General features: G+C 38.2%; 3 protein-coding genes and 2 long non-coding RNA genes across 60 annotated transcripts; 2 read left to right on the top strand and 3 right to left on the bottom strand.

The window, feature by feature from the left end:
* Positions 1-36,945: 36,945 nt before the first annotated feature.
* LOC135414770 (arg8-vasotocin receptor-like) lies at positions 36,946-48,983 on the bottom strand. Its single transcript, XM_064655956.1, has 3 exons — positions 40,445-48,983; positions 39,255-39,391; positions 36,946-37,864 (listed from the first exon to the last, which is right to left on the bottom strand). Exons 1-3 carry the CDS (start codon positions 41,355-41,357, stop codon positions 37,754-37,756), a joined length of 1,161 nt encoding a protein of 386 aa, XP_064512026.1. The 5' UTR covers positions 41,358-48,983; the 3' UTR covers positions 36,946-37,753.
* Positions 48,984-53,673: 4,690 nt separating this feature from the next.
* LOC135414768 (uncharacterized) lies at positions 53,674-55,236 on the bottom strand. Its single transcript, XR_010430821.1, has 2 exons — positions 54,625-55,236; positions 53,674-53,935 (listed from the first exon to the last, which is right to left on the bottom strand). It is a non-coding gene; the product is annotated as an uncharacterized LOC135414768 (long non-coding RNA).
* Positions 55,237-55,355: 119 nt separating this feature from the next.
* Positions 55,356-93,059, top strand: PNPLA8 (patatin like phospholipase domain containing 8). 6 transcript variants are annotated; one of them, XM_064655953.1, is made up of 10 exons: positions 55,356-55,547; positions 56,549-57,761; positions 58,691-58,840; positions 60,050-60,201; positions 60,861-60,955; positions 64,305-64,476; positions 69,217-69,274; positions 71,485-71,679; positions 89,972-90,167; positions 92,204-93,059. In XM_064655953.1, the coding sequence occupies exons 2-10, from the start codon at positions 56,640-56,642 to the stop codon at positions 92,476-92,478; spliced, it is 2,415 nt and encodes an 804-aa protein (XP_064512023.1). In that variant the 5' UTR covers positions 55,356-55,547; positions 56,549-56,639; the 3' UTR covers positions 92,479-93,059. The 6 variants fall into 6 exon arrangements, 5 of the variants coding, with proteins under 5 accessions (XP_064512023.1, XP_064512025.1, XP_064512020.1 ...); XM_064655955.1 differs by having other exon boundaries at positions 55,386-55,490; XR_010430820.1 differs by lacking the exon at positions 92,204-93,059 and adding an exon at positions 86,703-89,166 and having other exon boundaries at positions 55,390-55,561; positions 89,972-90,075.
* A 1,938-nt stretch (positions 93,060-94,997) lies between these two features.
* On the bottom strand, positions 94,998-105,352 carry LOC135414769 (uncharacterized). Of its 2 annotated transcripts, none has more exons than XR_010430822.1 (2): positions 104,286-105,352; positions 94,998-95,555 (listed from the first exon to the last, which is right to left on the bottom strand). It is a non-coding gene; the product is annotated as an uncharacterized LOC135414769 (long non-coding RNA). The 2 variants fall into 2 exon arrangements; XR_010430823.1 differs by lacking the exon at positions 104,286-105,352 and adding an exon at positions 96,174-99,086.
* Positions 105,353-110,467: 5,115 nt separating this feature from the next.
* NRCAM (neuronal cell adhesion molecule) lies at positions 110,468-258,572 on the top strand. 50 transcript variants are annotated; one of them, XM_064655926.1, is made up of 35 exons: positions 110,468-110,604; positions 155,003-155,097; positions 176,998-177,102; positions 193,153-193,341; positions 195,736-195,753; positions 197,669-197,774; positions 200,596-200,792; positions 201,683-201,805; positions 202,184-202,354; positions 202,797-202,853; positions 204,865-204,976; positions 207,295-207,479; positions 208,909-209,040; positions 216,576-216,719; positions 217,676-217,787; positions 218,116-218,282; positions 218,366-218,513; positions 219,068-219,192; positions 220,473-220,502; positions 221,595-221,696; positions 224,739-224,936; positions 225,049-225,119; positions 225,973-226,198; positions 226,488-226,603; positions 226,872-227,076; positions 227,233-227,355; positions 228,391-228,576; positions 229,656-229,691; positions 237,291-237,356; positions 237,877-238,002; positions 239,081-239,233; positions 242,583-242,714; positions 246,372-246,450; positions 255,571-255,628; positions 256,200-256,313. In XM_064655926.1, exons 4-34 carry the CDS (start codon positions 193,251-193,253, stop codon positions 255,602-255,604), a joined length of 3,771 nt encoding a protein of 1,256 aa, XP_064511996.1. In that variant the 5' UTR covers positions 110,468-110,604; positions 155,003-155,097; positions 176,998-177,102; positions 193,153-193,250; the 3' UTR covers positions 255,605-255,628; positions 256,200-256,313. The 50 variants fall into 50 exon arrangements, with proteins under 50 accessions (XP_064511996.1, XP_064511969.1, XP_064511964.1 ...); XM_064655899.1 differs by lacking the exon at positions 255,571-255,628 and adding an exon at positions 248,225-252,163 and having other exon boundaries at positions 228,391-228,567; positions 256,200-256,283; XM_064655894.1 differs by lacking the exon at positions 255,571-255,628 and adding an exon at positions 248,225-252,163 and having other exon boundaries at positions 256,200-256,283.
* The last annotated feature ends 29,786 nt before the right edge of the window (positions 258,573-288,358 follow it).

Genomic DNA, 288,358 nt, shown 5'->3' with positions numbered 1-288,358 from the left:
GTTAAACTGTAGAGATGCTTTTGGAATATATCTATATTTACATATAAACCCAGTATATATTGCATGTATCTGAAGCAGCAGTGTTCCCTGTAAGCAGCAGGTGGTGCTACTGGATCGTTCTGTAGGAGTCAGACCAAAGACGTGCATTTAATTTTTTATTCTGTTGTTATTGAAACCATATGGAAACAGATTAACTATGGGCGGCAGGGGGAGGAGGTGTTTCCTTATATTTCAGCTGCATCTTTAATAAAGAAGGGTAGTACGTGAACAAAACAGGATGACTAATTTGCTTCAATATTACAAAAATAAAGATTCAGACAAGAAACTTATTTATATTCTGAGCATAAAACATGAAATTCGAGAGCCTACTGCTCAAGTGAGTGGCAAAAGGAGATGTATTCGCTGTCCTTACGTGGGACATGGCTCCATTCCTCGCTTGTTGAAGTGGGTCAGTGATTACAGTTTGAATCCTGTAAACAGTTTAGCGTTGTTTATTTGCATATTAATCAGGATAATAGTGTGAGTATTTAATCATACCCTTCATCAGGGGTGTCTGCTTTGCTACTCAAGTACTGAAGCCGTGCTTTTGAAAACAGGAAGGTATGTGCACAACAGCTTATGCATGGCATAATCCCCTCTTAAGTGTCATGGGACAAATCTTGCTGTGAGAATACACAACTTCAGATAATCAGAATAGGAGAATATTGGTAGTGCACATTCAAGCAAGTTTCTGATTGCTTATTTCAGTGTTACTTTCAAAGTATAACAGATAATCAGGTGTTACAGTAAAGGTTAGAAGTACCCATGTGATTTTCTGAAAGAATGGAACAGGGCAGCCACAGTGGCATTGCAAAACCAGATGGTGAAGGAAGATGTGTCAAAGTTAACCACTGGCTTCAGAGGCATAAAAGCCTCAGGGTGGTCAGCCACTCCACCACAGCCTCCTGAAAGAAACTATCTCACCTGACTGGATATCTCCCTCATGAGGTGCACCACAATTAAGCAATATTTGATAGAAAGAGGAAGAAATTAACTGAGGAAATGCCTATTTATCTACAGGGGGTTAGATATTTCAGATTTAGATATATGGTCTGATTCCAATGGGATGAGGTCAACAAGGCCAAGTGCCGGGTCCTGCACTTTGGCCACAACAACCCCCTGCAGCGCTACAGGCTGGGCACAGAGTGGCTGGAGAGCAGCCAGGCAGAAAGGGACCTGGGAGTGTGGATTGACAGGAAGCTGAACATGAGCCAGCAGTGTGCCCAGGTGGCCAAGAAGGCCAATGGCATCCTGGCCTGGATCAGGAACAGTGCGGCCAGCAGGTTCTGGCCAGTGCTGGCCAGCGGCCAGCAGAAGTGATTCTTCCCCTGTACTCAGCACTGGTGAGGCCATATCTTGAGTACTGTGTCCGGTTCTGGGCCCCTCAGCTCAGAAAGGATATTGAGGTGCTGGAGCAGGTCCAGGGAAGAGCAATGAGGCTGGTGAAGGGACTGGAGCACAAGTCCTAAGAGGAGGGGCTGAGGGAGCTGGGGTTGTTCAGCCCGGAGAAGAGAAGGTTCAGGGGAGACCTCATCACTCTCTACAAGTACCTGAAAGGAGGCTGTAGCCAGGTGGGGGTTGATCTCTTCTCCCAGGCAACCAGCAGTAGGACAAGAGGGCACAGTCTTAAGCTGTGCCAGGGGAAGTTTAGGTTGGATATTAGGAAGAAATTTTTTAGAGAGAGAGTAATCAGATATTGGAATAGGCTTCCCAGGGAGGTGGTAGATTCACTGTCCCTGGAGGTTTTTAAGCTGAGACTGGATGTGGCACTTAGTGCCATGGTCTAGTAACCACAGCGGTGTGGGATCAAGGGTTGGACTTGATGATCTCGGAGGTCTTTTCCAACCTGGTTGATTCTATGATTCTATGATATATATGTGTTATAAATACCTGAAGTTCCCTAAAATAAATCTCACCTGTTTCAAAAAGTAAATCACTTTGAGTTCTCAGACAGGGACAAGTTTGAAAGACTAAAGGCTAATATAAAATAATCTGGCACAGCAGTCCTTCCAAATTGTGCCTCAATTTTCTGTACAGGCAGTGTTAAGATAAAGACCTTTCAAAACTCCAGAGGGGATTTTGCTCAGATATTTCATTTACATAGATACAACCTTTTTTTCCCCTGAAGATTTTGAAAGACACCTCTGTCTCTGTAAGAAATATGTACAAGTAGAAAAACTGATTGACCAGGTGTCTGCCTTAGGCAAAGTACATCATGAGCACAAATCTCAGTGTTGCAGAACATCCTCACAAGCCAAAGGAGTTCTGCATTGCTTCATGAATAATAGAAACTGGTTGTAGTCAGACACATTTGACCTCTTACTGGCCCTTGGGACTGAAAACAAACTTGTTGCTGCTACAGCTTCACTCTAGAGTAGTAACAAACACCATGAAGAGGTCTTTTTCAGTCATGTCTGCTTGGGTAAGCACACTATAGATCACAAATAGCAGCAGTCTGTTCGTTCTGAGTCAATAGACTATGAGGCTACATAAGACTAGGCTTTAGGAGTTCTCAATGACAAGAATAGCTACTGTTTGGAGATAATAAAGACATGATGAGCTATAGTTTCACAGCATGCAAAATATATAAAGCCCTTTAGATCTTATACCTAGCAGCAGCTGTTACTAAACTTACATCAAAACTCTTTATTTAGTGTTTCATGTGGTGAGAAATCCTATACCATGTAAAGCTGGCTTTGTCTGGAGGGTAGTTATGGAGTATCCTTTTTTTGGCTGAGATAGAGTTAATTTTCTTCCTAGTAGCTAGTACAGGGCTGTGTTTTTTGGTTTCGTTATGAGAATAATGTTGATAACACAGTGATGTTTTAATTGTTGGAAAGTAGGGCTTACCCTAAGTCAAGAACTTTCCAGTTTCCCATGCTCTGCAAGGGAGGAGGTGCACAAGAAGTTGGGAGGGAGCATAGCCAGGAGAGCTGAGCTGATCTGGCCAAAGGGATATTCCATATCATAGAATGTCACACTCAGTACATAAACTGTGGGGAGCTGACCGGGGGCTCAGGTCACCGCTTGCTGACAGCCTGGGCATCTGTCAGCAGGTGGTGAGCAGCTGGATGGCACATCACTTGCCTTTCTTGGGTTTTATTTCTCTTTCTCCTTCTGTTCTCTCCATTTTGAATACAATAATTGTTATTTAATATTATTATTATATTTTATGTCAATTAACCTGTTCTTATCCCAACCCACATGTTTTACCTTTTTTTTTTTCTAGTTATCTCTCCCATCCCACCAGGGGTCTGGGAAGTGAGCTTTGTGGTACTTAGTTGCTGGCTGGGGTTAAACCACAACATGGAGTGACAACGGTGTATCACTTCAGCGTCTGCTGACAGACTATGAAAACTCTCACAACAGTGAATTAGCCTCTCCAGGCTGGCTCCAGCAGACTGGCAGGATGTTTTCAGGAAACAGTGAATGTTCTGCTGGCACTAGATAAGGGTGAGCACAACAGCAGACTCTCTTTTTAATTCAGAGCCCCAACCAACATTTGTAGAAAGGCTCCTCACTAGCATCCCCTCTCCATGATTCAGTTATCTGTGTAGTCCCTTAAAAGGTGGGGGCACTCACTCCCAATGGGCTCAACTTCCCACCTGGTACAGAAACGCTGCATTTTCCAACTGTGAGGAGAGCAGATATTCAAGGTTTGTCTGGCACATAGGACATAGGACACCTTTGAACTGAATCACAGCTCGGGCCTCCAGCAGGGACTTGACAAAGAAGCAAAACCTGGACAGATGCTGGCTTTTATCCTTTTATTTCCTCCCCCTTATTGTAGTAAAAAGGGACCAGTAAATCAAGCTCCTGAGACTTACTGGGGTAGGAAATGCTGCAAGAAAAAAAAATATACAGAAAATGACCACAAAACTGTTTCATTTATGGACATTAATTAAAAGTAATAACAAATCCCAATTAGATTTTTACTTAAAAATATATTAGAGACTGACACTTATCTGAGAGTTGCTACAAAAACATGAGCTCAGCCACAGTTGCATTTGAGATTTCTATTTTCACAACTTTTAAACACATAAATCACCATAATGAGATCATGGTCATAAATCCAAATGAAATTGTATTTTACATCTTTTACATTAAAACTATCAATTTGCTTCTGCAACTATCCATTCTGTGAGATTTCAATACATTTTATTCTGTATTTTATTCAGTTTCTGAAATTAATTTACTGCTTTATCAATGGGTTTTGATGCGTACTGAGGGATTGCAGACATTCTTTGCTTACCTTTATTTGTTGGTTTTGTTTACCTGTTGCACTGATCTCATTTCAAGACTTCAGGAACACAACTTTCTATTGCAAAATCCCTCACCAGACTACCAGGTGCCTGCTTCTCGTAACAGGCATTGCTTTCAGCCTACATCTTTTTGTCTTACCCCAAGCTCAAACATTAAAATTACAGGGTGTGGATATACACATGGCTTATTGCACTGAAATCTTCAGCCTCCTTTGACTGCACTGTGGGTGGTAACGTGAATTATCTTTCACCAGATAATGTAAATGTGTTAGGTGTTATCTTTTTTAATGAATAAGATATCTCTTTAACTCACTTCATTCAAAATTAACTCTTCATTATATCTGAAAGGATCTTGCTTATAATAATCTGTCACTGTGGGGGTCTTTAGCTCCAGCTCCTGCACTGTTGATAGCAGATAATATACAGAAATGGAAGAAAAAAAAGGCAAAGAATAAAATACTAAAACAGAACTATGGATCTTTTCTAATTGTTTGATCTGTTTCTTTGACAAATACAGATTTTTTAAATTTGACATATTTTCCTTCTCCATCAACAGCTGCGTATATAATAGTGGAAATCACTGATCTAGTCCCCAGCATCAGAGACATAAAAGCTGGAAAGTTTTTTGGAGTCACTGTGAGAACTGCCTATTCTAAACACCTGCAGATTTGTTTAATTTTCTAGTTACTAATTACACACTACAGCAAAAAAAAAGTAATCTGATAGTTAAAGAAATATGATAAGCTTCCCAAATGATGTTTTAGCTAGCCATGAAAGTTGTGCTTTGGGTTTTAAAGAAGTGTGTTTAAGAACAATTGAGCTTTTAATGTAAGTTTAATTGCAGGTGAAGTGATGCATTTATATGAACAAAAAGGCTGAAGTGAGACGAACTGATAGGGAGACAGGCAAATTTACACTCTCACACACATACACACCCACAAAGCACTCAAGGTACTGTACTTGCCTTAAAAACAGGAGGATATTTTAATAATGTTACTAGAACAAGTCCCAGATAGATCAAAATCTTCTTCCTCTAAGCATGAAAAAAACAACACATTTTTGGTTCCCAACTTTTATTGTAAAAATGCGTTTTATTATTTCTACAATAATTTTCTGACAATAGATCATGAAGCAGTAATGAAATGTTATATGACAGAATGATATGTCCTGCCTTTCATTTCAGGACAGTCACTAATGCTACAGTGTTTGAAATTAGTATTTTACATTACCTCAACATTTTTCAGGATCCATAACCTCCTGGGAAATACCCTTTACTGCTTTCTAATGAGCAAATTGATGGATTTTGAAACAGAAACAAGTTATCTTCCTGAAAAGCTATAGCTAGGAATGAACAATTTAAAATGAATGCTGACACCTGCCTAACAGCCCATGTTTCTGCAGCTCTCCAGAGAAAATACAGAAACAGACAATATTTCAGAACTGCAGAGCCATTAAAAGCATTAAGTGACTGTTCATTTTGCTTTTCTTCCCAGAAGGATTATGATTTTCAAGGGATATTAATGAAGGCTATAAAAAAAGGTAGGGTCATGAATTTAAAAAATTTAAATGAATCCTGATATTCCTTTTTCACCACACAGACCATTTCCTGTCCTCTACAGAAAAAGTCCATTTCTGTTATGAAAGAAATTCCCTCAGCCAGATGCAGGCAGGCAGCCCTGTGTTAGATCCCACAAATAGTGTGAAGATGCACCAAAAAACCTACTCAGATGTACACCACTTGACACTGCTCTTCCTAATGCATGGCCCTCTAACGTCCCCTTTACGCAAAATAAAGACTACAAATTTCTGCTGCACTTTCCTCCAGCCCCCTTCCTTAGAGCAAAATGTAGGTAATGCCAAACATACCTTTTTTCATACTGTTGTGCTTTCCTCAAGTATTTATATTTTTTAAGAAGAAGCCAAAGACTAAAGGTTGCATTTTTAAAGGCATTTATGTGTTACACATCACGCTGCCTTTAAAAATCTGACCACTAATCTTTTTTATTCTCTGCAGATCCAAGATGCTTAGCCAGAGGCAGGGAGTGGTGTGCCAAGGCTGATAGTCTGTGTCGGTGGCCTGGAGCTACAACAGCCAGTCCAGCACACCTCCTCCTCACAACCAGCCTCCAGAAAGGGAGGGCAATAGCTGCTAAGAGAAGGTGACACAATTTATACAGCCTCGGGGCTGGGAAGGCACTAAGAATACTAAGAGAGAGATGGTGCCTTAGTCACCTGACATGGTGTAATATCAAAGCACTCAAGCACTATACTCATGAATGTATGTAGATCTGAAATAATAAGAGAACTGGCCTCAATATCTTCAATGTTTCCTCTGAAAAGTGCTGCTTCCTCTTCTCCCTGCAGACATACCAGAACCCACACGAAACAAAATTCATGGTGAAGTCACCATGCACCAGAGCTGGCTCCCCGCAGACTGTGACTCCTGCTTGTTGCAAAGGGCTTTGGAGCAACCCCAATGAAGGACAAATATTTGCTCTCTGTCAAGTTTGCTGTCACATCTCATGTTGAAAAGAAGTCACTATAAAGCAGCTCCTAAAGGAGGAAATGCAAACCTTCCCTTCCAGAGTGAAAATGTTTAAGTCGTTTGAAAAGTGAAACCAGTAACCTACCACAAATACCAGAGGCAAAATGCAGCTCTGTAAGAACAGGAATCCTGACAAAGATGACCCACAGGTTTTGCATCATTTGCAAACTACCTTTTCCCTTATTGCTAACTGCTTACTTTTAGAGCAGCTCCACTAAATCACATGTACAACATGCTTTTTGGAATCACACTTTGTCTTCATTCAAAACTCCTAAGTGATCAGTATTTTCCTTCTACATGTAATCATTAGTAATAAATATTCAGATTATTTAATTCTATGCATATCATGTTTCTGTTCTAAATGTTTAATGAAAAGGGAAACAGTTCTCTTAAAACTGATTAAAAGCATTGTAATTGAAAACATTTATTTTAGATTTGAACCAAAACATAAATCTAATATGAAAAAAGTAAGAGAAGAGGAACTAACTCGTGATCCTGAAGGGACTATAAAACATGCTATAAAAATACTTTTAAAGTGGTTTAAGAGAGAGTGAGAGCCAAACTAACACAAAATGTTAAACTTTGATCCAAATTCCATCTCCCATGACCCATCACAACTGCAACATGACTGCTCACTGGTCTAATTTCCAGTGCTATTATGAAGGGAACATGGCTCAGGGGTGATGGGCCCTGCAAACACACCCAGTAATTAATCTAATAGAAGAATCAACTAACAAGTAAAAGAAAAATGATTTTACCACCCTTATTGTATAGATCTAGAACCACGCAGGGAGGTGGATGGCCTTGGGAAAGTTGGGACAAGACTCTTGAGCTTCCAAACTCTAGATTCAGCTTCATATCCAGGCACAAATCACAAAACCACAAAATTCCAGAATTGTTGGCTCTAGCAGGGCTCTGGAGGTCACTTGCTGTGGTTCCCTCTCACAGCAGCCTTCCCCCTGCCAGCACTGCAGCCTTTATGCAATGGGATTCTCCAAGCTGACCAGCTCCCTGTCAGGAGCAGAGAGAGGAGAAGGGTCCTGGTATTGGCATGGCCCACACTACCAGGCTGAAACATTCTGTTCTACCAACAAACACTCCATGAAACAAAAAGCAGGTGCTCCCAGTTATAGTTTCTGAATATAATATTGTCACAAAGTTGTGGTGGTGTTCACACAAGAGTCTACAGGCCAGACAGTCATTATTTTATGGTGGAAGCCTTTCAAATTAGTTTATTATTATTATTATTTCCATTGGTTTTGCTACTAGTGAGAATTTGTCATCAAGAAAAAAAAAAAGAATGAAAATTATTCCCATCTATGTCCCAGCTCTAACACTTTAAGGCTGCAAAAATGCCATTTTGATTTTTTAAGATGGCATGCAGAGCTTTGCCTCTGCTGCACAGGGAGAGCATCATCATGATGCAAAGCATCAGAATCAATGGAGGGAAAAATGTAAAGAGGTAATGTCCTCTATTCTTTGACACAGCTTCTCACAATTAGTGCAAATACTTTAGCACTAGCAGTTTATTTTTGCTAACACATAGATACTTATTTTATAATTTTTTTTTACAATTCCTTTTTAAATCTTTCCATAGTCCTATTTAGCAAGAACAAGAATGAAAAGTAGGTGAAAGGCTGGAAAACAAGGGGGCAGCAGAGTCTCTTGCAGGCATTGTAGACATCCCAGTGTGATTAAGGGAAATCTAGGAACATCCATTCGAATCAGTGGCAGTGGAACAGCATAATCCTCCCATACTAAGCCTTGCTTTGTTTTCAGGTTGTCCTGCTGATCCTAATGAGAAATATCAATGGGCAAGTAAAAAGAGGCCTGGATATCAGTTTATATTCTTTGGAGTCAACAGGGTCATTCCTACCTCTGATAGCATCCCCTAGATTTCCCAGTTGCCTCTAAACTCTGATTTTATCTGCCAGTTTCTGAAGTCAGTCTCAGAAGTCAATCACTAAAATCCTCACCAATGATTTATAAATATATCTGGATATAGACTTATGTACAGGTTGAAGTTTGTTTCCTTAAAGGTAAAAACACCAAGAAATATGATACTGGAATGCCAACCTGCCACTTCCACTTTTCAGGCTTTATTATGTATTTTGACAGACTCCTGCAATTTGAGGCTGTCTCAGCATATTCTGATTAAAAGTGTGAAAACATGTTCTCAGGCGAAGAAAAAAGGGGTCAGTTCCTTTCCCCAGAGAAATTGAACTAATTAGCACACTATTTGCCCAGAAATGACTGAAAAGTATCAGAGAACTTAAATGATAGAGAAAGATCTTGTCATTGATAAATCCTCTTATTTCTCATATGCCATTCCAGCTATTTCATTGGGTCACACACTCACAACTATTAATAACTTTGAGCACTTGATTCTAAGGGAAACCTCTGCTTTTAGCAGCATAGCTATTACAATATGCAAGCTGTCTTGTTTGAGAGCCTGAGCTACCCTTATGCAGTCTGGTAGGCTGTAGACAGACACTATTTTCCACACAAAGAGCCCTTCTGCTTGAGCAGCTCCCCTCAGACCACCACCAGCAGCACAACATGATATCCAAGTGAGCAGCTGCCAAGCTCATCAACACAACATGGTAATACTCAAGCATAAGGAGCAGAGAGGAGCTTACAATCTCCAGCAGACTAAGGGATCTGTACCAGGTTTATGTGGCTAGGGTTTAGCTTTCGACAATTTGCAGACCCCTGGGAGGTTGTGTTTCAGTGGGCACTAATTATGTGGTCTCTTTTTATTGAATTTTTACTGAGTACAAGTTGTCTTGCAGATATCTTGGTCCCTTCTGTAAGGTTTCATTTATTTTCTAGTGTTTTCCACTATTCTTTGCCATTGCCATTTAAGTTTAAATAAAGTTTATACCATGATGGAGGGTATCTAGGGAATACCCTGTTATTTTCTCCAATCAAAATGCTTTCCAGAATCAAATAAGAATTGCTGACTTGCTAAGTCTTATGACTACAACATTTTTGACTAATACTAATCTTCTTATTTGGTTTCCCCAGCTGTCATCATAGTGAATGGGATTTAATTTTTGTAGCAATTTATTTATCTTTGAAGTCAGTGTTATCCCTTCAAAAAATCTTTTGTGTGTTAAAAATTAGGGGAGCCATTCTTTAGCACATTCAGCTTTTGCAGCTCCTATAGGCAACCTAGATAGTCCTAGCTAACCACTGTACCTAGAATCATGTTAATTCTGCTTTGAGAATCACACATGCTGTTCAGCAGCCCAGCTTAGCCAGAAAGGCTAAAACTAAAACAGTTTTGGACACTGCTGACAGCCAGTAATATTTTTCAGAACTGAGAGGAAGTGAGGATCCCTTTTGACTAGCTGAACTAAGGTCATTCTGATCTCATTCAACAGTTTGAACTAATTTAACTGTCTCATTGTCCCTAAAAAAACCCGCACTACGTTCAGATAGCCCTTTTCAGCAGGATGGGGCCTTACTCTTGTTTTAGGAGGACTAGAACATAAACAACGGTTTATTAAAAATATTTTAGTTCTGATGTCTAAAGGTAGATTTGGCATTGAAAGAGTTACTTTGTTTATCAGTCTGGTTTACAACCAACCAGTTTCATGGCTGCTAATCAGGCTAGAGCAGCTGCCACCTTCAGAAGAACATGTGTGTGCCAGGACGTCTGCTGACTGCTTTGTAATTTCTCAGTGCAGCTCCACAGGCTGCGAAGTCCTTCCTCTTCCATCTGAATCTCGTGGCCAAAGAATAACAATTTTCTGAAATGAGAATTTGTAAATCTAAAGTACTGTCCAGCTAGAAAGAGTGTGTTTTGTAGCGTTTTATACAATTTTGTATTAATTCCAGCACCCATGTTTCCCCTACCCCTGAAAAGCCCCAGCACTTGCTGACAGCAGCACCTGCACAGCAGAAGCCAGAGATATCCAGGCCTCATCATTTGCACAAAGATGAGAGAAGACCACACATAGAGACCTGCTCCAGCCTATATAAAAAGCCATACAGGTTATTTCCACATGGGTCAAGCCTTGCTCTTGAGTTTAACCTGGGCCATTTGATTTTTCTTTCTAAAAATAAAAGCTGCTCAGATATTATGCTGCCCATGGAGATACATTTATTGTATTGGCTGACAAATCTGCAGTGTATGATGAGTTTCTATCTTACAGATGTCACACCATCACATCATCTGTAACAACCAAACACATACTATACAGGAAAAGAGATTAGTGACATTTTTTCATTAAATTTGCTGTAGAGCAGGCATTCCTTTTCGTACCTTACAAATGTTTGAACTAATCAAAATGAGGTAGTGCTTCATGCAACAGGTAGAACTTTTTTAAAATGGGAAGTTTCATGAAACTTGGCCAGAGGACACTGTGAGTGGAAGTTGTCTATTTGGCTCAGAAGGAGACTGACGAGTTGAAAGGACACCATCTGGACACCTTTCTACTGCTTAGACTCACTAAGTAAGCAAAATACATCCAGGAGGGTAGGAAGGAAATGTCATTTACATTTGCCATGTTCTTGCACTTATGACCCCTGTTGGAGACAGAATGCCAGACGTTTGGTCTCAGCTGCTGCAATCAGCTGGTGTTCTGACACTAATTTATGGTAATTACTGGGTAACTTTTTAATTATTATTCAAATGTAAGGCACCTTTAAAAGGATTCTGCATACAGTGAAGTTAATAATTAGTAATAATACATTATTAATTACATCTAAAGATGACTTCAATAGGACCATTCTATGTCAATAGGACCATTGTCATGACAATGCATGACAAACCATCAGAAGAATATTTGCAGGACAAAACTTTTGGGCATTTGCCATGTCTACCATGCTTTTCAATGAGAAAAAGTTATCTTGCTTTATATGTGTGCATGACAGCAATGATTCTGAAGATGCTTTGTTAAGGAGCCATAAAACACAGCATAAACAACCATAAAACACTTTCTTTTCTGCACAACTAAAAATTCAGTCTTGATCTTGCATGCTTTAGAATATGGGGAAAAAGTGTGTGCACAGAGCTAAATCCATTGTATTGTCATAAAATCTTCAAACTGACAAAACTGTTATCTCTTAAAACTTGAATCAAACTACAGGCAGAGGAAAAAAATGGTGAAACTGAACATTAATAAGACCATATCTATCTAGTCTGCTTCAGCACTTTCCATGGAACTTTAGCAAACACAAAACCATTAGGATAAAGGTTTTCCATTTCTCACAGGGTACACTCTTGTCAATTTTCCATTTATATTTTACTTCCAGGGAGAAAATTGAACTGAAGTATCATTTGAAGTTTTCTACAGTGACTTGTAAATTCAAAGTTGTGCTTTTACTTCCTTTTGCTGATACAGTCTATCATGAGACTGGAAGATACTAAATACTGTTAGCTAATCAAAACAATTTCTATGATAACATTCCATTTCCTCAAGAAAAAAGCTAACCCTTTCTTCTCAAATGTGAAATGCTAATACAGACCATAAATTAGTCATTCTCAGGGAAGAATGTAGTCTCTGAAATGTGTTTTAGCAGATACTGACAATAATCTTGAAGTTATCAATTACGTACATAAAGAAATTGAAATGATTCTCATAAGAACGGGACTGCCATCCCAATCCACAAAAAAGCACTATAAAAATTTGCACCATCAACACTAAGCATCATTTGACCATCCATCTCTCACCACAGCCAGCTCTGCTGGGCATGAAGGCAAGTGGCAATGCAACAGATTCCCTCCAGACCCTTCCTTTTTCCTGAATGGCTTCATCATTTCAATACAACCTTCAGCATCTTTCAGCAGCAAACAGCCCTTACTACTGCATGCCTTAGCGTCTCTCCATGCATCCATCAGCTGCAGTGGTCTAGTTAGGTAGCATAGCTTCATGTAATACAGTGCACAGGCAGCAGGCTCTCCAAGTCCCCTGCATTTTAACTCTCAGTATTTCTCATCTGCATTTTGTGTCTCTCTCGTACTTGGTTACACTCTTTTTCTTCATTCTTTACCTTAAATATTGCATTATAAAGGGTCTTACAAAGCTGGAACAAAGAAAAAAAAAGGTAATAATCTTTTTTCTTGATTCATTATTCTCATCATTATCCTGCCTGATCACTCACTAGCAGCTTTTGCCACTTGCAGAAAAAGGTTGGGCTTTTGTTGTATCTTAATATCTCCTCTTTAAATTTTTGGCTGTTGGTTTATACAACACTAAATGACTTTGCAGATACTTTTTTGAATAGTTTACTTTGGCCATTACATATATTCTTTTAATAAAGTGTCTTATGTTCTCATGTTTAGAAAGCTGGATAAGTATTTTTCAGCTTTGACATGAGTCTTCATTTCAAGCTGTGGAAACCCTATCTTAGGTGTAGTTTCAATAAACACTTACTTTGATGCTCTGAAGTGATGACAGGTGCTAAGCAGGTGTCGCCTTTGATCTACCCTCTTGAAAGGGAGACACAGGAGCCACTTCTTTATCTTCAAGTTAAAATAAGAAATTTACTCTTTGTTCAGTAATTAAACAGTAGCAGTTACCACCCAAGTGATTGACAAACTAGATTTATCTGGCAGAATAGAAAGTGAGCAGGTAAGAATGTTCCTACAGGATCAACTGCAAAAAAACCCACCATAGAACACTTCCTTCTGCTGGTCCTCCCACCTGGGTTGTGGGAAATGCACTGTTGGCTGCATTTCTATAGGCAGAGAGGGTTGTGCAGAAGATGTACTTGAATCTTTCAAGAATTTATATTCCAAGGAAAACCTTTCCAACAAGGCCCTGATTATTTTGTGCCAACTGGCAGCACTTTCATCCATCATGCACAGCTGATACCATTTTGCATGAAAGGAGGCCACTAGGATGATGTTTCCAAACATCACCAAAAAAAGTTAATGTTCTCTGTGAGGAAGCAGAAACAACTTTTACATGGCTATATTGATTTTTACAGAATATTAATTTTCCTTTTCAGAACACCCTAACAGAAAACAATACAGAAATTCTATATTAACTATTTTCACATAGAATCATAGAATCACTGAGGTTGGAGAAGACCTCCAGATTCATCGAGTCCAACACCACCAAGTGCCATGTCTTGAATATCTCCAGGGTTGGTGACTCCACCTCCCTGGGTAGCCTGTTTCAATGCTTAACCACCCTTTCAGGAAACAAATTCTTCGTGATGTCCAGGCCTGTAATTCTCTCAATCCTCCCTCTTCCTCTTCTTGTAGGTGAGCTGATGCTCACGTTAGCTAATCTCCAGATGTAGCAATGAACTTGCCATATGCAGTGTGGAAAAAGTCCTGTCAGAGATGGACTGGTGAGGAAAACAGCTCAAACCCTATGGAAACAGAAGGTTTTACTGTAGTTTAAACATGTCTCAACATGTTTGTGTATTTTCTGCAGTGTCACTGTCTCCCTCTTTCGTCCGTCCCTCCCAGGTGGTCTGTGTGTGCTCCTTGCGGGGTCACCGGGCCACGTGCAGGGGTGGGGGGAAGGGCATTAACCTCGCAGGTAATGGGGCAAGCAGCATAAGGCCTGGAGGTCTCCCCCAATATCCCCAATCTGCCGTATCCAGTCATCTGTGACCCCTCCCATTAACCAAGACTGATGATAAGTGATGGAAAGTGGCTCGATGAGCTCTTCTGCCAAGTACCTCAGTACCCTCAGGTGAATCCCATCCTGCCCCATAGACTTGTGAGTGTCTAAGTGGCACAGCAGGTTACTAACTACTTCCTCCGAGATTGCAGGGGGTCTGTTCTGCTTCCCACCCCTGTGTACCAGTTCAGCAGTGTGGTTGCTCTGAGGATAACCGGTCTTTCTGTTAAAGACTGGGGCAAAGGCAGCATTAAGTACCTCAGCCTTTTCCTCATCTTTGGTTGCAATGTTCCCCTCCATATCCAATAAAGGATGGAGATTTTTCTTAGCCCTCATTTTATTGCTAATGTATTTATAAAAATACTTTTTATTATTTTTCACAGCCCTCTTCTCTTCCCTCCACTTGCTGGCCCAGACAACCAGAAGTGGATAATAATCAGAAATCTGAATCAGTCTAGAGAGTCTTCTAGTAATATCTCTTCCCCAAGCAGGCAGCAAACTTCCCGGTGGGATGGATCCAGCTGGCATTCAGGGCCCTCAGTTTCCCTAAGAAGGCAGTCACCTACAAGAATCACCCTTCTTTCTTAACAGTTATAGTTGTAATGCACGGAGTTGACTGACTCGCTCTGGGCAACCCCAAGACAGACTTTTACTATCATTTGTCTGACCCTCAAGTTCAAGAGATTCGTATCTATTCCCACACTGGGATGGCGAGGGAGGCCAAGAGGGCATAGCTATGGTGAAAGTAATTTGGTAGTGACTATCCCAATCCTTGAGACCTAGAGGAAATGTGTATCAAGCAGATTAGGGCCAAAGACAACAGAAGGAAGCAATGTAATACAGTGGGTAAAAATAACTTTATCTCATGCATTTGTTTGCTTTCTTGTTTCCTTGGAGTTTGTAATAGTGCTAAGTAGTGGTTTTAATAGGGAAATTCATGATTGTTAGAAACTTCTAAAATAAAAAAAAACTTCATAAACTGACATTAATTATCTTTAGTAGTGTGCAGAAGCCTGGGAACCAGCTTGTTCTGCCCAGCCCACCTATGCTCTGCTTGAAAGCTGCCAGGGAAAGAAAACCTGATCAGTATTACAAATCACCTAAAGTTCCTCATCCAGGGATCCTAGACACTTAAAGTACACTTTGGTGTCCTTTTTTGATGAAGCTCAAAAATATAAGGGATAAATCAATAGGGAAAAATGCAACAGAAGCTTCACAGCTATCCTCATGTCTGAGATCCTCTTTCTTTTGTGTTCCACTTTGTTGGGTTTTATTCAGCCAAAAAAAGAAGAATAGATCTTTTAGTTTAAGACGTGATATGTTACAGTTCTATCAAATTACTCATTCTACCAAAAGGATAGTGTGGGTTTTATCAGAGTGAGCAGCAAACCTCTGCAAAGGAAATTTCCTTGTTTCCCACTGGAGTCTTATGTTTCTGGGACACAGTTCAGTAGCTGGACATGCAGGTGCAGCTTAGCAATCACCTCGGGAATTCTAATATTTGATTTGCAGGCATCTGTACACAGCCTGATTTTAGCAAGGAAAATACATGTATTAGAACAAGGAAAAAAGGCTTGTTCAAACTGCCTCTCCAGACTGTAAAATTGCAATTTTTTTGGTTCCTACTTAGAGATTTTCAACATCCTTGTAATCAGTTCTAACAGTCCTGCTTTTAAGAGAGATAAAGAATACCCTTTATTAACTCAGTGTATTTGAATGAGGGTTTGTGGTTTTTTATAATAGTTTTCTCCAATGCTTTACCTTGAAAAATAGCAGCAGCTGCCAATAAATGTAGTCAGATGATTAAATGAAATTCTGATCTTTGCACTCACATATTTCTAATCCTCTAGAGGAAAATAAGAACTATATTCAGAGGCCATGTGGGTTCTCTCACCAAACAGAGCTCAACAAGATACTGTTCCTTATTATACCTATTCAGTGGCAGCACGGGGACAGTACTTTGTGTCACACAGGAGTTTAAGTAATAATATCATGTGCCCTGGCTTTCTCTTTGACAATTTGTCATCAAAACAAATTGCTGCAAAGCATTTCATATATAAAAGCATTTGCAGAGATTTGTATCCAGGCAACAGTTGTAAGCTTCTAGATAAATTGCCTATCACTCATTGCTTGTAAATTAGTTCCAGCTAATTTCTCCTAGCAAACGAGGGCTGCATAGACCTGATAAAGGGAAGTTATTAAAGCTCATTTTAGGTAATCTGACAGAACAAGTATTGTTTAACCAGTCTCTGGCCCTACTTTTCCTGTGGGTTATAAACTGAGAAGGACTCTTGTGTGATATTCTTGGCAGTGCTGTAAATTCTGACCATTGCAGAGTTGCTGATGAGGCTGCAAATTTCTTTTCTGTAGATGGAAATGCTGCCTATTATTTGCACTCTTAAGAATTATAATGATAATATAAGCAAAGCATCCCAATAGAAAACAAGTAACAAGGTGAGTACAGTCCCCCATGGCTGCAGGAAGATGCCCCAGTGACCCCAAAACCCACTGATGGCTACTGGTGCATAACAGCAGTGTGCATGCTTTTGTCATAAACTGACCTCTAGCTTCAGGATATGGCTTGTGGTTGATGTCTCCAGGAGACAGAGATAACCCACAGCAGTTTAGAAACCACTGCCTTGTTTGCAGACCAGTTGCTGGACTTTATGGTCACATCTCTAATGGGAAGTAAAATGGAGTGGAAGCTGTTCCTTAGTTCTGAAACAAATGCACTGGCACAGTGCAGGTATACATCTAAACCCTCTGATTTGCCCTAAATAAAGCAGTTATATTAGCAATACATTGAGACCATTATTAATATATTATCATATTATTATATAATTAGTATTAACACATTGATAGATTGTTATGTCTATATAGTAATTATCTACATAATAATTAATAGTATTACTCTATGACTAAAATATTGTATTAAACTACTATACCAATATTGATGCATTATATAAATATATTTTATTTATTACATGTATTCTATATGGTAAAATAATGTACTAATATTATTATTATGCATAAAACTTAATATATTGACATGGCTGTTTAGGGATGGTCTCTGGCTTGTGGTAATCACCCGAAGTCCAGAGACTGTTTGGGAAGCACTAGCTGACTGAAGAACTGGGCCAAAATCTGTGCAAATATTTCAGCAGATGGTGAACTCATACCAGAGCTCAGCCCTGGCCCTGTTAATGTACTAATGCACACAAATCCTGTAATGCCTTCAGCCTTAGACAAATGCCTCATAAAAGACAGATCTTGATTTTAATCCTGTTGGATCAGTATAGCTTTCAGGACACCAGCCATGGACAGAGGAGGAGGAGATATTGCCTGGACTTGTGGATCTGGAAATGGAGGCAGACATGAGGCTTTTACAAGTCACCCTATATTGCACCTCTGGGGCACAAATGGCATGAACTGTGCTGGAGTAAAGCGTAGTTTATATCCTGCACCTCCTGGCTAGGGAAAGCCCTACTGAGGATGCTCACTCTGCGCCTAAGTCTGAAATACAATCACTGCCTCTTTGTGGAAGCAGGTCAGATAAGAGCCTGTCTCAAAGACCTGCATGATTTGTTTCTTTAAAAGAAGGTGCAGGGAGCCCTGTATCAGGCAGTCAACAGCTTGAAATCGGAGTCTTCTTGTCTGGGGCTGCTGAATATGCATTTGATGCTGATAGAATTTCAAAATACCCAAGAAGGAGCAACATAGTGCTTCTGCATGTGTTCAGCCTTTTTTTTTTTGGCTTTCCTGTGCTTAGATACTTTTATCTGTAAGCTCTGTAGGAAGAATTTTTCTTTTTATATTAAAAAATGCTAATTTGTAGAAACTTTTGATAAAAAAAAACTTCCATGACAACAAATCCACTTCAATTCATAAGAAAATCAACTTATGAAGGATGACAAGAATAAGAGTCTTTAAAGCACTGGAAATTTTAATGTCTTTCTTTCCTTTTGAATTAATATACCATAATATTCACAGTGTATTCTAATAGTGCATACTTTCTCTATTTGCAAACATTTACCCATTGAAATTATTCAGGTATAATTAATTTGGATATAATCTATATTTATAAAGCCAGATAAAAATTGTAGCATGGGAACTGTAAAGTTTATAGTAAGCTGTTAAAATACAGAAAAAACTATTCACTGACATGCAGAGACATGTTGTGTCTCACAATAGCTCTGATTGTAATTAAGGCTTTTTAGGATTTAATTAGAAAAATATGATTTTTAAAAGCTTTCTTTTCTTTCAACCCTCCAAAGCATTATGCCTTTTTTGGTTGTCTCCTACTAGTTTTGTACAGGACTTTAATAGAAAAATATCCCGATTTTTACAAAAGCACTTTTAGGTACACCCCAGATCTTGTGAGTTTATTTCTATATCCCAAGCCAGTCTTCTCAGTTATGAAATAGATACTTCATCTAAGTTCTGCAGTTAGAACTATTTCCAGTGGCTCTAGTAGGATTTAGATAAAGTTTTAAGTCTGTATCATTTGTCTCTTCACCCTTCTTTTGTGGCCCAGTGAATACATGTATAACAGAAACAATTCACCTGTCTCCTAACCTGGTGGTTAATATGCACAAGAATGTCATTGAGCCGTTGTTCATGTTCTGTGTTCTAGAAGTTGAAACTTCTGTATTCTAGAAGCTGGCAGAGAGACCTATATTTCAAAAAGCAACTTGCATAATTCACCTTCTTAATCAGTAACGCAGTAATGTCATGTTTCTTGAAGGCCTCAAGAGCAAAAGCAAAATCCCCCTCCTCTTTTCTTCCTTTAGTTTTAACAGGACTAAAGTCCCCTCCCAGCTGCAGACTATTTTAAAACTAGTTTGGATATATTTTCCTAGTTGGAACTGACAGATTAGAAATACCATTTCTAACTCTTAAATGCTACCTCTCCCATTCAGAGAAGCTTGTTTTCCTATTATATTTGTTTATAGCTAATGCATATGTAGGGATGTCCTTACCAGAAACATTGACTCAGTTGATTAGCTTACCAGCTGCTACTGCTCACCATGGTTGTTCAACTTCCACCATTTGGTTATCTATCCTGAAAGCTAGATTTGCCAAAGAAGAGGGAGAATATAAAAATAACTGCTTTGTTAAATAAGCTATAATAATTGTTTAGCTAAATAAGGTCCACTGTGCTTTGGAAGGAATATATTTCCTGCTCCCACATTCTTCTGTTCCAGTTCTTTCCCTTCTGTTCCTCTGCTTAGACATCAGCTGCGTTTTCTTCCTTTGTTATGGACTGTTTCTGTTGATATCATTAGTTTGCCATTCTTATCTGGCAGTGTATCTATAGGGCTTCTACGGTGGCTATTAAGCTTCTTCAGAAAATCCCTTCCCTTAAACCTCTTCACAAAAATAAGACAAGTGGCATATATATGTGGATGCTGGGTTTTACCCCTCAAATTTTCTTTGGAATGCAAAAAAAGGAAGACATTTTCATCTTTATTCAGGCAGCCAAGGCAAAAAAACAAAAGAAGGGTAGGTGGGAGCTTCAACCATGAAACCACTTTCCAGGGAATAGTCTGGGCTATTGATTTCACTTGCCCAAAAATAACATTTTTGCTAGAAAGATGTTATCCCTAAATCTGTCAATATACTTCCAAGGAGCATAATATTTGCTTTTGAAACAGATTAAAGATGACAGGCTTTGAGGAGGAGGTGAGGAAGCTGAGGAGGAGTTTTAGGACAGTTGACCTTGAAATTCACATTTCAGGATTTTCAGGTACCCACTCAATACTTCAACCTATGAAGTGTGATGAAGTGTAACATTCTAACCACCCTTTGGCATTCTTTTTTTTCCTGATTTTAACATGCTCACAGAGAAACATCTCTACAAAAATGTTATTTTCAGCCTCTGCAAAATTCTTGAAAGTCTAGCAATAAATAGCATACTAAAGCCCAGGCTACAATATTCAAAACATTTGCAGGAGAGCAGTATACCGTAATATGGGGGTTTGAAGTCAGCCATAAGTCCTGAATCCAGCTAGCACCTTCCTCATGCTTGAAAAGTGGAGCAGAAGAAAACTATGAAACTGATGTCTGGCTCCTCATTATTTATGAAGAAAATTCTGCAAGACTTCCAGTCTTATCATATCTTTGGGACATGGTTATGGGGTGTTCCAGCAGCTGTGCAACCACATTGAGACTGACTTTGAAGGTCTCAGTCAGGAGGATACAAGGGAGAAGTGAATGCTGGAAGCTGGCTGGGCAGGAGCCCTGTTTACTTATCTTAGCCAGACTTTCCCAGGATCCCTGAAGCATCTATCTCCTTAAAGTTGACAGGGAAAATGCCTCTAGATTGAGTAGTCCTAATCTTCTGTTTGCATTAAGTGACAGACAACCCTTTCACTATGGTTAGACAAAACCTGAAGCCTAGCCAGAAAGGAATTATGGAAGCTCTTGTTTAGTGGAGGAGAGGAGTTTTAGTGCATTTTCTGGATGGAGTTTTTTAACCTTTGAAAGTGTCCTGTAAATGTTATGTCCAACAGCAGGAGAAATTCTCAGACATCTGAACAAATACGAAACCAAATTTAATAAAACTACTCGACTACATTCTCTTCAAATTATTGAAATTCCCAAAGGCAACATCTTAGACTTGAGGAAATGAATGACTGTTAAATGGTAGTATTTCTAAATATTAAGTGAACAGCTATAGAGAATTCATTATCACTAGACTAAACGGTCTCACTCGGAAAGCATCCCAATAAATCAGTTGTCTTGGCTAAGCCGGTTTCAATGAAGTGGAGTAATGGCACCTTCAAGCAAATACAGGGAGAGAGTTAAGTATAACCTCAGTGGGGAGCTGTACCTTTGAAAGACTTTTAGAAGGTATTCAGGTGAGTTAAGGACATTGAATAAAATATACTTCTGTTCAATCTTTGGCTATTAGCAATCACTGAATCCATAATCAGGAGTGTCAGAAATATGATATAACAGGAATAAAATCAAGACAGTTCCCCAAGAGGAAGGCTAGAATGAGTAAAGCCTCTGCATAAGTGAAGATTTATGATACCAAATAATAGAACACAATTAAAGAAGATTTCAAGATACATAAAAAAAGCACAAAACCTAAATTAAAAATGCCCAATAAGCCAGTAAAGCTTTAGTCGTTCTACATTCAATCAGGAACAGGGGGCTAAAAACTATTCCCCTATATCTGAGTAGTTCGACGCATGGCATTGCATACAACAACAGCCTACAGGCCTAGAGTAGGCTGAGCGTGGAGGTAAGGGTTGTAAAATTACCAGCATTCATGTTAAACTCAGTATTTCAGTAAAAACATAAGGCAGGGGATCAAGCAGAACAAGATTCGGGATGTATGTTAAAGAGCAGTTCTTCAGCAGCAGTTGAGGTGTTCTCAACAAACCCCAGATCAAAGCTGAAAGAGCCTATAAGCTGTGCTTGATTCTACTTGCTCTAAAATAGACTTAGAAGACAAGATGAAGGGTTAATTGCTCATTAAGCTGCAGAGTAATTCCTTTTTTTTTCCTCAGTGGAAAATTCCTATATCTTTGTGTGGAATGACCTGCATTTATTTCTCTGTACAAACCTAGTGCCGGTAATAGTGCCAGCAACATTTCTACTCTCTTCTATCCCTGTTCAAATAATATCAGTGCACACACATATTTGCATTAGAAAAGAACATCTGTGAACCTGCTATTTACATTGCTGAGGAGTGCAGGAGAATTTTGAGTAAATTCACTAAAACTTTCAGCAAGAAGAAATGGACTGTACTGTGCACAGGATCATCCTTCAATGCTGTGTGATTTGTCAGCCTCACGATCTGAGCAGAAAACTGAACCTAACAGTCCCCCTTCCTGAACAAATAGTCTCAGCATTAGAGTGTAATTTCAGAACTAAACAGCACTAATGATCCACCGGATAAGGAGCCTTTGGCACATTTGAGAAGGGAACAAATTAAATATTGGTTCTGTTCGGTTCTCTGGTGGAAAACAAAGGAAAAAAAAGAGAACCATCTCCATAAGAAAACTCAGCTTTGGAGAGAAAAATCCCAGAACAAAAGAATTTTAGGTGTTTCTTGAATATTTGCCTGTTGGCCTGTGTGGGCCTTGACATGTCCTTTGCAGTCTACTGTGTGTGTAGGCACCTCATAGCAGAGCTCTATGGTCCAGGTTTCTTTCAATCACAGACATGGCAAGGTCTGCAAAGTCCTTCAATAGATCTTGCTCTTACCTGGAATCCCCCTCCACTTGTTAAAATGAGTGCTCATTTTGTACGTTCATCTCAATAAATCTAATGCAGTTTTACAACCATAAAAAAACAACTAGACAATAAAATTGCAGTAATCCCTGATGACATCAAGTACAAAAATTACATACATATTCCTAAAACCTTTTAGTCATGTATGACTTCTTCCAGCCATCGTTCTGACATTAACTTATGCAAAATATGATTTATTTTCCACAAAGGATGATGTAAAAATTATACAAGCCATCCTCACACCCGTTGCAAAGCTTTGTTCCAAGCCATTGCTACGGTCTTCCATAGGAAAACAAGATTATTCTTATCCTGCTCCTATTTACTGCAAACTGGACACAGCTATCTTAGAATGATCTGAACCCCACTGTATGTCATTTTTTATAAACAACAAAATCACTTACATATGCCAAGATTCTCTGTCTGGGCACCTTCTTCTTCTTCCTTCCTTCCTCCCTCCCCCCCTTCCTTGTTTTTTCCTACTTTGTTTTTTCTTTTCTTCTTTTTTTTTTCTTTCCTTCTTTCTCTCCTCTCCCCTCCCCCTCCCCCTTTATTTGAATGGCAGCAATCAGATTTTCAGAAATAAAAAAATAATATTTGCTTTGTGCTGACCACTTGGGAAAAAGCTGTTACTTAATTAAGGGACCAAATGGATCTTTGTAGGCTTTAGCTTCAGGATCTCCTTTATTGACGTTATTCCACTACATCTGAAGATACTGTTGGAAATCAGGAAGGCTCTCTGGTTGACATGAAAACAGCCCACAGAACACATCGTACAGAAACTTCCACAATTGATGCTGCTGATGCTGATGGAGATGAGCAAGCAGAAGCACTTTCAGTTTATTTTTACTTCTATCATTCAAGTATTCATTCAAGCACATCTGTGTGGCTCTAAATGCACTACAATGGTGGATGATGAGCCTGTTGCTAGGCTACAAACCACATGTCCTTTTATATGTCTAAAAATACATTTAACTTCTGTATTTAATGATGATACTTCCTCTGTATTCTAAAGTACACATGATTATTGTAGAGCACGTTGAGGATTCAAGAAGATGTTATTAAGATTGTTACAGAATCTGGGATGAGGCATGAGTGTTCCTGGTTCCTGATTCATGCATGCTGTTTTTTCTTGGCAATCATAAGAAATAGAGCTGCAAAGGATGTTAGAGTTCCTATTACTTATCCGTCTGTATAAGGCAGGATCAACTAAATAGCTCTTGGGGGACATTTGTCAATCAAGAGTCTGGAAGTTTATAGTGTAAAGATTCTTTTACCTTCCTAGACAACCTAATCCTATGCCTAAATACCTCCACTAGAAGGTATTTCCATAGTATTCAACCAAGATATCTGTGGGGTTCATGTTAAGGGTGCTGAATAGCACTCTGGGGGTTGTGGTCTCCCAAGTACTCTATCACACGTGCAGTGGAGTGCCTTGGTGTGATTGGTTGAATGGTCACGTGTTATAGTTTGAACATTGTATTTAAACCGCTGTTCTTGGTAATAAAGCTAATTCAGCACCGCACTTCGTGCGAGCTGGGTTCGTGCCCATACAAGTGCTACAGATGTCCCTCGTTGCTCTTAAAATTCATTAATGCTTTTAATAAATGCAGTTCATGGATGTTGTCTGACTAGACATATTGAAAAAGCACAGCCAACAACAGCAAAATTAGATACCAGGCCTTTTTCAGACTACAAAAAGACAGTTATTTCCAATAAATAAAGGCAGCTGCTGCTCCTGTTTCAAACTGAGATGCAAGTCTCTTAAACAGTTTAAAAAGGAAAACTTCCATATGATCAGAGTTCTGTATCTGGTTCATTCTCTTCCTGAGGGAAAGAAACACCATAGAAGAGAACTGACATGAGTTTGAGGGATTATTGAAGGAAGTCAACATGGAGGCCATGCTGAAAACTTACTGCAATTTTATTTTCCCACTTGATCAGATTGCTCCACATAAGTACAAGTGACTAAAAGTGAGTGTACACATAACTCCTTACAAAGTCAAGTCCTTGGCTGTTGTGGGCCAGAGAACCAGGTCTTTGTCAACAAAAGTGGATAATGAACAGGACCCTACATTCCTGAATGAGTAAAAGAGCAGATTTTCCCTGTCACAACAAGGAAAACTGCAACAACCTGCTTCAAAAGGATACCTGCACAAAGCCTAGGTTCCTGCTGGCTGGTGATGGATTTCTAACATTGTCACTGTGAATAATATATTTTTAGCAGCTGAACCAGAAGAGGAATATGTTAATTAAATATAAGTACTGCATAACCATTGTCTGCTAAGTTCCTGTGCACATGTATCATTGGATAATATTTAACCCATTTTTAAATGATGCCTTTGACCTTGCTGTGCTCTGTGCTTGCTTTTTCTCTGCTAGAAACTAAAATCTGCAAAGCAAGAGGTGAAGAAAAGGAGCAAGAGGGAGAAAAGGGTGTAGTTCTCAGGCTGGTGGTAGTCACCACCCATGAGAACCCAATCTAACCAAAATAAAGAGGTCTGTAAGCACAAAGTCATGGGACCAAAGACAGAAGAATAACACATGGGGAAAATACTACCTCTGTGACCCTGGAAAAACAATGCCCTATCATTTCAGGGGAGAGATTCTATCAGTGAGGCTGAGATATGAAGGCAAGGGCACTGTTCAACAGCATTGTGATATTGGGTATCTTCAAAGCAGAGCAGGATTAGCAGAGAAAGGCTACTTTTCAGTTTCTTCTGTGAGAAAATCTCACCTAATAGCAAGAACACAACCATGGAATATAAATATACAATACAAATCTAAAGTCAGCAAACAGATCTGAATCAAGTCTTTCTTTCTCTGATGGTTAAAAAAAAAAAGAAATCAAGCAGAAGGTAATAGTAAATGAACTCACTGACTTACATCTGTGGAGTGATGCAGATTTAATTGTGTCTATGAGAAGCAATCATTAATATTTATAAAGAAACTCAGCAGCTGCTGCTAAAGGATGAAGGGAATGTTCAGGAAATTTCAGACTGGCAATAAAACAAGTTAGAGTTATAAGAATGGCAAGTTTGCATATGAAAGCAAAATGTATCAATTTACTGAAGTCTTGTAATATATGTTCCTCCACAGTTCCAGTATTCCTACACTGAGAGTAAGAAGACATTTTTTAAATAAACCATTTCACTGATATCTGACAGGTTTTGGTGACTTGGGAAATCAGTACTGGAAATCTTTAGTTAATTCCTGCAAAATATATCAAAAAGTTCAACTAAAATACAGTCAAAATGAGTCCACAGACAAATCTTTCAAAAGAAAAATTACTTTTGCGGTTAAAAAAATATAAAAAATTGTTCCCTCGTTCCTACAAAACAGACACAAAAAGAGCTGAGTGCTCAGATGAGATTCCCACAAGATATGCAGCAGAGGGACTATTCCCCTCCATACATTGTTCCATGCAGTAAATTTTATATGTAGAAGTTTTACAAACTGAAAGTGCCACTGTTTGAAACACAGTGGAAAAAGAAATGTTCTGGTATAAAAGTTTGTTAAAGCCACAAAGGAAAGCAGCTAACACCAAAGCTGGAGAAGGGGTCACTTCCCCTCAGTGCCAGCAACAGCGTGTGTCTGTGCTTGCATGGTACTACACTTGTGTCTCAGGAAGCCTTTTCATCTTACCCAGACCTGTAGAGGAATCTCTGCTCCAGTGCCTGATGGGACTGATTTGTTACTCTGTAAAGGGCACACTTGAAATATTCAGAAAAAAAAATATCAATCTACCTTTCCAAGATCACCAGCAAATATCATCAAATGCCTTGACACCCAGATGGATAAATTATTGCATTAATGGAACAGTGACAGTTGCAAAGTAACATCTTAGATTTTGGCAGATGCAAAGTCATAAACCCGGGAAAATACTGCTCCATTCCTGACAGGCCTGAGACAACATTACAAGCTTCACATTCTTAAAACTTGCTGTAGTTCCCATTTAAGAACATTTTATAGACATATGACATGTGTCTTAGAATAAGCCACCAATGCACTTTTCCAAATAGGCATATAAGAAGATAATGAGATTTACAAGAAATTTTGTATCTGAAGCTATGAAGTTAAGTTGAACAAGTTGAGCAAGTGCACTCACTGGTATCCTTGGGTCTCTGTTTATTCTCCTTGATTATGGTATTCACACTTTCATTTAGAGAATATTTTTAAGACTCTTACTCCTTCACTCATCTCATTTTTTCTTTTCTTACCCATTTCAGTCCCACTGTTTTCATATTCAGGAAGACAAATAGAAGTGGTTCTAAGAATGAAATATAGTATAACTGATTTGTATTTAAAATAATGCCTGTAATTAATCTCTGTTCCTTGATAAACAAGCTGTTTTTTTAAAGACTTACACTTCAAAGATTGCTTTTTTGCTAAAATGACACATATCTTGGCCTCTTGCTTTAACCACACCACTATGGGTATCTAAGATACACATTGTATATCGCATTACATTGTGACTTGAAGATATAGTGTTATGGGTAGCTGATGCAGGCAGAGAGAGATGCACTCTCATTTAATTGCTAGCACTAATTCTTGGTACAGTGTTGCTCTTTGGGATTCAAGTTCTTGTATCTGGGCTGAGACTGCTGAAGGACAGGACAGCTGGAAGTCTCTGTGTTCAACAGCTGTTGTATGGAGTAAAAAATCAAATAACCTTTGTTAGGAAAACATTCACATTTCTAGATTCCTCACTGAGTGTAAAGGATCCATAATTTCTCTCTTTGGTCACCTGATAATGCGGTATTCAGTCTTAAAAAAAAAGTGGAGAATATTTTCTGGAAGGAATAGTTTATTTGTTTATACAGCACTCAGTATAATCAGATTCAAGACTGTTTTAAAGGTCTTCTTTCATAGTGTGGATGATAAGGGGATAATAAAGAAAATAACTGGTTTATATAATGGTTTCTCCCTGTCTGACAAACACATTAGTGTGGACCAGAAATCTACTTATATGGCCACATACTCCTTGCAGAAGAATAAGATGTGTATCACCCCTTCCTTCAGAAATTCTGTAGAGCATGCCAGGGATCAGGGCAGTCCCTGAGGGCAGTTCCCAAAGGTTCTTCCAGACCCTTGCATTACTTTGAATCCTGAGTTTTCAGCCAGACCTAAGATGAGGTCGTAAAAGGTGGCAGGTTGTTGTCAGCCACTAGATACTCATTGGCTCTGACATTATGATTCAGGCATTGAAACTTTAATTTTGAACAGAACAAACTTTAGAAAAAATCCCAAGTCTTAGGAAGAAAGAGGTGCCAGTTTGTTCAAGCATCAATCAACTTCAAACAGACATAAAAAAGAAAAGTCATATAAACAGCCTAGAATTTGAACTGTTCTTCTGCCAAGGAACAAACTGCAAACTTTAGTAGTTATTATGTAATTTGTAGATGTTCTCAGGGGCACAGGAAAAAAAATGGCACAGATGTTTCTGTAATTATGTAATACAAATTGGCATTGTTCACTGACCCTCAAACCTATATTTTCATCTCTCTGTTCCAATTTGTTGTTCTGTAGCATATGTGCTGCGAAAAGCTTGGTTAGTAACTGCCTGCTGTCTACAATCTGTGCTTCCTTAAATGTATTTGCTTAGTATTGAGACAGGCTGCAAACGTGCCACTCAATTACACAGCAACCCAACAACTGGCAGCACACACAGACAGTGGGCTAACATTGCATAGCATGGGAATGGCTCCTAAACATCATTCTGCACATGACACATTAAGGTATTTGACAATATTGTTTTAAAGCCTGCTCAGGGACAAATAGTCCCATTTTCCCCAGAGACCACAAAGGAAATCATAGATTTTCACATGATGCAGCCTTGTGACAAACCATGCTTTAACCCAGATAAATGAGAAAAACTTCTTGTTCGTGGAGATCTTGTATGATTGGGCAAAATCATGTTTGCAGTTTACCGTATTTTTATTCTTGTAGTAAGTGGTCCAGTTCTAAATAGCCTAAAACATAAAGAAGCTTTTTAAATATTTCTTCTGAATGGCAACTTCTCTTTGCCTTTATGCTAAATGGAGAATTTATTTGTTTCTATGTCTAAAGATATGCATATGCACTTTGTTTCAAACCTTGGTTCAGATAATTTTTTTTTTTATCAAGCCATTTTTCTGATTTATCTTGTTCACTGATGTACATAAAATACATGAAGCACTTTCCTCTGTGAGTGATCTTTCACATTCTGAGTGTACACCATACCTGACAGAGCACAGTCATACTGGGTCTGCGTGGCCACGTTCAGGTAGTAGAAAGCCTAGAGGCATGGCTTCTGTGAGAAGCTTTTAGAAGCTTCCCCATGTCCAATGAAACCAGTGCCAGCGAGCTCCAAGATGGACCTGCCACTGGCCAGGATCATCAGCGAGGGTGGTAGCACCTCCAGGACAACAAAGTTTAAGTAGGAGGAAAAAAACCAGCAACCACATCCAGAGGAAAGGAGTGAGAATACACGAGATAAATAACCCTGCAGACTCCAGGGTCAGTGGAAGAGGGGGAGGAGATGCTCCAGGCACTGGAGCAGAGATTCCTCTACAGGCCTTGGTGCAGACCATGGTCAGGCAGGTCTTGCAGACCATGAAGATCCTTGGTGGAGCAGAGATCAACCTGCATGGGGAGGACCTCATGACAGAGCAGGAGGATGCCCGAAGGAGGCTGTGACACTGTGGGAAGCCTATGCTGGAGCAGGCTCCTGGCAGGACTGTAGTCCCATGGAGAGAGGATCCCACACACAAGCAGGTTTGCTGGCGGGATTTGTGACCCACACAGGAGCAGGCTGTTCCTGAAAGACTGTTACCCAGTGGAAGATATCCATGCTGAAGCAGCGTGTGAAAACTGCAGCCTGTGGGAAGGATTCCTCAACAAATTAGAGGACTGGGAGATCACCCATCATATGAGGTTCAACAAGGGAAAGTACGTATTCTACACCTGGGATGAGGCAACCCCAAATGCACGTACAGACTGGGGAATGAGATGCTGGAAAGCAGTGCCACAGAAAGGGACCTGGGGGTTCTGGTTGATGGCAAGTTGAATATGAGTCAGCAGTGCCCTGGCAGCCAGGAGGGCCAAGCGTGTCCTGGGGGGCATCAGGCAAAGCATCACCAGCTGGTTGAGGGAGGGGATTGTCCCGCTCTGCTCTGCACTGATGTGGCCTCACCTTGAATATTGTGTGCAGTTTTGGGCACCACAATGTAAGAAAGTTATTAAGCTGTTATAGAGCATCCAAATGAGGGCAACGAATATGGTAAAGGGCTTTGAGGGGAAGCCGTATGAGGAGCAGCTGAGGTCACTTGGTCTGTTCAGCCTGGAGGAGACTGAGAGGAGACCTCATTGCAGTCTACAACTTCCACTTGAGAGGAAGAGGAGGGGCAGACACTGATCTCTTCTCTGTGGTGACCAGTGACAGGACCTGAGGGAATGGCCTGAAGCTGTCAGAGGAGGTTTAGGCTGGATATTAGAAAAAGGTTTTTCATCCACAGGGTGGTTGAGCACTGGAACAGGCTCCCCAGGGAAGTGGTCACAGCACCAAGCCAGACAGAGTTCAAGTGTTTGGACAATACTCTCAGGCACATGGTGTTACTCTTGGGGGTGGTCCTGTGAAGGTCTAAGGGTTGGACTCAATGATCCTTGTGGGGCCCTTCCAACTTCTCATATTCTATGATACTGCGATTCTGTGAATCACATTGGAGAAGTTTGTGGAGGACTGTCACCTGCAGGAGGGACCCCACACTGAAGCGGGGGAAGAATGTGAGGATTCCTCCCCCTGAGGAGGAATGAGTAGCAGAGACATGTGATGAACTGACTGCAGTCCCCATTTCCCATCCCCCTGTGCTGCTGGTGGGGAGGAAGGAGAGAATTCAGGAGTGAAGTTGAGGCTGGGAAGAAGAAGGGAAGGGTAGGGGGAAAAGGTGTTTTTTAGGGTTTAGTTTTTTCCTCATTCCCATTCTCTGATTTTGACTGGTAATATGCTGAGTAAATTCTCCAAGTCAAGTCAGTTTTGCCCACGACAGTAATTGGCGAGTGATCTCTCCCTGTCCTTATCTCAACCCTCGAGCCTTTCATTCTATTTTCTCTTCACTCTCCAGATGAGCAGGGGAGTGATAGAGTGACTTGGGTGGGCACCTGGCAACCAGGTGGTGTCATCCCTCTGCAACAGTGAAAATGTTTTCACCACTAATGAAAACTCTTCTAAAACACTTGCATTACCTTTTACTCCAGAGGAGTGAGACACTTTAAAATAACTAGAATTAATAATATTAATGTTAAATTTTAGAGTTCTGGGGCATTCCATGAAGAGCAGAATTTTAAAAAGCAGAGTTTAAACCAATTTTCAGATAGAATTTTCAGAATGATTTCTGTTCCATTTTTCCATTTTTATTATTATAAGGTAAATCATATTTGATAACAATGTGAAATTATACATTGCTAAAATATTAACTATGAAGGTAAAGGATACACTACTATATTATGACACTTTTTAGCTACTTAGCATACTCATCATTTTCATAATGTTCAGTGCTAGAGAAATGTTGAAACTTCTAGAAAAAACAACACTGCTTGCACAATTCCTTTCTCTTACAGACACAGAAATTTCATGAACAATTTGAATGCAGTTCAGTTCTGAGACTTTTGTCTGAATCAACTCTACATTTCCCTCCAGGACAAAAATGCATGCATAAACTTGTAATTGATTTCTTAACCCAAAGGCAGAGAAAGTATTTCAGCTCTGGAACGCAGTATAGAAAAAAACTCAGAGTATTACAATATGCACTTGGCATCAAATCACAAGATTAAATCTTAATGTATAAACACATCTATATGTGACATGGGTTTTTATTAAAAATTATTTACTTACCTTAGAAATTGATTTATAAAACAGTATTCTATAGCTTTCCTATGGGTAGTACTTTTGTGCCTCCAGATATTTTACAGATAGTGCACATAAAATACTTTATTTCTTTTGATCAAAGTCCCAAGTTAACTCTTTGTCTGATATCAATTATTTAATTCTATCTTGCAGCCTTGACAGAGCTTAAAATTCAGTAGGATTAGTCCAGTTCTATACTGATGATGTTCCTCTCATCTTCTTTGATTTATAGAAAAGAATCTTTAATAAAGGAAAACCTGAAGCTACTAAATTAATAGATGTCAGCTATTCAATCAGTCTCATTCCTTCATTTCAGTGACTGAAAATCTAATTTTTATGTCTCCAGGTAATTAATACAAAATTCAGCTCCTTGTGGCATACAGTCCTTGCTTAAATTGCAACTAAGATGAGCTTAACCGTCTCACTCTCATCAGAACAAAACCCCTATCACATGGTAACACCCTTCTCTTGCAGAGTCATTCAGAAGCTTCTACCAGAAGTATCAGACTAAGGTGATATTGTGGGAAAAGGAGTCAAAAGATAAAGATAACTACACATCTAGATGTTTCTAAGCTGCAGAGATGCAACTATGTGTTGTCTCCTCCTTTTATCCCTATGGAATAAGGAAGAGGTGGAGGTGAGGGGAGTGCTGGGCAGTAAAGCACCTCTGCCCTCTGGGCTCCTGAAATAGGCAGTGGCATCCCAGTAAGACTTGTCCACACAGTCACCAGTACCTGCTATGCAATGATGTCAACACTCACTTTTAATGTGTTCATGCCCAGACGGATATTTAGTGCACTATTTCATGACACAAAAAAAAAAGCACAGAAAGTAAAGGATACGCCTGTGCTAGTGCCTTCAATATGGACACCACCTGAGATACTTCTTAATCATTTTGCCTGTTTCTGTGCATATTTCCATGGGCAGATAGCCTTGTTAATAATACACATGTCCAGTTCTGATCATCTGTTGTCACCACTGTTCACAAAATAAACACAATATTCTTTAGCCATACAGAGTGCACCTTCAGTGCATATGCACTCTTAGTGCCATCTTACTCCTATTTGGGGAGCATTTGGGAGGGAAATTTCCTAAAGACTGTGTATATGCTGGGCATGCCTCATCCATGATCCACAGGAGCAGCTGCAGAGCAGTCCTATGGCAAATCCATGTTATGCACATGCATACTGACATTCAAGCAGGAGTGAGGTGAGGGTTGGTCTCTTTTCCCAGGTAGGAAGAAACGGGATCGCACAAAATGGCTTTAAGTTGTAGCAGTGGAGGTTTAGATTAGATATTAAGAAAAAGCTGCTTCACTGAAAGGGTGGTCAGGCATTGGAAGAGGCTGCTCACAGAAGTGGTGGAATCACCATCCCTGGAAGTGTTCAAAAGGCGTGTGGATGTGGCACTTGGGGATACAGTTTAGTGGTGCACATGACGGTGCTGGGTTAATGTTTGGACTTGATGATCTTGCAGGTCTTTTCCAACCTTAACGATTCTATGAGTCTGTGATTCGAGAGCTCGGTGTTTGACTTTCCATGATATCATTCCTTTAACACAGTCTACATGAAAGGATCATACAATCCAGTATTATTTCTCTGCGTAAATGGAAACAAAACAAGCCTAAATGCTACAGTAGTGTTTTTAACCCCATCTTTTACAGCAAATGCATTAAACTCCAAGACTCAGCACTCCCAGGTGCTGAGGAAAAAATAAGTATTTCTTTTCTGAGGTTTTTCTCAATTTTTGAGAAGATAGTTACATCTAAACACACTTCAGAACATGAGATTGCATGATTCATATTCCTAATCAAGAAAGGATTAGGAACATGAATCATATTCCCAACAGACTGTAATTGGTATTAAATGTATCAATAAGCAGTGAGTTCACATCATGACTCTGCTTGCCAGAAGGCTTGTATTCTCCATGATGAAGTACAATTTTTCCCATCACAAAGTCAAAAGCTGGAGCCACTCTGCATTAAAATATTTGAGGCCAGACATCTATTAACACATTTAGAGACATGGGCAAATATTTCCAATACACTGTGATAGCTGGCAGATAATTTATTCCTAGTATCTCTTCAAAGGTGGTGATATTGATAATAACTGAACTCACGAATAAGCTAAGGAGTACCAGAGTACCCTCTTAAAGCAAAAAAAAAAAATTTAACACATACACAAGTAAAATGTACAAACATGAAATACTTTTTTAATGTTTTGTGCCAAAATTCATCTTAAGGCACTTCCATGGAATTCAACACACAACAATATACTTGGAACCAAAGAATATATCTATATCCTTATAGATAAACAAATAGCAACATTGTATATAAAGTTGCATTTGTGATTGAAATCAGGCCTTTTATATTATTTCAGCTTCAGAATTGGTCTACATATGTCACACTGTGCCAAATCTGTGCTTTGTTTTAAAACTTATTGTAGGTTATATGCTGATTTCTTTTAAATAATCATGATGATGACTATGATGGCAATGACAATGATGATGACAAAATATCAACTCTTACTCATGTCCAATATTTGTTACTATATCAATTGTCTTGAAAAGTCATTGCTGAGTTGTAAGATGTCTCTCTAGTTGTATCCAACTTCCCAACCGTAGCCTCCAGAGATCTTCAACATCAAATGTTTTAATCTGGCATTTTTTCAAACTTCTTTTCCAAATGGTATTGAAATGGTTCCTCCACGAAGCCCTACTGATTCCTGTGTTGTTAACTCAGAATTCAGGAGATTTGTTGCTAAAATTTGGGTAATATACAATTTTAACAATTTTTGGTATACTGAAATGGATGCAAGAAACATAAATCTACAATTCTGAAGGTCTTTTAAAGTGTCAGTCATTACAGAAAAAAGCACTTGAGGAATACAATAGCATTTGAATATGTTCGCACTGCATCTCTAGGACAACATCTAGATGGAAAGGCCTTTAGTTAGAGCTTCGTTATCTTCAAAGTTCATTATGGAAATGGATGATAGACTATATTGGTTAAATTATTTGCTATGATCTACTGGTGGAAAGCATATGCTTTGGACTGCTGTGCTGGCAAAAAAAAGAAGCAAAAGGGAGTGGTTGTGGCCACTTAGTTTTGCTCCTAAAGAGTGAAGTGCAAAATAATGAAAATTTTACAGAGGGCTTTAAAAAATGCCCAGAATTTGCCCTCTTAATGAGATGACCTTCAGAAAGTCCTCAAGTGGCAATTGCAGGATCATCATACAAGCCTAAGGAAAAAACACAGCTTCTACCACTCTGTTTCAGAGAGGCAAAGTGAAGACAACCTGGTATACCCCAACAGATTAGGGCAGGTAGAATTTGGGAACTGGATTGTAGATCATGAGGTTCTACCTGGGGCTGTGAGAGCATAGAGGGGCCTGCTGCTGACACACATAGGATTGAAGAAGTAGGATTTGGAATGGCAGTTGGAGTTTTCATTTGGTAGCACAGATCACATCAGATTTTATCTCTGATTTTCTAACAGAGAGATTTCCTTTCAATTCAAATCTATATGGGTCAGCTAAGGATCATCATATATGGATCATCTGTAGAGAATAAATAAACCCTCTACTCCGTGGAGAGTAACATTTGAACTGTTTGCAATCCTGTTTTGCTGCTTTATGAGCAATATGTTTCATAATCATGGAGGTTTCCTTAAGATAGCCAAGGCATTCAGGACCAAACCTCTACCTTATGAAGTCAGAAAATGCCTTGCTTTCTTTTTCTTTTTTTTTTCCCCCTCCAAGGAATCCAACCCAAACTGAATTTGCCTGAAAGAACTGAGTAGCTGGATCGTCTTGCTCTGCCTTTGTCTGCTAATGTTACCCTTAAGCCTAGAATAGCTAAAATTTGCAACCTCTTGAAGATACTTTTGTCCTGGCCACGTGTTGGAGAACTAGACAATATAGCCATGTCTGCATGCCATGTCTGCCTCACAGAATAAACTCTGCTAGTTCCAGCTTCGATCTCCACATCACTCTACCAGTCTTCTCCCAACAATGCAGAGACAGGAGCAGTTTATTTGACTCAGTAACTGGTTCCTGTTGCTAGAACTAAATGACCAAAGTGAAATTGGCAGGACATTAGTTTGGCACCATCTTTGAAATTTGTCAGCATTATTTCATTGAAAGATTAAAAAGTTTATCTCACAACACATCTGGCTTCAGTATTCATCTTTTACAAGAATGTGAACTGGGACTGACTATGCAAATACAGCAGTAGTTCTATAGAACAACAGAATTATCAAAATACACTGTTAAGAATGCAAAACACATGTTGAGATTTTCCTTTTATTCTACTAAGTTGTTTTTTGTGAGTTTTTTCTGTAATAAATCTATACAGAATCAATAGTTTACATTGTCTGTGATTCTTCTTATCTGTACTGCAACACATAAAATAATAATTTTTAAGAAAGTATCTAATTCCTTTTATTGAACTGTGCCTTTCCCAAGTGGCAACAAAACCCTGGAAAATAAAAAAAAATCCCCACCCAGATAACCAGAAACCATATTGCAGTGCCAGCATCAACAACATAGCCATTCACTTCAAGAGTGGGAACTTGTACACTAGGTATTTTTCTACTCAGAAATTATTTGTGTGAGAAAATAGAATCTAGGCTTTGATAAGAAAGACTTTCATCTGATAACTGCATTTTTTCATTTTTATGGGCTTCCACAGGGCCTCCAGGGACTCGTACGTTTCAGTTTCTGATTCTCCCACATTGACTAAACACCCTGGACAGATTACACTGTTGTCTCACAGTCAACTCTCTCTCTTAATGAGATAATCTAATACCTGTTGAAAATCTAAGTGACAGTAAACTGGAAAGACATAGTCCAAACGAGGAATCCAACTATAGAGGAAAAGAAGTGCACAAGATGTTCAAACTACAACTTCCAAAAATACTGATGGCCAAATTTACAAAGAGAAAAATTTTATTATATTTTTAAATGTCTTTTCTTTAAGAAAAATTCTGTAAGGGGTACACTACTAAAAAAAAAAAAAAAAAAAAAAAAAAAAAAAAAGAAAGAAAATAAAAATGTTATCAAAATGAATTTTCCATCATTTGAAAATGAGTTTTGACAGAAAATTGTGGGCCTGAACCAAACTCCCCACTGAGTGTGTCTGTCACTGCTGCCCATGGGGTAAGCAGGGCAGGTCATTTAGGATAATGAATTCCATCTGAAAAATGCAGCCTAATTCATTTTGCTAAGAAAAAAAGCAGGAATACCTGTTTTCAAATACCTCCTGGCAGACTGAAACTAAAAGTGTCCATAGCCTGTAGCTTGTACCATAATACAGTAACATTTATTTTTCTCCTTAACAGCAGAACTGATCTCAGGGGAAAGAAAATGAAAAAAATCAGAAAGAAAGTACTTACAAGACAAAAATGTAATTGGTTTGAACATTGCAAACAATAAACAACCATTACTGAATTTTAGAAGTTTTGACATTTCATTCAACACATGATCAAAATATCTGAAATATGGTCAGTTAATATTGCTCTCAGACTTTTAAAGAACAGATGAAGCTACTGTTATTTAAGCTACCAGCTCTACCAAATTATTTATAAAGCCAGTAACAAATATATGAGCAATGCAGAAATATAAGTAGAAGTTACACTTTTTAACTTTAATTGGAGGCCAGAGCAGGTGATGTCAAATGGCACAGCTTCACTGCAGTGTCTGAGCAGAATTGTGACTTCTGTCAGTTCTGGATCTGGATGACTCTTCGCACATTGCCTCTTTTTCTTGCAAATGAATGCCTTTTGCTGCAAATACAGTTGTACAGTGACAGGTAATTCCTTGCAACATTTCTGTTTACACCACCTTTCAACACTGCATGTTATACTAGGTAACTAATTGCAATCAACAGAAGTAGAAAAACTAAAAATCCCACCATTTACCATCATATTCAGTCACAAGGGAAAACCTAACTGAGAGCTAATTGATTGAAAGTCTTAGAAAGTCTTGAAAGATTGAAAGTGAATGGCTGAATATTACAAATACCCTATCAGTAGTATGGATTATAACTTGGATGCTCTTACCCCAGATAACAACACTGCAACTTGAGTTAGAGAATTGCTCCAACAAGGAATTTGTTGTGGGGTAGAATTAATAACTATTAATTAAAGAGAGGGGGAAAACACAAGAAAAAGTATCAATTGCAATTTTTATAAGAGACTTCATAGACTCTTCCCATTCCTGTCTGGCTCTGGTACTGCCTTCATCCACCTCCTTCTCTTCCTACTTGCCCGAAATCCATTCCTCTTGCCAGCTGGACAGCCGTATTTGGTCTAACAATACAGGGAATAGAAATCATAAAATATGCAGTCATATCAGCACAGATTAACCTGAAGTGTAACTATTCACTGTACAGCAGGACTTCTGATAATCTGATCAGTATTTAATCAGTATTTGAATACGATTTAAAGACAATTAAACCCCCACAATTTTATAGCTTTTCCACTGATATTTGAGACTGCTAGCACGCAGAAAAATGACATGTGAATAGCACTGCTGAAACACAGTATAATGTAGACAGATGATATGCAAGTGTCACCAAAGATCTCTGGGAATGCAGCTCTATTCTCACCAGAAAGAGCCTTGCTAATATTCCTTCCATCCTCCTCTGATTAGATTGCAGACACTGAAAGGCAATAACTAGCTACCCATATATAACACCCACAAACCAGCAACCAAACAGCATTTTGAGATAAAAATATGTAGATCTATTTTTACCATGAAGGGAAATAATTAAATTTGAGCCTGAAGGTGTTCTAAGCACACTCAGCCAATAAATTGCATGCCAGAACAAATAGGTCGGAATACCAAATGAAAGTGTACACTCCTAACACCCATTTTTAGTTAAAGTATGTATATACACGGGTATGGGGTGTAGGGAGGTGTCCAGTTAACTGCTTGCACATCAGGGAATGCATGGAAGATAAAATCCTATGGAGTAAAGCCAAAAACCTGGGCCGCTGCTCTACTGCTGATACCTGCCATCCACAATGGAATTTGAAACTGAAGTAGGTGTTGTGTAACAAGCACAACAAATTCCTTTTTCTTTTTTAATTATATTAAGCGGCTTGGCATTTTATAAATGTATATAAGGAATTGATTTAAACTAGTTACTATTAATAGCTGGCAAAAGATTTTTCTGACTGCGCTGCCCTTTTAAGATTTGTCAGACTGTTCCCCAATCAGACCACAATGATGAACAATTCGTTGTTCAATTTGAAAACATATTCAAGTTTAGTCATGTCAGGTTCCTTTACAATTATGTCTCAATTTGTTGGATCAGTTAGCTGCAAAATGTTACTACTTAGAAATCCAGAATCACAGACCAGAAAGTACTTTTGGACACAAAACCTCTATGATGCCTTTTTTTTTTTTAACAAAAATCCATTCTGATAAGACAGTGGTGATGGAAGCACTGAGTCTGGCTTGCACAACACAGAAACTTCCTGTATATGCTATAGAACTGCAGAGAAATATATATTTGTGCAACAAAAGACAATTTTCCAGCTTCCTTATCCACAAAAAAAGGGATGATCATAAAATATGCATGTGTCTTACAAATAGAGGGAATGTAACAAAACATCAAAAAGCATTCAGTATTTATGAAGAAGTACTGTTTTCCTCAGGGTCTCTGTCTACAAGGTGAATGCTCCCTGTGATCACCGATTCCTCTTGAGCTGAGGTATTCTCCACTTGCTTATTTGTGCAATATGGAATGTGGCCACAGAAATACATGTAAATCCATGGGTTGGTGCAACTATTTAAATTGCCAAGGAGCATGATAATGGTGAATGCTGAACCTAGAATGAAGGAGTTAAAGGAATAAGAGAGTAAATAAACACTTGTACAAATAAGTACCATTTTCACAGTCTGCTGCTTTCTGCTGTACTTATTCATATGTTAAAGTTAATCTAATAGTAGAAAATTCACATTTTAATGCAGTTTGCAATTGCTGAAGATATGAAGCACACTTTATTGCGTGCATTTCAGAATTAAATAGTTCCATGTAGTTATTTTTTATGTAGCTGCATTAAATTTAAAAGCAATTACTAACCTTTTATACAAATACAGATAAATACAGATATAGATATATATAAATGTATGTAGAATGAGACTCCAAGTCACACAGACAGGAATAATTCTTAAAACAAAGATCAGAAGATTTTTTTATCAGAAAAAGCTATTATCTTCTTTTTCTTTTGTTTTTTATCTCTGAGTTTAGAATAGGTGAATTTATAGAGTCTGCCTTTCACAAAGAGGCAATAGCATAAGTTTGACAAGATTAATCTTGTTTACAACCTGGCATTCTTTGATAACTCTCTCAGGCTTGCTGTTTAGCCTTATAAATATCTGATTTACAACTTCCAATGCTACAGTGGATACTACAGAGATTTCATCAATATGATTTCAATATTTAAAAAAATGAGATGTCTTATAACATCCCTCTTCTATCCAGTAAATAAGAAATATTTATCTCATTCCTTTGGATAGTCAATTACTCCTTTTCATCTCAAAAATAAATACTAAATACAACCCAAATACTGTTGCTATACTACCTAAAACCTCTAAAAGTCTGAACCTTTGCTGGAGCACATGATACTTTTCACCCCACTCTTCATTAATCTTTAAACTGTTAATCACACAAAACACACACATGGAGTTTTCATCACATAACACATGAAGTTCCCTGTACCTAATTAAATAAATGAGATAACCAGTCCAGAAATTTCTTTTTAATCCTACTCAAATGATCACAGTAACTTTTACACAAAAGCAAAGTGCAAACATAAAGCAATTGATGGCAATGTGCTAGCCTGCTATGCAGTTAGTGATGAGGATGGAGAGTATCTTACCTTCAGTCATGACACTGGGGAACCACACAGACCACAGCTGTGCAATGAAGAAAGGTGACCAACAGAGCACATATGCAACAACTGTCACCACTGTCATTTTTACTGTCTTGATCATAGCCTTTGAAATACAGTTCACACTGCTCGCTCGGGATGGCAGGACTTGCTTCTGATTTGTTGCTTCACATTCATTCTGTTTTTTCACACATATATTTCTTCTGATTATTTTGCAAATCTTAACCTGGCATGTGATAAGAATGGCTGAGGGAATGAAGAATATAACTACAAAAATCCAAGTCACATATGCCCTTGGGCCCCATGGTTGAATAAATTCACCCCAACATTCAAAGATACCTGGAGATATTTCAGTCTTAGAAAAGATAAATACCTGTGGTAGGCTAAGAATCAGTGCTATAAACCAGCTGGTGAAAATAGGGATGTTCCAGAGAGCTCTCTTCTTTTGGAATGTGACCATAGGGTAGCAAACTGCTTGATATCTGTCCACTGTCATGACCACTATCATATAAGTAGAGGCAAACATGCCCAGCAATTGTAGGTACTTGATAATTCTGCACAAGAAATCTGGGCCTATGAAAACATCTGTAATATCCCATATGAGTTGAGGCAGAACTTGAAAAAAGGCTACCACTAAATCAGCAATGCTGAGGTGAAGCATGAACACATACATCCTAGAGAGCTTCTTTCTTCTTCGCCACAGCACCAGTATGAGAATAAAATTGCCCACAGATGCTGTCAGAAATATGATCCCCAGTACAGCAATCTCTACTTGAGCTAATTGTTCATCTCTTTCTGGTCTTCCAACAGGATCTGACTGATTTGTCGGACTCGGGAATCTGTGAGAAGGACTCTCGGTCTGATATGTGTTATCCTGCATAGGAAATGAAAAATTCTTCATAGTGCACAGAAGCTACTTACAGTAGCTGCCACTTACGACTCAGGTTGACAGCTGTGAAGCACCTGCTGGCAAACAAACCAGGCTGGCGTTCGAGTTTCAGTGCATCTTCAAGCAAAACTCCTCCTGCTTGTGCAAACTAAAGCACTGGGACCTGAATCTTGATGAAATTCTGTCTTGCTGGCGTGCACAAAGGCTTTATATAGGCTCCCAGCAGACAGAGCCTTATGTAATTGCAGAGCCCTCGGGTAGGCTGCAGGGACCGCAGCCAATGGCAGACCGAGCCACACAATTGGGGGAAATATATAAATAAAAGGCAAACTTCAGAGGCTCAACATGATTCAATTACTCACTTCGGTCAAAACCCTAACTTGTAAACAGCTGTGGCCAAAGTCATCCTCAAATGACCTTACTCAGGAGACCTCTTGCAAGAATTTTTCTACGCAAACCAGAGGAGCATTCTTCAGCTGAACTGGGAGGAATGCTTATAAGTAGAAAAAAGTTGGGTCCCTGAGCTCAGGCGCATCGTAACGGCAACTCTCCAGGCTCCTGGGGCACAACCACACCCTAAAGGCAACACAGACAAATAAATGCCTTTTTCCATAGCCCCTTTTTTTTCCTTCTCTTTTTGGAGTCACCTGATTCTAAAATGAAAAGAAAACTATTCGAACTGCCCTAAAAATAATCCTTTTATTTCAAGATGGGGTCAAGACTTAAAGGTTTTTTCTCGGAAAAATGAAAAATAACACATGAAATAAATTACTTTTATTGGGACTCTGAGTCTACTGAGAATTAACAGAAAAATAAGTGGAAATTCAGTGGGAAATCCAACTAAGGAAAAGGTCTCTATGATGAAACAATTTCCAAACGTCTTTATTCTACTATAGTGCTAAAAGCTGGGAGGTCATTTCTCAGTACCTAAACCTTTTTCTTTTTGTGGCGCAACTTATATCATGACCACAGGAAATTCATTGTTCTTCAACCTTCCAGTATGACTTGCATATTGTTAGTCACAGATAAGAATAGCAATTTTGAATTCATTTCATTTTTTTCTCCCTCAGCCTTGCCCTCTTAATCACAAAAGAGAGATTTAATAAAATGAATTCATTTAATATGAAAACAGATATTTGTATGCAATCTTATTTGAAGCTAGGGCACTCATATCTTTCTGGTTACAGTCAGGACACTAGTAATTTGAAGTCTTTCTGAAGAGGAAACCAGTAAGGTTGAATGTAATATCCATGCTCATAAAGAGTATATAATACTGCACCTAAACTGATAGATCACTGTGATCATGACTACATTATAAGACCAGCTCAGGAAGCTCACAGACAGACTACTACCTCTTTGCCACTAAAGGTTTTCATGTATCAACAGACAGGTGAAGGGCAAAATGCATAAACAGGATGGTGAGGTAGACTAGAACAGTTTACAAAAACAATATGATCTCTTTTCTCTCCCTCTTTCCCCCTTACATCTCACCGTGGGATGCATGTTAACAGCTCATGCAAGGGTAAGACTATGAGAACAGATAACAGACAAGCTGAACAATCTCAGGAAACTTTTCCACCAACAGCAGCTATCAGTAGCTGTAATCCGTACTTGGCTAAACACTGCTGCAGCTGCCTGAGTCTACAACGGCTTTTTTCTAAGACTGTTGCAAAGAGTATGAATCACAACCACTTAATCTAATATACCTGATAATTTTTTTCCTAAATTAAAGCCTATTTGTAGTAAACTTGGATTCCTGAGGTTGTTTCCTCTTAGTTTTCCCCCTCAGTTTGGAACCCCTCTCTTTTAGTGGGAAACAGGCATAGCAAGATCATAAAGGAACAAATGGGTTTGTCTTAACCCTCATTCTCCCTTCACCCAGAAACTTGCGGAAGAGCAATTGAACTGGTCACAAGTCATGAACCCCTGGCAAATCTGCTGACAGAAAACACTGTGCTGTGGAGTAGGTGAGCTGATCTCAGGTTCTGCCTTCTGATGGAGACCGAGTTTCAGGCATGTACTCCAAAATCATTTACCTTGACCATCCAGACTCCATGAGATAATGAAAAGCCAGGTGGGATCTTTATTCTTCTAGCAGGATACAGACCAAATATGTACATCTATGCAGAGCTAGGTCTAAGTGGGTTGAAATAGGAATACATGAACAGAAAATTAAGCCCAGGGTCAGGCATGGAAAATAAACATAAATTTACATTTCGTGATCTGAAAGATAATTAAGCAATTACATGCAAGAAGACCAGAATATGCAACACAAGTCAATTCTGAGATACTATTGGAAGACTAACCAGAATGTTATACCAGAAGCATACATTCATACAATTTTTCACAATGCATAATGTATGAGTAGACATATATTTCAGGCAAAGGTGTTTTATCACCTAGAATCATTCAACAAGATCCACGGGAACATGTAACTCTTCCTAGGCCTACGCACATACAGAGCACACAGTGTCTGGGCAGCAGTCCTGGTGTCAGATTCAGCATATGGATACAGGTTAAAGGGCAAGCACACTCAGAAAGAAGTAGCCCTTGCCATGTTTATAAAAAGGGTGGTGGACCTGATTGTACAAATTGTCCTAGTGGTGTAAGACTCTATCTTGTATATAATCAGTTCAGTGTATATTAATGGCTTCATAATTTTGGAATTGTGTCCTTTCAATCTTTTTCATGCATGCTAGCAGATAGTCAGGATAGTGTTATATTGACATTTGATCCACTCTGGGAATATAACTCACTGAGAAAAGAAAATTAAGGTAACAGATAAAAATGTTTAAGTAGTCTTAGCAGTTCTTTCACTCCAGTAGTGTCCTTCTCCCATTGCCCAGCTTTGCTTCATTCCAAACTGCATCTGTCCAAGTTAAATTCTACTCCTAAATTATTTGCTTTCAGTAGTGTGGGAAGGCACATTTTAATTAACTTCTGCTGAACTTCTCAGTGTGGGCTCTCATCTAATGTTTGTCAGTTAGCTAGAAGGAAGAGATTCAGCTCACAGATTAAGTCTCAAAATTAGGCATCTTCTCAGAACTTCAGATTCACACAGCTGCTCAAGACAGTGGCAACACTGAATTCAGACCACTTTATCAAGGGTTTGTCCAGTCAGGTCTTGAAAACCTCCAAGAGCTTAGAATCCCCAAGCCTCCCTGGGTAATTGTTTGCAAATGCTTATTTTCACTGTGAAAGAGCTTTCCTTATGTGCCACTAGACCCTCCCCCGATTCTGAACATGTCCTCTCATTCTTCTGCCATAACCTCAGTAAAAGCCTGGTTCAGACCTCTTGCCAGCATCCTCATAGGTATAGGAGGGCAACATTAGGGCCTCTGAAGCCATCTCTCCTCCAGGATGAACAACCCATATTGGGAGCACTGTGGAAAATACTGTATTCAAGGAGTTAGTGATCTTGAACAACATATGTCTGCTCTGCTGAGCTTTGTACTTAAAGCCTGTGCTGGTGCTGGGGAATGTTATGACTCAGATGGCATCCCAGACTGACAGGAGAAAAAACGTGATTGTTTGCCCCACAAAATAAAAGGCTCCACATCGTGGAAGGAAGGAGGAACCCCTGCACAGACGGTATCTGTGAAACGTGTTGGGGAAGATCCACTAGATGTCTGTCCAGTGCTGCACAACAGCAGAGCTCCCAGCATTGGAAGGGACCTAAGATTTCCCCACTACATATATTTCTGGTTTTTACCCTATCTTACGAGAACACCTATTTTACCTCTTTATTGCTGTGCCAGCCTGGTGAGGAGCACAAGCCCAGCTCACTCAGCCTTCCTCACTAAGTTACATCTTCATAGCCCTATGCTGAGCTCACTCAAGCTCATCAACACCTTTCCTGTGCAGGGGCTTCACAGTCAGAGGCAATATTCCATATGTGGTGAGTAGGGGGGAATAAACACCTCCCTTGATCTATGTATTTCATGTGAGTTGTGTGTCAACTCCCATCACAGTCTTTGTCTTCCAAAAACTGTATGAATTGCACTGCATTGCAAATCTTTTTGCCAAGCCAGGTAAGGAATATATGCTGAAGCCGAAATATGTGTATTTTAGAGTTAAAAGCCCCCCACAAGCTTCTAAAACCCAGAAACTGTTTAATCTCATGACAGCTATTACTTATTAAATACAACTTGTGAAGATAATAGGTTTGCACACTTTTACTTTGGAATGCATAAACAAGTTCTAAAAAGTTCCTATTTAAGTAAAGATCAAGTGAGAAATATTGCTGTCTGCTTTTGATGTAGGAAACCCAGGTCTGCCTCTTTTCTCTGTGAGATTCTGTAGATCTGAAGGACTAGTAGATTATTACTATTGCACTTGTCAAGTCATGAAAACCAACCAATTAAGAAAAGAAAAATTTCACATGATTTGTCACATCTCTACAGAATTTTAGACAAATCAAAAATTATTTCCTTAGTGCTTATGTGATTTTATCTCTTTTCAAACACTAAAACGTAAAAACAGCTTCCAAGGGCCTTAGAGGGTGGAAGGGACTAGAGCATGCAGTAAAAGATTCAGTTATAAGGAAGATGGTAGAAGCATTTACTTCTTAATATGTTTTTATAAAAAACACTTACTTAGTAATATGCTCTAGGGTAGATAAAAAGAGTTAACATAGCATTGCATTGAAATTGCCCTAGTGATAGAGAATACACTTGAGGAGATGTATTAAGTAATGCAAATAAGCACGAGTAGCAGGTAATGTTATGAGAAATCCTTCTGGAAGTAGTGCAATGGCTCGTAAATGGATTCTTTCATAAACGAGATTAGCCAAAGTTACAAATGAATACTGTTCAAGGACTTAGCCTGTAGCACAAGTGCATTTACAGCAAGGTAGTATATTTTTCAGTATTATAATATTGCTTATTTCCAGAACACAATATGTATGTCTTATTGCTTCTGCACTGGTACGATTTCCTACAGTTCTGGATTCTTAAAAAAACCCCATCATTAATTCAATAGTTATATTAAGGTATATTATACAAGGTTCTTTGGACCAGGCTTAATGGCTCACTCCTATATAGTTAGAAAGTTACTAGACTGGCTCTGTGAAACTAAAACAGCCTCAGATGCAAAAACTAAAGGCAATGTGCCAACAAAAACCAGAGAAAAATACGTTGCAGACACTATTATAGACAGCATAAATCCAATCATGCAATGTAGGCAGCTGACATTGTCACCACACAAGAAGAACACAAAATGAAGAATAGTGTCAATAACTTCACTCCTCAGAAAGAGTTAAGCTTTGATTTGGACAAAATCACTTTTGGGCAGGAAGTAGAGCTTTTAATGAAGCCAAAAGACTATTAGAAAATGTCAGGACAATCCAAAATCTCATTAATTTCCAGTCAAGATGAACTACAAACCACCCTTAACTTTTCAAATTAACATTATAATGAACATGTGGCAACATTCTGTCCTGCTAGCCCTGTTTATATCCCCAAAGTGGAATCACACATATTTATGTGTTGTGTACATGTGTATGCCTTTCACTTTCCATGAAACTATGTTCATCTCTCAAAGAGTAAATTAACTATTTAAAGGAAGGGGGTGTTACTTTAGTAAGATTAAAATTTATATAAAAACAAATTCAGCTTTATAGCCTTAAAATGTAAGACTGCAACACATCAAATTACTATATTTACTGTTAGGCAATATTTTGGAACAAGACCTTCCTAAATTAAGTGCATCCTTCAGTAGGAATTAGCCAGAGGCATTAAAGCCAGAGAAAAAAACAACGGGTATGGGTCCCCTGTGACTCATAACTAGTCATGTCTCAGATACTTGCCATAAAACAGGACCACTAACTACGTACATTGCTACGCACCTCTTTTAAATCCCTAAGGAGATTATGTCTGAAACAATATTTTTTAAACTTGTTTCAGTAAAAGATTTATTATTCACTATTGCTGGCGTCATTCTTTAGCTTTGTTTCTGATTTCACAGCTGTTACTGAGGGCAGTGAGTGAAGGTAGCTCTCAGTTCAAAGCCTGGAACCAGATTTCTTCATTTATGTATTTGCATTATGGTGGCAGAATTATCTTCCACAATTTGCAAACCATCTTCTAATTAATGCCTTCTTCCTATTGCTACTGTAAAATTTTGTGCAACTTTACCAGTGTTCACTTGTAGAGTCCTGAGGTTTTACTGTTACTTCTACAACTTCCATCAGACTACTTTAAGATAGAAAAAAATCATTACAAATCAATTATGTAGGCTTCTGCCAAAAATTATCTATTTCATTTGCAGCATTCCAGACAGTCTGGATTCCCTTTCAGGACACTTAATGGTCTGACAGCTCACCTGCCACCAGGATCGTGGGAAACTGGCAGATAAGGAGACTCATCAAGGCTGGTCAGAGTGAAGAAAAATGCAGAAATAATATGTAACTTCAGGAAAAAGGAACTATCATGGACTGGTTTTGAAGAAGAATTACAAAGTACTTTTTCCACAGATAAGAAGCTATAAACAGAGCTTTTCAATAAAGGCAAAAATGCTAAGATGGAACCTAATATAATACTTCAAGATGCAGAGCAAAGGTCAGCCATATGTCAATGTTTTAATTAAAAGATAACATAAATAAAAATTACAGTAAATTTCACCAGCAATACTGAATAAGCAATTGCAAACACTGTGGACAGTGAATTCATTCCAGCAGACTTAAAGTGACTTTATGTTTTGAGCTCCTTCCATTTACACCAAGAACCTTGTGTGACACTTGCACATACTCTCAACCAGATGCTGCAGTAACAAAATTCACATCTATCACTTCTCGAGTGCTGAAAGGTAACAGAATGACTATTATGATAATCATAGGGGGCTGAAGAGGAATTTGTAATATGACCTCTAGCATGAGTCTGAATTTCAAATTCTAAGTAATCAACTGTGTTATTCATAACTAGTATATAATGAAGTGATTGGTACAGGCAGGTAGATTTCTAGAATGCACAAAAGCACTGATCAAGGACAGAGCCACTGACCCTTATGAGCTGTAGAGGCACAGGAAATTAAGGATAGATGCATAAAGGACTTCAGGTACCAATTCCCTGAACAGCATCCAAACCCTGATTTAGGGGTCCAAGCATCTTTATATTGTGTGGGAAGTAGGAAACTTCTTGGATTTAGTGAAGCAGAAAAATGAACAGAGCAGGGCATAGCTAAATTACAGATCCTAATTACAATCTAGAGTCTTAATTCTGCAGAAGAGCCAGGTACCTTTACACATTCAAAATGCAGAGCCTGTAACTCTTAATGACACCTTACAAGCATTCCTTCAATGAACAGACTGAAAATTGTCCAGTCCTTTCAAATGGGGTGAGAAAATGAAGGCCGCTGGATGAGGAGAGGAGGAACAGTAGGAATTGGAAGGAAGAGGAACAGGAATAAGGTCATTGACAATATATAGTGTAAGATTATTTTCAATGGAGTATTTACCCAGGTGATGCAAGAAAAGGGGATCAGTGCTATTTTTAGCCTGAGAAGGTTTAAATATACATTTCTGAACAATAAGTTCACCAATTTATTGGCAAGGCAGAATTGAAAAAGCTTTCTCCTCTTTTTGAAACTAGGTGACTATGCACAAAAGAATGGAAGATTCATGAAACCAAGAAGAAACCCTGGAAAAAAGCGCTCCTGTGAGAAGGGCAATGCCACAGTCTGGTGTTTAATCCTATATATACATTTTATACCAAAAGCTATTGTGCAATGAGAATGATCTGAGGAACTTAGACCAGAAGCTATGGATATCTCTGTAGCTGACTTTCTAACCACAAGGCAGGAAAGTCATATTTACTCTTGCACTTACCCTTCTGTTCCAGTACACTTACTTTTCTCATTTGGAACAACTCCAACAGGAAAATCACCATGAGAATAACTTGGATCTTTTCTCATTTTAGTCCATAAGGCTGCCCAAATGAGGCACTGGAGATACCCAGGCTTGGTGTCTGTGCAGTCACAGCAGCAGCACCGAGTGGGAGAGATAAGGTGGAATTTGGTGGGATTTGTTACAGTTCTAGTATGGTATATGCACATCACTGTTAGCTAGAAGGACTGACATTTTGGCGTGGGATTCAGTGTGGGATGCAGAATCTTGGGGATTCTGACTGTCCCACCACACCTCTTTTGGTGGATATTTTCGGAAGAGGAAGGGGGTAACAACCCAAAATATTCACTGGTTATTAGGTGAACTGATTACATAATATTTAGTACAACAATTTATAATATTCTATGAAAAGAGTTGCCTCCTTAGCAAACATGTTACTTCCATACTATTGTCCAAGATTCAGTGACAATAAGGAGCAAAGGAGCCATAATTACTTTAGGCAATCGACGTAAGGCGAAGACACGAAGCAGTTACAATATAAGTCTTCACTTTGGAAGGCAATCTCACAACTATGTGACCACCTGGCGAGGACAGTTTTCTCTGTAAGCTTCTCTTTTATTTGAGTTGCTTAAGCCTTTCTAAGGCTTCTAGAATTTTTAGTTCTTTCACAAGAGCAAAATATTGAAGGGAAGTAACAGAGATAAAAAAGCAATATGAAAATAATGTAGAAATATTCTACTTGATTATTTTCAGTGTTTGTGCCAAAAACCACAGCCAAATGAAAGGCTGCAGAAAGCATCCATGCTGTTATAAGCATGATATTTGTGTCATGTGTTCAGTGGTCTTAATTCTTATTGAGAACTTTCAATGAACATTCATTCAAGTTGCAATTTAATTTTTCCACATTCTATCCCTGAAACTAAGGAAATGTTTTCCCATTTTTGTCTGCCATCTAGTGTTAAGAGACAGAATCCATATGTTTACAAAGCTGAGTATATTTGGTGGCACTACGTAGCTTCTGTCTATGTCATACTATACTGACGAAAATAGAAAACAGCATTTTCCCTAAGGCTTGATTGAAGAAGTTAGATTTAAGCGATTATCTCAGACAGCATTACTAGCAGAATACTGCCCCACTAATATATGTTAATTTGTCATAGCACTTTGAAATACTTGGGTTTTTTTTTTAATTTGTTCGAGTCTCTTAGGTGACACTGCTGTGTTTCCAGGATACGATCCCTAATCAATATGGCAAATAAAAACCCCACTTATATATATTCAAATGCTATTTATATTATAGCTTTGTATCAAACCTACAGCAAAAGTATGTGGCTAACTCCATTTATAGTCATTTTCACATGATATGGATGATCCCATTTATGACATTTTGAGATATCTTTTATTTTAATAACTATTTTCTCAACATTAACATCTCAACCCGGAAGATGTTCTATTTGGGAAGATGTTTTATCTTCTAAGATGAAGTCACTGAACTCTGCAACTGGAATAGCAACAAAGAGTAAAACTTAATTTTGTAAGGAGTTCCAGAATTAATTAATTTCAGTGTATTTGTGCCACCTTTTAAAGTTAAGGAGAGTGTAATATTTCATATTTCATAGATCAAGACAGAGAACCCTAGAAAGGCAAATTTTGGAACCATTATTTCTGGTAAATATCCAATTTTTATCAAACTGCCCCATAACCCATTATGACTTTCTCTCCAAGCAGCAATCCAAGACAAACATACAAATGTATGTTAAATTATTAAAATAATTAATAGCGATTAAAAATATAGCTTGCATATAAATGAACACAACTCACTTGCAGTATTGACACCACAATATTTCAGCTATAACACGACAAAAGTCAGGTACACCAAAGAAGTCTCTTTTATAAAAGCAGGAAGATTTATCACAATTGATGTGTAACTTGATTTACAAAAGTTTGCATCTTACCTTCAAAAACATGTACTAACTTACAATGAGAAAATATTTTGAAAGCCTTTGATTTTTTAAATTAAGTTACAGAGATAGAACTCACTAAAATCGAACTACTTTCAATGTTGTCCTAAACTGAAAGCAATCATGTTTCAAGGGACCACTCTGAAAGAACCTGAGTGCTGGGTATGCAATCTAATAGAGATCAGCAAAAACCCATCAATAATAACAACAGATTTCTTTCTCGAGACTTCCCATGGAAAGTACTGAAATGGAAGTATTTTTAAAACAGCTAATGTGCATCCTATTAAAAATTAAATGTATCTTAAAATGTCATAAATGGGATCATCCATATTATGTGAAAATGGCTAAAATTGGAGTTAGCCACTCTGAACACCGTAGGTGGATTCACCTCTCTTATCTAAAAAGCAGGTGTTTAATCAAACAGGATGAACTCACCTTTGACTGCCAAGAGAGCTTATAAAATTAGCTTAGTTGTAGTGTCTATCTTTTAAATAAATTTGAGATAATTTTTTCTTAATATCATGACTGCAGTACAGAGAAGGCTAAATTGGCAAAATATTTGGGAAGGCGTGGATGCAGAATTTTTGCCTGGCAATACATAATTTTATCTTTTCTTGTCCAGTGTTTTTCAGTTCTTTCAGAGTTGCATGAGAAGCTGATGAATCATGCACTTCTGAACACGTCAGATCAGACAGGTCTGCTTGTCCTTGAGGAGAGCCATGTGGCAAGAACACATAGGTCTGTGATTGGAACTGAAATGCAAAATCCTTGAATTTTTTCCTTAGCAAAGGTATGAATCAACATACCACTGTACATATCCCACTGGTGAGACGAATGTCTGAGCAGGCACAGGAGAGAATTTTACAACGAGATTATAGGAGAAAGTGTGAGTGTTTAGGAAGTGGGTATGTGCAGCCAGAAGGGATGAGTTGCCTCCTACCTCCAATATCTTATTTGCCAGTCAAAGAGAAGCAGGATGTGTCCTGGCAGCATGAAGCTTATCGCGTCCAAACTTCCTTCTTACTGAAGTTGTAGGTCTCATTTTGCCTAACCCTTTGGTGTCATAAGAATGCAAGTTAACCTGTTTTAAGCCAGCTCAGACTCTAGTTTCAGTTGGGCCACTGTCTCTTAAGTCATCTGATGAGATACAATTTTGGTCCATCACACTGGCAAACACCCAAGAGTCCTGGGGCTTACAGAAGGGCAAACACACCCAGGGAAGCTGCTTAAGCAAACACTGCTACCACAGTCTAAAATGTATCGGTACTGTGTTGCTCTCATAAGAGTAACTGGCCTTTACCTGAAGTAACTCATACAGCAAGGGGCAGCGAAACCTCCCTGCTTAGCTGCATCTGGCAGACACCACTACTGTTTGAGCTATTTGGTTTAAAAATTAGCTTAACCACATATAGTGAAATGTCATGGTAAATTAAAGAATAGCACACAAGCCCTAAAAACAACTCCCAAGATTAAACTACCACTAGATAATACAACCAGATGTGTAGTAATCTACAAACAAGGCAGGCAGACCATACCTGCAGAACAGGCCAGAAAGCAAGCAGCTCTGAAAGCATTTTGGAGGGAACAGATGAGCACCTGGGTGTGAACTGCCACTGTCCTACGCAAAAAGATCCCAGATAATATGGGGCTCATGAGCTATTTGTGGCCACTGAGTACTTCACTGAGGAAGTGACACACCTTGAGTGTAAAAATTTCATTGCATTGGGTTAATGTGATGAGGTTTTGGTAGGGGAGGGGGAGGAACTATTGGGGTAGCTTCTGTAAAAACAACCACCAGAAGCTGCCCCTGTGTTGGAAGGTGTCAATTCCAACAGGCTCCAAGATGAACCCATCACCGGCCAAAGCTGAACCCATCAGCAATAGGGGTAGTGCCTCTCTGATAAAATAGTTAAGAAATGGAAAAAATTTCTGCACAGCAGCAGCTGCGAGAGAGGAGTGACATTATGTGAGAGGAACAATTCTGAAGACATCTGGGGCAGTGAAGAAGGAGGGGGAGGAGGTGCTCCAGGCACCAGAGCAGAGATTCCCCTAAAGCCCCTGGAGGACCTCATGCCAGAGTAGGTGGGTGTTTGAAGGAGGTTGTGACTCTGTAGGAAGCCCATGCTGGAGCAGGCTCCTGGCAGGACCTATGGACACATGGAGAGAGAAGCCCACACTGGAGCAGGTTTTCTGGCAGGACTTGTGACCCCGTGGGGCATCCACACTGGAGCAGTCTGTTCCTGAAGGAAGGAACACCATGCACCCTACGGAAGGGACCCATGCTGAAACAGTTTGTGTAGAGCTGCAGCCCATGAGAAGGATTCACATTGCAGAAGCTCATGGAGGTCTGTCTCCTGTGGGAGGAACTGCACGCTGGAGCAGGAGAAGAGTGTTAGGAGTCCTCCCCATGAGGAGCAAAGAGCAGCAGAGACAACATGTGACAAACTGACTGCAGCCCCCATACCCCACCTCCCTGTACCACTGGGAGTAAAGCTGGGCCTGGGAAGAAAGAGGGTTGGAGAGTAGGTGTTTTAAGACTTGGTTTTATTTCTCATTACCCTACTCTGATTTAATTGGTATTATATTAAACTAATTTCCCCAAGTCAAGCCTGTTTTGCCCATGATGGTAACTAGTGAGTGATCTCTCCTCGTCCTTATCCCAACTCATGAGCCTTTTGTTCTATTTTCTCTCCCCTGTCCAGCTGAGTAAGGAAGTGACAGCGCAGCTTCAGTGGGCATCTGGCATCCAGACAGGGATGTCCTGCAGTGGGAGATATGTAGAGTTTAACCTGTTCAATTTATAAAAAAAATACGCTATATTAATTACAGCATGTAATAAATATAAATTTTCCTGTGGGGAATAAAATACAAGCTAAGAAAACTAATTTTACTTTTTTATTTGTGAGAAAGAACAGAAGCACATAACTGATATCTGAAACTACAAATGGGACGTGACCCTCCTAACACTTGGGGCAAGGATTTTATCACTCCACTCACACACACAGCACATCCATGCTCCCTTGCCATCATCACCTGAAGTTTTTGCAACTTCACTAAAATTGTGTTTCAGACAGGCCGAGCAGACAGGAAGCTCATGGTTTTGCTGCTGCTCTGAAGCCTAGCTGTAAAAGAGCAAGGTGCCCACTAAGCCTATGAAACCATGAAAACCACTCTGTCATCATTGCCCAAGAGTTAAGTAGGAAACGCCACGAAATATTCCCACAGCACCTGCACCAAGTGGCCACAGAGGTTGGGTAGGGGCTCTTCTCCTTCTCCCAGCCCCTCACTCCCAGCGCCTCTGGCAGGGGACAGCACCAAGATCCCAACACCACCAGCAGCATGGGACACAATAAGCTCCACCATGCCCAACCAGAAAGCCAAACAAATCCTGGGCTGCATCAAAAGCAGTGGAGCCAGCAGGTTGAGGAAGGGGATTCTGCCCATTCTGCCCCTTTACTCTGCTCTTGTGAGACCCCACCTGGAGTGCTGCATCCAGCTCTGGGGTCCCCAATGCAAGAAGGACATAGAACTGCTGGAGCAAGTCTAGAGGAGGGCCACAAAATTCATAAGAGGACTGGAACACCCCCCCTGTGAAGACAGGCTGAGAAAGTTGGGGCTGTTCATCCTGCAGAATAGGTTGTGTGGAGACCTCATAGCAGCTTCCAGTACCTGAAGGAGGCCTACAGGGAAGCTGAAGGGGGACACTTCGTCAGAACTGTAGTATTAGGACAAGCAATAGCGGGTACAAATTGAAAGAGGGGAAATCGAGGTTAGATATTAGGAATAAATTCTTTACTGTGAGGGTGGTGAGGTACTAGAACAGGTTGCCCAGGGAGACGGTGGATTCCTCAGCCCTGGCAGTGTTCAAAACCAGGTTGGATGAGTCTCTGAACAAGCTGTTCTAGCGAGAGGGAGGCTTGGACCAGATGATCCTTTTGGTCCGTTCCAAGCCCCTCCCATTCCGTGATTTCGTCACGGTCACCGGGCGGCGCCCCCCCGCGTGCTGCCCCGCACGTCGCCGCCCGCCCCGCCCATCCCCACCGGCGCGCACGCGCAGCAGCCCCGCCCCGCCGCGGCCGTGACCTCGCGTCACCGCCCCGCCCCCCGCGGTGACCCGTAAGGCGGTGGCGCGCGCCCCAGCTGTTTCCGGCACCCGAGGCAGCGCAGGCGCAGTGGTGCGGTCTCGCGCGGCGAGTGTTGTCGTTCCCGGTTCGGCCGCTCGCGCCCGCTCCGCCCGGGCGGTACCGCTCGTGAGGGCGCGGCCCCGGACCGCGCTCGGGCCCTGATCGGGCTCGGCGGCGGCGGCCGGGGCAGAGGGGGGAGGTGGAAGCCGCTGCCCGGCAGGCACCGCCGCCGGGAAGGGCCGTGTCGCGTCGCCACCGGGTCATGCGGGGAACGGAGGTGGGGGGAACACGGTGAGCGCGTGCCGGACATACGGGGCTCGCGCGCGTGACGCGGGGTGGGCCGGGGACAGCGGGGACGGGACGGGACGGGACGGGACGCGGTGCTTGTTTACGCGGCCGCTCTCGGCAGCGATTCTGCGAAATGGCGCAAGGCAAGAACAGCGCCCGCTCCCCCCCGGGACAGGAGGAGCCCCTGTGCCTTTATAACCCGGCCCGCCGGCGGGGCCCGCAGCCCGGACCGTAGCGCGGACCCAGCGGGGTAGGCACAGCTCAGGCAGAGAAGACCGTAAGTAACGACGCCGCAGTCTGCGGCGGTGTCACCTCTGCTGTCACTGTGGCGTCGGCCTGCGCAGAAGTTGGCCTGCATGCCTACCTGGCGGCCCTCCTCGGCACTTGTCACGGGGGCTAGAGAAGCCTGGACTTGCCATTTGGGCAGATAATGGATTTGTGCCTGCAGTGTCAGCGCAGCTCTGGTGTGCTGTGTAAAACGCTGCTCCGCCCGTCGCATCTTTCTTTGCAGAGCAAGGGTTGTATACTGCCCTTGGCTCTTGGGATAGACGTGTCTCATTGAACTTTGCTCAAAGAATTGGCATCCCTCCTCCACTGTGAGAAATTCTGCAAAGGGGTTGTAATATAATGACATTTGAAATGTGATTTCTGCACAAGGTAATTTGGTAAAGAAAGACAATTTTCTCTCTATAGGAAAAAACAGCAATCAATTTTCTGTATGTCACTAAATGCTTTTGAGAAGTGTAACATTGCTTAAGATAGGCTTAAACTGGCCTTTAGGGAGTAGCATGTTGAAATGTTGGGGTGGCGCTACCAAATGTCCTGAGCAGTAAATATTCCCATGAGTTTATTTCATTTTAATGCTTTTATGTCTTTACAGAAAGCGTAAATAAGCTGCATCTTAAACCACTCTGTGATTTTTAGTCTACTTGTTACTGTATATGGGTCTCCATTGTTGATTTTTTGTTGTTTTTTTTTTTTCTTTTTCAGATAACACTACACTACGAGACTTATTTATTGAAATATATTTTCTGGAATGAAGTAGAAAGCAACATAGAAAAAGCATAATTATTTATAAGTAATGACAGTTCAATTATCTTTGGATGCATATTTGGTCTTTTTTATTAACCCAAAAAATCTTTGGTGGAAACAAAGAAACAAATATCTGTGTTTGCATAGACCTAAAGTCTGCTGGAGGATAAATCATGCCACACACCTGAGAGTTTTGCATACAAGCGAGCCTCGGTGTAAATGGGCCAGAAGCAGAACATTTTGGTATAGCAAATATATTTACAGTCATGAGTTTTTATACTGTAGAATTTCTAAACTTCTAACTTCTTCTTCCAAAGGACTTACAAAGGTGAGCATTCGCATGTCACGAATTAAGAATACTATAGAATCTGTTTCAAAGGCTGTGTCTGGCACTCACAGTGAACTGGTGTCACGAATAGCTCGATTAAAGTCACACTCAGGTACTTTGGGAAAAGCAAATAAAAGTAGTGCAGGTGTAAGTAACATCAATGCAAATCTAGGCAATGATAAAAAAGTCACAGATGCCAGGACTCAGGAGGATTGCAACAGAGGCCCATCTGCAAAGAAATCCACTTGTGCAAGTGAAAACTTGGAATCTGTGTTAGTAAGTTCAAGTGGTACTTGTCAAGATACTCCAGAAGTTTCAGCATCTACTAAAAACCACCTTTTTCATATAAGCTACTTTTCTACAAATTTTGGAGAGACTTACAACTTCATAGCTGATCATATCAACTCTTACTTTAGTAATTCTGTTATGGAACAAGAGAAAAAAAGGAATGCTTCATTACAGGACTCTAAAAGTGAAGAGAGGAATAAGCTTGATTCATCAGAAAATACTGTAACGGGTGAAAAAAAGACAGTGGATTCAGCAGCTACTTTAGCTCCTGAAGCAGAGACTCTGGGTGCTGAAAAGACAAATACTGCCCTTCCAGTTTCCACTAAAAAAAGTATTGCAAACTTTCTCTCGTATCCCAGTAACAGCGTACAAGCTTTTGTAGACAGCTATATTGGGGGGCTGGTTCCCAAGTTAAGATCCGAATCAAAAGTTGTTTCACCAGAAAAGAGTAAACAGCCAGAACACGAAGTGTCTGAGAAGCCTGATGAGGACAAATCAAAAGAGGCCAAGACTGCAGAAGAGAGGGAAAAGCATCTGTCTCTTCAGAGAGAAAAGGCAAGTCTTTGTTTAGTGTTAATTATTTATGTGTTATTTCTATGTATATTTTATACAAGTGTATATACACACTGCACTAGTGTAGTGTATGGAACCATACATATACATACATGCTTACGTAAATAAGTATATACCTCTGTCTGTACTTACATATGTACACATACTTTTATTCATATGCATACCTACATGTAAGTACATAATGTGGTGTCCCTGTCCATGGCAGGGAAGTTGGAACTAGAGGGTGTTTAAGGCCCCTTCCAACCCAAACTGTTCTATGATTTATTCTATGTACTTTGATAAATAAATATATATGTAAAACTGTATAAATTTTCATGTATATACGCATACTATATATAAACTTACAAATACATATATGTATTTAAAAATAGGTATATATACATCTGTATACACGTATAAAAATATGTATATACTTTTTATAGAAGTACACATGTATATGTAAGTTTATATATAAAGCATGTATATATATATAAATATACACGTGTGTGTGTGTGTGTGTGTGTGGTATATACATATACTTAGTTCATGTATATGTAGAGAGACTCCATAAATACAGACAGATCTAATTGTGGGGGGGTTTGTAGTTATAGTAGTTTCACAGTTCATGGTTTGTTTATGGTTCCTATACCATGATTTCAGAGTTGCCCTGAAAATACACCTGAATACATGCTGACACATGTTTGTTTGGTGTATTCTTGCTGTGAGCTGACTTTATTTAGTTTACTAGTTAAGAATCAAAAGGTCGTCTGTTTCCAGTTTAAGTAATGCTTACTTGGAAGGTGTAGCAGATCTCTAGTACAACATCCTGTTCATTCCTTCTGAGAAATCTTAAAATAACACGTTGGAATTGGTGTTGACAAATTTGACACATTTCTTAGAGTGGTTTTATATTATCTGTTTATCTTTTTTAGATTATTGCAAGAGTGAGTATTGATAACAGGACTCGAGCTTTAGTTCAAGCCCTACGAAGATCCACTAATCGGAGAGTCTGTATCAGCAGGGTTGAAGAACTGACCTATCATCTTCTAGAATTTCCAGAGAGCAGAGGAGTTGCAATTAAGGTGCAAATAGTCCTTATGCTTGGATAAAAATTAAATATCTGAGAGATGATTGATATAGAATAATATAAAACCTCGTTATTTGCTTCTGTGGACTAGTCTTATTTGTAAAGATTACAACTTGAGTGTCTCTTTTTGTAACTCTTTAGCTGGTTTAAGCAGATTCGTGTGCAAACTATCAGCAGTTTAGCTAAAGGCTCCTAAGATTGCAGTGTTTAATTTAGAAGCACACGACATGGTCATGTGGGGAGGTGGTATAGCTTTTTTTTTCAAGGGGTCGGGGAAGGTCGTACGCTGTGTCCTCTGTGGCAGTTGACCAGACGGGAATGTACTGTACAGTTGATCTGCATATGCACAGTGCTTTCTATGCTTGTTTACATGCTTCCTTCGAAGAGAGAAGTATAGCCATCAAATAAGTGCATGTAATCTAGTCCTACTCATTTTCTTCCCTGCAGTGAGAGGACAGGAGGTGGGTGGTAGACTATTCTAGAAGTACTAGCTCAATCACAACATTTGTCAGCCTTGTGCCTTTTTCCACAAGATATGATAAATGTGTGACATAAATTGTAGAATTTCTGGAAAAGCAGCCTTTGGGAATGGAGTGCGGGCCAGATGAATCATTTGGGCAGGGTACAGGTCAGGAGTCCACATAAATATATGTGAATTATTTTATTATGAAAGAGTATATCCACTCTTCCCATTTGGATTGTAATGCTCTATGTATTTGTGGTAATGTACATTTAAAAAGTACTCCATGTGAGGAAGAATTTTAATATTTGTTATTAGTGTACTTAGAAGGCATTTCTTGTTTTGAAGCAATGTGATACTTTTTAAGCAAAATCTGGGCTTTTACCTGTACTTGATGTGCTACATACTCAAATCTATATTTGGCTAATGTGACATTAAGCCAATTAAACTTAATTCCTGGTGAATGTAGCTTTTCTAGCTATTCGAAAGATTTGTGTTTCACCTTGACTGCTGAATTTTGATAGGTAGTTACTTTTAGCAATGAGATGTGTACAACATAATATTGGTATCCTTCATTTCCATTTTTAGAGAGAGAAAGATGGGTAAATATGGTTTTGAAGAAGTTTTCCTTCAAGTTTAACTAATATTACTTCTATACTTAAATGCCAAGCTAGTAAATTTAAGCATGGATTCTTTTGCTATAAACATATGGTTGGAATGAAATACCTTTGTATTCATCAATAGGAAAAAGTAATCCCATGCCTGCTGCGACTGAGACAGGCTAATGATGAAAGTCTTCAGGCTGCTGTTAGAGAAACTTTAGCTCTGATTGGATATACCGACCCTGTGAAAGGCTGGGGAATTAGAGTCCTCACTATTGATGGAGGAGGAACAAGGTAAAACTTCTGTAACCTTTTTTATACTGTAACTAGAAAGAAAATTTCAGTTTCTCTTTGATAAATGTATGCCCAAAGAGGCAAGTCATGCTTTACATTTGTGTTACACGGGTACTGTTTTTGTATGCATTGGTGCTTGACTGGTGCTCTGTTTGGTGCTTGTTTTGCCATACACAATTATCTTGCTCTATCCCAACTGTTGCACGCCAGAAACACAAGTCTGTGGTCTGTAATGCATCTCTCCCATTATTTCAGACACTTTGAGTTGGGGGCCATACAAACCCCACACAGAAAAATACTGTACCCCAAGGGGCATTATACAGCCCTGTTAAGACCAAACTTAAAGTGCTGTGTGGTGTGGATGCAGCTAAAATCTCTTGAGTCTACATCCACAGAATGATCATCCCCAAGCCTTTACTACAAACCAGTATGGTTGAAGCTGTTGAGTACTATTTTTGGTTTGTCTGAGTATGTAATTTATATTTAGTATTCATCATTCTATTTTAATTTTGTTCTGCTACTCTTTTATTCCCCGAATTATTCAGTATTTTTATTGTTGTAGTTATTGAATTATAATTAGCTGTAAGACCACCTTTAATTAATTATGACTATGTAAGATAAAACTGCCATTGCATGTGAAGGGGATTTTTGTGTTTCAGGGGCTTAGTTGCACTTCAGACTCTTCGGAAACTAGAAGAACTAACTGGAAAGCCAGTTTATCAACTTTTTGACTACATCTGTGGTGTAAGCACAGGTAATTATTAAGCCACAATTTGGAATTTTGCTGTGAATATAGTACCAGAACATCTGAGAATTAAATGTAGGTTTTACAGTTTCTGACGTAGAGGGTAAGCTGGGAAAGCATAGGTGTGATTTCTAAAGTCTGTCTTTTTTCTTCTATATAAGAACTTTGGCTGGTTTATGATAGTTGTGACTTCAAACTGATTTGTCATTGTTTTCAATTAATGTGAAATCTTCACTTTGCACACAGATACAGTTATCTTAGATATTTATGGGACTTCACAGACAACTAAGTAATGCCCCTCAGGGACTCCTATTGGATCAGTAATGCTTCCCATCTTTGTTAATGACCTGCACAGCAGGACAGAGTGTGCCTGTAGCAAGATCTTGGATGATTTAATTTAGAGGAAGTGGTCAGTATAGTGGTGCCCCTGTTCAGATTGGCCTGTACAGGCTTGACAGGTTCAGTAAAACCAAATACAAAGCCCTCCATCTAGAAACCAGCTTTAAAGGAAGAGACCTAGTCTTGATTCATACAAGCTGGACATGAATCATCAGTGTACCCTTGAGCAAAGAAAGCCAACCGCGCTGGCTTGCGTGGACAAGAACATACAATAACAGATGAACGGTCTCTGTTTGGCTATGAGTGTCTAGTTTGGGGTTCCTCTGTAAACCCTAAATTTTGGGGGGTGTTCTTGTACATACCGAGTGAGTCTGGCACAGGGTCTAGCAGATAATCAGGGGACTGGATCTCATGACATATAAGGGAGAGAGTGCAAAAACTGGGTTTATTCAGCCTTGAGAAGAGCAGGCTAAAGCAAAGCCTTTTTGCTGTTTCAGTTAATGAGAAAATATAAAGAAGATGGAGCTAGAGTCATCTTGAAGGTGCACAGTGATAGGAGAAAAGCCAACGGACAAGCTGGAGTATGGGAAGTTATAATTAGGTTACAGAATCTTGTTTTTCTTGCAGAGATGGTCAGACACTGGAAGGAATTGCCTGCACAGGCTGGGGAATCTCCATCCGTGGAGATATTAAAAACTTGGCTTAACAAGTCCCAAGTAACCTATTCTAATTGAACCTGTTTGAACAGAGGCTGGACTAGATGACCTCTACAGGTCCCTCCCAGACTTAATTACTCTTGTGACTCAATATTAAGTTACTCCTCCCTAGAAAGCAGGAAACTAAAGCATAAGTTTCTCTTCAAGCAATAGTCATCTCCTTCAGAAATGGTGCTAGACCATTAGCCATACAATGCTGATTTCTAACATAAGGTATATGCTGTAGTTCAATAGCTCAGCTTCCTTTAGAAAATCATTCAACCTTATTCAAGTTTTTTGCACTATACTTATATTCTATACAGTTTAATTCAGAAATTATATTAAACACAGATGATCATGACGAGAGAAAATGTTTGTGTTTCCAGAGATTTGCTTAATAGACTCAGTAGTAAAGGAGAAGATTTAGGTCTACCAGACAGAATTTGTTTGTAGGCACAATATAGTTCCCTGTTTTACAGTTTAAATAATCTTCCAAAGAAATTCTTTGTTAGTTAATTTAGCAGTAAGTGGTTGTTTCCTTGGAAGATAGTTTCCCTGCAAAATACTTCGCCAATTTCTTCAATCATAACAAAGATATAGATATTTTATCTTGGATAGAGAGGCCTAGTGTTCTTAATTTGATCCCACTACTCTCACTAGAACTAACTTTATTTTTAGTTCTTCCCCAAATTTTTGGTTTTGTAACTGCTAGTAAGTACTTAACATATTCTTTTAAATGTTGTTTGTACTATCAAGCTTTGTCTGCATTAGTCCAGCTCACAATAATAGATGACAAGACGTGGCTGGGAGAGGTTGTGCACATCTGTCAGCATGTACTAGCAGTTCTGTTTGTGTTGACAGTACATATGCCAGTGAATCTGGATGAATTGTGCTTTACAAGAGTGATGTGTTAAATGATAGGAAGGATGCCTCTTGTGCATTGCACTTCTCTTTTCTGCTGCACTTTCTGTATTTCTTAATATCATTTAGCTGTTTTGCCTTTGAGGTTTAGAAATAATCAGTTTGCTCTGAATTCAGCATCACAGAGTGTCTTTGTAGTTAGCTTTCCTGTAGTTGTCTTCACTGGGGGTGAGAGCATTTAAATGCAGCAGTCACAGAGAAAGGTCACTGCAATGATGCTGTAATAGGCCCTGAAACCTTGGAAACTGCTCACCAAAATAGCAAATGCGTGATAATGTAGAAGTGATGCTGGAGAGTTTAGAGGAAAACAAGATAGCAGAGGATTTGCATGCCTTGGGAAAATGGTGTTTCTCTGCTGCTGGGTGTTAGAATACAGGCATTTGGTGACTTGGCAATTAAGTTTCTCTTGATGAAAATTTGTGTCAAATAGGCCCAAGTTCCCTTAAGTGTTTGTGCTACTTTTTAAGAAACTGAGACCATCAATGCACTGATGCTCAGCTGTCAGGGTGGTGGGGTTTGTGAGAGCGAGAGAGGCTTGGAAGTCATATTTCCTTTAAAGCCATCCATAACTTCCTTCATGTAGTTTGTTCTGCACGTGTTGTACTCTTACTCTATTTCAAGCATTTGCACCTTTTAGAAATAATTTTATTCAAACCTATTGCATTTATTTGTAAATTGAAAAAATCACGTGTCCTAACTATTCTTAATGCTTAATTACATGCTCTCACAGTACTGCACAATTAGATTTAAAGCTTATATGTGTCCCTTTCAGTTTATTATGTCTAAGAATTGTGTAATGTGTTAATTGTATTTCTCCACAGTCTTTATTGGTATTCAACAGCCATGCTTTTTGAATGCTGTTGTTTTTTCTCCTGTAAGGGTAGGTCATAATTTTTGCTAGGCATACACTAGATGGCAGCATGTATGAGACTAACTGTAAATGATTGCAACCAAATGTAATCCTAAGTACTCAAAACTCCCTTATTTTTAAAGAATTTTCTGAGAATTTTTCTCTACTGACTTTAGAGTTTTCAAAATAGCAAGTAATGCTCCTAATATCACAACATAGATTTCTCTTACTTATTTCTCTTTCCAAGTAAAGCAGTGGATTTAATTTGTTTTCTGCCCTATACTTGTTTGCAGGGATGAAATCTGCAAAATGAAATAATGTCACTTTTCAACTTCTCATATTTCTGGTTTTGAAAGTAGACTTTCTATCTTATATATGTCCCTTTAAAACGTGGTCTGTGATGTCTGAACAGAAATTTACCGATATAAATGTAAATTGGTCTTCCTATTTCCAGACAGATACTCTGCTAACTTATGACCTACATTAACTGGTAATACATCTTTGTAATCTCACTTCAGGCTACATTTTATATTGCAAAATATTTGTTTTTCAGGAGCTATATTAGCTTTTATGTTGGGGTTGTTCCATATCCCTCTGGATGATTGTGAAGAACTGTACCACAAATTAGGATCAGATGTTTTTAAGCAGAATGTCATTGTTGGAACAGTCAAAATGGGTTGGAGCCACGCCTTTTATGACAGTGATATATGGGAAAAAATGCTCAAGTAAGTAAATAATGATTAGGTGAAAAATAATTAATGTAGTGTCTGAGTGCCTTTGGTTTTATTATTGCTTCACTGGTAATGAAATTTCTTAAAACAACTAGAAAGGAGTAGCATATACTCTAATTCTGCTGCTTTCATATCTACCAAAACACTGAAAGCCTTTAATGTAATGATTTCTGTTTCTGGGGAATAAAGTAAGCTTTAATGCACTGATTTCTGATTATATTCCTGTATGCTTGCCAGCTCTGTTTGATCTGACTCATTACAGATTTGCTACAAAATTTACTAGCCACCTGCTGTGCCTTTTTTCTTATAGGAGATTGGTGAGAAATGAAATTATGTGCTCTAGTAGGGATTTTTAATGTTGGGGGTTTGCCCATTGTCCCTTTCTTTGAAAAGGGAAATGAGCTGTAAGGATCACAATGAAAAAATATCCTCAGTGTCAGAGTTGCCCATTAAATGGTATTTGTTCTTAGAAATGTGTACACATGCATTAATGGCTACACAGAAAAAGTCACTGTAAGGAATTATTGTATTATGTGTTTTATTCATCTGTATTGGTATTGATAGTTCAATTGTTTATAATTTTTAGCAAACTAATATCATAGTCTCTCAACCAACATAAGCTGGCACTACCACTGAAAGAACTGAAACAGTCTTTTCTGAGAGAAAGTGTAAAAAGGTAAAAGGTTCCTTCTGATAAATAATAAGTTCCTTTGGGAATATTTGAGATACTATGAGATTGAAAGAGGGGTTTTTTCTAAACTTTTTGTGGGAATACCTTTGCTGTTTGAGTTTTAAGCATATCGCATCTTTGAAGTGGAGAGAGAAGCTTCGAAGCACCACTTCTCTGTGCTCTTGCATATTTTTAGAAATAAGTATGTTTATCAAATTAATATCATGAGCTTTTCTTTTCAGATATCTGGAGGTCTTTTTTTTAGAAATGAGATTTTTCTCTGCCTTTCCTCTTTCCCCCCTGCTCAACTAAAAGAAGTCTTGTGAAAATCACAATAACCTCATATGAAAGTATTTTACATGCTTTTAATTAAAATGCTATTTTTTTGGTTTTTGCAGCTGTAGCACATTAGGTAAAGAATTCCAGTGCAATAGACAGAAGCCAGGCAATTAATATACTATCTATAGACTGAATTGGAAATTAAATGTGCTGATCAACAAATGACTTCCTGTTGACCTAATTTCTCAATGTTGAAGGGAGATTCTATGCCTACACAACATTTTATTGAAGGGATTCCTGGAGGCTTCCTTGTGGTGTGGGAGCCTGGAACTAAGAAAGGGAATTAAAAGACTGTATAGCACCTCTTTACAGCAGTATGAAGGTCAGGTCTAACTTTCAGTCATAGTGTGAGGAAACTGCTCTCTGTTTTGTTTTAAATTTAAAAGCCTTACTTGTTCTGGGTGGGTTTTTGTTGTTTAAATGCTAGCTTGTCTCCCTTCCTTGAAATAGAGAATATCCATTGACAATATACAGACATGCAATATATGTTTAGCCCTACCATGATGTCAGTGGTTATATTTTTTGACAGAAAGTATTCCCACTGAAAATAATTAAGCTAATGTTACATTAGGCTAATGTTGCATGCATTCATGAGGTATGTTATAAATTCCATTTCAGAAAATGGAACTAATTTTAGTTAACTGACTTTTTATTCAGAGTGCTGTAGGGAATTGATTTTAAGTGTTATGTATTTGTCTGTTTTAACTTTTCTTATATATTTCTTGAGTTGCAATTTGAGGACTGGTTTTAATCAGTTACGTTGTGCAGAAAATTATACTTACCACATATCAGTCTTAGGTAGTGCTATATTGAATTGCATTTGTAAGAAGAACCTGGCTTATAGTTCCAACTTTTCTGTTTTCTTTTGGCTGTTGTTTACATATACTATTTTTTTCTTGCATATGTCTGAAGAGACTACTGGAGAAATTTGGTGAGCAGCTAGGGGTTTTCACAAGCTAGCTAAAATACTGGGATTAAGAAGCACTCAATCACTTTATGGAGTGTAGGATAAAAGCTACATGTACTCTTTTGGTAGGAAAATTGGTAATGCATGTGTTTGAGAATGCAAGTAATAATACTTCAAACTGGTATTTGTTTTGCAAATTGAACACTGTTTTCTAGCAACTGGATGGGCAGCACATCCTGTACCAGCATGTGCTATAAAAGTCTCTCCTGTAGGTTTGGTAAGGATGTAATAGTTTCCTGGTACTGCTGTTGTTGTTAGAAGAGGGTAAAAGGTACAATTTTGCCTTTCGCATTGAATGCTCTTTCTTAAGTGTTTGATTGCACCGTTGCTGTAGCCCATTAGAATGTTTCTTCAAGCACATGGTTGGCAGAATGTTGTTCATAGCGTTACTGGAATAGGTGTTGCAATATTAGTGACTGGAAGCAATGAAACAGGAACGTTTGTGAAAGAGACTTATGTAGGTCATGTCTAGAGGACATAGGCACAGACAGACAGACACAAGCAAAGTAGATAGATGCAAAAATAGGGAAATGAAATTATGTGTAAAGTAATAACCTGTGAGTGGAAAAATGTAAAATGCTTACAGGATTTAAAGTAGCTTTAATATCAAAAGTGATTTGGGTGCTGTCATGGACAGTGTAATGAAACATTTATATTCTTGTGGTCAAACAAGGTGATTGTCAATTGGCATTGAAAATACAGAAAATATTATGTTGCCGTTATATTAATTCGTAGTACAGTTTCACTTAAAATACTATTTACAGTCCTGGTTACCTCATTTTAGAGAATGTTTCTGTTGCAAGATTGTTAATAAGTAGCCAGTGACCTAAAGACAACATACACAAAGGCACTAGGAGTCTTTAACTTGTTTGCTTTTTTTCATGATAAGGTGGTAATTTGAGATAAATAAGGTATCTTGAGAATTACCAGTCTCCTCTTTTCTTTGTGATCAAGGGAATATTCAATAAAAGTAAAATTAGAAGACTTTCTTTTTTTAATGCAGTATGTGAAGAAACTGTGGAATTACTTCTGCTGTGACTTAGTTAAAATAACTGAACAGCGAGGCTTGACAAAAACATTTATATAATACACAATTACTGTATTAATGCTAGCAAGAGAACTAAATTTGGAGGTGATATTAAACTTTTATCTTTAGACCTTAATGTCTAAAGTTGCATAGTACTTTAAGGGATTTCTTGTACCTACTCGGAAGCATCAGTTCCTGACCTCCATAAAAAACAAGATGTGAGGAGATAGTTATTCAGTTTGATGGTTCCTATAATTAAGCAGTGGAAATCACTTATGCATTTTTTTAATCTTTGCATTCAGGGTTTGGGAAAAAATAGCTAATATAGATATTTCAGAAGTAGATGAAAGTGATGCAAATCAGTAGATATCTTTGATATCTCACCTCTGTCAGTCTCATATCTTTTATTCCTACTTCATGGTTTTGTGTGCCTTTGTCTCCTTCTGTAATCAGTTAGGGAGTGCAGATGGCACTTTTTCCCCTCCTGGCTGGTGACTGAGACTGGAATTAATGAGTTTATTGAAAAAAATAAAACAGTGCTACTGATAGAAGAATTGTGTCAGCAAGAGTTTTCAATCATAGGACTGGAAGCTGTTTTTCTTCCTTCTTCCCTCTCAAGGACATGTACACAGCCATCCTTCGAGCACAGATATCCACTAGTGGAGCAGCAAATTGTCCTAGCTACAAGTACAGTCTACTGTCTGCATGGAGGACTGCTGCTATTGTAGCATGTAAAGCTGCTTTTATCTTCTGACCTGACTAGGTTGATAAAGGTGTTGTTTTTACCAGTGGAAGAGCTACCACCTACTATCAAAAGGGGGTGTGAGCTGTAAGTAGATGATCTCATAAAAACAACACGTGGAATATCCCTGCTTTAAAAGTATGGCAATACTGACAACAGTCTTTGCAGAATAAGGCAAATGTACCACCAGTGTTTGGGTGGGCTATGTTCTAGGGGAGGAAGAAAACTTGCTTAAAGGACAGCCTGTTTTTAGAATCATTATGGATGACCACCAACTCTGTAAGAGTTTTAGACCTTTACTGTAAGCAAATCAAAGCTGAAATAGATGCTGAGGTGAGATTATTGGCTAGTGTGGTAATTTACTCCAGTCTCCTCTACTATACAGGAGGGTTACCTTCTAGTTAGCAATTGGAATACTGACCCTAATGCTAATGTGATGATACATTACAATGCTGCCCATTCATGTGATTTATAGAAGTGTATGCATCTGAAAAATTTTTTCCTCAAAAAGGGATATTAAATGCATATTGGATTACTGTTATGGAAGATTACATGTAGGTGTTTTAACTTTCTTTGAATCATGTGGAATGACATCTTTCTCTCCTTAGCTTTTGTTTTTGTAACAGTGCAGAAGAGTAATTTTCGTTACTATGAAACTGCTTAATAAGGATGTTGAGTTTTTGATTCCTGAATGTAGCAAAGTGCTTCATCTAACTAAGTAGTTGAGTAATCCTAATGATTATCGTTAAATATGTGATGAAGTAACTTGAATCAAGACCTCGAACACTCTTCGGATTTATTTCTAACAGCCTAGAAGGTTTGAAATGTTGGTCCATTGAAGTCAGCTGCAGAAATCTGATTAGTAAAGTGAAATTCAAGGACTCCTTCTTTTAAATCCAAAGGTTGCAGAAATAAGAATTATAAAAATATACATCTTTTTAATGCTAAACTGATGGAGCATTTTAAGTTTTGTACACTCTTTTTTGTAGAGAAAAAATGGGCTCGAATCTTATGATTGAAACTGCAAGAAAGTCCAAATGTCCAAAGGTAAGTACTGTTTTCTGAGGTAAATACTAATTGTGTATTTCACAAATACTGTTAAGAGTTCTGAGTAAATTCTGTCCCTAGAAGAATACTGGATAAACAGCATGAGTGTTGGTAGCTCTTCAGGCTTCCATTGCAATAACCTGGGCTTTTACAAGATAAAAATTAATTAGATTCTTAAACTTCTGCATCAATTTCTCATATTTTTAATACTTTGAGTTGGAATATATTTCAGAGATGTTAAAAGCCTTGAAAGCATAGAAATACTAGGTCAGCATTTTGATGTTGTGTAAAGCTTATTTTTTTCATATAAGAATTCTAGTGTCTGGAGATCCTGTCATGTCATCCATGATCTGTTTTACTGTGTTGTAAGAGGACAGGGTTTCTTCTCACTTTATTTGGAGTACCCAGTTTTCTCCAGGCACATTCTTAAGCCTAGAGATCTCTTCTCTTCCTGTATGGTAGAAAAGGCACCAAGTCATTGGAGGGGTGTTAGATACAGCAGCAGCACGAGAGTGAAAGATGAGAAAGCCTGGGTATTTTATTTTTGGTGAAGGATAGGGTGTGAAGAAAGAAGAGAAATATAATAGGACATATTTCAGAACAATCTGTAATTAACAGGTGTTTTGGTGTCATAGCACTATATTCATTGCTTTACTGTTAAATGGAAGATATTCACATTTTTCTAAACATAGAAACATGTGCCTGACTGACTGCGTTCCTAGTCCATGTCTAAAACAAGGACATGAAAAGGCTGGTGTGGTATGTTGCTTTCTGAGAGAGAAGCTATCCTATGTTGACTTGAAAGTTATCTTTGAACTGGGATCTTTGGCTTCCTTCCATGTTCTTCAGTAATAAAATGTGAATATAAATAGAGTTGAAACTAGCTGTTCCCAGTAATTGCTTTGTAGTGCTCTCAGTGGTGGCACTCTTTACAAGGTATAGCAAAATCAAAATAAAACATGCAATTGTGTGCACTGCTGCTGTTAAATCATGGCAAGTTGGATTTTTCCTGAAGGTGCTGAGCACTTGGCAACTGAAACTGCATCATGAAGTGGAAGAATACATGGGTATTGCCAAAAATAAAATCAAACATCCATTTAATAGGTTTTTTATTAAATTTCCTGAAGTTGTTTTTCTTTCTTCTTCTAGTAGTGCTTAGAACTAAACCTTCCTTTTGACAAAAACAGGAAACTTTCCCTCCATCAAATGATTGAGTATGAACCAGGCACGTGTTTTGCTTTTGCATTGTCATGTGGAAGTTACTCTTTTGTTTTCTTTTCTGTAAGGATGAATCTACTGTGAATAAAATTATTTAAATTAAGTAGCTGAAGAATGAAAATGCATAGAGTGATATCACAGCATCAGCTGTGCTCTTGGGTAAATTTCATGAAAACACCCTACTCTGTAAAATAGTAAACAAAACGGAATTGAGCAGCCACTTGGCTGCTAAAGAGTGTTTTTCTGATAGTGCCAGCCAGGCTGGCTGCAACAACACTAAAAGGTCTTGCATATTCTAACACACATAACTGTAGGCACCTTCATCTCATGATTATAGCTGTAAGATGCATTTTTTTTTAGTCATACTTTTTTGGTTTTTTAATGGAAATACCATTTTGGCCTTTCACTTTGATATACTTATTGTGATTTCTGTTACTGACATTTCAGTGTCCTTATAAAAACCTTGAAAGACTTACATTTGATTCTTTTGGTTTTTGGGTGGGTTTTAGATTTCTTTTTGGGGAGGGAGATTCTTCCTGCAATTCTTTAACTCAGGTTTTGTTATTAAGTAATCATTTTTGGGGGGAAAGAAATTGATTGACAGTTCTGATATTCATATTTAATGGCATTGTTACATTGCTGATTACAGACTTCTGAGAATAAAATACTGTTCCTAAAAGCAAAATATTCTGTAATCATATAGTTGACAGCAGCTTTTTATTTAAACATCGTAGATATTCGTAGAAACAGAGTAGCCAGTGGAAACAATTTCAGGTTAAAAATAGCATTTTCTTTAAGGAATTGGGGTTTTTGTTTGGTTTTTACTTTCACTTTTTAAAATTTAGATAGACTTTATAAAAATGCAAATAAACAATGAACCTAGTAAGATTCCAGAGACGCACTTAAGATATAAATTAAATTTCGCATTGTGGGAAGCTGTCATTTTTATATTATCATCATATGTAACTAATTTTGTTCCTCCTCATCACTAGGTAGCTGCAGTAAGCACCATTGTAAACAGAGGAACACCACTGAAAGCATTTGTGTTTAGAAACTACAACCACTTTCCTGGTGTTAAGTCCCATTATATTGGAGGCTGTCAGTATAAGCTGTGGCAGGCCATTAGAGCGTCATCTGCTGCACCAGGTTACTTCCAGGAATATGTTTTGGGCAGCGATCTTCATCAGGTGAGTTGAAATCTCCTTTAGTAAATATTTTCAATTTTACACCCGAGGAAAAAAAGTGGTCTGAACCTCTAAATCAAAACTAAACAAATAAATTGATAGCACAAAGGAAATCTAGGACAGATAGGGGTAAGAAAGGATATTTTCAGCTTCTATAGCCTTTATAGAACTAGAAAGGGTATAGGCTTAAAAATCTTAGTCTTCTCAATACAAACTTAAGCTCTTCTACTGTTTCTTTCTTCTCTGCCTGGAAGGAAACTTTATATGAGTTGTAAATTGCCTCTGTCTTCCTGCTTACAACTGGTATTTCATTGAGCATTATTTCGCTAAACAGGTGGTGTGACTTAAAAATCTAACAATATTGTGAAGTGTGAAAAGAACAGGTTATACACTTCAGTATTCTTTTTATTAGTGCATACTTTCAGTTTACTGAAGGGACTACTTTTTAATTCTTTCCATTGATAGCTTATTCAACTCTACCCTGGTTCTGGGCTAGTAAAAGGAATAAGAGATGTCATGGCAGTAAGATTAAACTGAGGACAACTGCAAAAGAAATTCCCTTGAGGATAAAGCAGTGTCTCCTATTAACAGTGTATTCTGTTTTATTGTATTACAGCTTCTGTTGGTAATTTCTTAAATAGTTTTTTTAACCATAGTGGTTTCATCCTCCAGTGCCCCTTTATTGTCCGCAGTTCTCTGAGTATTAAAAGAATCCTTCTTGCAGTACATACTAATTTAAAACTATTAGTTTTTATTTTTATAAATATCTAATGCAGATCTGCGACAGAAAAAAACTACGAAGAGTGACTGAACTAGAGACCCTTACGAAAGTGAGCATAGGGTTGTTATCACTTAAGTTTAATGAAAGCATCTGTTACATTTCTGTCATTTTAATTCATATGATGGCATCGGCCGTAATTGCTGGAAACCAATAATAGCATATTTTGAGTAATAAGGATGTACCTGGATCACATATAGAATTTCTAATGGTGTCTGTTGAAAGGGCTCTGTAATATCTTTAGCATTGAAATGTGCCTGAGTAATACTGAATTTTGAAGGCTAACAGATAAATGAGTATAAGATGAAACAGAGAAAACTTAAGAGATAATAAACATTGGTACAAAGAAACAGCTAGAATTTCATCTGAAAAAAAAAACAGCATACTTCCATATTTTGAGTCAACATTTATAAGGTGATGGAAGAATTCAGCTGTATAAAAACTCTACAGAAGCTGAAGGGTGGAGGGGAAGGGCTCCCATGGAGGGGCAGGATGGTGCTACTACATCAATCGGATTCTGAGATTTCTTTCATTTTACTGTTTTCCCTTTTTATTTAGGGCATTTTTTCCCCCACACCCTCCTTTACCTGCCTCCCACCCCACAGCCTCCCCAGTATGGTATATATTGTTATCCTTCAAACATTTTAATCAAATAAGTACGTAAGTTTTGGGGCTTTTTTAAAGCTAAAAATGGAGCAACACGTTAAATTCCAAGCCAAAACACAGCTTGAAATCCTGAAACATGTTCATCTTCCATCTGGCCAAGCAAAACTGGGAAGGGAGTTGCTTTAGCCTTTGGAGCTATTCCAGGCTGGTCCTTAACTACTTGAATGGGTCAGTATTAAGCTATGTGAAGCAGTTTTCTTCCTCTTCTCACCTTTCCACCCCCTATTTCCTTGAATTGAGAGTACATCAAAATTGGTCTGTGCTTTTGTGTGAAGAATAGCTGAATAAACAACATCTTAACTTCTACACAGTGCTTACACAATTCTTTGTCTTAATATTGTTTCTGAGTTGCCAGACCTGTGTGATAGGCAGTAAGGCTGGTATTCATTTCATCTGTTCACTTTCAAGTCCAATTTACCAGACTAGAGGATGTGTAATTAGTGTTAATAGAGATCAGATCCAGTATTTTCAGACACAGAGGGCTGGAATGAAGTATAATTTATTTTTTCCTTGCTGCAGAGTCTTTGGACAAAGCCTTTACATCTGATCTTACAAACATAATTTTGCAAATTCACCATTTTTCTCTATTTCATGTATTTTAATTACTAGAAAGGAAGGACTTAGGATGCGATTCACCCTTGTAAGCCATAAAGAACTGAATCTGTTTTCAGTAATAAAACTGTTTATTGTAGTAGAACTAGATGCTGAATTTTCTGACTCGAACTTCCATATCATCTGAAAATATCTCTTCTACACAGGCAGGAATATTTAAACCTTGAATTCTTATAGAATCGACCTTTCCAGTCTTGTGTGCTTTTTTCCTCTCAGATTGCACTTTTTCTACCATATCTGTTTCCATAATTGTCTGGTTTGTGTGGGATGTACTTGGATGCCTAGCTAGCAAATTACTACATGGCAAATGCTACAGGACTGTCTTCCTGCAGGTTTCTATCTCAGATTATAAATCCACCACTGCAAAATCAAGCAACCTTGAATTACCTTGTTTTAACCCTGGGGTAAGAGCCTCTGTGCATGTAGCAGACTGTTACCCTTTTTTCCTGGGTGTTAATAGTACCTCAGTGGAAAATGCAAGGTAATCAAGAGCTTTATCTCTGCTAAAGTATCCAAAGTGAATTGAAAGGAATACATATGCATAAGTACATTTTTAAATAAATAGAATCCTAAATGCAGTAATATTCCTGCTTACAACAATTTTCTTATTAAAATATGTTAGTATTAGCAAATCTTTGTTCTTGATTATAGTTCATATCATAAATGCAGGACTAGTAGATTATTGTTAAGCATCTTTATTCTGAAAGTGCACTGCAATTGTAATTTTAAGTTCCTCGGCCAGATGAGGTATGATCCTAACCTTTGTAGTATATATGGAAATTCCTGCTCTTTTCTGTATTATCACTTTACACTATATACTGTCTAACTGAATGGACTGCTTTTGAACTATATGAATAAATGAAGCATAACTCTGTTAGACATTCTCAACAGTACCATGATTTTTAAAATTGCATCAGCATAGTGTGCAGTAAGTATAAGTAATAATTTATGCCAAAGGCTTCAAAATTGTAGTACAGTGTCAGAAAGATGGTCTTTTGAGGATTTTTTTTTTTCATGGATTGGAGACTTGCATTAATCACCATAATCTGTTTTCTGGACATACACTGTGCTAGTTTCTTATTAATTTATTTATAATTGACCTTGCAGTGTTGATATTTCTAGACAATTCCAAGAACAGAGGTGGCCAAAATGTACATGAAAATTCAGAATAGTACATATATTGAATTTGTTTCCTGGCTTTGAAGTTTGGGACTCCTAAAGAATTATATATAGAGACCAGGTTTTGTATTATCAGTGAGTTGTACATTTAAATCTGAATTGAGAAGCACTCTGGCATTTCATCTGATTTAAGACTCTTCAAATATGCGAAAATATTTATTTTGAAAACGGAAATTTAGTGGATTTGTTTTAGGGTCATCCTGCATATTCTTGTCTTATGGTATCTAGCTTTTGTTGGAATTGGAGTCCTTTCACAAACATATGAAGTAGCTGAAAGAGAGTTATGCTTAAGGTTGACATGGATTCGTGGAGTTTTTATGTATGACTCTAGACGTCTGTGCTGGAGTCATGCCTGAACTGAACTGTAGCTGTTGGCTTTATGACTTGCTTTTCCATAATCTATATAGTTATATGTGTATGTGTATTTGTGTACACACACACATGCCCTTTCTCTGGAAACATTCTAGCCTGACTTCTGTAATATAGTCACTGTAAATGTTCAAGGAGATTGTTAAGTGTGTTAATTTTTTTAGTGAGGTAGTAAATTAGTTTTACAGTTCTTTTGATGTCATTGTTCAGAAAGGTGTTTCTAGGTGCCTGCACGCTTATTTGTGCTGCAGGTGAGCTGATCTTGGTTTGTTAAATTTCCACAAAAAGTCAGCAGTTCCAAACCAAACAGCAATATTTACATTCAGGTCAATCATGCCATGCTATCTGGTTCTGCTCTGTCAAGTAGGAAAAAACAGCGCAGCTGTTGGTAGATGAGGAGAGGAGGATTAATATTCTTTGTGGTTCAAAAGAGGAACACATTAACATTCAAAGGGATTTAATCCCTGTAACATGCTTCTCCAGGAACCGTGCAAGTCAAGAGAGACTAAGTCATGATGTTACAATATAGAAGCCGTATTGCCACATGTCAGCTCTTTTATTTTGAAATGTATTTATGAAGCTCTTAACCTCTCCCCAGTCATGCTACAAACCAGTGATTTTTTTTTTCCTACTTCCACAGTAGGGTGTTATTTCTTATATTATATATTATTTTTCTTTTTTTTGTCCCTTTTTATTTTTCTGTAGTGTGAAAAACATTTGAGGTACTCAATGTCACTTCAGTAAACAGTAAAGTATGCTGAGGAAATTATCAATTAATTAAAAGAGCAATGTAAGATTTAACAAAATCATTATGCACACTTCATTTACTAGGTTTTACAGCAAAAACTAAATTTGTCCCACTGGATTAATTCAAAGGGCAGCAGGGATTTGTGTGTGCGATGGTGGTAAATTCAACAAAGCCACAGATTTTTCTCAAATAAAATATAGCCAATATCATACAAAGGGCTTGATCACCTTTTTCTTGACAGCTTCCCATGATTTCATTGTTGTATTACAGTTCCATTTATTATAGTGCTGATGTTAATTTATAACAGTGTTCAAATAACTGTTTTCTTTGAGCAAGATCACGTAGTAAAGCAGTTAAATTGGCACGTGGTCAGTTAGTGGAGTTTTAATAATGTGGGTGTAGCAGGATGTGAGGTGAGAATACAACCTAGAAATAAAAAAATATATATGGTACATTAGTATGATGTAACTAAAGTTTCAAGTCAGACCTTCATTGAGAAAAGATATTTTGCGATTTCTTCATATTTTTCAAACTTTCCCCTTCCTTTGATTAGGCAGTAAATCTGTAAAGCCACTTCATCTTTTGTAGCTTGTTACAGGAGAGGCCTTCAAAAGTGATTCGCTTAGTGGATCCTACCCTAATTGGTTTTACACGGTAGCTTTTAAAATTAGATTCAAGGGTGCTTCTCAGGCTCTAAGAAGACACAGAATATAGGTCACATTGAAGTTCTTTTCATTCTTAGGATATGCCACGGTGATCAGTATGCACCAGAGCTTATGCAGACTCTGGTTTAGTAGGTGTATCTTGTTCTCACAATGATAGAAACAAATATTTCTTTGTTTGTCTGTCTACTTGTTGCCATACACATTTTCCTACAGCCTTCAAGGCGGTGTCACGTACTATTTAAGCAAGAGGGAATTTACTGGAACGTGTTAGCTACATGGATATCTGCATTTATTTCTCTCCTATGGATTTTATAGGTTTGGTTAGCAGCTCTGAAGGTGGACATGCATGATGTGGTTTACCAGCCTTTGTGGAATTGCTGGTTATTGCACCAGTAGTATTTTGCAGAGCAGACTGCTTGCAAGATTCCCCAGAGGGGCTTGCTAAGTGAGATGCTACTGGAAGATTTGTTTAGTCATGTGAGAGTGTGTTTTGTTTAGGCATTTAACTTGAAAGCATTATAATTTTTTTCTCAATTGATTCAGAGTGCTTATTTAAAAGAAAAAACAAAACCTCACTCAAATGAGCTGTATTACATTTAACTATTTTTTTTGCTTAGACTTCTGAGTCCATATGTCTTCAGTAGCACTATTGACCAGCTAATATTTTCTGTAAAACAAATCTTGTAAAGTCTAAGGAGGCTGGGTAGAGTGAAAAATTATGAACTGAGTCAATTCAGTAATCTCTGTACAAACAATTCAGGTTGTTGCACTCAAGTTCTGATGGTACTGGCCACTATTCCTTAGATCAAAAAGAACAATTTGTCAGTTCTTGATGGCTTATAGTTTTCAGTGTCCCTGGTTGTGTATTTGTCTAATACTGACTTAAATGGGGCCACATTTTGAAATGAAATAGCCTAGTGATATTCACTGCAAATAAGAGCCTAAGAATGTAGTGGGATTGTTTCCTTAAGGAAAGCTGGTTTATGATGCATAGTGGTCTGGTGCTTAATGTGAAAAATCATTTAATGTTTTGTCAGCTACCGTCAAACCTCTAATTTGCCTTCTTTGTTGCAGTTTAGGAACCTGCCCTCATCTTGCCATGGATACATGTGATAGGAATAATTTTCACCATGCATACAAATGTGCATAAAGCCAATTAGTTCAATACTGAGTGCATTTCCATTCATTGAATAGGGCACAATGTCTAAGCCCTATTTCCTGTACTGAGCTTCTCTTCCAATATAAGGATTAATCTGTGGTATTAATTTTCCAAATCTGAAATAATTTGGCAATCTCTTCAAAGATTCTTTGCATTTCAATGTTTCTTTTACTTGTTTCTTTTACAGTGTTGTTTTTAGTAGCAGATAATTCTAGATTTTTGGTTACAGAATTCAATTATTTCAGCTATCACTTCCTTAGGGAAAAAAATAAGGGAAAACAGAACAAACCAGTTTCCCTCAGGTCAAATTGGGTCCTCCGTCGTGGTTGCCAACTGCAATAGAGGTTGCTGTTGATAAAATGTAAAGCTGTCTTTGCTGTTGCTACTCTTGTAGAAGGTTATTTCAATAAGGTATCTCCTCATTTTTCTCATGGCCAGAAAATTTTTCATTTTCATTCTTAAGTCTATTCCTAGCTAATAGACACAAATTTTCCTTGTGCCAGTACTTACTGTTCTCTAGTTTAATTTACTTTTCTTCTTGAAGTATGTACCCTTTTCATGTTTATATACAAAACACTCATATCCTTTTTTATTTTGTTAGTCTGTCTCAATTTTGCAAAACAGATTCTTGTCATCCTAATGGTCCTTCACTGCACCTGCTGCAGTGTGAGTGATCTTTCTTGAAAATGGACTGTCCAGTATGTTTTTGGCATGACCTGAGACACATTCTGCAAAGTCGAATGATATACCAGATTCAAAATCAGCATTTCTAAATTAGAAGCAAAATTCAGAGGAGTTAATTTGGTCAGGCTGGAACACTGTATTCCATATGTTGTCTTCATTGTGTGATGTATTTGCTGTTTCAGAGAAAGGTACACCTTAGAATTACAGTTGCCTTTCAACAACAACAGTTGGTAGTTTAAATCATTCTGTGGTAGCTCTACTCGGAGCTTTCTCATGGTGGTTCTGATTCCAACTGTATTTTGTCATCTAGTTACTTCTTAACTTAGGGGACCCATGAAAGCACAGAACTTTTCCTTCAGTTCTTTTCCCCCTCCCCCTGCCCCCACTGTGTTAGCTTGTTAGCTTGGGAAATAAAACTAAAAGAATTTTGAAATTGTGAAAATCTGACATGGATCTGTGATTTCTTGTTTGCATGTGGAGGGTTTGTATTAATGTGCTTCTTTAGTGCAACAGCTTGTGCTTTCTCCTTATTCTGATACACTCTGCCATAGCAAATGGAGTATTTATGTGCTTCCTAAGTTAAATGTTGTCAGAAAGGACAAATATTCTAGACTTGAGTACCCCAAGCGTCATCTGAATCCAGAAGGATTTTATTCAGACGCGTAGGTTGGGATTTTTTGGTTGGTTGGCTTGGTTTGTGGGTTTTTTAACTGTCCTGTTGAACCTTGCCTGTGCTTCACACACATCGTAAGGAGAACCTGAGTTCGGGCCTGTGTCTGGAGTCAGTGTAGGTTCAACCATGGGCCAGGTTTTTTTCTTATTTTACACACCATGATCCTTGCTTGTCATACTACAAGCAGTTCATCATTTGGGAAACACAGTTATAAAATATGTACTGTTTTGGTGATGTGTGCTGTTGTTCATTGCAGAATTCATTTAATTAGATCTGTTATGCACAGACTTTTAGTGAAATATCTGACAATATATTTTAATGCCAAATAATTCTTTCTTTTATGGTGCCTGCTAATATTTAGCAAACTTCATCAGTACCCTGTAAGAGTACATTTTCTGTGTCTTATAACAACCCATGAATTCAGTGATGTTTTCAGAGCAGCTGGTCATTTTCTGTGAATTAATGACTCACTGGGATGAGTTAATAATTGGAGATAATCACCTAGGAGCCTACCTCAGCTAACCATTCATTCTGAAGAAATGTCAAGAGCAAACATGTCTAATGGAGGGTAAAACAATGTGAAATATATTATTAAATGTTTAGCATATAATAGCAATAGTATTGGCAGTTCTCAGAAGCATTTAACATGACATTTCTGTGTATGACCAGTGTATTATGGTGTTGCTGTTTTGTTAGGAGGAAATAATAGTAAATACTGCATGGGAAAAAAGTTGTACTGAAAAGGAAGCTTTTCAATAAACTGTCAAACTTTATTAGATTTTTTTTCTTTGTCATGATCTCAGTCTAAATTCTCACTTTGTAACTCGTGTAGCAGAAGTACAAATGTAGCTAATGCATCTTTAGATTTTTTTTTAATTGTCGAAGACTGCAGTAATGAAAATTTTAATATTGATGTCATTCAGTAATGTACATACAAATGCATTTATTTTTCATATTCTATACAAATGTTTTCTGAAGAATTTTTTCCTTTGCCAGTTCAAGGGGAATCCCTTTTTCAGTGCATGTTTTAGAACTGTGACAAGTAACTGCTTATGCATTTATTAGTGTTTGAAGAGAAATCATAATTTGGAGATAGCATTTCAAAGTAATGAGCACAAGATATTTATTTCAGGAATTTAAAGCAGTAGGTCTGTCTCCCCTTAAATAAGGGAATTGGTTCTTTCTGTAATTGTTAGAAATTTGGTGTACAAGAGGATTGTATTAATATCTGTCTCCAATTAGGGTCTCTGTTGGGAATCAGCCTAGTGCAGACTGTATTATAAATTGTATGTAGTTGACCCAATAGCCTCCCTATTAGCATGATTATAAATTAAGGATGGATCTTTCCAAATACATTGGGCGAAATGTTTGTAGGAAGAGAGAACTGTGTGTCATTGTATGCGTTATGGAAAATTACCTAAGTTATTAAAAAACATTTTTTCACTCTCGTAGAGCAAAGTGGATCAGACACACTATTAGATGAAGCTAAAACAAATTGTTTTAGGACACTATACATTTTAGATGGAGATTTTTTAGAAATATTAACACCACCATCCATTGCTTGTCAGCAAGATAAAGAGGAAACAGTTCTGTTTCTGTCCTGTTCCATGTTTATAAAACATCATATATTTTGTCAAATGCTTGTTCAGAAAAATAAAGATTTCCTGTCTTACTGGGAGCTCTTATTCAGCAGTTTTATCCTCAGTAGCACTATGACCAGACTGACTGATTATTCCCAAGAGAAGAGCCATAATTAATGTACATTTCAAACATTTTTGTATATATTTAAAAGAACAGCATGATCATATAAGCTTTGTATTGAAGAGAGTGTATTAGTGCTGAATGTGATAGGGGTTAGTTTATTTACTGTTAAATCTTAATGTATAGATTTCTTTTTCCCAAAGCATATATTAAAAACTGTAATTTGTTAGCCCAGTTATGCTTGAATGAGTAAGCCTTAAAGCCTTAGGGTGGATGTAGTGACATTTTCATAATGGGTGCACAGTGCAGTGAGAGGACTAGGCTGGGATGTGAATCTTGAAGTTATTTGTATTGATAGATCTTCTGGGTAGTGAAAGAATTTTTCCATTTCTCATTCCAGTCTTCTACTCTGAGGATATTTGCTGCTACTTATATAAATGTATTGAGCTGATTTTACAGAATGATTTGGCAAGGTGTACCTATTTTGCTTATAAACAAGACTAAATGTTTTTAGAGTAGTTATCTTAATTTTTCTAAGAAACAATCCATTGTTGTAATGCAAATACTCTTCAAACTCCTCATTTGCATTAACAAGCCTTATCCTTAATCTGCGTATTTATTATATTTATGTTGACTTTAACCATGGAATTTAAAAAATACTTTTCAGAAGTCCATTCAAAATCTTAGCCTGTGATAGCTTTGTACTAATTCTGTCTCTACTTTTTTGCAAAGACAATGAAAGTAAACAACAGGCCAAGTCTGTAAGAGTGAACTAAAATGCAAAGCATGTCTGCATAGGCAGTGAGGTGAAGTGGTTACTATGGAGCAAGCAAATGCTGCTTCCAAATATCAGACTTGGCTTTCCTACATTATATATCCTTAACAGTGCTAGATTATTTTGTTCACAAAGTTTAGCATCATTTAAGTGAAACTGCAACACACGAGATGTTATGCAGAATTATTACAAGACACAACTTGAGTCTGACAGAATTAGGAAATGCAGTAAGAGCCTGTGAATGTAGAGTGTGTTCTGAACTTATGGGAAACAACTACCCTGCCTACGGTAAAGTATGGTTCAAACTGATTTTTTTAATTTTAATATCTTAATTTTAAATAACTGTTTTTTCAAAGTATTGACTTAAATATGTCACTGGTGACTTTATACACATTTACCATAATCATTTAAGTGGGACAAGATTTTCAGAAAGTTCTGTGCTACTAGGCTCCTAAGTGCTCTGGAGCACATTCTTTGAGACCTCACAATCTATTTTGCTTCTGATGGTAGAATTTGCACCCATCTGTTTCACAATATTTAACCAGGCCTTTCTTTACCCCTAGAACTAGGCAAGCAGGGTATCTCCGCCAGAGTGTTTTTATTGGAACATATGCTTACAAAAGGTGCATTTTCCCTGCTTTAAGTAATTTAAGATCTGTTGGTCAAATCACAAGGGACCCTTGCCTGACTATTTTGCAATGGTCAAAACACTAATAGAAAATTTTAGCTACAGCTTTTGACTACTTCTTACCAACCAGCAAATCCTAAAAATATGCTCACAGTTTCATAGGGAATTTTTGTAAAAAATCTTTATGAAAAAAATGAATTGATTTCATCTTGGAATTAGCTGATAGGATATTAAACAAAAGATAACAATTGAATGTTTACTACTTGGAAAGCCTTTGGCAAAAGACTGAAAATAATGTCCTAGTCCCTGAGTTCACTGCTTTGTTATCAGTAACAAAATTGGGGGGTTATTATTACTAAGTTCCATTTTAAAATTAATTACTTCCATTATTTTTATTAGACATTTTAAACAATCCTTCTTCCCTACTGTCTGCCTACATGATGTCATTGGGGGAGTTACCCTTTTTCAGTACTACCTTGCATTAGTATTCCTACTATGGCACTTTGTGTTTGGTGTACTGCCAGCAAATTAAGTTGACTCAAGTGTGGGGTGGTTTTGCAAAGTTCAGCATATGAAGAAACATCTGGTACTTACCAGTGCACTGACCGTGGCAGCAGAGAACACAAAAGGGAAGGGGTGACTCGTGTGTTTGGGAACTAGAAAAGACAGCTTGTGATTGGATTGAGAACTGGCTGAAAGAGAAGAGATTGTGAAAGGTAGGGAAGGCCAGGCAATCTAAGAATGGGAGAACAGGCAGAATAAGGGATCTCCCCCGGCTGTTTGCCCAACACTGAGTCCTGTGTCCAAACTTGGGCCAGTGGCACTTTTTTGTGGATCAATAGTTTAGTAATTTGAAGAGTCCCTGTAAGTTATTCTGTTACAGATTCCAAGTGTGAATCATAGACTCATTTAGGCTGCAAAAGACATCTAAGATCATCAAGTCCAACCATTAACCCTGCACTGCCAAGTCCACCACTAAACATTGTCCCAAAGGGCCACATCTGCAGGTCTTTTAAATATTTCCAAGGATGGCGTATCAACCACTTCCCTGGGCAGCCTGTTCCAAGGCCTCACAACTCTTTTGGTGAAGACATTTTTCTTAAATGTTCAACCTAAACCTCTCTGGGCACTACAAATGTTTGCGTTTTCCACAAGACTGAGACTAGACTGACAAAGTTAAATTTCTAATAAAAATGGCTTTTAAAATGTAATTTCATTTTACACCTAAAATAACATGCATCTATGATTCATACAGTATTTCTTTTAAATAGAGTAGAACCTTAGGAATATTGGAGGAGGACAGGGCCTTGGGAGGGTCATTGGTCCAGCTTCCTGTTCGAAACAGGCTAAACCTCAAAGCTGAGTTGGGTTGCTAGAGCCCTTGCCCAGTTTAGTTTTGAAAATATCCAAAGATGGAGATTCCACAGCTTCTCTGGCTCTTATTCTGTACTTTTTGAAGGATTCTGGCTGTTTCTTCTCCCACTTTAGATAGGGGAAGACTGTGATTAGATTCCTCCTTAGCTTTTTCTCTTTTCCAGGGCAAGGAAACCTAGTTCTGGACATCTCATATGTCATATGCTTCAGCCCCCAAACCATCTTAGTGGTTCTTTACTGTATGTGTTCCAGCTTTTCAGTGCCTTGTAACTAGGTGTCCAAAGCTGTACATAGTATCTATCAGCAGTTTGACCTTGTGAGTACTCAATAAAAGGGGGTACTCACTTCACTTGATCTACTGGTTTTGCTTTAGATCAAGCGTATGTTGATAATGTAGTAATTTATCCAATATTCTGTTCATATTCTCTCTCTTTTTCTTTGTGCGCATGGGCAGTACCATACCATAGTGACAGAGCTAGCAAAATAAATGAAAGGAGGGACACAGTGAAGACATTCCCATCTGTCAAAAAGAAACTGATAAACTTATTAGGAACTGAAAAGGTTTAGGGCTGCACATAAAATTAGTGACGCTTTGTAGAATTTGAATTGCACCTGTAGCTTATAGTATAATTTAAAATATCACTTTATAGCAACAAGATTTTTACACCATCATATGTGGTATAAAGATCCTTATTTTGTTTGTATTATTTTGTTTTGAGATTAAACAAGAATTCAGATTGCATCTCTGTACCTGTAGATCAGATATATTGGCCTTGTTTACTTCCAGTTCTTTAATTACGTGGAAATTTAAAGTGGGAAGACAGTTCACAGAAACCAAAATGGAAGAGGAAGCTGTTGTGTTAGTTACCAAGACATTCTGTGCTACTGGCAATCATTCAGTCTTTTGGTTATATTGTGTTTTGGTTAATGTATTTTTTATAAACATATTCTAAAAACTGAGTGCCTATAATAAAAATATTTTAATTAACAAGTTATAAATAATTTAGATTAGTTTATGTAGTATTGTATAGCTATAGAACAACAGAATCAGAAAGAAATTTAAGATACCAGGTTCAGCAGTTCTCCAAAACAAATTGTCAGGCTAAATACATAGAAATTTGGAGCAAGGATCAGTGAAGTTTCTTGTGATTTCAGTATCTTATGTATAAAACCACAAAGCTGATCACTTGGAATTCTGTTCCAGTGTCTCAAGGACAGGCATGGAGGATATGTCAAGATTTCTTAAAGTTACTTTTAAAAAAATTAGATCTGGCTTTCATATTTCTGTATTGCTAGTTTGATATAGTTCTTGGGAAGGACTTTTTTCCAGTTGTATGAAGATAGAGGAATTATTCAGAATCAGAAAGGTTCATTTCTAGTTTTTAATCTTCAGAATGGAAAATTCTTTGTGGTTTTTCTTAGAATTCACATACATGTGAAATCATTGTAACTAATTTTAAAACTTGTGAAAATACTTCTTCACAGGAATTCCAGCTTTTGACATAACTAACTCTATGTTTTCTGGAGCTGCAGAATTAAATAAGTTACTGCACTATTTCTTTCATTGAGTCCTTAATAGCACAGTTTAACTAATAGCTTTATTTACTGCTTTAGTAGTTCATCACTGTAAGCAAAAGAGCAGTAGGATGAACACCACTTTTTTAACAGAGTAATCTGATTTGAAGCACAATATTGATCGAGGTGTGGTCATTATCAACCATTATCTGTTTGGAGGGGAAGAAATAAAATCGGTTGCCCTTTTTACTGAGTCCTACTTCGAACTTTCAAAAAATCACATGTATCTATTATCTATATAAATGCTAGAAGTTATGTGTCTAAATTGAAAATTTTTAGGAATTTACTGTCATTACAAGAAACCTAAATTGGAGAAGGTGCAATAATTTCCATATTTAAACAAAGCTGTTAGTTCTCATCACAAACTGAATGTGGTATGTGTAGGTATGTGTACTTTATGTTCCTTTGATCTTTTATGTGTTAGTGTTACAAAAATATTGTAGTATTCTGGTATTATATACCCCTAACTTCTGATAATACTGATTTTCTCATGGTAAAGCAGTCATGTGTAATTTATTTATATTCACAAGATCAGTGGAAATTATTCTGTAAGCAGGTTTTTAATCTAGGATTTAAAGAAAGAAGGGAAGCACCACTAAGATAACTTATGAAGATTTTAGATTAAGATTCATGGGGAGTAATATAGAGGACAAAAACATCCTTGTATTTAGTTTTCTGTGTAGAAACTAATTTAAACATAAGCAAAGGATAATGGGCACTGAAGCGACCATTCATTTTAGCAGTGTTTTTAGTGTTTTGAGGAAAACGGATGGTATCCAGAAAGAGTTCAAAGAGCTTTTTGTAGGCTGAAATGAAAGCTTAATTAAAAGAAAGCAAACTTAAAAAACTAAGCTCAGTAATCCTGGTTTTACTTATTTATCTAGCACAGCTGTAGTTAAAAGGAGTTTTTCTGTAAAATGTTTACCAGCTCCAAAACCTTTTTTATTCTAAGCTATTCCTGAGTAGAATTGCTTTTCTTTATTATTCTAGTAATGTAATGGTCGGATATGGGATAGAGGGAGTTTGGGGAGCTTTAGAATAAGGGGGTGCTTGCATAATGCTTAATGTAGTCAATATTCTGTTTCTTTTATATTTTACATGTTTGTATAGATTTTGAATGGATATAAAGATATTCATCTCTGCTCTTGATAATGTTTTCAGCTTAAGTCTTGCCTTTATAACTGCTCCCTTTAAGGCATTACCAATATAGAAAGTTCTATTGAATTCAAATTCCAAAATAATTTATTTATTAGCTGGAGGCAAGGTCATTTTACTTTCAAGAAGTGTCGAACATACTTTTTGTGATTCTCTGGATGAAAATCTCGTTGTCTGAATGCTTCTCAGACTTATTGTCAGTCACACTGATTCTTGTTAGTCCTAAAGTGGTTTATCCCAGTTTTTAACATGTTGGTAGTAAAAGACATCTCTCCTCAATTCCAGAGTAGCATTTGTTCCTGGTAGTATTGAGCTGAATTACGATCTTCAGATAACTTAGAGAGACTTCACGTTCCCTGGTCTGGTCCTCAGGAGGCCTTGAATCATTCTGAGACCTTATGAAAGGACAATACAGAAGAGCTCAAGCCACCAAGGAGATTTCTCAAGTGCATTGATGACAGCAACTGTTACAGTTGATGGAGGAACCAACAAGGAAAGGTGCTTTGCTGGACCTGTTGCCTACAAAGAATAAAGAACTGGTCAAGGCTGTGAAAGTTTGAGAAAGCCTTGGCTACAGTGACCATGAGAGGATGGAGTTTGGGATCCTAAGAGAAGGGAGCAGGGAAAAAAGCAGGACTACAGCACTGCATTTCAGGAGAGCAGACTTCATCCTCTTCAGAGCTCTGCTTGGAAGGATCCCATGGACTACGAGCTTAAAGAGAGAAGGGGTCCAGGAGATCTGGCTGATACTCAGTGATCACTTCTCCAAAGTCAGGAAAGGACCACCCCAACCAGTATGAAATCGAGCAAAGGTGGCAGGCAGGGACAAGCAAGGAGGTCCTAACTGAACTCCAGCATAAAAAGGAAGTGTACAAAAGGTGGAACTGGGGCAAGTGACCCAGGAGGGGTATAGATCTCCTGACCAGTCTTGCAGAGATAGGGCTAGAAAAACAAGGACTAGCCTGGAGGGCAATGTGAAGAGCAACAGCAAAGGATTCTACAAGTACATACACAGCAGAAGAAAAACTAGGGAAAATGTGGGCCTGCTACTGAATGGGGCAACACAACTTGTGACAAGTGATGTGGAAAAGTCTAAGATGCTTTAATGCTGCCTTTGTCTCAGTCTTTGCCAGTAAAAATGGCTTTGAGGAATCCCCAGACCCCTGAAGCAAGAGGGAAAGTGGTGCAAGGAGGACTTGCACTTGGTGGAGGAGAACCCTATTAGGGAGCAGTTAAATGAACTGGTCATACATAAATTCATAAGCCTGATGGGTTGCACCCGTGAGTGCTGATGGAACTGGCTCATGCCATTGCGGGATGACTCTTGATTATCTTTAAATGGTCATGGTAATTGGGAGTGCAGATATTATTCATGTCTTCAGGAACAGCAAGAAGAAAGCTCTGGGGAACTACAGGCTAGTTGGCTTCAGCCCAATCCCTTAGGAGGTAATGGGGGAAATCCTCCTGAAAAGGACTTCTAAAGTCATAAGGACAAAAAGGTGATAATGAGTAGTCAGCATGGATTTACAAAGTGGTTTACCTGTGATTTACCAACCTGGTAGCCTTCTGCAATTAGTGGACAAGTGGAAAGCATCGGATGTTGTATACAACAACTTTGGTAAAGCCTTTGACATTTACCTCCCATAAGGTATAGTAGTATGGCCAGTCTTTGCAAACGAAGATTTGGGAAAGGTCATTACCCTTCGAGCCTGCGCAGTGGATTTTTTAGGTGAGACACAGTGTGCGCTGAACTGAGCCCACCCTTTAATCCTGAGGTTCAACTGCCGGGGCCGAGCGAAGCTCGGACGGTGGCAGCGAGGTCCTCAGGACGTAGGTTTGTTTAGAGTGACCTTCTCTTAGATGGATGGCCTTACAGGGCTGACGAGCTCCATCTGCCCGGAGGGGTTCCCTGACTGGGAATCGAACCCCGGGCCGCAGCGGTGAGAGCGCCGCATCCTAACCACTAGACCACCAGGGAACCCTCCTCCCATAAAGTGGGGATTAGATAAATAGACAGTGAGGTGGATGCAAGCTAGCTGAATGACCAGGACCCAGAGATTGGGATCAGTACCACAAAGTCAAGTTGGAAGCAAGTCACTAGAGGTGTTCCTAGGGGTCATTACTGGAGCAAATTCTATTTAACATCTTCATTAGTGAACTGGATGATCAGACAGAGTGCACCTTCAGGAATTCCATGGATGATACAAACATGAGAGGAAGGGCTGATACATGAATGGTTGGACCACCACTCAAATGGACCTCAACAGGCTGGAGAATTCTCATGAAGTTCAAAAAGAGGAATGGCAGAGTCCTGCCTCTGTGGAGGAATAACCCCATGCACAAACCCACACTGAGTTGTAAAGCAGCTTGGCAGAGAAGGACCTTGGGGTGCTGATGGACAAGAAGCTGAACATGAGCAATGCACACTTGTGGTAAAGAAGGCCGACAGCATCCTGGACTGCATTAACAGCAGTGCTGCCAGTTGTCACAAGGGATGGTCCTGCCCCTCTGCACTGCTGAGGCCACAGTTACCCAATATAAGAGAGACATGAGCATATGGGAATGAGTCCAGTGCAGAGCCTCAGAGATCATGAAAGGACTGGAGCATCTCTCATATGAGAAACTGAGGCAGCTGAGATTATGCAGCCTAGAGAAGAGAAGGCTCGGGGGGAATTTATCCATGTGTACAAATAAAGGATGGGAAGGAATGAAGATGAGGGAGCTGTGGTCTTCCCGGTAGTGCCCACTGGTAGGACAAAAGACAATGGCATAAATGAAAATATATGACATTCCATCTGAACACAGGAAAACTTTTTACTGTGAGAGTGGTCAAACACTGGAACAGGTTGCTGACAGAGGTTTTGGAGTCTTCATTTGTGGAGATACTCAAAACCCAAGTGGACATGGCCTTGGGCAGCATGCTGTAGCTGAACCTGCATGGGCAAGGAGTTTGGACCAGATAAGCTCAATAGGTCCCTTTCAACCTAAGTGATTTTCCATGTCTTAAAACCAGGCTATAGCATCCTGCGTAATGACTGTGCTTACAAAGTAGCTTTGGCCAAGCTTAACTCTTGTGATTTTTCTTTTTTAATTTATTTTAGAGTCTGCAGCTAGTGATTTAGATTTTGTTGCAGAATATATCCTTGTGATATCAGTAATAAGCATTTTGAGGCACAGACTTTTTGATTGTTTGAAATTGTCGGTGTGCATATCTGTCTTACAAAAAAGGTCTTCAAAAAATGGAGTCATAGCTTCTTCAGATGCTCTAGTGAACACTGCTGTTTCAGCCTACCTTTTCTATATAATGCTCACAACAGCAGAACCAAGCACAGCCCCAGCAGCTGCTCTGACAGTGTCCATGAGCCCGAGAGGCCAAGCTACGCAGCTGCTGCATAGCACAAAAAGAAAATTACACTGACGTTGGAAATTAATGCTTGTTGAATTTAATTGGTTCTGTATATTAGGGCTATGCTAGTTTAATTTATAGTTGCAGTTTCTTTTATGGACATATGTTATGTGTAGTACCAATATTTGTATTTCTTTTTAATTTACAGGATGGAGGTCTGCTTCTGAATAATCCTTCTGCACTGGCAGTTCATGAGTGCAAGTGTCTTTGGCCAAATGTTCCACTGCAGTGTTTGATATCGCTGGGCACTGGTCGATATGAAAGTGAGGTGAAGACCAATGTCACACACACCAGTTTGAAAGCCAAACTCACAAATGTTATCAACAGTGCAACTGATACGGAAGGTTGGTGTCTTAAGATATATTTGTATTATGACTGTCTTCAGTTTTATGTTTCTTAGAATTATAGTTCCAATGCAGAGAGCAATCTGGAACCTTTTGTCTTTCCCCTTCTCATCTCTACCAGCCCCATGAAACTAATAGAAGCATGTCTCTTTGTAGTTCCTCACGTACAGTGTTTTAGAACCAGTATTGCAGGTTTTCTGGAGATGATGGTATGAATCTTTTTCTTAGCCTATTTTCCTTAATCTTCATCTTCGCTATGTTGTTGCTAAACTCTTTTAGTTTATGTGTTCTCAACTGTTAATATGAGGTTGATTTATCAGAATCACAAAGATAATCTAATAGGATTTATACAAAGTGATACATTTTTACTTGTGCTTCAGGATAAAGGCATACTCAGGAATTCATTTGAAAATCCTATTTTCTTACATTTTATTTATTTTTCATGTAACAAAGAAATGCTTAATAGTTAATATAGAATATTGATTTTTAACAGCTTCAGAAGTAGAATTTTGTTTATGATCTCTTTTTATATGTGCTTTTATACCTGGACTTTTCCAAGGACTAGACTGTATCTGCCAATGGTCATGACTTCCATTGCTGCCAGGAAGAGCCAAGCATCTGTTTTCCAAAATAAACTTGCTTCCTAGATGGGGGTACACTGGAACTCTGTCACTAGCAGTTTACATCTGTTTTGTTTTTACAAACAGGAAATATTGATAAACAGCTGCTTTCCCCCCCTCCCCTTACAAAGGAAACTGATACTGCAAAAAGGGAACAAGAAATGCTCTTACGGTCTAGATCCCTTACTGCATAGTCTTTTGTCAACTGACTGTCATTAGTAAGAAAAGCTAGATTTGGGTTGCCTTTTGGTTTCTGCACAGTCATGGAAAGGCAGTGGGATTTATGAGAAGGAGATATGTGGTGTCCACTTCCTGTCAAGGGAAGAAAAAGTTTCAATGCAGCTGACAAATGAGGCAAGCAATTAGATGGGAAGAGGAGGAGAAAGTACATTGTGGAGACCAAAGGTGAGGAAATGGAAAGAGAGGAGAGTAGATTTGAGCAAATGGGAACTTATATTATGAGGGGAAAAAAGGGAGACTATTAAATAGGACAAGAAAGACTGGATGTGGTGAGACAAGAACAGACATAGCTGAGTAATTTGCAGGAGGAGAGGCCAAGCCAAGAAGATTTCAGGTTTACAGGAATCTTTTGCTGTGATCTTACCCAGGATATTTTTTTCACTTTAAATTTTTTATATGACAGTAGGTGTTTAAAAGAATGGAGGAATACAGTAAGAATGCAAAGAAGATAGAATGAAAGCTGAAGGAAGTCATAAAAATGCAATTTTCAGGGAGCCAACAAAGAGAAGAGAGATCTAAAGGGAGAGAGAAAACAGGTTATAAAAGAGAAGAACATACAAATGCATTATATAGCCAGTTTTTTATTATTATACTAGTTAACTGAAGTGTAATAACCTAAATTGAACATTTTAAATTAAATGAATGTTAAATTCAAACCCCAAATCTGTAGTAATACATAAAAAATTAATTAGTTGCAAACAAAAGAAAGTTTTAATCTCACATTTTTACTTAGCAGTCTTTGAGATTAGAGAAGAACGTGTATCTGTGGTTTTCACAACAGCTGCTTCTCTTAGTACTGAGTGTAACAAATCATGGGTATCCTGAATGGGAATATGTAAGTTACATTCCGCTCTTCATGATGCGCTCTCACTTGTAAAGGAATGGAATGTAATTAAAAATCTAGATAGCAAAGCCTACTTAATTGCCATACCAGTAAAGTTGTCTTGGAATGAGAGATTAAGCTTTTCCAGAGTAAACAGAGTTGCAGAGACATTTACAAAGCTTTTAATGAGAAAGGGGTTTTGATAAGGCTGTGGTGGAAAAATGTTTACTCAGCAAAGCAGCACATATTTACTCTTACTGTGTCATTCCAGAGCAGTTGTTGTTCAGAGCAGTTGTAGGACTATTTGTCTATCATGTGAATATAACTGTTTCCTTCATTTGTTTTCAATACAGAAGTTCATACCATGCTGGATGCACTGTTACCTCCAGATACTTATTTCAGATTTAACCCTCTTATGAATGAGGACATCGCTCTGGATGAAAGTCGTAAGGAGAAACTCAATCAGCTGCAGACAGATGGAATTCGCTACTTAGAACGAAATGAAGAAAAATTGAGAAAAGCTGCAAAAATATTAACACAAGAGAAAACAACTTTGCAGAGGCTTCAGGACTGGATGAGATTAAAGGCTGACATGTATGAAGGCCTTCCTTTTTTTTCCAAATTGTGAATATGTAATGCATGAAAGATAAATATAAATCTTGTTCCAGAAAATCCATTTGGTACTGTAAAGGAAGAATGTTTATTCAGGGTAAATGACATCTCTGGAAAGCTATCAGAATTTCACAGAAAGCAATTTAAGATGGCTGTTTTGTGCACACTTACTTGTTACAAGGTTTAATGGTGTTAATTATTTTTTGAACCTAATGGATCTTACTGTTGCTTTACTTAAGTTTCTTCAAGTTGGTAAAACTGAAAATTATGAAAACAATTGTGCAATGCATTTTTGGATGTTTGTACCATAATTACGGTGGCAGAAAACCTTTATTTATCAACTACCAGGCTTATTCAAAATTAACAAATAAAGAATCCTCATTCACTTTAGTGTAGGTGATACACCTGTTAGGCTCTTATGTAGCCAGTGAATTTAATAGCAATGTAATGTTCTTACAAAAACTTTGCCTATGTTAATTGCACTTTTATTTCGGAAAGATAACTTTTTTTTTATTTTAATGGATTTTGTACATAACTGTATTGAGTAAGATGTTTGGATGACTGTAAATGGCCTATTAAATTATCAAAATTAACTGATATTTTTAGAACTTGCTTCTTATTTTTTTATGGGGATAACTTCCAATTGATTGATTCATTATTTGAAAGTAATCCCAAACCCCAAAATGTCACTTGACCAGCTATTCCAGTCACAGGATAAAGAAAATATAATCATGAAGTAGTTCACATGAATGAGCAGCTTTTTTTACAGAAGCTTCAGTTTTGGCTGCCAAACTTCAGGTGCATCTGGTCAAGAAGAAAATTAGCGGGAAATTGATACATGAAATAATATGCATTTCTAACTTCCATATATGCATTCTCCTGAAATTATCTCAGAGCTGTGAAGTTAACATTTAGATCTTACTACAATCTTACTGCCCATTCCTTTGCAGCACTCTGCGTATGCCATGGGAGGGGGTGTGGTGTGCTGTGACAACACAGTGTGTCAAACAGCATTGTCAGCCACAGGAAGGTACATGGCAGCACTTCAGAATGGTGCAGCAAACCCATGTTCCCTTAACTGTGCGATTATACAGTTAAAAAACTGAAATTGAGGCAGCAGTCACAGCTACAAAACTAACAGTGTATCAGTGCATGAGCAAATTCCTTGACCAGGAAAATGTGAACAAACATGAAAAACATAGATGAATGTGAATTTTGAATCTAGAATAAGCAATAACAAGAAGGTAGTGAGATAAGCATTTGAGGTTGCTTGTGCATTCAGAGAAAACAAGGTTTGTCTGTCCAGGTTTGTATCCTGGAAAGAAAATCAGGAAGCTTGTTGATGTCCCTCCCCATGGCAGGGGGCTTGGAACTAAGATGATATTTACAGTCTCTTCCAATACAAGCCTTTTTATTATTTCTTTGATATGCTTTAGTTGAGTGAGTTGAGAAAGTGATAATGTCAATTGTAAAATTGACATAAATGTCTTTGCTCTGATTTTGAAAGGCAAGAAGGAGTCCAGACTGGGAAATGAAAAGGTGTACGCATAAAATAATCTTCCTTTATGCAAAGTCAGAAAGCGAAAAGCCTCTTAAGTTTTTCTTAGATAACCTTTAGGTCACCTCTTAGTTTCTAATTATCTATGCAGACGGAGATAGTAACTGGAGAAAGTTTCATTACCAGAGAAAAGTAAAACTTTTAAATGTTGAAGTGTGATCACTTTAAGATACTTCCTGTCAGTGTCCATTTCAACAGTGATATGAAGATATCAATTCTATTGCACAAGCTGTGGGCAACAGCAGTTGAATATAATTATAGTTTTGGTCAGTGCTATTAGAGAAAGAGATATTCAGACTAAAACAGATGCAAAGAAGGGCTGCCAAAGGGAAGATTAAGAGGGTGCAGTTTGTTTCTAACAAAACAAGGGCTGGAAGGAGAGCATGTGCTACTGTGTAAAAAAACTTCAAGAAGGAAAAGATAGTAGGCTAAAAGACAGCATTTGCATAAAACCTAAGGTGCTCACACTTAGCCAGAAAGTAAATTTAACCAGAAAGTGAAAGATGTTAAACAGAATGGCTATACAGAGACTTAACAGAGCAAAAGAAACTGTTTTAGTGTGAGTTTTAGAACCTGAGCTTCTGAATGAGGTTCTATAACACACTGTGAGAATGGCTACCAGTCTCTATGGCCAGCTGAATCCTCCCTAACCCACTTGGCAGGTGAGAACTTTTTAATCCTGCATATATATTAGAAGCCATAGGCTTGTGGAAGAGTCTAACAGCTCCTTCTCATTAGGTCTAACAGATAAGGATTATGTCTTGTCTTTGATCCATCACTTATGTTTTATTTATTTTGCTTTCCTTCCCTAGCTGGTAATGGGAGCTGATACAGGTTGAAGTACTATAAGACATATGACAGGTGAAGGAAAAATCTGGTGTGTGCATCCTACTCATTGACACCATTAGTTTTTCATCTGAGATTAAAATATTTTCATGCTGCTGGGTCAACAAATAGTGCTGATTTTCTTTTATTAAAAGACTGTTCTCAAAATGACAAGTATTAAATCCAAACATAATCTGTTGCAGGAGAGGATGTGTTAAGGCTTCCTCTTTCTGCTTAAGGACTGCACTTCCAGGCCAGCTGTGATACAAACCCATAGTCTTTTACACTCAGCTACATAAGGCAGGAAGGGAAATGCGTTGTTTGGGGTTTTTTCCTCACTGCTGCTTGAAAAGTGAGTCAAATTTTCAGACCTTGCAGAACTGTTCCATTTGAGGGACAGTTTGGTGCTAGAAGAAAGGTATATTCTTAGTGTAATCATATTCATTTACAAAGAAAAACAAGCATACCAAATGCCTCTTTCTCAGACTGCAGGAACAAGAGGAGTAGGCTTTCCTTGCTCCAGCCACACAGCACTGAGCTGTGAACTCAAGGGGCTGCTGCCCCCTCCGATTCCCCTGTTCACTGCTCACCCTTCTCATTTCCAGCTTCCTCACTCCCAAACCTACAGTCATGTCTGCTCCTGGTACTTACCCATTAATTCCAGTGTGACATCTGGTCCAACTGATGGCCTTCACTGTTTGCAGATACTCCTATAAACAAGAACTAATTTTTTTAATTGTTCTTTCTTCAAGATTTAACAAGGACAATTTTATTATTTATTTTAATAAAATTGGCAGATTTTGGTAAGGGGGAACAATTAGCAATTTTTCACATATTGTAAAAATTAAACAAGCACCGAAACACTCCAGTACTTACATCCCTGGTAATGCATGCTTAGCAGCAATTCAATTTTACTTTTTATTTATTATTTTGTTTATTTTATCAGTTTCTCATAACAACATCAGTAACAGCTATTTCCCCATATAATCACAATAGCATAAATACACAGTAGTAGTTTGAAATCTTTGCTTTTCAGGAAGAAGCTGTAGTATAAAATTTTCATGTAAAACCACAGAGACAACGTGGGCATAGAACTAAATACCATTAAAGTGCACTGTAAATTCAGCAAAGTTGTGATTTTAGCATTTGAAAGCTTTTTGTTCATTTTCAAGACCTTGTAAACTGGAAAGGGAGCAGCTTTTTGTTCTTACACCATTATTTTCTAATTGAATAATGTAATAATCATCACACTAATACCACAGGGAAACAGTCTTCCAGAATGTCTCAAAATTTGGATAGCAAATCCCCAACAGTAACATCTTAAAAACCTGGTCTGTGTCCAGGGCATAATTTCAGCAAAGCTTCTGTTCCATGCTTCCTCATTGGCTGCTCTGTAGAAATCAGACGTATGGGCCTGTCCTGTCCCTTTGTACATATCATTTGAATGTATTTTCAGGCAGGCAAGTCAGGCAGTCACAGAAAACTTCTAACTATGGAACAACAAGACCTATATATTGCAAAGAAAAAAAGCAGAACTGTTGGAGAGTTTACAAGGTAAGGGACGTTTCTATCATCCTACAAGGAAAGGTAGGTATCTCAGGTACTGCTTAATATGTGGAAACAAAGGACAAAGTCATTTACACTACTAAATCTGATTTCAAAGCATTACTTTACATAATCTATTAGGAGATAAGCATGCCATAACTTCAAAACTTGAGCATTGTGTGCATTCTAGCTGGTTTATTTCTTGCTAAATATTAGACTTTAGGACATCATCAAGCAGGTCTAAACAATCTGGTTCTGAATACAGCAGGAAAGACAATAATATTTCTATAGCAGACAAAGTTTTAATAATTTGCACTAGATGTGTCATAAATCCTTGGGAAGGGCTACAGATGAGTAACTTAGATGAGATTTTCGGGAAGCAAGTGTGTTCTGAACAGCTGTTTATTGTGTGGGTTCAAATATATATAAATAGTTGTGTATATTAGAGATAATAAAGAAAAAAAAAAGCCAAAATACTTCCAGTGTGATGTTGTTCCTTTATATTTTATGCCTGTAGAATGCTTTCACTTCAGGCCATCTCTGAGAAACTGAAAGCTTTTCATCATGCATTATGCAGGGCTCAGCACACTGCAGCCTCTCAGGTAAACATCATCTCTTTTCAAACCAATGCATTTGCAGCAGGTGCCTCATAATTCAACTTAAAACAAATACTGCTAAAAAAGAGGTTAGTTTCCTGAACCAAATATATCCAGCATGTGTTAGATCACAGCTGTGGGGTTGCTGCTCTCTTTTGTCAGTGACTGGTATGAGTTGGTCACTGATATGAGGTGCTGTCCCTGTGGCACTCCCAGAAAGCAGCATCACTGCCACACAGTTCCCAGTGCATGGACACTTGGTTGTTCTACAAACGGTCCCTGCTGGCACCAAACACTTCAGCTGCTGCACACAGGCAGCAGATCCTCTCTTCCTCCACATTAGAGTTGTAGCCACTTCATATTAGTAGTCATTCTATCCCATCAGGCCTTTAAAAAGTCAAAGCACACAGAAAAAGACAGTTCTCCTTCCTTCTGGAGATAATGAGGAAGAAGACTTAGATTATTATTACCAGTCAGGACACAATGCCTTTGCTCTCCTCCCTCACAATAGCTCATTGTAAAGAAGAAGCTCTTGCAGCCAGGCCTCAGAAAACAATACTCCATGGTCACAACAGCTCAAAGTCACTAAAAGCACTAGAAAGGACAATTTTTCAGGTGCCCAAAATATTTTGAAATGTTTGGTTTCCAGTTGGGCTTATAATGGGACATGCCAACCCTGAAGGCATTGTGAAAGACTGTCAAGAGGCCCCTCTGCAGAAGGTCCCCATTGCAAAAGCACTTCAGAGATGTGGAGTTCCCATAACAAGTAAAATTCATCTCACAGTATATACCTTGTTCTAGTAACCTTTGCTATGAAAAGCATCCTTGATAGACCTGGTACCAAGTGCCCAGCTGACAGATAGGGATGTTTGTGAAATAGGCAGACAGCTATTTTTAGCAGAGAGCTGGTGCCAAGCCTTGTCCTTTCTGCCTGGGACAGTTCTTCAAAAGAAGACTCCCATGCCAACCTTCTGTCCCACTGTACAATGAGACAACGAAGTTCCCAAGCCAGATCCAGTGTTGGGCTGAGGGGTGTTAGGCCAGGTTCTTAGATGTGTGTGGAAGGGATTGTGTTTCTTGAGCAAGCCAAAGGATCAGCATGGGCGCTGCTCTGCTAAGCCTACAAGACAGTTGTGTGACTTTGGTTGTAACCATGGGGTGACATGGGGAAGGCAGGTTGCTATTCAAAATTTAGTTTTCTATTGTGTGAGAGGGCACCCTTCTGCTGGTGGTGGAAAAACCTAATTGGCCTTGATACGTGCCTGTGCAGCCATGCACAGGGATCTGCTGTCTGTGACTCTACGAAAGCATGCCTCATGGAGGGGGCACAGAATACGTGCTGGCAGCCTGAAATCACTGCAGAGCATGTGAGGTGATCTGACTGGTCGTGTGAAAGTCCTGTTCCTCGAGGAACATAGGTCCTCTGGACTTGAGCTGAGTCTTTCCCAGAGGCCTAAAGCATTATGGATGCAGCCAGAGGCATGTTAAGGGAAGACAGTGAAGAATTCTGAACTTACACAAAGCAGAGCCAAAACCTGTTCAAAGTAGCAAAGAGAACTTTCTAATTAGGTGCTCAGAAGTATGTACTTTTTTACAATGACAGTTTCTAGACAGCTTTTCTTCCCTAGTTACCTAAAAAGAAATGAGAATAAAGAGCTTCTTCAGAAGGTAAGTCACCCTGTCAGACTATATTTGTAAAAACAAACACACTGCATCTCATAAACCCCTTTCCACAATAGTAAACAGCAGATTAGAAAATGATTGAATACACTTGATTTTCTAATCTGATGCAGACAGGCTCAAATAGATTTATAGATATAACACTGCAGCCTTCCGTTAGCTTGAATTAAACAATAACTGCTACAGCTAGTCTATGTTTTAGTGTTAGCCTCTGGTCTACAGTCACTGCTGTGAAGGTCAACAAATCAGATCACATAAGGCTCAATGTTAGTGTCTTACATCTTTGAACTTTTATATGTGTTAGAGCTGTGTATCATCTCTAAGCATCTGCCTCTACAGTCCCAATAAAACAAGATGGTGGCAAGTAGCCAGCCATGCACTCAGCTGCACCTACTCTTCCACGTCACTGCAAAGAGACCTAGGATTTCATAGTTTTGTTCAGATAAGTCATCTTGCCTTATTCTCATTTTGCTTTAAAGGTCTAGAACAATAGCTGTCATGAATCCGGGTCTAAGTTTACTTCCTTAGGGACAAAAGGTATGATGGCATTTCTGTAGGAGTTCTGACCCGAGTACCATTTCAAGATGTTCCCTTTTTCTTTCCTAGAATAGATCAATTTTCTTCTATGTCATTGTTCCCCATTCTGAAGAACTCCTGTTTTTTTTAGCTCTGCCTGTAGAAGTTGTCTGACTTCTGACACCCTGTACCTCTAATGCTGTGTTGTAAAGTAGTATTTAATAATCACGTGCCTAATTTTGAAACTTAATGCTGTTGTTACAAACAATTGCTAAATGGCTTATAGAACAGCCCTTGTGCTCATCTATTTCTCTGTTTATTTCTGGACAAGAGTGTACTTGCCTAAAATAGCTCTCTTCATGTTAATTCTTGAATTTATGCTATAGAACACAGAATGATAAAAGTATTATAGAAAAAAAAAAGCAATAGTCTTGTCTCTCCTGCTTTAAAAAGTCAGTGTTACAGCATTTCTAAATCTTTGAGCAGAGCACAAATGTTTCTCAGAACAACAGATGATCAGAGAAATAAGAAAATCGTTATTACATAGCTAAAATAGCAGAAAATCATACATAGATGGTGCCAAGAGATTTATTTTGATGGTAGAAGGTTCCTCACTAATCACAAGAACAAAAAGCAACTTCATAACATAAGCAAAAAAAACAAAGTTTGATGTCAAAGGTAATATATATACCATGTTTTTGAAGAGAAATCTAGATGACAGATGAATCTATTGAGCTTGAAGTCACAGATTGAAACAGTAAGCCCCAAATTCATTTGTGTATTGATTACAGATACTCATATATCAAATAAGCAAATTACTATTGAATGTGCTAAATAAAATGGTTATTCAGCATATTTAAATATGTGAGGTAACTCAGAAAAACTGTTTCTGTGATCCATGGTAGTGGAAATAATGAACGCATGCATGCACATATACAGAAAAAAACCTGGATGTATCCACAACCAGTTAGGAGTACTCCCTGGAGTAAGGAGTAGAGGCATTCTCCTGACCCCATTTACAGACCGTATCAGATTAAAAAATCATGGAATCAGTCCCATAGATCCAGAGGTCTCCGCTGCCTCTCCTAAGGTTGTCCCACATTGTCTCCAGCTGTAGGTATCAGAGCCTGCCAGCTACACCTGTGAGGGCTGGTGCCAGTCAACAGACCATTTTGCTTGTCGCCAGTTGGGACTTCCAGCACCAAGGAGCAACAAAACTGCAATGCTTTACCTTTTTAGGTTTGCTTCCTCTCTGCCTTTATTATTAAAGTCATAGAATCATGGAACATTCTGAGTTGGAAGGGACCCAAAAGGATCATCAAGTTCACCTCCTGACACTGCACAGGACAACCCCAAGAATCCCACCATGTGCCTCAGAACATTGTCCAAACTCTTCTTGAACTCAAACAGGCTTGGTGTTGTGACCACTTCCCTGGGGAGCCTGTTCCAGTGCCCAACCACCCTCTGGGTGAGGAGCCCTTTCCTAATATCAAGCCTATTCCTTCATGTTATTCCCTCTGGTCCTATCGCTGATCACCAGAGAGAAGAGATCAGTGACCACCCCTCTGTTTTCCCTTGTGAGGAAGCTGTAGACTGCAATGAGGTCTCCCCTCAGTCTCCTCTCCTCTAAGCTGAATAAACCAAGTGATCTCAGCTGCTTCTTGTAGGGCTTCCCCTCTAGACCATTCTTCATCTCTGTGGCCCTTCTTTCTACACTCTCTAATAGCTTTATATCCTTCTTAAATTGCAGCGTGCAAAACTGCACACAATACTCAAGGTGAGGCCGCACCAGCACAGAGTTGAGTGGGACAATCACCTCCCTCAACTGGCTGACAATGAAACAAAAAAAAAAAATTCAGTTGGTATTAGTCATTTTGAGTAAATCAGGGAAACCTCTTTGCACCACTCTTGGTGACTGAGGAATCATCACCCAGTCTGTGCTCTGTTACTTCAGCCATCTGATTCCAGGGCACATAGCTGGTAACTACACTAATTCTGCAAGTTTTCAAAATACTCAAGGGAACTCCTGAGCTGGGGAAACTGCTGGAATTTTTTAGCAGGCAGCATCACAGCAAGCAGGTAAGCAATTTCTGGCACCAGAGGAGATGAATGATTATCATTTAAATGTGAGCCCTGCCTGAGCACTTTGGAAGGAGCGAAGGTAGTTACAGAATGAAAGACTGACAATCTTAGGAACACAAATTGGAAAAGGGCTCACTTCCAGTGCGAGGAATGTGTGAACACCGGGGATCATACATCATTAACTACAGTTTTTCATGTATTTGAGTGACATACAGCATAGACATGGAAGATACCCAAACATCATGATAATTTCTGTATGTGATACTTGCTCTTCCGGCAAAGTGTAAATAGTGACAGAGTTATTTCCAGTATTCTTAGAAATTGTGTAACTTTCCTCCAGTTTGAAAATGAGATGCTCTTGCCAGAAAAGAATGGAAAAATAATGAATCTCAGGGCTTATGCGCAAAGAGAAGGGGGTTGGGGGAGATCAAGCACAAGAGGACATAGTAAAGCATTCAGGTGCTGTACTGAGGAGTGCTACACAAGTATACCATGGATTGGAAATGATCAAAATACAGAAACACAAGCAAAAGCTGATCTGCTAGAGACAGAATAGTAAAACTAAACAGATCTGCTTGCTGTTTATCTATGAAATTCATTGCACCTCAACTTAATCTCAAAAGCATGTGGAAATTATTTTCAACAGTATGTCACCAGATAGCTTTTGGAAAATATCGGCATCTTTTAATTTTAAAGTTCCTTTCTTTTGTTAAATCTGTGCAATCACACATCTTGTGATGCACAAATGCACTGGGTTTAATTAATTTGTTCCATAACAAACATTTTCAGCAATTTTTTTTCCAAGTAGTTTGAAGTATTTGATTCATCTGGGGCAGATTTCTTGAACCCTACCAAATTTCCAATTCATACCTGGAGGTCCACACAAACTAGAACATTCTCAGGGGATCTTTTCTCCTCTTCCAGGTTTCCCAAAGGGCTGGTGATTAGCTGTTCCCGTGATCATCAATCACATCTTCTAGCACCATTTGGTGCTTGGACTGTGACCCTAGGATTTATTAACTACCTCAGTCCAGTTAAAATTGAGAGTACTAACACACAGAATTGTAGTACATGATAACTAGGTGATGGGCTGTACAAGGATTGCTTTTCCTCATATCCTGGGTGTTTTGCCTGTGTGAATTGTACACTTCCAGGGTAAGAAATTGTTTTATTCTATGGTATTTTGGACTACCATAAATAAACCATGAAACCTTTCAGCGTGAAACCTTTCATTTAAAGTAATTATAGTTTTCTGGACCTTTAAAAATACATTATTATCCTGATATGGTGACCAATAGATGGAAATATGTTTGGTAATGCAGAAAAAAATAAAGTTGATTCTTCACTGTTGTCTGCTTCAGAAAGCTCCAAGGACCATGAAGTGATGTCTCTCTGCTAGGAACCCAGTAGAGCCAGTCAATTTATCTAGAGATTTTCTCACTGCTCAAGAAATCCAAACACAAGCCATTAGGGCAATTGTAATTTAAAACTAATTTCATCCTCAGAAGGTCCAGCAGACTTAGAGAACAAGGTGTATCCTAAGCAAGCAGACTAGAAAAGCCCTTTGGGCATTTTTGTAGTTCAAGACTAAAGGATAACTTCAAAAGGACTTAATTGAAATAATTTTTCACCAAAGTTTTCCTCTCCTTCTGCTAAGTTTCCCAAGCAAAACCTTTCCTTTACTCTAATCCTTTCTACATGTGATCAAAATTTATATTCATACATTGGGAAAAAGGCCTTACTTTTTCAATGACTTTGTTCTTTTTCTCTGTCATCATAAAAGACTTCAGCACATGCTTAGTTTTTGTGAGTGTGTGTGAAAATCAAGTCCATTCACATTATAGATATGTATAATAAATAAATGCATGACTATTGGGTAGATTGGAATAAAGTTTCACTAAAGCAAGAGTTATAGCTCTAATAGCTATTATTAGGCTTTTCCAATCCTGGCATTGTTTCCTAGCTCATTTCCATAATGGAAAACACCCCACTGAAGACAAACTCAACCTATGAGACACTTGGCTGAAGGATGGGACACATTAAATCATAATGTCAAGCTTGATACTAAGCTCCTGTTTTTGAAAATGGAGTTGCTTAGTATTCAGCACTTTAGAAGTCCCTTGGACAAATTGCCTGATGTCTGTAGGCTTTTGATCTGTGTGGAGTAGTTTTTCAAGAACCTTGAACTATGAAGTAGGGTTGTAAGAAGTTTTTAATTGTCTCGGCCAATCTCTTCTAATGGAAAAATGTGAACTCTAATCATGCACACAAAAAGTGTTTGGTGTTTCCAGACAGTTTAATCTGCCATGTGTGAAGGACTGCCTTCCCTTATTTATATGTCAGATAAAACACTGGTCCTGGTGAAATTAATGTCAATTTTCCACTGACTTTGTGGAATCACAGAATATGATGAGTTGGAAGGGACCCATAAGGATCAAGTCCAACTCCTGGCCCTGCACAGGACCATCCCCAAAAGTCACACCAAGTGCCTGAGTGCATTGTCCAATGAACTCTGTCAGGCTTGGTGCTGTGACCATTTCCCTGGAGATCCTGTTCCAGTGCCCAACCCTCCTCTGGGTGAAGAACTTTTTTCTAACATCCAACCTAAACCGCCCCTAATACAACTTCAGGCCATTCCCTCAGGTTCTGTCACTGGTCACCACAGAGAAGAGACCAGTGCCTGCCCCTCCTCTTCCTCTCACAAGGAAGTTGTGACTGCAGTGAAGTCTCCCCTCAGTCTCCTCCAGGCTGAACAAAGTGACCTCAGTCGCTCCTCATATGGCTTCCCCTCAAGGCCTTTCACCATATTCGTTGCCCTCTTTTGGATGCTCTCCAATAGCTGAGTATCTTATATTGCAGTGCCCAAAACTGCATAAAATATTCAATGTGAAGCCACACCAGTGCAGAGCAGAGTGGGACAATCCCCTCCCTCGACCGGCTGGTGATGCCTTTCTTGATGCCCCCCAGGACACAGTTGGCCCTCCTGGCTGCCAGGGCACTGCTGACTCATATTCAACTTACCATTGACCAGGACCCTCAGGTCCCTTTCTGTGACACTGCTTTCCAGCATCTCAATCCCCAGTCTGTATTACATCCAAGTTATCTTGAACCATTTCATCATGTTGAACACATCTGTCAAAAACAGATACAGTTGTTGTAATATACCAGAGATTTTACTAAACATAAATTTTGTATAATTTTTTCTCTCTGAAGTTTCTGAAAACTTCTAACTTTATATCTGGACATGGAAAAAAGTACTGTCATCTGCATATGTTGGTATCTGTGAATGTTTCAAGAAGTTCATCTCTATCTTATATCTGAAAACCTTTGTCAGAGAAATCCGTCTGTTTGATTAAACTTGACAGAAAACCAAGCTGATGGTACTATCTTCCTGTGATTAGAATTGTCCAGGGTGTTTGATGTGCGTTTAACTCCTTTTTAAGCCTTTGCTACTTAGCAGCTAAGAAATGGAGTATTCCAAAATAAAATGGTGCCGTACTCTCTCTTTTTGAAGGCATTTCACTTTCCACAGAATTATTAAATACTCACAGGCACAAGAGAGAATGCTCTAATCATTAGTCAAAATATAACCTAGACAGTCAAGCTATTGGGGAGAAGGAAGGCCAGTTACAAATCTAACAACAACAAAGACACAAAAAAACCAGTGAAGTATGTGCAGACATAGGGTTAAAACTCAAGTTTTCCCATACACAGGCAACTATATCAAGCACAGTTTCCTTTTTTGTGTGAGATGTATTTTATGTGTGTAGTTTTATTTTCACCTCCGCGTGCTCCGAAGTTCCTCCTCTCCTCTCCCATGAGGGCACAATCCCTGCTGGCGGCTGCGGGTGCTCTAACTACTGGGGTATTACTCTGCTCTCCATTGCTGGCAAGATCCTGGCAAGAATACTTTTGAACAGATTAATACCTGCTATAGCAGAAGAACTTCTTCCTGAAAGCCAATGTGGTTTCAGAGCCAACAGGAGCACCACAGACATGGTGTTTGTTCTCAGACAACTGCAAGAGAAGTGTAGGGAACAGAACAAAGGTCTCTATGTAACCTTTGTTGATCTCACCAAGGCTTTTGATACTGTGAGCTGAAAAGGTCTGTGGCAGATTTTGGAACGCTTAGGTTGAACCCCCAAGTTCCTTAAAATGACCATCTCACTTCATGAGGATCAGCGCAGCCAAGTCAGATATGGCAATGCACTTTCTGAGCCCTTTCTAATAACCAGTGGTGGGAAACAAGGCTGCGTTCTTGCAACAACCAAAGGGCCATGCAGACCTTGATGAAGAAGATGGTATCTACATTGGATATCATAGCGACAGAAACCTATTCAACCTAAGGTGACTGAAGGCCCACACTAAGACCTTAAATCATCTTGTCCGGGAGCTGCTTTATGCTGATGATGCCGCCCTTCTCACCCACACAGAAGCAGCTCTGCAGCGTTTAACATCCTGCTTTGCTGAGGCTGCTGAGCTTTTTGGGCTGGAAGTCAGCCTGAAGAAGACAGAAGTTTTCTATCAGCTGGCACCTCAGGAAGTCTTCCATCATCCCCATATCACCATTGGCAAATCAGAGCTCAAATCAGTCCAGCAGTTTAATCTCCTCGGATGGTAAGATTGACAGGGAGATAGACAACAGGTTAGCAAAGGCATATAGTGCTTTTGGAAAACTCCATAAAAGAGTTTGGTGAAATAAACACTTGAAGAAAAGTACAAAGATCAGTGTTTACAGAGCCATAGTGCTGTCTACTCTCTTATATGGTTCTGAATCATGGGTCATTTACCGCCACCGCCTGCGACTCCTAGAACGCTTCCATCAATGCTGTCTCTGTACAATCCGAAACATCCACTGGTCAGATTATGTAACTAATACATCTGTTCTAGAACAAGCAGCAATCACTAGCATTGAGGCCATGTTGCTGAGAACACAGCTGCGCTGGGCAGGACACATCTCAAGGATGAAGGACCTCCCTAAGATCTTGCTTTATGGTGAACTTGCCACTGGCTGCCGCAAGAGAGGAGCCCCGAAGAGAAGATACAAGGACTCCCTGAAACAACATCTCAGCCTTGGCCATATTGATCTTCATTGCTGGTCTACCCTGGCCTCCAGTTGGGAGGTCTGGAGACACACCATCTATAACGCTGCTGCTTCCTTTGAGAACGCACGCAGGATCACCATCAAAAAGGCAACGCAGAAAGAATCGTATTCTGCTGATACCATCCAAGGAGTCTTTCTGCTGTGCCTTTTGCAACTGGACTTGTCTATCTCGCATTGGCCTCTTTAGCCACCCGTGCACCTGTAGCAAATGCAGGTAGAGCGCTTCCCAAATCTTCGTTCGCAAAGCCTAGCCATGATTATTTTCAATGTTTAACTATCCTGTGCAGAGTGGATTGAAAATTCTGCCTTCATCCTCAGATTCTCCTATATGTTTTTGAAAGGTTTGTGCCCTGAGAAGTTAAAGTCCATTGAGCAAAGAAAACAACTGAACCCAGGGCTCCTACTTCCTTTTGCAGCACTCTAATGATCAAGCTAATGGAAGATGGGACAGGTGACAGCACTAACAGCTCCTCCTCTCCATCTGCTTCTCAAAGAACAGGATCGCTTCCTTTCATTTTGCGTTCAAGCATGTAATTCCTGGAGGAAGTTTCAGCCCTGTGAATCCCTGGCAGTTTTTGCCATCAGCTTTGAATATCTAAGTCCTAAATAGGCATGATTAAACTCATGGCATTTCCATGTGTCTCCATCTGCTTAGCTTGCTAGCCTTCTAGGATTCCAGAAGAACTCTGATTTCTTGTAAGGTAAACCTAGGTAATAGCTTATAAATAAGGCATGGCAGTACCTAACTGTAGTCACAAATTGTCTTTCAAGAGAATAGTTCTGAAGCCTTAAGTATTTTTTTTCAATTCTTGACAGCACATCAGAACACTTCTGTGCAGTGTCTATCCTGCACGATACTCTTGCTACCCTAGTTCTGAACATATCTTACACCAAAACACATCCTCTGCCCGGTAGTCTGTGAAAGCTGATTTTGTTACTGTATACCAAGCAGTGCAGCTTTTAACATTAGACATTATCACTTAAGCTTTTGATCTTGTCTTTGGGCTCTTTTCTGCTTAGAGATATTCACATTTTATGCTGCTATCGTAAATAAATACTAGCTTCTAAAAAGTATTAGACCAGCAGTAAGTGCATTTACGTTACTTTCATGGTATCAGGAGATCCTCCAAAGGAAATACGAAATGCCCATAAATAAACTAGATTAAAATAATCTCAGAAGTTTTTCAGTTTTTGATTGAGGGGCCCCATAATCTATCAAATATGATTAGTCTAAGTTCTACTGACTTTGAATATATTTGGTGGGGCTTACCTCACCATTTTACTTTGCGCAAAGTACTTTGTGTGCTACCCTGTGCTCCGTTCACCATTGTAAGACATCAAAACAAGTGGAACAGTAGGATAACTCATGTTAAAATTACATGGGTGGCATTCAGCTGAGTAAATGCAGACTCTAACAATGTAGACACTTACAGCTGAACGAGACACCTGCTGGTCCTGTTAGAGTCAATGGATAGAAACCGGCATTTCTAGGATGCAACTTGGCTTATTCTAATGTAGACATCTAAAATAGGTTAGATGAATCATACACTAAAACTGCCTATTTCTGGTTCCCTTTATGCTCAGTGGAGAGAGTGACTAGCTCACATGCAGACATTCACATAGTAGACATCTAAAGTTAGGTGAGATGTACAACCCAAGATGTCTTTCTATAATCCTCAAAAGTGTCTGCTTTAGGAACAAAATGCCAAAGACTATCAAAAAACCTCAATAGGTAGAAGAAAGCAGTAGATGATACCTAAGTAAACTAAGGCTGGTATTTAAAGATCATGAAGACTAAACCACTATGTTTGGAACTGCCAATCCATGGATATAGTTGCAGCAGGCAAAGTGAGGAGAAAGGTAGAATGATGACTACAGGAAAGATGCAAGGAGGCAGAGAACTTAGAAAGCTAGTATTCCTTCAGCCACACAATTTCTGCTTATTGTAATGGCTGAGGGGTATGTTGTTTATACCAACAACCCCATATGTTTCTTTTTGCTTGATGCCACCAGCCTACTGCCAGTATGGATGGCACTCATCCACAATAGTGGATGCCATCACCAGCAGAAGTAGCTTCTAGTATAAACCTTTGAATGTACTTGTTTACTGTATGATTATATGTATGCCACCATTTAGAAACTTCTGCTTTGTGCTATTGAATGTGTGTATTTGTTTATCTCAGTAATATAAAAATTACAGAGTTTAAATTCTCAGGGGAATCATAAGGGTGTAATCATACCAGCTGCAACACTTCAGCCTCATCATATATCAATATAGAGTTGTCTATCACACCCTCCCTGCAACAGTGAAATCTCTTCATTTACTTGGTTTCTGTGGTCTAACTTGCACCTAGTGGTTTGCCACAGCCCAATGTTTTGTGCTTTTAAATTAATGTTGGCTATCCAAATAATAACCAGATCTTTGATCCTACATTTTAAGAAAGTTAAACCTTCAACTCAAATCTTTCCCCTCAAGTGTCCTGCAGCTCTACAGTCCACCTTCTGAAGGTTTGGCTCACCATGTTCCCCATGGAATCCGTCAAAGAGGCAAACAGATAGCTGTCTGAGGAGTCATCCTTCTCTCTGCATTTTATATCCATATTCTCTCAAGTCAAGAGTAGCTACATGATCTCCTTATGGAACATGGTATCTTGCAAGGCAATATCCTAGTGTTTTAAGCCCCCCTTACACACTGATGCACAATTACTTAGTCTGTAGTGTTTTTATATTTAAATAAATCAGTTGGGAACATGGGAGTTGTATAGCAAAAATGAAAAGGTTAGCAAACAAACAAAAGAACATTCAAGCACTTACTTCCCCTCTTTATAAAGGATTCTCTTCACATTCATTCCAATCTTCTTTGCATATTCAGGTCTCAAACATTAATATCCTGGCCTCAGATTAAGAGGAGCTTGAATATCTCCAGAGTCTGAAGCAGTAATGTCTGAGTTATTGTTTAAACCTTGGATATTTATATGCATGTGCTCTATCATTTATAGAATCTGTTATTCATCTAGAGTGTTGCTTTTCAGAAGGTCAGACATTCAGATTTAACTTGCCAGTCGTAAAGGGGTTTCTGCAGAGTTGCAGGGTAAGGGCTTTTTGTTCATCTTAGGCATCATGTTTTGCACTGTTAAGTTATCACTATAGAGTTCACCTTGAGATCTGTTCCCTCAAATGTGTAATAGTTAACCATTATAAAAGTTGCTACCTTGCAATGCACAGAAGGCTATTCTTAAGTGAGCTGATCCAAAGGCAAGTTCAACAATGGCAGTTAATCGCATTTACTACATGTTAAAGGTATACTTGAATTAATTTTGAGTAATACTGAGCACAGCCCTCAGAGTTCTCAAAATTACATTAAAATACTTTCTGATGTTGTGCTTTAAATTAACTGCAAAATGTGAAAGGGAAGCACTGCAAGAGGTGTGTTCAGCAGAAATGTTTATTTGAAATAAGCCCAGTTCCAGGCTGTTCTCCAAATGGTGTCGCCCAGTGCTTCTCTTTGAGTGATTGCATCCAAGCGCCTGCCTTCCTGAACTTATGAACTGGAAATTTAACGAGTTCAACAGGACAATTGTCGAGTGTAAAATAATATCCTTGTCTCCAGTTTGGGAACTCGCTGAAACCATCTATTTAGAGGGGCACTGCCGGGCTAAAATAATGCGGCTATTTAAAACGCCGCCCTCGCCGGGGGGGCGGCTCTGGGGGTGCCCCGGGGAGCGCTCGGCTGTGCCCAGCCGGGGAAGGGCACAGGCGGAGCCCGGGGGCTGCAGGGCACCGGCGCTGCTGGGGAGGCTCAGGGCCGAGTTGGTCACCGTTCGGGCACCTCTGAGAGGCGGCACGACGATGAACCTTCCCCCATTTTCACCCGGGCGGCGGAGGGAGGGAGGGAGGAATGCCAGCCCAGCATGGAGGTGCCTCAGGTGCGAGGGACACGCGCCCCGCCCCGCCCCGGCCCCCGTGCCGCGCGCGCGCGCCCGCCCCGCCGCGGCTCGCGCAGATGCGCGCGCCTTCCCCGCCCCCGCGCGGGAGCGCGCCTTCCCCGCGGCGCGGCGGGGGCGGGGGCGCCGGGGAGGGGATAGCGCGGGAGTGCGCCCGCCGCGGCTCTTCTCGCCGGGCTGCCGAGCGGCCAGCAGCAGCAGCAGCAGAAGGAGAGGAGGAGGAATAGCAAGAGAAAGAGCGCGGGTACCCTCTTGACCCTCTTCTCCCCGGGCGGAGGGGCCGCACCTTCCCGTGAGTACTGGCCTGGCAGTCCCCGTCGCCGCGCCGCGCATCACGCTGCGGGAGGTGCCGCGCCCGCCGCCGCGCCGGTATCACATCCCCCCGCGCCGCTGCTGTCATCCATCCCCCCGCACCGCAGGTGTCGTTCCCGCGCACCGCCCGTGTCACATCCCCCCGTACCGCCGGTATCAGCCCTTGCACCGCCGCCAGCCCCCGCACCGCCGGTGTCACAGCCCTCCGCAGCGCCCCGACGCCGAGGAGCCGCCCGTCCGCCGCGGGTGCCGCGGCTCCTCCGAGGGGCCGGGCGAGGAGGCACCTGGTGAGCCCGCCCGGTGCCGCGGGGCCGCTGCGGGGCTTTGTTGCTGCGGCGGCCGGTGGCACCTCCCGGGCGGGGGGGTCGGTCCCGGGCGGGGACGCTCCGCGGCTGCGACGCGCCCACATCCCCGGGCGGGCTCGGTCGCCATTTCGTGCGCTGCCCGGCGGGGGCGAGGGCCGGGCGTGTGCGGGGAAGGAGCTGTCGGTGCTGAAGTGCCGCGCTCCGCGTTTCGGCTCTTGCGCCTTTATTTATCAGCCCCCCTCTTTTTTTTCCCCGTTACAAATGCGATATTATTTAGATATAAAATAGCTACAATGTGTATGGATGCCGGGCTTTTCTTGCTTTCTCTTTTTTTGATTCTTGATTACAATAATGCAGAATATCACCGCCAAGTCTGGGCAGAGAGTGCACTTGCCTGTTAGGCTGTAAACTAATAATTGACTAAACTGTCAGCCGCCGTTGAACTCTTTAGCATAGATGTGTTAGTTTTGAAGTCTGAAATGTGTTTAAACCAAGACTTCGGAATCTAAGTGTAAACAGCACCTGATTAATAAATCTGAGCTGTTTAAATATTTGAGATCATAGTGTGCTTCAGCCCAGTCAATAAGGCTGTTCCATATTGACAGGTACTCTGTGAGAGGAATGCTATTGCTTACCTCTTTATGTAGTGTACTAGTTTGAACTACGACATGTAGTTGGATGAAAACAATGGAAAATGTGATATTTAACTCTATAATGGAACCTATAGATCATGACAAGATGTTCTTTTATCCGTAAAGCTCCAGCTTTTTGGTGTTTATTAAAACCAACCTCCTACTGACTCAAGAAGGCAGTATTAACTACCCGGGTTTCTTTTTTCTAATGTTCCCTATCTTTGTGCATTTCTTTCTCTGTGTCTATCATTTTGATTCTTGGGTATATTGGGGGAAAGATAGATGAAATCTGAAGACTTCATTGTATGTAACAGATGCACTTTTAATCATTTCAACATCTTCCATAATTTAACGTAGTAGATGTGATAATTTATAGATAGTAGTTATGTGGGTCTGTGCATAAAACAGATCACTGTACAACATCAGAAGGCATCTAGACTATTTTGAGTTTGAGAGCAGTTTATATGCCAAGAGGGGGATCTTGCTGGTGTTCTTTGGCAAAGGGTATCAGCTGGAAAGAGAAAGATAGTATAGTGTTACATACTTGCTCAAAGGATCTAGAAGTCAGAAAACTGGCTTGCAGGTGCAGCATCTTTCTAATATTTGTCTAACCTGTTTGATGTTATCATTCCTATGAATACCCCTCAGTCATTTGTTTAGTTTTGAATAGAAATTGCAATGCAAGTGACCAGAGTAGCTGAAGAGTTTGATGCCGAAGTCTGTGAAAGTTACTTATTTGAATTTCAAAGTAGCGTGAAATTCTCTTGGGTGTCTAAAATTAGCTACCAGAATATATCAATAGATATATTCTAGGTAGATCAACAGAACTGAGAAAGTGTTATATTCTGAGATACTGAATGTAAAGAAGCAAACCCAAAAAGCTGCTTGCTGTTGACAGAACTCAGGATCCATTGAATGAATTTGCATTTGGGGTTGTGCAAAGGCAGTGTAGCTAAAGGGAATCTGTACAGCTGTGTGACCACATCGGGTGGTGGGTTGGCATATACCAGCTGGTGTTAAGGATGGAGCTAAAACCCTCTTCACAACTCACAGATAAATCCACAACTAATCATACTTGTATTAATATCTTAGTTCTGTCATTACTGTTATTGGCTACAGTAAATATACTCAAAAATAATAATGTTGAAGGTGAATGAGATCTCCAGAACCTGAACCCTAGTTACCGTTCCTTATCTTCTTGCAGAAAGTGTATTATTTATCACATATACCACAGCTTGTTTGATAAAAAGGACTGTAGTAAGAAAATTTGGCTATTTTAAGTAGTCTTTATTTTCAGAAAATGGAATAACAAATCCAATGATACATACTGATACCTCCTGCTAGCTTGTTGCACTTTGGTGTTTCTCTCTGGTGACAGCAGAAGCTTTAGTAACCAAGTCAGAGTTTCTTGGGGTCTCTCTAATTGTCAAATTTTATTGGTTTGAGGATTCTGATTTCAAGTTAAGAAAGGGTAATGCACATCTGCCCATTTGTCCTGCTTTAGGGAAATGACTCTCCATGGTATCTGGACATAAAAGATACTAAATACACTAAGGGTTTGGTATTTTGTTAATAGATTACTGCATAGCTCAAATAGCTCAGTCAGCCTAAAAATTAAATCTGTTTTGCCTGCAGCTGTGGAATTGCTATTAATCTGTAGTTTTGTTAATTTGTCTCAAATCACCTTGAATTGTAATTACTTAACTTCCATTACATTGAAATAATACAGTAAAACTCTGTTGTACGATTTTCACCAGACTTGTTCATTTTGTCCTGTTTTATGAACAGTTGCTAAAATGGGAAGCCATACAGAGGAAAATATATGTCAGTAATGTAAGATGAGGGAATGATGTAGGAGTTGTGTGTTGGGCAATATGCAATGAATTTGGTTTTGCCTTCCTGAGTGGGCTGCTAGTATTCAAAAAATTTAGTTATACTTTCTCCACAGTGAGAATTTGTTGCATTTTAAGCTGGTAAGTAAGTGTATTGCCTATTCAGTTCAGTATTAAAGATACTGTAAATTCTGCAGTTATGAAAACTGTCTAAATATAATATTAAGGGAATTTGTAAAGAGTTAATCTCCAGTAATAAGATTAACATGATGCACCATAAGTTTTGTCCCACAGTTTGTTAACCAGGAAAGGATAGTTGCAAGCTAGCTATATTGCTTTCTTCTGAGCTACTGGAGGCTGGCTGAGCTTTCAGTTATTTACCTCAATAGAAAACTGAAAGGGAAAAAGTGAACAAAGGAGGTCTGTTTTGCCTGTCCCACTTGCTGGGCTGTTGTCTTTGCCCTTTTCAGTGAAGGAGGGGGTAGAGCTGGGTCAAAGTTGAAGAACACTGAAAAGGAATTCAAGTCTTATATTGAAATGTGAATGATAGCTTAGTTTGAGTGCCGAACACATTTGTTTGAATTGATTTTTTTCTGTCTGTGAAAGCTTTAACTGACAGATGGTGATGGACTGGCACATAGACTGCTAGAAGGTACAGCTAGATATGTGCTCAGACCCTGATTAAGATGCTCAGTAAACAAGTACATATCTGATGAGACTTTTAATACTGGAGATACTGATGCTAGACACTGTGTGACACACTAGACATTTGATTGTGTGAATTAAGGGCAGACCCCTGCAGCTGGCATACATTCAGACTTACTTGTCTAGCCTAATTGCATTGCAAATACTGCTCTGGATTGCTCTTTAGCTTCTCCTGTCTAGTAAATGTTGAATAAGTACAGAAATGTTCATCTGGATCCTCTATTAACTGTTGTTAAGAATTTTTTTTTGGTTTGCTGTATGAATTGAGATAAATGTATCTTAGTATTCATTTTGTGAATACAGTGTTTTCCTACACTGTTTTGGTTTTGAAATGGCTCAATTCATAATGTGATTACAGCTTTCCCCTTGTTAACTTTTTAGTATGGAAGCATAACAGCTTGAATTATAAAATGTTTCTGTAAGAGCTCACAGTACCCCCATTCTACTTTAAGCAACTAAACTTTATATAAAAAGCAGCATTTGATGCAGAGCATCTCAGATGCACAAAAATAGCCAAGAGAGGAAAAAAAGGCCAGTTCAACTTATGAGGACGTGATAACTTTAAAAAACAGCCTCATTAGAAAGGAACTAGCTGTCTAAATTGTCAGTTAAATCAGACAGAATCAGTACAGATGTAGTCTCTCTAAATTCTGTAAATACTCATGTAAGACTGCTGAATTTGGATGCATCCCAATGGGAATTGAGTTGTCCTAATAGTTTGTCTGCACCATTAGGTATACATGACCTTTTGATTTCCTCTGGTTTAAAGTATGTAATTGTTACTGTTCAACAGCTTGTCTGAGGAAAACAAACGCCAATCCATAACTTCCTGGTTGCGTGAGTTAGTCTTTGGCCACTAATAAGGTTTTTCTGGACGGCCAACCAAATATTAACATACCATTTTCCTTTCGACTGTTACCTGAGTGAGGAGCTGACAGTGTTTATACACAGTGTTTATACATGAGTACAGATTGTCTTTGTCTTTCTGATCTGTGCCTCTCACTTCTAACTTTCCTGTTTCTGTGTTTTCAGTGCTGTTTATTTGTCCAACATGATTTGGAGGGTTCATGTAAAGGAGTTGCCTTTACAATGTCACAACACTGTAGGGCTCTGTGTGTGTCTGTGCATGTGCAAAGGAGGTGTATGTAATCAATTAGTGCAAAACCCAGCTTTTGTACCAAATTTGGAGTCAGGGAACAGTTCTGCTGGTGGAGAACAATACTATGGAGTTACCCAACCAGCACATAGGTGCTGGCTAAGTGGGGAAGTTTTCCCCACTGAATATTATAGCAAGGGCAGAATAGTAGAAATGAACAACATTCAAAAGAAGAGGGGGGAAAAAAAACCTTGAGAAGGACCACTTTTCAAGAGTATTTAAGAGTTCAGTGTTGTTCATCAGTAGTCTTGTACACCACAAGTTACACTTTGTAACAGGATAGATGATTCTCTTCATGATTTCTCCAGTGTTTAGAAGGACTAAAAAGTGGGGTTTCTGACTCTGCTGCTGTTCATATCTCTAGGGGAATCAAAATGCAGGAGGTGCTTGATGTGCCTTCCTTCTTAAAATTTTCAAGTGATAGCTTGGCTACAGCTCTTCTTTGGGTGGCATAAACAGGTTTAGTAACTTTGTTACTGCCACTTTGAGTAATCTGGAATCTGTGGGCCCCTCCGCAAAGCCACCTCCATGAGTAGACCAGTGTTGTGGTCTCTGGGCAAACTTAATATATAATAGGAAGTTAAATCCCCTTGCATTGCTGGGGGGTTTTTGTGTGTTTTTTTGTTTGTTTGTTTGTTTTTTTAAATGGAAGGCATTTCTTAATTGTCAGTTCTCAGATGAATTAGGTAATTTTGTTGTGTTTGTTACATGGCAACATACAATCAAAATCTGGTTCTCTCTTGGGGTGAAGTGAGATGTTAATAGGCTGCACTAGCCATTTTACTGTTTATTAACCTTTTCTAACTAGAAAAGAGGGACACATGCCTTTTCCTTTCCCATCTTTCAAAACTGTACAGGACTTGAGTAAGTTTACAAGAGGGGAGTTCTGCATTAAGAGAGAGAACAGAAATGGAGTCTTTGCATGCAATGTTGAATAAACTGTGGCCTCTAGGCATTCTTGAGTCTTGGACCTGTAAGTTTTGTGTTCTGTTCCAGCTGCTGTGAAGAGCTGTGCTCTCTCCATGTATGGCAAGCATTTTCACTTAAGAGCAATTTTAATGATTCCAGCTTGATTTGGTTTTATTGTTGATGTTAAATAAGTTCAGGACACAATGACAACCCTTTTTCCACACAGTGAACTGAGTTCTGAGTAACACTAAAAGCCAAAGCCAGCATCATGATGTGTTGTAGAGCCCTGTCTTGTTTTGAGGAAGTTGCTTTCTCTGGAATGTGACGAAATCGTTTCAGTATTGCAGTGATCAAGTCTGTAAGTTATGAAGACAAGAGCCCTTGTGACCAGAGATAAGGTCTTTTCACCAAATATGAAGGATTCCTACTTCCATTTACCAACATACTTCTTTATTTATAGTGAAGTTCAGAGACACCCAAAGAGAGGGAATATCTTGGCAATGAAGGTGGAAGGGGGATGTCAGTGCTTGTCAGGCCACACCTGGAATACTGTGTGCAGATTTGGTCCCCACTAAATAAGACAGATGTGGACAGGCTGGAGAGGGCCAGAGAAGAGCCACAAAGATGATCCAAGCACCGAGAAGCTTAGTGTGAAAAAAGGCTGAGAGAACTGGGTTGTTCAGCCTCGAGAAGAGAAGGATTAGGGGAAACCTTAGCACCATGTTCCAGTATTTAAGGGATGCCTATAAAGAAGATGGAAACTGCCTTTTTACAGGGACTCACATGGAAAGATGAGGGGTAATGAGTACAAGTTCCTCCTCGGGAGATTGATTGGTCATAGGAGGAAAGTTTTTCACAATGAGAACAGTCAGCCAATTACTCAAATGAGTAATCTCCCCTGGGAAGAGGTAGATTCCCCAGCTTTGAACACTTCTAAGATGCATCTGGACAGGCTGCAGGGCCATCTTGTCTAGATCATGCTTCTGCCAAGAAAGGCTGAACCAGATGATCCTTGAGATCCACTTCCAACATGATGTTGGATGATTCTGTGCTATGTTCTTCAGGCTCTTGCAGACCATCCACAGTCTTCTGAGCTCTTCTTTGTGATGCAGGTGTCATTATTATTCCCTAGGCCCAGGTTTGATTAGGTTATAGAGGCAGATGGGAACTATTACCACTGTTGCCACAACTCAGTAATACTGCACTTGTGTTCGGGACAACTTTGGGCTTGTGAAGGGACTCATCATTCATATTGGAGCTGTATGTACCTTATGTATAATTGGCTTGCCTTTTGCCTACTGGAGTGACTATATATGTATAGAAGTTTCTAAGTAGTGCAGCTCTGACACCTTTAAATGTGCAAACAGTGTTTTAAATATCCATGCTTTTCCTCAGAAGCAGTTAATGTATTTATGGACCTTGGAGTCTAGTAGCCAACATTTCAATGTGTTACAAGTTGTAACATCTTTCCTAGACAGTACCAAACATATAATCTCAATATAAATGGAAAGTTCAGGTGTTTTCTGCAGTTTGAGTGCTTTAAAAATTGGTGTCTAAACTTGGTTCTAGATATGGACAAAACAAGAAATATCTTAAATTATGTGTGAGCTATTTCTGCGTGATAAAGTTGAAATGTAACCAATTGCATGACTGTAAAACAAGCCATCCTAAGCTGACTAAAAGCTAAATATCTATTAAACCTTATAGGTGGTAGTTGTATGAAGTGCATTTTTAACTTAAAATGGTAAAAATGTGAATGTGACCACCAGAGGGCAGACACATTGTTTAGTGACTACAAAACAAAATCCTTAGAAAGGTGTCTATGCCTATAAAAATACAGTGAGATAATGACTGAATAAATAACACAGTATAGATGCACAAAATTTCATACATTGACAAAAATATAATAATGTTTAGTGTTGAAGAAGAAAGTAAATACATCTGCTTAGAACTCACTTGTGGTTTTGTATTTTTACAGTGGAAGTCAGAACAGTTCATCAGATCATGTTGTTTGACCTGTAAATAATGAGTTCTTAAACTTAACTCATTTACCTGCTTATTGATTCGAGTAATTTTAATTCAAGCATGTTTTTCAGGACTGTATCTGTCTTCATTTGAAAATGGAAAGTACACTCCGTTCTCAGTAGTTTCTCCCTTGTAGTTGAAAGAATAAAGAATCTGAATTAAATTTCCTGTTTTCCCAGATATCCCTCAGGATTTGCATATTCATATTTTCCTTTTTGTTAATAACATTTATGTCCTTTAAAGTATGTAATTTTGCTCTTCAGAGTACTATGGAAAATATTTAACGTTATGGGCCTAAAATGAAATGCTTCAATAAAGTAGCCTTTTTCAGGAATGCTCCAAGTGTAGGTTTTAGTGAAAGATGATGGCTAGTAATTTTCATTTAGCTTACTTGGTAGGAATGTAGGTGTTTAATTAAAATGTGTTGGCTTTTACTGCTTATGCACTATCTCAAGTTACAGCAGTAGTATCCTGTCTTTAAATTATCTTCCTCCGAAACCTGGACAGTTTTTGCAAGGAAAGAAAAGCCTTTATCCCATTGTTTCGAAGTCACAGTATTCTTTACAGGCATGTCTTAAGAGCTTTGGTTGCTCTCTGGGGATCTCAATTCTACCAGTTATGCTGGAGTGAAGCATCATCAAAATAGCCTTAAATGCTGCCCCAGATTTCCAATCTCCCCACTGTCATTTCCAGCAGGCACAGTTCCCTTAATAGCAGGATTTCTGGAGAGGTCCTTTGTAAGATGGTTTGCAGACCATCCCCAAAACTTTATCTGGAGGAGTTTCTCCAAGTTACTTCTAAAAGTTTTATGTAATTCACAACTTTCTCACTCTCTTGGCACTGGAATACAGGAGCAGGTTTCTCATCACATCCAGGGAAATGTACTAGCATAATTGACAGCATCAGACACTTGAAAGAGTATCAGGGGAATTAGCTATGAAGATACAAATTTTAATAAATCATTTACTTGTCTAATGTGTCCTAGCTATTTTTTCCCCGCCTTCTATATCTAGAAGCCTAGAAACATCTAAAAATGAAGGCACAGTTGCTCTTAATAACTGGTTGATTTTTGCACCTTTTTTTTTTTTTAAAGTTCAGCTGAAGTTATGAGACTTGACAGCTCTCTACAAGGGCTCAATTCTGTCCCTGGGATGCAGGGACAGAAACACTATTGCTGAGAACACATGCAATAGCTGCAACTTCTGTTGGAAGTTAAATGGCTGCTGGGGCTAATGCAAAAGTTCACATTAGTAGGAAGATTGGTCTTTATGTTCATTATGTTATATAGACACTTATGTGTGTTTTCTTTTCTGAGGTAAAGCTGTCCTAAAAGAGTCAAACATTTCTGTGAGTTTCCCCACTCTCTTAGTTTAATTGCGATTATACTGAAAGACACCCACAGTTACTAACCATACTGAGGACAGCAAGTTAAAGTAAATAAATACCATTATTTTTATTATGATAGATGAGAAAGTTCAAATTGCAAACTTATAGGTAGCTTCCTGGTTTGACTACTGATAAAAAGACATATTGATTGGAATGGAAGAGTGAGGAGGGAAGAAGTGCTGAAACCAGAAGAAAATGTGAAGGTAAAAAAGTAAGGGGAGACAGAGCAAAGAGAAGAGCTCTATTTAATTACATACAAATAGCTACTAACAGAATAGAGCTATGATTTCTTGTTTACTAAAACAAAACCTCAAGCTACAGTTTTAGTGAATGATGCTGGTAACTCTGAAGTATTGTCTGAATTAGCAAAGAATCAAGTTCAAAAAAAGTAATTTGTAAGATTCTTCTCATAAAGACTGGGCATCTGTTCCTTGACTTGCTGCTCACAAATGGAAGAATGACCTTTCACTGATGGCGTCTTGAGCTAGGCTCCAGTGATTATTCTGCACAGACCTGAATTGTGCCAGAATGCTAAAATGAAATTGCAAAACAGTACAAGCATGTATGTCTCTGAAGATACAGAATAATGCTGATCCCTGAGGTTGAGTGCCTGGATTATCCTGGATGGTAAAGGATGGAGTGAGACATCTGTTTCTGAAAGCGTGTCTGTAAAAATAGTTAAATATTTGCTTTTATTGGTCCGAGATAAAAATCTGTGGTTCTGGGAAATAATTTATAATTCACTATGATGAGCTAGTGCACTGCTTTAAGTTTTGATATTAGGAATTTTCATTTATTAATGACTTGTTTTATTATAACTATAGTAATTTTGCCCAGTTTTAATATTAATGTAGTTTTATTATTAAAAAAAGGAACTAAATTGATATTGTGTTGGCCTTGAAATATGACTTGAAATTTAAAATATTTTATATGCTTGTCAATATATTACTATTCAACATTAAATATTACCTATCCAAAATAGAGCTATTGATAATTTTTAACACCAAATATCACTGGAAAAAAAAACTCCTCTCTTTTCTCATAGAACTGAAAATGTAACTCAACCTTTGCAATGTAATTCAATTTCCGAACACTAATCCTCAAACAAAGACTTTTGCAGAGCCCCAAAAGAAACACTTGCCAGTCTGTAAGTAGGACCCAGAAGAGCAACATTTTTTAGTCTCTTTGTCTTCTTTATCCCTTCATTGCTGTTTCCACCATCCTGTGATAGGTTTTTAAATACCTGCTATTCAGGCATAGGCAAGTAATTAGTATGTAAATCTTACTTTGAGTGCAATTGTGTGTTAGTAGGCCTAGAATTGTAAAACAAAACTGAAAGTTTCCTTTTAAGAAGGCTTACATGCTTAAATGTAATTAGACAGTCAGACTTTGAAGTGTCTTAGAAGTCATTAAGCAGCAAAGGTTTTGAGTTTTCATATAAAATCATTTTGCAAATTTCTGTGTGCTCTTTGAGGCTGCAGCTATCTATCCATACATTGCCAGTCCTAATGAGACAGTAATGTATGATTAGAGCTTCTAGACACAAGTGATGGGTACTGTGTAATACAGTTTTTTAGTACGTATGTTTTTAAAGAATATTAAAGCTTGGTCCAGTTATAGGTGAATTATGTTACTGTTTTATTATGTTACTGTTCAGTACCACAATTTAAAAACAGCATGTGAAAGGACATGGTTAGCATGAGTATTCCACTTTCAGAAGCACTTCATGTTGCGTACCTAACTCATCCAAAGTTTCTTTGCTATTAATGAAGCTGCATTTGAGGTGATTAATTTTATTGGGGATGTGGAAAGAAAAACTTGGAATTAGATCAAACTAGTTTAGTCCTGAATAGTGCTTCAGTAGTTTCAGTACTGGAAAGCTAACAACTGTACTGTAAAGAAATTATAATATCCTGCAGATGGCGGAGGGAGATGGCACTAATCTAGAGTTTGGAGAATCAGCATGGTCAGATTATCCTCACTGGCTTCAGCATGAATGGATTGTTGTAATGAAGTTATTAATTAGGTTAACAAATACAAAGCTTGATGACAAAAGATGATTAGTTTTGAGACTTTATTTCATTATACTTTGCAGCAGGATGTGTGTGTGGGTGGAGCACCCCTTGCACATCCAGCCAATTGACCTGAGAATTGACAGTGGATTTAGTGTTACACCGGCAAGTTGTAATTGTTAGAAGTATCATCATACAGTAGCTTTACATAAAAAGCTTTCCATTATATGTATTTCTGTTGATTCTTCAAGCTGTGGTTTCTCCTAAGGTTAATTTATTTCTACTTATTTGTCAGGTATTAACTGTACAAGTTATATATATGTGTGTATATATATATATATATGTATATATACATGTATAAATGTAGAAGTGCCCAAATTGACTTCTTGTGAGTAAGCTTAGGTCAGAGAGCAAGAGGGTTGGACTCGATGATCTCGGAGGTCTTTTCCAACCCAATCGATTCTATGATTCTATGATTCTATGATTCTATGTTAAAAACTTTAATCTGGAAATCATTAAGGAAGCAACGTGGATGCAGACAAAGTAGGCTTAATATGTTGACAAATGTTGGAAGATGACCATAATGTTTCATTGAAAAAGACAATGTAATCCCTTGTCTCCAAATAAATTTCCCAATATTGTTGCACCGTCAAACAGCTGTTTGTTTAAAGAGTGGATGGGAAAAGTACTTGACTGCTTTCTGTTGTGTTGAGTAATGCTCATCTGGGCAACCTAATCTCTTGAATAGGGTCTGATGGTCCTTTACCAGATGGTGATGGTAGCCTGGATTAGATGAGGCTCCACAAACTATTTTCTGCTGATTATGCATGATCTGTTTCTTTTGGTTTACAATAAGCTCTATACAAAACATTTCCTGGATGTCTTGCCTATATACAGGCGATTGCTGTGTAAATAGGAACAGTTTCAGCTGCCTTAGGGAGTCTCTGGAAATGTTGGATTCTTGACCTCAGATGCTATTCATGCTTGCAAGCAATTCCTACCAGTTGGTCTATGCACAACAGGAGCTGCCTGGGGAAACTTCAGGGACTGTCCATTATTTCCAACTGGAGAGGTCCTGTTTACCAGCTGCTTTATTGTAAAGGCAGGTGAGAATTCAGTTAATCATCAAGCTGCAGGGGGACTGCAAGGGACTGTTTTTAGAGATTTCAGTTGAACCGTTCCTGGTCCATGCTGGGCGCTTCAGAATGTGCTGAGTGTGCACACACATCCAGCCCTGATACCTGGTAACTATAGTGTGCCTTGAATTTAATTTTATTTTTCTCCACAATTATAAATTCTGTAGATCTTGCCACAATATAGAGTATATTTGTCTAGGCCATAATTTGATAGTAAAATCAGAATAAAGGAACTGATATTATTTGAAAAAGTTTCTGGAAAAGTTTTATGGTATTGCGCTGTTTTCCTGGAAGTATACTATGTCTTAAGTGTAGCTTCTATGTTAGTGTTTATTGCTAAGTTCAGAGCCATTGCCACTAACAGTGTGTGATGTTTCAAACAGTGTACTGTGGCTTCTGAAGTTGAATGTCTTTATTCTGATGACAGCAATGTTGTAAAAATGTTAGTACTTTATCAAGGCAGTATAGCAGTAGAGTTGAGCACTGGGAAATTTCATCAGGACTCTGAGCTTTCAGTTGAAGACTGGGAGAATATTGCCACAAACATATCCTTTTCCCTCAGGCGTCTGCTTTTTGCTACTATCAGAGATGAGACCTTTAGGATGCTTGTTATTATGTTAAGTGTATGCCAGACTTGATAGGACATGCAGCACTTGTATTTGCAAATTTAAAGAGAACATCAGATTTTAAACCAGCTCAGGGCTTGGAACCCTATTGGACCCTCTAGGATACATAGTGTTCTCTCTGTTTTTGTGCATAATAAGAGTGAAAAAATCCTGTCTTCATAATTTAAACTCAGCTGTACCAGAATTTGAACTGTTTGGGATAGGGTAACAAGCCAGCCTGCCCAATAGAACTTTGTTTTTAGCATTTTTTTCATGGTGAAAAATAAGAACTCTCTGAAGACCAGTCCAGTGAAGTACTTGTTTTTCTTTCATTAAAAACATTAAGGAATCATTAGGATATTGTATCTAATTCTGAATTTGTTCTCGTGCTGAACAGAGTGGGAGACAAATGTTTAAACCAGGTGACTTCCAGAAATCTCTTCCAACCTTAACTAATCTTCTATATGTCCTCTGTCCATGTCAGAATAAGTCTGTCTATAATTCTTCTGTGGGCAGACATTTCAGAAGTATTGGAAGAAAGAACACTCTTTTTTTTTTTCCTCAGTGACTGGGGCACAGAAGAAGTGGGAGATCCTGGTTCTGTTTTTTTGCTGGGCTTCACGGGATCTCAGTCACTTCTGTGCTCTGGGTTCCAGCTGCCAGGACCCAGAGCGTGCTTCGTGAAAGTTTCCATCTGCTCTGAGCCCCTGTGCAACAGGGAACAAATGGATGGGAGATCTTGTATGCTAGATTATGCTCTCCAATGAGCCTGCATTCTGTAATAAGCCATCAGCAGCCCTGCTCTATCAGCTGTTCTCATGTGGAGCTGGAAGTTGGATCTCCCATCCTTAGGTATGTGGAGGGACTGGTTGAGGAGAAAGTGGGCAGGATTATCACTGTTCCTGATTCTCAGTTGTTGTGATCTCCGTAATTTCTCACTTTTGCAATTCTTCAAGAGAATTCTTGTAGGTTAATCACATCTACTTAAAGAGCTGTAGGGTGTTAAACTAAGTGTTTATCTAACCAGAATACGTGCTGTGTGCGCAGCTGGGTGAATGAAGTCAACTCTCTACTAAATTCTAAGGCTGAACTGGGACTTGTGCAGTGTATTTGGGCATCCGCCTACATTCTGGGACTTTATTATGCTACAAACTGAATTGCTGTTCAGAATTTAAGTGGGATAAGGTGAGTTAGCATAAGGTTTAATATTAACTTCCTACCATAAAGTTGTAATCTTTGCCACTTATAAGTGGCAAAACTTTGTGTTACCGTCCCATCCTATGGATGTGAATAATTCACCAGACTGGAACATTAGACTCTAGTTTAAATATCTAGGATAAATGGTGATAATTCTCTAATTTAATTTATATTTGTACTAAAAGACTAACTTCAGTTTATACCACTGTGCTGTTTATGTATACCACAAATGCTACAAGGACTACTCATAAAATAAAGAAAAAGCCCAAAACCAGTTCTAATACATGAGTCCTGGTTTGGATATTGCTTTCGTGATTAGAAGGCATTGATTTGATGTCACAAGTATTTTTAACAGGATTACAAAATGCAAATAGCATTATGTAAGACAGATTACCTATGGCTTTAATACAGGATTGTTTTTAAGCCAGAGGCTACATTTTGCTGGGTTATGTATGTTTGTTTAAAACTGGGCACAGTAGGATTAGGCTTGGCAGAATACCATCTTCCAAATCCTTGATATTTTCAGGTTAGATGACTTCAATTTTTTGAATTAAAATATGAATTGAAAATCTGAATTGTGATTATTTTTTAAATAACTTTCAAGGTGGATAGCTGCTTGATTCAGGATTGTTACAAACAATCTGATTTGTGTAGGTAAAATCAGAAAGTGCTGTAGTCCTTCACACCCCTATAACTTTTTGCCTGTGGCAGAGAGCTACTTGGTTCTAAAAACAGCAGAAAAGACCAAGTGCATTTCCTGCACAGCAGAACATATGTGGACAACATGTCACATTGCCAAGCTAATCAGTGAAATGTTAGCTGTGTACTGAACCACAAGGAAAATCTTACAAGCAGTTGAACTTTTCTCAAAGGCCTCATATGTGCAGTACCACAAGTTCTTGACCTTTAGGTGAATGAAATTTCGGGAAGCTTACACAGCTGGCGCAGAACAACTTCACGTGACTCTGCATTGTTGTCATTGCTTTATGCTCTGAATGCCTGAAATATGCCACTCCCTATTAGACAGGCATAAGAAAGTCTCTTACGATGGTAATGTTTCCTTTTGGAAAGCTAAATTGTTTGATATACTCAGCAGCCAAGATTCCCTATTAACAGACTTAACTGGAAGTATGCTTTTTCATCAACCCTAGACTAGTTTTAATTTTTGTATTTCACACATAACTTATGCCTGGTTTCATTCAAATATGTTGACACCTTCTAGTCTGTGCACCAGACCTCTTCCAAATCTTTATTACCCTGGTGTTTTTCCCAAGGAAACATTTGGCAGTGTTTCCTGCATTGCAAGGCATATTTAATATATACAGACCAAGGAAGAAAAAGTAGAAACTTAAGAGGCGGAAAAAAAGATTTAAGCACCTGTGAAGTGTTTGTATTGCACATAAATATGCAAGAAACCCCCCCAAGCTGTACCTTGCATTCTTTCTATTTTAAAGAATAAAGGCTCTTGTACTCTGTGACTTCTGTTCATATCTCTTATTACAACTAAATGATTTTCCCACTGGCTTAGTTTTCATTTATATGAAGCTCTGTTCTGTGAGCACCAAAATACAGCTCCCAAATGCTTCAGGCCATAAGGAGTTTGAATGTTACAGAAATAATCAGAGCCTATCCTTTTAGAAGATAAATTCCTGTAGTATTCTCCATCTGCCATTTTTAGGGAGTATTCAGATGGATGCTGATGTGCTCTGCAGAGGGGAATGATGATTATTTCTGAGACCTGAGAAGTTGTATGCTGACTTTAAGGATTTTAGGATACTGATAATTTCTGGTAAAAATTGGCTGAAAGGCACAGCTCCTTTTGAGTGATTACATACACTTTATGTTCAAAGAGATAAAAAGTTTGATGTTCCTTAAATACCAAGGAAGCAGCTGAGAAAGCCCATGGCTTCTTATAAAGCACAGCTTCCCCTGTACCCCTCAGTTGCAAGTAGACAGGGAGTAGTCTTGAAGACGTTGTACACTCAGCTCTTAAATGACAGTCTGATGGAGGACATACCTGTGATTTGCATGGCTTTTACATCTCTGCTCTTGAATAGATGGAATTAGTGGAGATTCTTGGCTTTTGCAGTACGTACCCTGAAATGTGTATGAGGTGAATGGTTGTGAAACAGCACCATGATGGAACAGAACAGCAGTGGTGATCACTCCTGGAGTGAGAGTGCTGCTGGAGGAGATGGCCCTCTTGTGCCTGTTGAGCTGCAGGTGTTGGCTTTGGTTTTCTTCTCTAGTAACCCTTGTAACCCATTCTGCTGCCTTTTGCTCCATTTGAGCAATCTGCAGAGCACACATGGCACAGGCAGGCTTGGTATGAAGTGTGATGCAAAGGGGAGGTTTGACTTCCTCGAGTCAGAAATTATGTCCTTTTCTTTCAACTGATACAAGGAGGGAGTAAACATACAGCTGTGTAATAGGTATCACTTCAGAGTGACACCTGTTAGCCTCCACCATGTTTTTACCCCCTAAACTCATTTAAATAACGAAGAGAAAGGGTGCATGTGACAGCTCTTCTCACTGGTACATCATCATCATGGCTAGGCTTCGCCATTGAAGATTTGAGGAGGGCTCTACCCACCTTTGTTACAAGCATGCTGGTGGCTAAAAAGCCAATACAAGACAGGCACGTCCGGTTGCAAAAGGCGCAGCAGAAGGACTCCTTAGGTGGTGTATTCTGCAGGGCACGACTCTTTCTGCGTTGTCTTTTCTCCTTGAGAGTGATCCTGCATGCTTTCTCAAAAGCATCAGCAGCATTATAGATGGTGTGTCTCCAGATCTCTCGACTGGAGGCCAGAGTAGGCCAGTTATGGTGATCAGTACAGCCAAGGCTGAGATGTTGTTTCACGGAGTCCTTGTATCTTCTCTTTGGGGCTCCTCTCATGCAGCAGCCAGAGGCAAGTTCACCATAAAGCAAGATCTTAGGGAGGTGGTGGTCCTTCATCCTGGAGACGTGCCCTGCCCAACGCAGCTGTGTTCTCAGAAACATGGCCTCAATACTTGTGACTGCTGCTTGTTCTAGAACAGATGTATTGGTCACATAATCTGATCAGTGGATGTTTAGGACTGTGTGGAGACAGCGTTGATGGAAATGTTCTAGGAGATGCAGGTGGTGGCGGTAGATGACCCATGATTCGGAACCATATAAGAGAGTAGACAGCACTATGGCTCTGTAAACACTGATCTTTGTACTTTTCTTCAAGTGTTTATTTTGCCAAACTCTTTTATGAAGCTTTCTGAAAGCACTATATGCCTTTGCTAACCTGTTGTCTATCTCTCTGTCAATCTTACCATCCGAGGAGATGAGGCTACCTAGGTAATTAAACTGCTGGACTGATTTGAGCTCTGATTTGCCAATGGTGATGTGGGGATGATGGAAGACTTCCTGAGGTGCAGGTTGATAGAGAACTTCTGTCTTCTTTAAGCTGACTTCCAGACCAAAGAGCTCATCAGCGTCTGCAAAGCAGGATGTTAAACGCTGCAGAGCTGCTTCTGTGTGGGTGAGAAGGGCGGCGTCATCAGCATAAAGCAGCTCCCGGACAAGATGGTTTAAGGTCTTAGTGTGGGCCTTCAGTCACCTTAGGTTGAACAGGCTCCCATCAGTACGATATCGAATGTAGATACCGTCCTGATCCTCGAGGTCTGCCGTGGCCCTTTGGAGTACCATGCTGAAAAAGACTGTGAATAGAGTTGGTGTGAGAACGCAGCCTTGTTTCACACCATTAGTTATTAGAAAGGGCTCAGAAAGTGCATTGCCATATCTGACTTGGCTGTGTTGATCTTCATGGAGTGAGATGATAATTTTAAGGAACTTGGGGGGACAACCTAAATGTTCCAAAATCTGCCATAGACCTTTTCTGCTCACAGTATCGAAAGCCTTGGTGAGATCAACAAAGGTTACATAGAGACCTTCATTCTGTTCCCTACACTTCTCTTGCAGTTGCCTGAGAACAAGCACCATGTCTGTGGTGCTCCTGTTGGCTCTGAAACCTCACTGGCTTTCAGGTAGAATTCCTTCTGCTATAGCGGGTATTAGTCTGTTCAAGAGTATTCTTGACAGGATTTTGCCAGCAATGGAGAGCAGAGTAATACCATGGTAATTTGAACAGTCTGATTTAATTCCTTTCTTCTTATATCATGGCTAGGCTTCGCGAACGAAGATTTGGGAAGGCTCTATCCACATTTGCTACAGGCACGCTGGTGGCTTATGAGGCCAATACGTGACAGACATATCCGATTGCATTTCTTCTTATATAAGGTGATAATGACTGCATCTCAAAGGTCTGATGGTAGTTCACCTACAGCGCAGTACAAACTCGTGAAATTTAGCATGGAGTGCAAGGCCCCAGGGCAAGTTTCCAGACTTCAGGTGGAATTCCATCAACCCCAGCTGCCCCACTGGTACAAATTAGCCAGAAATTGGCACTGAGTTGATTACCAGCAGAACTGAGGTAAATACAGCAAATGTCTAGAAAGTTCTCTACTGCCACATCTCCTACTAGTACATTGTCTGAGCTGTTTTTACCTCCAAAAGCAGAAGAATGCTTGTCCACCAGGGGAGATAGAACCATTGGTCTGGCAACTTTAGGAATTTTAAACTCTAATGCTGAGTTTGATCCCTCTGGATGCAGTCTTTCCTTGAAGAGGCTGACACGGCACTCTTACCAAAAGGGCATGGGTTTGTTTTACACTGCTAATGTGAGTATGGTGATGATCTAGCCTTCTGTTTTCCAAAGCTGTATTAAACCAGTGTGGCCCAGCCTATGTTACTGCTTGCTCAGCTTGTGCAAAGAATCCAAACAATTAGCTGTAGATAATATCACCTAATTCCACGGTGAAATAAAAGAGAATGGGTGGTCAAAAACCTCCTGACAAGAGCTGTTTTGCTTGGAATAATGCAAATGAAGCATCCTAACCCAGTGAGCAGGGAGCTTTTTGCCTGTAGCTAAGGTCTTTGTTCCCTTTTCTGACAGACTGCATATCCATTCATCTCTGTGATTAGTAGACCTACTGCTGTGGTCAGTCAGAAAGGGCAAGTGTGTCTAGCTGGTGTTGGTCTCTCTTGATTTAGGAAGTCTCTGCACAAGCATATTTAGCTGTCCGAACTTGTTAATGGTCAGGGACAAGCTACTAGAAATTAATTTGCAAATCACTGCTTATTCCAGTCCCTTTGTAAGAGATATGAGCAAAAACTAGTATCTCTCCTAAATAGAAGTGCTAAATGTATTGTAAGAGAGAGAATATTTAGCAGAAAATATTTTTTTTGTAAATGACCTGAGCATGGATCCCTGCAGGATTCAGGATAGCTTCCCTTCCCTCTGACATGATTACCTAGTTAGAATTTTAAAGCTATGCCTTTATAATAAGCTGAATCTGTAATGAAGGCTCCAACCTTTTACTTTTTCCTCTCCCTTACTTAATACCTAGTCTGCATTTAGCAACCAGTGTTCAGTTGCCGTAACTGCTGTTAGACACTCTCCTGGTTGCTGTGGTTTTAACCTGCTTTGGTGTTCCAAAATAGGGACTGAAGCTGTGAGACACCACTAACTCTAAGCTACTGAAACTTGGAAAAAAACATCTTTAATGCTCAATTCACCTATCGAAACAACCTTGTTATAAAATGGAAATGCATATTCAGACTGATTTACAATTACTGTTTTAATTACTTAGCGTATAAATACATGACTCAAAAGCATGTGGTGTATCACTCCCAGAGATGTAATCCTTCAATGATAGTCACAGTTTTGTATAATTTTTATACAGACGCTTTTTCACCTTCAGTTGCTGATTTAATATATGCTGACAGTTGAAGATGAGGTCATTCTGAGCACATTCTTTTATCAAATGTTACTTACCTTTGCATCATAAAAGCAGAAAAACTAAAATGTATCAAATTTGAGAAATGGTAAGTTGTCTGTGGAGTGATGATGTATTGTTTTGGGTGTGCGAGCAGCTGCCAGGCCACAAAACCAGGCTGTAGAAGGGGAGAAGAGGCAGCTCAGGCTGCAGGGCAGAGCCTCCTGCCATGAGGAGTATGACTCAGTACTCTCAGTGATCATGCTTGACTTTTAAATGCATTCCCACCCTTTTCTTGTATCAAAAAAACTTTAACTTTGGGGCAGCCTGACAAAATTGTCCCTCTGCATAGTCATGTTGAGAAAGCTGAGTGACTCAGACTTCTTTTTAAATAGTTGCATGTGTAGAGGCTTTTCTGGTTTTGCAGTGCGTTGGGTTGTTATGTGAGGAGTTGGACTGGCAGTAATTCCTTGCTATAATGTAGTCTTTTGAGTGTGTATTTTTTCTCTTATGATTCAAGTTTCCAGTAAATTGCAAATAGCCATCTTTGTTCTATATTTCTTCCTTCCTTTTGTTAGTCAGTGTAAGTGTAAGTGTCTCATTGTGCAGGAAAGTAAGAAAGAACAGACAGTTGGAGACAATCAGAAAATGAAACTTCAGAGCTCTCAAGGGATGGTAAGTGACTAGTAGTGGCAAGATACTAAAAGATTTTATTCAAAGAAGCATGGAAGAAGTGGAGAACTAAAAATGTTTTCAGCTATAACAGTCTTCAGACTAGAAAACCATGGAAAAAAGTAACAGGAAAACCACATGGAGAGGATTGTGTTGTCTCAAGGACAAAATTCAAAACGAGAACAAGAAAATACCTTTGCATTTTAACATCATAGAAGACCATAAAATTTGCCCTTAGTGAAGCCACGTTGGCTTTCACCAATTACCTTCTTTTTTTTCATGTGTGTAAACATAGTTTCCAGGAATATCTGCCCCATGATCCTACCAGGCACAGAGATGAGATTGGCCAGTAGTTCCATGGGTCTTCATTTTTTCCCTTTTTAAAAATGTGGGTTTTGTTTCCCCCTTTCCAATCGGTGGGAACTTCATTGTTCTGCCATGTCTACTCAAATATGATGGATAGTGGCTTAGCAGGTTCATCCATCAGTTCCCTAAAGACCTGCAGATTCATCTCATCAGGTCCCACGGACTTGTGCACCTTCAGGTGCTTTAGATGGTCTCAGACCTGATCTTCTCCTACAGTGGGTGGTTCTTTATTCTCCCAGCCCCTACCTTTGCCCTCTGTGACTTGGGTGGTGTGGCTGGAGCAGTTGCTGGTGGAGACTGAGGCAAAAAAGTTGTTGATACCTCAGCTTTTTCCATGTCCCATGTAACCAGGTCTCCCATTTCTTTCTGGAGAGGGCCCACATTTTCCCTGGTCTGCTTTTTATTGCAGACTTACCTATAGAAGCTTTTTTGGTTACCTTTGACATCCCTGGACAGATTTAGTTCTATTAGGGCTTTAACTTTCCTAACCTGATCCCTGGTGGCTTGGACAATCTCGCTGTATTCCTCTCAGGCTACCTATCCCTGCTTCTACCCTCTGTAGGCTTCCTTTTTGTCTTTGAGTTTGTCCAGGAGCTCATTATTCCATGCAGACCTCCTGGTGGTTTCGCCCTCTTTGTTGGGATGCATTACTTCTGAGCTGGGAGGATGCGATCTTTGAATATTAACCAGCTTTCTTGGGCCCCTCTTCCCGCCAGGGCTTTATCCCATGCTACTCTACCAAGCAGGCCACTGAAGAGGCCAAAGTTTGCTCTCCTGAAGTCCAGGGCAGTGAGCTTGCTGTGTGCCCTCCTCCCTGCCCCAAGGATCTTGGTCTCAGGGTAATCTGAAGTGTTTAGTGTTGCTCCTGTGGCATCTTTCTGGTGCCCTGTTACTTTCAGGCTCATGTTTATATACTTCGAAGGGTAATGTAAAGAGTCCACATTGTCTCTAGGGCAATAGCCTCATGTGTGAGAGGTTTTCCCTCAGTCTCTTTCTTATCAAAGAAATGTGCAATGAAAACACAATGCAGAGTTCTCCCATGTTCTTTTCCTGGGCTGGATTAATTAAATGTATAACAGGCTGTTGTCGCACCATCTCTGTGATCACAGACATGCTGGTAAAGAATTGAGCTGACAGATGGAGGCAGCACGATGCACTACTGAAGAGGAGTCTGTCCCAGCTCTTTTTTCCCCAGTTTTCCTGAGGCAGTTCATCTCAGCACAGTAACCTACTTTAGTCTTACTGGGCTGTGCTGCAGATTTCATTAAAATACAATTAAAATGAAATACAACAAAACTTAAGAAGACAAACTTGATTAGGAGATGAACTATTAAATTCATATTACCCCTAGGTGTTACTTGATCATTATAATTTTTATTTGGATTTGAGAGCAATTATCTGTTGTAACTAGATCTTGATTTCTTAAAAAAAAAGGATTTTAAAAAATCTTGTGTTTTAGAAGACTTAATAATCTTAATTCTGTAGTTGATTTATATCTGTTAGAGCCAGAATTTTTTACATTTTTTAAAAAAGTCATACTGCATGTAGTGTTCATCTTCTGAACTGGGATGTCTTGGGTGCAATTAGCAGTAATGTTGAATCTGCAGTTTATCCTGAAGGTCAATCTTACACACTTGCAATGATAGTAAATTTTTGTGTTGATCGACTGAAAAAGGCTTGTGTGTTCATCAGAAGGGGTTGAATTATCTACCTAATGGCTTCTGAAAAACTCATAAATATGTATGGGGACGGGTGTGAAACTCTCTCTAGGAAGCATCTGTGAACAGAGGGGAACTGTGGCTTTCCTGCCTGGAGATGCAGAAGTTCAGGCATGGGGAAATGACACCTTTTTTGGTCCTGACCCTGAAAATAGGCTTGTGACCCTTCCCCTTTACTGCTTTCCTACGCTCCATGGGTTCTCACCTACATCTTGTGTTACATCACAAATTTATGTCAGACAAGATCTATTTTATCAGACAGAGCTCTAATTCACCATCTGGGAGCAGTCATCGGGCCTACTGTGAAAGAAGTAAGGTAGAATAAAAACTCCTGAAGTCCTTGCTTGTTCTATGACTGCACAGGGCCCTGTTCCCTTTGCTTGACCTGCCCAGGTGTGACTTGCCCTGTGGCATTGAGCAGCAAAGCTCGTGTGAGTCTGAGATGGGCAGATACCTGTTTTCATTGGTTTATGTGGTCTGGACTATTAGTTTTCAGTTAAAGTGACCATTTTTAGACCAAGAACTTTTATGTTAGTGATTAGTTAGTACTGACTCACTTCAGTATAGGTGTGAGGAATGTGGAATGTGAGGAACTGTAAACTTTTCAGCCACTAGCACAGAAACCTACCCCTGAATTTATTCCTGCTTCCATCTACCAAAAAAAAGGCAGTTTGGCTGGAATAAAGATACCTGACTGTGATCTATACCTGCCTGTGATCTGCTGGATTCGGGAACTCTGAGAGAACTTGCTCTTAAAATTATGGATGTGCATGTGTTAGAGTTTGTACTGTTACTGACAGTGGGAATTGAATCATGGTTTACTTCACCAGAGAATTTATTTGTTTGGTACTGAAAACATTTGCTTATCAGTATGATAAGTACTCTTATCAATTTTGTTCTGCCTTGGTGTTTCATATGGAAACCTCCTATTTCCCAATTTCAGAGTACGATTGCAGAGTATGAATGTAGTTCAGTGATTCATGAACATGTTGCCATAAGCATTTGTGGCTCATTAAATGAGGCTTAATTTTAGTGATACTCAATTTTGGTATTTTTATACTGTGTTTCAAAATAAACCTAAATGGTTATTTTTAAGCTCTTTTTGTTTGTTTAATTAATCATTAATCTAGGAAAAACATGTAGGTTTTTAATCTACAAAAGTGCTTATCACTGGGAAATAATTTTACTGCTCTTAATATTTTACTGGGAAAACCTGTTCTCATTCACAGTGTAAAACTAAATTATGTCTGTTCTTGTATGGTAAAAACTTTGTACACCTTGGAATTTTTGTTTGTTTGTAAGATCATAGCAAGCTGCTCCTACAGTGCACCGTGTTAGTCTGGACAGGGAAGGGGCTGAAATGTCCACCTGAGGTGGAAGGCTGGATGAGCTGGGTCAGAGAGGCTGCAGCAGCACAAAAGGTTCCCACTTAGGGCTTATCACAGCCCTGCCTGGACTCAAGCCATCTCCTGCTGTCTCCAGGTAGGGTGTTTCTGCTCTTCAATCTTCAGCAAGTGCCAGGAGGAATTTGGCTTAGGTTCAGTATTAGATCTAAGCCAGCCTTATGCATTCATGCATTAAATGTGAAGCTCACAAGCTCTCTTGGAGTTCAGGGAGCTGGGCACATCTAAACTCTCTCCAGTAAGCATCCTGAGATCCCAGCATGAGGTTCAGAGAGCTAGTCTGACTGCTCACAGCCTCCCCAGGCTTGGCAGGATTTACTAGCCGAAGGTCAGCACAGAGAACCTGAGCGTGCCGTTCCTCACAGGGTGTCTGAAAGGCTGGTTATATGCAAATTCTCATACAGACCTGCTTTACATGGCTATACAGGTGCTGAGCCCACCTGTAATGAGCTGAGCTGCCTCTAATACCGTGAGCAGTAGCACAGGCCTCAGAAGAGGTCAACTATCGTCACTGGGAGTGAATGTCTGGTCACTCACTGCCCTGGAGACGAAGGTTTCTAGCACCTGAGCTGCTTCAGATGTAGCTACACTGTGCCATTATGTCTGTGGAAACACAGGGTCAGAGATAACACAGTTCTTTGAGACAGCCTGAGGCTGAACACTGTCTCAGTTCAAACCTTAAGAAGAAAAGTAAGTATGGGTAGCTTGTAATAAATGGGGGTGGAGGTTAAGAAATGAGAGATAAGAAAACAGAAAAAAAGTGTGTCAGAAGTGCATCTTCACTTATGAGAGAGGGAAGTTTCTCAAGCTCCTTCAAGAGGGAGGAGAGGATGGGAGTAGTGAAGTTTTCCAGTTGTGAAACATGGACTGTTCCCTGTATGTTTCCTGTTGATAGCAGTTTCATAGAAATCATTCGGGGGCTAAACTATATGGTCTATCCTTCAAGACAAGTATCTTAGCCCAGCCCGATGTCCTAGGCAGCAATACATGACACCTTCTGGACCTGCTGATTTCCCTGAGGAGGAGTATCTGACCCCTTCTGTACTGGTGACTGTGCGTTAGAGCAGGCAGTGACCCAGCTACAGCAAGAGGAACTGACAGTTCTCTCATATTGGCTTCATGTGGCTGAGATCAGTGCCCTGGGTATGGGAACAGGGTGGGTTATCCTTTGCCAGTGAGGAGTGGGTGTTGAACCAGGATTGCAGTGGTGTTAATATGCATAAGATAGTTGTGGTCTCCACCATGTTTGGAATCCCAAATGACTACCTGCCATCCCATTTTCCAAACCCAACTCAAAATAAAGTAATAACTTCACTGGGCATGTGAAGTAGGAAGACCCTTCACCTCCTGAGAAGAAGTTACCTGAAATCTAGGACAGAAGTTTTTTTCTGATATGCTTTTTGGAATTTGGAGTTTTAAATTTCAGTGAAGTTAGAAGGCTTGGCTAAACATTTGGTTGCCTAGATGAAACAGGGAGAGAGAAAAATCCCAGTTGGTTTTTGCAGTTCCAACCAAAGGCTGAGTTTGTCTAGATTTTCCCATTCTACTTAGCTTTTAAAGCAGGAGTTGTAGTGTAATTTTTGTTTGTTTGGGGCATTTTTGCTTGGTTGTTGTTCATGCTACTAGGTCTAAGAAACCATACACTTCAAGAAGGAAAAGTTTTTTGATGGAGAAAAGTGGTTGAAACATGTAATGGAAAACTTCAAAATATGCATTTGTAGCTGAAGGTTGAACAGTGGAATACTTTTTAAGGTATGAGAAAAAGGTGTGGTGTTTCAAGGTGGGCTTTTTTGCCTTACAGAAATGTAAACCTCTCATTTCATGTTTATTGAAGTATGGAAAGACATGGAAAACAGAACTTGGTTGTCAGGCTCAACAGGGATTCTTATGACTTCCTTTCATGTTTCTCTCCTGCTTAATCTCTCCTAAATCAAGAGAAAAATCTTATTATGCTTCCATGTAATGTCACCATTTTCAGTCATGATTAATGCTTGATAGGCATTCTATTTTCTTAAGTCATTAGTAATGAGTTACTAAAAAAAATGTGGGTTTTTTTTTTTTCCTCTGCTGCATTTCATATGATACTTGTTAGGGAAAGCTAAACAACTTTGCTGCTTTCAGCCTATTTCAGTAAGTTGTCATTATTATTCTGTAGTGAATTATAGGATGTAATGTTGTTATTCATTTAGATTCTTTCTCTTCTCTCTGCAAGACAGCCAAAGATGCATGTGTATCTGAACAACCTTCATTGAAATAATCAGTGAGGTTCAAGATGATTTATAGAAAACAGTGGGCGATCCTTCTTTGTTGGAGGGTCTTTTGTAATCCTAAAGATGGCACGTCAGTGGGGTATGGCAGTGAGTGGGCTTTAAAGAGCAAGGGTGCATAAGAGGTGATTCATGGAATACTGAAATGGGATGATTTCAAGTGAGGGTTTTCTAAGTTTAAATTCAAAATGCAGAGAAACATTTTCTTCAAGTACAAACACTGTAAATATGTGAAATATTTCTTATTGTACACTTCATTCGAACTATTAAACCAGCCTGAATTTGTCTCTGCTTTCTGTCCTCTTGGTGAGTGTATTGCCTTGTTAACTTCCTAGTCCTAACAATAAAGACCTTGGAAAGACTTGCGTATTGCCAGACAGAATGATGCAAGGCATAAATACAGCCTTCGGAACATCCTTTGGTGTCTTTCTTAGTGAAACCTGAGAATAAAGGTTGGTATTTTTAACTGGTAGGATTTCAGTAGACTTGCATCACTGTTGGAGCCTAAGTAAATGTTATTTTTTCTTGCTGTATTCTTCAAAGTGATGTAATGGGGGAAAAAAGTAAAGTTACAGCATTTCACAAGACAAAAAAGAGAAGCCCCCATGGCATCTGAGTGCTGGTTTTGATGCTTTTGAGTGTGAAGGAGAGTGATGACAATGACCTCCAGTTCAGATAATGATTCCCAGTTAATCACTATTTGTGAGAATGACCTCTATTAAGAATTCAGTGCTTTCCTGACATAATTTTCTATTGACTTAATAACTGTTAAATTCGACTTGATCTTTTTATGCCCTACTAGCATGTGTTCCTTGGGAAGGCCTCTTTTTCCTTGTTAACTGTCTGCATCCTCAACTATATTCATCTATTCAATTGTCAGATGTTGCTTGACAAACTTAACACTGTTTCCCCTGATGACTTCTCAAGGAACTTTGAAGCTGTGTTGCCTTCTAGCACTGGACCCATAAACAGTTTTTTGAGAAGAGTGGAAAGAAGAATTCAGTTCAGGTGTAAGGAGAAGCATACCCAGTTTCCTTTTTTACACAAAATACTTGCAGGGTTTTTGCTGAATAAAATATTTTGCTTTTTCACCTTTTACTTAGGATGAATTTACAGTGGGTGGTATCAATATTATTCAGACATCACTATAAAATGATAATTCAGAAAAGTGAAAAATGCAAGAAATGATGGAACAGGCAATAATTTTTTTTATTTGAAGGCCATCTTCATGTTAGACCACGAACACTTGAGAAAGTTTTTTTTCAAATGAGCATCGTGAAATACAAGATTTAATTACACTTATAAAGGTGCACATTCTAAAGGAAAGCAAACTACCACTGTCTGTTCTCCACATTTCTATATTATTTTTCAGTTGGGTTTTTTAGGTGTCAATAAAAAAAAAGTTTTACAGTTTTTAATCATTTAACATTCTTAAAGTCAGTATTTTTATGTCAGCAGATAACTTGTGAAACTGGATAAGATATGGGTAATTCAGTGCATGTATTAGCCTAACAGAAGTTTTTAAAAAGGCCATGACAACCTCCAAAACCCTGACTGATTTCAGTATTAATAAATATTTTAAGAAACTTCCTCAGAGAGCCTGTCTAATGATTGAATTTGCGATCTATATTAATTTATTCTGTTAATTTCCATTAATTTTGATGTGTTTCTTCCTTATTAGTTTTGACCTCTCAACAGTGTGACTTTCGTCACCATAAACCAATCAAAAACAGTTCACTAATTTTTTTAATGAACTAGAAGTTTTCATAATATCTTTTCATGGAGTGGAAAAAGGCAATTATTACCAGCTATTTCAGATATTAATATGATCAAATGCTTACTTTAATATATTATCTGTGCATTTACAAGTTTAGCATCCCTGTGATCTTGGGAGAGCTTAAAAAAATTACTTAACTTCACTCTGTACTTAGTGAAAATGATGTATATAGAGGCCTTTTAAAAGGGTTTACATTAAGAGTATTTTAATCCTGTGTGTAAACAATTTGTTTTAAGAATGCATTATGTGGAATATGTTTCTATATGCAGCAATTCACTCAGTATGAATTACTCAAACTCTGCCATATAGTCTCGGTCTCAGTCTCAGTATAAGATCTGCAGGTCATTGATGAAGACAACTCTCCATGCAAAATGCCTGGAAGACCTTCTTTCCCTAATTACTTGGTTTGAATCCAAGCCTTTGCACCAGGAGCTGGTGACACTGTGGTCCATGAACAGGTACATAAAGGTGTCTCTGCAGAGAAGGCAAGCTGGCAGAATGAGTAGAAAGCAAAACAAACCAAGAAAATGGGACGGTCTGTGCATGACTGGACTTGTGAATTCTCAAACTTTTATGCAGCTAAAGAGAGAACTTGAATCAGGAGTCAGTGTGTCTTATCCTCACACTTAGAGCTTTTTTTTTTAACTTTAGGTCTTTGGCTTCTTAATATGAAAAGCTCTCTGTATGCTCTATAGGAAAGCTGAAGTACGATTTTTAAAGCACCTAGGCTCTTAGTCTTCTCTTTTTGGGGGTTAGTGTTTTAGAATGGAAAACCAGATTGAAATGCTCCTTTTTCTGGAGTGCATTCTTAGCCCTCACATTGGAAATTTCCTATTGAGGTGGTGAGGGGTGGAAATTGGCAACATTTATTTAAAATACAAATCTCCGCCCACCATGCTTAAACTATCAAATATTCAAGTGCCCCTTTTAAAGGCTTATTGAACAATTGAAACAATTGTATACTTTTGTTTCTAATAAGTGATGTATTTAATTTACTGTAAAATGATCTCACACAGCATATGAACAACAGTCTAACTTGTATGATTGTGCTGATCAGTGTGTATGCAGCATTCCTTATCCTTAAAAATACTGGATTGTAGGTATATGGTGGAGGTTTGCTTTTTTTAATGTCAGCCACTTGGGAGTTCTTGATTTGGTGAATCACGTAGGATGGTGCAGTGATTAGATGCCAAGTCACGATCCAGTGCTTTGAGCTAATTTTACTTCCAGTGTGCTGCTTTTGAATTAAAAGCTCTTCTTACTGGCACTGTTATGTTTCAGACAGGAAAGGAGCTCTCTTTTAGCTGCTCCTTAGTGTCTGGGTTTCCCTCAAGGGTCTGTGCCTTGCAGTGCAGGCTGCCGGCATCTAAGTTTGGGCAGTAAGGATTCCAGCTGCCTCCACAGTTGTTTTAGAGGATGACATGTATGTACATAGTAAAGGATAATCTGCTGCTTGATGCTTACGCTTGCTGCAGTCCTACATCCAGAGTAAGCTCCTAAAAATGTGAGAACACTGAGCCAAAAGTCAAGTATTGCTCTGAGAAGAGCAGACAGTGCCGGGCCATCTGAGTCAGCTTTGTGCTGCACCAGTTCTGGATGCAGGTTATCCTCCAGTGGTTTTTAACAGTGGTTGAAAACAACTTTCATACTGTAATATTTAAACACTTTGAAGGAAATTATACCTGAGGAAACGGTTACACAATACTGAGCTAAAATTAGAGCTCTGTTCAAACCTGGAGATTAGTTTTTGTTATGTGTTCTTTCCTATTTTAAGTCATTTTAATTCATATGGACACAGTGATATCAAATTGCATGAAATAAATATAACTTGTAACAGTTGATCATGTCTCACCCTTTATTATTAAGGAAGGGATTGTTAATGTTACCTCTTTTTAAAGCTATCTGACACTACTGTTTGCTGCAAGCTAAATTTGTTTGAAAAACTTCAGCCGAAGTAATTCAATCACTTCTGAAGATTATGACAGAGTAGAAGTTATTAAAAACAAAAAGCCACAGCTTTTACTTAGGAACCTTTTCCTTCCTTTTGAAGATTGGTACTTTGCCATAACTATGAACGTTTGCTTATTACTGGCTGAATTAAAGAATCTTCAGCTTTTCTGTTTTCTGTAACAAAGCATAATCTGTAGCAAATAGTGTACCTGCACTGAGTGTATCCCAGATCATACCTAAAGGCTTTCTTTGTATTTAGAGTAATAAGCTACCAGGAGCTTAGCAGGGAAAGAAAGTTTTCCCTTTGGTTAATAATATTGTTCGTCGGTAATTTAGAGGGATGAATAGCTGGTAATGTGGAGGAGCAAGGAGAATCAGCAAGAGGGTGAATGGATAGGCCCAGAGTCTGTGAGGAGTTGTGGAACTGACAAAGCTGGGACTGGGAACTCCTAGGCAAGAAGGGCATCTGTGCCTGGTAGGCAATTGGGATAAGGTGTCTGCCTTGGCACTGCTGAGTGCTGCATCCTCTAGTAGCCTGAGCACTTCCACACCATGTGGCATTTGGTGCTGTCTTCTCCAACTCCTACAAAGTAATCCCATGCCTTAAATCAATTGATAATTTTGGAAGATTCAATTCAAAGTGTCTGGTATAATGTCAGGATTCTGCTGCAGCTCAGCAGGATGTTATTTTCCATAGGATGGACTTAGTTACATATGTTGTGTGTCTTGGGGAGCATAAGAGCATGTGTGCCAGGAGCTGCCTCAGGCAGTGTTGAAGCACTGTTGGATGAAATTGAGATAATGCTGTCTGTTGCCAACAGCCCCCAAGCGAGGTGACGCTCTAGAAAGCTAGCTGAGGGGACCAAACAGTGTGCATGATCAAGCAGATCAGTGCTTCAGCTCCTGCACATACCTTTTTTCGTGAGTAGTACTCATGTGTTGATATGATGAATTTGGCAGAGATTAGGCCTCTGAAGGTGGGGAATTGGGAGAAATAGATCGGCCTAAAGACTGGAAGCTTGTTGATGTGCATGCATTTGGAGGACAGAAAGGATGAGTGGAGTAGGTAAGAGTAAGAGCTGGGACAACCAGGAGAAACCTTAAGGAACTGGTAAAGTTGAAGCTTGGTTAACAGAGAGCATGAGACAAGGTTAAGGAGTAGCAATGTAAGAAGAGATGGGACACAGATGTACAAAAAATGCCTCTAGGCTGAAATGTGCTTCTGAACAGTATCCATTGCACAGCTTCAGATGTTGACTCCACAGGGTCATCTGCTGTGTATTTCACTGCAAAACCATAAGTCGTCTCTTCCACTGGTGATATTTTGCAAAGAGAAGTTCCCTTTTTGTTTCTGCTTCTCTTTAGATCACTTCTGCAGAGGTAAGGCCAGAGTTTAGATCACTTGTAACACATCTAAAGGTCCGAAATGCTTTTAAGCTATGTCATTATTTATAATGATGAATAGATAGAATTTCTATTCCCAGAAATTTCTCTGAAGTTTTGCTGAAAGGAATCAGAAAAACTCCAAAATAGAGCACTCAATGGAAACATTAGAATAAATTTGCAAGTGTGATAAGAGCTTGAGTCTCAATCACTCTCAGTGATTATAATGCACTCATAAATGTGCATTATAATCATTACATGATAAGGCATGCTGTAGTTGATGTAATAAATCACCTGCTTATATAAGGGGCAGGGCTGAAATTGCTGCTGGAAAATTTGATTTAATTATTGATATGAGTATAGAGATTAGTGTAAAGATAACAGATCATCCTGCCATGTACTGTTTATGAAATATATGTGAAATTGGATGATGGGGGAAGCACACATAGAAGGAACCAACACATAGAAGGCACTCCCAGAGTATTAAATGTCAAAATTTTCAGGAGAACCACTTTGCAGAAACTCTCCCGTTCCCTAGGAATGAACTCTCTATCACTTCTAGCATGTATGACTTGAGTTGTCTATTTTCAGATATTTGCAGATACGTACTAATAGTCTTCTGGATTCTTTTCTCACTTTCTTCTCCCAGAGTTAGTGTTTGCAGGATGGTTGAACCCCCAGCTTCCAGGCTTAGTGACAGAGCTGTCTTTGTGGTGCTGGCGGATGATCTATCAGCTCTTTTCCTGCCAGTCAGTGGGGGTTTGCAGCACACAAAACCCCAGTTCCCACTGCCCATTGGGAGAGCACAGAGCTTGGCAGCTTTAATCATTTGCCATCTCACAAAAAACATGTTGGGTTTTCCAACGTTATAGCCAAGATCAAAATCATCTCTAGTGGAAGTTTAGTTTTGTTAGCATTCCTCACCCCTTCTTTTGGGGCAAAAGCAATCTCTAGGTGTTGTTGGGTTTTATTTTCTTTATTATCCTAAGTTTTGCTTTTTACTAGAGAAGTCAGGTGGTTTTTGTGGTTGCTCATGTTCTCAGCAGGTGGTGAAAATTAATTTGATGTCCTGTAGCTTTGACAGCTGTTACCAATATATGTACTAGGTGCAAAATGAAAATATCTTACTACCCTTCTACACTGACTGTCTACTGCAGACTGTGTTGTTCCCAGTTAGTCAATCTAGCTCTTTTTCCAGTGTTTCAATACCCTAGTGCCTGAACTGGCTTCCTAAATCCAGATACACTTTTCACTTGCCTCTGATATATAAAAAGGGTAAGGACATATTCCACAGTGATTTCAGGGAATGAAGTAGAGTTTAGTTGAAAGGAAGGCTGATTTAGACTGTCGGACTGTCAGACATGTTTAGCAGAAAGCTAAACGTAGTCCTAACACAGGTACATTACAGTGTTTGCTGAAAAAGGGGCATGATTTATACATGGAGATTCTGGCCACTGCTGACACTTGGAAGTAACATCCTGATTTGAATTGGATTGGGAACTAAGGTCAGAAGAATCAGAGGGTGCAGAGTCCTGGTAGCTGCAGAATGAGGGGAAGACAAAAAGCGGAGCCAGATTCATTCTGACAGGTGCATGCAGAACACAGTGAAGTACTAATATCTCTTGCTGTGATTTTGTCATTACCAAAATTTCTTGTCTTTTGAAGCTTGTGTAATTGTCATACTGGAGCGTCATCTGCTGCTGGTCTGTAGCCTTGAGTCATTTCAGCTCTCAATAGGATGTGTAAAATAAGAGCTGCCATTTGACTGTGCCATGTTAAGTGATGGTTCGGAGCTTGTAGAATTCTCTGTAAAATAGTCTTATATTTCAATCTGTATTAAAAAGGTTTTTTTAAGTTTCCATTTTCCAAATAAATTAAGGTTCTTGGACTTCACTTTATTTGTGCACATCTGAATTTTATTAACTTCCGTATTAACACAGAAGGGATGAGGGAATGTACATTTTCGACTGACAGGTGCTGTTACTCTGTTGTTCGATGTCCCCTAAGTTAATCCAAGTTCAGCATCATTTATCAGGTTACAGTGAGGAGGTCAGGCCTTTGCAAGGCTGGCAGAAAAATGTGAGCTGTTTTAACAGAACCACCCTCAGCATGAGGTTTCATTGTGTTTAGTTCTCGTTTCATTTAAACGTAAACCAGAATGACATGCTTGAATTATCAAAAGCCGTTGTTATTTTCTCAAGATTCTTTTTTTCTCAAAATACGTTTTGATTTTGACTTACACATTTATTATTTTTTTTGTAATGTGGATATCCTGGTTGTGCAGATGCTGAGTCGGTAGTGTTGTAGTTGGTGTGAAGGCAAATGTCCTCAGGAACTGGAAGCTGAAAGTTTTGCACTGCATGCTTTAAACTTCATTCTCAATCTCAAAAAACTTCTTTAATTAATTTTTTATTTTGGTAAAATAGACATGTCAAAATAACATTAAACATTAATAATGCCACGGCTTTAACTTACTGTGTGTTTTTGAAACTATCTCGTACTTCAAAGTTAGTTGGTAGCACTTGATGTTGACCTCAATCAATATTTGTCTATAAATCCTTCTAAGAAAATTACAGTGCCTCATTTTTTTTTTACACTGTTTGTTGTTTTTTATTTCCTTTAACCTGTTTGAATGCCAGTTCCCATATTGGATTTGGTTTTATCAATAGTATACACTTAATCTCTTGCTGTTTGTAGTGTTTTGAGAGTGAAAGTATGTTTTAAAGTTGTTTACTACTTGTGGTCCTTCTTCAAATACTGTAATTTTTCTGATAAGGGAGAACTGTGCATGTTTACCACCACTGGCTGTGCTGATGGATTATCCTAGACAGACTACAACATAGTGGCAAGTGCAGAAAAGAAAAATAATCTGATTTGCACTTGGGGAACAGTTCTGTAGCAGCACTGAAATTAAATATACTTTTGATTTTATTTACTAGGTTACTTAGTATGTCTTCAAGTCCCCAGTCTTTGTTTTTACATGATCATCCTTTAAGTATTTATTGGTTTTACATTCATCCTAATAAATTTTACTGTTCTTTAATGGAAAATGAAACAGTAGCTAAAATAATTAATATGTTAACTCCTTCATTTCAGGTTTAAGTATATTTTCAAACAAAAATCCCTAAAGCTTAGCAAAGTGAAAACAGATCTTTGTGTTTGTAGAAAAGAATTGCTGAAAGCTTATTTACAAGTCAAGAGGTGGTCTACTTGAATAATCTCTTATTTAAGATGAAAAAAGATATATTTCCAGTTTTTTGAGGCTAAATCATTACTTTTTAATAAGCTATATTTGCTAAGGTAGTTTCCAAACATGTTTTGCAGAATTTCAGTAAGACTTGGGGTTGTCATAACTTGGCATTTCACCCATCATAGATCCTGAACCAAAATATTCCTGGTTTTATAATGAGGTAACATCTCTAACATCAGGCTTTCAGGAAAGATGAAGTATATATAGATATATATATATATATCTATGGATATAGATATAGATATATCCATAGACCATAATAGTACCACTAGAGTAATTAGGTAAGATTAAAGTTCCAAGTCTGACTTTTCCAGTAAATAGTGAAGTTAGAAAAATACTTGAAGGTTTCTGGGAAGAACTCATTGTAACTGGGGGCTTTGTTATTTTGGAGAGGTGTCCAGTACCGACAGAGAAGTAAATTGGGAGACCATATGATGAGTGAATGTTCAGGCTTCACTGGGGTATTCCCAGATCCATTCTGTGATTTTCTTTGTGTGTCAAAATAGTGACTAATACCAGTATACTGAATAAAATAGCATTAATTTTCATGTCCTTAGAAGCCCCTCGAAGGCAAACCCCCCACTTTCGAAGTTCATATTTGATTACCATATATGTTGTAAACACACCCACCTTTGAGTCTTGAGGCTGCATTTGTTAGGGACATGTGTTATCTGCACTTTTAGAGGGGAACACAGCACATTTCTGTTATGTCAGTCACCTGCTGGAAATGCATTGGTTTCCTGGCTATAGCCATTTGGGAACCAGAGCTGCAACCTCTTGTAGAAGTAAAACCTGTCCTAGGGATGGAGATCTCCACTGGGTTTGTAAAACAGGTAGCTAATTTGCAATTCTGTATATGGCATGCAATTTGGTAAACAAAAAGTACTTTAAATGGCTTATATTTAAATAAAGAAATTATATGTAAATTATATTCCTCCTTCTGCAATTGGAAAGTAAAATAATTTGCTACCTTTGGACTCTTGTCATACATTTCTAATGAAAGGACAAGACTGTGTTATTACCGCCTCCGGAGGTAATCCAACAAACTGTACCTGTAGGTGTCACAGTTACAGCTGTGCCATTTTTCCATCTGCTGCAGCTGTCTCTGCAGCAGTTCTGGCTGATTCAAACCAGATTTGCTGTACAGAAGGCAAATAGTAAATAACTGAACTGGATGGTTGGCGACTCCAGCAGAAATGATTCCCAACACCTTTCTTCTCAAGCTGCTAGGAAAAAAGAGGTGCATCTGCTGCTCATCAGCCTGTTTGAAAACAGGTGTCTGCAAAGGTCAGGTTCTTGTGGAGACTTCTAGGTGCCTTTTTTTTTTTTCTTTTCCAGTAAGAAGTCATTTGACAAATGTGCAAAGTAAGGAAAAAACTATAAAGGGCATGACTGCTTTGGGGTTTTTAGTGATAAAGCCCATTTTTGTATGTGTGTGTGTGTTTAATTCCTTACTATAGAGAACACAAAATCATGCAGTGCATGCAAATCAAAAACTGAGCCTTCTGTGAATTTGGATGTGTGGGAATTTGTATATAATGAATCTGATATTAATTATGTTAGTAAAAATTCTATATTAAAGCATTTTAACAATTACTTTATTTCTACATGAATCATACCCTTTTTGGTCTTTTTGTATATCTTAACCAAGCTACTACTTTCTTTCCCTACTGCTAGTATTTGCACATTATATTTTCTTGCTGAAACTATCTTTTGAGTGTATGATTTTATTGTTCAGTTGACCACTATTGCATCTATTGCCTCTGTAGTTTTACTGTCTTTAAAGGAAATACAAATAGTTCAACTTTTTGTTGTTGCAGATGTAAAGAAGTCATTATGCCTGTGTGGCTATTGCTTATTGCCCCTTCAGTGGGTATTGTAAAAATGAAATATTTACTCTATTCATGCAACACTGGCTCAGAGAAGTTAGTTGCTACACTAAATCATTTAACAACTTACAAAGTATTAATGACATTTAGTCTTTGTGCAGATATGAGTGGCACATCTAGAGACAAGACTTTGAAATCGGCAAGTATAATTACAAAGAAAAATACAAAATGTCCTCTTTCCATAAGTAATGCCAAGTTATTCAAATGCATTTAAAATCAAATATAGTTCAAACTGGACTGCAGGAAGGAATGGTTTCAAGCCTTTGATTTTTTTTTTTTTTCTCACATCCGAGTCAACAGTTGAAATTCCTTCCAGATCAGTAGTCATCAAAATTAATTGACCTATCAGAAGATTGACAAAAAGATTTTTAAAATCGAGACCTTAAAATCTTAATTGTATAGTATGAAAGGGCTCAGCCACAGTGGAAAACTTGCAATGTTTGAAGAACTTAAACCTAAAAACAGTTTCGTGTGTGTTAATAGCGTAGATGTTCAGCCTCAGAAACAGAAGTTTTGAATTGAAAGTTTGTAGAAGATAATGCCCAGAAGTGCATTTATGAACAATGTGCAACTTTTCCCTTTTGAATAGCTGAACAAGGCCCTGTTCCATTCCAAGCAGATCCTCTCTAGGTACTGTGGCCTCAGATGGATATCAGATGTAGATGTTCAAACAACTTGTGCCTTACCAAGCTGAAGTGTCTCAAAGAAGATTTCTGCATCCAAAGAAGACTCAATTTTACTAATTTTTTTCCTTCCCTTGAGCATGGATTGAAAAGTGCATATGCCAGAATCTTGATTCTCTCTTCTTGGGGTTTTTTGTTTGCTTGTTTGGATGGATGGTTTTTTGGGTTTTGTGTTCTTGTTTGTTTGGTTGGGATGTTTACAGAATCAAGATTCTAACCTCACTTTGTAGCTGTCATCTTCTTCCTTCTATCCTTTTCCCGTTCTCCCTCAGGCTTGATTCTGTTCAATTTTTGTATATGTGTGTGTAGTTGATGCAAATTCATTTAGGCTATGCACTAGATGTGTTTAGTTTCAGTAGCTTCTTCCTTGGTTGCCTACAGGCACTGCAGCATCAGCAGATCTGTTTTGTTTCTGAAGCTGCAATTGGTTTTCTAGCTGCTGATAAATCTCCTCATCCTGAGGCTGGGAAGTGTACATTTGTCTACATTTACGCTGCATCTCTGTGCCCCATGTATTTAAACTGCTTTAGGCATCCAGCAGTCAAGGACACTCATTCTGCACAGAGAGGAAGCACAAAGCATTTGTTCCTCTATGAAAAGGGATGGAGAACAGTACTAGAGAAAATCTTAGTATAATTAAAGTTAATGCTGTGAATCTTATTATGGAACATCCTCATCAAAAAGTAACATAAAAAGAGAAAGAAAGCCTATGTACAATACTAAGCTGTATGTGCTGGTAAAATAATAAAGTGAATGAACCTCGAGTTATGAAGAGGATGCTTCTCAGTCAGCTGTTCTGGAGTCACTTCTGGGAAACCTCACTCTCCTTGGCAACTTCTCTGTGTGATTAACAGCTTATGTGCCTTATGTGTGCAAACAAAGTCTCTCCTTGTAAAAGATTCAGAGAAATGGAACCTGTATGAGTCTGCATCACCAAAGTGTTTGAGAAGTGATTTTCTGTAGATGGCAAATAGCCAGCTTTGGCTGGTACAGGGAGCATCAAGAAAATGTAGAAAAGAGACAGAGAAGCCTCTAGCTAAATTTTGATGGGAATATGGCTTGGCCTCAGAAAGGATAAATGATTTGTTACTTTTCCTGATCATTATCGTATGTCTGGAAAGAGTTGAGCATGTTTGAAAAGGAAGGTCAAAAATGCATGAAAAAAGAGATGGATGAATAATTAGCGTCATCAGACAATTACTAGATATTTCTTGGAATCTGTTTTTCATCTTTTCTAAAAAGGAGATTTCAAAGTAAGGAATTGTGTACTGTATGTGCTCGTCAGTTATTTTTAGCTTAAACAGTTCAAGAGGTTAAAAAGTAGTTTTGTTAATATGTGAATTTTGCACTAAGATGTTCTTAATGATTATATTAGTTTAAAGCTTCCTGAGGCTAAAATGGTACTAAGATGAAATAAAAGATGCCACCGGTAATATTATTATTGCAAAACATGCTTACCTCAGTGAACCTTTACAGAGGCAGACATGATTATTTCTGTTGAACCAAAAATAGCTGCTGTGACTGAAAATCTTCTCCTAATAAAAATGTATTGGGAAGTAAGGGAACAAGTTCAAAGGCTTCTTTGTAAGTCTCCACCACAAAGAGTCTGTTTTATTGTGCTAGCTTCTGTCTTTACAGTCAAGTAACAGATTTTGCTATGAGTTTTGAGCTGTCCATTAAATATAACACCTCCATTTTTTGAATGTTTTGAGTAGCCCACTGAGTAGCTACTGGCTGAAAAGTGGGAGTCACAGTGGGAAGCTGAAGGGGAGTGGGCCTCTGGAGCATTTAGTGTTTAATCTACAGCTGTAGTGAAGCAGCGTGCAGAAATAATTCTGATTAGGCTTGGTCAATCAGATGATAAAATGAACCCCTCCATCATTCAGCTCTAAACTTTGGAGAACATATTCTGCTTAAACCCAGTGAAAGACAAAAACTCTGATCAATCAGTTATATTTTAGCTGATTTCCTGGTATAATATGCTGTCAAAGGCAGAGGGGAGCAAATAGTTAAGGTACCGCATTAGTGAAATCCTGTTTTCTTCTGGCATTTTATTTTGGAAGGAATGATTGAAACATTAAATGTTACTAAATACAAATAACAGATTAATACTGTGCCCCATTTGTGGCACGGTAAGTAACTTCTTATTTACAGTTTCATGTCAGCTGTTGTCATTTGAATATACAGCTGTAAATGTGCAGTTAAGGATCAGTAACCTTGAATGGCAGAGGTTTTGCCTAATCAACACTATATTATTTGAAATGTTGCTAAATTTTCACATAAAAAAATTAATTGTAACTTCTGTTTTTCTAAGATTTTTTTTGTCCTTCTCAGCTTAAGTGTTGGCAGCTCTAGACTTGCAGCATATATGTGACTTGGGAGCTCAGTTAGGATACTCTGGTTCTATTTCAGCAAGTTTAAGAGTTCAGGTGGATGTAGTCATTATTGAACCTTGCTGGCAGTCTGCTTTGAAGTAGATTCTTAAGTGCAGCTCATGCTTTTGTGAGGAAAAGCATTGTTCTAATAAGACTTGAAAACAGAGTAGGTTTCAGAGGACCAGATGAGGTTATTGTTATGAACTAATGCTGGTGCTAATAAAGTCTGACGGAATTCTTACTGTTACCTATAAAAAGATGAAAAGCCCTTAAAGGTAGAAATGTTTTAACTGGACTTGAAAATACTAGTAATTAAAAAAAAAAAAAAAAAAAAAGAAAAGAAAAATATGGACTTATGGCAGAACAGAAACAACAGTTTTTAAATAGGGTTTCTTTCTTCAGGAGCTGTGAAAAGTGGCAGTGTTCTGTACTGTTTAAGGTAGTTCCTTGGAAAGCAAAGGTGGCCCAGAGTTAACATGGTGTGTGAAATCCATGTCTATAGTACTGTAGGCAAGCACATTTGACTCTTTAAAATATTTTCTTTTGTATCTCAGTACATTTAAATTTTCTTCTTTACACTGGAATTTCACCACTGAGTACATATTGTAGTTTTTGCAGTGGTCTGCCTCTCAGACACTGTTGATGGAGATCAGAGGATTGTCCCACTGGCAAGTCATCAAGTAGAAAGAATGTAAAGAAAAAATTAAACTATAGCTCTAAGTAAAGAGGCAAGTTACAGGTAGTTGCTTAGAGGGAAATTGTGGATAAGGTAAGATCTGGATACAAATCTTAATGTTGGTTTTTACCAGCTGCATACTTTATGCACTGCGTATAATGAAAAGAAACCATATATATTTTTTTGTTTTGTTTATAGAATCCCATTACTTTTAAACACAGAAACAAATGGAAAAATGCCCTAGTAGCGTGTGCATCATTTTATTAAAAGGTTCATGCAGCTAAGCAGATTTAGCTCTGCTTTTATATAAATACAGGGAAATGTTTAACCCCTATTGTATGGCCACAAAGCCTGTGCTGATCACACAGAAGCTTGGGAGGGCCGAGGACAAAGCGACGGGCTGCTGGAAACGGCTCCTTTTGTACGTGCCTCTGCACACAGGCCAGCAACAGCAGGGCTTAACAGCAGAGTTTTGTCAAGTTTGCAACATGAAGGAGACCATGGTACAAATTCTTACCTCTCACTAACAGAAAGAAAGGAAAAAGTAACCCACCAAAAAAGGAAGAGGACCAAGACAGCTGTATAGCTACATGCACAAGGTAACGGCCAAGTTCCCTTTTCTATTCTGGTACTTCTCAATCACTTACATAGCTGAGATTTATCTATCATAGTGTTAGTTAGTTTGATTTATTTGGAATGAAGTAGCATGAGGAAATGCAGGCTATAACTCTGAACAGAATAAACCTACTCCATGTAACATACTGAAACATACTTATTTAGTTAACAGTCTAGGGATTGAAATCAATGCAGTTATAAGTTGTATACATGAAGGGAGGGCATGACTGCAACATGTTAAAGAGCAGATGAAGTCTATATTCTGTTTTGATTAGTATAATATGTGTAAAAATTTAGGCATTGTTCTTATGGATAATCTAGGCTGGAATTCTTTCCCTGGGAAATGTCTTCATGAGGATGTGTGTATCAGAAATGAAACCCCAAAAAGTTGCTTTTATTGTATATTTCCAGGATATTTTTTCCATTGATACTTTGTCAGAATCATCTGGGGTTGAACACACCCAGAAATAAGAAAGATATGACAGCAAGATGGATCACTGCCCTCATCAGCCAATCGCAGTAGTTTCTCCTTTTCTGAGAGCTCCTCATTACTCCTTGGTTCTGAAAGAATGGACATGAGGGTGAACAATGGAGCTCTGAAGTACTGGATTGCATAAAACTGTGCTTAAAAACACTAAATGAATTCTATATGTCACAAAGCAAATATTTTGTATCAAAGAACTTTCTGCAGTATTGTAAAGTAAACAGAAACTGAATTATATTTTATGTGTATATAGATATATTATTAATTTTAGGAGAAAGCTGCATATTGTCTCACTATGGCTTCTTAAGGCTAAATTAAAAATATCTTGACATTTTAAGGAATATTTTTGAATACATTTTATATAAAACCATTTAGCCAATCAGATTATAAAATAAAAATGGATTTTTTACATTTGAACTTTTTACATAGTTACTTATTGCAACCTATGTATTTCTTATTCTAAATTTAACTTCCCTGAAGTCTCTCAATGCTGTTACTAGAAAAGCAACGATACTATGTAAATTGTAGTTCTTTTGCAAATTTTTAAGTTAATAAATATGCAGTAACATAATGTCAAGTGCAGAAAAATAAAAAGTATGCTTTACATTTCCACAATATGCTAGTGGCTAAGCAGATTACATGACCCCAAATATATCTAATAAATTTTAAAACATATTTCCTCTAATCTGCAGACTTTTTAAAAAAAACATTTTTTTTTACCCTCCTCCTTGATTTTTCCTTTCATATTAGGTTTTTCCCCTTCTTTTAATGAGAGTTAGCATTCTGCAAAAGATTTCCTGCACTGTCAGCAGAGGTGTGGTTTTCTGCTTTTTGTGAGGTCTTACACAAGTCATCCCTGGGTTTCAGATCATGCCTAACTTTTAAACAACACCCTTGAGGCTACAGATGTTCTTTACTGGTAATAACAAGTCAGGGACAAATTCCTGTCATCAAGGTAGACTGGTTGGCAAGGGCTGGTCTGCATCTGCATTTTAATGCTTTAGAAAAAGCAGACTGGCTGTGATCTGAGTGTTGTCTGGGTGCTGTGGTGTTTCTACAGCCCTAATACGTAGCTGGTGTCCTTTAGTTCAGAGTACCCGGAATGGTGAGGTCTGTGTTGCAGCCCATCAACATTATGATGGTGCAGCCTAATACTGTAAATCCGTGGGGTGCTGTGGGGTGTTCCATGGAGGCAGGGGCAGGCTGCAACTGAGGATGCAGTGCCTGGCATGGGAGAATTGCAGGGCTGTCTGGAGTGGAAAATCAAAACTTAAGGCAGTCTTGTCCATGCTGTTGTTTGGAAGGGTTCTTTTGGGCTGGAACGTTCTCTAAAGCATGCTCTGGTTTTGTCTTGCAGACAGTGAGTTGGGAGACTGAACCAGCCAGGAAGCAGCATTAATGGCAGGGTAGATGCAGCTGTTACCTGGATATAGTAGGATCTGTGTGATCATTGTCAGACTGTGCCGTGGCCAATTAGGAGTTGCACGCATGTAGCACTGCTGAATGCAAGTTATGTGTTGACTTTGGCTCATCAAGGTCTTGCTGGTTTGCAGGGAGCTGTTCCAGCTGAATGTAGAGGCCGGGAGTTGCAAGCAATTTGAGTGCCGGAATAAAGATGAAGGCAATGGAGTGAATCTCTAAAGTGAATTTCACTCCAGTGAAATAAATTATATATGCCAAAACTCCTGAGGTTACAAAGATAATGTATTATTTCCAGTACTTTATTATGTAAGAGTAACAAGTTGTTTTGAAAAGAGCATGATAAAAATCAGTTGATGAGAAGCATTGTCTGTTACTGGAAAAAAAAACTACAAGAGAGTTCTAGTTTCTAGTCAACAGTTAAGGTTTTGCCTACTGGCAGACCAAATTAACAGTAAAAGGCTTTTAAAAGTATACAGAAAGAAATTGTATGATTGAATTATCAATTTGATGGGAAATTAAATGGATCTTCCTGTATCACTGCTGTAAGCTGAGATATTGCAGTTTCTCCTGGTTTACCTTGCAAAACAGTGCCAATCTGCAGTTAAAAGTAAACAAGGAACTTTACTTACTATCCTACAGGTAAAATCTATAGACTTTTATGTACAGTACACACAATAACAGGTGCTGCAGTGATGCTAATTTGTTGTTGTTGGCTTCAGTTCAGCACCAGTTCACTGAAATAAGGACTGCATATTATGGCAAGCATTGCTGAGTTTGCAGGTGAGCAAAATGTGCTGTAAAATTAAAAGACTGTAAGGGAAATCCTCAGTTAGAAATTTTTTGAAGTTCACTTGCAAAATTCCTGATCCTACTTGAACCTTGCTCACTTGAAAGTTCAACTCCACATAGGCATTACTGCTATGGAAAGATAAGCAACCTTCTTCTCAGCCAAATGTGTTTAAAATAGGTTAAAGTAACAAAAAGTAAGGGACAAGAGGAATTGGGTGCACAATTCTTGTGAATAAATGAAGGAAAGGAGCAGCTGAATTCAAAACAAACCTCTCCTGCTGTTTCCTCTTTCTTTATCTTGTGCTTTTAAATTAGGAGGTGTTTGTCAGTCCCATCCTTTCACTAGAATATAAGATATTCTCCTAGAAAGTGGGAGATCAGACAGATTACAAGTTGCCTATAAGTCACATCTCTCTCTTTCTGGACAAGTTCTGTGACCAAAGGCTTTTCCTGCAATAGAGGTTTGCTGTCAGCTGCTGTGACCTCTTCCAGTAGGTGTCTTTAGAAGCTTTGGCATCTGTGTCCCAAAGAGCACTGAAGTCTTAGTCCTGAGGAGAAAGAGGTACCCAGTGTGCCTTAAGTTGGGTTACTGGACATTGAAAAGATGTGGTTAGGCTTCTCTATTGGCTTGCTCAAGCTTTGTGGAGCACTGACTGTTTATGGTGCAGTGAACCTGGATAACTGTATGGGTGCTCCGGTTTGATCTAATGTAACTGGCTATTTTGGAGACCCAAATGCAGAACGTGATTTTGAAACCTAGGGAGCTGCTTTTGTTTTTAATGCTTCTTATTTTTTCTTTGGCCTAACATATATATTCTACTATTCCACTTGACTTAACTGTATTTAGTATTGCGGCTTTATCAAGACATATATGAAGTATTTGTTATAATTTAGCAGTGAACATGATTATTGGCCTCTATGAATATTTCAGGTTCTATATTATTTTTTCAGGCAAAGCAGTGACATAAAGACCTGTCATAGAGGGGATAAGAAAGAAGGAAAAGAAAAAGGATAGACCATCTTGCTCAGAAGTTATTTGTACAAAGGTAAGGTAATTTTTCCCTCAAAATTTTATTTTCCCATGCTATCTGGGAAAAAAACCCCCAAACTACTGGCATTAAGTTTCTGTCTGTTACATTTCTATCTTTCAATTTAGTTTCTGTTAATTACTATCCAGAGTAGTCATATAACATGTTCTGCATTTACGTGCACTTCCATGTTTGTTTGAGTTAACAGTCTGTGATTCAGATAATTTTTTTAATTTCAACTCAGCTTTTAACTGAAGGGCACATATCAAATATGTTAACTAGAAAAGCAGCTAAAAGTATTTCATAGCTTCACATAATTGAGAGTAGACTTACTCATGTCTCGTGTTTCTTACTGGAGAGAACAGGTGTCAGGACAAGTCAACTAGTAAAAAAGTGAGTCTGGAAAAATGGATTTGGAAGGAATGTGAAATATTGTACAAAAAAATTGGAAGTTTTTTCTTCTAGCATAGATTACAGATTTAGTGATGGGGACATTATGAAGTCTTTGTTGTCATGGTTTAGGTCCTAAGGTTAAAATGCCCATTTTGGAAGTTCTGAAGTAAGCTTTTGTTTCCCTCCCCACCCCAATCCTCCTACAAACCCCTCCCTGCTCTTGTGTTTGAATTGCATAATTCTTTCAGTGTAAGAACAGAGATAGCTTTACTCGAAGTGAGTAGTAGCTGCTGAATAGTCATCTGTATTTTAGTATCTGGTTGTGTTTTTTTTACTACAAATATGATTTGGGGGTCTTGAATACAGTATTGTGTGTAGTTTACTAGAACAGACCTTTTCTGTCTTTTGTAGTGTGTAGGCGTGGGTGGCTGCACAGTGTTTTATCCCTCATTTTTGTAGTCTAGCAGACAGAGCATCTGAAAGCATCAGTAATATGTTTAAAACAGAGAAGGGAGGAGATGGTCACTGAAGTGTTTTGACTTCTGAATTAAATGCTGGCAGTGTTACTAAAAGTAGTATTTAGTGCATCCTCTCCCTGAAATGCAGATATTTTGTTTGGTTGGGTTTTATCTCTTCTGAAACGGTTCTTGTGTTAGTCACTCAAGAGTTAAATATATCTTTGAAGAAAGAGGACTGTTACTGTAAGCTTTTTAAACTAGATTGCTCTGAAAAAAAGATGACCATTGAAGACTCTGAAAGGGTTTTTGGATGGTAATCAAGTTAAGGAAGCTCTGAAGTTCTTTGGCTTTGCTACTGGCTGCTCTCACTCACCAGGATCCTGGCACCCTATCACTGTGCCTTCATTGCCTCCATAGCTCCAGTTCTCCTGTCAGGGAATGCCACCATACAATACATCCCCTGGGGCTACTTGGATGAGTGACAACCAGCCAGCTCCAAAGTGACAAGTGTTTGAATGCCTAATTGGGTCAGTGCACAGGTGCCTGCTCTTCATGAATGAGATGTTCTAGCTTTTCTTTGTGACGTTCTCTTGGTTCCTCTCATTTTTCCTACAGTGGTGAAACAAAACTGTCAATACTTTGATGTGAGAGAATAGGCTTTATCAAAGGAGAAAGATGATTTCCCATTGCCCTGTTTTGGTTTAACTAGCTTTACTGCTTGAATACTGACTGGATGAGAGGCAAAGAAATCCATTAAAGTGGCGGAAGTTTGCTGATACAAATGGACATTGCAATAGAGAATAAGGTGATTTATTTGACTGGTGAAAGCAAATGTATTGTCTTATTCTCTGTGTTAGGTAGTTCTCATACTGGTTAGATCTATAGGCTTGGCCATCAGGAAATGCATGGGAGAGAAAAAGAGCTTGTTTTGTAGTATCTGCACAATGAGACTTTTCCTAAGTCAGATAAACAACTTGACTTCATATAATGCAATCAGACACAAGCAAACGATGTACAAGGGAATTGTTTTATCTTATTGAAGGCTTGATGTTTGCATAGAAAACAACTGATATTAAGTCCATAGTCCACATTACTCAGATGTAGTTTCCCTCCTTTTGTCTCTTCCACAAAAAAACCATAGGATACCTGGGGTTGGAAAGGATGTCTGGAGATTGTCTAGTCCAACACCCCCGCTGCTCAAAGCAGGATCAACTAAAGCAGCTTGCTGCTTGGACAGCTGTTTCCAGTGCTTGAACAACCATAGAGTAAAAAAGTGCTTTCTTTTGTTCAGATAGAATTTAATCTGTTTTAGTTTGTGCCCATTGCATTTTGCTGTGTTGCTGGGCACCACTGAGAAATGTTGTTTACCCTGTCCCCCTCAGGTATTTCTACACATTGATAAGATCTCCTGGAAGATCTCCTGGAGCCTTTTCCAGGCTAGAGTCCCAGTGCTTTCAGTCTCACCACGTCAAATGCTCCAATCCCTTAATCGTCTTGGCAGTCCTACACTGGACTGCTTTATAGGATGCTTATGTTTTGCTTGTGCTGGGGAGGCCATGAGTGGACATAGCCCTCCAGACGTGTCTCAGCAGTGCTGAGTGGAGGGGAAGGATCATCTCCCTTGACCTACTGGCAACATTTTTTCCTAATGCGGCACAAGATGCTGCTGGCCTTCCTTGCTTCAAGGGTACGCTGCTGGCTCATGATCTATTTGGAGCCCACCAGGACCCCCAGGTGTTTCTTTTGCAAAACCACTTCCCAGCTGATCATCCCTCATTCTGTTCTGGTGCTTGGGGTTATACCTCCCTAGGTGCAGAACTTTGTATTTCCCTTTGTTGAACTTCATAGTATTCCTTTTGGTTTATGCCTTAGGCTTTTCAAGGTCCATCTGAATGCCAGTGCAACCAGCTGGTGCATCAGCCACTCCTTCCATTTGGTGTCATCAGAAAACTTGCTGAGAGTGCACTGTGAAGTGGTCATTAGTAAAGTGGTTAAAAGGTACTGGCCCTAGTGCTGATCCCTGGGGTCCACCAGCAGCATAGTTCTGTACTCTTTTCTCTAGCTGGACTTCATGCTGATTGCAACCCTTTGAGCCCAACAGTTCATCCAGATTTCAGCCCATCTCACTGTCCATTTCTGTTTATCTGTGGGGATCTTATGGGAGACATGTCAAAAGCCTTGCAAAAGTCAAGATAAACAACATCTGCTGCTCTCCTGTCACCCACCGTGCCAGCCATTAGCCGGTCTGTTCTGCCCAGAGTATCTCAGTCCCAGCAGGTGCTGCTGGCAGGGTTGCTCCGAGAAATCAATGTCTCCCCTGTTCAACATTTGTTTAAAACAATATTGTCACTTTTGCTTTGGCTGACTTGAATGTGTATTTCTAAAATAAGGCTTTTTCAGTGGTGTATATTTAAAAGTGTGAAGAGAGTTATTTAAACTTAGTCAATGTTGAAAATATTTTAAGTGGTGGGAAGTCAGCTAGGTAGCTACTGTCAACATTACAGCAACTGTGTTCCTCACTGTCCTTACTAACAAAAAACCCTGCTGACAGAAGTGAAAAATAAAGAGGAAAAAAAGGTTTGACACAGCGTCTCACAGCTGTTTGCTCTAAGATAAACAAACAGAAGAAAGGAAATGAATTGGTAGGAATCAGAGGAATTATTTATAATAACAGGAGTACAATTTTTCAGATTTACATTATTTCTTCTAAAAATTTATTGTGAAAAATGCCCTCATTCTAACAAGACTGGTATATCATCTAGTTAAATTTAGGAAACTTGATAGGAGAAATCATCTGGAAAAGGGAAGCATATTTCAATGATCTGTAGTTTCTTAACATTAGCAAAGAAAGGATGAAAAGAGTTTCTTATGCAAGACTGAAAATATAACTATTTTAAGTGACAGAAATTCCCTCTAGAAGTCCGAGACCTTTTTAACAGATTGGAAAATGAAAGGCTCTATAAAGGGAAATCTGCTAGTTTAATTTGTGAAGAAACATGAATTTATTTATATTAAAAAATGCCTCCCCAAGCTTTTATTTAGTGATAATAAACTGGTTTCATAAATTTGTTTACAGCTAAAAAGAGTTTAAACAGAAGTAGCTGTAACTTATTTAGGGGTCACAGCCACTCTAGTTCTATTGAAACCTATTGAATGTGGTAAGTGTATGGTTTCTAGAATAATTTTAATGTTCATATAAAACATTAGGTTTTGCCCAGCTTTTTTTCTCACTTTATAATCTCTGATTTCCTCATATGTAAATTAAATGGACCACTTTCATCACTTGTTCCTTTTTTAGCTGTCTAACTATGTGTTTTTCAAATATGCTAAAAAAGGACAGTATGTAAAGAAAATACATAATCCTCAGTTGCTCAACTACTGATGTATAGAGTCTTTTTACAAGAACTTTTGCCGATGACTTATGCAGGATAAAAGTCATACTCCTACATTATTGCATATTTGAGTCTGTTTCTGTGGTAATTATGCATGCAACCACAGATGGCAAAAATAAACATTTTATAACTTTTTTTTTAACATAATGCTAAAAGAGGAGGGGTAGTATAGAAATAAAAAGAAACTTTAAACCAGGTTTTCTTCAGTTTTTTTCTGTCTTTGAAAATTTTCTGAGCTTTCAACTTCCTGCAAGAAAAGCAATGGTGAAAGATCTTCAGAATATATTTCGGTGCCATATTTTTGTTCTTTGCTGCTTATGCCTCCACTAATATTCTGACTTGCTGTGAAGTGTAGAAGGCAGCAAGCACAAATATTTAAGATATGGACATATTCCACCTCGTTTCAGGTGCTTGGGTACCTCAGTGTTGTCAACAGCATCGTTGTTTAATCAATGGAAATTGATCCAATTAAAAAGAAACATGATTTTTGATTGGTAATTTTAATTCTTTTGAAATTCAACTCGTCTACTTGTACTTTTTTGTGCAAGCAAAAAAAAGAGTTGGTGCATAAGTGCTAATGAGGAGTAGGGAAAGTGGCAGTAATTAAAAATGAGGGGGAATAAGAGGTCAGTGAGCTGCTGTAGAAACATTTGTTTGTGGAACTTCAGCCTATGAATTTCACTGCTTTTTTCAACTGTTCTTTTTCCAGTTCTCTCGATCAAGTTAGAATAATTCCTTCTGTCAAAACATTATTTCCCCCATTCTCAGTGGTTTTGTCCATTTTGAAATATACTGTTGCTAGTATGAAGTGGGCAGCTTTAGGAGAAATACTTCATTAGTGTTGCTTCTTGATATTGAAACTATGGAAAAAAGTTAGAACTAATAAAGATCTATGACAAACAAATGAACATACCTTGCTGTTACTATCCAGGATTCTTTTATCAGAATTAAGTATTTCTATGCACCGTTAAAATGGTTTTTCAGTTAGCAGTATTTATTTCCAAATGTTTGTACATTTGTAACAAAATGCATGGTTAGCAGATCATGTAATGGCTGAACTTGGAGGGAACCTCTGGAGATCCTCTGGTCACCCTCACAGTAAAAACACTGTTTCCTTGACGTTCAGAAGGAACCTCCTGTTTGCACCAGAGTGAGCTCAGTATGCCCAAATGATCTTGAAACTTTGCTTGCCAGAAATCTGTAACTCACTTTTTGTGTCTTTCAGAGTTTAGCTTTTAGGAGTGCTTGAAGTTCAAGAGTTTTATTTTAAAATATACTGTTGAGTGTACAAGCTTAGAAAGAAAACAGGACTAGTAGTATGCAAGCCTTCCTTAGTTTGTAAATGCTTCACCACTGAAAACTTACTTGAAACTTTCTGGATCAGTAAGAAGAGCAATTAAAACCATTTTAAATGTTGTGAAGTCAGTTACATACTTCTAAAGTGATAAAATCAAACATCTTCGGAGTATGTCACTAGATAGAAAGATAACCAAAAGCAAGTTGCAAGCTTCCCAACGGTTGACAGTACTCCCTGTAGCTGATTCTGCTTTAATTACAGAACAACTACTAGATTACATCTACTTTTCTCTTAGTCAATATATTAATACCAGCTTGGGCGTATCTTTGTTTTATAAAGAAGCATGGAGGGGAAATAAAGGAGAGGTAATAAAACAGTAACACTTATAAATCTGACACAATTTTTAAGCTCCAAATAGAGATTTTATTTTTTTTTTATGCAAGTACATATAAATTTCAGTTGTGACTTAAGCCCTCCTCAACTTTGGAAGACATGAAGTGCATATAGTTTTGTCAATAACTTCTCCCCTCATAAAATAATGATGCTTCAGTGAAAGCTTAGGTGAAATTTTTACACATGCTTTTACTTACTGCAGTTACTCTGTAAGGCAAATATATAAATTGATTTTTAAAGAGCCTTCAAGCTATGCAATTAGTAGAATAATAAAGTAATTTAGTTTTTACGGTCTTCTGGTGAACCTGAAAGTCATGCACTCCAACTTCCTCTTAAAAGCAAGGGAAACTATAGAGTCAGAACAGATTATTCAGGCTTTGTCCCATTCCATTTTAAAAATCTCCAAGGACTGAGATTCTGCAGTCTCCTTGGGCAATGTAGTATATCCTTACCAGCTCTACCTGGGAAATTCCTTATTTAAGTCTGATAGAACATTTCATTGCTGTAACTTCTCACTGCCACCTCTTGACTTTTTGTAGTGCACCTCAAAGAAGTCTATCGGTGAATTTTCTGCCAGTCTCCCTTCTCCTGTGTTTTTAGGAATTGGCATTAGGAATATACCAAAGCCTGAGCACCACCCTGACTCAATACATTATGAAAAACTAAGATGTAAACCCATGCTCACAGTTTCAATAGTGTGTAGTAAACGAACAAGCTGAAAAAAAAGGACATAATAATTTCAGAAAAACTGTATGACACAAAAGATGATCTTAAAAAGTCAGTTAGGAGAAAACCACTAGAATAGATTACAGCACTATGTAAAGGACAAAGGATAACAGTTCAACATGGAGAGGGATAAGTTTGTTTTTAAGTCACTATTTTTTTATAACTGTTTACAATAAAGGAAAAAGAGAAGATGCAAATTCTTGGTTTTATTATAAATTTATAGAAGAGGTAGTAAATAAAATGAACAGACATAATATTATGGGATAATCTGGATAGATTTATGCATCAGAAAAATGTAATGAGTGTAATAAAGGCAGCAAACGTGGTGCATTTTAATATCTGGAGGGCTTTGTTGAAGGCTGATGTCTTTTTGTAGAGGAGTCTAGATAACCCTTAATCAATCTGAATATTTTTCTAGTGTTTTGCATCAGGAGTGTGTTATGTCTAAATTCATGTGACTATTTAAGTCAATGATACAATGTAGCACTTAATTTTATTTTTGCATTATTTATACCAAGAAAATCATATTCTAAAAACATTGAGTCATTTGTGCATTATTGATTGAGTTACATGTTCATCTCTGCAATAAGACGTTCATGTTATCAGTGTTACAAATTGGTAACACATGAAGAGGTATCTTGAATGTATGGATTTATTTCTAAAAAGCTGGGGATGTTACAGGCTAGCAAATCTAGATCTGTGCTTTAGATAGGAAGACTAAAGGCAAAGAGTGGGTATTTTGTTGAGATATCTCTAGGAAAAAATACCAGTTCATTTACAGGGGTCTGAGTTGCTTCTGATTTCTGAGACTCAGTTACTCCTGAATAAACTGAACATTTATTTTAACCTCCTGAAACTTACAGAATTGTTCAGAGTAACAAGGTGGAAACTGAATTTATTCTTTAAGTCCTGCACTGCTCCATGATGCTGTATGTGTGTCACCCAGAATTAATTCCTCACTGACCCTTGTCTTCAGAGGAGGATGAGGCTGGTGCCTGATCTCAGAACAGTTGTCCATGTGGCTCTTTTCTTCTTCAGTAGAGGAATTTAGCCTATTTGCAATTAAGAGGCTCAGCAGGGACAGAGGAGAAGCACCTTTAGTGTCTCTTGCTTCAGAGGGAGCACTGTTGGCGTACCCCAACTACTCCTCCACTGACTGCATCACATGTGCCTCTGCAAGCAGGTCAGATCAATCTTTAACGTAACAATTTAGCTTCACTGTGGTTTTAAAGCTTATTTTTAATTAAAAATTAAATAATGCTGTTAAAAGTAGCCCGTCATGGTAATGTATTCCAACACCATTAGCAGGCCTGAATATCTAATATTTACAAGTCTTGAGTCTTCTGAATTGACAATATAAAAAGTATTCACTAAAATCTTAATAATAAAGTGTCTCATGAGTGATTAACAGCCTGTAGTCTAGCATAAACTTTTTCTTTGGTAAAACAATTGTTTCCAAACAACAAAAACCAGATAGAATATTCATACCATGCTAGGCATTACTGCATCTCAGTATTACCTCAATTGTCAAAGAAAAACATTTTGAAATATCAAACATTTTGAGTTGTAGTGCCTATATCACTAGATCCACTAATTATCTGAATATCCCAGTTCTCCAGAGTATTGCTCCAGTGGGACTTCAGATTCCACTGAGAATGATGCGAGCTTCTACTTCTTGTATATGACTGTATTTTGCTCTGTGAACTTTGTCCAGTCAAAAATTGATTTTTATGACTGGAGGACAACTCTGCCCTCCTCACTGACTGTGGAAAGATGAATTAAGTATTACAGGCTGTTCCCTCTGGAGTCTCTCAGGGCTGTTCTACACTTGAAAGTTTTGTTCACATTTTACTGGGCAATTAAATTCTCAGGAAGTACTTCAAAGGAAAATGGATGTTTGGCTGGCAGGAATGAATGTTTTCTAGCCAGGCAAAAGAGAAAAATGTTGCAAGGAAGATTTAAATCCTGTCGGTATATTTTAAATAACCTGCTGCCAACTGTCATGTCTGTTCAGTTCAAGTGTGTTCAGACAAGTTTCTCCAATCCACCATGTGCAATGGTAGCTCTCAGGCCACAAAGATTTTTCAAGGTATCAGGGCTCCTTTACATCTAGAACAGCAGCCTGCAGAAGAATGACACGCTTCCACCCATTAATGTTTTTCAAGGAATTATAAAGGTTATGAAGTAGAACCATACACTGAGTGATGATATGGAATGGCATATAGCAGACATTGACCCAAGGCAGTTTGAGTTGCCTCAGAGTGTTTGTAGAGCCCTGGAGAATCAGACAACTTCAGTTCATGCAAATTAGTTGGATTAAGTTTATTACCATGTATTTTAACTTTTTTTTCACTATACTTCTCCATATATTATCAATTCAGTTAGCGTAGTGTTTGCTGTTGAAAGAATAGAGACAGTAGGATGTTCTTTTGCAGCCTTTGGGATCTTTTCCAGAACAATGAGATGGTTGAGGAATGTGGAAAAGTGACATGGTCATGAATTCTATTAGTTGATATAAAATTCTGGAAACACACAAGATATTCATGCAGCCTGCAGATATTAAAAGTGGTTATGGGATTTATTGAGAACCATAAAAGAATTATTTTTCTATGTTACTATTTGATTCTTGTTCCTTTCCTAACAGAGTTCCCCCAAAACAGTATCTAATGTGAAATACGATTGTGATTCTTAACATTTTCACATGTATGATGCTATCAGCTTTTATTTTACTTTATAAGTAAAATATTTAAGCTGAAGGTTTTGTAAAACCAATTTTCTCACTACAGAAGTACACTTTGTTTAATCAGTTAAAAATTAACACAAACCTAGAAAAACTGATGGGGTGTTTTTTTTTTTTACTCATTTTTTGGCATCCATGCGGAAAAGTGATTAACAACTTTTGCCTAAACTATCAGGGAACTGGATCCACACCTGTTCTTTTTAAAACCAAAGTAATCCTTTCAAGATGTTTGATGCTTGTTTACTTGTATCAAAAAAGTAAGTTGTGAAAAGGATTTTGAGAGCTCATTCATGTTGCTGTTCCAAAAATCATGCAGGTAACCTGTACAAAGTTGAGGAGAATTTGTCATTGATGCAAGATATTTTTCATTAACGTAACTGTTTTCCTTAAAGGTCCAAGGAGAATGCATAGGTATTCCAAGTACCTTGTAACAGGATCTACTGTTTGTCAAGCGGGACTGAGCATTCTTAAGGACCAGAAGTAGCTTCCACAAAACATCAACTAATGTATCAGAGTACTGGTTCCTAATAGAGGGCAGCCTTACACTTTGATAGATAGTGTACTCCTTATTATTAATACTTCTTTGCTGTAGATGTTTTATAGAAGCAGGGTTTTTTTAGATTTTCTTGATGGCAGAATGGCCCATTTTATAGAGTAATAGAAACTCCTGAGAGTCTCATAATTAGGGCCTTTTGCTATCTTACACATGAAATGCAGAAAGCCTACCATATAGGTTTCCTCCTATCCATAGTTGCATGAGCACTGGAACAAGCTTCTCAGGGAAGTGATCACAGCACCAAACCTGGCAGAGTTCAAAAAGCTTTTGGATAATACTCTCAGGCACATGATGTGATTCTTGGTACTGTCCTGTGCAGGACCAGGAGTTGGACTTGATGATCCTTGTGAGTCCCTTCCAACTCAACATATTCTGTGATTCTACCACACTAACGTGCAAAATGTTGCTGCATCCTTCTTCCATACTCAAAGTCATGGTATTATCACTGCACAACAGGTTTGCAGCTCTATTTTCTGGTTTCATGCTGATATAACAGTACTTTGAACTCTAAGGGAGAAAGAATTTTAAACATTTCAGTAGTTTTTGTTGATTGGGATAGGTATTTTATCACTGGGATTGCTAGCTTTTATGAATGCTCCGCACAAATGTCTTTCATGTTCAGTGTGATAGGGGACACAGGTGCCGAAAAACAACAATGTGAATTATTTTTCTTATGCTCTTCAGTGGTGGGAAGCCTGTGCCTGTTTTTGGTTTTTTGTCCAAGGTGTTCAAGTGGGATCTTGCATACAGTATTTGATATTCTCATCTTGTTCATTGCTTAGTTATTGGATATCCCTGAGTTGCATAGGTTCTGGTGAGGAGTAAGCTAACCAGTCAAGAACAAGGTTTTCTTGGAAAAGTACAAATAAACAAATATACAAACACTGCATTTCAGATTGTAACAGCAAATGTTACTGCATCCGTGATTCTTGCACGTCTTCTCACAAAAGTTCAGCTCTTTTCCTCCACCTGTTGTTCAGTGGAGGGCTCTGCTGTTGGTCTTGCCTTCAGGGAACCTTAAAGAAGAGATGTTGTACAGAGAACTGAGCATGTATGAGAAAGGTTAAGGAGAACAGCGGCTTAGGGCACAAACAGACTGTAAGGGCAATGTGTGGGGTGTGCATTTGTACCTTGACAGGTGTCAGCACTTATCTCTGTTACGCATGCAGTTACCATCCTTGTCTGCTCAGTACAATAACTGCATATGACATGTTGTGTCTGACAGTAGCTTCTCTGTGGAGCCTGTGAGATGTGGTTGGCACAGCACCCTTGCTCTCGGGCACTCTGTTGCACCCTGCTTTCTTCTCACAGACCTTGGGAAAGCAGATTACTCTATCTGTACTTTTCTCCTGAATTTAAATCACATTAGTTCAGGATAAGTTTCATTTTGTTTCCAGGAGGAAACCTGAGTGTGTAGCTCCTTTGATGCTTGTACCTCACCCATGTTTGGTTATTTGGTTTGAATGCATTGATGTCTAACTGAACTTAGCAGCAGAATTCCTATGGACGTTACTAAGTTAGGATATAATTCATTGCCATTGTGTGTCTGTGGTGGGATTGCATTCATAGTGGTATATGAAAACTGACAGAATTAGATTCAGAATATTTGATTTACTTCTCTAGTTGATTTCTGTGAAGCTCTATCTGTACTAGTCTACAGATAGGAAGATCCATACAAAGATGCCTATGCTTTTTTCAGCTTAATTAATTTGAAAGGAGACTGGCCATGGCAGGATATGAAAAGCTTTCTGTGACACTGTATGTGCTAGTTTGAGCTTGGGTAGAGTTAATTTTCTTCACAGTGGCTGGTATGGGGCTGGGTTTTAAATTTGTGCTGAACACAGTGATGATAACAGAGGTGTTTTTATTATTGCTGAGCAAAGCTTACACAGAGCCAAGGCCTTTTCTGCTTTCTGTACTGCCATGCTGGTGAGGAGACAGGAGGTGCGTGGAAGGCTGGGAGGAGACATAGCTGGGACAGGTGACCCAAACTGACCAAAGGGATATTTCATGCCATATGATATCATGCTCAGTATATAAAGTGAGGGGGAAAAGGAGAAAGGGGGAAGACATTTGGAGTGATGGTGTTTGTCTTCCCAAGTAACTGCTATGCATGATGAAGCCTTCATCAGAGATGTCTGAACACCTGCCTGCCCATATGAAAGGTAAAACATACATAGGTATTCTTCCCAAGAATGCCAAGGCAGTGGAAGGTTAAAAAAAAAGGTTTATTACAGATGGAAGGACCACTTTTTAGTGGTGCTGTGCACATTGGGCCCCAAGGGGAAAAAGGCGAGTTTCCGCCCTCTCGGGGCCTCTTTATCCTCTCTGTTTCTCCCCCGCCTTCCCAAGGCCTATGTACGTGTGTGTTAGGGCTATCTCTGTCCCCTCACATATTAGAGAGAGAGGCTGAGAACTTCTCTTGCTATGCGGGGGATGAAAGCATTGAAACTGCCTTTGAGAAAGAGTTACCATTTAGGAGGGCGTTCCCTGGTGGTCTAGTGGTTAGGATGCGGCGCTCTCACTGCTGCGGCCGGGGTTCGATTCCCGGTCAGGGAACCCCTCCGGGCAGATGGAGCTCGTCAGCCCTGTAAGGCCATCCATCTAAGAGAAGGTCACTCTAAACAAACCTACGTCCTGAGGACCTCGCTGCCACCGTCCGAGCTTCGCTCGGCCCCGGCAGTTGAACCTTAGGATTAAAGGGTGGGCTCAGTTCAGTGCACACTGTGTCTCACCTAAAAAATCCACTGCGCAGGCTCGAAGGGTAATGACCTTTCCCAAATCTTCATTTGCGAAGACTGGCCATACTAACTAACCATTTAGGAAGAAAGCCTTCCTAGTGAAAACTGAGTTCCTAGCTTTCCCATTACAAATTCTTCTGAAAATGAAACTATCCCTATACCATGGGAAGCAGTGAATTCATTCCTTGTTTTGCTTTGCGTGGCTTTTGCTTTCCGTACTAAGCTGTCTTCATCTCAACATGCGAGTTTTCTGGCTTTTGCACTTCCGATCCTCTCCCCAGCCCTACCGGTGAGGGAGTGAGTAGCTGTGAGGGGCTTGGCTGCTGGCTAGGGTTAAATGACAACACAGTGACTTTTTGTACAGCAAATACACTTGGCCCTTATTTGGGCATTATCACTAGACAGCAGTTACGAAGCCTTTGCTTTCTATGATGCCATAATTCTTCACCGTTCATTCACAACAGAAAATAGTTGAAGGAGCACAACATCCTGTGTCGATAAAAATTGCTTTCTAACACGTGACTTCTCAGATTAGGTGTAGGCAGATGGGTGTTCTTCCAACAGCTGAACCAGCAAAAGATCTTACAGCCTATCAGCTCGCCTGACTTTCTCCCTGCTGATGGGTATTGCCTTCCCATGACAGCCAGCTAAGTCACTCATTTGATATTTTACTTGTTTAAATCTTGTTAATTCCTTTGTTAATTGAGCCAGCTGGAAGAGGACAGTTGTCTATAACCTTGCAGAACCGCAGTATGGTAGTGACGAAGTTAAAATGGGCACAGACCTACAGTGGTGGACCAGAAGCCAGTATAACTTGATGAAGAGTAAGGGGTGGTTTTGCCAAGTGCATTTGGAACTGCCAAGTGCCAGTGGAACCTAGTCTGGCAGGTATGAGTTTAAGGATAGAAAACTAAAAGTTTTGGCCGCAAACTTATTAGGCAGAGGTCGGAAGAAGGACCTCAGCTTTGAACAGAGCTGAGGTAAAATCTCACTGACCCTATAATGTGGTAAGTGAAGTACTAGATTGAGCTGTGTGGGCACTATCACCAGAGGGGGAAAATGCTTACAGTATCACTTTGCATTCACTTGGGATCAGTATTAGAATAGTATTTAAAGTAGTAGGTGATTTCAAATTTCTAATTAAACACCAGGGATTGCATTCCCTCTGTTGCAAAAGGTGAAATCTAAAATTTGTGATATGAAAATTCTCCAGTTAAGCCTTTTTCTGCAACCTTTGTAAGTAATTTGTGAACTGGAAAAACTACTACATTTGCAAAAGCCTCTGTGGACCATCTACATTTTCAAACTTTTATTAAATGGTTAATCTATATAGGATTTGTGAAATCCAAAGCAGGAGCATTGTTAAATAATGCATGCTGAAGAGTATGTAATCTTGTATTTATTCCACAGAGGCTTTTGGTTTTGTTTTGGAATTCATGAACCCTCATGGGCCTTCTAAAATTTAGCAGAACTGAGTACTGTAATGGTTCAATAATGTAATCTGTCTGGCATCAGGAGCCCTCTTTTGCAGTAGCTAAGTGTCTTTTGAAATGTGATGTGGTCAGGTAATGTTGTAAAGCTCTGTGGCTTCGCCGGAGAGTAAATGACTGAGTATCAGCAGTTTGTAAAGCCTTTTAATACTACTGAAAGAATAGATAATGACAGTGCACAGTACTAGAACAAAACAATAAAGACTGGATATACAAATGTTGATGGCCACTTAGTTTCTAAAATAATTACCGTTCATGTGATTTTAGCTTTTACAGCTTTGGAGTATAAATTCTTGTTGTTAGATTTCTATAAAATGTTATTCAGGAAACACATTTCTTGAAGAAAACTGTCAAATGTTTAGTCACAGAAAGCAAAAACAGTTCTTTGAAACCTATCATCTAGTCATCTGTCTGTATACTTATTAGTTTTTGAAATGCCATCAAAGCAGCCATGAATTAAAAAAGAAAAGTTGTTTTGAAAAGGATATATCTTTCTTGCGTTAAAATTCATACTAGAGTTTTGCAAGGAAATCTAGTGGCAAGATGACAGAAGAAATTGAATATTCTGCCTGGCAAAATACAGTAAAAATAGAATCTGTGGATTATTCACAAAATGCTTTTCCTTCTGTAATTCCTTTAAAGCAAATCATGACTACCTAGAAGAAGGATGGACAGACTCTCTGGGAACAGTAGAAAGTCCTTTTTGGCTCTAATTTGTTACAGAGCAGGCTAAAAATTATTTTCACATGTGTATGTGTGTGTATGTAAATATATTTACACACATATATTACTAATTCTATAAGTATATAATGTTAGTAAATTTATGTATACAATAATTTTCATAGAATTACAGAATGGTTTGGTTTGGAAGGGACTTTAAAGCTCATCTAGTTCCAACCCCCCTGCCATGGTCAGGGACACCTTCCACACAACCAGGTTTCTTTAAGTCCCATCCAACCTGGCTTAGAGCACTTCAGGGATGGGACATCCACAACTTCTCTGGGCAACCCTCCCAGTAAAGAATTTCTTCCTGATATCCAATCTAAACCTACTCACTTTGAGTTGAAAGCCATTCCCCCTTGTCCTATCATTACTTGCTCTTGTAAAGAGCCCCTCTCTGGCTTTGTTATAGGCCTCCTTTAGGGACACTTCTGAGTCTCTCCAGACCCTTCTCTTCTCCAGGCTGAACAACCCAAATTCTCTCAGGCTATCTTCATAGGAGAGGTGTTCCAGCCCTCTAACTGTCTTTTTAGCTGTCTTCTGGACTTGCTCCAACAGGTCCACATGTTTCTTATGCTGGGGACCCCAGAGCTGGATGCAGTATGCCACGTGGGGTCTCATGAGGGCAGAGTAGAGGAGGAGGATCGCTTCCCTCAACCTGCTAGCCATGCTTTTTTGGATGGATGTACAGCAGGACACATTTGACTTTCTGGACTAGAGTGCACATTGTACGTTGCCAGCTCATGTTGAACGTCTTATCAGCTAAAACTCCCATTTCCTTCTTCGTAGGTCTGCTCTTAATCCATTCTTTGCCCAATCTGTATCTATGTTTGGGGATTGCCCTGATCCAGGTGCAAGACCTTGCACTTGCCTTCTTGATCTTAATGAGGTTCACACAGGCCCACCTCTCAAGCCTGTAAAGGTCCCTCTGGATGACATCCCTTCCCTCCAGCATGTTGACTGCAGTACACAGGTTGGTGACATTGGAAAACTTTGTGAAGGGTCTACTCCATCCTGCTGTCCGTGTTGCCGGCAAAGTTGTTAAACAGTACTGATCCCAGTGCCAACCCCTGAGGAACACCAATCATCACTGTTCACTGTTTGGACATCGAGTCATTGACTGCAACTCTTTGAGTGTGACCATCTAGACAATTCCTTATCCACTGAGTGGTCCATCCATCAGATTAATTTCTCTCCAGTTTAGGGATAAGGATGTCATGTAGGACAGTGTTAAATGCTTTGCAAAAGTCCAGGCAGATGATGTCAGTTGCTCTTCCCTTATCCATCCTGTTGTAGAAGGTCACCAAATTTGAATTGAAATCATGTGAATCCATGTTGACTTTCACCAGTTACATCCTTGTGCCTTAGCATTTTTTCCAGGAGGTTCTGCTCTCCATGATCTTGCAAAGCACTGAAGTGAGACTGACCAGCCTGTAGCTCCCTGGGAGTTATGTCTCCCAATTTCCAGTCAGTGGAAACCTAATGGGATTGCTATGGCTTCTCAGATATGATGGATAGTGGCTTAGTCATAATTTTTCTACTTCTAGAAATAAAAGCCTTCAAATATAAAATTTACACTATTTATAAAATACATCCTGTTAAATGTATGTGAAGGATGGTACTATGTTAGAATTATTTTGCAGGAGACTGCATACATTGGTGTATGGGAGTTGCCTATACTTTTTGAATTATATCTTTCTTGATAAACCAAATACACTAATCTATTCAAGTAAGATTTAAAAGGTTGGTGGATATAAAACTCAGTCAGGGAAATCCAATAAAGGTTTGACATTCCTTTTTACATGACTTACAGAGTTTGCAGAATATAGCACTTCTCTTCAGAATTAAAAATTCACATATGTAACAGCCTACACTAGGAACAATGCTGCAAGTCATTAAGAAGAAATACAAGGACATGTTTTGAATCATGAAGATAGGAAAATAAAATGTCAATGACGTGTTTTTTAATAAAAATGTGCAGTGAAATTTATGAATGCATCTATCATCTTGTGAAAAGTATCTGAGACATGGTGAGAGAAGAGTCAGTATGACTGTACAGACTGCTGTGCTCTTGTGATACAGACATGTGACAAGAAGCGTGTGAGGGCAGGAGAGCCCATTCTGTTCTCTTCTTGCCTATGTCTGTTAGAAGAGATTCCACTGAGGTTAATGCAATTCCCTGCCTGTGGAGTGACGTAAGTAAAGTAGAACTCAGTTCGAGTTAATGTTCTTGTTAGCTGGATTGCAACATCTGGAGTCAGATTTCTGTGAGGTACAAATTTTAGTGCAGGATTTCTAATGGTAGGAGGACTGTAGGACTGTTTGCTTACAGCATCCTATAGCTGAATGTATTTATACCTGAAATGTTACTATCCAGAAGGAAATGGGATATATCCAAAGAGTTTCCTTTCATGAAGCAAAGAGAGGAACAGTACCAAAGCCTTTGAATGTTAAAGCCACATCTCTCTTGCTGATCATGAAAGAAGGCAGGAGGAATTAAAAGACAAGACGAAGTATGAGATTAATTAGATCAATTCTAAATTATTACTTACACGATCGGAAGCTATCAAAACCTATTCTGCACTTAATTAACTGTCTGGTAGGTAGGGAGAATTTAGAATCCCTTCCTATTGTTAAGTTAGCCTCTTGATAGCCAGCTGCTTACAGGCTAATCCTATGTCATGCTTTATCCAATGTCTTGTCCTGAACACGTGAAAAAATGTTAAAGACTGTGTATTTTGAAGTTGCTGAACATGAGACAAGGATTCTAGCAAGTTATCTCAAAATAAAATGTATCTCTTGTTTTTCCAAAATTATAAGCATTAAATGACTGAATGGTGTAAGATTCTGTTAAAGTCAGGAAATGAGATGCTGTAGTGAAAAGTAGCTTAAAAGGAAAGTGCGACTGTTAATCACAGAGACATGAAGAAACTCTGTCCTTTCTGAAGGTCATGGAAAAGAATGTCTGAATAAAATTCATTCAGAATAATCAGCTGTTCAAAATACCAGACAGCTGATTACTCTGAATGTAAAAGCCAAGTATAAATGAAATTTGAAGACTAACAGAGTTCGTTGGGAAAAAGCAGTAAGTTTGCAATTGTAAGAAGTTCTTTCAAATTGTGAAGTAGGTGAAAAGAAAGCCTATTTGAGAGGCTGTCTTTGAGGAACATATTTTAACCTTTATGTAGTTGGTAGTGATTTGAAAAATCATAATTAATGCTGTGGGCTCACCGTTCAGAGTTGAAAGGAGTAAGTCAGAGATACTAGGATCTTTATTTGATTTTTTTAAATTATTGTTTTTAGAAAAACAACAGTGCATAAATTGCATAAATACCTATTTTCAGATGTTTGACTCTACTTCTGAAATAAATTTCCTTGGCTTTGCAGAGGTTTCCTCACCAGTGCTGAAGTAGGGAGGAACAGAGTCAACTTAGAGTGATGTCAGTACTTCAGTATTACATTCACCTCACTCAGATCCGTGAAGACTTAGGCTGTGGGTACACTTTCATATGATGCTTTGTTTAGTATCTGGCTGTCATCCAAAAGAGAGAGTTCCTTTGGGGAAATCTCTGTCATGTCAGAACCTAATCCTTTTTTGCAGCGGTTTGTTTTCTCTTGGATCAATGAAGTGATGTAGCTCACTGGGCTTGCTACAATTCTTACATGTGAGGAAAGAGGGCAGGAACTTGTAGTGAGGAACAGAAGAGCGCAGGACCTCTCCATGTCTTCCTGACAACTACTTGTCTTTAGAACAGAGCAAACCTAGTGTGAAAACTCACCATTAAATATAAGTACCAACATTTTCATTTAAGTAAAAGGAAATGCTGGAGAGAACTCTGTGGTCTGCTCTTGCAAGAAAAAAAAGGGAGTATAGCCAGCGAATGCAGAGCCCTAATTCCACCTTTTCATACAGACACCGTCGCCCCCAACAGGTTCTATTTTAATTTGTAGAAATTAGTTTGCTGCATAATTCTGTGGCTCTGCCCAGCAAGCCAAAGAAAAAAAGTCATCATTCTAGTCTCTGCAAACGTCCTTTTTTTTCATACCTGCAGTTATGTAGGATATATGGAAGATTAAGTACTGAATAGTACCTTCTAATAAAGTACTTCGATGATCAAGAGACTGCAGTGATTGTTGACAATTAAAGGGAAAACTACTTTTCTAACCTGGCCCTTAATGCTCTTATAGTAGCAAAAACAATTCTATAGCTAAGTCCATTTCTACACAGCAGTCAAGTTAGGTCAGGTTTAATTGTATTTGTTTCCTCAGCTCAGATTTTACTGGAGGCTTTTTTTTGGTGCGAGTGTCTTGACTCAAATACATTAAAGTGGTTGAGTTTTGTTAAAAAAGTATTTTAACTATACTTCTGTCCTTTTTAAACCTTCAAATCTTTCCTTCCTCTTTCTGTTTTCCCCATGACATTCAATATCTCTGCTAAACCAGTGTAGTGACTTAGGTAAACTTCCTCTGATTAAACATGTGAGAAAGCATATGTTTGAAGTTCAGGGTTCTCTGTCATGCCAACTGTTGGCTTTATGTCTGGAAATTCTGGTTTTTTACATTAATCAAAAGGTATATCGTACTTTTCCCAGCATATGCTGATGTGAATACATCAGGCAATGTTGCAAATAGCCATTAGATTATCAGCCCTTGTGGGAAAAAAAAGGAATGTGGTTTAATTAAGCAGAAATTTATTATCTTACCTGGCAACTACCCAGCATCAAGCATTATATGTCAAAATGCATTTAATTTGTTGTACCCAGCCTAATGCTGGGAACCCATTATCAAGATTAAAGAAGACTGAGAAAAGATCTTACTTCATCTTTACTTCCTCCATGATTTTGTGAAAGATATTTCCAGGTGATTCATTTTTTACAGCAATCAGCTCCTGTTACAGAATGAATGATGAAGTGAAAAATGAGACATGAGATTGAATACAGAGATCCTGGTGATGCACTGTGGAAACCTGTAACATTTTTAAAACAATGATAAGGGTACAAACAGGTTTGTTCCCTTTGTGTTCCACTCATGTTTCAAATGTGAGAAAACCAAAACACCTTAAGATGTGAGACATGGACTCTTTCCCTTTTCTGCTGTTCAGGGTTATAAGAAAAGTATTCCTATGCTCTGCTGAAAAACCCTAAATATGTTGATGCTTGTTTTCCACTTTTTCCTCTGGGAAAAGGAAGCTTGCAAGGGTTTCTTTTCTCATTCTTGTCTGGTGATTGCTGCACAGGTAACTAATGTGACATAACCTCTTTCATAAATGTGATCCAATTCCTTTTAAATTACGGTGCAAAAGTTTGCTCCAGGATCTCAAATGATAAAAAACCCCTCAAAACACAAAACCCAACCAAACAAAAATCCCCACTGCAAAACCAAACCAAACCAAAAACCAACCAATGAAACAAAACAAAAAAAACCCGTCCGCAAACAAACCAAACCCACAAAAGGTAGAAAACCTTAACACACCCTGCCCCTCCCCTCCCCGTCCTTAGGGCTTTTAATATCTCTTTAATGAAAAACATTGTGTTCATGCACTTAGAGATCAAAGTTGATTTGCCACTTTAAATTTGATTCTGACAGGGAGTGAAGATATTAATTTCACGGTAAATGTTGCCTGGGCAATTTGAACTTAACTGAATTGTGGAATATAATCATGAATTTAACCTGTTGTTTAGGCTAGAAACTGGTGAACTACTTACCAAATCATTGGAGTGAAACAGCTTGAGTCAAGTTCTTGCTAAGCAAGGAAGGAATGAAGGCTGGGAAAGGGGCTGCCCTAATTTTGCTCCCTGGATTTGCAACCCAGTCTCAGCTATTGTAACTGCTCTCTGTGAGAGGGTGTTAATAATTTAGTATTTTAGTGTTCTGACAGTAACAAAAGTTATGTCTCAAACACTCTCTTTCACTATGAGGTAGGCTGTTCTTATTCAAAGTCTGATTCTTCCCTTGATAGGCTTTATTTGCCAGACTGGATGTGGCACTTAGTGCCATGGTCTAGTAACCATGGCAGTGTTGGATCAAGGATTGGACTTGATGATCTTGTAGGTCTTTTCCAATCCAGTTTATTCTATGATTCTATGATTCTTCCCTTCTTCATAGATAGCTACACTCTCAGCAATGTGGAGAGTAGTCTGGTGGCACCTGGCTATCTTAACATACACCTTTTGTGAAGGAAAAAAAGGCAGCCCCTGTCTGTCTTTGAGAAGGAATGAAGATTAGGAGAAATCAGGATGAGGGAGGGAGAGGTGCAGTATATTCACAACTGCTTGTCCATTTTGAAAGGAGGTACTCCAGCTTTGTAGTATACTCACACATTGGCTCCATGAAGCATTTCCAAGGAGACCTACTTTAGGCTTCAACTTCTTCCCATAGAAAATACCAAAAATTTGGTAAGACATCCCCATTTCCACAAGTCTTGCTTTCCAGAAGTGCTTTGACATACATTATTCTTTTGAGCAACTCTGAATTGGGAATTGAAGCTATGGAACCCTAGGGAATAATGCCTGAAGGGAAGTTAAAGGTGAGACTGGAAACCAGGCTGGTTTCAGAGATGTAAGAACAGAAGATCAAAAATTAGTTTCTTCCCTGTGGTGCAGCAGTTTCTACATGTCCTTACAGACCCAATTAAAATAACATTTGATTAAAATGAATACAACAAAGCACAGTTTTAAGTGGTATTAAGTCTCTGGATAAATTGAAAAACCACCAAAATTTAATTATATATTAAAGATTAAAGAGTACTGTTGGGTCTTAGTTATATTACAGTTTCTCTGGTGTATAAGCAGTAAGGCAATTTAATGTAAAATTAAAAATCCTTGGACAACAGCATCTCTCTCAATTCAAATTAGTATGTCTGAGAAAATAATTTTGGCCTTTAATGTTGATTTATAGCAATTTTTGATTCTTTATGTGTGGAAATCCAGAACAGTGTTGTGCTAATACGGCTGTATCACCTACAGGTGTTGCTTGAGAGTCGAGTGAGCAGTTCTTTGTATTTTCTTTGAAGGATCAATATTTCAAGATGCATGAAGCAGAAGGGTCTGACTGACAAGCTGCCTTGATACACTGTTATTCTAACTATGACTGGATTGACTGAAAGTTGCCTCAAAGAGTAAGATAATTTATAAAAACTGTAAAGCATAGCCAAGTGTTTGAAGTAATCAAAGCTAATTAGGAATTATTTATTTTCACTTTTTAAATGTCTTGCCTTTGCTGTTATAGTTTCTTGAAGCTTTTCCTTCTGAAATGTCCATATTTTATACTGCATTTACATGAAAAAAAATACATTAGGTGTTACAACTATGCAAAAAATTAGAACTGGCAAAATTTAATGAAAAAATTTCTAATAATTGTGCTGTGAGAAATTACTGTTAGTGTACCCATGTTATTGGAAAGAAATTTGGTTTTCAATTTTTCTGTATGTCTAAAAATTTGGTAAATAACCTGGTTAAAAAAAAAAAAAGGTAATTTGGAAAGAAAATGGATGCATAATTATAAAACAATGACTTTTCTTGAGAATAAAAATTCAATTTAGTGCTGCCTTGTTTCTGTGCCTAGACATATTATCATAAAAAGCAAATGTTTCTTTGGATGCTTCGTTGTGTGATACAAGTATTATATATGTATATATGTAAATGAGTTATTTTTATTTTTGAATCATTAGATGGGGTCATTCTCTAGTGTGGATGAAGTAGTAGGCTTATCAGTCTGCTAGTACCACTTTACAGTCTGGTTTACAAGGTGTGTGCTGAAGTGCTTTTTCAGTACTATCAGTTAATTTCAGAAAAATTCTTTTTGTAGTTATTTTATGATTTTGTATTGTGTTTTCCTCTTCCAATGCTATTTTTTCCTTTAACTTGAAGAATCTTTCTTTAATTCAATTTTTAGTATTAATTTTGTAGGAGGATATATGCTTAGAATAGTATTCATATAATGAGAAAATAGACTATTAGACAGTTTACTTTGAATGGAAAAAAGTTTTTCCTCATCCATTGGTGTGACTTTGTAGAACTTCACTGAGCTTAATTTAAACAGAAAAAAAATTACTGTTCTTACTATGTGTGGCATTTGGATTTGAGATTTTGATAAAAAGGACAAATTAGTTTTAAAAAGTCAAAGAAAACGGTAGTGAACATGGCAGTGTGAAAGAAATTTCTTTTGTCTCCTAGGTGGTAATGTGAATGTGAAATTCAAATGATTCTGTAAACAATGTAAATTTTTACATCAAAGTGTAGTGTTTACTTACATAATAGATATGAAGTCCTGGGTAAGATTTTTTTGTTTCATTAATGAATAGCGTACCCATACAAAAAAAAAAAAGCAGGGAAAGCTATTTCCCAGTTAGGGAACAAACTGGATTAACTTCTTGATGAATAAATGAGCTTCTTTTACCCTAAAGGTTTGACTTAGTGATTTGTATAAAAAAGCTCATTGAGGCTCTAGTTATTTGCTTTGTTATTTGCTTGCTTAAATTGCACCTGAAATTGTTATTTCAGTGGTGTAAGTGCCTTCTCTGATTCTTTTAAACAGAAAATTGAAAATATTCTTAACATACAAAATGTATTTAAAATGAAAGGGCAATAGCATGGAAATATAGGTTAGCACAGCTCATTTAGGTTTCAGTTTGATAATGATGTTTTAAACTCTGTTAGAAGTGCAAGATTTATTGTGAGAATTAAGCTGCAGGGTTTTATTTTTGATACATTAAAATAAAAAATACAGTCAATTAAAAAACAATCCTTTAACATCATAATAGCAGAGAAATTTTTCACATTTACGTAAATGTGAAATACATAAAAATAAGCCCTTCTTTTATATTTTTGAATAGATTCTCTTTTTTTGGTCCTTGATAGTCCAGATGCAAGGAAATGGCTGGGGAACAGAGATTTAACGGAATCAGCTGCAGTAAAGTTTATAGAATAAATTTTAATGAAGCCAAGTTCAGATGAAGCCAGTGGCAGATTTGGTTGAATAACACCAGCAAAATGAAGGATAAATCCTAGAAAGATGAATTTTAGTACATTATATTTGTTATTTGAAGTTGTCCCACTAAAATAACATAACAACATTGGGTCTGTCCATTTGTACATAGGCAGTTTAATGCTCAATAGCAGTAAAACTGGCTAAAATCACGTAGTTTGTTTTAAATGAGAAGAAAAATATAGTAATAAAAGGAATGAACATAGTAGTTGTGGATAACAGTAGACTCCAGGTGGAGAAGTAATAACAGGTGCAATGCTGGTTCATCCAAAATGTCATCTATGCTTCCAAAGGTTTCATCCAAGGCACTTTTCCTACTCTAAACTAAAAATGTTCAATTTTATAAAAATTATAGAGCTGTAGAATGGATTAGATTGGAAAAGACCTCTAAGACCATTGCAGTCCAGCTGTTAACCCAGCACTGCCAAGTCCAATACTAAACCATGTCCCAAAATGCCACATCCATATGCCTTTTAAATACCTCCAGGAATGGTGACTCAGCCACTTCCTTGGGCAGTCTGTTCCAGTGCTTCACTACCCCTTCAGTGAATAAATTTTTTCTAATGTTCAATGTAAGCCTCCCCTGGCACATCGTGAGGCCATTTCCTCTTGTCCTGTCACTTGTTACTCGGGAGAAGAGAACAACTCCCACCTTGGTACCACCTCCTGTCAGGTAATTGTAGAGAGTGATAAGATCTCCTCTGAGCCTCCTTTTCTCCAGGCTAAACACCCTTGGCTCCCTCAGTTGCTCCTCATAAGACTTGAGCTCCAGGCCCTTTACCAGCTCCATTGCCCTTCTCTGGACTCACTTTAGCATGTCAATGTCCTTCTTGTCCTGAGGGGACCAAAACTGAATGCAGGATTTGAGGTGTGGCCTCGCTAGTACAGGGACTTCCCTAGTCAACCAGCACCTCCAGGTCCTTTTCCACTGGGTAACGTTCCAGCCACTCTGCCCCAAGCCTGTAATTCTGCATGGGGTCAGTGTGACCCAAGTGCAGGACCCAGTACTTTGCCTTGTTGAGCCTCATGCAATTGTCCTAATCAGCCTACTGATCCAACCTGTCCAGATCCCTCTGCAGACCCTTCCTACCCTCCAGCAGATCAACACTCCCACCCAGCTTGGTGTTGTCTGTGAACTGACTGAGGGTGCACTTGATCTGCTCATCCAGATCATTGATAATGAACAGGACAAGCCCCAGTACTGAGCCCTGGGAAACACCACTGGTGACCAGCTGCCAACTGAATGTAGCACCATTCACCACCGCTATCAGCGGCTGGCCATCCAGTCAATTTTTTACCCAGTGAAGAGTATGCCCATCTAAGCCATGGGAAGACAGTTCCTTCAGGATAATGCTGTGGGAAACAGTGCCAAAGGCTTTATTGAGGTCTGGGTAGACAATATCCACACCCTTTCCCTCATCCGCTTAGCAGGTGGAAGGAGCTCAGGAGCTCAAGTTAGTCAAGAAGGACTGGCCTTTCCTAAACCCATACTGGCTGGGCCTGATCTCCTGATTGTCCTGTACATGCCGTGTGATGGCACTCAAGAAGTCAGGCTGACAGGCCTGTAGTTCTCCGGATCCTCTTTCTGGCCCTTCTTGTAGATGGAAATCAGAAATCCTAACCTGCAGTCAACTGGGACCTGGAGTCAACTAGGATCTGAGTTAGCCAGGACTGCTGATAAATGATGGAAAGTGGCTTGCTGAGCACTTCCACCAGCTTCAGATCCTTGAGTGGATCTCCTCTGGCCCCATAGACTTGTGTGTGTCTAAGTGGTGTAGCAAGTCTCATTTCCTCTTGGGGTATGGGGACTTCATTCTGCTCCTCGCCTCTGTCTCCCAGCTCAGGGGGGCTGAGTACCTGGAGAACATCTGGTCTTACTATTAAAGACTGAGGCAAAGAACGCATTAAGTACCTCAACCTTTTCCTCATCCTTTGTCACTCTGTTTCCCCCCCAGCATCCAATAAAGGACTGGGATTCTCCTTGGCCCTCCTTTTGTTTCTGATGTATTTATAGAAACATTTTTTATTGTTTTTTATGGCAGTAGCCACATTAAGTTGTCATTGGGCTTTAGCCCTTCTAATTTTCTCTCTGCCTAACCTTGCGTTACCTTTGCAATCCCACCAAGGTGCCTGCCCCTTCTTCCAAAGGTCGTACATTCTCATTTTTATCCCGAGTTCAAGCCAAAGATCTCTCTTCAGCCGGACTGGTCTTCCCTGCCCACTCATATTTTGGCCTGGCTTTAATGTCCACTAGCAATAGAGTTGACTATGGAGAGCTTTATGAGGAGTAGAATACCCATGATTAGTACTTCAGAGTGAGAGGTCAGGATGGTAACAGTCCTGGCAATCTATGCTGAGATCTCTCTGTTTTCATGTTAATATCATATTAAATACTTTCAATTTCTCTACATCTGCCTTATGTATAAGAAATTTTAGTATGTAATTCTAACATTTATCCCTTTAAGTATGTGCACACTTTCCTTCTTGCTTTTCCCCCTCCCAAGAGGGAGGGTATTTATCTGGTATCTTCTCAATCTTATTGCAGCATTTTGCTTCAACAGTTGCCTGTCCCACTCCTTCACCCTCTTCTCCCTTCAAGTCCAAGCTCAGAGAAGTGTCTGCCCTGTCCTCTCTCTAGGCCAGTCTGCCACCTCATTGAGGACCAACACTGTTTTTAATATATGTAGGCAGAAGACAGTGCACCCAGACCGCTCTGTACCTTACTCATGGACCATGGGAGAAACCTTGTCAGAACTTGCCTGTGTGGTAGTAGTGAGCTCCCTGCGTGAGGTCTTGAGGGCGGACATCAAGTCTCCTTTTCTTTCTCAAGTGCCAGCCAAGTAAGTAATCGCTAATTGACGGCAACAGGCAGTGAGGTTGTACCATTGTTCACAGTGTGGTTGTACTACTGTGTCTACAGAATTGAGGTGTCCAGCTGCGGCAGTCAGGTTTTATGAAGGTGATGAAATTAATTAGCACTTTGTGAGTTGTTATGAAGTATTTGAGAGTGAGGGGGAACTAGAGATACTCATATAAAAAAGTGATAAAGTCAGAAAATGTTAAAATATGCGAGTTCTTTCTCACTGTTGTTAAGGTACCAGTCATCCCTGCACATATGATCCTCAGCGGCATTCCCGAGCATGGTGACCTGGCTATGATATGTAGCACAACACTGGTGATATCTGCAAATTTTTAGGAGTTGTTTCGTTTGCTTAGGTCTCACATAATTCTTTTGGGAACAGTGGCAGCATGAATTAGTGTTGTTTAAAGCAGGAACCGACCTGATGTGCACAGCTATAATCATTGTGAGCATTATCAGCTCTCACTTTAAGAGAGAAAGACAAGAATATTTCTATAGCGTTGAAGTGCTTGTATCTGAGCTCTCAATTCATTTCAGTTTTTAATGCAAGCTAACATGTAATTGTAGCTACTTTAACAGAATTAATTAAAATTAAAAAAGCAAACATGCTTTTACCTGTTAAATAAATGTTGCACATAGGTGGCTAGTCCCCAACCCCCATCTCCAAAAATGTACCCAAGGCAGCTAGCAGAGTTTGTACAGTTTGTTCTTTCGGCACTGTTTACCCTCCTTTGTTCATGTACTTGTTAGGGTTTTATATCTGACAGAATGCCTTAGTCCTCAGTTTCTGGCAGTGTCTCTATTCTGAGTGACCTCCTCTTTAGCATAACTATTCTGGCATTTCACGCTAATATTGGTGGTTTCTGCTCTACTTCCCAAAGGGAGGAGTTGCCCTGTCTGTGAATCAGATTCTGCTCTTTTCCGCAGTATGCTTTTTACAAGAATATCTCCAGGATTTCAGGAATACTTCAGTACTTCTGGACAGTCAGTGCTTTTGGGGTTAGCTGTAGGGATTCAAAGAACGTAATTACCCAGAGTACCCATGAGTAATATATTACTCATGCTCTGAATTCTGGTGAGTGGAAAAAAAATAGAAAAAAAGGAAAAAAAATCTGTTTATCATACCTCCTGGGTAAAGAAGTTAAAATTTCAAGGAGCATTTCAGCTGAGTATCCCCTTTGCATATTTACAAGGAACAAACTGTAGTCATTGAATTGGGAGTCTTCACACAGGATGATGGTATTTTCCTTCTGTCCACTCGGCGGTTTTCCTTCAGGTTCTGTTTGCACACCATGGTGTGTCTGTCGTAGCAGTCTGATAATACAATATTTTTTCTCCTAAGCACTGTCTTCTCATAAGCACTGAGACCAAATGACCTCACCTGCTCCTCATAGGCCCTTCACCATCTTCATTGCCCTCCTTTGGATACTCTGTAAGAGCTTAATAACTTTCTTATATTGTGGTGCCCAAAACTGCTCACAATATTCAACATGAGGCTGCCCCAGTGCAGAGCAGAGTGGGACAATCCTCTCCCTTGACCAAATCCTCTCCCTTGACCAGCTGGTGATGCTTTGCCTGATGCCCCCCAGGACACAGTTGGCCCTCCTGGCTGCCAGGGGGCACTGCTGACTCATATTCAACTTGCCATGGACCAGGATCCCCAGGTCCCTTTCTGTGGCGCTGCTTTCCAGCATCTCATTCCCCAGTCTGTATGAACAGGTAAGGTTGCCCCATGCCAGGTACCGAATCTGTCACTTTCCCTTGTTGAACTTCATATGGTTGGTGATTGCCCAGTCCTCCAATTTGTCCAGGTTTCTCTGCAGGGCCTCCCTGCCTTTGAGGGAGTCAACAGCTCCTCTCAGTTTTGTGTCATCTGTAGACTTGCTTAGTATCCCTTCCAGTCCTGCATCCAAGTCATTTATGAAGATGTTGAAGAGCACAGGGCCTAAGATGGAGCCCTGTGGAACCTCACCAGTGACAGGTCACCAGTCTGATGTTACCCCATTCACTGTCACCCTCTGTGCTCAACCTGTGAGCCAGTTCTCACCCACCACCTGATGTGTTTATCCAGCTGTGTGCTGGACAGTTTATCCAGAAGGATGCTGTGAGAGACAGTATCAAAACCTTACTGAAATCCAAAAAGATTACATCAGCTGGCTTTCCTTGATCAGCTAGGTGTCATAAAAGGAAATTGGGTTGGAAAAGCAAGACTTTCCTCTCATGAAGCCTTACTGGCTGTGACCAATGACTCTGTTGTCTTTCAGATGATTTTCAATACCTTCCAGAATAATCTCCTCCTTAATTTCACCAGGCACTGAAGTGAGACTGACAGGCCTGTAGTTTCTAGGGTCCTCCTTCTTGCCCTTCTTGAAAATCAGGACAATGTTCACCAGTTTCCAGTCTTCCAGCTTCTCTGTATTCCCAAGACCACTCAAAAATCTTTGAGAGAGGGTTTGCAATGATATCAGCTAGATCTTTGAGGATTCTGGGATGAATCCCATAGATTTGTAGAGATCCAGCTGGAGCAGCAGATCCCACACAATTGCAGGGTCGACTGGCAATTGATTCTCACTGTGATTCTCACAGTCATGGTCCTCCAGCTCAGGGCACTGAGACTCCCTTGGTCCATCATCTGTGTTGAAGACAGAGGCAAAGAAAACACCTCTGCCTTTTCTCTGTCCCTGTTTGTGAGGTGACCATCCTCATCTTATAACGGGCCAATGATATTTCTATACTACCTGTTGCCATGAATATATTTGAAAAAACTCTTTGTATTGTTCCCCCCATTTCTGGCGGCTTCAACTCCAGCTGAGCTCTGGCTGCACAGATTTTCTCCCTCCAGTGCCAAACAGCATCTCTGAATTCTTCACTTGACCTTGACTTCTTCATTTGACCTCCACACCTTCCTTTTTTGCCTTATTTCCAAGAGAAGATCCCTGCTCAGCCAAGCTGGCCTTCTGCTTCACCTGATTGACTTCTGACATTTGGAAATTGCCTGCTCCTGTGCCCTTAGGAGGTGATATTTAAAATGTGACCAGCACTGACGGACCCCAGCACCTGCAAAAACATTTTTCTGGGGGACTTTACTTATTAATTTCCTGAGCAGCCTGAAGTCTGCTCTCCTCATGTCCAGAGTTGAGGTTTTACTGGCACTTTTCCTCCTGTCAACAGAAATTTTAAACTCGATCACTTTGTGGCTGCTGTCGTCAAGAAGGCCACCAATCTCCACTTCACTCATGAGATCCACTCTGTTGACAAGCAGCAGATCAAGGAGGGCTTTTATCTGAGTCAGCTCCTGCCTGGGTACCTGTTTTTACCATTCATGTGCTGTAAAAATGTGTTTTCTTAGTTTGTTTTCTCTCACTCACTCTGAATGCTTTCTAACTTACTGAGAAATTTAATAACCAAGCAAAATTCTCTCCTTTCCTTGACCCCCCCTATTTAGTGGTTCACTTCAAGCCAAACTAGCTCTCTCTAAAGAGATGCAAGTTATGTTTTTACTCCCTCCTGTGTAAACTCATGGTCTTTGGCAGATTTGCAAAGTTACACTCAATTCAAGCATTTCAACCAAGTCTTTGACAGACAGCAAAGTATGCATATATGCATAGAAGATGAAGCATATTTGTTCAGGCTATGATGACTCTACAGGACTACTGAAATATATGTCACTAAACCATTATTTTTGTGCTCCATTCCATCATTTAAGTGAGGAGGTAAAAAAGGTGAAAAAATCTGTATCTCATCAAGAGTTTAGGACACCAGAAAGGACCCAAGCAAGACTGATACATCTGTTTAAATTTGCAATTCAAAAGTGCTGTGTATATGCTCACTTGACTCTGGAGGCATCTGAACTTGCCAGGATTACTAGCCTTACCTCCCTGTTTGAGGGCTATCCACAGCTTTGCTCTGCTGTCTATATAGTCATCCCAGCCAAAGCAGTTTATAGTTTAAGCTGAGCAGGATCTAGAAAGTAAACGCTGCTCTGTTTAAATCCTCACAAGGGCCAAATCCAATATAGGACTTCAGGGAATATGTAAGACAACTGTAAAAGGACAGATTAGCTCTGCTCCAGTGTTTTAAAGATTGGCTCTTAAATGGCTGCTCTCAAGATCTGAGTCTGCGGCATGTGACTGAGGTTACAGGCTTACCTGAAGCCCTTAATAACACATTTGAACTCTGTGCTTAGTTGTTTTGTTTTGTTTTGTTTTGTTTTTTTCCCTGCATTTTCAGGCGCTTCTATATTGTGGCACTTCTAAGAGCAGAGAGTTGAAATAGGAGTGGAATTTTTAAGGATCTGTATTCTTGGTTTTTTGGCTGTATCACAATGCTCATAGTGGTCTACCAATGATGCTGCAGTTAGCCGCTCTGAAATTTTAGGGTGTTCAGGGAAGGACAACACTAACCCTGCTCAGTCCTGGCAGGGCCAGAGAAGTCAACCTTGTGCAAGGGTGCATCAGCTGGGTGGGTGTCCAGTGACCTGGTACAAGTGCAGTTCAGTAGCGATGCAAAAATGGGTGGATAATTGAAGCTGTTCTCCATTGCTGGCTCAGCAGTTGATACTGAAGTTAGGCTCGGAGCAATCAGATCTCATTGTGCTGGGGCTGTGCAGATGCACGGTCAGTACCGATACTTGTGTGAAAGACCTTCTGTTCTCATGGCAGATGTGTTGGTCATTGCCATGGAGGAGACGAGCAGACAAATATTTGGGGTTTTTATATGACCAAGTCTTAAGAACAGAAACAGGGTTAGCGTTGTTTTGTGATCTACTTAACAATCATTTTCGTATCTTTCTGTTGTTATATTATTGCAAGTAACATGATGAATTGGAAGAAAAATTATGATGCATCATGTTAGGATGGAGAGCTTTTTTAGTCATAGAAACCATTAGTAGATACTGAATAATATGTGTTGAAGATACATGATTCTATGTAATTCAGCAGATCTAGTTACAAAGGGTCTATCTGTGAGTTCTAGAGGAGCTAGTGGGGGAGATCTCTAGTTCACAGGTTTTCATTTTTAATATGTTGCTTAAAACTGAAAGAAAGCTGGTGTTCTGCCCAGATTCAGAGTAGACAAGCAGATTGAGCAGGGTAAATATAGCCTGATATAAATCACAGTGAACATATGGAAAAAGCTGATTGGGGACTCATCTGCTAGGGAATTATAGGCCTTGAGTAAAACTGATTCTACTCAACATAGTTTTCTGGAAAGTAGGGCTTGTAAAACAAATGATTGCCAAAAACTTGATTTTAATGTTTTAGTATCTGAAAAAATTACAAGTTTAATAAGATGATGGTGTCAGTGTTAAAGACTTTGAAAAGCATTTGACTTATTGCTGTGTGAAACCGGTTAATAAACATGTGAATTGAACTTGTAATGAAACAGACCAGACTTTAATGAATAACAAACCAGCTAGCAAGTCTTAATATAGGATTTTCTATGAAGGAGTTTCAAGGACTAAGTGGCTTTGCGGTGGTGGAAAATAGAGGATGAGAGTAGAGGGACTGGAAATTGTGTCTGATTGGTGGGAAGGAAGGAGACCTCTGTGAATGCTGAAGTACAGCCTCTGAGCCAAAAGAATAATGCTGAGTGTAGGGGCAGTCCAAAAGCGTGACCAGGCTGATGATTTTTCACTGTATATAGAACTGCTAAGAATGTTTAGAGTGTGGCACATGGCTTGGCCATCTATCTGCCTTTGTCAAAAAAGCTTGAAAATTACTAAGTACATATAACCATCTAACATTAGTAAGTATCTGCAGCATCTAAATTAGTGATGAGGAGATCTTCTTGAATTCAGGACTTCTGTCTGCATAGTTTATTTTTCATCCAGTCCTCTTTACATGAATGTTTCTACAGCACAAACAAAGCAATGGGCTTAAGCTTCATAAACAGGAGGTCACAGAAGATGATTTAGTATTCTCTGATGACTTTAAAGGCCAAAACTATCATAGACTGTGACAAATGAATAATTTGGAGGAAAGCAGTAGGGTGTTTTCAAGAAAAGTTCTAGAAGATGAGAAATAGTTCTAATTTGGTATACTTTTGGAAAATTTAAAAATTATTTCTTTTTATGGACATCTGTGTTCAGACACCCAGAGCTATATGTCCTGTGGTAAGTAGATTAAGACTGGATAATTTACATCTAATAGGTAAGAGAATGATGGGGAAAGCAAGCCAATGGAAGTTGAATTGACTACACTTTTCAGGAATGAATAGTACTCAGGTTTAACACACGTGTGGGTATTTAGTCTATTATGTCATGCTACCTCCATAAAAAATAGCTATAATAAAGGCAATACTCAAATAGCATTCTTGTTTCTATTAGTACTGTGTCCATGACACTTAGGTACTGTAACACTAAGTATGTTGTTATCTGTTTCTATTTGAAAGATTTTAAATTAAATAATCATTTCCAATCAGAGTTTTTTATGTTACCTATTACTGCAAATGCCAGATAAGTTAAAAAAAGAAGTGTGAAATTCAAAACCAGTTGTTCAAAAATACTTTAAATCATTTTATTGATACTTGCATAGTTAGCATGGTTGTATAAAACACATAAGCCCTGTAAAGATCTTTCATTAAGTGATAAAGGTATTGCAGTTGTCCTCAAAAGAAAGTGTTTTGTTCTTTTTATTTATTAACCATCAACACTCTTTTCTGTGTACAAGTCACTAAATACATTTACCTCATTTGAATTTACTTTTCATGATCTGTGGATATGTTTCTGTGGCTTCTTTGAAACAGATTTCCTTGAAAACTCTTTATTTTTGCCTATATTCTGATTGTATCTGTCTTTCACTATGATAAAACATACAGGTATTAGACAAATTAAGCAGAGGGAGTGTTTTGCTCAGTACTAATTTTCCTCTAACTTTCAGTGTCTAACTTGTTCCCCATTAATTCAATCATGTCTATATAGAAGAGAATGCTTTTTTCCTAATGTGTGTGAAATATTCCAGTTTTTCTGTCTTGCAATTTTATAACCCTTTCACATTTCTTACATTGACCTTGGTTTTCATTCACATTTATAGAGGCCTTTTTGTCTTAAAATAATCTAATAGTAGAAATGCATAATCAGTTGATACATCAAATCTCTGTGAAACAATATTACATTTAGAAAATACTATCTTTAACTTTGCACTAGGTTGAATGTCAGTAAATACACTCCCTTACACATCTTACATCCTAATAAAGAAATGTTGCAGCACCACTTTAAAGTCAATTAAAGATCCCATGTGATTATGTTGAAGACAACTAGAGGAAAAACATGTTCCCTCTGTCAACTGGAGCCTTAACTGATTCAACTTTGAAATGTCCATTGAGAATGTGTCTGTCTGTATTAATATCCCAATTAGGAATTAGTATTATTCAGTACTAGTATAGCACAGTAAAATATACTGAGGGGTTGCGGGTGTGTGTGCGTGGGTGTGGATCTACAATCCCAGATACTGTTCAATTGTTAACACTCTCTGTGGCAGATATTGACCTGATCCAATCCTAATTCTTCCAGACAGTGCCTGAACATGATTAAGGGAGTAGCATAGAGACTTCCTTCAGAGGGGAAGGATGTAACCTGTGATGTACCAGTGTCTTCTCTCAAGCAGCAATCAATAGGACAAGAGGAAACAGCCTGAAGTTGCTCCAGCGAAGGTTTAGATTGAATATTAGGAAAAATTTCTTCACTGAAACAATTATCAAGCAGTGGAACAATCAGGGAAGTGGTTGAGTCGTCATCCCTGGAGGTATTTCAAAGACAAATGGATGTGGCACTTAGAAGTATAGTTGGACTTGGCAGTGCTGGGTTGGACTTGATGATCTTAAACGTCTTTTCCAGCCTGAACAATTCTGTGATTCATTTGCTCTTGAGCTGTTGAAATTAAGGAGAAGATCCTTGTCCCATTTTTATAGTATGAAAAGCAATCTTGGATTCTGCCTCCCAAATGATCCCTTCTGTATATATGCTGGGGTTTTTTTGTGTTTGCAAAGTATCTGTTTTTTCTGTTTATGTCCAAATGGTACCAGCGAAGAGACCACTGGAACCAAACTGTGTTTTGTGCTTCTCTGTATAGTTTACCTCAGGCTCACTGGTGCTTTCATTCTTCCAGTTGTGGCTTTACTGTAGCTCATTTGTGAAAAGTAGTACTTTTTTTTTTCAAGTGAAAGAAGTTGGATGTCTCTCACTTGATCCTTATCTCTTGTCATACATAAAACTCCTCCCTTTTGAAATCTGATATTATCCTTTGTGATAAAATATTACTATACTTTGCTTATACATTCTTACTTACTTTGACTCCTGTTTACTACACTATAGGAAATGGGAGTCAAAGTTGTTAGTCACAATCAGCATCTCAGCAAGAGCACAGGAGACATAACAAGTGGCATTTTGTTAAGTACCTAAGAAGTATGTAGGTATAGAAAATCTTATTTTTACAAATTGGTGAGTAGACTCCTGAACCAGCTGTCAAAATACATATGTTTTCCTATGAAAAGGGTAGGACAAAACATCTGAGTTACAAGAGATCTTAAATAAATCATCTGGAGGAAAAGGCAATCTGCTGTATAAATATTTCAAGTTTTGAAATTGAAGCCTTTACACTGATCGCTTAGAGGCCTGGCCTTATTTTGTAGCAGATAATATTATGTCAAAGCAATGTTTAGTTCTACTTAGCAGCTGTTGTATTCATAAGAAATTATGCCAGATTAAACCTTGAATATATTCAACAAGAGCACCCAGTTGTGCTGACAAACCTAAAACCGTTTTCAGTAATATGTTCGATCACAAACCATTTGGGCATGTTGCTTCTCTGAGGAATGGTAAAGTCAGTGTGCAGGCTCAGCTTTATAATTCCCGCTGCCTGCTGAATTCCCGTAATATATCCAAATGTCCAAGCAGTAGATTCAATAGGTATCCTACTAGAACACTGCAGTAGCACAGGTATACAATGTGGGACATTTTCTCAAGGGTATTACTTTCCCAATCATTTTAATTGCACATGCCTGATTCACCACTGCTTGTGCATTCGTTTGTACTTGTTCAAAGGAAATGCAATTGAATTTTAAAATATTCTCAAATCACTGCAATACTCATTTTACATGGTAAAAGAACAAGACAATAAATTGGATAATCAAGTTTTCTGGGTTTTGTAAGGAGAACTGAAATGTTGCTTGGAGAAGAAACAACAAAAGTCAAGCTTCACTTGTGGAATACTTCAGAGTATCCTGTAAAACCTGGGTCAAACACGTTGTACAGAGAGGATACCTTGTTAGTTGTAGTGATGCTGGAATGAGGAGATGACATAAAGATCAGAACAGTGTGGAGAAGAGCAGACAGCTGTGGTTGGTGGAACAAAATCAGCTTTTCTGGAGAGCACTTTGTTGCAGGAAACACTCTGGAGTGCTCTCAAGCACTCTCAATGGAAGCTCTTCTCCTTCCCCTTGCTCACTGCAGCAGGAGTATAATAAGTTATATGTGCCAAAAATGGAATGAAGAACACTTCTCCCCTTCCCCAGCTAAACCCTCAGCAATTTAGGGTGCTCATTTGAAGTGTAATAAAATTCAGTTTGCTTTTCTAGGAAAGTCTGGGTATTTGTCATACTTTCCTGTTGTATACCTTAAACTGCTATTTTGCCACCTTGTCTGTGAGTGCAGTTCCAGTTTGTATAAATAATTATGCAAAGGCTAGAACTCTGGTATTCTCTCTTAGATGAGTTTTGTAATTTTTCTAATCTGCCATGACAAATAATTAGTTGTTACATTACAGTATGCAGTACTACAGGTAGTTTTGAATGGGAATAAGCAATTTGTCCTCTACGGTGGTGCCCCAGTCAGCAGTTCCCAAGCAGCACATCTCTAGGACTCTAACCTGCTGGAAATATTTTGATTTTGAAACAAACATTTGTGTTATAGATAGTGGCAGTAAGAATCAGGGAATTTGATGTGCTAGGTTAGGATGAGAGGTTGAGCTCTACACCTCAGTTCTGGTTTCCAGTTCCAGTCTCTGCTCAGAAGACTATACAAAGAGAAACACCTTTTACAGCAGCAATTAAGAGGCATAATTTCTTCTGTAATGTTAAGATTGAGGGAAATTCTTAGCATAGATGGGGTAAGTAACTTCAGAAAGCACAAATAACTCTTTATTTAACGTTGGTAAAGCAGCTGCTTCTTTGCAACTGAACTCTTTGTGGACTGGATAACATTGTGCTTCACATCTGTAGCCATAGCTGAGGAAGTGTTCTCTTCAAGGTGAATTAATGCTGATGACTGTTAACTTTCTGATCCATCTGGCATCTGGGAAGTAGTTTCTCAGCTGATGTCCATTTTCTGAGAACACATTGTGTAAGCATCCATTTGGATTCTAAGGCTGTGTAGCTCTTTTTAGCTCACTGGTGATGCTGATGGGGCTTGCAAGCAGTTAGTTTTCACTCCTTCAATATTCTTGTAAATTAGAGCTTGGTCCTAAATGCAGTAAAAATAAGAAGGGAGCCTGAATCATTCTGTGTGGCTAATATAATCTCTCATGCTTGGTCGAGGAGGAAAATCTAGCACATTTCCAAGAACAGGTTTCCCATAAGTTTCATTTCTGACATTCCATCACATAGGAAAGGAGAAGAGTGTTCGCTAATACGCTGACAGTTAATTAGATTTTGGTTTCAGGCTAGAAATGACAAATTTTGATGTTATCTATTTTGAGTGGAATCAAAATATCCAGGAATAGGAGCCTAGGTACAGTCCATAAGGTAGCACCCCAGCACCTTCATGAAGTCTTCTTGTGTACACTTCATGAAGTGTTCAATATACATCTGTGTATTAGAAAGAGTTCCAAAGCAGGGAACAGCTGAGATACCTAACTCAAAGCTGCAGGAAGATCCTACAGTTTACTTAGCAGATTTGTGACCAGATATGTTTTCATTGGAGTAGATGCCTAAATAACTCTTTCCAAGACTGGTGCAAGGTGATTGAAAGAGAGGCTAAGTGGGCCTTCAGAGCTTTAATCCACTAAATCTACTTCAGAGGACTATTATCTTTAGTATATACTCTTTTTTAACTAGCTGGACTGATGCTTTATCTTTCTTAGGAGAGGCATTTGTATTTCCATTCAATAAGATTATAGGAGTTGTTCAGTAGCTTCCTTAGGAAAGTGATATGATCTAGGTGTCCTAAGAACTTCTGGATTTCGTTAGAACATATGGTGTAACTATTACCCCTGGATATAGTATGAGGATTGCTTGTATTTCATAGTATTATTAAGATGTATGTGATCATTCAACTCTCCATTGCATCTCCATATTGTTATTCTTGTTTGTTTGTTTGTTTGCTTACAGGTTTCTTGTCTATATTTACATAACTATTGCAAGCTACCTAGTCTGATGAAGTTGAACTTCATTCTTCAAGTGTGATTTACGCAGTACAGCCTAAAATCATGATGAAAAAGAAGAGCATACCTGCAAGTAAACCTTTCTTGATCCTCTTTCTGTGCCAAATTATTTCTGCATTGGACGTACCTCTTGACTGTAAGTATTAACCTGCTAAATAAGTGTAGAATAATGGCAATTTAGTTAAATAATTTCTGTAGAAAGCTGAAGATAACTCCAACATGGAGCTAAACGTGGAGATAAACATTTCAATCAGGGCATTATGATTATGAATATTTACACTTATTTACTGAAGATTTTCAAAACCTGTGCAATAAAATGAGTTACATTGTTCACTTGAGAAGGTTTAACACAGGATTCTCACAGGATTCTACTTACACTTCAGTGTGCCTTTCTTGAACACATTATTTGACCAAAATTAAGAAGGGCAGAGAAGCCCAGCCAAATGCTAATTATTTGTGAAGTTAGGATCATACTGATAATTTGCTGAAAACCCCATGACAATTCTTAGTTGCTGTCATCAATCACCCTTACCTCCAGAGAAGAAGTTTGCAGGAGCTGCTACGTAAACTGGTAAAAGATTCAAATACCTAAAATTCAGATACTCAAAGCATCTTATTTTTTGATCCCAAAGGGTAAATTAGGCTCTTAGATTTCCTAAGCAGTGCCTGAAAATGTTTAAATACTTAACTTTAAGTTAAAAATATGTGCTGAGCAGGGAACTCCAGCATTGATTTGTGAGGAAACATCTGAAAGAGAGGAAATCCCAAGATCTGAAGTTCTTGTCTAATATAAGACTGTGTTAGTGGGGAACCTTGAAGGTAGGACTTCATGCTGAAAAGGAAGCAATCGTAGATGCTGCATTTTATAGTCTTAATAACTGATTTTATTAAATTATTCATGCTTTAGGTTGCTATTTTCTTTCTAAAATAAGCATGATCACATTTTCAGGATTCAGTGAACCATGTTGCACCTCATAGTGACTATTCATTTGTTAAACTAATTACCAGGGAAGAGAACATTAGGGCTGGTGTTAAATTGATGGATTAATACATCAGTAAATTTGCCTATGATTCTAATGTGCATGACTTTCTTTACCCCCATGTTTGTGATACCTTCCCGCCTTCCACAATGCATGTTTTTCTTTAATAATTTCACTGACATAAGTTGCAACTGCTTTGGTGGGTTCCCCCCCCATGCATTTTACAAGCCTGTCAAACCAGTGACCTGTATTTCTGTAACAAGATCAATATATTTGAATCACATCAAACTTGTGCTCTAAATGTCTTTAGAGTGATAAGCTTTGGTTTAAAGAGGGGTTCAAAAGTTTTTTGAATTAATGTCTTATTTTCTAAACTTAATTTTTCTGCATAAATATCTTTGGAGTCTATAAATAGTGTTTTAAACCCCCATCTTGTAGTTTAGGAACTAATATAAATTGTACACCACTCTAATATCTTTATCTATAGAGCAAGACTTCAGGTTAAATTTACCAGAAGTGCATCAAGAGACAAAAATGAGTAGCTCTTTTAGATGTATCATTTTAGTTCTCTACTGAGAATTTAATTCCCTACTCCTTAATGCTTAATAACTTTGTTAGGTCTGATAAAGTCACATGCTTGAATTTTTATCCAAAACTAATATTAACAGAAATTGCATCTGTAATGATGTTATTGCTTTCATAAATAATGATGAGAATGGGCTCTGGGAGAGCACCTCAAGGGAAGGACATATATTTTCTGTAGGTCTTCCATAAATATCCACTGCAGAGACCTGGTGGTGAGAACACAGTTGATTAGTTGAACCTTTAGGTTTCATCCAGATTAGCAGTTCCTATTCTTTGCAGTTCATTAGTTCCTACTCAGTGTCTCCTCAAAGCAGGTAAGGGATGACTGAAAATGTAGGTGACCCAAAGGCATTTGACCTGCTGTAATACATTATTGATAAAGAGACGTGTATGCAAAACATTTGAAGTAAGCAATAAAGATGTGACAGCTAAGATGATTTTTTTTGTTTTAGTTATTTTTCAAATCAAAAGGGGTTGCAAGTCTGTTGAGTAGAATTAGGTGCTTCTGTATTTACAAGAGTAATTTTAACCTGAAGCATTCTCTTTGTTCTTCTTTGTGATCATATGAGTGGATTGATTTTGACTGCAACATGAGGGCAGTGCACTCCACTAATGTTGAATTGCTGTCTCCTCAATATTAGTGTTTTGTGTCCTTGCAAGACCAAAGTCACATATCATGGTTGCCCTTAAAAAGTCAACATTTCAGAGAAGTTTCTCATACCATGAGCTTTGAGATAAATGTAGTAATAACTGACACAATGAAAACTGTAGCTGGGATTTCAGGCCTCTCTGCATGGCTTACAGTGCTAAATGTTTTAAATGTTTACTTTTTAATGGTGACCAATGTACTTGTCAGACATACTTATCTTCCCTCTCAAAATTGCTAATTTTCTTTTCACTAACAAATGTTTCTCTTTAATCTCCATTTGTCCATTCAACTGCTGATTCTGATGTGGAAATAAAAGCAAAACTTCTAGAAGAATGTAAGTTCCTTTTCACTAAAACTAGGCTGTGTGCTGCTGAAAAGTAATACTGATTGGTTTGCTGTATCTAGATGTTTTGTGCATGCAGTGTTCAGAAAGCAAACTACTGTACATAAATCAACATTCTAAAATTCTGAAAAAATTAATTGTGTGGTTTTTGATGGTGTGCTATCTGAACATTAAAATATTTACTCAGTATCAGCATGTGCAGTGTTTTATGACTACTTTCAGGAGTAAATGTACTTGATAAAAAATAAATTCATTGGCATATATGTACTTTTGTACTATTATACATATCTGAGTTGGAGATACTTTTATATCCATAGTGGATACAGTTATTTAACAGTTATTATGGCTTCTCCTAACTAAGCTCTAGTGTCATGGTTAATTCAATCAGTTTTAAGTGCAGTGCATAGCACAGGAATAGAGATTTCAGGTCTTTGATGTGCATCAGATGGAATATCCTGTGGGTTGGACAGCATTCATGTCATGTCCCTTTTCAGAGTGTATTTGCTTTTCCCAAGTAAGCATCTGGCACGTATTGACCCTGAAATATGCCCCTGAGAGGGAAAGGGACTGTCTTCAAAGTGCCTCTAAAGAAATACACACAAAGGCATGATCATGTAAAAATACTTCCTCCCTCATTCCTCCTGCAATGAGGAGCAAAACCCAGTTCTGCATGGCCTGTTCTGTTCTGCTTAGCTGCTGTATTTTGTTAATGATTTCATGATCTGATGTTTTTTCCGTGGCTGTTTCTTGTCAGTAGGGTTTTACAGAAAGCTACCTCTGTCTGTGCAACAGACTACTTTATATATTATGGTAGGGAAGACTTAAAGTAAAAATCCCAGTTTTACAATTTTAACTGGCTAGAAAGAGGCATGAGAAAACAGCTAACTCTAGTGATTGAAATATTTTGTTCAGGTTGCCAGAAATTACCCCAAAGCAGTAGCATTGCTGGACAGGCAATTTACAACATTCAGACAGAGATGTTAATGGGCATGTTATTAAACAGATTCCTTTAGATGATGCTAAACTATAAACAGATGAATAATGTTGAGGAAGACACCTTTCTCACTATCTTAATATCGCAGACATGATATTTTTAATGCAAAAATCAGCATAGATATTGATAAAAGATTATAGATTACGTTAAATAGGTAGGCACCAACTATTGTGTCAGGTGAATCAATTCTGTTCTGTGCTACTCATTCTAGAGTACTTGACAAATTACAAATGTAGAATGTTTGTTTCTTCCAGGGCAATTCACAAGATTGACTAAATTCTTATTGGGTTCCTTATTGGGGAATCAGTACTTTACTTTTTCTACATGTTTACTTTATTTGGAAAGTAGGTACTATTTTTGTCATTTTTACAGAGTCTTTTAGCACATTTTTTACTCCTGAAAAGTAGTTCCTAAAAGCATGCTTTATAGATTATGTTGAGCGTAATAAATGTGTGAAAAGGGTTACACCCATAGAGAATTTGGAAATTAAAAAATATTTAGAAACACAAAGCAGTGTGTGTTTCTTTCCTTCTGTGTAGTAAAAAACATTTTATGAAGGTTTATGCCTTCCAACTCTTCATTTCAGATTGTTGGACTTAGAATTGGAGTGTCCTTTGGGTTTGTGGAAATCTGTTGAAATCTGAGGTATAGAAGTGACATTCATTAAACTTTTTGGCCAGGATCTTCACCCACAGTAAATCAGGACAGCTCAGTTGGGAGTTAGTATAGCTACACTGATTTACAAGGGTAGAGCACTTCAGCCTCCTGATACAAAGGATACTTTAATCCCATTCTTCTGTCACTGATTTGGTTGCTAATCACAATTCTGCTTTCTCTGTTTACAAAACTGGTTTGGTGATACTTTGAAAGCATTGTTAAATTCGTCTCTCTTTCTTATATTCCATAATGAAGTGTCACAACCTCCTACGATAACTCATCAATCTCCAAAAGATTACATTGTTGACCCTCGAGAGAATATTGTAATACAGTGTGAAGCCAAAGGAAAGCCACCTCCTAGGTTAGTAGCATTTTGTTTTGCTTTTGTTGGCCTAACAGCATGGAAGAACTAGGAGAAAATACTGTAACTTTTGTAAACTAACAAGATTATGTGTATGAATATGCTTGCACATGCAGAAACATGCATGCACCCCTACCTCTGTAATTTAAACAGCTACCAGATAGTGGTAAATTTGACTCTTCTCATATTTGACATTTAAACTTTTCTGTATTCATCAAGCAACTGTAGTATTTTCATTCTCAAAGCTCTACCAATAAAATAATAAACAATTATTTGAACAGCAGATAGGTAAATGCCCATGGAACACACAAAGAGATATGCCGTACGATGAACTGGATCGCATTCCAGATTTAAGCATTGTGTTTAAGAACAATGGACGTTGAGTGAATTCAGAGTAACACTAATAAATTCACATTTAATGTTTTGTAAATCATTCTGGTTTTTGAGGCTCATCTTGGAATACATTTTGTCAGAATATAATGTGTATCAGTTTTAATGTTCAGTAGCCTTGATTTACCAAGAGTATTTAATAGGCTTAAGTTTCGGTTTTGACAGAAATGGTAGCCCTCTACATAGATCAGATTCCTGATCTTTGTCCATTTTAAGGTTCTCTTTAAATTTAAGATCCTCTTTCAGGGTCTTTAAATACTTAAAAACTATTCATTTCAAGACACTGAGTACCTGTACTGGAAACAGCAATAGCCGTGATACATTCTGGCACTGTTAGTATCTGCCTCTGATTTCAGAGACTATGAACATAGAAATGTGCATCTCTCTGTGCTCAGCAATGTTATGCTACAACTTACTAGCAAGGTCAGTCTATAACTGTTCTTTCAGACACAGACAGAGCTCATTAAATGTACTTCTTCTGGATAACCAGGCTTTTTGGTACATTATTCCTGCAGAATGGGGAAGATGGAGATTGTCTGGGATAGTCACCCTTTCTAGTGTTCCATTAATGATAGGAGTGCCACAGATCTGCTGTGTTTACCAGCACTTTAATTTAGCTGGCCCAATGCCATTTTTAAGAGTCTGGGTGTTGACCTGGAGGATCAGATGATTATTGTGCACTTTGGGACAACCGTATTGCTTCTTCAGATGTTTCTCTTGAATGTCTTTTTTGGTTGGAATTACCTGAGAAAAAAAGGATGCTGTCTGTGAGACTAACTAACCTGAGCTGTGTGCTAGTGCTCAGCAGCTGTGTGCTGCTCTACATCCTCATTTTCCCCATCAAACCTGTAACTGGCTTTGTTCCCCTACTACAGAGGAAGAGACAGGATTTCAGTACAGAATTTTTTCATGAGTTTTACAAGCTTGTGCTTAGTCTTCCTTATTTTTCAAGATATGACATCCAGTTAATTTATATCAATAGTTAGTCTGGTCCATCAGTCCTGATAACCTGCAAATGCATATTGGAACTTGATCTGCTCAAAAGCTCTGAATTTGAACTTTCTCAGCCCACGGTGTGAATCGGTTGTTAAAACAAGGCAAATTCTTATTGGTCAGAGCATCTGGCATAAAGGTTTATGGATGTGCTTCTTGAGCAGCAAAGACTCTGACTTTCCTGTTTCTCAAATTCAGGGGTTTGTACCACATATGCTACCTCTCAATTGAAGCTACATTACAATTTCCCGCATCCTTCAGTTACTGGTAGCAGAGGATTACAGAAACCCCACTTTCTGAAGCTTCTTTCACAAGGTTATAAAAGAGGTTTGCTGTTGGTTCGCTGTGCCTGCTAGTCCTCCCAAAAACACTGCAGTGTGATGCAGCGCTGCTGGTCAGGTCTAGTTCTGTCTCCCACCACAAAGTGCAAATAGCTTGTCTGCATGCTGCAGGTCAGTGTACAGTGTGAGTCCCTTAGAATTTCAGCTTTTCCAGTACCATTTAAGTTTCTATTTTAGGAAGCATTCTAACCAGTAAGCACATGGACTGTGCTTAAGATTCTGAAGCAAAAGTGTAACAAGTATGAAAGCTGCTCTTTACAGCATTTGAATCTGTGAGCACTCAGCACTTCACAGGTGTTGGTCTAGTTTTCTATGACTATACTTTTGACCATTAACAGAGCATATGTAAGAAATTGGTGTTTACGGTAGTCTAAGTTGCAGATTGTGAATCTCTGCTTCTTTACAATTTTTTTGTGGGTTCTATTAGTCTTCATTTTTAGTGACTACTTTTATACTTGCTTTGAGTAGCACCAGTATAAATTTACTAGATTAATTATTAGCTATCAGACTCTATAATTTCGTTTGAAGAGTCATGATTGGTTGTGTTATAATAGTGAAAAGAAATCAAACTCACCACATAGTCTTTAATTCATTTGCATAACTTCAAAATTACCAAACCAATTAAAAGAAATGGTCTTCTGCTGGGGCCTGAGATGGCACATTTCAGCCCAGAGCAAGATGGGTTTACAGGTGCTTTCAACAATAGGTTTTATAATGGAAATGCTAATGCAGCTTTAGCAGTATCAGTTCTTGCAGATGTTACTGCATCATTTTTATCAGAAACGAAATCAGTTCTTTTCCATGTATGATTAACCTCAGAATCCTTTAATGTATTTTTAAAAAAAAAAAACATTGACTTTGAAATGGCTCCTGTTAACAAGTTCAGCCAAAACCTTTTATCTTAAAACATTGCCCAATTTCTCATATTAAAAGTGCTGTATTACGTCATTAGCTCATTTATTTTGGGAAGAAGTCTTACTTATCTGCTAAAGAAGAAATAACATGCATTTTTTGGTAACTACTTTTTTTCTTCTTTTCATACAATCTACAAAAGGCAGCTCAAGAAGAAACTTTTCTTTTTGTTTTTATTATTTTAGCTTCTCCTGGACACGCAATGGAACTCATTTTGATATAGATAAAGATGCACAGGTAACAATGAAACCAAATTCAGGGACCCTTGTCATAAATATTATGAATGGTGGGAAGGCAGAAGCATATGAAGGAGTATACCAGTGTACAGCAAGGAATGAACGAGGAGCAGCCATTTCCAACAATATTGTTATAAGGCCTTCTAGTAAGTAAAGCCCTTAATTTTCAGAAAATGTGAAACACTTTGGTTTTCTTATTTTCTTATGAACTTTTTGCCTTTTTGTTTTCCTGTCTTAAAAATTTAATCATCAAAGTGATTTTGTTAGAAGTTACTGTCTCTTTTCTGATACTTAGATTTAATACTGTATTGCATGTTCTCTCAAATACTTTTTTAGAAAATTTAATAACTTGGGTTTTTTTCTTAGTACATCTAGATGACCTATCATATTTAAAACTGATTTGTATATATGACACTACTATTAAAATAAAATATTTAAATCCTTAGTGCACATCATTGCTGATGAAGAATTTTTATTAAAGAATTTTTATTCTTTTTACAAAGCCTGTGTTCCACAGTTTTTGTAATAGCTTTACTACAGAACAGATTGGGACTAAAAAGAAGATAAGGCTAAAAAATTTTTATTAATGGTGGACTGTTTTTGCAGCTTTTTATGTGCTTTTTAATCTCAGATTAGTTTTTCAAGCTTCTCAGCTTAAAATGTGCTGTTCTTACGTTTTAATAAAACTGCATGTATAATATTGTTTCAAGAAGGTCTACTCCTTCTAATTTAGCACATCGCTTTTTTTTTTCATTATCATAGTTAAAACTTTTCAAGTTACTGTTATAAAACCTTTTGTGAGAAGGCAAAATTATTTGAATCAGTTGATTATACTTTCGGCAAATCAATGCTGCACTTTTCTTCCAGAAAACATAAAAAAAGAACAAAAATTAAATCTTTAGTAAATGTGACAGGACTTAACATTCCGATGCATGTACTACTTCTGTTTTTCTGGAATATTATGTGCATTTTCCCATAAATTTTGGAGGTTTTGTCAACCCATAGTTTGTGTGTGTGTTAAAATTACTTTCTATAGGATCGCCTTTGTGGACCAAAGAAAAACTAGAACCACATCATGTTCGCGAAGGTGATTCACTAGTACTGCACTGCAGACCTCCTGTTGGCTTACCACCACCTATAATATTTTGGATGGATAATGGTGAGTTTGGTTTTTATGCAGAAGTAGTTTACTTTTTGCAGTTTTTCTGCATAGTAGATCACTGTTTACTTACCAAGACCAGATGGTGGAGTTTCCCTGTAAGTTAAAATTCAGAGAATTTCCATTTCTGTAGAAATGAAGAAACAAGCAGACATACAGCCCAAAAGCATGAAGTCAAAAGCAGCTGGAGATCTTCATGTAAGTTGTAGATTAACCCACTGGGGAAGAATGGGAAGACAGGGGAACTTGCTGGGAAACTTAGAAATGTCTGTATGTACAAAGCCACAAACAGTGTAATTGAGCAAATGTGGAGTCTGCAGATCATAATAATGGAGTGTGTATTGTAATTGAGATAAATGTGTCCTTGTTTTCCCTTAGCTTTCCAAAGGCTGCCTCAAAGTGAAAGAGTTTCCCAAGGTCTAAATGGAGATCTTTATTTTTCTAATGTACAACCAGAAGACACCCGGGAGGACTATATCTGCTATGCAAGATTTAATCATACACAAACTATACAGCAGAAACAACCCATTTCTGTAAAAGTCTTTTCAAGTAGGTATTGCATTACCTAATTACATATTTACGTAGTATTTATCCGGAGTTCTCAAGTTTTATGCTGACTTTAAGTAGTGTTACGCTAGGGAATGTTGTCATTTTAATTCTAAATAAGAAATTGTTCTACTGTATAAACTTGGGCAATGTAATCTCCAATTTTCTTGACACTTTAAAAGCTGCCATTTTTCCCTTTATAAGGCTTTGTCTTCTGAAAAAATGTTTTGTAAGATTTGAAATACAGAAAAAATACCATATAAAAATAAGTTTTCAGATTATTTTCCAATGCAATAATATAAAGTTATTATGAATATTGTAACTATTGAAACAAATTAATCAATCATTTGATTAACTCACCGTGGCCATATCATCATCTTTTGATTCCCAGAATTTTTATTTATCCCTCTTGTATGCATTCTTCATGATATTCTGTTTATTTCAGTGGATTCATTGAATGACACTATAGCTGCTAATTTGAGTGACACTGATATTTATGGTGGTGAGTTACACTGGTCCCCACTGATACTCCCTGTTTCACAGTAGCATTTAGTTAACTAACCTCACCTCCATGGCTACTTAACCTTTTGCTCCCTTTTCAGCTTCTAATAAAGGTATCAATTAGTGCTGGTGATAATATATACTTTAGGAAGGGACTGCACAGTGTGATCCTTTTAAATATTTAATTTTTCAATGTTATTGTAACATATGGCTCATAAAAAATATAAATGCTTATTATAAATGAGTCCTTTCACACTGGGGCAGATTTTAAAAATGGTCTAGTTGATTGCTTCTATACTGTGTTGCTTTTTCTTATTTTTTCTCCAATTTACCAAGTAGTTTGATAGTTCATTATTACTAGGACTATTCACTATCATATGTTGCATAACAAATAACAACAATTAAGCATTTAACAGATGCACTTCACATTTAATATCTTATTGTATGTACCATTCATTTTTATCTTAATTCATGAGCGTGAAAATGGAATTAATAAAAATCTGAACACTTTAATACTATCTGTATAAATAACTATGTAGGAGTAAGATGACTTTTGTTTGCTTGGTGTTTAAACTGGTCTTCCCATTAATTTATGTTGAATTGTCTTTTGTATATTGTGACTTAAATCCTCCCAAACAGGCTCTGTTTAGCGAGGCTGACTTTGGAGCACCACTGATTCTGTAACACTTCTGGTTCTAGACTCTCTACTTGATATTGTGTGATGTAGAAAATAATTGATAATTTACTCTATTTTGTCTTTTTCCTTGTCAAATGGGGCTCTGTACGTATTAAACCATAACTTATGTAAATCCAAAATAAAACATGGGCACAGAATATTTTACTTCTATGCATAAAACTTACATGTTATTCAGGAGGAACAAACAAGAAATAAATACCTGAATACAAAACAATATATTAACTACAATTAGTTAGGAAAATACTGTTCAATTGGGTCACAACTCAGAAACACCGGGGTAATTCTTCTGAATTTTCATAGTCTCAAAATATGAGATATATTAGTTGTTCCTGTGACTATCAGCTGCGTTCTTGACTCTAGACTTCCCCTTTCTCTCAACAATGTTTTTTGTGTACTAGTTTTTAAGAAATTCACAGCACATACTGTATTTAAAATCATATTTATGTTAATCTGTCAGTAAATCCCGTACCCTAACAAACTCAGAGTTTATTATGTTTCTAATCACATTAAAAAAAAATAAAAATTACTGTAATGTTTCAGATTGCTACTGCACTTCAGAGCAATTTAATCCTATATAGTACATTGCTATAAGAGAAAATTAGAGGATGCTCAGAAAACACTCTATAATTACAGAAAACACTCTTATTTTGACTTCCATAAAGGCACAGGAAATACTATAATACTTCAAAAGCCAACAGAGTATAATGTCAGAAAATGTACTGTAGTTATTTCTTACAGGTTAATCAATGTTCTTTATTACAAGACTGGGGAAATGCTTGAATTAAAGTTAAATATACAGCAAGAGGAAAATACAAGGCTTCTGAAACCACATCTCACATTGTCTAGAAAGTATTAAAACATATTGCAAAGCAGGGCATACCTTTCATCCCCTTGGTTTATATTTTTGAGTAAAATAGCTTTGCTTTATTTTTATGGAAGCCCAGAAATTTTTGGTAACTTTGAGTCTTGCACTGTGCCTCACACTAGTGGCTTATTACTCCCCATAATAATTCTGCTGAAGTGAACAGGGGCTGCTTAGGATTAAGGCTGCATAGTTGTCTATGTAAAAGCTTTGTATCAGTTGCTCCTGTCTTTAATAATAACATTTTTCATGTATATGTTCAAAATTGTGGCATTTAACAGATGTGTTATGTCTGTCAAAACCTAATGTGTTGAGCTCTGTAGTTGTGTTACACAATGACTTAAATGGCCAATGTAGAGCATAATCTGTCCAAAATGTGAGAATGGATGTATGCATTTGATCAGTATTGAGAGAAAAATTAGAAATTAATTATTTGAATTTTTCTTGTTTCAGCGAAGCCAGTTACAGAGAGGCAGCCAGTTCTTCTAACACCTACAGGTAGCACGAGTACCAAAGTGGAACTCAGAGGAAATGTGCTTTTGTTGGAGTGCATTGCAGCAGGATTGTGAGTTACTTTTTAGATAGGTGTTTTTTTTCTAAATAGAAATACAGAAACAGAGGGAAACCTTTCAGAGATGCTTAAAATGTTACCGCTGTATAAGCTTATGTGTTTCAAAGAAACAGAAGTGTAGAATGGAAAGAGCTGTATTGAGGAAATCCTCCATTTACTTGGGGATCAGCAGACTTTAAAACTGATTATGAACATATGTATGGCCTCTGCCTTCTCAGATTCTCAAACCCTATGCACAGGATACGGGTTATACTGTTGGTTTTAAAGGACACAAGCAAGAAATGCCATAGGGTGAAGTCAGGCAAATATGCGAAGAATTGCTCTCAGGAATACAGCCTCTGTTTCTTTCCTAAGTTTGCAATCATTAGGCTCTCAAATTATATAAAAATAGACACGAATTTACTGTTCTAATCTGAGAAAGCTTCTTATATATGCTAGTAATTACTATGCTAGTAGATCAGCTAGATGGGAGTTGTTAAAAGATATCTTCAGCTCCTTACATCAAATTTCTCATTGTAATTGAGTTTAATTGGTACTTGTTTCTTCAATGCAATGCAAGTTTGCTTCTGCTGGTTATTGGGCAAGAAGAAAATTACTAAAGAGCAATTTAACTTCATTAATTAGGTTGATATTAAGTTAGTTTCAGGAAGAAATCTGAGAATAGATTACTTAGAAATAGAAAATCCTCAGTACCTGTTTCAGGAACTGTAAATGTGTTTACAGTGCACAAAGGCATATAATGCAGAGGGCTCTGACTTAGCCATGAGGAAAGCCAATAACTGTAAATCATGCACTACAGCATCATGCACATGTGTTCACTTCCATAAGCTCTAGAGGGCTTCTCATGCACACTTGACACAGTTTGATAGGAGCATCGGTGCATTGTTTCTGTCTCAGCTGTGATCTGCTCAGGTGATTGCACCAGCAGCACCAGCAGCACCAACAAAACCATGACCGTGAGTAGCATCAGCTCAGGTAATCTTTGTCTGCAATATGGTTACATGCTTTTTGACAGCCCTTCAATAAAAGTATTTGGTGATCCAAACACAGGTAAAATGGCTGGATAAAACCCATGAAAAATATAGAGTATTATACAGGTTAGTGTCTTTAGCTGTCATGTAATTAAAAAGAAAATAATTCACTGAGGGAATACTTGTCCACAAAGGGTCAGATGCATATTTTTTTTTCAAACAACTATTCCTAATTACGGACACCATAAATAAGGGTCTGTGTTATAAAATCTGTGATTTTAGACTGCTAAGGGACTATTTGCCTAGAGTCATTACTATTTGGAAGAGGACATTCTACTCAGTAAGAGTAGAACACCTTCTAATTTCTTGTAATTTTAAAAATATATCTCCATGTGTTTGAACAACTTTTCAGCTTCAGTGGACAACTGGGGGCATAGCCAAGGTTTAGACATGGTGCAGTGACAAGTAGCTATACTTGACTCAGCACTTTCATTTTTTTCTTCATTTCTCATAAGAAATATTTCTATCTACTTACAACTCTGCTGTAAAATTTATGATGTTCATGAAGCATTAGGATATTGCTCACACTAAGGACAATTATAAACTTGTCATTATCTAGAAGCTACCTTTAAAAACACCATAAGCATCAATTTAATAGTAGAAGCACAATGAGATTTGAAACTTGTCTTCATTTATCAACTATCAGGTATTTTAAATTAATCAGCAGACAAATGTATTCGGTAATTATTACTCCTATGAACAGATGGCCATTGACAGTGTTAGTGAAGCTTGTCATTTCCTAGAAACAAATGCTGGCATATTTTTCATATTTGTTGCATGAGCCCCTGAATCTGGGTAAAGGCTCTCAAAATCACAGAATATGCTGAGTTGGAAGGGGCCACTACAAATCATCAAGTCGAGCCCCTAGCCCTGCACAGGACCATTCCCAAGAGTCACACCATGAGCCTGAGAGTATCATCCAAACACTTCTTGAACTCTGTCGGGCTTGGTGCTGTAACCACTTCCCTGGGGAGCCTGTTCCATCACCCAACCACCCTGTGGGTGAAGAGAACTTTTTTCTAATCACCAACCTAAACCTCCCTGACACAATTTCAGGCCATTCCCTTGGGTCCTGTCACTGGTCACCACAGAGAAGAGATCAGTATCTACCCCTCCTTTTCCCCTCATAAGGAAGTTGTAGACTGCAATGAGGTCTCCCCTCAGTCTCCTCTTCTCCAGGCGTTAACATACTAAAACATATGTTTAAAAAAATTAATGTATTGAAGTCTTATCTTCCTTTTCTTCAATCCCTAAATTTGGTCTGTGCTTCTGCTTCTCCAGACCCACACCGGTAATCCGCTGGATTAAAGAGGGTGGGGAACTGCCATCCAACAGAACATTTTTTGAAAATTTTAAGAAAACTCTCAAGATTATAGATGTTTCTGAAGCTGACTCTGGGAACTACAAGTGTATAGCAAGAAATACACTGGGTTCAGTTCATCATGTCATTTCAGTAACCGTGAAAGGTAAGACTAAAATTATCATTAATGTAATGTTGTCAAATATACAGAATACAAGACTGAAGTGGGCTTTCTAGGATGAAGTACACCTGAAAGGATAAATGATAATGGTTAAAAAATACCCTGAGGAAACAACCATTAAACCATCTGAATTCTAGTACTGGAAGGACTATCTCTAATCTCTTTTTCATTTTTTAATGTTCTTTTATAAAGCATCAGACTAAATTGTTATTGTACTGTAACAGTAGTAAGATAATTCATTAGTTTGTACCAGTACTACATTTATTTTAGATCCTTTGATTTCTGTCATTAGACTGCTTCTTTCTCTTGTTTTTATATTTTTCTCCCCATCCCTCTTCATCATCTCTTTCTTATTTTCTCCATTTTTTCTGCACACCATTCATATAGCCCAGATTCTTTCTTTTTTATTTTACTATCATCTTACAGTCTTATATTCTTCCTTTTTCTCTCTTAACTGACATTTCTGAGTTTCTATCTTCATGGTTTTTTACTCAAAATGATGCCTTACTAGTTCTAAAATCATTTACAATGTTTGTCTAAACAGGAATTGTAAGTATGTTGTGAATACCATGAAACAAAAACCTGTAATTGCAGCTAATTAGTCATTGAAATAATCAGTTGTAGTGCTTACTTTGCATGCTAAATAGCCCTTTACTGTGTTGTAGATCAGCATCATTTTATGATCACATCAAACCTCCTTTTTAAGAGAAGTTTCATTTTCTGTTTGGATCTGTCCCTCAATCCAAAGTCTGAAATTTAATTGCAAGATGCAATAACATATGCTCTTTGTGGTTATTTATTGTAAAAACAATGGAGAAATAGTTGGATATCTTTTATTAGGGGCAGTGTTCCACCCATTCTGACCTCAATGTGTTTTCATCTTTCTCGGGTAAACATCTGACCCCACTGCAATCATCCATTGAATTTAGTGAGACCAAGGGTTTTTCCATTTCTAAATTTCACCCTTGACACGAAATCTTTTTGTATAGTCAAACCTAAATTCATTTCTAACAGCCTAACTATTGTGAGCATGGATATCTCTGAAATTAATCAAAATACCACTGCAGTCTCTGCAGATGCCATACTCAGATAAATTTTGCTTGCTTCAGGAAAGGCAAGTTAGATTCAAAGCAGGCAATCCTAAGTGAAAGACAACCCTTGCTGTTTGTATCAGAATTTTAATGCAATAGGTAGTGAATAGCTCAGTTTAGCCAATGTATAATCTACCAGTTAATCCTTGGGTATCACATAGAGAGAGATATATGTACATATATATATAAAGTAACAGTATAGGTGTAAGTCTGTATCTGCACATACCTTGTTTGAATTATCTTCTGGTTACTGTACCTGTGCTTTATGACTTTCTGTACATAATTTTGGAAAATGATTGCTGTCTTTCTCTTCTTAAAACCAGCTGCCCCATACTGGATAACAGCACCCAGAAACTTGGTCTTGTCTCCTGGAGAAGATGGGACATTGATCTGCAGAGCTAATGGCAACCCAAAGCCTAGTATAAGCTGGTTAGCAAATGGCGTTCCCATAGCAAGTAAGATTCTTAATTACCTTACAGGAGCATGAATAAGAAAATATGAGGAATATATGAGGTTTTTCAAATATAAGTGAAGAGCCTGTATATGAGTAGTTTTTGCCTGACAGGTAATACTAAATTATAAAATATGTGGTAAAAATACTGTAGTTCATGAAAGTGGAACAACAAAATGTGCCCCTAACGTGTTTGAGAGCACTAAAATGTGTAAGCATTGTTTTGTTCTGTCTAGTGTTCTGCTGGTAAGTATCTTTGTGGAGTTCAGGTGGTAGTAACAAAGCTGTGACATTTGTCCCTTTCACAAAGCCATTGCTGGGGTGTAATTTTTACTTATGTGTTTCTGTGGCAGTCATGTCTGCTAGATCGCTCCTTTGGTGCCCACTGCAACTCTAATGTTGTCTGGGAGTCCTGAATGTGACATAAAAGATCAAGTCCTCACATTTATGGATATACAGAGCACTTGTAGGATTTGCAGGATTTGCAGTACACTGCAGGATTTGCAGCTTAGCATATGTTTGAGCCTTCCAGGCTTCATTACTAAGAAGCTGCAGCAGCAAAACTGACTGAATGTGTCAGCAACTACCTGGCAAACAGCTTGTGCCAAGAAGGTGTCAAAGAAAAGGAACCCCTAAGGCAGTGGAACGGCTGTTTCTGTGTACATGGATACAAAAAGGAGGCCTGAATTGATAATTGAGTCACTTAATTGTCCTTACACGGGCAATGCTGTATGACAAACACAAGGTAGCCACTATATATAGCACAACTTTACTTGGGAAGGACTTGCTGGAGGACACTGCAGGGTGTGCACTCAGAATTTCTGTGCCACAAAGTCACGCTTGGTTCTTCTAGCTTTACCCTTCCTCATTCACAAAACAGTAGTATAAAAACAGACAATCTGCCCTGTTGGCTCATGAGAGACAATGTACTCTAAAATAGTGGTCTCTGCTTACCTGTTTAAAGTATGACAGTGTCACTTTCAGAAGTTTAGGAGTTAAGTCTGTTGATGAAGCAATGTCACCCAGTTTGAGACATGGAGAGGGATTGTCTACAGTCAAATCTAGGAAATAGCAACAGGTAAATGAGAACCCTCAATAGATACATTGAAGTCTTTGGTATACAAGTGAGATTAAATTTAATTGGTTATTTAGCAAATAACTTGTTTCATGAATCCTAATTAAATGTAAGTTGAGATCTCTAACCTGAGATTTAAAATGACAAGTTTCCATTGGTTAAATACGTCATGTAAGCTGACATTAACCACCTCATCAAACAATGGTTTGACAGGAAAACAGGAAAGTAGCAATGTAGTTTTGTATTGTGTATATTTATACATAAATTTATCATAGTGTATGCCTTATCATAGAAGTTCGGTACCTGTCTTTCACTTTCCTTTCTGGATTTTTGGTGTTCTCCTCTTCCTTTGCTATTTTCTACATATTTACCATTCACTTTTTGTTTGTTTGTTTGGAGGAGATTTTTATCCTGCTTTCCCGGTAGTTTTAACTTATTTCAGGCCTCCTGACTAGTAAAATCCTTTTCACCTGGCTGTGAGAGTCACCTTTGCCTTGCACTACTTCCTTGTCAAAGCTGTAGGACATGCTGTTCAAATGACAGACAAGTATATTTTCCAGAAAAGCAGCGATGTGTTCTGCATTCTTGCAGGGTAGCAGTAAAATCGGGGTTTTCAGAAGCAGCTGCAGGATGCCACCAAATTTTCCAAATACAAAGGCAGCGTATATTGGCTGGCTGGCCTTGAGGAATCAGTACACAGAGTCTTGTTGAAGGGAACTCAGTAAAAATTAAAGACTTTAATTAAATTACCCACTCAAACTCAGTAGGGGGAAAAAAAAAGGAAAGAAGACTGGAAATAAACAAGTGAGTAGCTCAGCCTTATGAGAAAGGTCACTTTCACTGCTGAGAAAAGCTGAAGTTTTATCCACCTTAAATCTTTAAGTGCAAGATGATTGGATGCTCCAGTGCAGTGCATCTGTCAGCACATCTAAGAGAAGCATCATAGTCACAGAAAGTGCAGTTCTTAAAATTCTTGTGATTATTTCTTATTCTGAATTATCAAAAGCTGTTCTGGAAACTCCCAAGTACAGTGGGCCTTTTTGTTCACTTGTTACTAAATTATAGAATTAAACCCCTCGTCTTCCAACTGAATGATTAGTAAATCACTGTAAAAGGAAACTAAAACAGCTGTTTCAGCTTCAGGGCAGTGCTAAGAGAGCTACACCCATGGCAAGATTTCAAAGAAAAAGAGCTACATTTGAATTTCAAAGCCCTGCTGTCATCATATATCCCACAATGTGCCTCCTGTGGCCTAGTAATCTGTTTGCAATACTTTAATTTTCTGTCAGAAAGCACAGCTGGGAGATACTTAATTCTTCCGGTTTTGTTTTTTCATAATAGAGTCAGACAAGGAAGGGGGAATGTTGAAGAAAGAACCATTCGTCCATATCTCAGTCAAAGACTGAGGCTTAAATATCAGTGGGGGAAAGGGAAAAATAAAGAAAAATGTAGTGTGTTTTAAGTACCTATGAAACAAAATTGCAATGGTAAATTTTGTTCAAGATTATAATAATCTGAGTAAACCAATATTTTTAGAGGAAGATTTTTAGGTTTATCTAAAATATTTTAATTAATTTTCTTCAACAATAATGCTGAAAAGAAAAACACCAGCATTTCGGAAAAAAAAAAAAAAAGCTGCTTCAGACTTACTGGAGTGATAAGGACCTAACCTAACCTCTCAATGTTTACCAACAGGACTATTTTGAACTCACGTGCACCGTCCTGTTGAGGTCAATTGGAATTACTTTGGCAAATACCAATTGAAAGTTCAGGCCATGCCTGCCATGCCTCATGCTTCAATTAACACTCAAGATCTGCATTATTTATACTGCTGCGTGATCCATTGTGTCTTACTTGCTTAGATATTCAGCATGGTTTTACAAAAGGGAAACCATGCATAAAGTATCTCAACTTTTAAGAAAGTAACAACCCAGATTAATTGGGAAGGGGAAGCACTTTCATAATTGGACTTCAGAAAGGCATTGCAAATACTGTACAAAAGACTAATTTATCGGTTCAGTGGTTTATAGTTCATGATGAGCTATTAATTATTAGATACAAACACCTAGATTTATACAAAGTAGTGCACTCAAAGTCACTGTTTATCATCTTTCAACATGTTCTTCTCTTGTTTATATCACATTTCAAATTGAATTTCTAGATTTGAGTTAGTCTCCGTTGGTACTCGAATATAAGGGAGAAACACTAGCCTTTAGATTTCCTTCATGAAAGGCCTTGATAATTCCTGGCTCAGAGATTTGTCGTCCATTGTGTTTTCTCTGAGTATACACACACACTGCATATACTGGCTGTTCATGGCAGCCATGGGTGGGTGAAGAGAAATTTGCTGGAGTGGGGTGCCCTAAGAAGTTCAGTCTCAAACAGGAGAGTACTGCCAGGGCAGACATCTATCCGCTGCTTCTGCTGTCATTGTGTTGGAACTGTGCATCTGGCCTAGGAACTGCAGCAGTTATAAAAACCTTTGATAATCAGTTTTTCTTTAATTTTGCACAAGATAGTCAAAGGATGGTCATAATTAGTGCAGGTAATGCAGTCCCTTTGGAGATAATAGAACTACCAGAATCAGAAACTCAGAAATCAGAAACTTTGCTGAGAAGCATGTGAGATTGGTAAAAAAAGGAAAAGAGCATTCTTTGCCATTTCAGTCATTCAGTTATAGGTAGTTTTAACCCCAGAAAGACTTCTCTAGTTTTGAAATTGATTACTATATTCATAAATTACTAATGAATATGAATTTTTGGAAGAATAAGCTCGTGAACAACAATAGGATACTTCTAGCAAAAGTTACTATAATACAAATGACCCTGATGATCCTCTCAGAAGGTGACAAGCATGAGTATCACTATAAAAGGACCATATGTTACTATACTCATAGCGGGGAAAAAGAGCACCTAAGCTTCTCTATTTGCTTTCTTTATATATTTCCACAGTAACAGCATCTTCAAAGCTATCTCTGAAGTTAGAGTTGTTAAAAATCATGGCTTAAGAGCCATTGCTAATCTCACACTCTGATTTACATTCCCTATTGTTTGTGCATAAACTTAAGGAAAGAATTGTAGTAATACTAGAACTACGATAACAAATGTTCAGTATAAAAATGTACTGCAGGAGAAGATCACTCAGATCTGATACAGTAGTTTATTGAGTTCTAATCAGTAAATTTAGGTATATAAAATATTTAATAAGTACAGATGGGTTGGCGGTCAGTACTATTTACTACACTTATAGTTAAAATGCAATACAAAGATTATCACGTAAGTTCACTCTAAGTATCTTAAATGTTACATGAATGCACAAACTTGTCGCTTACTAACATAATTCTTAACTGACTCTGTGTTATTGGGAGCAAATGTTAGCTGTTACAGGGCACATGCTTAACTGTCCTGTTACTGCAGCAGAACTCCTATAGCAAATCCTCATCATTCATATACCCATTTTAAGTATTATGTAGTTTGACTATCAGTACCAAATTCAGATTTGGCTATCATGCCTTTTTTGTGCAGCTATCCTGTAATGTGACCAGAATACTCTTACAGGCAAACAAGCAGTGCTTGAGTGGCCCTATGCTCTTTTTTCCCTAGGAAAAAAGAAAAAAAAGGAAAAGGAAAAAAAAAATGGCTGGATTATGGAAAGGGCTGAAGTACTACATGGCTATTTTGCCTCGCTCTTTATTTACTAGCAAGGCTGGCCTTTGGGAATCCCAGGTTCCACAGACCAGGGAAAAAGACTTGAATAAGCTTTACCCTCGGTGGAAAAGGATCAGGTCATGGGATACTTAGGCTAACTGGACTTATGTAAGTCCATGAGCCCTAATGGGATGCACCCACAAATGCTGACTAAGCTGGCATATGTCATTGAAAGGACACTCTGGATAATCTTAGGTTGATCATGGTAACTGGGAGAAGTGCCCGAAGACAGGACGAAAGCAAGTGTTACTCCTATCTTCAAGAAGAGCAAGTAGGAGAACCCAGACAACTACAAGCTGGTCACCTTCACTTTGATCCCTGGAAAGGTGAAGGAGCAGCTAAGTTTGGAAACTATTTCCAGGCACATTAGGAACAAGAAAACTGTCAGGAGTGTGCAGCAGTGTTTAAGATCATTAAAAATGCTAAATGATGCAGCATCTTAACTTGTATGGCCTGGCCCTGCGAAACACAGTATAATACACGGGCAAAGGCTTGTAGGTTCTGTTTGTGTTGCGTGGGAGGATGAGGCATGTCAGAAGACAGGCTGTTGACTAGATGCCAGTCTCAACAGGGAGCTTTTGAATCAATGCCCTGCAGCATGCAAGTGGCTAGACCAGTTAAAAGGAAGCACAGACTAACCTGACACTTTCCTGTTTTCTTTCCTCTTGGGATGGACAGCTTGAAGCTGTTTTCTGAGAACAAGCACCTTCCTCCTTTCCTTCAGATAGCTGAAAAGGAATATCTCTTTTTTTCCTTAAATACAGCAGTGGGAAGATGCTACCCCTCTTTTTATATAATAATTTAATGGTTAGATCATTCTTTTATAGCCCAGTTCCTTCTTCAGTCATAGAGAGTTGAATTAATGGCTTCCATCTCTTTGGATTGGCCCTGCCATCAGCCTGTAAGGCTTGATAGAGATACATAGATGTATGAGAGTGTGTGTGAGGGGGTCAGTCTGTGCACCCATCAAAGACCTTTCTGTGTGCAAAAAGTGCTGCAGGATTCAAAGGGTATGAGTGGAGGGAAGCACAGAGCCTAGGGCAGGAAGTAACCATGATTGGAATGGCTGTGGGCAGATCTCCATCCTCCTGGGAGGGCAGTTGTGCCTATTTTCTATTTAACTGTGATTTGTATGCAGAAACAGACCATTTCTCACAGCTGGCTGGCCTGCCTGCTGGGCAGCTCACCTGCTTTGTCTGTTTTCAACCCATGAATCTTTTAATGAAAATGGCATTTACATAGAATAGGAAGCAATGTGAGACATGGAACACAATAGGAAGCAAAGCAAAAGAGATGAAAAATAAGTGCCAGCAATCCAGAAGTCCAGAGAATAAGCATTTAAAATCCCAGTGGTACCTTTTTTTCCTTTCCGAAATATTTGACTTTGTGATGTTGATTCGAACTTGGAGCGATGGAAGACCAGAGGGAAAAATAGAGTTGAAAACTGTTCTCGGGGCAACTCTTTGGAAATTGATGTAATTACTTTACATGAAAAATGGCCTTAAAGTTCACTCACCATGGAAATACCCTTAAGCAGAAGCACAGAACTGTGGTCCTCTTTGTCTGGTTTCTTCTCTTGTAGAGAATTTAGTAGTAGATACTTAAAGAAAATGCAGGAGAAATTTTTCCATTTTCTTTACAGATAAGTACTAAGGCATTGTCTGAATCGAAAGGTCCTGTCACTTTTGGAAAATTGGTGTTAATTTAGTTGCTTGATCTTTTCTATGAGTCCAAATAAATGAGAAATTTTTTTATATGAAATTGCCTTCCACAAATATACTTATTTTCTGAAGCTTCAATATGGGCGTTAATTTTGATGATGCGTCCAAACTAGGATATATACATTTATTTTTCATCTAAGAACAAAATTAATTTTACTATTAATTTCCAATAATAATAATAATACATCTGCTTTTTAATACATTAATAATATAATCTGCTTTTACTTAATATTTTCGTAAAATATTAAACTATAGTTTGTGCATTTTTATTGTTACAAGCTAAATTTTTTCTCCATTGTACCTCTCTAACTCCATCCATTTGGATCATAACTGATAGCTATTATTCTTCAGTATTATCTTAGAATTTTATTTTCAGTTATGTCCTCCATGCTTCTGGGATGCAAGAGCTGTTTGACAGCTCAGACTACTCCAGAACAGTCAAGGAAATGGCAATGTATAATTCTTACATAAGGGAAAGAGTGCCATCTGCTGAATTACTAACTATGCTCTTGTGAAGACAGTTTCTTGATTTTGTGGGAAGCAATTGCTTATGCTTTACTCTGAGATAGTTTTCAACTGAGTATGGCTATTTTTATATTTGGAGAATTATTTATGGTATAACAATTGATTTGAAACTTTAAGGTCACAGAGGACTGTGTCATTCTATCAGCATTTTTTTTTGACATTCAGAAATACTTCCATATTTTTCTAGATATTGTCTGTGTTTGCCTGAATCTTGTCATATCTGTATTTTTCCTCTATATTGCATGTAAAATACAATCTCAGCTTCACTTCTTTGTAAAACAAAGAAAAAAACTCTTAAAAAATGAGAACTCTACCATCCTGAGTTAATATTGTAGAATTGGAAGAACTTCCTTTACGGTATTAAAATTCACATCTTTACCAGTGAGCAGCCACCCAGGAAAAAAAGATAAAGGGCATATTGGTCTTTCAGATTCTTCTCTTCAGAAGTATGAAAATTACAATCCAAGAACAGTTTAGGAAAAGCAATAATTCTTTTTCTTTACACCAACAGTTGCCCCAGAAGATCCTAGCAGAAAGGTAGATGGTGACACCATTATTTTCTCCCACGTGCAAGAAAGATCAAGTGCTGTCTATCAGTGCAATGCTTCTAATGAATATGGATACTTGCTAGCAAATGCATTTGTGAATGTTCTGGGTAAGAAACAGATTTTTTGTTTGTCAGTTTTCTTAGTTATTTAGTTGTCTCCTGCTACTACACAGACACTGTGCTCAAGCCTTGCTTGAGGTCTTTAGTAAGAATCAATGTATTTCCTGACCCCGGTAAAAAGCAAGTGTACACATACCTGGTTTTTCTAGGGTATTCCTGAGTTTCACTTTCACTGTACCTGAGTAAGAAGGATAGTTGTGAAAGCTGGAGAAAACTTGGAAGAAATTTTCTCTCTCTTTTTTTTTTTTCTTGTTATGTAAATCAAACAAACGGAAGTGTAAGAAATAAGGCTGGAATTAGTATTCCTTAAGTTAGTATGTTTCAATACAGTTTCATTGAGTGTGGATATTTCACATCAGTTGAATAGATGAATCTCTAAATTACTGTTGCAAGGGGACATGATTATGCATTTGTCTTGAATGCCTCCCAAGAATATGTTTCCGGTTACAAGATGTTGTGGCCTCTCTAATCCACACTGAATTTAGCAAAGCTAGTAACAAAATTCTGGGCCTCTAACAACTCTCCTGCAGGAACTGGCAGATCTATTGATTGAGACACTGTCTTTTCAAAGAAACAAAATGTAGGTATTGCACCAAAAATATATCCTAGTTTCTTTCTGCCTGCAGCTTTGTTTGGATTACATACTTCACTCTTTTCCCAGGAGATTATCTTCTTGAAGTCTTTACTGATTTAAATTTTCCAATTTTAATCATTGCCTTTGCTACCCACCACTGTGACTTGTAAACAGGCAAGAAACATTTGTTTTTCACAAGATAATTCCCCTTTGTTAGCTTCTCCTCAGGCTAGTGCCAGTAGAATATATTTGGATCTTGACTGAGACCAGAAGTCACTTCAGAGAAGGATGTTCTTTAGGCCAGTCTTGATGTCTTTGGATTTTGTATTCGTATCTTTGTATCTATATCCAGATACCTTTGTCTTTTCAGCTGAGCCACCGAGAATTCTAACTCCTGCTAATAAGCTGTATCAAGTCATCGCAGATAGTCCTGCATTGCTAGACTGTGCTTATTTTGGGTCACCTAAGCCTGAAATTGAATGGTAAGCTGTAGCTATGCTTGAGATGTGGAAAATGAGCTGTTCATATCTATGGAGACAAACACTTGAAGCTTTAAAACTATTTAAACTCTATTTACAATTTTAAAATAGTGTATTTTAAAATACATGCCGATTACAGTTTGCTAATACAATATTACATATACTTAATGTAATAGCAGTTAAGTTATCCCCACAGAGTCAAGTTTAAATTTCTTTATGTGATTCTGTCTGTATTTTCTAACGTGGCAGTCCTAAGTTTGCATTTTTTGATAATAAAATACTATAGAATTTAACTTTGATGCTGGATAATGATATCACTTTTTACATAAAGGTTTAAGGGAGTGAAAGGTAGCATCTTGCGTGGAAATGAATACGTTTTCCATGATAACGGAACCTTGGAAATTCCGGTGGCTCAGAAAGATAGTACTGGTACATACACATGTGTAGCAAGGAATGAATTAGGAAAGATACAAAATGAGGTGCACTTGGAAATTAAAGGTAAGAAATTAATCATTCGTTCATCACTGATTAGTACAGAATTTCAGACTTTCTGAATATCTAATATTAATTCTAAATTTCAGATCCAACAATGATAATTAAACAGCCAGAATACAAAGTGGTTCAGAGATATGGCCAAGTGTCATTTGAGTGTATAATAAAACATGATTCTACCTTACTACCAACAGTTATATGGTTGAAGGACAATGATGAACTTCCAGATGATGAAAGGTATGGACCATATAGTTTTCCTTTATTTTTTATTTTCTAGGTCCTTTTGTCTGCTTCTTTTCCTGATCTCTGAATGGAACATATTGACCTATTGACATTTTCCAAGGAAGACTGATAAATATCATAACTATTCCATATTTGCTGACTCAAGGACTTCCTAGTGTGATGAAAATATTAAGATAGAATTAAAAATAAAGTGAGATGTAATCATTTATAAAAATGTGCACACTGTCCGTGTATATTAAGTGTAAGGAGAAGAGAATTGATATAAGAAGTCAAAACAGATAATGGAAGACTATTTTGCTCTAGATCACATATATTTAAAAGTTGTTTGAGTATATTTGGAAAGAAAAGCACATCAGGATAGACAGTTACTGTTGGAAAATGGTCAAGAGCAATGTAGAAAATGAAAGGTTACATTGTCCCTTAGCTTACCTTGCTGTTTAGGTGTGTGCTGCAGTACACACATACGGGATCAGATAATGTCTTATGCAAGTTTATTATAACACTGCCAGTTATTGAAAAATCAGTGGCTGAATCTATTGTATTTACAGGTTTCTAGTTGGTAAAGACAACTTGACCATTATGAATGTAACTGATAAAGATGATGGAACATACACTTGCATAGTTAATACTACTCTGGACAGTGTTTCAGCAAGTGCTGTGCTTACTGTTGTTGGTAAGAATACTCTCAAACTTTATGATAGCAGAACTGTATTTAATTACTGTTAAGTATTAAAAACAGCATTAGGTTTAAAGTGAAAAGCGCATAGTTTTGATTTCTAGGACAGGGCAAAGGAAATGCCACCTATGTGTTTATGTGTTTCAGCTTTTAAAAAATGTATTCTTACCCTAAAGTTTGCCTTTGAATCAGCTATTTACAAAAGGGTCCAGTAATTGCAGGGCACATTTGCTTTCTCACTGTATAGGTTTTTATTTTGACCACATTTTAGCTAGCAGAGTATTTGTTCATAAACATATAAGAATCACAGAATGGTTTGAGTTGGAAGGGACCTTAAAGATCATCTAGTTCCAACACCCCTGCCTTGCGCAGGGACACCTTCCACAGAACCTCTCTGGGCAACCTGTTCCAGTGTCTCACCACGCTCACAGGAAAAAATTCTTACTAATACCTAATCTAAACCCACTCTCCTTCAGCTAGGGAGCTGTCCTGTTGCTATAGGCCTGTTGTCCTGTTGCTATAGGCCCTTGTGCAAAGTCCCTCTCCAGCTCTCTTGTAGCCCCCTTTACGTACTGGGAGTCTGCCTTCTTTTCTCCAGGCTGAACAGCCCCAACTCTCTCAGCCTGCTTTCATGGGAGAGGTGCTCCAGCCCATGGTCAACTTAGTGTCTCCCCTCTGGACTCATTCCAACAGCTCCATGTCTTTCCTGAATTGGGAGCATGTTATCTCAGAAATCTCTTTCACAACTAAATTATAGTTCAGAAGGACTAAGCATACTTGGTTGTATGACTTCCCAAGGATTTCATTTTTACCTTAGTTCTCTGTTAAGTTTTTATGATTTGAGATTATTGCAGAATATATTACTTTGCACCTTCTCCATTTGTAAGAAAGTTTTAAGTAGATGTGCTGAACCATTCTTACCTGAGTTCAAGCTGAGGCTCAAAGTCAAGTATGTTTGTGTTTTAAATTTCTTCTGTGATCTTATGCCTATCTAGGAATGATCTAAGCCAAGCAACTAGTACTTATTTAAAAGTTTTTATAAGATTGCTTACTTATTTATTTTTTTATCTATCCTTCTTTAAAAAATGAATAAAACATTCAAGAATAGTTTTATAGCTTTTCAGTGAAAAATTATGAATGTATTATTTTAAAATAACCATTTATCTAAATAAGTTAACTTTTCTTTGTCTCTAATAACTATAGTCTTTAACTGCCTACAGTATTCTGTTTCTTTGGCTACTAACTGATTAAATCCTTTATATTAATGTCCTTTTCAGCTGCTCCCCCAACTCCAGCTATCATTTACGGTAAACTAATACAAAGTTCTCTATCTACATCATCTGACAGATATATTTCTGATTTGCCTACTGCGAAGTGCAACATTTTTTTTCCCCCTTTTCCTCTGTGTGTGTCTGTGTCTGTTTGTGTGGTTTCATCCCATTTTACCAACTGCTTCATTACTAGAGTACTGGACTTTGGAATTTTACAAAATCCACTCATAAGATGAATATGACCGTATTGACCAGTTTGTCTTACAATCAATGAAATTGCTAAGATTTTAAAAATAAAGTTGAAATTAAAAAAAAAAAATCTGTCAGTCAGATACAGGCTTGAATTTGATGGTATAAAGCCTTTATTTTTATAGCATGTTTTCTGAATTTAGGTTTTCAAGTGCAAATGCTAAAACACTTCAAGGTATAAGGGTCATAAGCACTTTTATGTAAATCTTATCACATTCAATGAAAATGCTTATGTATTCTTAAATGAACCTACTCATTAGTCTTGATTTTTGTGTAAAAAATCGTATAATGAATTACCTTTGGGAATTTGGAATGGACAGTTACATCTTTATGCGTTATAAGGATGCATAGTAACATTGCATGGTATGTCTGGACTTTTAAAAGAACAGCAAAAAATAAATGAGTCAGTAACTTCCAATTAGTTTCGATTTGAATTATTCTTGATTGAATTCACACAAAAAAATGTTTGTAGTGCTTCTAGAAAAGCTTCTTTGATGTGAATACTTCTTTATTTTCCATGTTTTGTTAGATATTTCTACTACACTAGGTAACCACCCATAATCATTCAAAGATAAACTAAACATGCATTTCACAATTCCTTGCATCTCATCACATTTTTATCAAAGTGCACTCAGACATAGGTAAAAATAAATACAGATTCTTGTTAATGTATAGAAGTTTTCAGGTTGCATCGGTTCTCCCTTTCATTTGTTTTCTAACAATTGCATGCTAATGGTCATTAAGTCCCACTTACATAAGTGAGTAGATATGCACTGCTGTATTTGTGGAATTCTTTTGATTGGACTGTAAGGATTTTTTTAAAATATAAAACTACATATTCTGATGTGATTATTTACTTTGTGTCCATTTGATTTATAGCTCGGCCAAATCCACCCTTTGACTTGGAATTGACAGGTCAGCTAGAAAGAAGCATTGAACTTTCATGGATACCAGGAGATGAAAACAACAGTCCCATTACACGTATGTTTCTATCGACTATACTACATTGACAGCATTATCTTAACTGTTTTCAAATTCCAAAGATTTCTGAGACAAATTTTGTGTGAAGCATGGAAAATGTTAAATGAATTCTCTGCAGCTGCCATTTAATTGCATTACAAAAAGTCACTTAATATCCTCTACTGTACAACCAAGCAGAAAGACTTATTTACTGCCCAAAGAGCTGGGCCTTTTTATTCAAAAAACCTGTACTAGATAACATAGAAGTTAATGCATATATGAGGTCTGTCTGACAAGGTCCAGTCTCATGAATATGTAGAGTAGACTTTTTTTATTGGTTGTGTGCCCTTGAAGGAGAGAGCTACTACCATCTTGCATTAACTTCTTTGTAATTCCTGGGAATTTGGAATAGCATCAGTACCACTATCTTTAGGGATTATCCATCACTACTGATACAGAAGCTTATTCTACATGAAAATATAAGGCAGATGGTTTTTCTCTTTTTCTTTCTTTTTCTAGTCCAGACAGTTAAAAGAGTAAAGCATGTCCATGCAACAGAAAAATAAATGTCTATAAATTTTTGAGACAGAAATTGATCTTAAATGCTGTTACTCTTCCCAATAAAACATGATGAAAGATGTTCTTGCTTACACTGAGCAGAGAGGATGGAGGGGGAATTTAGGAAGAAGGAACAAAGATATTACTGTTTGTTTTCCAAAAAATCATATGATCAGAAAGATTTGTTGGGGTAACTTTTTCCCCATGAGGAACTTAATGCAATTATTTATTTGTGCAGTGTCTTTTTAGATAGTAACTGCCACAAGTTACCAAGACCAGTGTACATGTTATGTTTGGTATGAGTTAGTTAGGCTGATTTACTGGGCGTTGCTCTGCAACATCTGATGTTGGTCATTATCAACACAGAACACAAGCCATTAGGATCAGGTATCTGTAAAGGAAGTTTTATAAAAAACAGAATTTCACAAATTTCAGAGCGCATCAAAGATTTTGACTGCATTTTAATGAAACACCAAGTGATTTTGCTGAAATTTTACACTCTCGGACTTCTCTAATGTATATCAACTAGTAATATACTTTAAAAAATATATATAAGATTAATGTAAATAGTTGAATTTTATTTAAGTTATGGTTTATTCATATGCTCTTTTATTAGTATTTTCATTTTATTTCTAGACCAGAATACACAAATCTTGTCTTTCTGTAGGAATGAGATCACAGTGTATGAAAAAAGATAATACTAAGAGGTGTTGGCTTGTGTAAGTTTTTCTAGAGTGAGATATTGCATGCACTCTGATATCAGAAACTGAGCTCCTCTGACTAAATAATGCTGGTTTTAATTATAATGCAATTTATATTGCTGCATGGTCCCCTTAGAACCTGAAAAGTAAGGCATTTGCTTCCTGAGTAAGTCTATTTTTCCTGCTGCTGCTATCACTTCAAAGTGCAGATCAGGACTCAAGGATAACACTTCATTACCAGTGATCCCTTTACACAAGTAATATGATTGACATGGTAGAATCTTTCTGAAAGCTCAGATAGATTTTTTTCCCTTGAAGTTGCCTATAAATTGTTCTACTAGAGTTGCAGACAGAATGCTAATTACTAGGGAAGCAAATAGCAGTAATCAAAACTTTTTTAGCATGTAATATTCTCACCTTTTTGGTAAAGCTTTGGTCCAGAAGACCTCCCATCCCAAAACCTTTATTGCTGAGCACACACCACCAGCAGTAATTCAGACAGTAATTTGGGGTCAGTTCTTTTTCGTTCTTACTACTTAGGCCAGAAGGAAATCTGCTAGTCCTAAGTCCAGAAGGTTATGATTAGTACTAGTTATCTATTTATCTATTTGGCTCCTCAAACTCTTGCACATTATTTCTGTGTGGTGCTGTAAGTATCCTTCTAAAAGAAATTTCTAGATGCCCCTCAGAATTTCTTAGTAGTGCAAACAGGATGTATTCTGAATCATACTCTGTCTTCTTGTCCCCACCTATACATGAGATAGGGAATGATTCTTGTTAAACAACACACAAATATTTGATGCTTATGTAAATTTCATATATCTAAACTTAAAGTGCCATAGAATGTACTCAGACTGTGCATTCTTGTCCCATTTATTTACTGTGTCCTAACAATTCCTCCTAAGTCTTTCATAATTCATATCTCATATCTTAGGGCAGTAAGGTTTTTTGGGTGTTTCACAGCTGGAAAAATACATCCTTTTGTCTTTGATAATGAATGTGATTTTCTTTTTGGAACTCTACAAGCCTATTTATCCCTGAGGTTATATACTTTGTAGGGTCTTAATAGTAATCATTGTAATGTTCTCACAGAAAACTCAAGAAACTGATTCTGAACATACATTCCCAGACTTAATTTGAAGATACCGAAAAGTGCTCTCAAAAACCATCTAAAGTATTGATTCTTGGCTTTAAATAGTTCTTCATTAAGCCAACTTCATTGGGGAAAATGGAATATTCAGAGTTTTAATTTTGTACAGGCACTAGATGCTGTCTGCTTGATACAACTAGGAACAATATATTTGACAGCCAAATTTACATCAAAGTTCCAATCTTGTCCCTCTTTCGTGCTGTGATAGTTCAAGGGTTCCCATTAAATTAAAATTTGGTACTAGAGAGAGAGCTCTTGTAATAACATGTTACCTGAAAGGTACCTGCGTTAGTGAGAATACCAAAAGATAAAAGTGAGGTGTATTTACTATATTTCTACCTAAGCAGTGCTGTGCCTTTTGCAACCGGACGTGCCTGTCTTGTATTGGCCTTTTTAGCCACCAGCGCGCTTGTAACAAAGGTGGGTAGAGCCCTCCTCACATCTTCGTTCGCGAAGCCCAGCCGTGATGACCTAAGCAGTACTTCTGGTATTATAGATCTGCATTATGGTTTATGTATTTATTTCCAGTTCCACAATATTTAAAAGCATTGATTAGAGCACTCCCTTCTGATCAGCTCATTCAGAAATGCCTACCCTGGTCTAGGAAGGTGTTGCAAGTTTTGACATAAAGTTGGATTCAATTTCTGTTTGTAGACTTTGTAATTGAGTATGAAGATGGGCTGCATGAACCAGGAGTATGGCATTACCAGACAGAAGTTCCTGGAACTCAGACAACAGTACAGTTGAAGTTGTCTCCGTACGTCAACTACTCATTCCGTGTGGTAGCTGTCAATAAGATTGGCAGAAGTCAGCCCAGTGAACCATCTGAGCAGTACCTGACAAAATCTGCAAGTAAATAAGTATTTCTTCTTACCAGTAATTGATTTCTACTATGAATAGCATTGAATTTGCTTGGAATCAAACAGCAGTCATTCTTGTTCACGTGTAAATATTTTATTTTTAGGCCCTGATGAAAATCCTGCTAATGTGCAAGGGATAGGCTCAGAACCCGATAATTTGGTAATAACATGGGAGGTAAGTTGGATCTCTTTTTGAGGTTTCATTTGTTTTCAGGTCTGTGAGTAGCATTTTTTGAGAAATAATGATGAGAATACCCTATACATTGCTTAGTTAAAATATTCTTGAAAAAGAGTTAAATGCAGATATTCCCTGTCTTCATTTCCAGGAAAAAGCTGAGTGCTTTTTGAGAAAAAACCAATTAGTTAAGGGGCCATATTTTCCTGAGTGATTTCTCAAGATAAGCCAATAATTAGGTAATACAGGATGTTTTGCTGCCAGTTTAGGAAAATTTAAAGATGTAAATTGAGGTTTGTCTCAAGTAGAGTCTTATTTTTAGAATAATTTTTAATGTGAATCCTACTTGTACTGTCATCTTTTGTGATGAACTAAATCATTATGCACTTTCACAGTAAAAAACTTCAATCAAAGTTTTCTCTATCATGCCTTTACCATCATGACAGGAACTCAAGCAGAGCCATATAAACCCAGTTTCCCATCCCAGGCAAGAAACATTGTCTAGGGAACACTGTTTATAGGGAGTCAGTATAAGTCTGCTTTTTCCTCTTCCACTTCTAAAGAAATATTTGAAATCAAAACGTATATACAGAAATCGCAATGTCTTGTTGAGTGAGAATTAGCCACCATCACCATTCAGTGTGATTTTTATTAAATAGTGAAAAGCAACTGAAGTGACCTCTGGTAAAAGCTAAATTGCATAACTTGGAAATTTCAGTAGTGCTTCTTTGTCACAGAACACAGTGGTAAATTTTCAGTGAAATTCTAAAGAAAAAATCAGTATATTTCCTTTTTGACTTTGGATTTTTCAGATGCTTCAGAATATTTAAAAAGATGTTTCTTTTCATTTCAGTCTTTAAAAGGTTTTCAGTCTAATGGACCAGGACTTCAGTACAAAGTCAGTTGGCGCCAGAAGGATGTTGATGATGAATGGACATCTGTTATAGTTGCAAATGTATCTAAATATATTGTGTCTGGTACACCAACTTTTGTTCCCTATGAAATAAAAGTACAAGCTTTAAATGACCTGGGATATGCACCAGAGCCATCAGAGGTGATTGGACATTCAGGGGAAGACTGTAAGTTTTGTGGTTTGACTCAGTTATACTAATATAAAGGAACTAAATATGTAACCTAAGTGGGTATTTAACATACTGAAATACTGATAAGGGAATAGTGGTTATTATTTTAATTAAAAGGAAGTAATTTGGAGATAATAAGGCTTCGTAATACTCTGTATTATTAATCCTGAAAACATAGGAACATTTTAATCTATTCCTTGAGTACAATACAAAGACTCAGTTTGAAAAAGTATGTTCGTGTGGTTTCTCATTCTAACTGGGTGCTTGTTGCATCCTTTCCACACAGTGCCGATGGTTGCTCCAGGCAATGTGCAGGTTCATGTTATTAACAGCACATTAGCAAAGGTGCACTGGGACCCAGTTCCACTAAAAACTGTCCGAGGACACCTCCAAGGGTACAAAGTAAGTACAGTCTAAAGCATTCTCTTTTTCATTTGTTAAAATAGAACACTCTTCCTATATGAGATTGTATTCAGATTGAAGTACCTGATATATAAGAGGACTCTTCAGTGAGCTCCAAGTTTTGCTGATAAGAGCAACAGCTTTGATACAATTCATATATAGTTCAGCAATGTTCCAGCCTTGTAGCACTAGGTGCCTGTGGCATTGTCCTTGAAGGAAAATCATAACACCGAAGCACTCATTGTAGATTTTTTTTTTTTGTCTTTAGGTTTACTACTGGAAAGTGCAGAGTCTATCCAGAAGGAGTAGGCGGCATGTAGAAAAAAAGATCTTGACTTTCAGGGGAAACAAGACTTTTGGAATGTTACCAGGGCTGGAGCCCTATAGTTCTTACAAGCTGAATGTTAGAGTTGTTAATGGTAAAGGAGAAGGACCAGCAAGCCCAGACAAAGTATTTAAGACCCCTGAAGGAGGTAGGAAATGAGAAAGCTAGAGAATAAACTGAAACATAAGCTTGGACATCATAAAATAATAATCTGTCTCAATACAGTAATATTATTAAGACTTAATTATTTGTGACCTGTTTAAAGTTAATCTACTTTGTATTTACTGTATGTTCTTCTTAAAAGTTCCTAGCTCACCCTCCTATTTGAAGATTACTAACCCAACATTGGACTCTCTGACTCTGGAGTGGGGTTCACCTACCCATCCAAATGGTGTTTTGACATCATATATACTGAAGTTTCAGCCAAGTAAGTTAATTATGAATGTATTATGGGGGTTGGACCTGGGTGATCTTTAAGGTCCTTTTCAACCCAAACCTTTCTGTGATATAACTCTAACTTAGGCGATACATCTACCAAATAGTAATCCGTTTATGAAGAAAAAATTATGTTAATATAATAAATTATGTTAATATATAATGTAAAAAAGACATGATTGCATTGTAGATGTCAAGTTTGAAAAAAATTAATATATTTTGATAATACAGATAGTTGTATTTGGAAAACTTTCCTTGCTCAAGTACAAGGTTAGCATTTTTCTTTTATTTCTTCAAATCATACTTCACAGAAAAATGGAGGTGAAGTCCTACATACAAGTGGCATCCAAGTTAGACGCAAGATACTGCTACTTACAAATTCTATATTCTAACTGCACAGAAATTATCATCAGAAACAGATCAAAAGACGTCCAAATACATTGTCTTCTGTTGTTTCAATTGTCATGGTATTGTAATTTTAAAATGCAAAACTAATAAATGTGCCATTTACTAATATCAGAGCTATTAAATCACTTCTTTAGGATCCCAGCTGCTTACTTAACCCAGAAATTTGTCAGCAGTGACAGTGGAAATTTAAGAGTTTTGTGTGCATGGAACAGATTAAGGAAGTTTACTTTCTTCCACTTACCAAATTCCACTATTCTTTGGTGTTTGACACAAGTCACTTCAGTATTTTCTTCTTCTAAGGATACTGAATTTAGAGTTTCAGAATTCTTTAACGATCAGTGTTTCAACTCTGTGTAAGTTCAGATGATCTGATGTGAACTCAGTTGCCTTGGATTTAAATATTTATGAGAATGGAACTTGAACTTTAAAAACTGGCACGTTTTTTAAGTGCCTGTTAATTTCCCTGTTAATTATCTCCCTGTTAATTTTGGCCCCTTGAACTGGTCCTTTTTACACAAAGGAGACTCTTTACATATGCAAACCAAAAAAAGCCTTTTTTAACACAATGACAGTATACGCAACTTTCCTAACTTTTTTTTTCTTTTTCTGGTAACAACAGTCAACAACACACATGAATTGGGTCCCTTGGTAGAGATAAGAATTCCTGCCAACGAGAGCAGCTTGATATTAAAAAACTTAAATTACAGCACACGGTACAAGTTTTACTTTAACGCACAAACTTCAGTTGGATCAGGAAGTCAGATAACTGAGGAAGCAGTAACAATTATGGATGAAGGTAAGATGGGTATGTATAAGGAAAATCCATTGCGTTTAAAAAAACATTACAGATTGTATTAAAAATACTGCTATTACTTCCTTTCACTAAGGAAATAGGCCCTAGTGATTTTTTTCCTAGAGCTTTCTTAACTGTATTATGCACTAATAAAATATGTTAAATAGTTTTTAAGAAAATACATGCAAAGGTTTTGTACTGAAGTGGAAGCCCCAAAAGAGGTGTAAAGCCCCTTCTTTTGATATAAGCTCACAAGCTCTAAGACATTCACTTTTCTGGGCTTCAACTTCCACATAACTTTACATTTTTTGTGGTCTTTGTCTATTCACCTGTTCTGCTTCATTGACCATCTTTGGTCAGAGAGAAAAATACAGAAATGATCCAGCTTTATAACTAGAGGGAGTTTTTTGACTTTTGAGATATGCAACAACTTCTGTGGAGTCTAAATTTTTTTCACAGAGTTGGCAAAAAACTGTAAAGCTGTTGCAATAAACTTGTCTTCTATGGCCTCAAGTAACTGGTGGCATTGTATAGTATTTAAAAACTACCAAGTATATTGTTAAATCCCATCACTATTGATTTTTATATTTACAGGCATTCTAAAGCTTTGATTTTGGCAGGTTTTTTGTTGAAGTTGTTTAATTAAATATGAAAGCTTAATGAAATAAAAGTAATTTAAAGCCACTGGGAAATTTGCATGGAATTTTTTTATTATTTTGCTCATCTTAATATAAAAAGTCTATTTCGGTAGCATCTTTTTACATATTTTTATGCTTAGTTAAAGATATCATTTGTTATCATAGATGAGTTGGTATGCAATGCAATTTCTCTGATACTGTGTAGTAAGGTTGCATTAAACTGCATTTATTTTCAATATGGAATCTTAACAAGCATGAGCAATAAAATTTTGTAAATGCATGTATATTAATTTTTGTCGTGTAGCAGTCTGTCAGTGTTTAGCTTCCAATTTATTTGAATTAATACATTTTATCTAGTCTGCATGGTTTTTATTATGAAGTTATATATGTATGTTCCCTTTGGTGTTGTATCTAATTATATAGTGTTCCTATTCTTGTTTTCCTCCATTAAAGCTGGTATTCTCCATCCTGCTGTAGTTGCAGGCAAAGGTAAAATGAAACTGCATGATATATTAATGTGTGGATTTTGCAGTGTTGCAAATGGGGAAATTGCAGTGGTAAGGACAGAAAATCTCGGACTACAGATTTTTATACAAAGTATAATCAGTGCTGGAAGAAAAGAGTTGTGGGGTTTTCTTGTTTGGGTTTCTTGGGGTTTTTTAAGGAACACAGAATGCTTATTAATACCTTTCATCTGTTTATTTTGCCACAGAGTTCCAGGGGAATTCATTAGCTTCGCTTCAGCAAAATCTAATTATTTCTGAACATTAAACAGATGTATGTCACTGTCATAAATATTCAGGGTCCAGGTGCACTAGCATTGATTAGCCAGAGTAGAAAAAACAGCACTTTTGCAAAGGAGATCCTTTTGCTGCTTGTGCCATGTGCATTTTTTTGTTTTAAAAAGTAGGTTCATTCTTGTTGTCACTGTGGATTAATGCTACTATTTGATCACATTTATGTCATTTGCAAGCCAACTCTGCATAAGAGACAGATGACTGACAATACTCTCTGTATACTTCTCAGTTCAGGTGTCAGATTGGTGGGGGTTGGTCTCTTTTCCCAGGCAACTATCAGCAAGACAAGTGGGCATGGTCTCAAGTTGTGCCAGGGGAGGTTTAGGTTCGATATTAGAACGAATTTCTTTACAGAGAGGGAGATCAGGCATTGGAATGGGCTGCCCAGGGAAGTAGTGGATTATCCGTCCCTGGAGGTTTTTAAAAAGAGACTGGATGTGACACTTAGTGCCATGGTCTAGTAACCATGGTGGTAGTGGATCAAGGGTTGGACTTGATGATCTCAGAGGTCTCTTTCAACCTGGCTGATTCTATGATTCTGTGATTCTATGATTGAATATACAGACAAATGTCTTCCTGCTGTTTTAGATTCACAGATCTTGTGAGTGAGTACTTGAGGACATTTCAGTGAGTGGAACCTATTATCATCCTTCTTCCTGAATTCAATAATATTTAGTTCTTTATTATGCAGTTTTGCACACAGTTTTTACGAATTTTGCTACCTTTGCTGTCAGAAGCAACGGTTGTCCTGAGAACTGTAAGGTAGCTCAAAGTCAGAAACATGTCTCTATACATATGTGTCATTTAATCACAGGTGTCATTAACACTAATGCTTCAAATTCTCAGACTATAAACATCCCAAATCAAAATCTGTACATGAAATACCCAACATTTTTTTACAAACTTGGAAGAGACAGCATAAATTGTTTTACCTATAGTTTCTTTTCACTTGATTATTAGGTGTTGTGAATGATAACAACCATAAATCAGACTATATATATGTGTGTGTATGCCTGTATTTGTGCATATATAATTAATATATATTTTAATATGTATATATAAGTGTATTCTAATATCAGCTGTGTTTCTGGTAAGTGTGTGGAGTTGTGGAATTATTTTAATGACATTTTTCTTGCTATTTTAGTCTAGTTGTAGCTGAGAAGTCAGCTCAGATTGGAACAATCAAACTGGCTTTAGTCATGGACATTCACAGCAGAAATGTAAATTAAGTTCTCATTATTTATAGCTGACTCTAAAAACTCATGCAAGGAAAAATGGATTCTCTGTGTGAAACTGAGGTCTAATTATAGCTGTACCACAGTCTGTGGCTAGGAGAAAGCATCTTACTTGTAAGATAAGCTGGAGCAGCTCATATTTCAGAGCTGTCGCCTCAGATCCTCTGAAAACTAAGCAGATGTCTTTGTTTGGTTCCATGTTGTTTATGGTTTCAAAGTTCTCCCATATTCCTGTAGCATCTAGCTCTAACAATTACAAAGAAAACGTTGTAACTGCAAACGGAACAGAACTAAAGCCATGACATCTGTTAGGACATCTGAGTTGCTGCAGGTCTGAGATTAATGTTCTCAGTGGTTACTTATGTTAACATGTTAACTGTTTTGCTACTGATCAGGGACCACCAGTAAGAAAGAGGAGGATCATAGTATCAAGATCAAGGGTCAAATTATTTGGTCTCGTGAGTGGGTGGATTTGGAGGATAGAAATGCTCAGCCCACTCAAGAAGAAGCTGTACCCAGAAGTGAACTTTGCTTCCTCTATTAAAGTGCAGGAGGGCCTATACATCTATACAGTTCTTACTAATTTGGACACAAAGCCAAACCAAGGAGAAGGTGAAATTTAGATATTCTGAACCTTTTCATGATCTATCAAAAATATCTCAAGATTTTGATTTTTTACTAGGAAAATTTAAGTATGCTTTTTATTTCAATGTGAGCACATTTATCTTGGAAGTTAACAAGACAGTAGGTCCCAGCTTCAGCCAGACCAAATTGCAGTGAAATTTCTGCACTTGGTGTTTTCTACTGGATAGCTGCCCCTGAAGACATGCAGCTTGGCCAGTCACAAACATTAGCCACAATGTCCTAGAGGAATTAAAATAATTTAAACCTGAGTGAGCTGTGCCACTTGGGACATATTTCACTTCTCAGAGTAAAACTATATATTAAAGTGCAGGGGAAAATATTGCTACGGTAAATCTAAGGATCTTAATAGTCTCACTACTTTTATTGTCACAAGTGCACGTGAGTAAATCATGAGACACGTTATTTAGCTAGATGGAAAGCTATCCTGTTTGACTTGCACTGTTGTTTTTTCTTTATGATACTGTAATATTATTAATTACTTAAATTTGATCAAATTATGTACTACAAAGAAAAAATAATTTTTTTCTTAATAATCTGTATTCTAAATATGTCTTAAAACTTCATATGTAAAACATAATCTATTATACCCAGTACTAGATACTCAGTATGCATTGGTATTGCTATTTATGTATTGGCAACTAACCACAGGCATGAGGTATGAAAAAATTGGAGAATAACTCAATTACATATAAAATAAGTATAGTAGCAGCTGGAAAGTGACTCAGGTGATCACTGGAGTCAAGTCTTTTCTGCCTTTTTCCATTAGAAGTTTTAAAGGACTGGTCTGTAGAGGAAGGAAGGGAATACCAGTTTGACCAGTGATAGAAATGAAAGTTACTGGTTAAAATAGTGAGTCACAGGAATGTGTGTTTATTGTAAGCTGAAGTGTAGGAGTAATGGCGTGGCATGTCAGCTTCATTTCACAAGCCTTCTCATTTAACTTATTAGTTTCTTTTTGATTTAGTCAACGTTTTTATTTGAAAGCAAGGTCTTGTAATCTGCATGCACACAGGCACTAGTAACTGGTAGTCTTGAACTGCAATTAAAATAAGTTTGTGAGATCACAGTAACCTTTAATTGTAGCAAGGGCTTCCTGTCACTGTGGTACTCAGTCTGGTCTGCCTTCTTCATGTGAACTTCACGTCTTAAGTATTATTGACAAATAGTACTCCCTTTTGCTGCAAGGGAGAAAAACAAGTAGTCTATCCTCTGGATTTGAAACCATTTTTTTGGATCTTTTGGCTGAATCACCAATATGAAGCTTTTCACTAGAGTCTCAACAGAGTTCATATCTCTGATCTCTTTGTAGAAGGCAGGATCGTCTCAGTTTTCTTTGTCTATACAAAATGCTGTTCTTTAAATAATTTTCTCTGTCCACCATCTGCTTTCCCTCCCTCTTTGAATCATTTCACATAATGTCTCCATATTTCTTTCTAACAATTTCAAGCTGCTTTTTCAGTCAGGTTAAGTGCAGTATTTTTGTACTCCTCCTTCAGCCACTCTGCCCCTGTGGACTTGTCCATATGTATCTATGTGATTTCAGTACAGCTTGCTATGCAGAACCACTGTTTTGTCCTCTTTTAAGTTTACTGGGAACAATGCTCATGCTTTGCATGCTAGACTAGAGAAAATTATTATTATCACAGTGCAAAAATTACTCAAACACCTTTTGCTTTGTAGATGTCATGCAAAATCCATGCCATGCTAAATGCTTATCAGTGAAATGATTTCTAGTGGTTTTTATTTGGCTTCTGTATTTCTCACACTATGGGAATGCTCTTGCAATTGGCCTAAATAATCTCAGAAGTGACTAATGCCTATCTCTCGCTGCCAGAAATGAAATTCACTCCTACCATAATTCTAAAGCTTGAATGTTATAGGTTAAAAAAGCAAACAATACCAAAACCCCTCTTTGACAGGCTCTGGCAGAATCTATTACCTTTTTTCTTCATCTTTTCTTGTGTGTGAGTTTTTTCCTTTAAATTTATTTTTTGCTTTATATATGCATTTTAACTAATTGTCTATGTTATATTGGTTTGTGGGTTCTTTTCCATTTGACACTAGTCTTCAAATTTTTGCTTGTCACTTACCTAATTTTTTTCTGGATATCAGGTGAATTCCATGAAAATTCCTTAAGTTAGTCACCTTGGGGATTATTTGATTTGTTGTTCTTCTGGACTAAATCTTGAGAAAGAGTACCTATTCCATTGTTAAAATACCTTCGGATCTCATGTCCTGTCTTATTAAATTCTGTTTCTGCAGCCCAAGTCTAACTCTTATTTGTAGGAACTGTGTTGCTGAAAGACTGAAAAATTAAACAAAACTCTACAAAAAACTCCAGTAAAAAAGCACTGGAATTAATTTGAAAAGAAAGGGAAATTTTAGTTGGAGCTTAGGCCTCTTTCTCAACAATTGGCAAATGCTTCTATACTATATCTCACTACAGGAATGAAACCATACTCAGCATCACTGGCTAAATGTTGCAGTGTATTGAGGTGGGAATAAAGCTTAATTTGACAAAGGTAGCCAAATAAGAGTCATTCTTTATAAAAACTGTAACTTACTGACAGCCCATTCCCATAGTTTTTAGAGTGATGCCTTTGCCAGCACTGCTGCACAGCGTTGTACATGGTGCATGGTACATATGAAAGAGCACAATGCTCTGCCACCGAGAGCCATTCCCTGAAACAAAGCTTCCTCCCCTCCTCCCCTTGTCACCAACTGGCACTCACACGCTGAGAGTTTCTGCCAACTGATAATGACACATTTTGCATTTGTGAACAGTGCTGGGAAACATATTGAAAAACTCAGAGGTTAATTATAATTAGAGGTGTGGTGATTGAGAAGACAAGTCGGGATGGATTAGAGACACACTTTAAGTGTTGTAACCCCTTCAGCTCTAGGCTTTCATCACCTAAGGATCCCTCAGCCATCTTTTATCTAATTATGTGCGTAGTCATGTAAAACTTTGCAGGCCTGATGGAAAATGAGATCAAGCAATAGTGCAAAAGAAGAGAATTACAAAAATAATAATTTTGAAAAGAAATGTGCTACTGAAAAAATTTCTTGGTGCACTGTATTCAAAGGGAGTAAACAACAGAATTTAAATCTGACCAAATACTACACATATATAAATCTATACTACACATATATAAATCTGTAAATCTATATTCTATAAACAACAGAATTTAAATCTGACCAAATACTACACATATATAAATCTATACAAACAGCTGTTGGTAAAAATCTGGTAAGAGTACATCTGATAAATATAACCATAAATCAGTCACTTGAGAGGATTTAGAAACTAAGACACCAAGAAAATGAAGGTAACTTTCGGAATCAACTTGATTGTTACATGCAATCATATGAACAGAAAGAATTTTACCAGATACTTTAATCTAGCAGGAAACTCTTCAGTCAGAGTAGAAACTGGAAACCGGACATGGAAAAAAATGAGATTGAGTGATTATTGAATTTCCTTAGTGTTACAGAAGCTCTCTGTCATCTGGAGTCTTTCACACAAGATGAGACAGTTTCCTTCATCCCAAAGGTGCTCAGGCATGAGAAGGGAGAAGTTAGGGATAATGCTGTGGCATCTGTGTGCCAGTTTTTTCTGTCTTTAACATTAGTGACAGATATCAGTCATATAGTTATGCTAATTAGACATCTTCTGTGGAAGACCATATCCAGGAAAATATGGCTTTGAGAAAATACAATTTAATGAAACAAAACAAAGTCATATTTAGAATACAAGCCAGTTGTTTTCTTGGCACAGTAAAGATGCTTAGATGCTGATTGTTACAAGCACCTGTTCCTATGTGCAAATCAAGAAGGAAGTTTATATATCCTGTCTGCAATCTCAGACTCTGCACCCTCCTAAATTTAGAGATGGCTATTCTTTCCTCTTGCTGCCTTCAAGTGGCACAGAGAAACAGAATCTAATCCCCTTGCATAGTGTATATGGTTACATGCTAGATTTCCTGCAGACAGCTCTGGCTTTGGTATTTCTTCGGGTTGGTGTCTTAGTAACCTAGATGGCTTTTTTTCTTTTTAATCTAGTGATTTCTATTTTATTTTGTTCAGCTGATTTTAACCAAGAAATAAATATATTCATTATTATTTAAATAATAGATTCCTTATTATTTTGGTTGGTAAAAGAAATTATATATAAGCACAACTTACCTACAGAGGCATCAGATGGGGGAGTAATCAACAGCTGATTGAATTGTTCAATGAGTACTACTGGAATAGAGTTAAGAAGAAAAATGTGATGCAAATATGGGGATAAAAAATGTCATATTGTAAGAAAGTGTGATAATCAGAATACATTCTCAGGAGAATTGATGGCATTTGCGTAATTTATTTTAAAAAAAAAGAGACTCAAAAACTATAGTTTTTTAGACATGGCACTCATATTACTTAGTCTGTGCTAGGGGCCAAAGTAAGCCATTTTCTCTGAATATAACTCGAAACTTTTTCCAGTTGGCCATATGGACAAAGCCACCCTGTTTGAAGGAGAAAATAATTTATAGATAAATTCTGTGCAGCCCTCTTCTTGTGTAGATAAAACCATTGGAATTCTGCCATTGATCTTTACTGAGACTAAGTCTTTACCTCTGATGTTTCATGGTCCTTTGGGAAGCATTTTTAATGTTATTTCTAACAGAAAATATATTTTTAGCAGGATAGAAAAGTCAGTGACAAACCAAGTAAGGCATTTTCATTTAAAACAAATTTCATGCCTTAGTGAAGCATCCTCTTTGTATCTGCACTATTACATCATTAGAACTCTTAAAATCTATTTTTTCATTAATATTAGGCAAGCAGAGATAATGAGATATATGTCAATTTGTAACAGGCATAAGTGGAGCTAAGGTATAAGCAAAGAACTAAGATATGGGCAAAGAAGTGGCTAATTACAGAATGCTGAAGAGAGAAGCTCTTCTTTTCGTAGATGTGGGCATTATGCATATCTGTGAAAAGTGCTGTTGTCTAACCAGAATGTCAGCAGTAAGACACAGTACCTTACAATGAGCAGCTTCTTGCATTCCAGTGGTTTGTGTCCTTCACACCAGAGTATTTTGATATTGGCTTTTCAATATCTGATGTCTAGTGTTCCAGTGTCTAAAGGTGCCATGAATCCATAATGTTAACAAAGCTGATTTCAGAAATGTCCTGTGAAAGTAAAGCTGTCAGTACATGCATACTTCAGTTTGTTTTCAAATACATGTGTATCATTGAGCTGTTCCATATTTAACAAGCAAAACTAATTGAATCTTGCATGATCTTAGTGTGCATGTATTATTTATTTTACAGGTAAGATTTTACGGTATTATTTAAATGTTACGTTTTGATGTAAAGTGTTTTTACTCTTTATTTTTTCTTTCCTTCTATCTCTGATGGTGAAGGATACTCAGAAATCCTTTTTGCAACCTCCCCAGTCATGCACACTGTCCGTCCAACATTCTATAAGGGTATTGTCTTCCTTTTTTATCATTATCAATGCAACAGAGACAAAATCCTATAAAGGCTTACAGTTGGGGCATTTGCAGTCCATTCAATGCCACATGCCATAAAGGGAGAAGTGTACCACCTTCATACCTCCCTTCTGTCCTACCATTTCCCATTACCCTGACAATGTTCTCACTTTACAGCTGTCTGCATTTTACTTCCAGATGAATAGAAATAATGTTTTGCAAAATTTTGGCAGTTTATGAAGTATTTAAGCAGGTATTTTTTAAGTATATGGCAGTTTTTGTGGTACAAGGTGTGCTCAGTAGTGTACATAGATTTTACTTTATAATTTCATAGTGTAGTAATTGCTTGGGATTCAATTACAAAATACACTACTGCAGTCACTAATTTCCAGTAATGGAAACAATGACAAATGTATGCTTTATGTAGTCTGAAGTAACATAGCAACTTCTTTGAATATTTTTTTTAAATGTATGAAGTCACAATTGCATATTCTTTGTTTTTCTATTGTGTATTCAGTTCAACCACTTTATCCAAGGATCAGAAATGTTACAACAGCTGCTGCTGAGACCTATGCCAATATCAGTTGGGAGTATGAGGGACCAGATCATGCGAACTTTTATGTTGAATATGGTGTAGCAGGCAGTAAGAAGTCGTTCCATTAAATTTACTGAAGTGTTCAGATGTATTTTTGAAGATCTTTATAGTAAATGTGGTCTTAAATTGACCCAGTGTTAATGATAGCTCTTAAATGTCTAGAAAAATGATTTTTTAAATTTGATCAAGAAGATCAAATAATTTTCATTTTAATAAACATCAATGTGTAGCAGGTGTTTGATGCTTAGATAGAATATGAACCTTTGTTCCTTTGTATTATTTTATAAATTCATTGGAATGTGAACTTCTAAAAATGTAGTTTGCATTAGGTTGTTTATCATGCAGTGATTACATGGGTAAATGTATTAGATTACAGGTACAGTAGTACCTGCATCAAAATAGGACATAACAGTTTTCCTAAATTATGCCCAATTCAGGAAAAAAAAAGAATTAAATAAGATGTTCTTTGTTAAATTAGAACTTAAAAGAAGATATCAACCAACTTATGTACTTTTTTTGGCATAAAACCAAGTTTATATCTTTGATAATACCAGTAGTAATTAATACAAAATTATCTAATAAAAGCAAGATACTTCTTTTCAAATACCCCTTCTTTCTGAAGTTATCAGTAAAGGTGAATAATCTGAAAACTGGGATATAAATGCATTTTTCTGGATATCAGTCAGAGAAATAGATGAGACTGTACTAGAAAGAAGACATGAGAGAAACAGATTCAGATTTTGAAATAGAATTTCTTGACCAAAGTAAATATTGACTGAAACTGCAAAAGTGTTATTTAATTAGAGATTAAAATCTATTTTAATATATTTTATAATTACAAGTTCAATAAATATTTTAAAATAAATTAAGTTAGTATTTCTCTAGTACAATGGAACAAATGTTTAAAATAGTTTCATAATTACTGTACAATGTCTTCTTCAATATACTGCATGCAATCTATTAGTCATAATTTTATATAATTTTATTATTTTTTGAGAGAACAGTTATTTTTTTTAGATGATCCATAGTTTAGTCAAGTAACTGTCAATAGTATTCTGTCTAGAAACGTTCAGTAATACAGAGAAAATTAAAATTCCAACATGTTGTTTTCCTAAAATTTTTGTAGGCAAAGAAGATTGGAAAAAGGAAATTGTAAATGGTTCTCGAAGCTTCTTTGTCTTAAAGGGTTTAACACCAGGAACAGCATATAAAGTCCGGGTTGGTGCTGAGGGCCTGTCTGGTTTTAGGAGTTCAGAGGATGTGTTTGAGACAGGTCCAGGTGAGGCACACCATACCAATTCTGTATCATAGTCAGAATCGTGATAGACCAGGTGTTGAAATGCTGAACTGCTTCTAGCTAAGAGATGTTGTAGATGGCATCTTTGCATGTTCCTTTCATAGAGCAATGTTATTTTATAAACTCCTAAATAATGCCAGGTTATGAATGTGTCCATCCTTTCAATTCACTCTGCTTGACTGATGTTTATACTTAGGGGCAAGATATGCACTGCTCACAGTCCATCTGTGTGCTGTGCATTGGAGATGACCTATTTTTTATATTTCTAATTAATATAATTAATATATTAAAGTAATGTCTCATTTAATAGAGCTAAAATATTTGCATAATCAGTGCAGATTCATTTTGATGTCTCATGTGATCTATTTATAGCAGTGTTAAGACATTCCTACTTGTAAATGTTTCTTTTCCTGCCATATACTGGTTTTATATAGATTTTGATCCCACATCTATATCCTAGGAATCAGTAAGTCTGTTTAGGTTCCTTATGTACATATTGCCGTCCTGTTTCTTCATAAGCAAATCAACAATGGTTGTCCATTTCACTCAGAGAAAGGGCTTTATTGGAAGTTTTTTGATGTTATGCTAAATACATTGCCATCACAGCATGTTCTTGGTTCAGCTGTTACTATTATTTTCTGTCTTTGCTAGCCACTTCTGCTCATTCCAGGCATTTAGGTCTCTGCATAGTTATATAGCAGTAGTCTCACCAACTCCAGAATGTTATAACGAAGTAATTTAAATATGAAAATATGCTTGAACATTATGTAATGATTATCAGGCAACAAAATAGGTAATGAATATGCCAGTTTGAAAGTGAGCACTTTCTAAAATAGTTTTGTTGGTTTGTTTTGTTCCATTTCTGTTCACAGTTTATCGTGTTGCAGGAAAGCTTTGAAAACATGGTGCTGAATAACAGTGCCAAGCAAATATGTACAAGCTAAAAGCAAAGCCAGAAACAGCTAGTGGTACAAAAGCATATCTGTAAAATTTTATGCAAATAGACATCCAAAGCCTAAAGCAGCAGTAAACAAGGATCAAGACTATAATATAATCCAAAACAAGCTGAATGGAAACCTTCCCAAAAGCATCTTTCTGCATAAAAAATACTGAGCCAATAGACAAGGAATCCTGTACTTACCTAGTCACGTTGACTCAGGCCCTTGAATAGTTAAGGAAAAAGTGAATTTAAGCACACTCTCTTCTGCTTCTTGATAATGGAAAGTTTCAATGTCCAGCATGAAATTATATACATAATCTATGTCTTACAGAAAAATTTTGTGTCACAGTCATCAGCCTAAATCAAAGCTTTTAAACACTGCAAAAATGGAGTGGACAAAGAGGAAAGTACTGGAATACGGAATATGTTCTTAATAGAAATGAAACTGCAATATTTCAAATGTGAGGCTTTTGCCACATTTTTTTCTTTGACAAGCATTCCTACAGAGCATTTTCCCAGTGTGCAGATTTATCTTTTTGGGCATTCCCAGTCCAGAGTACTGCATTGACTCCTGCATTAGTGGTTCAACAGTCAAAGTTTTTCTGCCTGAAGCAGATAATTTGCTTAGCATAAGTAGGAAATGTTGTGCCATTTTAAAAGTTGCACAGAGATCTAGAAACCCTTTCCTACTGGATATGCAATAAGTTAATACAGAAATCTGCATAAATAAGTTTTCATCTTTACTCTTTCCCATCTATCTTGCATATTTTTATGCAAGTTGTTTTGCTTGATGCTGTTTCTTGCTGCATTTGAATGTGAATTGTGCTTTTGCATTTTTGTTGCAGTATGTATTATACAACCTTTAATGCCTTATTATGAATGCATATGTGCAAAACCCAAAATAATTTTAACACTAATGTGATAACAAAGTTTTATCTTATTTTGATTTATAGTTCAGAGGAAGATAGCCTTTGTGATTTTGTTTTTTAAAATTGCCACATATATTTTATATATATTTATATGTGGTATATAAAGTATAACTATACATGTATATAAGGGATATATTTATATAACCTGTAGAGATTTTCATGCAAAAATAGTTTAAATTATTGTGCATTTAAAAAAAGAGTTTCTAAAATATAAGAAAATATATTCTTAAACAAGGGCTGAGAAGCCTCCCAATCATATCTCCACAATTGGTCTTCTGTATGGAATGGATAGGAGATACTATATCCAGACATCAGAAATACTTTGAGTTTTCATAGAGTCCTTGGAAAACCCTTAGGAATGTGGGCCCATCGAAAACTGCTTTTCCAAGCTAGCTGCCTCAGCCTCTCTCTTAACTAGGAAATAACACTGAGACATGGGCTTGAAGTCTGTCTCTTGGGCAACTCTTCATAAAGAGTTTCATACTTGGGGTTTAGGACTGGAGAAGAAAGTAAAGAATGAACACAGTAGGTTTGAATGGATGTCCATCTTCCTCCACTTCATATCTTCTTCTCTCTGTAGCATCCCAAACACCTCTCACCCTTCTCACTTCCTCCAGACAGCAAATCCTAAGTCCAGTTGCCTGTGGCATGTCTCTGAATGGCAGAGTAGAAAATAAGCTTCACCAGAAAAATCCTCCTACAGTATTTGAGACCAGTAGGAGAGATCCAACCCCAAGACCAAACAGATATTATTAGTGACTATAGTGTTTCCTGTGCAGTTTGCTTATCATTTACGTTATCTTCCATCTAGACTCAGCATTTGGAGAGAAATAGTGCCAAGGAAAGGCTTCCCGATTGCATCGTGTTGAGCCCTCACTAAGCCTAAATCATGGCAATCATGATAAATTGTAGGAAGAGTAGGATAAGGTTTGAGGAAAGGCAGAAAACATGATGTTTAATAAGGTTTTAAAGGATGCTTCATTTTTAATTTTTATTTGAAATTGAATGTTATGGTCTTGAATGACCCATCTGTTTCCTCATTTCGCACTGATGGAAATGCCTTAGCTAATGAGTATTGGCTTTTTATTCATTTTGAGAATGCAATTGACATGTTTATGTGAATTATAATTTGCTATTTCATTTCAGTAGATTAATTCATGTAAAATGGCTCAGAATAGTTTTGAGGTTTGTGGAAAGCAATGTAGTGTGTGTGCAGATTTCACAAAGTAGTTACTAAGCTTAAATGTTGGCAGAATTCTTATATAGTCAAAAGTAAGTTCTATGTACTTGGAAACATTTTGAGTAATAAAAATACAAAATACTCACTGTCTTTCTTAATACTGGTTTTTTTCACAGTGAATGCTATTCCCTAATGAACATTGTATACTGGCTTTTATTTATCTGAATTAGCATAGCATTTAAATGCAGCAAAGCATCTAATTTTTCTTCTTTTATCCTCTAGCAATGGCGAGCCGGCAGGTAGACATCGCTACTCAAGGATGGTTCATTGGTCTTATGTGTGCTGTTGCTCTTCTGATCTTGATTTTACTGATTGTTTGCTTCATAAGGAGGAATAAGGGTGGCAAATATCCAGGTATGCTGTTTAAGAGTGACAGTAAAATTCATCTGTTTGTAACCCATTAAGACAGATTTCATGTTTACTGAAAAATTACGTTTGCTGCGGGGTTACATTTGCACTGTGTATATGGCAAATCAGTCATCACGTGGTGGGCTTGGCAAGAGCAATCTGCATAATGGTAGAAAACCTCAATCTATTTAAGCATAAGAGAAGTACCTCCTTCATTCCTGGAGAGTCGTATTACTGCATGACCTCTCTAGAGAGGTTTGAAATACCACCACTCCTACATATTCCACTTTCAGAAGTATAGCGCAGATGGGTTCAATCCACCAAAATGAGCTGAGTTGCGATTTATTTATTTGGTCAGAAAGTGTGGAAACATACACCTGATCACGGCCACTGCATTGCTTTAAAGTACGGGGAATGTATTTCATAGGACAAATCTCTTCATACGTTATTTTGTCTCAAATACAAAATACCTTCAGTTCCTTCCCAGAATCTGTGTTGTCTTCAATCTCTGCATTTCTGCAGCTAAGTCTGAAGTTACCATCCTTCAGTAAGGCTGTTTTTTCTTCTATAATTTTTTTCTTTATAAGAAGGGGAGGGGTTTTTTTTAGTGTTAGGTCTATGAATGGCCAAGTATATTTCATAATGTTTAATTAAAAATTGGAAGTATACAATGTATGTCTCCTATCAAAACTCTCATTCCTCCTGGTGTACATATTATAGAAGCCGTGTATGTGTATGTATGTATTCGTGCATATATGTATCATACATATCTTTCTCCAGTCTTACATTTCTGTTTATATAGTAGGTCCATAGACTAAAGCTCTCTTGAAAAGGATAGTGGGAACCAGTTTGCGTAGTGTTATCAGAGAGGATCTCAGAGCAGCTGTTGAGGGATGAGTGTCTATGAACGAACTTCAGGTGAGCATCTAGAGACAGAAAGTTAAACACAGAAGATTTATTCGAGAAGGAAAAAGAGTTTTGCTCAAGGAGGTTTTAACTGCTGGGAAAACTAGGCCTGGGAAAAACCCAGAGTGGGAAAAAACTCCTTCCCATGAAACTCTTTCTCTATTTTTCTGGCTGTCTGTTTTGAGAAGTTAACTCTCTGGTTGCAAGAAGAGGCAAAAGTTCTCACAGACATGATTAAAGGCCCTGCTGTGAGAGAGGGAGATCATAAAGCACAAGGGGGAACACAGCCTTGAAGTTACGAGCATGCAAAAGCTGTTTATATAAAAGTACTGGAATGGATTTTCTGGGCTGCTCTTTTGCCCATTGCTTGATTTAGCAGTGTATTTCGGATTTACACCTTCGAAATAAACTTTTCCCTAATACCCTAGCTGTGATTTGGTCATCTGGGTTTACCTGTGTTTGTATTAATTCTTAAATCATCAAATGAGAATTTGATTTTTCATTTTCCTCTCCTAGCTCCAGTAGAAAGTACAATTGCTAAGTTTCATGTAAAATCTTGACTTTCTGAAAAAATTCTGTTCTATATTACAGACTCCAAAGGTTTGGAAATTATATAAATATTCAGACTCTAGAATGCTTATCTGACGTCACCTCAAACTTCTTGAAACTGATGCTGTTAATTTGGGCATGAAAAAGCAGGATGAACTTACAAAAGTACAAAAAAAAAAAATCCATGCTTTGTTTTAATTTCTCCTGCTTGTTTTGACCAGTGCACTTCTGAAAACTAGTGTCAGTGAACACTAAGAACTTTACCTCTTCATAGGGGAATCTTTTATAGCTGAACATAGCATAGCAGATTATTTTTATAAGAAAATCACCTCATTAAATACAAGAATCCTACTCTGCCCAATCTAACTGTTAAATTGTTTTATAGAGAGAGCAAAGATTGTAGTAGTAACAGCAAGAATTAAGCAAGGAAAGCTTCTGTTCCAACTGCCTATGCCCATGAAGAAAAGACAGATTATTAAGGAACAGTGTTATGTAAAGTTATATGACAGGTTGAAGACATCATCTTAGGTTTTTTTCTTTATATTTGGATTATTTAAAAAGAAAATGAGATTATTGAGGATATAGGAAAAGTGACTCTCAGTGGAGAGAACTGAGAAAAGAAAATGAAAATTCAAAGATTGAAACAAGGGAAGTGATGGAACTAAAAAGAGTAGGGAGGACTTGAAATGAGCCACCATCAAGAATAGGGCAAAACAGAGTTTTTGAGTAAAAATGTAGAAGGCAGTTGGATGCTAAGGCTGGCATTACTTTGAGGATCCCTGATATGCCATTCTTTTCTCAGCTTCTGCAGAATTATTAGCTGTAAGGTATTCATTTTTTTATGCACAGCTACATATGCATATACACACACATATTTAAAGGTATACCTTGGAGGTTTGTAAGATTTCCAGATTCAGTATGTACTGGTGTTTATAGCAGTGATGTTATAGTTATAATTTTATTTCTTGTCTCATTGCAAATGTACTGTTCCACAGTAGTGACAAATGTGAAGCACAGAGTTAAGAAAATCTATGAAAATCAAAGTTATGAACTCTTTTTCATCATAATTTTAGCATGTCATCTTGATATTTCCTATGGTTTGTAGAAAGGAATCAATTACTTCAGTATGAAATTACAGCAGCCAGATACATCCCCAGGTGTTATGCCTCACTGCAATTATATACTTAGCAAACACTATCAGGAGTGATTCATATCCTCTTAAATAACAGCATATAAATTAATGATATAAAAATTAAGTGTGGAAATTACCAGATTAAAAGATAATATATTGTATATTGGGTTTTATAACTGTATCTGCTAAACAAGGGAAAGATTTGAGTAGTTGCCAGAGAAACAGAAATGAAAAGGCAAAGGGAAGAACCATAAAGATAATGCTTCAAGTCAGTATATTATTTTACTCCATGAACAATCATTATTTAGATGCATATGTGTCATCTGTAAACATCTGACCTCTCAGGTGTTAGTGTGTTTCTGTGTCAAAGTTTCTGTGCTACATGTATTTTTGTACAGGGACAAGTTATATGCCTGGATTATTCTCACCAATGACTAAACATAAACCAAGGATTTGCAAGAGATACAATAGTGTTAAATTTAGGTTCCAGTGTGGGTGATTTTGCTTTGCTTTTGATCGTGTTATAGAACAGAAGAAATTAACAGACCATGCCTGTTTTTTTCCATTATTAATAACTCTCAAAATACTGTTTAAAATTCCCTGGAGTCTTATTGTGTGAAATGAAAGCAGAAAATGTACAAACTGACAGTGAACCCAAGTGAATCTGATTCAGTTTTATCAATCAGTATGAGATGAATATCAAGAGGAAACACAGATCGTGGTTAAGTAAAACTAAATTATTCAGATATCAATAAACAATAGCTCTAATAATAATATAAGTAAATAAATTATTATAGTAGCATTTTTAACAAAACTTTAGTTCTAGAAATGAAAGGAAGAAAATGTTCTACTAATGCAAAATGACACACAGTATTTTATACTTGAATGAAAATAAAATTCTATAACTAATTAACAAATCTTTTTCTTCAAGAGAAAAAATGTAACACCCTAAGGTCCTATTTAAAAAAATTATTCAAACCATGTTCCTGTCAAATGTGATCAGTTTGAGAAATTAAGGACTTAGGGTTTTTCATCTTGCAGTTCCATGATAAATATTACCATTTCAAATATTTTAGTGAAGGAAAAGGAGGATGCACATGCTGATCCAGAAATACAACCTATGAAAGAAGATGATGGAACATTTGGTGAATACAGGTGAGCAACTGATGTGATTTGTCATGTTCACTGTTATGTCACACATGTCCTGTATATAGTATCACACTTATTAATTCAAAACTAACTTTTCTGTGTCAGAGATTCTGTATCCAGTGTTATATAGAACTATAGATAGCATTTCAACTGCAGAATTAGAAAAGAAATTATCCAAGCTTAGTATAAGCCATCTGCTAGTACAGGGTGAAATCCAGTTTCAAACACAATTGTCCTAAAGTGTGGAATCTTTATCTACAAAGCCAGCTTTCAGATAGTTCAAATAGATACAGTGTCCTTTCTGTCAGGGCACATTTAGCATTATGGTTTTTTGAAAATAAATTTCCACTTGAAGCCTAGTAAAGACAATCTGCTGTTAAGTTGACTTGAAAACAAACACATTTAAAATGGGTGCCAGTACTAACATCTAATCCAATAACAATGAAGTGATGTTATACACAGAGGTGAAGGCATGTCCTACAAGAAAAAACAAATCTCCCTTTCAGTTTTTCAGTACAAGATACATAGCAAGCAGCTTCAAAGCATGCAACACAGTTCCTATTCCTGATTCTCTTCCTTTATTGTAAATGCAATCTAGCCAAATCTCCTGGCATTACCAAAAGCATGCCTTGGCAAGTCTGTTCCTGTAACGATTATGAGTGTAGCTTATTTAATAAGCAGCATTTTATTTGTTGTTTTTTGGTTAGTGCAGAAAATAATATTATTTTCTAAAGAGGTCAATATCATTATCTTCTACATGGGTGATATAATAGATTTTGTAGTGCATTTCTGTGTCATAAGCACTATAGAAGCCCTTTATTATTTTTAAGATTTGACATTTACAAATGTATAAAGAAAAAAAAAGGGTTTTTTTCAAGAAGGATCTATACTGTTGCCATAGCTTCTTCATAGAAGGGAAATGTACATCTTGATCTAACAGGAATAGATGTACAGTTCTGAATGCCAAAGAGCAGTTTCTGTTTATTTTCCCTTGATTGAAAAAATACAATACTCTGTTCTTACATTAATGAGTTCAGAATAGTATTTTATTACAGTACATTAGTACATAAGAATTAATTAAATTCAGCTGATAAAAAGAGAAGTGTGAAGCAATGTTTGGAAGCAGAGGTAAATAAGTACTGTCTAAGTTTTCCTGGGCATTCCAGTTTTCATTCTCCTTTATTGCTCCACTGGTTTTTGATACTTGGAACTTCTAGCAGCAGAAATTGACCTTTGTACAGAATTGTACAAATGATATGACCTCAATACATCTTTTCTCAGGCCTGGAATAAGTATGGAAGTCTTTGTGGGACCTGTAGCAAGATTTGAATTTATGCCTCCATATTTAAGTGGCTTGAGTTAGTCTATAGAATCATCTAGAGCTTTATAAATTATTTTATAATGCATTTATTCACCTCATGTCTGGTGAATATGGGTAGATGCATGCCAAGTTTTCAGACTTGTTACCATAAAAGAGCTCGTCCTATGTACCATGCTAAAACTCCTTCTAAAATGTATTTATGTGTAATTAGTCTATATTGGGCTTACCTCTTTTTTCCTTAGAGACAGGGCAGCAGCAGCAACCAGTCAGATTACAGAAGATATCTTGCCACCCTCTCTGCAGCCCAGCATCACTGCAGTCACTCAGTTCCCAGTTTGTCTGCCTCACATGATGCAGTGCTTCTTTAAGGACAAAGGGTATAGGGTTTCCCTTGAAAAAAAATGTAATTTTTGAAAGATCTAGGAATTCGAGTATTTTGAACTTTTTTCATCACTTCAGGTCCATGTCTGCTTGGACAGGAAAGAAACTGGACAAGGAAAAGAAAAGAAAAGGTAGCTGTGCCAATTCTCCTGAAGCAGACCCTGTCTGTACCAAAGCAAAGTCTGTGAGATCTGACAGATCCAACTTCTTCAGAAGGTCAGGGGATCAATACTCCAGCACCAGATCAGAGACCTCCTACACCAGGAGGAGGGCTAGGCAGTCTTCAGAGCTGACAAGGGTTAGTTGTGTCTCTGCTTCCCTCTGCCAAGAGGAAAAGAGGTCAGACGAATGGAAGTACAGGCATGGCTCTAGACATCATGCTTCTGAGCAAGTGATAATGGGGTCGGAGAAGGGCTCAGATTCTCAGGCAGGACAGCCATCCCCTTTCCAGCAACCCCTCAGCTGCAACTCAGTTGGCTCACTGGCAAGGCAGCATTCTTCTCTCCAGCACTGGTGCAGCCAGACCCCAGACTGCAGCTCAGATTCAGAAGACACTGAGAGCTCCTGCCCCAAGAAGGTAAGACCTTCTACTGCTCCTCACTTCTCTGAATCTGAAAAGAATTCACTTTTGAAATCTGTAATTGTGCCTGAGCTAGCTACTGTCTTAAAGGATGCTTTGACAGCAGCCAGACAAAGTATAACATCTGTGGCACAGGTTAGGTCCCATTCAGTAAAGCATCCCAGGGTACCAATTACAGAAGTTCCAGTGGCTCCTTTAGAAGCATCTGGGAGCAGTTCCCAGACTTTTGAGTCTGACCGTATGGACAGCTTAAAAGATCAAACAGCTTTTGGGAAGGAGAAACCTGAGTTTGACGAGGCCTCCTTGGAGGTTGAGTCAGCCCATGAAGATGGGGAAGTGGCATCTGAGTCCCCTACAGAAGATAAAGAAGGACCAGATCCTCTGCGTAAATTTGACATGGAGAATCAGAATTATCTGTTCAAACACATAAAGAGGGTGTTAATGCTAAAATCTTCCAAATCTGAGTGTGCTTCAGAAGAACTGCTGATCCCCTCTGAAGAAGGCAAGGTAAATAATGCACTTCCTATCCATTCAGCTGTGGAAGATCTTGTCTGCAGGATTTGGGGTAATCCTGAGGCCAAGCATGACGTCCCAGCAGTACTACATAAACTCTATCCTTTTCCAGGGGATAAAGCTGCTTTGTGGGGGACCTTGCCTGAGGTAGACAGAGCATTGGTTACTGGTGATTCTGTACTGTCAGTGCCTGATAATAGAGATGCGCTCTCTAAAGATTCTACTGACAAAAAGATTGAGGAAGCAATTAAAAGATCTTTCAAGCTAGTTGCAGCTCAGCTTGGAGTATCTATCTACTGCACTTATGCTTCTAAGGCTTTACTTATATGGTTGGAGGAAGAACAAGCCAAATTCAAAAAGAAACGGTTCCCATCTGCTACCATGCAGAGGAAACGCAGGCTATGTAAAATTGCAGCTAATTTTATCCATGATGCAGCTGAGGATTCTCTTAGACTCACTGTTAAAAATATGGCATGCCTCACTGTAGCCTGGAGAGCTGTACGGCTGCGTCCTTGGACCTCATTGCTAGATCTAAAATGTAAACTGCTGTCTTTGCCATACACAGGGGGCAAGCTATTTGGTGAATCCTTAGTCCAGATCATGAAGGATTTCTCAGAACACAAATACTCCTTACATCAGATGAAAAAAAAGAGCTCTGTTGGAAGCTCCTTTTCTTATCCTCACAAGTGTCTGAGCTCCTTGCGTTCTCCTCCAAAGTTCAAAGGAGGGAAGGGAAAGTATAAGGTCTCACAGTCATTCCATGCCAAGTACAAAAAGACATCTCACTCTCAGAGAGACACCAGACCATCAAGAGGAACTTTCTAAGAGCATAGACTTGCTTCCTACTTTCTCAGGAACTGAGAAGAGTGAAAGATGGAAATGTTTCAATATTTCTGGACAAGTAAGCCCAGTCCTCAGAAAATTAGTTGTTTCAAAATAAAATTAAAACTATTAAGTTGCTTAGATCTCGATGAGTAATTAATACATTCTAGAGAAATGACAGCTCTTAATTTTAGGGGAGGTTTTTTCACATTCCATGTCTAGGCTTCTCAGTGGTCTTTGGATGGCTTGGATTTGTTTGAAGTTTTGCACTCCTCAACTTCATCTAAGAGCATCCCTTCTGCAGGACCAGCCAACATCAGATTTTTCTGCCATATCAAACTAAATAAGGAAATAATGGGTTAGGAAATGCAGATGTTTCAAGAACCGTGGAATGACTGTGTACACTATGTTCCTGTGACTGGATTCCTTCACTTTCACATAATAAGGGAAAACAGTGCCTCTGTAGCAAACTGCAATGAGATAGTAAATTGTGGACAGTCAGTGCTTACACCAACCAACTGCAAGAAACAGAATAAGTAAGATAGATGTATATTTATTTAAATTAAAATAGAAGATTATACAGAGCTCCTGTTCAGGTCTATACATCAGCCTAATTTCCCTCCTGGTCCCTAAATTGAGAGATATTAAGCAGTTATAACAGCTACAGACCTATGGGTTAATAGGTAGGGACAGACTGGAAGCTTGCACTTTTTAGTTAACTACAAGGGCAGGACAAAATTGCAGCAGTCTGCAGAATGTTCTTAGGAAGACAAAACAGGACAAGGCAACTCCAATAGTAGGACTGCTAGTGTGGTAACAAAGGATGTTTGCACATTTTTTTGAATTACTTTGCCTCTTTTCTTCAACATTTTGACACACACAGTATCTTTCCTAGAAATTCTTGGAAATGCTACAAGAGACTTTCTGGCAGAGAGTTTTGAGATTGCTAGATAATGTATCACTCTTCCTTCTTGTTCTGGGTTGATTAACAATGAGAATATGGTTTGTAACTACAACTATTTTTTTCTCTTGTACTTAAGTTTTAGTGCAGCTTGGGTGTGTTTCCAAAGAGACCTAGCCATGATTTGTGCCTCAGCACTGTAATTCTAAGCTTGGTCCCTTCTAGCACAAGAGATTATCTCAGTGGACTGCCTGAAAAACTTAATAGTCCAACTGGATTTGGCACTAGTCTTGCTGTGTTCTAAATTACACACATGTGCTTTCTTTGACAGTTCTTATTTTAATTATTGAGTATCTGTATGATTGCTTTTTAAATCAGTACTCGATTTCCCTTCGTATAATTTTCTACCAGAAATAGAAAGGGTGGAAAGTTGGTTAAATTTCTCTCCAGCAGATTTTTCTTTAAAATTTTCACAAGGAGCAAGTCGGGTTCTTTGACTAACAACATTTTTTTCAACACATTACCATTTAAACTAGAGCTTAACCTCCCAGTTTTTTCAGCTTCTACCAGGATTGAAGATTGAGTATTACAGAGATGTTAAAGAAAAACTACTCAGAAGACTAATATAGATGTGCTTAAGTCTTAGCTAAATAAGAAATAGTAAAATGGCTTGATATCTGGATTGGTACACGTGCATAAGTCTATAGGGCAAGCATTTGTCACCTGCACAGTCCTAACAAGTTAGAAGTGTGAGCAGAAACCTGTTAAGTGTTAGGGCAGAGATTGCCCTGGAGTGTGCAGGGAAGCCCTAGTGAAAGGTACTTCTGTGGCTTTACATGACTGCTTATACTGCAACATTTCTGGGCTATTGACCTGAGGGCACAGAAAAAGGAATTTACTGCCAACAGTTTTCATCTGCATCCTCTTTCTGCGTTCCATAGCTCAGGATGTTCTATCCATTTTGTTTGGTTTATGTTGCCTTTGATATGACAGTTATGTTATAAGGAAAAGTAGTATATTGCTAACTGTATATTGAGTCTTTTTGCATGTCCATGAATGTGGCAAAGTTTAGTGGGAACTAGTTGCCTGCTGGACTGCAGAGGCATCGTAAAACTGTCTTCCCCATTCTGACTGGTTGCTGCATGTACCCATATCTAAGGAAGAAAAATTGAAAAGTTGAAAGAAGAAAGGAGATTTCAAGGTACATATTTCTCTCAATAACTGATGAGCTTGTGAAAGGCAAGTACTTTTTTAAAAAAATAAATTTGTACTTTGCACTTATATTATTGTTACCTTTGTACTTCTTATCTCTCTTAACAATTAGATGCAAGTTTGATATTGTTCATTACACTAAAAAGAAAAAGAAACGTATTCATATATTAGCAATGATTCATGAATAACATTTAAGTCATGCTTTTAGAGTATGCTTTAATATTAAATACTGTTCTTACTAAAAGGGCAAGCAGCGTATGTGGTACATGTCAGTACTTATCAAAATGATTGGTACATATGAGTCTTCACTAAGAAACTTTCATCCTTAAAAAGCTACTAGTATGGAATTTATTTATACAACAAAAAGTAGTAAAAGAATCACTACACTTAACTTCCATGGCTGTCTGATCTAAATATGGAATTCATACCCATTCTCACATCTTGTTTGTTTGGTTCCCTTCCAGTCTTGTTTTCTCACTACTAAGTGTATGCACTGCATACATGACACTTTTCAAAAACTTCTTCAGTTTCCCACTGTAATTTTATTCAACCCAATTTGCACTTTATTTTTTATATCACAATATTGCATTAGGTAAGTATAAAAATCAGCAAGAAAAACCACAAACAGAAACTAAAAGAAATTATTTTTTATCCTGATTGCATTTTGGAATAGTTTTATGAACAACTGTAAGCAAGATTGGCAAATCTTGAAGGTACCAAATCAAAATGTATTGCTTTAACATGTTTTTGCAATATAATGTTATATATTCTACAGCCTAAAGTGTTCTTTAGCTATGTGGGCACCCATATTCATAATGCAATTCAGCAACTTTGCAGTTTGTTTCTTGGCAGCAAACAGGTAATACATTCATTTCCCCAGAGCACCAGAGCACCTTCTCTGTTTTGCACCCCCAGGGTAACAAAAGTACTGTCCAAAACATTGATGTCTTCACTTTTTTCTCCCTCTCCTGTTTGTTAGGATTTTTTCCTCTTTCTTCCTCAATTTCTTTTTTTTCCACCCAAAACATTGTATTCATCTAATACAGGAGTCATAATCCAGTTTGATAAAAAATAAATAGTACCATGGCATATGTTTCCTTTTCCTGAACACAGAGTGGAAAGAACCCTGGGTATTCCACTTGGTTTTCTGCCAGAGTCTTGGCAAAACCTCTCTCTGGACTTGTGTAGTGCAACAAGGGAAAGGAATCCTCAGGTTCACATTTGATTTTTGCATCTGCTGTGACTGTGCTCTCTGAGCAGTGCCCACCTCTATGCACTATTACACTCCTGGGTAAATCTGCAGGTTTTAATTATAGAGACAGTAGATTCCACATCCTTATTAAAATATAGAAAAATCACAGACACAGTGCAAACAACTGTGTAAGTATTTCTTCATTGTTTGCCTTATAAATAAACTTTGTTTGCAAAAATATAAAGAAGAAAACTATAAGAGCAACACAAAGCAGAAGTTCCCATACTCAAATTTATCTAAATTATAAAGGAAAATCAAGCTTTTTATTGGATTAAACACAATAATGTGGGTACTTTTAATACAGTATATATAATAATGGTGTATTATTTATTTAATGTCTATTTCAGCCTAGTGAATTACACTGGCTGGGGTCACACTGGATAGGGTCATACTTTAGAATATTTGCACAGAAATTCATAATTCATATTCTAAATATGGTAGAAATGCAGTTTTAATTTATTTTCATTCCTGCATATTATGATGTAATAATTATGAAGTTATTGACCTAAAATTAAACAACAAATCATACATCAATGTCTTTTCTTTAATAGTCTTACCCAGAAAGCAGATTTGCTTTGAGAGAAGGACTGGTTACTATTTCAAAGTGAGGGTCTGGTCTTCATTTGACTTGTATAGCCTGTTTTAATAACTCCTAATACCCTCTGATGAGGGCAATGGGGAAACGATTTTTTGTGTGAGTATTAAATATTCAGTTCCATTTTCAGCCTTTTAAATATAGCATCCGTCCTAAATGAACTCTCTTCAGTAATGTCTCTGTAATCTGTTTGTGTTTACAGTGTTATAAACAGTTTCACTTTGCTGCTGGATTCTTGATATTTTGGAGTACAGTTGTTTAGATGTTGCTGGCCTGTATGTTTGCAGCACCAGCGAGCACAGAAGATCAATCACACAATATTTTTCCTTGTGGCTTGTACACACCAATAACTAAAAAGTCAAGCCTGATACTGTCAAGTTCAGACATCTTGCCTTTGTGTGTGCTTTGAGCATGAAGGTTTCATTACATGTATATAAAAGAGATATTTCTACCACTTCTTTTCTGATGTATACACAGAATGATAAAATCTCTGGTATGCTTTTTCTGTAAGTATATACATATTAGAGACATCCTTCTTTTAGAATGTGATCTTCCAAAGCCAAAAAAAGGTGATGAGATAAGAAGAAGCAGCTTGATGGAAAATAGGTGTAATGGTTTTCTAGCAATAGTTTCTCAACAAGGCTTTTGTTAGGCAACAGTATGATCTGTGTGACTTTGTACATGCTATGTAACATATATATTACATCCATATAAATATATATGGTTTCTGCAGATGTGTATATATATATATATGTATATATATATGGTTTCTCTGAGTGTTCAAAGATATTAATTAGGAAAAAAGAAAATGGCTTATTTGAAGAACTAAGGTATTGATTTTTAGGAATTAGAGGGTTAAAAGAATTTGTGGAGTATATATGCATCTAATATTCTGGAAATTGTAAAATTTAATTTCATTTCTTTGATATTTTATACATTTTTCTTTATATTTCCAGAAGTTGTGAGTCTAAATAAAAACCCCAAACTACTTACTTTTTTTTGTACACTATATGCAAATAAAGTCACATATTCTGTTTAAGACAAGGTAAATAATGGGACCCAAAAGTGCAACTGGCAGTAGTGGTTTTTAATTCAAAATGCTTTGGACCTGCTGCTGAAATCTTCATCTTGAAACTGAAGTGCAATGTAAAGGATTCTGAAAACAGCCCAACTACATCTATTTCATGAAATACAAACCTACCACAGCTGCAAATTTATTTGAGGATGCTGATGGTGCTGCAGCTTTTCCATCGACAAGGAAAGACCACGTTACTTTGCTACAGAAATCTCTTCTCCCTACCTTTCTTTCTTTTTTCTGTTGTCCTCCAAATCACTTCAGAATGTTATCAGTTATGGAGTAGGGTAGAGAGGTAGATCTGATAAGAAATGAAAAAGAATAAGCATGCACTCAACTCCTCAATTCTAGCTACTGTAAGCTAAATTGTTGCTTTATCTGTAATACAGTAAATATTTTAACAATTTTAAGAGCAACTTACTATTGATAAAATACTGATCACTATCAGGATATGGACTTTGCTTTTCTTCTTAGGCTATTTTCATTTGTTTCTTCTGCACCCTTTTAATGGAATATGTAGGTCTCTTGAAAGGTAAGGTTGAAAGTTGCAAGTCTGGCCTGCATTATGTAACAAATTATTTCAAAATGCAGCACTTTTATTTTCTTTATACTAGTAAAGAAAATCAGTATACTTCATTTAACCAAATTCATTCTCCATTGATGTTCAAGGAGTCAAAGAAATTAAGAAGTTTAACAGACTAACTTCATGGCACATCATAAGCTTGCTACTTTGGAGAACAAACAAATTATTTTTTTTATAACTTTACAACCCACTTTTTAATGCTTGCAGTTCCATCTGAGTGGCTTCCAAGCCAAGGATCCAGGTCTTGTCATTGAAAAAGTCATGCACGATGGGGAGACAAAAAAAAACAAACCACAACCCCCCCCCTCCCTCCACTGAAGACATTCTCTGTTTAAACCATTCCTATGCCATGTTTTCATGTGAACTGCATCATATTGATTTTTCTCTACAATGTGATGTGAGTTTACTAAAGGATTATTGGGCTGCACACATGCTTTTCATAAACTCAGCATGCATGGCTGATTTTGTCTTAACAAATAATACATCCGTTAATTCCGTGTTTGTTTGTTTGTGTCTCCAGTGATGCAGAGGACCATAAACCTCTAAAAAAAGGAAGCCGGACACCTTCAGACAGAACTGTGAAAAAAGAAGACAGTGATGATAGTTTAGTTGACTATGGAGAAGGTGTAAATGGTCAGTTCAATGAGGATGGCTCCTTTATTGGACAATATAGTGGGAAAAAAGAGAAAGAACCTGCAGAAGGAAATGAAAGCTCTGAGGCTCCTTCTCCTGTAAATGCCATGAATTCATTTGTGTAACCACAGAACTCGATCCCCTTGTATGTTCAGTTTGTTTAAAGCACTTGCACATCTTCCTTCTCATACTATGAACACGCAGGTAATGGAGCTCCTCACCACCAGGTGTTAATGCTATGAGAATATGCAGGTCAATACACAGCGTAATGACACGGGAAATGGTATGTTAGTATGAATCAAAATACAAAATTCAAAATTTGTTCAAAACTTGGGTATTTTTACTTTTTTTCAAAGGAACTGACACAAACAATAATATCAACTTGTAATTTTGTTTCTTGTTGAAAATACAGTATAATGCATGGGAAAAGAAAAGCTACACAATTCACAGGTAATCTTGTCTACACTATAAAAACATGGTTTGACAATTTGTTACGCAGTCCTCCGCTGAATCCCTGGATATGAATTTCATTCCCATTGTCAAAGTGTTATAGTAGTATTATATAGAACTTCAATGTCTTTGTGGACATTGTTGTGAAATTGGTGACTTAATGTCTAGCTATCATGTCTTTTTGCAAGACAGTTAGGAACAATATGTACAGTATATAATTGCTAAATGATTTAAGTATGACACTTGCATTTGCTGATGCTTAATGAGACCCTATTATCTGCTCTTTGCTCCTATTACTTTATAGCCTTTTTAATCTACCAAGTATTACAGCAGTACAGTGTTCTATTTTTACATCAAAACACGTTGAATTGATTTTAGGGCATAAAAGATACGCATTGCAATGCATTTTGGAATTTGTACAGTCACTGAAAGTAAAACTTCGAAAATGAGAGAAAATATTCCAGAAGACACAGGGCAGAGTACATTCAGTGCCTTTTTTACAACATGCATTCCGTAATGCGCTGCGCTACTCAATCAGTTGGTGCAGTAAACTGTGATTAGCAGACTACTGTCATTGCCAAATAAAGGAAAAATGTAAAAAAAAATAACGTGTTATGAAATTGTTGTGCTAAAAATGGAAAGTTTAAAATATTTTAAATTACACAAAGAAGAGCATGTGGTTTTTTCCCCTTTAAAATAAAATAAATGCTTTCTACACAGTTACAGCACAACGTTTTCATGGCCTTAGAATATTTACAACAAAAACAAAAACAACCAAAAAAACCACCCCAGAACACAAACAGAGTTAAATTATTTACTAACACAGCAAGGGATAAGCTCTTGTAAAATAAATTGTTAAAAACCCAAGCCAGCTGACTGCACCGGCGAGAGCACATTTCCCTCTGTGTCCCAGCCTGAGCAGTGTGGCAGCTTTGCAATTATCTACACCCTGAAGCAGTGTGGGGGTTACCGCTCGGAACCACGGGATTCAATCTGACAAGTGTGAATATGGTTTATTTGTAAAGGATTACCCTTATTGGTTAAAAAATTATTTTATCGCATACTATATCAATCAAATGTTTACCTCCAAATATAAATTTTTATAACAACCTATGGTTGAAGGAATGCTCAGTTTCATTTGCCAATAAATTGGTTTTTCATAACTTGCATCAAGTTTAATTTTAAGTAAGCTTTTTATATGTAGATATTTTGTTGAATTTGTAAATACACTTAAAGCGTAGATGCTATATGCTTCTAGGTGTTACAGACAAATAAACCAAGAAAGCTTATGTTGTACTGTGTAAGAAGTACTATAGCCAATGGTGTGCATGGTATTTTAAAGCATCTACTTTTTTTTTTTTTTTGCTGTGAAAACAGAATAGTGAACTGTTCTACTCATTTACTGCAGATTCCTAATTGAACCACTCAGACCTTTTGCCAGTGCATTACATTAGCCCATAAAACACCTTGCAGTTTTCATGTATATATTGTAGGTAAAGCACAACTGAAGTAATCCCAAATGTAAGCCAGCTGTAATAAGCTTCTTTCACACCTTTGAGTTTTCCATTAATCAGTTTTCTTAATGGGAACCGAAATATGAAATTAGTTATATGAACATTAATTACAAAGCACAAAGAGAACATTTCTTAACAGGATTTGCCAACGTTTTTGGTAAAAGAGAAATATTATTTTGCTCTTATTTAATTGTAGATGCTGAATTATCTGTGCATGTGGGGGTAAACATACAGGCTCACTTCTGTAATAGTGCAACAGATTTTGTATTAAAAATAAATGTGATTTTAAAATTTCACTGTTTGTTCTGTTTACACTAGCAGTAAAAATCACAGCGGATTCATCCTGTAGTTAAGAATTCAAAGTGGAAAAACAGCATGAAACAAGTCTGTCAGAGGTTGTTCCCTTGACGTTACAGAACTTCCTTTAATGCAACCAAATTATTTACAGAAAGTTGCATACCTTTATACAGTACCATTTGAAAAAATATAAATTTGTCTGACCATTTCCTGTTGAAATTTTTTGCTATTTACATTTTACTTCCATAGATGCTTTTGTTATTTATTTAGTCATATTTCTGCAAAGAAAAAAAGTTAAACAGTCATGTTCCATACCTGCAAGAGTGAATAAGAGAAAGTAAGAATGCTGATTTGAAATTAAGAGCCCTCAGATAGAATCCCAAAAAAGGATTTTGTGTCCTAAAGGAATTGTCAGACGTACAAATTTCTGGGTATCTGTTTTTAAACAGTATATGAAGTGAGGAATTTTTAAATATTTTATTTTACAGTGCACAAAATCCATTGCAATGCTCTTTTCATATCTTGTCTATTCTGTGTGTGAATGGAAACAGACTGGGCAGGAGGGCAGCTGTTCTGCATAGAAGACTGCAGGAGAGCCATGGATTCCAAGAGATACAGGTGCTTCAGATGAATCCAAAAGTTGATGATGCTTGAAGGAGGAATCTTATCACTGAATCAGAAGCCATTCTGTCAGCCCTTCTATATGTAATTGGAAACTCCTGGATATTCCAGCTCCTGTCATCTGCACAGTCTCAGATCTGACACTTCTATCTTCAGATACTGGGCTGCCTGGTTTTTTGTACAGGTATCTGTTGATTTTTCCAGCAATGTGTATTGACTGGGAAATATGAAATACAGCTGTTTATGTTTCAATTAAAGAATAATTTCTGAAAAGAAAGGTCTGAGTTCCCTAGGCTTAGCTGGGAAAAAAAGATTTCATATGGTAACAGTTTTTGGAGACACAAGTTATTTGTGCATGTTCCCCAAAGTGTACTACTACATATAGTTCCTACATTTTCTTTTTAGTGATACACATTTGCTTTTGGTTTTATTCTCACTGAAGTGATTGTATGAATCCAGAGGGAATTAAAGAGGATATCCCAATGGTAATTTTTCTTGTAATCTATTCTTGCATTGTTCCTAGGAAAATACAATTTCCTCATGTAGCTGAGGCAAGTGGCAAAATATTTGGGAACCAAATTGTCTTCGTATGTTGTCTGGCCCATTTTAAAACAGAACCTATAGAAATAGGTTAGTATTATATATTATTATAAAGAAATATTGTCTACAGTATGGAAGAGTTTTCTTCTCTGAAAGAAGAAATGGGGAGAAAAGCAGAAAGATGATGAGATTCAAATAATTTCTGAAAAGCAATTGTCCTTTGCTGTGTTTCTGTCCCACTCCCTCTCTCAGTCTTCCCCCTTCTACCTTAGGAAAGAATTTTTCACAGAGTTGGCAGAAGCAGCAACTGGTTCCATGGGAAGATGGAAATAACTACTGGAATGTGCTACTTGTAGGAATCTACCACCAAATGATGCCCTTGGGCTGGAAATAAATCCAACTGGCCATCATGTTTTAGTCTCTGAAGGGATCTCTGGCTCTTTGTACAGAAGAAGTGGAAACTTTAGACCAAACTGTCAAGATAAATACACATCAGCAGAACTTTGACAGACAGTAGATGTGATCCATTGTGACTCTAAGCAAGGAGGAAAATGGTGGTCCTTGTGATCTTATGAATTTTGGCAGCAAAAATATACACAAAGTTCCTGTGCTAACATGAAGATGAGCTGATGATAAATTCAGATCACGTTTAATATCTGAAGGATGGATCCTTTATTTGGAGTTGGAGAAGTTTGGCCAACTGTGAGTGTGGCAGCACTGACTTTGTCTCCCCAGGGAAGCCCTGTGGGATAGAATTGAAGCCATCTGACAAGTAATGGGTTTGCATATGTTTAGGTTGGAGAGGGGCAAGGCAAGAGGCAGCTCCTGTCATTGGAACCTGGCCAGCCTTTTGACCTGTTTTCCCTTGCCCTGAGGTGCTCGAGTAAAATACAGAAGTTTAGAATGTAGTATGGTTTCCCTATCAGCTGAAAAACCTCATGGTATTGTGTCAAAAATCTAAGCCACTGTTGTAAATTTGATTTAATTCTGCCTGGCTTTCAATCACATTTTGGATATAAGTGATAAGGAGGAAAAATACCTGGTCCCGAGCCTGCCATGCTGTACAAATATGCATGCCCAGGGTTTCAGTCATGAGCCTTCAAACAGGGAAAATTCAGTCAGTCTAATTCTGATGCTGAACTTCTTAAACATTTCCAGGTCTCATGCTGCATTAAGAAATGAACTACATTTACCTTCAGTTATAAACTGTACTTGATATGTATCTTCCAGAGGTGCTGCATTTCACAGTCAAAAGTCCTCCAAACAGGTATGGTTTGACCTTAAAACCCAGCATCTTTCCTGACAGAGGATAGCAGCCCACTCCATACCTTGTGTTTGCAAAGATCTAAGGGACTTCAGGACTTCATAGAATTAAGGGGACAAATTAAGTTTTCTAAATGGCATTGTTCAGGACATATTTCAAGTAGATGGTCTGCAATATATGTGCTGTAGTGAGAGAGGGCTTACAGCTGTGCTGGCGTGAAAAGTTTGCCTGTCTGGCATGGTAAGAAGAGAAAGTGAAAAACTGTTGAGACAGAGAAAATACAAGAACAAAGATATAACATTTGAGGTTTCTTGGAAAGAGTGAGACACAGCCAGTAAAGTAGCTGGCCTGAAGGAAGAAAAGAGAAAAGCAGCCATTTTACCCACATAGCAGAGGCAGCAGGAGCCCTTGCTAGTCTGGAGCAGCACAGCTCACTGGGTGCAGACCACACTATCTATTGTTCACAAACAGTTTATAATAGATAAACAGCACATCATTCTCCTTCCAGAGAATTTTTTTCTATTTGTCCAGTTATTGGTTCAAGAGACTTAGAAGGACTTACAAATCTTAGAAACATCTGTCAAACCTCATTGGAAATTGCCAGGAAGTTCTCAGGTTTGGGGTAGGGGAAGTACTTTGGCAGCTGGACAAACTAACACGCGAAGCAGTTGCTTTAATTTCCTTACTTTTTGAAACAAGCTAAAACCAACTCCTCAAAAGCACCTGCTTTCTGCAAGTATAGGGCAAGGCCAGATGAAGAGACCCTTTTCCCTTTGTTTGGGAATTTGACTAATGGTGTTCCAGCAATATTATGAAAAGTGGGCTTTTTCCAAGCTGTTGAGATAAAGAAGATACAAGGGAGCCATACAAACTGTTTAGCAGGTGAAGAACCTATACAAGGAGGACTCCAAACGTGGAATACCAAAATCAATGTTTCTGAAGAGCTTAAGGCATAAAACTGAGGAGAGGAAAAATTAAAAGGCAGATAATTGCAGCAGTTTCTGGACAAGTCAGAAGACAGATGAATGTAAAAAAAAAGGTGACATGGACAAGAATAGTTTGATTTCTAGAAAGGAGAGAGCAAATGTCCTTTGCTAGGCCATGTGATGGCCTGTAGACACAAACACCACATGAGGAAGCACAATAAAATTGGTTACACTGCCTACAAGGGAGTAGTATAGCTATTTGCTAATAAGCTAACCACAATTTTTAGGTATTACATAACTTGAATAATTAGCCAGCAAGAACTTTTATTTAGCTGAGATTATTTTTCCTTCCTGTCCTTCTCCCAACAGGTGCTATAATAAGAATACAGCCTCTGCTGTTCTATTATAATTAGTCAATCACCATAAACTTTATCAAAAGGGAAGCTCATATATATTTTTATAAAACAAGCTGATTTATCTTTTTAAAGTGAGAGGCAGACAAGACTTTAATCACTAGTGTTTAAAAATAACAATTGGCCACTAGAGGGAAGCCACAGTTGTTTGTTACCAGGAGCCTGGGGAAATCTGCTGCCCAAAAGCAGGGCATCTAAATTCACATCCCATGTGAATGCATATAAATGTATGTGTGTGTGTATACATGTATGTGTATATATACACATAACCACTATACTATAGTGGTTAGTAAGAAAATGTTCATAATGATTTGCTTGTTTTGCATAAAATAATGATGTTTGTGCATGAAATAATGACCTTATTCTAATTCACCCATCATGATCATAAATTGCAGGGATGTTTTGGGCAGAATTGCTGTTTGAAAAGTAAATTGGTAAGAACTGTGGGACAGAGATGCTTGGTCTGAAATTCAGCAGCTAGCCCTATCCCAAATGTGCATGGAAACAGCACTTTTTGAAGGCAGAATCAGAAGCCAGATGAATGCCTTGCTAGGCTGTCAGTTCCCAGATATGTGTCTATAGGTACATGTGCTTGGAAGCTGTACAATAATAATGGTTTAAAAAATGGTGTTGACCTGGTTGGTGTGTAGCCAATTAGCTCAGCTTTTGCAATTCATGTGAAGCCTCCACTGCCAGAATGGGTTCAGAAAAGGGAGATGTGCTGCCAGTTGCTGCTGAACCTGCAAAACTGGAGGGGACAGATTCCCACAAGGAGGGGACAGATTCCCAGGAGTCCAGCTTGGCTGGGTAATTTGTAGGGCAGTGGTTCATCTCACTGAAGTACTGCACTTGATCTGTTTTTGAATTTGTCAGGATTGCCCTTAATCTCTGTGTCAAAGAAGAAAGGCTTAAGGTCTTGACGCATGAGGAGGGGAACATCCCGTCGGGCAGCAGATTGCACTCCAGCAGGCGGGTGCTGGTTTTGGAGCAGGGCTCAGAGCCAGCTCCGCACCCCCAGCTTGCACACTCGTTAGTTTGCTCCTGTTAAAACGTGTCCAGGACAGTGACCACCATTAAGTGTTTTGATCTGGATGGGTAACACACGGCACGCTTCCAGTGTCACAGCCCCAGGAGCCCTGCTGCTCTGCAATGAGATCAAGAAAAGCTGAATTGATCTGTGTTGTCAGACAGCATCATCTTCAGAGGGACCCTGCCTGGGGCAACCATCTCAGCACGTCAGGGTCCATTCGTGTGAGGAGGGCATAGGCTCTGCCCTTTGGGATTGGCAGCGCATCATCCCAATGGTGGTGGCAGTGAGGTTGGAAGGGGGAGGCACCTGCAGGGTGTGCATGGCTTTGTAGCAGGAGACTTGTTGCACAGATACAATTGGTAGAGTAAAATAAGAGAGCCTGAGGTGTTAAGAAAATGACATAAGCTTTCAAAACACTACTATAGAAAAATCATCATGTATCAGCATCATACAAAATGCATAGGTACATGCTATTTTAGAGATGGGAATAGAGCCACAGGTTAATGATTAACAACAAAGAAAATGTGGCCATTTTTTAATTTTTGCTGATGGTGAGAGCAGAGATACTGAAAAGTGGAATCTGGGACAGATGTTTCAGGTGGAGCAGGCAGTCTCCACCCTGCTAGAGCCACTGAAGCTGCATTCATTTACACCAGCTGAGACTTCTGCTTGTGGCGTTTTAGGCAGGTCTTCGAGCAGAGGTTTGCATAATGAATATTTTTTAGTGGATAACTGTCTGATAGAGTGTCAGGGTTTCTCCACTAATAACAGCAGCCTCAGCCTCCAGCGAGGACATCACAGCCACAGCCAGTTCACGTGCTGGAGACAGTCACATGTCAGAACCTTGATCTTTCTTTTCTAAATCATGTATGACTGCCACTGAAAAACATTCTACTACAAATATTAAAAAAGCAAAACACATTACTTATGTATCTAATCTTGGTGAGATTATTGCTCATCAGTTGTCCACTTAGAATTTGGAATAATAAAAATAATGTAACAGGCCCATTGCAGAGGCATAGTCTGTATTTTTAAGAGGCTCACTCTCAGAGTGTACATTTTAATTCTACACACAAAAGCTTGGATAGAATCACTATAACATCCTTAGTTGTCTGTCAGGCTTTTTTTTTTTTAATACATCTAGTAGGATAGGTTTCAAGAGTGATTTACATCCATTTGTCACTGGATGATGAGGTTTTCAGTAAAATGTTCAGAGAAAAATTGCTACATACTGTAAGACTATGCCTGTCAAAAATCAGATGTGACTACCAGTACAGCCTAGTCCTGCATTTAGCAATAGTCTTTCCTGTAACTTAGATTTTTAATGTCAAATAAGCTTTCCATGTGAGACTTGAATTGATAAAAAAATACACAGATATTGAATCTGAAATGTTCAGCTACTTCAGGTGACAAAATAAAAGCTAACATATGCAACACATGGATTACTCTAGTTTAAGAGTAATAAAAAAACAGTAAACTATGGGGGGTTGATTTCTATTGAAGATAATGTAAAGTGAATCCTATAGGAACAGAAATGATAGCCTTACTAAAAGTCTTGCCATTAGTTTATTTCTCAGCCTCACATAAAGAGCTACATCTCTCTGCCCCATGCACTGCTTTGAGGAGCCAGCTCCGCTTTGAGGCAGGGCTCTCACCCAGGGCCAAATCCTACCTCCACTTCAAAGAGAAAGAGTTATGGAGGGGAAAGATCACTAAAGAAGGGTTAGTCCTTGAAGGACATCTGGTTTTCCACCCCTTCAAAGCGCTAGGTGAATCTTTTGCACCCTAACTGGGCACACATTGGAAACAGTTCCTGCAAAGAGGGCCGCTGTGGCCACTTGATTTAACTTTGTCTTAACAAGTATTTCATTATGCCTTTTGAATAACTGCTGTACGCAGGGCAGAGATTGGCATTGACACCAAGATGAACCTTTACCAAGGTTAGGAGAGACCAGCCTGCCCACTGCCATGAGGCTCCTCAACACCTGAACCGCCCCCCACAGCCACCTTTGCACACTCAAAGAAAATGTGCAAAAAGCATTTATTTCAAATGCATTAGTTGATGTGTTTCCTTTGCCAGCATGGGAAACCCCTGCCTGACCAGAAAAAAGAGGGACCCAGCAGCACCCAGTGTCCAGGTCCTTCTGAGCCAGTGTGATGCCGGCGCTAGGAGTCAAGTTGTCACCACAGCAAGTGTCCACTAACCCTGGTGCAGGACAAAAAAGGAGACAGCCAAAGCAGGACTTACCTAGAGCTATGTGTCTGAACCCCTCTTGAGTTACTCTTTGCCTGGAATGACTGATCACAAGTGAAGTGTGCTCATGCCAAAACAGAGCCCCATGGCTGCCTAGGCAGAACATGCTTTGGTGTAGAGAGCCATGTGTCATTGTCATGTTCTTTTTTGTCTCGCCATAGTGGTTGACCCTGCAAATAAGCTGTGACTTATGTAAAAGTCAAGTGACTAGATACTGTGTTTTTCTGTAAATTCACATTGTTTTGTGTAATAAGTGCTGATAGAGTAGCTGTGGGTAGGACAGTCAAACTAAGTACTTAAAATGAACTGAATATATTTTGCCACCACCCATTAATGCTCCTTACTGACCTCATGATAAACAGATGATTTTATAGCAAGTTACACCATTGTGCTCTTACTTCACATGCTGGTCGACAGCACACTTAGATCTATTCTGTTCACTTTGGGCTTTTTAGTTCTGATAGAAACACCTGAGACATACATGAAGGAACAGGAATTTAGACATCAGCATGGGTTTCCTAAACACATTAACTTTACAAGAGATCTTCACCTCCAAAACACCCTTCAGAAATGAGTACACACACAAAACTTTGTTATGAAATAAAAAAGCATGTGGGATTATTTCGTCCTCACTGCATATAACACTCATAGAGCTAAATCCTGTTAAAGCTTATGTTATACAAAATTAGTATATTCCTGAGATACTGCAGGTTGACCACAGCCATGTGCTGTGAATCACATGGAGCAGCTCAGTGATCTGTAAATCTCTCAGTGTTTCATTGCTCCTAGAAACAACAGGTAACAAGCTGAAAATGGATTGGTGCATTTTTTTTAAAACTGAGTGTCTTTGGTTTAACCACAGCTGGTAACTAAGTACCAAGCAGTGGCTCACTCAAGATGGTTTTTACATAGTTCGGCTGGATAAATATGTTCATTGAAAGGTTATTGTCCAGATAAACTCACAGATAAAATTGAAATATGGACTGTATAAAATAAATGGCACATAACTGAGCTGCATATGGCCAAGTGGTACTAATGTGATATTGTAATTGCCAACTGCAAACACCTACCTTTTCAACAGTGTACTCAAACCACATCTAGAATGTATACATATTTCCACTGAAATATATATATGCCCTGGTATTTTCGGTCATAATTTCTTAGAAAGCTCAAACAAGTGCTGAAGCCTCTCCATCATTCCTGTCTAAGGCCCTCTTTGAGGATGTGCATATTGCCGCACTGCCCTAGTCCTGTGATGACTGTGCCACTCTGAAAAGGGAATGGGGGAAGAGAGAGAGGGGACCTTTCAAACAATAATTACGCTAAAGAAAATAGGCATAATCATATTATCTGAGAAAATAGTTAGTTTAGAAATTCAACTCTGCACGTGTCTTTTTGCAAGCAGAGCAGGGGCCATGCCCACCAGAAAGCGAGACCACATAGAGTTCACCCCAATGTGTAATAAAATCACAAATGACCAAGTGACCAGGGCGAATACTCCACTTTTCTATGACGTGTTGAAGACTCTCCCCAACTACCTACAAGATACAAGGAGGTCCTAATGGCATTAATTGATCTCATGTAGCTGGCATGTCCTATTGCAGTGCTCAGCTTTTGCTATGTGATCACAGATGAGCTTTGCCAGAGGTTAGTTGTCAGAGGATGCTTTCTTCTCTCTCATATGATATGATATATCTGTTAAGATAATATGCAATTAAATTCCATTCTTTGCTTGAGGCACAAGAAATCATCACTATGCTGAGGTTTTAAAGAGTTCATGAACACCTGTGCAGTGATCCTGAGAATGGATATTCCAGGTAAATGAAACTTTTTACTTTTTCGGGACATGAACTAACAGCAAAAATGAACAGGAAAAAGTGCACAGGTCAGAGAACATGTACATATCATATACATAGGGGAGCCAGTATATATGATGTAAGTGTACCAAGTGTATGGTATGTTTCACATACACACTACTTTCAGCATTAAAACCCCAAGAGAATTCAGGGGTAAGTGCCAAAGAGGAGGGCGCAGGAGGAGTGAGGATGGTGAGGAAATAGGTTAGCAATGGATTGGAGATAAAAGGGACAAGGAAAGTGTATGAGTTTTCTGCCACAGATGTATTTTCTTTGGAAGCTTTGAAAGAAGTGAATCTTTAAGATCTTCACGTTGGGTTTCTATGAATAAGCAAGAATAAATCCACCTAGAAAAATCTTATTACCACTAAAATATGATGAAGGAAGGATTAACCTTGAGGAAACAAAAAGCTGACTGTCTAAATCTGAAAGGAGACTGCCTGCCCAACTGCTGCATGTACACCTTTGTGATCCCTTAAAATGTTTTTGTTGAAGGGAAAGAAACAATTTCAGAGTCAAGTAATTGCCACTCTTTTATTGAATAGTAGTTAATAAGACATCTAAGGAGAACTGAGTTGATTTAAATACTTTATTCTAGAGGATATTCAGCAATCATGTTCTCACTAAACGGATAATCAGATAAGTCACACTCTCCATTTGAAAATGCAGTCATTGTTAAGGTACCTAATATCTGAGTGGACAGTTTTGTCCTTGAATCCAGATATAGGTGCAGTGAAAAGCACAATCCCTTCGGAGGCTCAAACTGCTCTGAAACCAACTCCGAGCACTAAAGAAGCTGAGAAAACTCTGCTTATGTTTTGTATAGTCAAGCTACAGGTGATAGACCACAGACATGTATGCTATCAGCTTCAAAATGAGTAACTTCCTGTGGTTAATAACCTTAATAGTAAATTGAAATTTATATGGCAGTGAAGTTAATGGAAAAAAGATCAGATTTCCCCTGTTCATACCATATACTTTGCTAATGTTTTTTCCCATGGGTTCAGCTTGCTGTTGTGGTGCCCTGACCACTGTGTACCCTTCCAGCAGTGAAAAAGAACATACCTGCTTTTCAACTAGTCCATGTCAACCTGCTCCCACTAAGCTGAGAAGGACTGAAAGGGTTGGAAATAGACAGGTCTAAACCCTTTATGAAAATGAGAAACCTGGACAGTGAGAATCCAGGCAACTTGGAAAAGAGGTCTGAAAATAATTAAATAGGTCTCTTTTCCCTACCCTTTTACATCTGTGATTTTATTCCTTGAGATCAGATCCATTACTAGAAGGAATGAGTTGTGGTTGTTATTAATTATGTTACAACAGCACATGGCTTTTGGAGATCCCAGTGTGTTGATACTAAAAATGTGATAGTTGCTTAAAAAACAACTTAGCTGTTGAATTTAAGTTCATCTTTATCCTCTCACAAGAAGACACTGATAAGCTGTTCCCCTACTTTGGTCAATTCTCGTATGTAGCAGCCAACCATTAGTCTCAGGCCCATGTCTCAAATCCTTCTGCTAAGAGTAAAAAGGCACATTATGGACTGGGAGAGGAAATGGAGACAAAGCAAAACTGTGAGACTTGCCACTATCCACTTACTTGTCTGAGATGTTTACTTGGATCAGTCCCTCATAGCAGGAGGAACCAGCTTTACTATTCTTTCCCAAGATCTGAAAGGGTGTTGCTCAAGGGACAGACTTTTTTTATAAAAAAGTACTCGCCACCAGCTAAAAGCAGAAGTTAAGGTGCATAAATTTCTTCAGTAACACTGTGTATAGATCCCTGAGCAACCTGACATAAACGTAATTGTCACTGTAGGACCTGTCTGAGAGCTGGCAGATAAGGGGAATGATGGGCAGGGGGATGGCTTTTGGTGTTCATGGGAAAAGTTCCCACTTTCTTCTTCTGCCACCATCCTCAGACCTGTTCTCCTTGCCCAGCCCCTGGAGATCCCTGTCCTAGGCATTGCATTCAACAGCAAAGCTGAAAGCTTATTAAATAGTAGTTAAGTGCTGCAACTTTACTGCTTAATCTCAGGGGAATTTAATTTGTTAGTTTAGAAATGGGAGCATCCCTTTGGTATATTTTGAGGATACAGCCACAGTATTAGCTTGGTGAAGGCTGGGTACAGTATGGTTTTGTCCTGTGACTGCTGATAATCTCTTGTCCTTAGAAGATCATACTTTTTTGTACATGAATGAAGTTGAGGAATCTGAACATTAGGCTTAAAAGTAACCAGATGATTTAGCAGCTCAGGTTAGCAAATTAAAAAGTTACAGAAATTTAATGCAGGAAAACAGGAATTTAACAACAAATTCTGTGTCGTTTACATTCTGAATAGGAACAGAAATCATGGTATTTACAGGTTGTAAACCTTTATTGAGTCTGGCTGTAGGTACCGTTAATTATCAGTTTGGCATCAGGAAACTCAAAATGTGGGCAAGTTCATTAAAACAGGAGGATAAATCGGAAGCTGTGCAAAAAAACAAGTTGTTCTTAAGTCGCAAATTCTGTAGGAAATCAAATCTTTGCCCTTGAAGAAAATGAGAGAGAGATTTCAGTCCATTAAATCCTGGCAAGGGCGATTTGAATCCGTCGTGTCAGAAGTATACTCATCCTGCTGGAAGAACTCCAGAAATGAGATTAGCGGTTGTTCAAGCAGGAAGTAATAAAAGCAATTCAGCCTCCTCTAGGGAAAGGTAATACCACAACAACGTGATCTTCCCGGGATAATGGAGCATTAGGCTGGTGAGTGAGTTGATGTCATTGATAAAAGATAGACTGGAAACCATGATTACTCCAGTGAAATCAGTTTCACTCTAAGAGAAGGAGCATAAATCATGATATGTATCTGAAAAATAGCCTGACAGTATGCCCAAGATGATAAAATGGCTACAAACACACATGGGCATAATAAATAAATTTTAAAGACTACACTGATAGCAACATTCCATCACCTAATATTTTAGTTATCAAGTATGAAACTCTAGGGCCCCTCCAAAATCAATGAATTATGGACAAAAAAATAATATTTCTTACAGCTTCTAGTTTTGCCCACATGGCTGCAGAACAAAAAAGCTGAACCCTGATCCTTTGGCTCCCTATGAGCCTAATTCCATTGTGTGCTGACATTGTAAAGAGTTGAGGTCCCATAGCCCTCTCCCATAGTGAGTCCATAGCTATCAGGGATTTGTCTTGTACTGAGATGAAAGGCTGTAGGATATGTGCAAGTCAACACTCCAGCCTGCAGCTGGATGTGCCACTGAGAAAAGGTACTATTTCAAACAAATATATCTTTTTTAATTATCTTTCCTAAAAGAATGCAGAACACAAAAATAACCTGAGCCAGTGGGTCAGGAAGATAAAAACAAACCAAGGGTAAAAGCACTGATGGCAATTTGGCAGCCTAAGGAGTACTGGAGAGACCGAGGAGAGATGATAATGAATAGGAACTGTTTTTTCAGGCACTGAATACAGCTACTGTGATTCAGATTTGGGAGCTGTATAAAGGTCTGTGAAGAGTAGAAAAAAAACATTATTGAGGCTCTAGTTCTGAGTAGATCCTACATAACCCCAGGCATCAGAGCTCGGTGCTGTGATAACATGTCTGACTACTTAACTGGAACATTTTCATAGCTATATATAAAATGATTATTAGGAACATGGACCTGCAGCTGAGCCATTTATCACTGTTTATGGGCTGGCTGGGTTCAGACCATGTCTTATGGGCAAGGGTGCTTTCTGTGGCTCTGGCTTAAGCATACATATTAGCATAGACATCCTTTACTCCACGACTGGCACCCTTTTTCTCTGCACTGGAAACTAAACAAATCTGCACTCTGCAGTGGCAAAGGAGTTCTTAATGCCCTTACTGGTCCAAAATAGTCCCTTTTCGATTTCATGGGCTGTACATTACCATGTGCAGAAAATATATGCGCACAACACTTCAAAAGAACTCAATTTCTTCTGTAACAAAGACAGATTTCTTTTTTCAAGAGACACAAGTAGACACAGACAGACAAACATTTGAGAGAACTATTAGTACTTGGAGACAGAAAAAATATGAAGGAGGCAGAGGAGTGTTTCTACAGTCTGTAGATGTAACTCTGATTCAGACAAGGGAGAGACAGGCTAAGACCCAAGTCAGAACAGAAAGAGGCAACAAAGGGTTAGATCTGGAAAGTATCAGCCTGGAAGCTCATACTGATTCCAACTAACTAGATAAACTAAGTAGGCACAGAAAGAAAAGAGCTGAAATGAAGAGAAAGGCAGATGAGTCATACAGGAGGAGACCTTAAAGAGGAATCAGATAAAAACAGAGGATGGGATGCCAAGAAAAAAGTATGTTGTCTTCTGTGCTGAAAGCAGAAGAGAAACTGAGTTGGAAGACACAATATTTCTTCCTCCAAAAATGCTGTAAAAGCTCTACGCAGAGAAGTTTCACAAAGGAGGCTGAATCAATCCCAGTAGAAGCAAGGAAAGAGCTGGGCAGAGGAGATTTTAGCAGCAGCCACAGAGAGTTTATTTGGTAGAAATATAAAGGTAAGGATGAAAAGGGGAGATACATGGAGCAGGCTGCGATCTGCTCTTTTGGAATGGAGAAATTAGATACCAAAATGCTATATGTACCTTGGCATTTCTCTTGCATACATATACAATGAAAATTCTTTATGAGTTTATGTGATAAGACTGGAAAACCCCTCACATTTATTTCTGATTTACTCACTTAATCGGAGCTTCTGCATTTTGGCAGTATGAAGACTGCAATATAATTAAATGAGTGTATAAACTGAATAGATATCATGGTCAAACAGACATAACCTATTGCAGGGAAATGCCATTGAACTTGCCCCACATAATTAACAACCAATCATCAGCTTTCTCAGCCCCTGCAGAGATGTGCTTTCATTAGCCTGAGCTGGCTATTGATAGCTTCCCACATTTCCATCACCCCCTAGAGCACAAGTCAGCCCTTCACGCGTGTTTGTATTCAGGACTGGTTGGTCAGACATGGGGAAAGACTGCTAGGGGCCAGCTGGGATAATGATTTTTAACAGAAACCAAGGCAATTATATAAAATTAATTCAGTTTGTAAATCCAATTAAAAATAAATTTTAACACCATGAGAAAGCAAAGCTTTTTACTATAATTATAGATATATGCTTATGCTAATTATTTTTCTTGCCAGCATGCAAAACAATGTTTGATGAATACAGTTCTGTACTATCAGCAGTTTACAAATATCACAGAAGTTGTGTAGGTTTGAAAGCTCAGCCCTGGTCAAATGAGAAATGAAGCAAGTCTGAGCAAGTTCCCACACTGAGTCAGGAATTGTATCAGGCTTTTGATTTAGTGGCACCAGGAGCTACAGAAGGTCTGTAGCCAGAGAGGTTCTCACAAGTGAAGAAGCAGCTCCTTGTTTAATAATTTTAGGCTGCCCATGTACACTGGCTCATGGCCACAGGTTGGAAAGTAAATGAGTGAAGCTTTTGTGGGAGTGCAGGAGTAGCTCTCAGTAACTGTGTGATTACTGGGTTTTGGCATTCATCCGATATACGTGATCAGATATTCTAATCTAGCATGTTAATGTTATAAGATGAAATAAGCCTTCAGTAGGCTACCAGTGTAATAATTGTTTCTCTTGTTATTGTATGTGATGTTGCATATCTTTCACGTTATCAACATGGCACCACAAAGAAAAAAAATCAAAAACCTTTAAAATAATAACATTCAAAATTGCCATGAAACATCCCATTTCCTAAATTCTATAAGAATGAATTTATTATCCAAATTCACAGACAATTTTGGCAATTTCAACTTACATGTCTTTCTCTTCAAGTGTAAGGATAAGAGTTTCAGGATGAGGGATTCTCCAGAAACAGGGTATATTTTATTTTCAGGTGAGCAAATACACTGGCAATGACCTGCTTTTCTTGAGGTGAAGGGGTGTCTATCTAGGTAGGTAGAAAACATATAATAAATAAAGGACAGTTGCCCGTTTTTCAGTGTTGGGTTAATTAGATGATTAAAGTACATCTGAAAAGATCCAGATACTCTCTCTGGCCCTTAATTCACAATCTTTATTCATCTTCTGAGATTTCTGGCTCTTGCTGCCTGGCTCAGTGCAGCCACAGCTGCTATACACCAGATACTGATCAGGTGGAAGACCCACATGGCTGTGGCTCCTCATCTTCATTGACTTCTTCCAGATGTCTCTTTCACACTGGTCTTTCCATAATCACTCATCCCATGTCTTTTTCACTGAGTCCTCACAGTCCTTACCAACTTGCACAGCCTTTTCCCAGTACTTAGCCTACAAGACTCAAACTGCTTCCATCCAAAGAAATACAGGAAACGTTTGACAGAGTGTTGCCAAGGGAATGGTAGCTGGAAATTGTAAGGACCCATAGGAAGGCTTCAGGAACATGACACTTCCTTGGGAGGTTCATTGCATGGATTGTGTGCTAATTCTGAAAACTGAAGTAGTCAAACTCCTGATATTTGTTCTTTTTATGCAGCTGTCTAAGATGGAACTTGATGTTAGCAGAAGGACTTACATTTCTCTTGAGTGTTTTCAGAGTGTGTTGTGCCCTCCTGTGCCAAGGAGCCATTACGGAGTTCTGCTTCTGGAACTCCTGGAGGGGCAGAGCTGATGGAAGGACTCTGCATGTGGGCTGCCTTCAGCTCTGTAGGACTTGGTGAAAAGGGTGGTGGCAGCTCAACCCTTCTACATTTTTTCTGTGTGGTACAATAAATATCAAATGTTGCGAAACTCTCCAGAGCCTGTCTCCCCTGGCAGCAAGGCTCCAGGCTTCAGATGAGTCTTGGCTGTCTCCCACTGCAGGGCTGTGAGCCCAAACACAGATGAATGATCCTCTTCTACTGTATGGGTGCTGAACACGCGCTTATTTTGAAGGGAACTGCTGTGAGGTGAGATCTTAAGGTGTTCTTGCATTTAGTATGCTAAGATAAGGCCCTCGTTTTAAGGGAGATGTGCTATGGACATAGTCAACTTGTACAAGATGAGTGTTTCTTTAAAGAAGAGGGGAATTTTGGGAGCTCAAGGAAAGCAGAGCTGTGTATCTCTCCTGTCTAAAGTGAGCTGATAAAAACCTCAAATCCCACAGCTATTTCACTTTCCTACCTGTTTACTGCCTGTTAAAAGCATTCAGCAGCCCCTTGGCAAGCATTGTGCCAATGAGAACAAGGTGTCGATGGGACATAAGGGGTGCCCAAGTAGTGCCTAAATATTTCCTTCCAAATCCTGGACAACATTTCTCCTACTCCGTTCATTTAAATGACGCGGAACTCACAATAGAGGCAACACAGGCAGGGATAAATGTATGCAAAGGAATCATTGGCTTGGTTTGTACTTCCTCTATATGGAAATACACATGTATATGGATATATGTATGGAATATCAAACATACAGCCATCTATGGTATTTACTTTGGCTGAAGAGGGTGAAAGTGCCAATTGTTTTGAATCCTGATACGGAGCCTTCCACATATTTGGATAGTACTTTTGGACACCCAATACAGTCAGTTCTGACTCTGAATCCTGGCATCTGAGCACTTTAGCTCTGTTTGCCATCATGTCCTCCTCTGACTTTATTAAGTGGAAGGCTAAGACTGTGTCAGCCTGCTGAGATAAGGGAATACCTAGTTATATGTGTCACCGGCAAAGAAGCTCCTTTATGTAATACAGCCTACACATCTCAATGTGCTCCAAGGGGAGACACTGGCTGCAAAGCACTGCCAAAAATACATGCTTAAAAAATTAGTAGCTTTGGGGGATAAAAATTGGACTTGAGCAGCTATACAGATAATTAGCTCCTTAAATCTCTTCTGTGAATCCCATTAAATTCAATTTCTACTGCCTGAAGAGCTTCTGTCCTCTCTCCCTGCCAGCTCCCTAGAAAAAGGGAATGTATAATGCTGGACAAAATATTACTCTAATAGAAGGCTTCCTTCATAAGAAAAACTGGAAAAACACTCATTGGTTCCCAAGTTACATGGGATTCAGCTCTATGTACAGACAGATTTCTTGGCCTGTCTCTGAGCTAGTTTTGCCTCCCCTTTGCTGACTTGCAGAGCTGTTCATGAATACTTGACAGCTATTGACTTCCTACATAACCTCAAAAGCAACCAAAGGGAATGTTTAGAACCACTGCATTTCCAGGCAGTGCTTGGTTGTTTTCTCTTTCCGTGGAACTGAAGAAAAGTTGAGCATAAAATTATTCCCTTTTTTGGGCTTGAAGATGTTACAATGTAACATGTAATGTACAATGGCTCAGTTGGCAAGAGAAAGGGCCTGTTGCTGAGAATATCCGCTCTCTTTCATAAAAGCTGTGAATTCCCTGTGACCCCATCATCCTGCCTATGTTTAGCTGAGCTATCTGGACCCAAGAAGAGCCTGGAGTCTGGACTGTCTCAAAGATACTCCCATGTATTCTCAGCTTGTCCTAGTAGGCAACCTGAAATCAGAGATGCGGTTTCTCTCCACCCTCATACAACTCAGAACATGTAGTGCATATTAACCCTCTGACTTCCTGTCAACTGGCACCTGCAGAGACTTTCTACATTCATTTTGATAAAAAGAATAGACACCTAATCATTTAGGGCCCAGATTTTAAGAGGCACAGAAGTGCTTAGCAATGCACATAAACAGCTGTGTATAGCTGGGGCCCCGTGGAAGATGACATGAGGAGTTGGGACAGGAAGGTGGTGAACAGCAACCTGGATAAGGGTCTTTTGTAATTGAAAAATCGATACCAGTCAAATTACTAATCTCTGATATTTATTGGGAGCATTTCTTACAAATAAAGTCATGCAAAAACATTGAGTTTGTCTAATTGCTCTCTCCATGAACATGTGGTCCCAGTTCATTTTGAATTTTAATCTTAACTGTGGCCATTTTTTCCCACCCTTGAATCAAGCATACTTCCTCAAACCCCATACTTGAAGTGCATGAACACAAGCAACACACGCTGTTTGACTGCCAGCCAAATCCTCATTATCCCACTGACAAGTCCAATCACATACTGACCAACATGTCCAAGAGGTTCAAGGGAAATAAAGGTCAGGAGAAGGTGGTGTATCTGCTGGTGATGTAAATCTGTGTCCTCACAGTAGCTCTGTGATTTCATCACCGCATCTCACTCCAAAATACAGCAACGGGTATGTGGAGTTGTAGAGAATCTACAGTGTGTTCTTGGGAGATAAGGGAACATTTTTTAATATGAGGAGGGTGTCTGGGTTTGTCTCATGATACGTGCATGGATAATCCATTTCTTATGGAAATGGTTGCTTGCATTTTAAGACACTGAAATAATCACCAAATGCCAGATGTGACAAAAAATGTAATCATCCTGATTTTGACCCCATTTTTAATCTTGTGTTAGCTTTTTATTTAATACACACTTACAACTGAGGCCAAACAATAGGGGTTTTATACTTTCGTGACAGAATGAGTACATATTGTGCCTCCAAATCTCATAAATGCAATAAGGGATCTGATGAATAAATAAAATTTAATGTAAGCTCTGTATTAAAAGGTTGCCTCCTTTTAAGTCTCCTTGTCTGACCTATTATCTGTGAATATCTCATATTTCCTACTGCAAAGCAAAGACTTGATTATGTTAATTACTTTATAGTCCATCTGATATAATTAATATTTAAAAGAGGTCCAAACCTCATTTGTATTTTCTGAGGTCATCACTTGTATTTCCATGTCTAAAACTTTGTGAAGTTTTGAACTAAACTGACACAGCCTCCCTGCCAGAAAAACAGGAAAGGCTGTTGGAGGATGGTGTCCTCTGTAGATAAAACCAACACTGAACTTCTCAGGTTTGATTTTGCACAGATGCTGGTATACAATACAAGAGTTCAAGCAACTTCTCGGAAGGCAATTCATTACAACTCTAGGCATGCTGTAAAGCCAATGAGTCCTTAATTCCTCTACTACTGAAACAAACAAGCAAAAATGCTCAAACTATTTAACTGCAAATATTATTACCTAAATTTTCAATTTATATATTGCATTTCCTAGAGTGTTTTGGCTCAGTCATAGTACCAGGATGCTCATGACATCCATGAACAGAGAAATTTTAAATACATATTCATGCATTTTATCTTAAATTGCAAGTCAAAAAACCTGTTTTTAAAACTACATTATTGATATTGGAAAGACAAACACAAAAAAGTTACAAGGTGCTAAAATCAGACTTCTCTACTCAAGCTTATTTTGCTCTTTTTATACATGGATTTTTGAAAAAATTAGCAAAGACTATTTTCTCCATCAAGATGGTGTCTCAGTGAGCATATGATAAGTAGCATGCAGAGTAGCATCATGGAGCCACTCTGGGAATGGGATGGCACTATTAAATAGGAAATGCTGCTCACAGAGCTTCAACCAGTTGTGTACACCTGATGATGATGCTTTCCCTGCCTAGGCATTCCCAGTCTCTCCAGCAGCTCTAAATGATAGCTCTTCCATGTCTCCCTTTCCTCTGTCTGGTCCAGTACTCCCTCAGTCAGCACACCAAACCTAGCAGGTGTCGAGTCAGGCTGCTGCTAGCACAATGCCAGGACTCCAAAGTGAGGAAAAGGGTTTTGTAAAGTTAAGAAAAAAACCGTTTTGAAGAAAGCTTGACTTGCCCCAGGTAATTCTGGGCAAACACAGATGTTCTCTGTGTTGCTCATGGAACTCAAGCTTGTAATGGAACAGGGGAAGCATGTTTGTATGTGATAATGACACATGGGATCGGGAGCTCTGAGGTCAAAGCTGTACTACTAAATTAAACAGTCTTAGGGCACTGACACTCACCTGTCTGCACTGTGAAGTGGTGGCACAGTTTTGATCTGGGCCAACAAGCACTCTGACAAACAGTTCACTGGCACCATTCGGAAACTAGCACAGCCGGGGACCCTTCCCAGCAGGCAGCGGCAATGAGGCCTCCCTGCTGTACAGAGAGAGATTATAATGATGCTACAGGCAATGTCAGGCCAGCTGGTCTCTGTACCAGACATCAGGCACATTTAATTTTTTTTTGCCTGAATGTATTCTGACTCAGTCATGCTTATTGTGCCCTGACTTATTATACCTTTAACCTGTAAAACAGCGGCAGTCTTTATTCACTTGGGCAGTAATTTACGAGTTTGAGATAAAATTACAGAAGTAACAGTACAAAAACTACTTTCCTGTCTAATGACAAGACCTTTTCCAAAGGAAAAGGTCCTAGGGTTTCCTAAAGAGAAACATCAGCATTTTAGAAATTTGCTGAAGACTGTATTTGGGCACGGAAAATGTCAAGCCATATGCCCAAAAAAATCCATCGTTTTGAAATACTATATGTAAGTTGAACAAAATATCCTAATGCAAGTATAAGTTACATTGATAGTACAGTTACTGCATTAATGACACCTGTAGACAGCTCCTTTGCAGAGATTAGAATCACTTTTCTCAGTTCCACCAGCAGAGCAGCAGAGAGCTCATCAGCCTCAGTGGTGCTTAACCTGTGGTGCAAGCAGTCCCTCTGTTCTCTCCAGCAAACTGCCAGCTAGTAATTTATATTTGGGATATACTAAAACCTTAATTTTCAGTGGCTTTATATTCCTCTTGGTCAGGCAAAAAACATTGCATTCCTTCTCTAGGATCTCTCTTAAAGGTCAGCTCACCAAGGGGGGCCTTTGGAAAGCTGCAGGAGTAGCATGTGGCCTGCCACATAAGGTGCGTGCAGCTGGCGTTCAGCAGCTGTGAGCTGAAAATCTGTATACAGCTCCAAAAAGACTGCTGCCAGGCTGCTAGCTTGTTGGATTTGGGGTTTTGAATTTTTAAATTTTTTACCTAATGGTGGCTCTTTCTAGTTTGGGGTTTTTGCTTTCTTTAGATATGGCTGTAAATTCCTCATTTGCTATGCAGTTATTACTGACAGTTCCATCTTTTATGCTTGACTGAAGTCAAGTCTGTACACAGAAGAAGCCTTTCTGGTGTGCAGCTGCAGCATTTTGCAGAGATGACTGGATCTGTCGGAAAGTATCACCTAACAACATGACAGTGTCACTGACGATGCCTGAAATGTATCCTTATATGTTTTAAAGTCCTTAATGCAATTGGACTTTACTGGACAGCTGATTTTCAGATTCTGCTTGAAAACAGAAACTGAATGGAAAAATAACACACGATATCGCTTGTCAGATGTGACCTGGTCTATGGGTGCTTTGGGGCCAATGGCACAGTATCTCAGCATTCTCCATCACTGGCACTGTGGCCAAAGGCCAGACCAGGAATTGTCTAGCCACAGCCAGAAGTGTCTGTCAGCATCTGCTTCTGAAGCAGTCCTTCCTTAGAACGATTTGTAGGTTGCTGCAACCTAAGCCATACACTGGGGGAATAAGCAGTACCTTTTGTACTCCCTTCTGATTTGCACTCAGTCTGTTCCCTGATATTTTATTTGTTTGGTTTGTATTTCTACTGTGTTATGGAATATCTCACAGGTATTTGGGTTGTCTCGCAGCACCTGCTTCTTTTGAGAAGACAATTTAAACCATAGCAAGGAGATACATTGTTATTCTGAATTTTAACTGCACAGAGCAATAACCCTGTGGCACTCTGGAATCTGCTTATTTACCCACCTGTGTGTGTGGCTTTCCACATCTATATTGTTTATTTATAATGCAATTTCAGTGGCTGCAGTCTGGAACATACTAGCTATCTGGAAGTGACTGGAAAATAAGTAAATATGCACATTAAATATTAAGGAATCATTTTTTCTATGGTATTTAAAGTGCTAAAATAGAAATTAGGAGCTTGATCCAGCAAACTTCACCACATAGGTAGTTTCATTGACCTCATCAGCAATGACAAGCCTTTGTGTTTGAGGGGCCTTTCAATCTTTGCGTGTGACAATGACAAGAAAGTCATTTAGAAATTAATAATTTTCTCTAGAAATGTCTAAATTTCAGTGCTTAGCAGTTTACTTTAGGGGAAAACAGCACTTTTATTTGTGATGCATTTCAGCTAAGACATATTCAGTGTATTATTTTTAAAAATAACCTGTTGATATTTAGATAATACATCGTGTACTGGCTGAGTCACAATGCAACAGTGCTACATGCCAAAATTACAAAAATTCCACAGTGCAAAAAATATTTACATTTTTTACAAGGTATAGTAGCTTTATTTCCCCCCCTCCTTGAGCAAGATTATGGTGTTTTACCTTGGAAGACCCATGGAAACTTGTTGGGGATTCAAAATTTCATTGCAAAGAACAGGAAAGTATTGTAGCTGTTACAAAAGGAGTGGAATAACTAATAACTCCTTCTCCATGCAGTCTTTTTGCATCTCAACATGAGTCCCAAGGAACTATCTAAAACCATATTTATAATGAAGATCTAGGGACTGCTGAATAACCCCCTGTTGTTCAGAGAAAGGTTCTTCACCCTGATATTTCAGGGCTCCAATGTATTTAAGTAACATACTTTGAACACTCAGAGATCTTCTTGTAATCCCTAGTTATTCCATCAGGGCACTTAGTCTGTTTTATATACAAACTATTTCCTGCAAAACTTGTTGGGGTTTTTTTTAAATGGTTAAAAGAAATACAGTCCAATGCTGTGTGTATTTTCAGGGTTCTGTCTGTAGGGTAAATTTCTAGAGGGCGGTCTCTGTTCATCTGGTTGGCTTCTGTATTCTGGATCCTCAAGCAATCAAAAAACAATTCATACTTTATGCAGTTAGGAAAACATTGCCTCTGGTAGCCCCAGAGCGAAAAGTTTTCTTCTCTTTTTCTCCTGCAAGTGACTGATTGAAAGTGACTCCAGCACCATGCAAAGCAATATTCAGAATGCAATTTGGCAATTAAATGCTTCCGCTAACAGGGCACAAATAATGTGGCCATTAACATGGGATTGGACTGTCATAGGCAATTCCAAAACAGAACACTGTAATAAAGAGAAAGAAATATACTGGGGGGAAAAGCTGAAGAGAGAGCAGGTGTGAAGAGTGAAGAAGGGTGAGTGGGAACAGCCAGGGAGCAGGGAAACAGTCAGGATGCCTGGCCCTTTAAGGGAGGCACTGGTAAAAACCTGTATATTTGGTAAGATTTCAATGTTATATTATTTAATTTAATACAGTTGTTGCGTCCAAAGGAAAAGAAAATGATGTGATCTTGTACAAAGAAAACTATCTGATTCTGTAGAGGAAGGTAGGGTTAAAGACTTAAATACTTAGGCTAAAGAATGCATTCTGCTCTTTTCTCAATTATAAAATAGTGTTTTACTGAAAAACTTGAGATAGTAAAGGGAGCAATTTTCCAGTAAAAAAATCTTAAGACTAGAAGTGAAGTTTCCTTCCTTCTAAATGACTTTTTTTAATGATTGAAAACACAATAATCTGATAATGAATATATAACTACAGACATAGCATGAACATTAACACTTCATCTGGAGAGCCCAAGGGAAGCAACACTATACTTTTCAATCTAAGTGGTCATTCTAATTCAAAATAAACACCAGTCATGTATACAGCAGTTTCAATCAACAGACTCTTAAGCTGAAAGATATTTGCCCTGATTTTACATATTAATTCACTGGGTTTTACATAATTTGCATGATCATACTTCCTTCTTACAGGGTCAATCATTTCAACTTTATTTATTATCTCTACCTCTTAGCTTTATCTGCTGTTGACAGCTGAAGGAGTCAATTGAGAAGTGGAATAAGGTCTTCCTATTACCTTCTCTTTCAAACAGTTGCTAGTCATCACTGTTGTGTGTCTAATACAGTTATGTGGATACTGTTGGACTCTGAAATCAACACAAGAGACAGAATTTATCTTAGAGAATGAGGATACTTGTCATGCAGAAAAATAAGCAGTTCTGTTCATTTCACCCTGATATGGACATCTAAAATAAGTCAAATGAATTACATCTTAAAATTGTCTAGTTTCTCTGTTCCCCTTGAATGGAGATCAGCATGAGTCATGCAGTTGTAGACAATTATACTGTAGACACAGGAAGGCAGGTGAGATTAACCTGGCCACTGCCTTGGCATTTTCAGCAGTTCTCTCTGTTTCATAATTGACAGGTTATGCTATGGCTGAGCAGGTCCCAGATAGAGCAATAAATGAAGAAACCACTGTCTGTTTTGCAATATCTTCTTATGGAAAGCAGCAGGTGTTTCTATCATCATTCAATTAATGCAAAGAAATACAGGCAAAATAATCTTTTACGGTTTCAGAATACAATATTGCTTTGGTGTGGATAACCTAAAAACGGTACTGAAATGACAGGTGGCACTTAAGTCCTTTTGTTAATCTACCTGTCTGCTTCTCTACAGATACCTCAAGACCAAATTGTAACAGACCAGTCTGATCTCCTCATACAACAGCCTAACCTATCTTGTGGACTGATAAAAGGCAGTAGATGTCAAATACTGGAAATTTTTTAAGGTTCCTCATAACAGATTCTGAGAAAATTGGGGAGGATGATTTATATAAAAACGCTATTGTCTGCCTACAAAAGCAGTTGGAAAAGCATATTCAGGGTAATTAGCATTGAGTCAGAGTCAAAATGGGGTTGTGTGCTGAGAGACGTGTCAAGGGCCTGCCCTAACATGGTTCTTTGATATTTTCGTTGTTGAGAGGAGTGATAGAAAATACTACTAGTCTTACTGTGGGAGAATGGTGGAGAGAAGGCCCTCGGCCAGGCGCAAGAAGTAGGACACCGTGATTATGTGGATGATTATGATTAGATTTATTGCTAATACAGTATCTGGGACAATGTTCACCAGCTTCCAGTCAAGTGGGACCTCCCTGTATTCCCAAGACCACTCAAAAATCGAGTAGAGGTTTTGCAACGACATCAGTGGGCTCTTTGAGGATTCTGGGATGTATCCCATCAGGTCCCATAGATTTGTAGGGATCCAACTGGAGCAGCAGATCCCGCACAGTTTCAGGGTTGACTGGGAGCTGATCATTCTCATAGTCATGGTCCTCCAGCTCAGGGCACTGTGACCCTCTTGGTCCATCATCTGTGTTGAAGACAGAAGCAAAGAAAGCATTAAACACCTCTGTCTTGTCTCTCTCCCTGTTTGGGAGATGACCATCTTCATGCTGGAATGGGCCAATGATATTTCTATACCGCCTATTGCCAATAATGTATTTGAAAAACTCTTTGTATTGTCCCCCACATTTCTGGCAGCTTCAACTCCACTTGAGCTTTGGTGGCACAAATTTTCTCCCTACAGTGGCAAGCAGCATCTCTGTATTCTTCCCATGTCACTTGACCTTGCTTCCACTGGGCATACAGCTTCCTTTTTTGCACTATTTCCAAGAGAAGATCCCTGCTCAGCCAAGCTGGCCTTTTGCTTTGCCTGCTTGACTTCCAACATTTGGGGATTGCCTGCTCCTGTGCCCTTAGGAGCTGGTGTTTGAAAAGCTAATGCCTGGGCATTAGTCTATGTTGCTATGTTGCTTACCTTTTCTTTTCAAAATGTGAGATGGATATTTTTTACAGTTAGCAAATATGATGTTAGCAGAAAGTAAAGACTTCAAGAAGGAACATAATTTAAGAGATCACACAGATCAGCTCCAGTCCTTCTGAATGGCAGAAAACTAGACAGTTTATCTCTGCTTTGGTATGGTCCACATAGCAAACAATCATGTCACCATACGCAACAAACCACAAAGCACTTCCTAATATATAAATTCCACAACCAATGAAAAGATTCAAGCAAAAGGAAAGGGAAAGAGTGCAAACACGACTAATGCCCAGGCACTTGAAATGATGCGTGTGGTTGTGTGAAGAAACACACAGTTTTTCTGCTTGCTTCTGAAATTAACTGTGCAGTTCTTATAGCTTAGAGTTGTTTGTTGTGCCATATTCTATGCAGAAAAGAAGGTGTATTTCAAAGTAGGATTATGTAATGCCATCTATAGAAATATGACAGGATCTGTAATGAATGCATTACAGTACCTAAAAAAACCATAAAATATTCCATTCTGCAAATACTTGTGGATGTATTTGATCTTTATTAAATATTTGTTCCTTTTGAAAAATAAGGAATGTCTCTGATGCTTCATTATATTATACATACATACAGTGCATATGTGTGTACATGCATATATTTATTTTAGAATGTCACTGTGTTAATAAAAACTTTTTAAGCATATCTATATTGAATGTACTGCGTGAACCAGGTCTTGGAATTATGTGGAAAAGTCTCATGTCCTTAATAACCAGAACTGCAAATTTGCATTCATTATACTTCAAAAAAAGTTGGAGTTTTCTGCATTAGAACATGTATGGGACAATATCCTGATTACAGAATCACAGAACTGTGAGGTTGGAAAGGATTTCTCCAAATCAACTTGTCCAACTGCCATGCTCAAGCAGGGTCAGTTAGGGAACGTTGCTGAGGGGCATGTCCTGGGAGATTTTAAGTATTTCCAAGGATGGAGCCTCCACAACCTCTCTGGACAACCTGTCACATTGTTTGACCGCCTCCACAGTAGAATGTTTTCTAATGCTTAATAAAACTATTTGTATTTTAATGTATGCCCCTTGCTTCTCATCCTGTCACTGGGCACCACTGAGAAGAGCCTGGCTCTGTCTTACTTAGCCCCCATGAGGTATGTTTCCATATTTTAAGACTCATCTGAGCCCTCTCTTCTCCAGACTAAACCATTCCAGCCCTCAGAGCTAGAGAAAGTGAACCCTCTCTTAGGTCAGATGGTTTGGTCTCTGAATTAGCTCTGTGGTCCTTCACTAGACTTGCTCCAGCAGGTTAATTTCTCACTTGCACTGGAGTGCCCCACACTGCTCAGCATTCCAGACGTATCTGCTCAGCATTGAGGAGAGGGGCAGGTTCACCTCCCTCAACCTGCTGGCAATGGTCTTCTTGATGCTATTGGTCCTCTTTGCTGCAAGCCTGTACTGCTAGCTGCTGATACTTGTGTCAAGTTCCCCTGACACAAGTGGAAATCCTGACAGCTGGAAATGGGAAAATATTTTAAGACATTTCCTAACATTAAAACATTTGAAACTTGAAAATTTGGAACACATTAGGCAAACACACCACAATAATTATGACTGTAGATTTGCAAAGAACTTCATGAATGTCCATTTAACTTTCACATAATCACAGGTTTAGGAATGTGGGGCTTTTTTGCTAATCTCTTCTAATCGATAGCTAGCATTCAAAAAAATAAATTCAGAAATATTAATGGCAAAATGTATTAAAAAACTGCTTCAAAGTATGCATTTTGTCACCTCTCCCTTTATTCCTTTGCTTTTGTGCTTGCTCTTAGAAGGAAAACACCTTGCTTCAGGAAAAACATCATTGAAAAAAGTATAATCTTTTGAAGTGGAAGTTTCTGATCTAGTTTAAAGATTAGCCTTTTATTACATGGTCTCAACTACTGAGCAACAAGTTTGCCTCAGTCCCCTGAGAATTCTTTACATTAAGTTTAGTTGCACACTGCTGAGAAGATTAAAGACTTTATGGAGCTCTAAAAGAAAAGACTTTATTGGGTGAAAATTAGGACTTACTCCTTTTCATTATTTTCTTCCTGATGAAAACTGTTCTAAATTCATTTGTACGTAGGGACATGCATACATGTATCTATCTATATCAGCTATATCTGTATCTATTTATACCTCTCTCATCTATCTATATCTATCTATAAAATCTATCCATGTTTATATCTACCTATACGCACACAGTCAAGGCAAGGTGAAAAAACAGATTTCAGATATGGAGGTTTCAGGGGTTTAGCCTTGTCATTAGCACTAGCAGGTATGTGACAAACTTCCATGCCCCTCGTGATGTAGCTGTAGAGCTCTGGAGCATCTACATTGTCACAAAAAAAGCTTGTCATAGCTTTCACACAATGTACAATCCTATCAGGACAGAAGGTAAGAAAAACTGTGCTAGATGTAGTACAACTGATGAACTGATAAAGCTGGGGTTAGAGCACCTAAGATAGGACATTAAGAAAACAAAGATACAGAGAGAATGTGATGTTGAAGCAGGGTTGTTCTGCCAATGAAATAAGAATTAAAACTAGGTGAAGATGATGAAAGTCTTTGGAGATGTATTTTGATGCTGTTCCAGACTACCTACCACCAGTACATCTTTTTAATACACCTTATCTCCCGTACTGACAATCATCAGGCAAACGTGTCGGCAAGCAGTAAACTTGGCCTTGCCTTCAGCACCAAGCTGACATTGTGGTTGTTTTGTTTAAGAAATCTGAATGGTAAGATCTTCTCAGAGCAGCTTTGCAAGCACTGCAACATCCTAGCCTCAACACAGACATGTCAACATTCCCCAGCTGAAGACAAGAGCAGTAACAAGGAAGCCAATTACTACTGACCTTAATGGCAACTAACAGCACAGATGACAGCACCCATACAATTTTTACCACTAATCTCTTTCTCCTATCTCCTCCCACAACCAGAAGAGGGGCTGTATCAGTTTCTGAACCTTATCTGAAACCAGTGTGATTTCAGATAAGATTTAGGAAACAACCTAGGTTAAATCACACATTGCTAATAAGTAATGCCTATCAGGCCAGTGAGTGTAAAAATAAATGTGCTAAACGTCGAAGGCATCTGTCACACCTCAGAGGAAAGCATTCAATACTAATGCTAAGTAATACACAAACACCTACCGTGACTGAAAGTCTTCCATCAGAAATGCTCCTTTCTAAAAGAGCTTCTGAAAATATCATCAAAGAATAGTTCAGAAAACTGGAGCATATTGTAGCCTCTACAGATATACTGAACCCTACTGCACAGAAATTCTTCTCCTTTGAAGTAAATTAATTCTTTTTTTTGCATCTCTGATGAATATTTTATTTAAAAAAGCAAATAAAAAGTGACATAGAAATATGCATTATATATTTCCCTCCAAAAATAATGCTGAAAGAACACCAAAATCCAAAGGCCAAAGTAAAGATTATGTCTGCATTATTACTGAGGTTTGAATGAAGTGACTTGCTTTGAAATCTGCATATTTTCTTGTGAAAGCCTTACACTGAGTGATTTCAAATAGCAGAAAGGGCTTAAAGCAAGTTATAAAGACAGGAGAACTAAGCTCCATACCTTTCACAGACTATGTGTTACTGTGCAAGCCGCTTAAGTAATTTTTAGTTTCAATGACAGAAGACCTATTCTTTATTCTACATTCAACCAGCCTGAAGTGCCAGTCTAAGGCCTGATTTTAGGGAATCTTTTCTATCTTGCCCTTCCCTATAAAGGAAAAAGCTTAGCTTTTCTGAAAAAAAAACAGGATATCAATATTTTGAGTTGAATATCTAGTTGCTGAGGTATTTGCAGTTTATTTAGTAATTTCCACGTGTCATTTTGTATCTCAGATGCATATACTGAAATGAAGATACTAAAATCTTTTTGCAGCTGTGTTTTTGGAAGCAAGGTTTTGAAGCCAGGAACCTTGGAGAACCCTTGGGAACTGTACTCATGGTAACAATGAAAAAAGAACAGCAATTTTTATTTAGCTACATTTAACTGTAAATTATGTCTGAATCAATTAATTGTTTAGAATATAAAGAAATATTACAGAGATGCTGTATCACATATATTCACTGTTTATACTGAATGAGACATGAATGCACAGGAAAAACCACGAGGCTCATGTAAAGGTTCATATAATACATAAGAGTAGGGTGACAAAACTAAGGTAACACAATAATTCCTATATTTAAAGACTTGCAACGGCAGTAAGTACCAGTACCCTTTTTGCATAGTGTTTATGCAGATTTTCACATATACTTAGGGAAAACTGAAACATCTCCCTCGAGGATAAAACTGTCAGTAAACTGAGGAATTTTGTGTTCATGACATGATGGTCTCTCATCT

Source organism: Pseudopipra pipra, chromosome 5 (assembly GCF_036250125.1).
Source record: "Pseudopipra pipra isolate bDixPip1 chromosome 5, bDixPip1.hap1, whole genome shotgun sequence".
Classification (NCBI taxonomy): Eukaryota; Metazoa; Chordata; class Aves; order Passeriformes; family Pipridae; genus Pseudopipra; species Pseudopipra pipra.
The sequence above is the reverse complement of the archived record's forward strand: the minus strand, read 5'-3'. Positions and strand labels throughout refer to the sequence as shown.

Coding starts and splice junctions, on each gene's coding strand:
- LOC135414770 (XM_064655956.1), bottom strand. CDS start 41,357: ATGAAGAATTTTTCATTTCCTATGCAGGATAACACATATCAGACCGAG. Junction 39,392..40,444: donor CCCCAGTGTCATGACTGAAG/GTAAGATACTCT, acceptor CCTTCATTCTAG/GTTCAGCATTCACCATTATC. Junction 37,865..39,254: donor CCTCAGCTCAAGAGGAATCG/GTGATCACAGGG, acceptor CTGTATTGTTAG/ACCAAATACGGCTGTCCAGC.
- PNPLA8 (XM_064655953.1), top strand. CDS start 56,640: ATGACAGTTCAATTATCTTTGGATGCATATTTGGTCTTTTTTATTAAC. Junction 64,477..69,216: donor ATATGGGAAAAAATGCTCAA/GTAAGTAAATAA, acceptor TCTTTTTTGTAG/AGAAAAAATGGGCTCGAATC. Junction 71,680..89,971: donor TGGGCAGCGATCTTCATCAG/GTGAGTTGAAAT, acceptor TTTAATTTACAG/GATGGAGGTCTGCTTCTGAA.
- NRCAM (XM_064655896.1), top strand. CDS start 193,251: ATGATGAAAAAGAAGAGCATACCTGCAAGTAAACCTTTCTTGATCCTC. Junction 226,199..226,487: donor TGGACATTCAGGGGAAGACT/GTAAGTTTTGTG, acceptor CTTTCCACACAG/TGCCGATGGTTGCTCCAGGC. Junction 227,077..227,232: donor ATTTAAGACCCCTGAAGGAG/GTAGGAAATGAG, acceptor TCTTCTTAAAAG/TTCCTAGCTCACCCTCCTAT.